The 288,358-nt window shown below is 43.3% G+C and overlaps 10 protein-coding genes, 1 long non-coding RNA gene, 1 other non-coding gene and 1 pseudogene across 19 annotated transcripts; 6 read left to right on the forward strand and 7 right to left on the reverse strand.

Moving 5' to 3' along the window:
• Positions 1–108,788: 108,788 nt before the first annotated feature.
• Positions 108,789–131,717, reverse strand: LOC106582245 (succinate--CoA ligase [ADP-forming] subunit beta, mitochondrial). Of its 2 annotated transcripts, none has more exons than XM_014165122.3 (11): positions 131,572–131,717; positions 126,867–127,053; positions 121,323–121,422; positions 121,076–121,238; positions 120,198–120,326; positions 119,601–119,739; positions 113,056–113,217; positions 112,791–112,933; positions 111,778–111,898; positions 109,691–109,779; positions 108,789–109,039 (listed from the first exon to the last, which is right to left on the reverse strand). In XM_014165122.3, the coding sequence occupies exons 1-11, from the start codon at positions 131,653–131,655 to the stop codon at positions 108,965–108,967; spliced, it is 1,392 nt and encodes a 463-aa protein (XP_014020597.1). In that variant the 5' UTR covers positions 131,656–131,717; the 3' UTR covers positions 108,789–108,964. The 2 variants fall into 2 exon arrangements, with proteins under 2 accessions (XP_014020597.1, XP_045560663.1); XM_045704707.2 differs by lacking the exon at positions 131,572–131,717 and adding an exon at positions 131,162–131,239.
• Positions 131,718–133,209: 1,492 nt separating this feature from the next.
• Positions 133,210–135,579, reverse strand: LOC100196131 (mediator complex subunit 4). Of its 2 annotated transcripts, none has more exon segments than NM_001141160.1 (7): positions 133,210–133,728; positions 133,865–134,009; positions 134,249–134,335; positions 134,441–134,498; positions 134,642–134,812; positions 135,054–135,120; positions 135,463–135,551. In NM_001141160.1, coding segments are annotated over 7 exon segments (780 nt in total). In that variant the 5' UTR covers positions 135,534–135,551; the 3' UTR covers positions 133,210–133,547.
• Positions 135,580–135,673: 94 nt separating this feature from the next.
• LOC106582246 (integral membrane protein 2B) lies at positions 135,674–161,462 on the forward strand. Its single transcript, XM_014165123.3, has 6 exons — positions 135,674–135,980; positions 159,112–159,243; positions 159,461–159,673; positions 159,832–159,942; positions 160,170–160,320; positions 160,514–161,462. Exons 1-6 carry the CDS (start codon positions 135,900–135,902, stop codon positions 160,600–160,602), a joined length of 777 nt encoding a protein of 258 aa, XP_014020598.1. The 5' UTR covers positions 135,674–135,899; the 3' UTR covers positions 160,603–161,462.
• A 3,549-nt stretch (positions 161,463–165,011) lies between these two features.
• nek5 (NIMA related kinase 5) lies at positions 165,012–183,900 on the forward strand. 2 transcript variants are annotated; one of them, XM_014165125.3, is made up of 21 exons: positions 165,012–165,146; positions 165,581–165,719; positions 165,860–165,956; positions 166,063–166,160; positions 169,916–169,999; positions 170,117–170,187; positions 170,386–170,472; positions 171,547–171,601; positions 171,734–171,934; positions 172,545–172,638; positions 177,082–177,206; positions 177,362–177,612; positions 177,726–177,804; positions 179,520–179,636; positions 179,729–179,809; positions 180,006–180,113; positions 180,237–180,440; positions 181,474–181,690; positions 182,357–182,485; positions 182,730–182,868; positions 182,969–183,900. In XM_014165125.3, exons 2-21 carry the CDS (start codon positions 165,591–165,593, stop codon positions 183,306–183,308), a joined length of 2,706 nt encoding a protein of 901 aa, XP_014020600.2. In that variant the 5' UTR covers positions 165,012–165,146; positions 165,581–165,590; the 3' UTR covers positions 183,309–183,900. The 2 variants fall into 2 exon arrangements, with proteins under 2 accessions (XP_014020600.2, XP_014020602.2); XM_014165127.3 differs by lacking the exon at positions 179,729–179,809.
• On the reverse strand, positions 183,823–186,616 carry LOC106582200 (GDP-Man:Man(3)GlcNAc(2)-PP-Dol alpha-1,2-mannosyltransferase; annotated as a pseudogene).
• A 2,398-nt stretch (positions 186,617–189,014) lies between these two features.
• LOC106582254 (uncharacterized) lies at positions 189,015–191,304 on the reverse strand. The gene is made up of 3 exons (XR_001323277.3): positions 191,144–191,304; positions 190,221–190,341; positions 189,015–190,063 (listed from the first exon to the last, which is right to left on the reverse strand). It is a non-coding gene; the product is annotated as an uncharacterized LOC106582254 (long non-coding RNA).
• A 7,250-nt stretch (positions 191,305–198,554) lies between these two features.
• Positions 198,555–216,581, forward strand: lcp1 (lymphocyte cytosolic protein 1 (L-plastin)). Its single transcript, XM_014165132.3, has 16 exons — positions 198,555–198,694; positions 201,354–201,430; positions 201,619–201,779; positions 201,923–202,052; positions 202,351–202,483; positions 202,586–202,667; positions 202,822–202,987; positions 203,251–203,393; positions 203,499–203,594; positions 206,140–206,335; positions 206,453–206,531; positions 206,620–206,734; positions 215,267–215,400; positions 215,541–215,661; positions 215,829–215,953; positions 216,078–216,581. The coding sequence occupies exons 2-16, from the start codon at positions 201,364–201,366 to the stop codon at positions 216,208–216,210; spliced, it is 1,881 nt and encodes a 626-aa protein (XP_014020607.1). The 5' UTR covers positions 198,555–198,694; positions 201,354–201,363; the 3' UTR covers positions 216,211–216,581.
• Positions 216,582–216,793: 212 nt separating this feature from the next.
• LOC106582250 (CCR4-NOT transcription complex subunit 11) lies at positions 216,794–220,822 on the reverse strand. 2 transcript variants are annotated; one of them, XM_014165134.3, is made up of 7 exons: positions 220,031–220,822; positions 219,712–219,876; positions 219,334–219,486; positions 218,083–218,285; positions 217,759–217,961; positions 217,536–217,632; positions 216,794–217,285 (listed from the first exon to the last, which is right to left on the reverse strand). In XM_014165134.3, exons 1-7 carry the CDS (start codon positions 220,347–220,349, stop codon positions 217,088–217,090), a joined length of 1,338 nt encoding a protein of 445 aa, XP_014020609.1. In that variant the 5' UTR covers positions 220,350–220,822; the 3' UTR covers positions 216,794–217,087. The 2 variants fall into 2 exon arrangements, with proteins under 2 accessions (XP_014020609.1, XP_014020608.1); XM_014165133.3 differs by having other exon boundaries at positions 218,071–218,285.
• Positions 220,823–220,955: 133 nt separating this feature from the next.
• On the forward strand, positions 220,956–226,632 carry LOC106582252 (large ribosomal subunit protein eL31). The gene is made up of 5 exons (XM_014165136.3): positions 220,956–221,100; positions 221,945–222,051; positions 225,075–225,200; positions 225,984–226,096; positions 226,412–226,632. The coding sequence occupies exons 2-5, from the start codon at positions 221,945–221,947 to the stop codon at positions 226,441–226,443; spliced, it is 378 nt and encodes a 125-aa protein (XP_014020611.1). The 5' UTR covers positions 220,956–221,100; the 3' UTR covers positions 226,444–226,632.
• LOC123729616 (small nucleolar RNA SNORA5) lies at positions 225,451–225,587 on the forward strand. Its single transcript, XR_006761263.1, has one exon. It is a non-coding gene; the product is annotated as a small nucleolar RNA SNORA5 (small nucleolar RNA).
• Positions 226,633–227,786: 1,154 nt separating the features above from the next.
• Positions 227,787–243,345, reverse strand: tbc1d8 (TBC1 domain family member 8). 3 transcript variants are annotated; one of them, XM_014165131.3, is made up of 20 exons: positions 242,972–243,345; positions 240,480–240,590; positions 240,227–240,345; positions 239,768–239,996; positions 239,045–239,285; positions 237,894–238,101; positions 237,390–237,575; positions 237,033–237,185; positions 236,349–236,499; positions 234,210–234,394; positions 234,003–234,120; positions 233,033–233,318; positions 232,801–232,942; positions 232,599–232,697; positions 232,406–232,474; positions 232,022–232,268; positions 231,420–231,485; positions 231,210–231,296; positions 231,017–231,135; positions 227,787–229,405 (listed from the first exon to the last, which is right to left on the reverse strand). In XM_014165131.3, exons 1-20 carry the CDS (start codon positions 243,096–243,098, stop codon positions 228,947–228,949), a joined length of 3,402 nt encoding a protein of 1,133 aa, XP_014020606.1. In that variant the 5' UTR covers positions 243,099–243,345; the 3' UTR covers positions 227,787–228,946. The 3 variants fall into 3 exon arrangements, with proteins under 3 accessions (XP_014020606.1, XP_014020605.1, XP_014020603.1); XM_014165130.3 differs by having other exon boundaries at positions 231,017–231,111; positions 234,210–234,424; positions 242,972–243,344; XM_014165128.3 differs by having other exon boundaries at positions 234,210–234,424; positions 242,972–243,344.
• Positions 243,346–256,490: 13,145 nt separating this feature from the next.
• On the forward strand, positions 256,491–259,168 carry LOC106582251 (phosducin-like protein 3). The gene is made up of 6 exons (XM_014165135.3): positions 256,491–256,626; positions 256,943–257,075; positions 257,288–257,378; positions 257,817–257,960; positions 258,255–258,463; positions 258,639–259,168. Exons 1-6 carry the CDS (start codon positions 256,621–256,623, stop codon positions 258,779–258,781), a joined length of 726 nt encoding a protein of 241 aa, XP_014020610.1. The 5' UTR covers positions 256,491–256,620; the 3' UTR covers positions 258,782–259,168.
• Positions 259,169–259,304: 136 nt separating this feature from the next.
• LOC106582253 (uncharacterized) lies at positions 259,305–261,825 on the reverse strand. Of its 2 annotated transcripts, XM_014165137.3 has the most exons (7): positions 261,633–261,825; positions 261,368–261,414; positions 260,581–260,634; positions 260,450–260,476; positions 260,263–260,313; positions 259,904–259,978; positions 259,305–259,487 (listed from the first exon to the last, which is right to left on the reverse strand). In XM_014165137.3, the coding sequence occupies exons 1-7, from the start codon at positions 261,703–261,705 to the stop codon at positions 259,470–259,472; spliced, it is 345 nt and encodes a 114-aa protein (XP_014020612.1). In that variant the 5' UTR covers positions 261,706–261,825; the 3' UTR covers positions 259,305–259,469. The 2 variants fall into 2 exon arrangements, with proteins under 2 accessions (XP_014020612.1, XP_082823250.1); XM_082967124.1 differs by lacking the exon at positions 259,305–259,487 and having other exon boundaries at positions 259,858–259,978.
• Positions 261,826–288,358: the final 26,533 nt, after the last annotated feature.

Consider the following 288,358-nt stretch of genomic DNA (forward strand, 5'->3'; position numbering starts at 1 on the left):
ATAATTATTAGCTTTGGATAGAAAACACTCCAAAGTTTCTAAAACTGTTTGAATGGTGTCTGTAAGTATAACAGAACTCATTTGGCAGGCCAAAACCTGAGAAGATTCTGTACAGGAAGTACCCTGTCTGACCATTTTTTGGCCTTCTTGATTATCTCTATCCAAAACAGGGGATCTCTGCTGTTACGTGACACTTCCTACGGCTCCCATGGGCTCTCAGAAGGCGGCAAAAAGCTGAATCGTGGCTTTGCAGGCTCTGGCTGAAAAACATTAGCGCGTTTGGATAGTGGCCGGTCACAGTACTATGAGACTCAGGCTCGTGCACGAGTCTACTCCATGTTTTATCTTTGAACGAAAACCACCACTCCCGGTCGGAATATTATCGCTTTTTTACGAGAAAAATGGCATAAACATTTATTTTAAACAGCGGTTGACATGCTTCGAAGTACGGTAATGGAATATTTAGAATTTTTTGTCACGAAATGCGTCGTGCGCATGACCCTTATTTACACTTCGGATAGTGTCTTGAACGCACAAACAAAACACCGCTATTTGGATATAACAATGGATTATTTTGAACCAAACCAACATTTGTTATTGAAGTAGCAGTCCTGGGAGTGCATTCTGACGAAGAACACCAAAGGTAATCAAACTTTTCTAATAGTAAATCGGAGTTTGGTCAGGGCTAAACTTGGTGGGTGTCAAAATAGCTAGCCGTGATGGCTGGGCTATCTACTCAGAATATTGCAAAATGTGCTTTCACCGAAAAGCTATTTTAAAATCGGACACCTCGATTGCACAAAGGAGTTCTGTATCTATAATTCTTAAAATAATTGTTGTGTTTTTTTGTGAACGTTTATCGTGAGTAATTTAGTAAATTCACCGGAAGTGTTCGGTGGGAATGCTAGTTCTGAACGTCACATGCTAATGTAAAAAGCTGTTTTTTGATATAGATATGAACTTGATTGAACAAAACATGCATGTATTGTATAACATAATGTCCTAGGCGTGTCATCTGATGAAGATCATCAAAGGTTAGTGCTGCATTTAGCTGTGGTTTTGTTTTTTGTGACATTATATGCTAGCTTGAAAAATGGGTGTCTGATTATTTCTGGCTGGGTACTCTGCTGACATAATCTAATGTTTTGCTTTCGCTGTAAAGCCTTTTTGAAATCGGACAGTGTGGTTAGATAAAGGAGAGTCTTGTCTTTAAAATGCTGTAAAATAGTCATATGTTTGAAAAATTGAAGTTTTTGTATTTTTGAGGAATTTGTAATTCGCGCCACGCCTATCATTGGATATTGGAGCAGGTGTTCCGCTAGCGGAACGTCTAGATGTAAGAGGTTATGGGAGTGTGGCTGGACGGAAGCCACTCCTGAGAAAAACACACATGACGGCACGCTTAGAGTTAGCAAAAAGGCAAGTGAAAGGCTCTGAGACCATAAGGCAAAAGATTCTGTGGTCTGATGAGACAAACATTTAACACTTTGGCCTAACTGCAAAGCACTATGTCTGGAGAAAACCAGGCACCCATCTAACACCATCCCTACCATGAAGCATGGTGGCAGCATCATGCTATGGGGATGCTTTTGAGCCGCAGGGACTGGGAGACTGGTAAGGATAGAGGGTACAATGAATGGAGCCAAATAAAGGCAAATCCTTGAAGCGAACCTGCTTCAGAGTGCAAACGACCTTGGAATGTAAATCTTCACCCCAGTCCAACAGGACAATGACCCCAAGCATACAGCCAAAGCAACGCTGGAATGGCTTCAGAACAAGAATGTGAAAGTCCATGAGTGGCCCAGCCAAAGCCTAGACTTGAATCCCATTGAAAATCTTTGGAAAGACTTGAAGATTGCTATTCACCACCTCTCAACATCTAACTAACAGAGCTTGAGAAAATCTGCAAGAAAAAATGGGAGAAAATCCCCAAATCCAGATGTGCAAAGTTGATAGACATACCTAAGACGACTTAAAGCTGTAATCGCCGCCAAAGGTGCCAAAAGTATTGACTCAGGGGTGTGTAACTTATGTAAATTAGATTTTTCTGTATTTCAGTTTCAATAAATTTGCACTTTTATTTAACATGTTTTCACTTTGTCATCATTGGGTATTGTGTGTAGATGGGTGAGAAAAAAATATGAATTCAGGCTGTAACACAACAAAATATGGAATAAGTTAAGGGGTATGAATACTTTCTGAAGGCACAGTACATTTAGGAACAATCACATACTGCAATTCAATGACATTATGGAAGATGACACTATAAAAGAAAATCCATCAAGTGTGTTATTATATGTCATTGCAGGTACATTTCCAGGGCTTTCTAAGATAATGAAATATAGAGGCTTGGGCAAAAATAACATCCAGCTTAGAAATGCGTGTTAGTATAGAAACTCCTATTTGTAGCGGCATGATTCACAGTAGCGCAGGTGTAGCATACTGTAGGTTTGTTTCTAAAGGTCTGAGTGAACATCTGTTTAGGCATCTCCCTGGAGGCTGCTGTTGGACAGTGATCGATCAAAAGTGTGTTTGGTGGCTTTCCTCTCTAGGCACCAACAGGCGAAACAGCAATAGCACACAAGCTTATGACTCTTAATAACATTCAAATGAAAAGCAACAGAAGTCATGACAAGCAAATGATAAAGCGTTCCAACTGATGCAGTCCACTGGACTACCATCAAGGGATTGTGGTAGGAATAAGGCAAAATAGTTATTTGAATGATCATAGATTTTAGCCTGATCTCATAGACTAGACATTACATAGTAAACATAAATCAGGGACACCCAAATGAGTATGATATGTTTCATTTGGTATGGTTACATAAGACAGTAGGTTACTTTTGGCAAAAATGAAAGTTGGGTTGTTGGTCAGGGTAGATAAGTAGGCGTATAAATCAAACGTCTAGCAACCTAAAGGTTGCTTGTTCTAATCTCATCATGGACAACTTTAGATTCTTAGATGCTTTGCAACTACATAGCATGTTAGCTTCCCCTTCCCCTAACCCTAATCTAAACCCTTTAACCTAACTCCTAACCCTAACCTTAACACCTAACCCCTTGTCTAGCTAATGTTAGCCACCTAGACAATGTTAGCCACGACACATTGGAATTCGTAACATATCATACATTTTACAAATTTGTAACATACTGTACGAATTGCAATTCGTATCATATCATAAGAATTGTTATTCGTAACATATCATACGAACTGGATGATGGACATCCACAAATGAATGCATACCATACGAAACGTAACCTATCATATTAATTGGAGCGTTCTGGATTTACTTGTATTACCCCTGGGTCCAGGTTGTAGATTTACTTTACAATAACTTAATTTCAGTGTGGTATAAACATATTTCCTACTGTGATTTCCCGCTGTTTCCACCATCATTCCATTGTGATGATACATTCATTTCAACTTGGGCAGAAGTTAATGAAAGGGAATCTTCTAACTTTCCTTCCAAGCCCTGTATGCGAAAGAATTATCGAAAACAGCACATACTATGAGGAAAATCATAAAGCTGTGAGATTACTGAGACACATCTCAACTCCCCTATCAATGCTAGCCTGCTGGACACTCTGTGGTAAAGATATTACTTTTCCACCAACACCTCAAGGGCACCTATAAATGTTTATGATCAGTCGCAAAACTGGGCATGTCTTACCAGACCAACATCCTCCCCATGAGAAACATCCAGCTCATGCAGTTCAAACTTTATTTCCCATTACTGAGAATGTGGCGGACATTGCTCTACATGCTGAAATGAAGAGAGAGGAATAAACAGAGAAAAGAGGAGTGGAGTTGAGTGAAGAGAGAAAGAGAGATACTGGCGGGCGAGAGGAGTCCAGTGCATGGACTGAGAGATAAAGAAATGAGATATAGATAAAGAAAGGTACACCTGGAGAGGAGCAGAGTTCATTTGAGAGAGATTAAGGATAGGGGAGAGAGGGGGTAAATTGAGCCAAAGAGTTAGCTGAGCTACCCCTTGATTCTAGGAAACAATACAGATAATTAATCATGTGAGCAAATATTTAGGAAGAGGACATTATTTCATGGAGTCTGTGAAGGAAAAAAACCCATGGAAGAAGAAGTAAGCCTCTTCTCTCCAGTGTCTCTTTTTCTCGTCACTCAACTCCACTCCTCTTTTCTCTGTTTATTCCCCTCTCGCTTCATTTCAGTATGTAGAACACGCCCCTATCAACATCTACGGGACAACAGTGAAGAAGGTGGAAAGCTTCATGTTCCTCGGCGTACACATCACTGACGATTTGAAATGGTCCACCCACACAGACAGTGTGGTGAAGAAGGCGCAACAGTGCCTCTTCAACCTCAGGAGGCTGAAGAAATGTGTCTTGGCCTCTTAAAACCTCACAAACAATTACAGATACACAGTTGAGAGCATGCAGTCGGGCTGTATCCCCACCTGGTAATGTAACTGCAACGCCGACAACCGCAAGGCTCTCCAGAGGGTGGTACGGTCGGCCCAACGCATCACCGGGTGCAACCTACCTGCCCTCCAGGACACCTACAGCACCCGATGTCACAAGGAGGCCAAAAAGATCATCAAGGACATCAACCACCCCGCTGTCATCCAGAAGGTGAGGTCAGTACAGATGCATCAAAGCTGGGACCGAGAGAGGCCATCAGACTGTTAAATAGCCATCACTTACAACCACTGGCCATTTTAATAATGGAACACTAGTCACTTTAATAATGTTTATATAATGTTTATATACAGCTGAAGTCGAAAGTTTACATACACTTAGGTTGGAGTCCTTAACTCATTTTTCAACCACTCCACAAATTTCTTGTTAACAAACTATAGTTTTGGCAAGTCGGTTAGGACTTCTACTAAATGTATGAAATGTATGCATTCACTACTGTAAGTCGCTCTGGATAAGAACGTCTGCTAAATGACTAAAATGTAAATGTAAATGTACTTTGTGCATGACACAAGTCATATTTCCAACAATTGTTTACAGACAGATTATTTCACTTATAATTCACTGTATCACAATTCCAGTGGGTCAGAAGTTTACATACACTAAGTTGACTGTGCCTTTAAACAGCTTAGAAAATTCCCGAAAATGATGTCATTGCTTTAGAAGCTTCTGATAGGCTAATTGACATCATTTGAGTCAATTGGAGGTGTACCTGTGGATTTATTTCAAGGCTTACCTTCAAACTCAGTGCTTCTTTGCTTGACATCATGGGAAAATCAAAAGAAATCAGCCAAGACCTCAGAAAGGCCACTCAGCAAGGAAGAAGCCACTGCTCCAAAACCACCATAAAAACGTCAGACTACGGTTTGCAACTGCACATGGGGACAAAGATCATACTTTTTGGAGAAATGTCCTCTGGTCTGATGAAACAAAAATAGAACTGTTTGGCCATAATGACAATCGTTAGGTTTGGAGGAAAAAGGGGGAGGCTTGTAAGCAGAAGAACACCATCCCAACCGTGAAGCACGGCGGTGGCAGCATCATGTTGTGGGGGTGCTTTGCTGCAGGAGGGACTGATGCACTTCACAAAATAGATGGCATCATGAGGCAGGAAAATGATGTGGCTATATTGAAGCAACATCTCAAGACAACAGTCAGGAAGTTAAAGCTTGGTCGCAAATGGGTCTTCCAAATGGACAATGACTTCCAAAGTTGTGTCAAAATGGCTTAAGGACAACAAAGTCAAGGTATTGGAGTGGCCATCACAAAGCCCTGACCTCAATCTTATAGAACATTTGTGGGCAGAACTGAAAAAGTGTGTGTGAGCAAGGAGGCCTATAAACCTGACTCAGGTACACCAGCTCTGTCAGGAGGAATGGGCCAAAATTCACCCAACTTAAGTTGGGAAGCTTGTGGAAGTCTACCCGAAACGTTTGACCCAAGTTAAACAATTTAAAGGCAATGGATCCAAATACTAATTGAGTGTATGTAAACTTCTGACCCACTGGGAATGTGATGAAAGAAATAAAAGCTGAAAGAAATGATTTTCTCTACTATTATCCTGACATTTCATATTCTTAAAATAAAGTGGTGATCCTAACTGACCTAAGACAGGGATTTTTTACTAGGATTAAATGTCAGAAATTGTGAAAAACGGAGTTTAAATGTATTTGGCTAAGGTGTATGTAAACTTACGACTTCAACTGTACTGCTTTACTCATCTCATATGTATATACTGTATTCTGTTCTACTGTATTTTAGTCAATGCCACTCCGACATTGCTCAATCTAATATTTATATATTTCTTAATTCCATTCTTCTACTTTAGATTTGTGTGTATTTTTGTGAATTGTTTTTAGATACTACTGCACTGTTAGATACTACTGCACTGTTGGAGCTAGGATCACAAGCATTTCGCTACACCCGCAATAGCATCTGATAAATATGTGTATGTGACCAATAAAATTTGATTTGATTTGAAGCCAGTTAGAAAAAACAAACGCATTTTCACAAAGTCAGGTTCATTTATTGTGTTATAGGTTGCATGATGCTTGTATCTAAACTAAAGAAGATAAGATTGTTTTGTACAGAATTTGGGGTCTCTATAAGCTACAATGTGAAGTCCTAAACCTAGCGTGAAAGTGCATTGTTGAAGCTGTGTGGGCTAGTATAGCAATGTTAAATTCGTCAACAAAAATAGTGACTAAAATATTCGTCAATCACCTATTTTTCAGTAGCAATCGGCAAGACTATAACTGACTAAGTAGACCCAGAAAAATCTATACCTAAACAAAAAATATTTTTCATTTCAGTTAACTAAAATGATCTCTGTGACTAAAATCGGACTAATAAATGGACTGGACGAGAGTGTTTTGGAGAGATCGAGAGCTTTTCAATAATAAGCATAATAATATTAGCATCACAGATGCGCAGCGCAGATCTGTTCAGCAGTGGGAAGGACACGCCACACCCGGCACACACAGCCTAGCCTACATCAGCTGGTGAGCTGCAGGGGAGCAAGCGATGAGTGTGGGCAGACAGGCTCCGCTCCAGCTCCGCCTTCGATTATACACACGGCGCAGGTGACTCTCTTGCTTCCCCGTAGCTAACCAGTCACCACCAGCCTTCTAGTATGATACCATTTGCCTGGTTGAGAAACCCAAACTTCTTTAAGACATTTAAAACTATAGCAGCATTAAGTTTAATGGTAAAGTGTCTAGCTATGTTTTTCTCTCCCTTGAGTATAGAAAGGTTTTTGAATTCATAGTCTGCCTCAACCCCTGCACTTTTCCAACTGCATTTCATAGTCAGGTTCTGTAGCCAACGTACTCGCCAAGTCTCCCTCTTTTCCTCAGAGAAAACAGCTTAATTCTAGCCATTACCGTTCAAAAGATATTACCTATAATTCCTCCGCTATGTTTTTTTCTTTCTATCATGCATTGGCGGTCTTATATTCATAAAGCATATCGCGGGCTGCTTTAAAACTTAGCTTCTTGCGGACCGGACCGTTAACCATTGGTTTAGGCTACACCTTGTTCAGTCAAGTTACCTTATTAGCTAGCTATAGCTAACAAACTGGGGCGCGTTCAGCAGGATGCAATGTTTTGGAACGTTCAGATAGAAATATGCTATGTAGAACAAACATGCCTCTGACATGTTGAAAAAGGAATAACGTTGGCTCTTTCATGGAATTTCTATCTGCAACAATTGAGAACGTTTTGCAACTGAACATGGCCCTGACAACACTATCAGTACCCTATATGCAAACATTTGGTGGAACATACTGTCACAGTATCTAACGAAGGTGGCGCCCCTCCTCGGTCGGGCGGCGCTCGGCTGTCGTCGTCGCCGGCCTATTAGCTGCCACCGATCGTTGTTTCTGTGTCTTTTGGTTTTGTCTGTCTGTCTATCTCGCACCTGTTTTGTGTTTGTCATTAGTGGGGGGTTATTTAGTGTGTATTTTCAGTTGGGGTTCTCGTGCGGGATTGTTTATTGTCCACTCAGGACAGTTGGGATTGTAAATTGTTATTGTCGATTATTATTGCCGGGCTGCGCCCCGTGCGCTTTTTGTTTCCAGTGTGCTTATTTTGGGAAGGTGTTTTTCCCCTGGCAGACTTCGCCACGCGCCTGGTGCCCTACGGCTTTGCGTGTTACTAATATTATTAACCTGTTAGGGCTAGGGGGCAGTATTGACACGGCTGGATAAAAAACATACCCGATTTAATCTGGTTACCACTCCTACCCAGTAACTAGAATATGCATATACTTATTACATATGGATAGAAAACACCCTAAATTTTCTAAAACTGTTTGAATGGTGTCTGTGAGTATAACAGAACTCAAATGGCAGGTCAAAACCTGAGAGATTCCTTTACAGGAAGTGGCCTGTCTGACCATTTGTTGAACTTCTTTTCCATCTCTATCATTTACTAAGGATCTCTGCTCTAACGTGACACTTCCCACGTCGTCCATAGGCGCTCAGAGCCCGGGAAAAAACAGAATGTCGTCATTCCAGCCCCAGGCTGAAACACATTATCGCCTTTCTCAAGTGGCCGATCAAGGGACACGGGCTTATGCGCGTGACCCCGACCGCCCCCGCCTTTGGGATTTTTTCCTCTGTTTGCCGAAAAGGAGATTCCCTATCGGAATATTATCGCTTTTCTACGAGAAAAGTGTCGTAAAAATTGATTTTAAACAGCAGTTGACATGCTTCGAAGTACGGTAATGGAATATTTAGAATTTTATTGTCACGAATTGCGCCATGCGCGTGACACTTCTTTACTATTTCGGATAGTGTCTGGAACGCACTAACAAAACGCCGCTATTCGGATATAACGATGGATTATTTTGGACCAAACCAACATTTGTTATTGAAATAGCAGTCCTGGGTGTGCATTCTGACGAAGACAACAAAAGGTAATCAAACTTTTATAATAGTAAATATGATTATGGTGAGTGCTAAACTTGCCGGGTGTCTAAATAGCGAGCCCGTGAAGCCTGGGCTATGTACTTAGAATATTGCAAAATGTGCTTTCACCAAAAAGCTATTTTAAAATCGGACATATCGAGTGCATAGAGGAGGTCTGTATCTATAATTCTTAAAATAATTGTTATGCTTTTTGTGAACGTTTATCGTGAGTAATTTAGTAAAATGTTAGCGAATTCCCCGGAAGTTTGCGGGGGTATGCTAGTTCTGAACGTCACATGCTAATGTAAAAAGCTGGTTTTTGATATAAATATGTTGTTGCTCCGTTGCTCAGTTGCTCCGGCCCTCTGTCTCCTGCTCCTGATTCCACCTCTCCACCGAGTCAGCAGGAGCAGAAGCGCCGTCCATGGCTGAGCAGGTCTCTCAACACGCCAGCCTCCTCCACCGCCTAGGCTCGGCCATGGACCAGGTGTTGGCCCGGTTGGAGAACTGGGAGAGAGGTGCTTCCCCAGCTGGACCAGCTCCGGTCCCTCACCCTGCGCCCCCTACACACACCCCCTGAAGCGGTCACCGTTGGTATCCGGATTACTCCTCCCCGGGAGTTCGATGGGACGGCCGCTGGGTGCAAGGGGTTCTTGCTCCAATTGGAACTATACCTGGCGACCGTCCGCCCCCCCCCTTCCGACGAAGAGAGGGTGAGCGTCCTCGTCTCCTGTCTCACGGGTCGAGCCCTGGAATGGGCCAATGCGGTCTGGGATGGCCCAGACTCGGCTCGGGGCGACTACCCTGAGTTCACCCGCCGCTTCCGGGCGGTTTTCGATCATCCCCCGGAGGGCAGGGCGGCGGGTGAGCGGCTATTCCACTTGAGACAGGAGACGAGGAGCGCTCAGGATTTCGCCCTAGAATTCCGGACTCTCGCCGCTGGATCGGGGTGGAACGAGCGGGCCTTGATAGACCACTATAGGTGTAGCCTTCGCGAGGACGTCCGCCGGGAGCTGGCCTGTAGGGACAACGCCTCCACCCTAGACCAACTGGTGGATTTGTCCATTAGACTGGACAACCTGCTGGCTTCCCGGGGACGTTCCAGTCGGGGCCTGTTGGTTCCGCCTCCCAGTCCCCCCGCTCCACAGCCCATGGAGATAGGGGGGACTGCGTCGAGGAGGACCGGAGGGGGGGGGTCTCTCCTGCACCCGATGTGGACGCAGAGGACACACTGTGGACCGGTGCTGGAGTGGTCCCCCCGGGAGTTCGGAGGGCAGGCAGAGCACTACTTCGAACCCCCAGGTGAGTCCGCACCAGCCACACCCAGAGCCCCCTGTCGACCACATGTACACCTCTGTTTGTTTTCCTGATTTTTCCCCTCACTTCCAGTATAAGGCACTAGTCGATTCAGGTGCAGCTGGGAGTTTTATGGACCGTGGGTTAGCGAAGAGGTTAGGGATTCCCCTGGTTCAGCTGGACCACCCCTTCCCTGTGCACGCCCTAGATAGTCGATTTCTAGGGTCAGGCCAAGTAGGGGAGGTCACAGTGCCACTGGTTATGCAGACGTGGGGGGGTCATGAGGAGCGTATCAGCCTGTTCCTCATTGACTCCCCAGCGTTTCCGGTGGTACTGGGAATCCCCTGGCTAGCCACGCACAACCCGCAGATTTCGTGGAGACAGAGGGCTCTTACGGGGTGGTCGAGGGAGTGCTCAGGTAGGTGCATAGGAGTTTCCATCGGTGCGACTACGGTGGAGAGTCCAGACCAAGTCTCCACCGTGCACATTCCCTCAGAGTATGCCGATTTGGCTATCGCCTTCAGTAAGACGAAGGCGACTCTATTACACCCCATCGACGAGGGGATTGTGCGATAAACCTCCAGGCCGACGCGGTTCTTCCTAGGAGTCACGTGTATCCTCTGTCTCAGGAGGAGACAGTGGCTATGGATACATACGTCACTGAGTCCTTGAGACAGGGATACATTCGGCCATCTAAGTCCCCCGTCTCCTCTAGCTTTTTTTCGTGAAGAAGAAGGAGGGAGGTCTGTGCCCGTGCATTGACTATAGAGGTCTAAATGCTATCACAGTGGGTTTCAGTTACCCGCTACCTCTCATTGCTACGGCAGTGGAGTCATTTCACGGGGCGCGCTTCTTCACGAAATTAGATCTCAGGAGCGCATATAACCTGGTGCGTATCCGAGATGGAGACGAGTGGAAAACCGCATTTAGTACCACATCGGGCCATTATGAGTACCTCGTCATGCCGTATGGGTTAAAGAACGCTCCCGCTGTCTTCCAATCCTTTGTGGACGAGGTCCTTCGGGACATGCTCGGGCAGGGTGTGGTGGTGTACATCGATGACATCCTGATTTGCTCCGCCACACGCGCCGAGCATGTGTCCCTCGTGCGTAAAGTGCTTGGGCGGCTGCTGGAGCATAACCTATACGTCAAGGCTGAGAAATGCGAGTTCTTCAAACGAGCCGTCTCATTTCTAGGATATCGCATTTCCACCTCGGGGGTAGAGGTGGAGTGTGACCGCGTGACGGCTGTGCGTAATTGGCCAACCCAAACCACTGTGAAGGAGGTGCAGCGGTTCTTGGGGTTCGCTAATTATTATCGGAGGTTTATCCGGGGTTTTGGCCAGGTGGCGGCTCCCATTACCTCACTGATGAAAGGGGGGTCGGTGCGGCTACGATGGTCAGCAGAGGCGGACAGAGCCTTCCATCGTCTGAAGGTTCTGTTTACCAATGCACCTGTCCTGGCGCATCCGGTCCCCTCCTTGCCATTCATAGTGGAGGTGGACGCGTCCGAGGCTGGGGTAGGAGCTGTGCTATCGCAGCGCTCGGGCGTTCCGCCGAAGCTCCGCCTATGTGCCTTCTTTTCTAAGAAGCTGAGCCCGGCGGAGCGCAACTATGATGTGGGGGACCGGGAGCTGTTAGCCGTGGTCAGGGCTTTGACGGTGTGGAGACATTGGCTTGAGGGGGCACGTCACCCTTTTCTCATCTGGACCGACCACCGTAACCTGGAGTATATTCGGGCAGCGAGGAGGCTTAATCCCCGTCAGGCAAGGTGGGCCATGTTTTTTACGAGGTTTCACTTTACCCTCTCGTACATTCCAGGTTCCCGGAACCGGAAGGCTGACGCACTGTCGCGTCTCTACGACACTCCCATACTCTACGACACTCCCATACTCCCCGGCTCCTGTCTGGTGGCACCGGTGGTATGGGAGGTGGATGCGGACATCGAGCGGGCGGGTCGGTCAGAACCCACCACTCCTCCTCAATGTCCCGTGGGCCTGAAATACGTTCCGCTTGGTGTTCGCGATCGCCTGATCCGATGGTCCCACGCTCTACCCTCCTCGGGTCATCCTGGGGTGGAACGGACAGTGCGGGGCCTGAAGGGAAGGTACTGGTGGCCCACCTTGGCTGAGGATGTTCGGCGTTATGTCTCTTCCTGTTCGGTATGCGCTCAGTGCAAGGCTCCTAGGCACCTGCCTCGAGGGAAATTACAGCCCCTCCCCGTTCCACAGCGGCCTTGGTCTCACCTCTCGGTGGATTTCCTCATGGATCTCCCGCCGTCCCAGGGGAATACGGCGATCCTGGTCGTTGTGGACAGGTTCTCTAAGTCCTGCCGTCTGCTCCCTTTGCCCGGTCTTCCTACGGCCCTGCAAACCGCGGAGGCCCTGTTCACCCATGTCTTCCGGCACTATGGGGTGCCCGAGGACATCGTATCTGATCGGGGTCCCCAGTTCACGTCCAGGGTGTGGAGATCGTTTATGGAGAGGCTGGGGGTCTCGGTCAGCTTGACCTCGGGGTTCCACCCCGAGAGTAATGGGCAGGTGGAGCGCATTAACCAGGATGTGGGCAGGTTCCTGCGGTCGTATTGCCGGTACCGGCCAGGGGAGTGGGCGCAGTTCGTGCCATGGGCCGAGATGGCCCAGAACTCTCAGCGCCACTCCTCTACCAACCTATCACCCTTCCAGGTGGTATTGGGGTATCAGCCGGTCCTGGTGCCATGGCAACAGAGCCAGACGGAGGCTCCTGCGGTGGAGGCATGGGTGAAGCGCTCTCAGGAGACCTGGAATGGTGTCCAGGAGTGCCTAAGGAGGGCTGGTGAACGTCACAAGGAGAGCGCTGACCGCCACCGCAGTGACGCCCCCGTGTATAATCCAGGTGACAGAGTCTGGCTCTCGACCCGGAACCTGCCTCTCCGCCTGCCCTGCCGGAAGCTGGGTCCGCGGTTTGTGGGGCCGTTCAAAGTCCTGAGGAGGATAAATGAGGTGTGTTACAGGTTACAACTCCCTTCATATTACCGTATTAACCCCTTGTTTCATGTGTCTCTCCTCAGGCCGGTGGTAGCTGGTCCACTGCAGGACGATGAGGTGCTGGAGGTCCCCCCGCCCCCCCTGGACATCGGGGGGGCCCCGGCGTACACAGTCCGAGCCATCCTGGACTCCCGACGTCGGGTCGGGGGCCTGCAGTACCTCGTGGACTGGGAGGGGTACGGTCCGGAGGAGAGGTGCTGGGTTCCGGCGGCGGACATTCTAGATCCACCTATGCTACAAGAATTCCACCGTCGCCGTCCGGATCGGCCGGCGCCTCGCCCTCCGGGCCGTCCCCGAGGCCGGCGTCGGCAGTATCTAACGGAGGTGGCGCCCCTCCTCGGTCGGGCGGCGCTCGGCGGTCGTCGTCGCCGGCCTATTAGCTGCCACCGATCGTTGTTTCTGTGTCTTTTGGTTTTGTCGGTCTGTCTATCTCGCACCTGTTTTGTGTTTGTCATTAGTGGGGGGTTATTTAGTGTGTATTTTCAGTTGGGGTTCTCGTGCGGGATTGTTTATTGTCCACTCAGGACAGTTGGGATTGTAAATTGTTATTGTCGATTATTATTGCCGGGCTGCGCCCCGTGCGCTTTTTGTTTCCAGTGCGCTTATTTTGGGAAGGTGTTTTTCCCCTGGCAGACTTCGCCACGCGCCTGGTGCCCTACGGCTATTGCGTGTTACTAATATTATTAAAACACAGTTGCTCCGGCCCTCTGTCTCCTGCTCCTGATTCCACCTCTCCACTGGTCCTAGACAGTCGTGACACATACAGAAAGAAAAATGGATGGCAAACAATTTATTGACAAAATACCTCTTGCCACTACGCTATATCTGACTGGGTAAATAACTTAATTTTGCATTAATGTGGACCCAATGCCTCAGACTTGAGCACTTGGACCAGGACTCGAGCACTGGCACTCGAACTTCAGCCATAGGGACTCGTGACTCGACTCCTGACTCGACCATGGGTGACTCGGACTTGGATTCAGACTTAAACACAGGGGACTTGGAACTCGATTCGGACTTGAGATTTAATGACTCGACTATATCACTGGGCGTAACAGTCATTAGCTCCTGTTCAAAGTCAGTCATCCCCCATTCTCCTTTTAGGCATCAACGTGGCTGCAGCGTCGGTTGAACGTTGATAACGATGTCAGTGACGGGACGAGTGATAGAGGTGTAACCCATACTACTTCGCCAATACTTTACTGCACCATCTGGTGATTGTGCCTGCCTCTCTCTCTGTCTCTTTGTAATGTGCAATATCTATGTAGGCTGAATTAGGAATTTACATGGACAGATAATTGTTATATATTCTTATATGTTTGTAATATTTCTGCTGTTGTGAAGAGAGTATGATGTTATGCAACAAATATGTTGGTAGGACAAGGCTATGGATGTGTGTGCACATGGAAGTCAGTGATTTATCTTTACCATAGGTTAATAAGGCAAGACAAATGTGATGTGACTAAAATGTGACTAAAATGAAAGGGCATTTAGTTGACAGAAAATGTCCCACTGTTACTGTAATTTTGACAATAACTACACTAAATCATTATTTAAATGACAACAATGTCACTAAGACTTAATAATATTTTAGTCACAATGACTAAATAAAAAAAAAAGTGTGCCACAATTAACACTGTATTACAGTCAAAATGTTTGCTATGGGGTAAGTTGAGCAAATAGAGCCCCACAGTGGTGGTGTCATAATACCCATAAAACCTAGCAGTCAAACAGGGAAAGGGTTCCAATTGTTTTTCCACTATTCATTTTTCCCATAAGAGATTTTAGAAACACTTAAAATGTGTTTTGTGTATGCTTACCCTGGTGTGACGTTTTGATAACCATGTAAATCTCTCTCGGACAAGGTGACTTTTATCAATATATTATGCTCTATTTACTCTCTGATTCAAAAATGCTAATTAGCATCAAAGTGGACAATACCTGCAAGCTCCTACATGTTATCTTTAGCTGACACCTTTGCTAACAGGTATTGTGTCAATTTAAAACTTGCACAAGACAGTTCACAGAATTGTCCATGTAAAGAAATGTAGCTAATTTATGAATTACTACATTTAGCTAACATTAGACAGTTAATCCAGAAATTCTTACATTTGCCTCGATTAGGCAGTCTCATCCAGAGCATCATGGCGTTTGAAGTTCTTTCTGATAGCCACATTAGCAGATAAATAGCATTTCTATTTTGGTGGGTAAATACAGTCGAATATATTGATAAAAGTCATCTTGTCCTAGAGAGATTTAAACGGTTTTCAAAACGTCACGCCAGGGTAAGCCTACACGGAACCCAGCCCTTATTTTAAGTGTTAAAAAAAATAAGCTGGAAAAAATGTATGGTCGAAAAACAATTGGAACCATTTCCCTGTTTGACTGGTAGGTTTTATGGGTATTATGACTCATACTGTGGTACTCTATGGTCATAGGGTAAGTTGAGCCAATGGCCACCATACCCCATACACATGACGATTACATTATGCATAGTATTTTTGCAATGTGTCATGCATATGAACTCAAGATAGTGCATTTTTATTGTTACAGACATCAACAAGCAGGGGTCTAGCCCCCCCTTGATGTTCTTGAGAGAGCAGCCAAGGAAGTGAGAGAAGGGAAGAAGTCCATTCGAGCAGCAGCAACGGATGAAAAAAAAGACAGATTGACACTCTACATTGATAAAAAAGAAAATTAACATGTACATGTGCCAAAAAGAGGCTATGATAGGTCTAATCTGACAACATGGAGTCTGATCTTGCTAAACATGCAGCGCCTGTAGAAAGCCTACACCCTCCTTGGATTTCTTCACATTTTATTGTGTTACAAAGTGGGATTAAAATGGATTTAATTGTATTTTTTTGTCAACAATCTACACAAAAGACTCTGTAATGTCAAAGTTGAAGAAAATGTTTAACCATTTTTAAAGATGAATGAAAAATCAAACACTAATACAGTGGGGGAAAAAAGTATTTGATCCCCTGCTGATTTTGTACATTTGCCCACTGACAAAGAAAGGATCAGTCTATAATTTTAATGGTAGGTTTATTTGAACAGTGAGAGACAGAATAACAACAAAAATATCCAGAAAAACGCATGTCAAAAATGTTATAAATTGATTTGCATTTTAATGAGGGAAATAAGTATTTGACCCCCTCTCAATCAGAAAGATTTCTAGCGCCCAGGTGTCTTTTATACAGGTAACGAGCTGAGATTAGGAGCACACTCTTAAAGGGAGTGCTCCTAACCGCAGCTTGTTACCTGTAAAAAAGACACCTGTCCACAGAAGCAATCAATCAATCAGATTCCAAACTCTCCACCATGGCCAAGACCAAAAAGCTCTCCAAGGATGTCAGGGACAAGATTGTAGACCTACACAAGGCTGGAATGGGCTACAAGACCATCGCCAAGCAGCTTGGTGAGAAGGTGACAACATTTGGTGCGATTATTCGCAAATGGACGAAACACAAAAGAACTGTCAATATCCCTCGGCCTGGGGCTCCATGCAAGATCTCACCTCGTGGGGTTGCAATGATCATGAGAACGGTGAGAAATCAGCCCAGAACTACACTGGAGGATCTTGTCAATGATCTCAAGGCAGCTGGGACCATAGTCACCAAGAAAACAATTGGTAACACACTACGCCGTGAAGGACTGAAATCCTGCAGCGCCCGCAAGGTCCCCCTGCTCAAGAATACATATACATGCCCGTCTGAAGTTTGCCAATGAACATCTGAATGATTCAGAGGACAACTGGGTGAAAGTGTTGTGGTCAGATGAGACCAAAATGGAGCTCTATGGCATCAACTCAACTCGCCGTGTTTGGAGGAGGAGGAATGCTGCCTATGACCCCAAGAACACCATCTCCACCGTCAAACATGGAGGTGGAAACATTATGCTTTGGGGTTGTTTTTCTGCTAAGGGGACAGGACAACTTCACCGCGTCAAAGGGACGATGGACGCGGCCATGTACCGTCAAATCTTGGGTGAGAACCTCCTTCCCTCAGCCAGGGCATTGAAAATGGGTCGTGGATGGGTATTCCAGCATGACAATGACCCAAAACACACGGCCAAGGCAACAAAGTAGTGGCTCAAGAAGAAGCACATTAAGGTCCTGGAGTGGCCTAGCCAGTTTCCAGACCTTGATCCCATAGAAAATCTGTGGAGGGAGCTGAAGGTTCGAGTTGCCTCGAACGTCAGCCTCGAACGTCAGCCTCGAAACCTTAATGACTTGGAGAAGATCTGCAGAGGGGAGTGGGACAAAATCCCTCCTGAGATGTGTGCAAACCTGGTGACCAACTACAATAAACGTCTGACCTCTGTGATTGCCAACAAGGGTTTTTCCACCACGTACTAAGTCATGTTTTGCAGAGGGATCAAATACTTATTTCCCTCATTAAAATGCAAATCATTTTATAACATTTTTGACATGCGTTTTTCTGGATTTTGTTGTTGTTATTCTGTGTCTCACTGTTCAAATAAACCTACCATTAAAATTATAGACTGATCATTTCTTTGTCAGTGGGCAAACGTACAAAATCAGCAAGGGATCAAATACTTTTTCCCCCCACTGTATACCTTGATTAGATACGTTTTCAATACATGTTAGAAACAACTTTGGCAGCAATTACAGCTGTGAGTCTTCTTGGGTAAGCCACATAAGAGGTTTGCACACCTGTATTGTGCAATATTTTCCCATTACTCTTTTTAAAGTTCTTCATGCTCTGTCAAGGTGTTGGGGATCATGGCTAGACAGGAATATCATTGGGCACTTTAATAAATGGAACACTAGTCACTTTAATAATGCCACTTTAAGAATGTTTACATATCTCGCGTTACTTATCTCATATACTGTATCCTACACTATCTATTGCATCTTAGCCGCTCTGTCAATGCTCATCCATATATTTTATACTGATATATTCTTATCTCATTCCTTTACTAGATTGTGTGTATTAGGTTTAGTTGTGGAATTGTTAGATATTACCTGTTAGATACTGCTGCACTGTCGGATCTAGAAGCACAAGCATTTCGCTACACTCGCAATAACATCTGCTTACCATGTCTATGTGACCAATAAAATTTGATTTCCAAAAACCAGCCAAAAATCCAGTGGTTCTATGTGAAACATTTCTGTTATATTTCCGTCTTCTGTGATGTATATAAAGTGTAATATTGGGATGCAAACTGAAAATGTAATACATTTCAAATCTATATCAGACATGGTACAGATGTTTTTTTTTAAGGCCATAACCATATGTGTGTGACCCTGATTTAGCCACCACAGAAAAGGTTAAAGATATATTCAATGTCCGATTTGTTATTGTTACACATCCACCAATCATTGCCCTTCTTTATAAGACTTTGAAACTCTCCCTGGTCTTTGTAGTTCAATCTGTGCTTGAAATTCAGTACTTGACTGAGGGACCTTACAGATGTTGTATGTATGGGGATCAGAGGAAGGGGTAGTCATTCAAAAATCATGTCAACCCCTATTATTTCACACAGAGTGAGTCCATATAACTTATTCTGTGATTTGTCAAGCCAAATATAACCTCTAAACTAATTTAGGTTTGCCTAAACAAAGGGGGTGAATACTTATGCACCGACTATATTTTAGTTATTTCATTTGTAAACATTTGTAGAATTTTCTTTTCACAGTGACATTATGGAATATTTGGTGTATATTAAGGACAAAAAATTGCAATTAAATCTTTTTCAAACCCACTTTGTCTAATGCAATAAAATTTGAAAAAAGTTCAACTTTTTATAGGCACTGTATCAAGAATTCCGCAGACTATTTTCTTGGGCTTAGTAGCCTCAAATGCAAAGAACTGGCACATCAAAACAACATCCCAGACAACTGGTCAAGAAATGGAAGGGTAAGTGATATTGAACAGAGAGTACAGGTACAGGATCTGAATATACTGTAGGTACAGTATATATTGAAGCTATACAACATACCGGCCTCCTGAGTGGCGCAGTGGTCTAAGGCACTGCATCACAGTGCTTGAGGTGTTACTACAAACCCAGGTTCGATCCCGGGCTGTGTCCCAGCCATTCGTGACCAGGAGACCCATGAGGTTGCACACAATTGGCCCAGCCTCGACTGAGTTAGGGGAGGGTTTCATGGGATTACCTCACTATATCACTATTGGATTGGCTAGATTCTCTCCCTCTGAAGGCCTCTCCTTGGTTCTTCTTTGACTTTGGTAGTTAACTCAACCATCACCCAGTAAGTCTCTGCTCTCTCGACTTTATATCTGCTAACTTTTTTGTGTTCTGAAGGGTTTCTGCCTGTGCTAGACTAGTTGTTCTCTGGTTTACTACATAGCTATGTCGACCATGGTGGTTGGTTAGCTAGGCTAGTTAGCTGGCTAGGCTAGCTAGCAGGCTAAAATAACTAACTTTAGCTGGCTGGCTTGCTTGCTTGCTAGCTAAGATACCTGCATATACCGGTAACATTATTTGATAACTGGTTATATGTATTACCAAAACGTTGGTTTACTTTAATGTAGCTGTAAGCTAGGTGTTGATAGCAACTGGCTGACTCACGCGGGGTTAACGTAACTTTAGCAGGCTAGTAGGGATAAAGTTAAACCACCATTAGGAACACTGGAACATGAGATGTAATCTACACCTCCATTAGGAACACTGGAACATGAGATGTAATCTACACCTCCATTAGGAACACTGGAACATGAGATGTAATCCACACCTCCATTAGGAACACTGGAACATGAGATGTAATCTACACCTCCATTAGGAACACTGGAACATGAGATGTAATCTACACCTCCATTAGGAACACTGGAACATGAGATGTAATCTACACCTCCATTAGGAACACTGGAACATGAGATGTAATCTACACCTCCATTAGGATGATAGAAATCCTAAACATTTTGTTGAATGATTTAGAAAGTCTTTGCATAATTATTTCTATAGGCCTACGCTTTCTTGTTCTGAACTTCTAACACAAGTGGGGCGGGTGTGGCTTCGTGACAATGATGCAAGAGCAGCTGCTCACTGATTTGACCGCTCCAAATTTTGCAAATGTATTACAAATAAAAAACTGAAATATCCATTTACGTAAGTATTGAACATGAATGAACCATTCAACACATTCACATTTTCTTCAGACAAACCTAAATGGCAGACAGTGTTTTGAAAGTTCTGCTTTGAAGAAGTACTTCAGAAAGCATATAATAATACATACATTAATATGTACTGTATAGGCCCAGCAGTGGCTTTGTCCTGTTTTCAGGGAGTCTTAGTACAGAGTGTTAGTCTTTCTGGCTCTCTGTGTGCTATCTCAAGCTGTACCCCCCTACCTGATCTGACAGTAATGTCAGGATTTAGGTGTTTCTAGTGCTTCCCCCTCTGGCAACACTTGACAGAACTGCAGAACACAGAGAATAAACAGAGAACAACACACCCCACTGGGCGTATACGTCAATTCAACGTCAATTCCACGTTGGTTCAATGTAATTTCATTAAAATTACATGGAAACAATTTTGATTCAACCAACGTGTGCCCAGTGGGATACACCTTCAGACACACACACCATAGATATCTACACACAGAACAGACACTCACACACACACTCACACGTGTGCACGCATGAAGACACAAACACACACACACACACCTAACCCTCCATTATTGCTGTAGGGAACCTTCCCTATGACAGGTAGAACTGCATGTGAACAGAGTTTACTGACATTTGAGTTTAAGTTAAATGTACACTCAAAGAGGTGCTTGTGAACAGTCTGTCTACATCCATAACACTCACCTCGACCCTATTATGGGATCATGGAGATGCATGCTACAGACTGAATCATAGGTGGCTGGACACAAGTGAGCTACCCCACTGTCATCACACAGTAGCTGTATTGTGACAGGTGAATGACGTGTTAACGTGTGTTGTTCTCTGTCTTTCCAACAAAATGTCTTAAGTACAGTCACACAGAATATAAAATTGGTCTTATGAATTTAAATATTTTAAATAAACTGACATGAACCACTTCATATAAACATGATTCCGTTTTTCCAAAACGTCTATTTAAAGAGCTCTGCGGTAAAGAACATTTGTTTCACCAGTTGTCAGGATAGCACTTGATGGTCCTCTGGGAGACTTTTGACTAGACTCTAGTTCCCTGTAAGCTACGGGGATGTCACTGAGGACAATGTCAGGACATTTTTAGTAAGTTCTCAGGACATTTATCAGTCATCAGGATATCAAGTGATGATCACAAGGAAACATTCTCTGGGGGACTTTGTCTAGTTCCCTGTAAGCTACCAGGACATCACTGAAGACCGTATCAGGACTTTGCATGATGATCTCAGGTGTCCCAAACCATTATAAGTAAAGTGATGAAATGGGATGCGGGTGCAGTATATTGTGGTATCAAAAAATTCCATATGAACCATGATTCAATGTATCCCAAACGGCTTTTTAACAAGCTCTGTGGTGCAGACAGACCCACCTGTGTAGCACAGTAGGCCGCTGGTAATAATGTCTGGAATAGCGCAAATGGAAAAGCATCAAACACATTGAAACCATGTGTTTGATATATTTGATACCATTCCACTAATTCCGCTCCAGTCATTAACACGAGCCCAAGTACCACCAACCTCCTGTGCTATGTAACTATCTCTCATACTGTAGTCATTCCTCTGACCACATAGCTACTGTACAGCATGGTTGTCAACACAACAGCACACCATGTCGTTCCCTCATCTCCCCCTCATGTCCTTCCAGTCACCCCTGCTGCCTGTCTTCCCATGTGTCTGTCTGTGGACTCAGCCCTCCTGGGCTCTCTCTCTCTCTCTCTCTCTCTCTGTACTGTTTCCACTGAGTGCTCCTCCACATGTGTTGCTGGTGACCCCTGGCTGCTGACTAACACACACACGCACACACACGTACACACACACACACACACACACACACACACACACACACACACACACACACACACACACACACACACACACACACGGACACACACATACAAACACATGCTGGAGGTGACCCCTCCCCTGGCTGCTGACTACAGTTGGGGTCACTGGAACAAGCTCTGCATTACTTATGGAAACTTTATGACACGTACTGTACCTCTCCTCATAAAAACAGCTATGGGGACATAAGTTCATTAATTGTATCTAACTTTTATATTACCCGGCTGGGAAGCTGAAAATCGTAAACTGGAATGACAACTTGTCCCCGAGTCATTGTTCTGTCCCCATCAGAATGAGGTGTCGCCATGCTGTGTTGGGATCAAATTTGAGCGTCTGATGGGAGAGACCATTACTACATTACTCACTATTATACTAAATATATTTGAAATAAATATAGTCAAATTGCATCTTGATACTTATTTATTTTGACCAGGATTAATAGGCATTTGCACAAAGTTTTCTGCCAAAACGATCAAGGATATGTTTGAGTACAGGGCAACCTTAAAAACGTACATTTTGTCATCACAGATTTTAACCAGCATTCTCCATCATGATCCACACTGTAGAAACATCCTCGGAACAAACAATGTCACATCCGGTTAGCATTGTCAAGTCATTTTGAATTTGAACAATGTCATGTTTCTGACATGAAACACAACAAAAATAGTTAATGTACAGATTTAGGATATTTTTCGTTAGGGTAAATCAAGTCTGTCATTGTTAAGTGGAAATTACAAACTTAAGAACTGTCACCTATACTGCCTCTCCAGCCTCTAGGTCATCAGGCTGCTGATTATCCCGCACACCTGTCACCATCTCATGACACTCACCTGGACTCCATCACCTTCTTGATTATCTTCCCTATATCTGTCACTCCCCTTGGTTATTTCCTCAGGTGTTATTGACTCTGTTTTCATGTCGGTGTGCTGTTTGTGTTTTGTATTCATTATTTCTTTTATTTATTAAAACACTCACTCCCTGAACTTGCTTCCCGACTTTCAGCGCACTCTTTACAGAATAACACACCCGCTAAAAGAAGCATCAGGGGGTGGTTTTTAATTTTATTTTTTGTGTCAGAGTAATGACGTCGGGTCCGGGAGCTGCTACAGGCTCTCATGCCTCAACCAGATTGCCAGGCTTCCCTGCCTCACCCGGATCGCCAGGATCCCCTGCCTCAGCTGGCTCATCGGGCTTTCATACTTCTGCCGGATGGCCAGGCTCCTCTGCTTCAAATCAAATCATATTAGTCACATGCACCAAATACAACAGGTTCAAATACAACAAATTCACCTTACAGTGAAATGCTTACTTACGAGCCCCTAACCAACAGTGCAGTTTCAAAAAATACGGAAAAGAATAAGAGAGAAAAGTAGCAAGTAATTAAAGAGCAGCAGTAAAAAATAACAATATATACAGGAGGGTGCCAGTACAGAGTCAATGTGCGGGGCACCGGTTAGTTGTACCGGTAGTATGTACAGTGGGGGGAAAAAGTATTTGATCCCCTGCTGATTTTGTACGTTTTCCCACTGACAAAGAAAGGATCAGTCTATAATTTTAATGGTAGGTTTATTTGAACAGTGAGAGACAGAATAACAACAAAAATATCCAGAAAAACGCATGTCAGAAATGTTATAAATTGATTTGCATTTTATTAAGGGAAATATATACAGGTAATGAGCTGAGATTAGGAGCACAAGCTTAACGGGAGTGCTCCTAACCGCAGCTTGTGACCTGTAAAAAAAGACACCTGTCCACAGAAGCAATCAATCAATCAGATTCCAAACTCTCAACCATGGCCAAGACCAAAGAGCTCTCCAAGGATGTCAGGGACAAGATTGTAGACCTACACAAGGCTGGAATGGGCTACAAGACCATCGCCAAGCAGCTTGGTGAGAAGGTGACAACATTTGGTGCGATTATTCGCAAATGGAAGAAACACAAAAGAACTGTCAATATCCCTCGGCCTGGGGCTCCATGCAAGATCTCACCTTGTGGAGTTGCAATGATCATGAGAAAGGTGAGGAATCAGCCCAGAACTACACTGGAGGATCTTGTCAATGATCTCAAGGCAGCTGGGACCAGTCACCAAGAAAACAATTGGTAACACACTACGCCGTGAAGGACTGAAATCCTGCAGCGCCCGCAAGGTCCCCTGCTCAAGAATACATATACATGCCTGTCTGAAGTTTGCCAATGAACATCTGAATGACTCAGAGGACAACTGGTGAAAGTGTTCAGTGGTCAGATGAGACCAAAATGGAGCTCTTTGATATCAACTCAACTCGCCGTGTTTGGAGGAGGAGGAATGCCGCCTATGACCCCAAGAACACCATCTCCACCGTCAAACATGGAGGTGGAAACATTATGCTTTGAGGGTGTTTTTCTGCTAAGGGGACAGGACAACTTCACCGCATCAAAGGACGGGGCCATGTACCGTCAAATCTTGGGTGAGAACCTCCTTCCCTCAGCCAGGGCATTGAAAATGGGTCGTGGATGGGCATTCCAGCATGACAATGACCCAAAACACACGGCCAAGGTTACAAAGGAGTGGCTCAAGAAGAAGCACATTAAGGTCCTGGAGTGGCCTAGCCAGTCTCCAGACCTTAATCCTATAGAAAATCTGTGGAGGGAGTTGAAGGTTCGAGTTGCCAAAAGTCAGCCTCGAAACCTTAATGACTTGGAGAAGATCTGCAAAGAGGAGTGGGACAAAATCCCTCCTGAGATGTGTGCAAACCTGATGGCCAACTACAAGAAATGTCTGACCTCTGTGATTGCCAAGAAGGGTTTTGCCACCAAGTACTAAGTCATGTTTTGCAGAGGGGTCAAATACTTATTTCCCTCATTAAAATGCAAATCATTTCATAACATTTTTGACATGGGTTTTTCTGGATTTTTGTTGTTGTTATTCTGTCTCTCACTGTTCAAATAAACCTACTATTAAAATTATAGACTGATCATTTCTTTGTAAGTGGGCAAACGTACAAAATCAGCAGGGGATCAAATACTTTTTTCCCCCACTGTACATGTAGGTAGAGTTAATTAAAGTGAATATGCATAGAAGACAACAGAGAGTGGCAGTGGTATGGCGAGGGGAGGGAGTGAGGGAGGGAGTGAGGGGGGCCAATGCAAATAGTCTGGGTAGCCATTTGATTAGATGTAGAAGCCTCTTGGACCTAGGCTTGGCGGTCCGGTACCGCTTGCAGTGCGGTAGCAGAGAGAACAGTCTATGACTAGGGTGGCTGGAGTCTTTGACAATTTTTAGGGCCTTCTTCTGACACCACCTGGTATAGAGGTCCTGGATGGCAGGAAGCTTGGCCCCAGTGATGTTCTGGGCCGTTCGCACCACCCTCTGTAGTGCCTTGCGGTCGGAGGCCGAGCAGTTGCCATACCAGTCAGTGATGCAACCAGTCAGGATGCTCTCGATTGTGCAACTGTAGAACCTTTTGAGGATCTCAGGATACATGGCAAATCTTTTCAGTCTCCTGAGGGTGAATAGGTTTTGTCGTGCCCGCTTCACGACTGTCATTGTGTGCTTGGACCATGTTAATTTGTTGGTCATGTGGACACCAAGGAACTTGAAGCTCTTCCACCGACTCGTCAGGTTCCCGTGCCTCAGGTGGCGTGACAGGTTCTCGCGCATCAGCAGGGGTGACCGGTCCACTCCTGATCCCCCGGGTTCGTCCCCTTTGACGGCATCCTGCGGCTGGAGCCGCGCGGCAGGGAGAGGGTACTGTCACGTATACTCCCTCTCCGGCCTCTAGGTCATCAGGCTGCTGATTATCCTGTACACCTGTCACCATCGTCTTGCGCACCTGCGCCTCATGACACTCACCTGGACTCCATCACCTCCTTGATTATCTTCCCTATATCTGTCACTCCCTTGGTTCTTTCCTCAGGTGTTATTGACTCTGTTTTCATGTCTGTGCATTGCTTGTGTTTAATTTTCATTGTTTCTTTTTATTAAAACACTCACTCCCTGAACTTGCTTCCCGACTCTCAGCACACTCGTTACAAGAATCTTTTGTAAACCTCGAATGCACTAAAAGTTTGCATTTACTGCTGTGTAGAAACATTCTCACCAAAAAGAAGTGATCCGATTAAGATTCTACATCTGTACTGACCAGAAAATGTTTAAAATTTTATAGTGCTTTTAATAATACAAATCTCAAAGCGCTTCATAAGCAAAAAACAAACAAACAATATATCATGACAGGTCAGGTTAACCAATAGAGGTCAAGTCTTTGAATATTGTATCCTCTGCAGGTGGAGAGGGTCAGTTCATCGCTTGAGTGTAGGGAGCTGGTCAGAGGATGATTGTAACGGCTGTCTGTGGAAGTAGGCCAAGGTGCAGCGGAGTTAGTGTTCATCTTTGAATTTTAATTAACGAACACGATACAAAACAAGAAAACCGACAGCCAAACAGTCCTGTCAGGTGCAAAACACTAAACAGAAACAATTACCCACAAAACCCAAAGGAAAAACATGCTGCTTATGTGTGACTCCCAATCAGCAACAACGAGCTTCAGCTGTGCCTGATTGGGAGCCACACACGGCCCAAAACAAAGAAATACAAAAACATAGAGAAAGGAACATAGAACGCCCACCCAATGTAACACCCTGGCCTAACCAAAATAAAGAACAAAAAACCCCTCTTTATGGCCAGGGCGTTACAATGATAGATGATTGTGATGGAGTCTGGGAACCAGCCTGAGTAATGTAGCAACTGTGAAGCACCCTCTCAGGTGATGCCTCGGCAGCTCTGGGCACCAGAAAGCTGACCACACAAAGTTCAGAATAGTAGCCAGTCGTCCTCTCTAAGAGCCCTCAGCGTGAGCACTGTATTCCTACATCTTCCATTCCTCTCATGCTTCAAGTGACTCCTCGCATGATGTTCTCAAAAGATCAGGAACTGGCAGCCAGGTGAAATAAAAAAGCTGATACTGTGTCCAGATGCATCAAACAAAAACAGCCAGCTAGCTAGCTAACTGGCTAGCCAAGCCAAAAAGAGTTGACCTATCAGTCAATCTGAAAATCTGTGGCTTAAAACAACCAGATATATAGTATGTAATAAAAACTCATTGTTATCAAAAACAAAACTGTTTGTTCCAAAAACAATGAAAAAACACTAAAATAACAGAATATGTACAAATGTACAGGAGCCTCTGTCTAGGCTGCTACCAGGGCACCATGGCAACTATAAAAATCTAATCTAATATATCGATATCCTTTTGATCATATTAGTTAACATTCTAAACAACCACACATTATATTTTCTACGTCAGTTTCTTCAGTTTAAAGAGTTGATCCTCCAGTCCAGCATAGAGCAGCTTCACTCCTGAATCTCCTGGGTGATTGTAGGTCAGATCCAGCTCTCTCATGTATAAAGGGTTTGACCTCAGAGCTAAGGCCAGAAATCCACAGCCTTCCTCTGTCACGCCACAGAATGACAACCTGCAGAAATGGGAATGTCACTCACAAAGATTTTCACAGCAATGCCAAACACTAACACAGATATACCTTTCCTGAAACATATGAAACACACTGAGAATCTCACTGCCGATATACTGCCGATGGGTACTTATCACATTGGGAGGCCGTTCCTTCTCTTGCTAGCACAGAAGTGGTACCTGCTGCGTACTGTTGGGTTCTGAGAATATGAAATATACTTATCCATGTCAGTGAGGGAGAGAGAGGAATGTATAACATTTTCATTCTGTCCGGATATGTTATTGTTAGCCATCAGGGATCCCATGGGAGGGAAAAAGACACAGTCTGTTACGAGTCAACATGACAGTCGTGAGTTGGGGAGGAGTGAGCACTTTGGGGCAGAGGTCAGGTTAGATGAAGTGAGGAAGAACAGATATCACTAAGGTTCTGTCTAGCAACAGAGATGCATTGGCCGTTCCGATTTGTAGGAGGAGACTCAGCTTAGGAGAAAGGGTAAAATATCAGTGCCTGTGTGAATATGTTTTTTGTCTTATGCAGCTGTATTGAGCCAATGGGTGAATAAACTTGTTTTAAGCTTTATACTAAGCGTCCGTGAATTTCAATAGGTTCATTTAGAACCTAACAGTTGGCGCAGCGAGCAGGGTTCACCACGATTTACAGTGGAACTAGAGATTCCGAATCAGTGAACAGGAGCCGGCACCAGAAGAAAGGCACAGTTCTTACGTCTGTTATCACTCATTCTGAAATCTTGGGGAGAACCAATTATAGGATACGGACCTAGAAAGCCTGACCTTATTCAGTAGTCCCATTGTATTATGACCGGGTGTAGCTTTGTAGTATATGGTAAGTCCCGGAAGGTAAGCCACAACAGGTTGGAACCTGTAGAGTGTAAGTCCTAGGAGGTAAAGCATGAGTGGGTTGGTTCCTGCTAGTATCATAAAGTTTTGCTACCTGACAACTTTACATTTTTTTCTTTTTAATTACCATTTATATATATATTTTTTCCCCCTCGCTCAACTTTTTTCATTCAACTTTTTCCCCCCGGACGCTTTATCTGGACATGGTTCTACATGACCTCCACCAGCCGAAGTTAAGTAGTAACATTAACATTATGCCTTCTAATTGCAGTCGCTGTACTCATAATATACAGGAGAACAATCGCCTTATGGCGAGGATAGCCATGCTGCAAGCCCAGCTTCAGACGCAATCGTTAGGCAAGGATAATTTAAGGTTAGGAAAGGATGAAACAGCGTCTGTGCCACCAATAAGTACAGATAGTAGTATAAATCCCCTCACACAGTCCCCACAGCCGGACAATTTTCTCATGGCTTCTGGAAGGAAATGCTGTCGGAATGCTCAACCGGTGTCGCTCATTCAGCCGACAGAAACTTTCAACCGGTTCTCCCCATTAATCAATGAATCGAAGTCAGAGTCCGAGTCTTCTCTGGTCTCTCCTCCGTCCGTTGTGGGGTCTGGGACGTCGAAGCCTCCCACCATTAGCTCTGACAAATTGAACACCCTAATCATTGGTGACTCCATTACCCGTAGTACTAGACATAAAAAGAATCATACAGCGATCAAACACTGTTTACCAGGGGGCGGGGATACCGACATTAAGGCTAATCTGAAGATGGTGCTGGCCAAGGCTAAAATTGACGAGTGTAGAGACTATAGGGATAGTGTTATCCATGTCGGCACCAACGATGTTAGGATGAAACAGTCAGAGGTCACCAAGTGCAACATAGCTTCAGCGTGTAAATCAGCTAGAAAGATGTGTCGGCATCGAGTAATTGTCTCTGGCCCCCTCCCAGTTAGGGGGTGATGAACTCTACAGCAGTCTCACAACTTAATCACTGGTTGAAAACTGTTTTCTGCCCCTCACAAAATATAGAATTTGTAGATAATTGTCCCTCTTTCTAGGACTCACCCACAAACAGGACCAAGCCTGGCCAGCTGAGGAGTGATAGACTCCATCCTAGCCCAAAATTGCCCTCCCTGGAAGCCTGTGATTCAGACATAAGGAAGTGGATGGCGGCAAATGTTTTACTTTTAAACTCGGACAAAACAGAGACGCTAGTTCTAGGTCCCAAGACACAAAAATATCTTCTGTTGGATCTGACAATTAATCTTGATGGTTGTACAGTCATGTCAAATAAAACTGTGAAGGAGCTAGGCGGTTCTTTTGACGAACATATCAAGAATATTTCAAAGACAGATTTTTTCCATCTCATTAGCATTGCAAAAATCTGAAACTTTCTGTCCAAAAATGATGCAGAAAAATCACTTTTTTTGTCAGTTTTAGATTAGATTACTGCAATGCTCTACTCGGATAAAGTACTAAATAAACTTCATTTAGTGCTAAACATGGCTGCTGGAATCTTGACTAGAACCAAAAAAAAGTATCATATTACTCCAGTGCTAGCCTCCCTACACTGGCTTCCTGTTAAAGCTAGGGCTGATTTCAAGGTTTTACTGCTAACCTACAAAGCATTACATGGGCTTGCTCCTACCCATCCTTCCGATTTGGTCCTGCCATACATACCTACACGTACGCTACGGTCACAAGACACAGGCGTCCTAACTGTCCCTAGAATTTCTAAGCTGGAGGCAGGGCTTTCACCGATAGAGCTCCATTTTCATGGAATGGCCTGCCTATCCATGTGAGAGACGCAGACTCGGTCTCAACCTTTAAGTCTTAATTGAAGACTCATCTCTTCAGTAGGTCCTATGATTGAGTGTAGTGTGGCTCAGGGGTGTGAATGTGAACGGTAAGAAACTGGAGCAACGAACTGCCCTTGCTGTCTCTGCCTGGCCGGTTCCCCTCGCTCCACTGGGATTCTCTGCCGCTAACCCTATTAAGGGGGCTGAGTCACTGGCTTACTGGTGCTCTTCCATGCCGTCCCTAGGAGGGGTGCGTCACTTGAGTGGGTTGAGTCACTGACGTGATCTTCCTGTCCTGGTTGGCGCCCCCCTCGGGTTTGTGCAGTGGGGGAGATCTTCGTGGGCTATACTTGGCCTTGTCTCAGGGTAGTAGGTTGGTGGTTGATGATATCCCTCTAGTGGTGTGAGGGCTGTGCTTTGGCAAAGTGGGTGGGGTTATATCCTGCCTGTTTGGCCCTGTCCGGGGGTATTGTCGGAAGCATCGGGTCCGCCCATCACCATTTGCAGATTTAAGTATAAAAGTATCTGGATTAGGCCTTAAATCCAAGATGGAATAGCAGTCAGACGTCTTTGTCTTTGTCTTGTCGTGTCCCGTGTACTGTATATATATTTTTATTCTTTGTATATTTCATATATATTTTTTATATTTTTAACTTCAATTTCAACATACTCTCCTGCAACCCGTCTCACCCAATGTGGTATGGATCTGCTATTTCCTATACTTTAGAACCAGAACCCCCAAATGAAGCTAGCCAGCTAACTAGCTACTAGCTACTAGTCAGTTAGCCACTGCTAGCGGTCATCAGCTAACCTCAGCCCGGTCAACTCCTGCCAGTCTGCACAGCGCGATTCAACCCTGAGCGTATCGGACTGCTTTTTTCTCTACCACATCTCCACATCTCCGGATTCCTACCGCAAGCTCTGAACCTTTTCACCTGATCATCGCAGCTAGCTAGCTGCAATCCGAGTGGGTACTCCCGGTTAATGTCTCTGTCCTGAAGCAAGCACCAGTTAGCCTGGAGCTAGCCTCGTGCTAGGCCCATCTCTCGGGTAGCTGAAGAGGTCCATCAGCCACTTCTTGGGCTACAATACCTATTTTGCCAATTGGCCTAGACTCCTTTTACTGCCGACACGGAGCCGATCTATCACGACTGGTCTACCGACGTAATCTGCCCGAGGTGATTTCAACAGGCTCCTCCGTCACGACGTCCCCTGAAGGCCCTTCTGCTAGCCTGCTATCCCCGGCCCGCTAGCTGTCTGAATCACCGTGTCTCCAGCTCGCCTAGCTACTCACTGGGCCCTATGATCACTTGGCTAAGCATGCCTCTCCCTAATGTCAATATGCCTTGTCCATTGCTGTTTTGGTTAGTGATTATTGTCATATTTCAGTGTAGAGCTTCCAGCCCTGCTCAATATGCCTTAGCTAGCCCTTTTGTTCCACATCCCACACATGCAGTGACCTCACCTGGTTTAAATGGTGTCTCTAGAGACAAAATCTCTCTCATCGTCACTCAATGCCAAGGTTTACCTCCACTGTACTCACATCCTACCATACCCTTGTCTGTACATTATGCCTTGAATCTATTCTTCCGCGCCCAGAAACCTGCTCCTTTTACTCTCTGTTCCGAAAGCACTAGATGACCAGTTCTTATAGCCTTTAGCCATACTCTTATCCTACTCCTCCTCTGTTCCTCTGGTGATGTAGAGGTTAATCCAGGCCCTGCAGCGCCTAGCTCCATTCCCATTCCCCAGGCACTCTCATTTGTTGACTTCTGCAACCGTAAAAGCCTTGGTTTCATGCATGTTAACATTAGAAGCCTCCTCCCTAAGTTTGTTTTATTCACTGCTATAGCACATTCTGCCAATCCGGATGTCCTAGCAATGTCTGAATCCTGGCTTAGGAAAGCCACAGAAAATCCTGAAATTTCCATCCCTAACTATAACATTTTCCAACAAGATAGAACTGCCAAAGGGGGCGGAGTTGCAATCTACTGCAGAGATAGCCTGCAGAGTTCTGTCTTACTATCCAGGTCTGTGCCCAAACAATTCAGGCTTCTACTTTTAAAAATCCACCTTTCCAGAAACAAGTCTCTCACCATTGCCGCTTCTTAAAGACCACCTTCAGCCCCCAGCTGTGCCCTGGACACCATATGTGAATTGATTGCCCCCAATCTATCTTCAGAACTCGTACTGTTAGGTGACCTAAGCTGGGAGATGCTTAACACCCCGGCCATCCAACAATCTAAACTAGATGCCCTCAATCTCACACAAATGATCAATGAACCTACCAGGTTCAACCCCAAATCCGTAAACACGGGCACCTTCATAGATATCATCCTGACCAACCTGCCCTCTAAAAGCACCTCTGCTGTCTTCAACCAGGATCTCAGCGATCACTGCCTCATTGCCTGCGTCCGTAATGGGTCAGCAGTCAAACGACCACCCCTCATCACTGTCAAACACTCCCTAAAACACTTCAGTGAGCAGGCCTTTCTAATTGACCTGGCTCAGGTATCCTGGAAGGATATTGACCTCATTCCGTCAGTAGAGGATGCCTGGTTATTCTTTAAAAGTGCTTTCCTCACCATATTAAATAAGCATGCCCCATTCAACAAATTTAGAACCAGGAACAGATATAACCCTTGGTTCACTCCAGACCTGACTGCCCTTGACCAGCACAAAAATATCCTGTGGCGTACTGCACTAGCATTGAATAGCCCCAGCGATTTGCCACTTTTCAGGGAAGTTAGGAACCAATATACACAGGCAGTTGGGAAAGCAAAAGCTAGATTTTTCAAACAGAAATTTGCATCCTGTAGCACAAACTCCAAAAAGTTCTGGGACACTGTAAAGTCCATGGAGAATAAGAGCACCTCCTCCCAGCTGCCCAATGCACTGAGGCTAGGAAACACTGTTACCACCAATAAATCCACAATAATTCAGAATTTCAATAAGCATTTTTCTATGGCTGGCCATGCTTTCGCCCTAGCTACCCCTACCCCGGTCAGCAACTTGCCCAAGCCTCCCCCATTTCTCCTTCACCCAAATCCAGATAGCTGATGTTCTGAAAGAGCTGCAAAATCTGGACCCCTACAAATCAGCTGGGCTAGACAATCTGGACCCTCTCTTTCTAAAACTACCCGGCACAAATTGTTGCCACCCCTATAACTAGTCTTCCCTGTGGCTCAGTTGGTAGAGCATGGTATTTGCAACGCCAGCATGGTGTGTGCAACGCCAGGGTTGTGGGTTTGATTCCCACGGGGGGCCAGTACAAAAAAAAAAATTATGAAATGTATGCATTCACTACTGTAAGTCGCTCTGGATAAGAGCGTCTGCTAAATGACTAAAATGTAAATAACTAGCCTGTTCAACCTCTCTTTCGTATTGTCTGAGATCCCCAAAGATTGGAAAGCTGCCGCAGTAATCCAACTGTTCAAAGGGGGAGACACTCTAGACCCAAACTGTTACAGACCTAAATCTATGCTACCCTGCCTTTCTATTGTCTTCGAAAGCCAAGTTAACAAACAGATCACCGACCATTTCGAATCCCACTGTACCTTCTCTGCTATGCAATCTGGTTTCCGAGCTGGTCATGGGTGCACCTCAGCCACGCTCAAAGTCCTGAATGATATCATAACGGCCGTCGATAAAAGACAATACTGTTGAGCTGTATTCATTGACCTAGCGAAGGCTTTTGACTCTGTCAATCACTACATTCTTATCGGCAGACTCAACAGCCTTGGTTTCTAAAATGACTGCCTCATCTGTTTAATCAACTACCTATCAGGCAGAGTTCAGTGTGTCAAATCGGAGGGCTTGTTGTCCAGACCTCTGGCAGTCTCTATGGGGGAGCCACAGGGTTCAATTCTCGAGCCGACTCTTTTCTCTGTATACATCAATGATGCCACTCTTGCTGCTGGTGATTCTCTGATCCACCTCTACGCAGACGACACCATTCTGTATACTTCTGGCCCTTCTTTGGACACTCTGTTAACTAACCTCCAGACTAGCTTCAATGCCATACACTGTTCTTCCGTGGCCTCCAACTGCTCTTAAATGCTAGTAAAACTAAATGCATGCTCTTCAACCGATCGCTGCCCGCACCTGCCCGCCTGTCTATCATCACTACTCTGGACGGTTCTGACTAAGAATATGTGGACAACTACAAATACCTAGGTGTCTGATTAGACTGTAAACTCTCCTTCCCGGCTCACATTAAGCATCTCCGATCCAAAATTAAATCTAGAGTCGGCTTCCTATTTAGCAACAAAGCATCCTTCACTCATGCTGCCAAACACACCCTCGTAAAACTGACCATCCTACCCATCCTTGACTTCGGCGATGTCATTTACAAAAAAGCCTCCAACACTACCCTCAGCAAATTGGAAGCAGTCTATCACAGTGCCATCCGTTTTGTCACCAAATCCCCATATACTACCCACCACTGCGACCTGTATGCTCTCGTTGGCTGGCCCTCGTTTCATATTCGTCAACAAACCCACTGGTTCCAGGTCATCTATAAGTCTTTGCTAGGTAAAGCCCCGCCTTATCTCAGCTCACTGGTCACCATAGCAGCACCCACCCGTAGCACACTCTCCAGCAGACATTTCACTGGTCACCCCCCAAGCCAATTCCTCCTTTGGCCGCCTATCCTTTCAGTTCTCTCCTGCCAATGACTGGAACGAATATGAAAAAAAAATCACTGAAGCTGGAGACTCATATCTCCCTCACTAACTTAAAGCATCAGCTGTCAGAGCAGCTTACAGATCATTGCACCTGTACATTTACATTTACATCATTTAGCAGATGCTCTTATCCAGAGCGACTAACAGTAGTGAATGCATACATTTCATACAATTTCATACATTTTTCATTTTTTTTTCTGTGCTGGCCCCCCGTGGGAATCGAACCCACAACCCTGGTGTTGCAAACACCATGCTCTACCAACTGAGCTACAGGGAAGGCCCATAGCCCATCCAACAACCTCATCCCAATATTGTTTTTTTGCTCCTTTGCACCCCAGTATCTCTACTTGCACATTCATCTTCTGCAAATCTATCACTCCAGTGTTTAATTGCTAAATTGTAATTACTTCCCCACTACGGCCTATTTATTGCCTATAGATTTTTCTATTGTGTTATTGACTGTACGTCTGTTTTTTCCATGTGTAACTATGCCCTACGTACAATATACGTTTGGTTTTAGTTGAAAGTGAAACTTGAAAAGTTACAATCTAATTTCAACGTAATTGCAGCCTATTCACATGGACGCAGTATAATAAATGTGTTGTTGTTTGAGTCACACTGTTTTGCTTTATCTTGGCCAGGTCGCAGTTGTAAATGAGAACTTTATCTCAACTGGGCTACCTGGTTAAATAAAGGTGAAATAAAAAATAGTTCCCAAATAAGTAAGGCCAGTTCATGTGTACAGTTGAAGTCGAAAGTTTACATACACCTTAGACAAATACATTTAAAATCAGTTTTGACAATTCCTGACATTTAATCCAAGAAAAAATTCCCTGCCTTAGGTCAGTTGGGATCACCACTTTATTTTAAGAATGTCAAATGTCAGAATAATAGTAGAGAGAATGATTTATTTCAGCTTTTATTTCTTTCACCACATTCCCAGTGGGTCAGAAGTTTACATACACTCAACTAGTATTTGGTAGCATTGCCTTTAATTATAGAGACACCAGTTTCTCGGCTATTTTATCATTACCTTATGGGATACCATTATTTTAGTTATTAAAAGTTGTAATTCTAAGATGATTGGTTATTCAAATTTGTTTATTTCTGAGTTAACATACAGAGTTCTTTGTTTTTTAATCACGATGTGAATCGTGTGTTAAAAGGGAGAATTACTAGTTCCCTGGGTCGCTTGCACCTTTGGTAGATACACAAATGTATTTTGTTCAGTCTGCATATAGAAAGAAAAATGTGTTAATAAGGGTTGACAATTACTACAAATGGATTGTGATATGTGTATTGTTGATTTCGTTTTTTGTATTTGTTTCGATACAAACTTCACCAGATTGGGTCTGCTGGATTGGTGGGATTTCCCCCGATGGGTTAGGGTTCTAACTCTCTGATCTGGTAACTCTTCCAAGAGGTCGCCAGCAAAATAAGGGTGTATGAACCAATTTTAAAAATGGTTTCAACAGTAACAGTATGTTGTTATGCTCTTTGACATTTGTCTTAGAGATAGATAGCGGTATTAATTAAGAAAATTGAAAATTGAGAAAGTAATAATGTATCATACAGTGAATGGATGGTCTGGTTTTCTAGATTCAGAAGTGTCTGAAACTGATGATTTGCTCTGTCCTCTCTCAAGTTATGGTAAATGTTACGTCAGATGGGGTCTTAATGCATGGAAGGAATAATTTGACCACGAACGGTGTGTGAACCTGAAAACCATCCCTAACCGGCTGAAGAAAGAGTCACAAAGGTGTTCAGTGACTTTTAATAATTAGGGCTAGGCCCCTTTTTTCTCAATTTCCGCATGACTGATGTGCCCAAAGTAAACTGCCTGTTGCTCTGGCCCTGAAGCCAGGATATGCATATAATTGGTACCATTGGAAAGAAAACACTTTGAAGTGTGTGGAAATGTTAAAATAATGTAGGAGACTATAACACAATAAATATGGTAGGAGAAAATCCAAAGAAAAACCAACCGGAATCTTTTTTTTCAGAGCCCATGCTCTTACAATGGAAAATATACGGGCATACTGAATTCTACTGAATTCATATGGCTTCCACAGGGTGTCAGCAGTCTATGCTCAAGGTTTCAGGCTTGTAACTTCCAAAACAAATAAGAAATATCAGTTTTAGTACAGGGACACAGTCTTCAAAATTTGTGTTTGAGCGCGCAATGAAGACAAGACATACCTCCTAAAATCGGTTTCCTATTGAACATACTTCTTTCCGTAAGAAATATTATAGTTTAATTACATTTTAGGGTATCTGAGGAGTAAATAGAAACCTATTTTGACTTGTTCAAACAAAGGTTATGGGTAGATTTTTGGATTCCTTTCTCTGCATGTTGAACGAGTGGATTACTCAAATTGATGGCGCCAACTAAACAGACTTTTTGGGATATAAGCTGTTAGGGGCAGTATTTACACGGCCGGATAAAAAACGTACCCGATTTAATCTGGTTATTACTACTGCCCAGAAACTAGAATATGCATATAATTATTGGCTTTGGATAGAAAACACCCTAAAGTTTTTAAAACTGTTTGAATGGTGTCTGTGAGTATAACAGAACTCATATGGCAGGCAAAAACCTGAGAAGATTCTGTACAGGAAGTGCCCTCTCTGACCATTCCTTGGGCTTCTTGGCTCTGTTTATTGAAAACGTAGGATCTTTGCTGTAACGTGACACTTCCTATGGCTCCCATAGGCTCTCAGAACCCGGGAAAAAGCTGAATGATGTAATTCCAGCCCCTGGCTGAAACACATTAGCGCCTTTGGTAAGTGGTCTATCAGAGGACCATCAGACTGAGGCGCGTGCACGGGGCGACACCATGTTTTTAAGCATAACAATTATTTTAAGAATTATAGATACAGAACTCCTCTATGCACTCGATATGTCCGATTTTAAAATAGCTTTTCGGTGAAAGCACATTTTGCAATATTCTCAGTAGATAGCCCGGCATCACTTGGTTGAGTGTAGAGTTTCACCCAGCACGCTGCTTTTTTTCCCAAGATGGCGTAGCAGTTCAGACGTCCTCTACCCTCCTCTTGTCGTGTCCCGTGTATTTATATATTTACATATTATTTTTTTTTTTTTTTTCTTCACTTATCTTTTTATATATATATATATATTCTTTTTTAATTCTAAAAACTCAACCTCAAAGCACTCTCCTGCAACCCGCCTCACCAATTTAAAAAAAGAAAGTATTATTTACCTCATCTGAATTCCACAACAGAAGCTAGCAAGAGGTTAGCCATTTTCACTGGCTAACGTTGAAGTTCAGCTAGCCACGGTTAGCTGTCCTCAGCTATCCATTAGCTCGAAAAGCTATCGCCAGTTTTTGTACAGCGCGACTCAGACCAGAGCATACCGGACCTATTCTCTCTCCTTTCCCCGACTTCTACCGCAGGCTCTGGACATTTACACCTGGATCTTGCAGCTAACTAGCTGCTACCTGAGTGACTATTGGCAACGTCGGTCACGGAAATAACACACATTATTACGGAGCTAGCCAGCTAGCCAGCTGAAGAGTTCCGTCAGCCACTCCTGGGCTATTCCTGAGCTAGCCAGCTGAAGTGTCTCCTGGGCTACAACTCACCTATCCTGACCCGTTTTACTGCCGATCCGGAGCCCCATCGGGTCTTCACGACTGGACCACCGACGTTATCTGCCCGAGGGAGTTATCCAACTGGCCCCTCCGTCGCGACGTAACCTGATCGCCCATCTGCGGCCCGCTAATCGTTAGCTGTCTTTTCGGCTGCGATCTGAATAGGTCTATCGGACACTTTTCTTGGGCCACTATAACTAACTATTTTGCCAACTTGGACAGGTCCCCCCTTCCACACGGAACCCCACTAACCCACAGACGGAAACGCACGAGCTGGCTAAAAAACAGACCTCCCTCCCATCTTCCACCAGCTTGCTACCTATGGCCCGGCTAGCTGTCTGAATCTCACTGGACCCTTTGATCACTCGGCTAAGCATGCCTCTCCTTAATGTCAATATGCCTTCTCCATTGCTGTTCTGGTTAGTGTTTATTGGCTTATTTCACTGTAGAGCCTCTAGCCCTGCTCATTATACCTTATCCAACCTCTCAGTTCCTCCACCCACACATGCTATGACATCTTCTGGTTTCAATGATGTTTCTAGAGACAATATCTCTCTCACTATCACTAAATGCCTAGGTTTACCTCCTCTGTACTCACATCCCACCATACCTTTGTCTGTACATTATACCTTGAAGCTATTTTATCGCCCCCAGAAACCTGCTCCTTTTTCTCTCTATTCTGGACGTCACAGACGACCAATTCTTATAGCTTTTAGCCGTACCCTCATACTTATTCTTCTCTGCTCCTCTGGGGATGTAGAGGTGAATCCAGGCCCTGCAGTGCCTGGCTCCACTCCTACTCCCCAGGCGCTCTCTTTTGATGACTTCTGTAACCGTAATAACCTTGGTTTCATGCATGTTAACATTAGAAGCCTCCTCCCTAAGTTTGTTTTATTCACTGCTTTAGCACACTCCGCCAACCCGGATGTCCTAGCTGTGTCTGAATCTTGGCTTAGGAAGTCCACCAAAAACTCTGAAATCTTCATCCCTAACTACAACGTTTTCAGACAAGATAGAACGACCAAAGGGGGCGGTGTTGCAATCTACTGCAGAGATAGCCTGCAGAGTTCTGTCCTGCTATCCAGGTCTGTACCCAAACAATTTGAACTTCTAATTTTAAAAATCCACCTCTCCAAAAACAAGTCTCTCACCGTTGCCGCCTGCTATAGACCCCCCTCGGCCCCTAGTTGTGCTCTGGACACCATATGTGAACTGATTGCCCCCCATCTATCTTCAGAGCTCGTGCTACTAGGTGACCTAAACTGGGACATGCTTAACACCCCAGCCATCCTACAATCCAAGCTTGATGCCCTCAATCTCACACAAATTATTAATGAACCCACCAGGTACAACCCCAAAGCCGCAAACACTGGCACCCTCATAGATATCATCCTAACCAACGTGCCCTCTAAATACACCTCTGCTGTTTTCAACCAAGATCTCAGCGATCACTGCCTCATTGCCTGCACCCGTAATGGGTCAGCGGTCAAACGACCTCCACTCATCACTGTCAAACGCTCCCTGAAACATTTCAACGAGCAAGCCTTTCTAATCGACCTGGCCCTGGTATCCTGGAAGGATATTGACCTCATCCCGTCAGTAGAGGATGCCTGGTTATTTTTTAAAAATGCCTTCCTCACCATCTTAAATAAGCATGCCCCTTTCAAGAAATTTAGAACCAGGAACAGATATAGCCCTTGGTTCTCCCCAGACCTGACTGCCCTTAACCAACACAAAAATATCCTGTGGCGTTCTGCATTAGCATCGAACTGCCCCCGCGATATGCAACTTTTTAGGGAAGTTAGAAACCAATACACACAGGCAGTTAGAAACGCCAAGGCTAGCTTTTTCAAACAGAAATTCGCTTCGTGCAACTCCAACTCTAAAAAGTTCTGGGACATTGTAAAGTCCATGGAGAATAAGAACACCTCCTCCCAACTGCCCACTGCACTGAGGATAGGAAACTCTGTCACCACCGATAAGCCCACTATAATTGAGAATTTCAATAAGCATTTTTCTACGGCTGGCCATGCTTTCCACCTAACTACCCCTACTGCATTCAACAGCACTGCACCCCCCACAGCAACTCGCCCAAGCCTCCCCCATTTCTCCTTCTCCCAAATCCATTCAGCTGATGTTCTGAAAGAGCTGCAAAATCTGGACCCCTACAAATCAGCTGGGCTTGACAATCTGGACCCTTTCTTTCTAAAATTATCTGCCGAAATTATTGCAACCCCTATTACTAGCCTGTTCAACCTCTCTTTCGTGTCGTCTGAGATTCCCATAGATTGGAAAGCAGCTGCTGTCATCCCCCTCTTCAAAGGAGGTGACACTCTTGACCCAAATTGCTACAGACCTATATCCATCCTACCCTGCCTTTCTAAGGTCTTCGAAAGCCAAGTCAACAAACAGATTACCGACCATTTCGAATCCCACCGCACCCTCTCCGCTATGCAATCTGGTTTCAGAGCTGGTCATGGGTGCACCTCAGCCACGCTCAAGGTCCTAAACGACATCGTAACCGCCATCGATAAGAAACATTACTGTGCTGCCGTATTCATTGACCTGGCCAAAGCTTTTGACTCTGTTAATCACCACATCCTCATCGGCAGACTCAGTAGCCTTGGTTTCTCAAACGATTGCGTCGCCTGGTTCACCAACTACTTCTCTGACAGAGTTCAGTGTGTCAAATCGGAGGGCCTACTGTCTGGACCTCTGGCAGTCTCTATGGGGGTACCACAGGGTTCAATTCTTGGGCCAACTCTTTTCTCTGTATACATAAATGATGTCGCTCTTGCTGCTGGTGAATCTCTGATCCACCTCTACGCAGACGACACCATTCTGTACACTTCTGTCCCTTCTTTGGACACTGTGTTAACAACCCTCCAGACGAGCTTCAATGCCATTCAACTCTCCTTCCGTGGTCTCCAACTGCTCCTAAACACAAATAAAACTAAATGCATGCTCTTCAACCGATCGCTGCCTGCACCTGCCCGCCTGTCCAGCATCACTTCTCTGGACGGTTCTAACTTAGAATTTGTGGACAACTACAAATACCTAGGTGTCTGGTTAGACTGTAAACTCTCCTTCCAGACTCACATCAATCATCTCCAATCCAAAGTGAAATCTCGAATTGGCTTCCTATTTCGCAACAAAGCATCCTTCACTCATGCTGCCAAACATACCCTCGTAAAACTGACCATCCTACCAATCCTCGACTTCGGCGATGTCATTTACAAAATAGCTTCCAATACCCTACTCAACAAGCTGGATGCAGTCTATCACAATGCCATCCGTTTTGTCACCAAAGCCCCATATACTACCCACCACTGCGACCTGTACGCTCTCGTCGGCTGGCCTTCGCTTCATAATCGTCGCCAAACACATTGGCTCCAGGTCATCTACAAGACTCTGCTAGGTAAAGTCCCCCCTTATCTCCGCTCACTGGTCACCATAGCAGCACCCACCTGTAGCACGCGCTCCAGCAGGTATATCTCTCTGGTCACCCCTAAAGCCAACTCCTCCTTTGGTCGTCTCTCCTTCCAGTTCTCTGCTGCCAATGACTGGAACGAACTACAAAAATCTCTGAAACTGGAAACACTCATCTCCCTCACTAGCTTTAAGCACCAGCTGTCAGAGCAGCTCACAGATCACTGCACCTGTACATAGCCCATCTATAATTTAGCCCAAACTACTACCTTCTTCCCCTACTGTATTTATTTATTTTATTTATTTTGCTCCTTTGCACCATATTATTTATATTTTATCTTTGAACTTTCTTCAAACTACAAATCTACCATTCCAGTGTTTTTCTTGCTATACTTTATTTACTTTGCCACCATGGCATTTTTTTGCCTTTACCTCCCTTATCTCACATCATTTGCTCACATTGTATATAGTCTTATTTTTTTATTATTATTTTTTATATTTTTATTCTACTGCATCATTGATTGTATGTTGTTTTACTCCATGTGTAACTCTGTGTTTTTGTATGTTGTCGAACTGCTTTGCTTTATCTTGGCCAGGTCGCAATTGTAAATGAGAACTTGTTCTCAACTTGCCTACCTGGTTAAATAAAGGTGAAATAAATAAATAAATAAAATAAAAATCACAGGGCTAGCTATTTAGACACCCAGCAAGTTTAGCACTCACCAAAGTCAGATTTACTATAAGAAAAATGTTATTACCTTTGCTGTCTTCGTCAGAATGCACTCCCAGGACTTCTACTTCAATAACAAATGTTGGTTTGGTTCAAAATAATCCATAGTTATATCCAAATAGCGGCGTTTTGTTCGTGCGTTCAAGACACTATCAGAAAGGGTAAATAAGGGTGACGAGCATGGCGCAATTCGTGACAAAAAAAAGTCTAAATATTCCATTACCGTACTTCGAAGCATGTCAACCGCTGTTTAAAATCAATTTTTATGCCATTTTTCTCATAAAAAAGCGATAATATTCCGACCGGGAATCTGCGTTTAGGTAAACAGACGAAAGAAAATAAAGCATTCGGTCGACTCGGGCACGCGCCTAAGCCCATAGTACTCTGATCGGCCACTTGCCAAACGCGATAAAGTGTTTCAGCAAGAGGCTGCCTCGATATCGTTCAGCTTTTTCCCGGGCTCTGAGAGCCTATGGGAGCCGTAGGAAGTGTCACGTTATAGCAAAGATCCTAAGTCTTCAATAAAAAGAGCCAAGATGAAACACAACTTGTCAGACAGGCCACTTCCTGCATGGAATCTTCTCAGGTTTTGGCCTGCCATATGAGTTCTGTTATACTCACAGACACCATTCAAACAGTTTTAGAAACTTTAGGGTGTTTTCTATCCAAAGCCAATAATTATATGCATATTCTAGTTACTGGGCAGGAGTAGTAACCAGATTAAATCGGGTACGTTTTTTATCCGGCCGTGTCAATACTGCCCCCTAGCCCTAACAGGTTAACAAATCTACTAATTATATGCATATTCTAGTTTCTGGGCAGGAGTAGTAACCAGATTAAATCGGGTACGTTTTTTATCCGGCTGTGAAAATACTGCCCCCTATACCACAACAGGTTAAGCTTTCAATCGATATAAAACACTTGTATGTACCTAAATGTTTAATATCCATAGTTATTATGATTATTTATTTGAATTGCGCGCCCTCCAGTTTCACCGCTAGCGGGACGCCTATCCCTGAGAGGTTTTTAACACTCCTATCAACCTGGGTACGGGCAGAATGAGTGTGCCATGAGTCCTGTGACCGCGCATGTTGAGTGAGCATGGAGAGAGATAACATTCCAACTTCTCTCATGCTGCTGATGTACTGGTGGGAGAAATGGACCAGACAGAATGGTGGTGGCGGCTCAGGTGAGAGACCCTGTACGTGGGAAAAATCGATTTAAATTCTTTGGATATTGAAATCGGGACATTATCAAGGGCCATCAAATGTGAAAGGCAAGAGTTACATATGTGCCGTGGGGAAGATTAACTGTAACGCTATCTGAAGAACCAATGAAGACACGCTAGAAGAATAAGTGTCGGGTGAAGGGGGGTGGTCAACCGTGCCCATTATTGTTTAGTTGGGGTGTCAGGTTTATTGAGGAAGGTCTACACACTGCGAAATGTATAGCAATTTAGACAAAGAATGCATTGAGATACCAATCTTTCATCACCATGCCACTCGCGACAGGAAAACAGGGACAATTGGGGGTTGTAATGAGAAGAGTTATTAGCGGTAATATCTGGTCTCATTTATAAATGTACATTCTAACCATGATGATGTGTGCCAGGTTGAGAAGCTTGAATTCGAGTGGTAGACTCAAAGTAAAGCACTAAGGACTGTCATTCTAAGTTTAGGTTGGATAATTTATCAAATGTTTTAATTATGATTCAGATAAAGCAAGAGAGAGTGCTTCTGTCAAACTGAGGGGTCAGTGCACTGCTAGAATTTATTGGGCCTTGGGAGGGTTTCTCTCTGTATAAAGCTTATCTTTAAGTGTACTCCGAGAGGGAGGTTATTAGAGAACTCAATGGATGATACCTTGAGTCAACCATGAAGGCTTTTCTTTGTTTTACAATGTCATCATAATCCAAATGTTAAAGCATATAAATACATATGGAAGGATGAAAATGAAGGAGACGGGCATGGAGACTAGCATCCCATGGGCATCGGATAGACGGTTCTTTCCCCAGTCTTAGTCGCATCAAGGGTGGTGTGAAATGATTAAACGTACTTTCTCTTTTCAAGTCAATCAATTTTAGGTGCCGTGGAACATAAGAGTGATCATTGTTCCAGAGGAGGGATTGGTGTATATTAACTAATTGATTTGAGAATGTTTTAGTATGTTTATAACTTTAAAAGTGCACTCGCAGTGATTATTTTGTTATGGGTTAGATGGAATGATATATGTGCAAATGTATCTGTAGCAGGAGGTGAGGTACACATGAGGTCTATGTTTGAGACAGAATGTTTACATAAGGGTGTAAGCAGAAGGCAATGTGACTGGGGGAGATCTGTGGAGGTTCATAAATTAACGGTTGGGGTGATAGTCTCTGGGGATGATACCACTATGTATATCGTTACAGAAGATAGCTTGTAGGAGAGGGATGACAGCTAACTGTGCACAATATAGAGACTAGTATGTATACATACTCAGACCATGGTGAGCGTAGCAGAGATAGTGTTGGCATTTCAGACACTATTGTCAAATTTCAAGAAACCTGTGACTCAGAGTTTTGTTAGGTTGGATATTCTTCCAACGTCATTAATCTCTTCCCCATTTCTAACAACCAGCCAACACTTGACAGATTCCATGCAGTAGTTATTCTCACGGCAGTTACTATAGGGACAGTAATTGAAGGAGGCTATAGTAACAGCATGGAATTGGACTACAGTGCAAATTAGGGAGTTTGAGGTATGCGTCATGGCCAGTAGTAGCAGGGGTTATTTTAATAGCATTGTTGGGGTATCCTTTTATGAGGAATCATTCCACATGAAGTGGTATCTGGGAGACCGTTGGGAAAATCGGGTGCTGTTATTCACATGTCACAAATTAGTGATCTGGCCATAATGGGAGAGTCTATATTGTTCTGTTGTCAGGAAATGACCCATGCGTTGCAGTGTGTATATTCCCAGGTGAAAGCCGCACATGAGGAGCAGGATATAACCAAGCACACGGGCTGAATTCTGGAGATTGAGTGTACATCAAGATACACCAGGCGGGGGTGTTGGGACAGCGTTGGTCTGGTCCACACACAGTATTCCTTTCAACACCTGCAGCGGTAAAGATCATCATGTCTCTCCTCGGTGAGTTCACACTTCTCACGTGAAGTGAGATCCAGCTGCATAATGGGTGAGCTTGAAGACACCATGACAGAGGAAGTGGAGCTAAAGAGAGAGAAAGAGAGAGAGAGTAGATTCCACTGTAGACATGCAGATCGGTTGGGTCTGGGAGCTACTTTAACCGCCATAGTTGGGTTGGGTTAGTTGCTTTATTGGTTAATGTTGGGGTAATTGTACACTGGACAACATTCTGAAGCCATTGATGTGAAAGCATATACAGTGCTGAGTTACCTCAAGAGGATGTAACGTTGATTAGGGCTACCCACTTGCCTATCAGGTGACGTACCTATCAGGTGGAAATGGAGGAAGAAGGAAATGGGGAACAAAGTGAAAATGACATGGCTTGGGAACACCTCTCGGAGCCTATGGCCAGAAAGGGTAAGACTGGATGAAAGCATGAGGAGGTTCTCTAGGGCCTTAATATTTGTGGTATCCTGGAGACATAGAGTCAGGCGAAGAGAGAGTGGGAATTGTCAAGTTATCAGACTTTGGGTTTTCATGCATGTATAATTATGCATAGCTTACCACCTTGTTAGTACTGTTATGTTTTGTGTTTCTCATTGCTTTTCAAGTCTTGGGCTATTACTCTCTTAGGAACCAGAAGGAGAAATTTGAAAGGAAGAAGTCAACAGCTCCAGTGGACACGTTATTATCAGTGTTCTATGAGAAATGGAAATAAGTGTGTGCATGGTTTGACTATAGAGCAGAGGCCATAAGTCTCTGAGTTTGTAAACCTCAATATGAATGTTAATCATATTTTCTTTTTTGTTTTGTTATCATTGTTTGTTCATTTATAAGTAATTTCCAAGTTTATGTATGTTGAACAGTAGGAAGCTATTGTTCAAGTTGGATTCTGAGAATATGAAATATACTTATTCATGTCACTGAGGGGGAGAGAGGAATGTATAATGTTTCCATTCTGTCAGGATATGTTATTGTTAGCCATCAGGGATCCTATGGGAGGGAAAGACACAGTCTGGTACGAGTCAACATGACAGCCATGAGTTAGGGAGGAGTGAGCACTTTGGGGCAGCGGTCAGGTCAGATGAAGTGAGGAAGAACATATATCACTAAGGTTTTGTCTAGCAACAGAGACGCATTGGCTGTTCAGATTTGTAGGAGAAGACTCAGCATAGGAGAAAGGGTTAAATATCAATGCTTGTGTGAATATGTTTTTTTGTCTTATGCAGCTGTATTGACCCAATGGGTGATTGGCTTAAGCTTTACTAAGTATCCGTGAGTTTTAATAAGTTCATTTAGAACCTAACAGTGCCGACTGGTAGCAACAAACCTACCGTTTCTACTTGTAGATTCGCAGTGCTTGTCAGTGGCCAACAACTTGACTTTGAGCCAGTCAGAGAGAACAAACCCCCACGTGACGGAGCCAACAGGAGAGACAACAAAAAGGAAGAAATAGGGCATTTTCTCCATACATAGATGAGCCAGTCACGCTTAATGTCGAATTTAGGCTATTGGATGATAGCTAGCTAAGTGCATAGATGCAATGCACACAACACAAAATACTTCCTCCAAGTTAGCTAACCACTGTAGCTAGTATTGACATTACAATTAAATCACAATGAATTAGCTAGTTTCCATGAAACAGCTACCTGTGTTAGCTGCAGAGTTAGCGCAGTGTCCTTACCTAGCTAGCTAGCTAGCTAGCTAGCTATGTTCTGCTACCTAGAGAATACGCTAAAATTAGCTAGCTAGCTAAACATTTGGTAATGGGCTGGCACTGGCAGTATGAGTTCATGGAGAGTGAATTCAATTGTTTCTTCATCATCTTGCTAGGTAGTTATCTAGCTGTGGCCATCTGGCTAGCTAGCTAGCTATTGGAATCTAGACTGTAAGCAACACAGACAGACATGCATTGCCAAACATCACTACTGCCACCTTCTGGTTTGGAGTATTTTAACAAAGCTGAGTAGCTGATGACTTCAAGGTCTTTGCTGTGTGAACACTAAAGAGATTGACTGCCAACACTCTGTTCAGAGGTGCTAAGTACTGTCGGCAGGCAAACGTTTGACAATCGTACCGGTGTGTCTGAGTTTTAAAGGTATTGACTTTAGTGTCTTCAGTTTACAGTGTGGACTCCCCAGTCCAGCAGAGAGCAGCTTCACTCCTGAATCATGTAGGTCATTGTCACTCAGTCCCAGCTCTCTCTGTGAGGAGCTTGAGCTGAGAGTGGAGGCCAGTCCTTCACAGCATTTGTCTGTGAGATTACACCCATTCAACCTAAAAAACATGGACAAAGGATTAATTAATAATGTATCTGTAGGTTTTAAAGCATAATTCATTTGTTAAAGATATTAGATACCAGATAATCACAGAGCTGCTCTGGAGGCTTTGACCACTGGCATAAGCCTCAGAAGACCCTCGTTAGATTTGCAGTATTTCTTCAGGTCAAAGACATCCAGCTCCTCCTCTGAAGTCAGCAACACAAAGACCAGATCTGACCACTGTGAAGGTGAGAGTTTGGCTTCTGAGAGACTTCCTGAGCTGAGGTAGCTTTGGATCTCCTCAACTAGAGAATTGTCATTCAGCTCATTCAGACAATGAAACAGATTGATGCACCTCTCCGGAGAAGGATTCTTGCTGATTTTCTCCTTGATGAATTTAACTGTTTCCTCATTGGTCTGTGAGCGGCTTATTATTTTTGTCAGTAGTCCTTGAAGGAGAGTCTGATTGGACTCCAATGAGAGGCCGAGAAGGAAGCGGAAAAACAGTTCCAGGTGTCTGTTTTCACTCTGTAAAGCCGTATCAGTCTCACCTCATGTTCAGTGTTGACCTCTTGAGTTGGCACAAAGAAAGCTCACTTAAATAACCTGATAAAGCATAATACAGGATTGTCGATGTGATCATTACCGTCATTTAATTATGGAAACATTTCAAGCTGGAACAAATTGTGATTGGCGATTAAGTGTGACCTTTATTAGCTTTAGTGAAATTAGAGAAGCAGATATTGAACCAGATGTTTCTGTTTGTTTAAACACCCAGTAAATACAGTTGAAGTCAGAAGTTTACATACACCTTAGCCAAATACATTTAAACTCAGTCTTTCACAATTCCTGACATTTAATCCTGGTAAAATTCCCTGCCTTAGGTCAGTTAGGATCACCACTTTATTTTAAGAATGTGAAATGTCAAAATAATGGTAAAGAAAACTATTTATTTCAGCTTTTATTTCTTTCATCACATTCCCAGTGGGTCAGAAGTTTACATTCACTCAATTAGTATTTGGTAGCATTGCCTTTAAATTGTTTAACTTGGGTCAAACGTTTTGGGTAGCCTTCCACAAGCTTCCCACAATAAGTTGGGTGAATTTTGGCCCATTCCTCCTGACAGAGCTGGTATAACTGAGTCAGGTTTGTATGCCTCCTTGCTCGCACACACTTTTTCAGTTCTGCCCACAAATTTTCTATGGGATTGAGGTCAGGGCTTTGTGATGGCCACTCCAATACCTTGGCTTTGTTGTCGGTAAGCAATTTTGCCACAACTTTGGAAGTGTGCTTGGGGTCATTGTCCATTTGGAAGACCCATTTGCGACCAAGCTTTAACTTCCTGACTGATGTCTTGAGATGTTGCTTCAGTATATCCACATAATTTTACTTCCTCGTGATGCCATCTATTTTGTGAAGTGCACCAGTCCCTGTGGATATAGATACTTTTGTACCTTAATCCTCCAGCATCTTCACAAGGTCCTTTGCTGTTGTTCTGGGATTGATTTGCACTTTTCGCACCAAAGTACGTTCATCTCTAGGAGACAGAACGCTTCTCCTTCCTGACTGGTATGACGGCTGCGTGGTCCCATGGTGTTTAACCCCTCTGGGGTATGTGGGACGCTAGTGGGACAGACTATTCAACAGCCAGTGAAATAGCACGGCGGCAAATTCAAAACAACAAAAATCTCATAATTCAAATTTGTCAAACATACAACTATTATATCCCATTTTAAAGATACACTTCTTGTTAATCCAACCACATTGTCCGATTTCAAAAAGGCTTTACGGCGAAAGCATAACATTAGATTATGTTAGGACAGCGCCGAGACAAGAAAAACCACAGCCATTTTCCAAGCAAGGAGAGGCGTCACAAAAACCAGAAATACAGCTAAAATGAATCACTAACCTTTGATGATCTTCATCAGATGGCACTCATAGGACTTCATGTTACACAATACATGTATGTTTTGTTCGATAAAGTTCATATTTATATTAAAAAAAAAACATTTTACATTGGCGTGTAATGTTCAGAAATGTTTTGCCTCCCAAAACTTCCGGTGTATGAGCACATCAATTTTACGAAATACTCATCATAAACGTTGATAAAATATTCAACAGTTATTCAAGGAATTATAGAAACACTTCTCCTTAATGCAACCACAGTGTCAGATTTCAAAAAAGCTTTACAGCGAAAGCAAATTTTGCAATAATCTGAGTACAGTGCTCAGATATCAAAACAAGCCATACAGATACCCGCCATTTTGGAATCAACAGAAATGACAAAAATTACATTATAAATATTCACTTACTTTTGACGATCTTCATCAGAATGCACTCCCAGGAATCCCAGTTCCACAATAAATGTTTGTTTTGTTCGATAAAGTCCATCATTTATGTCCAAATACCTCCTTTTTGTTCATGCGTTTAGTCCACTACTCCAAATGCAGGAAGCGCGAGCAAAATGTCACGATGAAAAGTCAAAAGAAGTTCTATTTACGTTCGTAAAAACATGTCAAACGATGTATAGCATCAATCTTTAGGATGTTTTTATCATAAATCTCAGTAATATTCCAACCGGACAATTCCAATGTCTTCAAAAACGAAAAGGAACACAGCTAACTCTCACGGGAGCGCTCGCCACTGAACTCATGTCAATCTCTCAGTCATCTGACTCCAGGACCTCTTATTCTCTCCCCAGTCACAGTAGAAGCATGAAACAACATTCTAAAGACTGTTGACATCTATTGGAAGCCTTAGGAAATGCAAAAATGAACCCTAAATCACTATATACTGTATAGGCAATCACTTGAAAAACTACAAACCTCAGATTTCCACACTTCCTGGTTGGATTTTTCTCAGGTTTTTGCCTGCCATATGAGTTCTGCTATACTCACACACATCATTCAAACAGTTTTAGAAACTTTAGTGTGTTTTCTATCCAAATCTACTAATTATATGCATATCCTACCTTCTGAGCCTGAGTAGCAGGCAGTTTACTACGGGCACGCCTTTCATCCGGACGTCAAAATACTGCCCCCTACCCTAGAGAAGTTATGCTTGCGTACTATTGTTTGTACAGATGAACGTGGTACCTTCAGGCATTTGGAAATTGCTCCCAAGGATGAACCAGACTTGTGGAGGTCTACAAAATAATTTCTGAGGTCTTGGCTGATTTCTTTTGATTTTCCCATGATGTCAAGCAAAGAGGCACTGAGTTTGAAGGTAGGCTTTGAAATACATCCACAGGTACAGCTCCAATTGACTCAAATGATGTCAATTAGCCTATCAGACGCTTCTAAAGCCATGACATCATTTTCAGGAATTTTCCAAGCTGTTTAAAGGCACAGTCAACTTAGTGTATGTAAACTTCTGATCCACTGGAATTGTGATAGTGAATTATAAGTGAAATAATCTGTCTGTAAACAATTGTTGGAAAAATTACTTGTGTCATGCACAAAGTAGATGTCCTAACCGACTTGCCAAAACTATAGTTCGTTAACAAGACATTTGTGGAGTGGTTGTAAAATGAGTTTTAATGATTCCAACCTAAGGGGATGTAAACTTCTGACTTCAACTGTATGTTGAATACTCTCTCTGTGTCACTACCCTATAGATATGCATAAGGCTTCAGAAACTAAAGATGGATAACGTACTTTTCTCTAGTGTATCAGTAAGCTCCTTCTGGTCCATGTTCCTCAACACATGCAGTGTGATCTCCAGAGCCCCTTCTCTGGCACTGTTCTCCTGCTTCTCATCTTCAGTGCCCAGTACTCCCTCATCCTCTCTGTGACTCTCAAAACATTCTGTTGAATTTGGATTTAGAATACTCCTTAACCTTTTCAATTCACTCTTCACAAAAGTGATGATGTAAAGTACAGAAAAATAAGAAACATCACGTTATATGCACAGATAATACATTATACATCCTGCGTTTACTATTAGCACTATGACAGAAGAGCCAGCTCACCGTAAATATGGAGGACAGGTCCATTTGTTGACTCTGGGCAGACTGACCACTGAACATCTCTGACTCTGGTCCTTCCTGCTTGTCTCTGTGAACGAAACAAGAGATAGTAGCTGGACACTGTTATGAAATATGAGATAAAGATCATTTTCAGTGATGCTCCTAGCTAGTTCTGCAGGATGTGAGTTTTGAATTGTAAAGGTGTGTAAGGAAGAGAGTGATAGCAGAGGAATATTTAAATCCAATTTTATTTGTCACATGCTTTGTAAAAAACAGGTGTAGACTAACAGTAAAATGCTTACCAACAATGCAGAGAGTAAAAACATATAAATACACAAGGAATAACTACACAATGAGTAATGATAACTTGGCTATATACTGTACATGGGGTACCAGTACCGAGTCGATGTGCAGGGGTACGAGGGAATTGAGGTAGATATGTACATATTGGTAGGGGTAAAGTGACTAGGCAACAGGATAGATAATAAACAGTAGCAGCAGTGTATGTGATGAGTCAAAGGAGTTAGTGCGAAGAGGGTCAATGCAGAAAGTCCGGGTAGCTATTTGGTTAATTATTTAGTAGTCTTATGGCTTGGGGGTAGAAGCTGTTCAGGGTGCTGATGGTTCCAGACTTGGTGCATCGGTACCACTTGCCGTGCGGTAGCAGAGAGAAGAGTCTGTGTCTTTGACTATTTTTTGTGCAGTCTAAGTAAGGTGTGGTTCACTCAATGTGTAGTCTACTGTACCAAGGGCCAAATTCAATCAAACCTTCTTATGTTTTCAAACAAATGTCTGTATACATGTGTCCCGCGTAAATCAGTCTCAAGAGTTCTTACCTTTTGCCATCGGAAGAGTATTCCTTCCTGAACTCTTTTGAATGCCCCATTGACCAGTCACTCTTCGTGGACACACAGCTGAATGTATGGGGGTCAGGTCTCTCCTGCTGGACCCTGTCAAAAGGAAAGAGGGACTAAAACACATAAAATGCATTGAAGTAGCTGATTTTCTGTCAACATCACAATTTACTGTGCAGATAGGAAGGCAGGAAAGTACAAATCACACAAACATTTGATCAGTGGAAACCTCTCCTTGTCTAAAGTTGTACGGAGGATCCATTGACATGCCACTTTTCATGGACACACAGCTGTGAACAGGTGAATCTGCTCTCTCCTGCCTGATTGGGCTTGATTGGGAAACAGAGGCAGACCTTCAGTTTCTCATCTATTCTAATGATGATGAAGTCATGGGATTGCAAACACTCACACAATAACACTTGTACATACACAGGGAACCACACAATTTCAGTCTAGCTTCATTGTCAGGGTCAAGTTCCTCAGAGTGCCTCCTTTTAGAAGCAATGCGCTCCTCATCTCCCTCCCTAGAAAGACCCATTTTTCAGGCAGTGGCCCCTCCTCTCTCACCCCAGAGAGACCCATTTTTCAGGCAGTGGCCCTCTCCTCTCTCTCTCCCCATAGAGACACATTTTAGAGGCAGTGGCCCCCTCCTCTCTCTCCTCAGAGAGACTAATTTTAGAGGCTGTGTGCCTTTTTCTTTCCCCGGAGACTCTGTTGAGTTACAATGATAACATTTCTGTTGATGCAAAACAGACAATAGTCTTTTTTACCCCTTTTTCTCCCCAATTGGTAGTTACAGTCTTGTCCCATTGCTGCAACTCCCCTACGGACTCGGGAGAGGCCAAAGGTCGAGAGCCATGCGTCCTCCGAAATACTACCCTGCCAACCCTCACTGCTTCCTGACACACTGCTCGCTTAACCCGGATGCCAGCCGCACCAATGTGTCAGAGGAAACACCGTCCAGCTGGCGATCGAAGTTAGCTTGCAAACGCCCAGCACGCCACAAGGAGTCGCTAAAGCGAGATGGAACAAAGAAATCCCGGCTGGCCAAACCCTCCCCGAACTCGGACAATTGTGCGCCGCCCGATGGGTCTCCAGGTCACGGCTGGCTGTGACACAGCCTGGGATCTAACCCAGGCTGTAGTGACGCCTCAAGCACTGCGATGCAGTGCCTTAGACAGCTGCACCACTCAGGAGGCTAGACAATAGTATTTACACAAAAAACATCAGACACCACTTCTGTATGAGACCAAACATCCAGTATTTTAAACCGTTTTTTTACACCCATATAATATATACAGTGCCTACACAAGTTTTCACACCCCTTGACTCTCCACATTTTATTTTGTTACAGCCTGAATTAAAAATAAATTAAATGGAGATGTATTATGCTTTTCAACATTTTTACAAATTAATTAAAAATGAAAAGCTGAAATGTCTTGAGTCAATAAGTATTCAACCCCTTTGTTATGGCAAGACTAAATAAGTTCAGAGGTACAATTTTGCTTAACAAGTCACATAAGTTGGATGGACTGTTTAACATCATTTTTGAATGGCACCCTCATCTGTACCCCACACAATTATCTGTAAGGTCCCTCAGTCGAGCTGGGAATTTTAAACACAGATTCAATCATTGCCTCACAAAGCAGGGCACCTATTGGTAGATGGGTAAAAATAAAAGCAGACATTGAATATCCCTTTGGATTGTGCATCAATACACCCAGTCACTACAAAGATACAGGCGTCTTTCCTAACTCATTTGCCAAATGGGAAGGAAACCGCTCAGGGATTTCACCATGAGGCCAATGGTGACTAAAACATTTACAGAGTTCAATGACTGTGATAGGAAAAAACAGAGGATGGATCAACAACATTATAGTTACTCCACAATACTAATGTAATTGACAGAGTGAAAAGAAGGTAGACTTAAAGAATACAGTGTTATGTTTGGGGAAAATCCAATACAACACATTACTGAGTACCACTCTTGTCACGATTTCCACCGAAGTTGTTCCCTCTCCTTGTTCGGGCAGCGTTCGGCGGTCGACGTCACCGGTTTTCTAGTCGCCACCGATCCACGTTTAATTTTCCATTTCTTTTGTCTTCATTGTACACACCTGGTTTCCATTCCATAATTATTGTTCCTTATTTAACCCTCTGGTTTCCCCCTTGGTTTTGTGCGTGATTGTTCATGTCAAGTTGTCTCGTTTATGTGAACTGGATTATTTGTCTCCTTCGTGGAATATTGTTTTTGAGTAAAGTTATGGTTATTACTCATCTCTGTGTCCTGCGCCTGACTCCGCATTACCTGCATCACTTAGACTTTTGACAACTCTCCATATTTTCAAGCATAGTGGTGGCTGCATGATGTTATGGGTATGCTTGTAATTGTTAAGGACTGGGGAGTTTTTCAGGATAAAAAAGAAACGTAATGGAGCGAAGCATAGGCTAACTCCTAGAGGAAAACCTGGTTCAGTTTGCTTTCCACCGGACACTGGGAGATCAATTCACCTTTCAGCAGGACAATAACCTAAACCACAAGGCTAAATATAGACTTGATTACCAAAAAGACAGTGAATGTTCCTGAGTGGCAGAGTTACAATTTTGACTCAAATCTGCTTGAAAAGCCATGGCAAACCTTGAAAATGGCTGTCAAGCAATGATCAACAACCAACATGACAAAGCCTGAAGAATTTTTTTATTAAAAATGTGCAAGTATTGTGTAAGCAGCCAACAATTACTGCAAAGAAACCACTACTAAAGGGCACCAATAAAAAGAAGAGACTTGCTTGGTCAAAGAAACACAGCAATGGACATTAGACCGGTGGAAATCTGTCCTTTTGTCTGATGAGTCCAAATTTGAGATTTTTGGTTCCAACTGCTGTGTCTTTGTGAGACGCAGAGTAGGTGAACGGATGATCTCCCCATACGTAGTTCCCACCTTGAAGCATGGAGGAGGAAGTGTGATGTTGTGAGGCTGCTTTTCTTGTGACAATCTGTGATTTATTTAGAATTCAAGGCACACTATAACCAGCATGGCTACGAAAGCATTCGACAATGATACGCCATCCCATCTGGTTTGCGCTTAGTGGGACTATCCTTTATTTTTCAACAGGACAATGACCCAAGACACCTCCAGTCTGTATGAGGGCTATTAGATCAAGAACTAGTCTAAAGAAGGCCAGTTTTATTACTTCTTTAATCAGGACAAAAGTTTTCAGCTGTGCTAACAGAATTGAAAAAGGGTTTTCTAATGATCAATTAGACTTTTAAAATTATAAACTTGGATTAGCTAACACAACGTGGCATTGGAACACAGGAGTGATGGTTGTCTTCTATATGCCTATGTAGATTTTCCATTAAGAAATCTGCCGTTGTCACGTCCTGACCTGAGAGAGCCATTTTTCTCTGTTTAGTAGGTCACTGTGTAATATGGGGTGGGCATTCTATGTATTTATATTTCTATATTTTGGCCAGGTATGGTTTCCAATCAGAGGCAGCTGTCATTCGTTGTCTCTGATTGGGAACCATACTTAGGCAGCCTTTTCCCACCTGTGTTTTGTGGGTAGTTATTTTCTGTTTTGTTATATGTGACCTGACAGAACTGTTGGATTTCGTTTTGTTTCTTTGTTCTAGTGTTCTCAGCATTAAATAATCATTATGAACACTTACCACCCTGCGCTTTGGTCCCCTCTCTATGACAGCCGTAACAGCCGTTTCCAGCTACAAAAGTTTCCAGCTACAATAGTCATTTACAACATTAATGTCTACACTGTATTTCTGATCAAGTTGATGTTATTTTAACGGACAATAAATGTGCTTTTCTTTCAAAAACAAAGACATTTCTAAGTGACTCCAAACTTTTGAACGGTAGTGTATATATAATTTATATTCACACATCCGTATAATCCAAACTTGTATATGTGTGCAATAGGACAAATATAACACACACCTAATTATTATTATGAGAATGTTTGCTTTAAATTATTTGCTTAAACAGATTAACATCTCCATCAACGTGATCAAGACAAAGACGATGATTGTGGACTACAGGAAGAAGAGGACCAAGCACGCCCCCATTCTCATCGATGGGGCTGCAGTGGAGCAGGTTGAGAGCTTCAAGTTTCTTGGTGTCCACAACACCAACAAACTAACATGGTCCAAAGCGCACCAAGACAGTCATGAAGAGGGCACGACAAAATCTATTCCCCCTCAAGAGACTGAACAGATTTGGCATGGGTCCTCAAAAGGTTCTACAGCTGCAACATCGAGTGCATCCTGACTGGTTTCATCACTGCCTGGTATGGCAACTGCTTGTCCTCTGACCGCAAGGCACTATAGTGGGTAGTGCGAACAGCCCAATACATCACTGGGGCCAAGCTTCCTGCCATCCAGGACCTCTATATCAGGCGGTGTCAGAGGAAGGCCCTAAAAATGGTCAACGACACCAGCCACCCTAGTCATAGACTGTTCTCTCTGCTACTGCACGGCAAGCGGTACCGGAGCGCCAATTCTAGGTCCAAGAGGCTTCTAAATAGCTTCTATCCCCAAGCCATAAGACTCCTGAACATCTAATCAAATGACTACCCAGACTATTTTCATTGCCCCCCCCCCCCTCCCTCTCCCCCTCTTTTACACCGCTGCTACTCTCTGTTGTTATCATCTATGCATATTCACTTTAATAACTCTACCTACATGTACATATTACCTCAACTAACCGGTGCCCCCGCACATTGACTCTTTACCTGTACCCCCCTATATATAATCCCGCTATTGTTATTTTACTGCTGATCTTTAATTACTTGTTACTTTTATTTCTTATTCTTATCCATATTTTTTTAAACTGCATTGTTGGTTAGGGGCTCGTAAGTATTTCACTGTAAGGTCTACACCTGTTGTTTTTGGCGCATGTGACTAATTAAAATGTGATTTGTTTTGATCTTGGCATGGGGATTTGGGAGAAAGGGCATTCCTATTGTGTAATGGGGACATTACTATTGTGTAACATAACGGTGCTGTCACAGCAGTTGCTTATTTGGTGATACTGTTTGGTGTGCTGTTATGTTTTGGTCAAACTCATCACAAGACCATTGTTTAATTCTCATGTGTGATGGCAAATTGAGTCTCTACAATAATCTCTTCCTTAGTCTTGATTTATTCATAATCTATAAAAGTCTGAATGTTACTGATATCTTAATTGTTTATGTATACTTAACTTGCTCTACTATCCTTTAGTCAAATCACATTCATAACACACTGATTGTCCATTTAATTTGGTTACTTTTCCCACTAACATGTTGCACCCAAAATAAAGTAATTTCTGGACAGTTATTCACTTTACACATTTGTAAAAGATTGTGCTGGTTATACAGTATACATGATTTCTTAAAGTAACATGATTGTAAGCTAAGATAATGTGACTTCTCATTCTGAGAATGTCAGAATACCTCTCTATGGTGTGATGCTAGGCCCATTGTTCTTGCCTCAGTTTACCAAATTTTAGGCAGGCAATCCAAAGTGCGTTAAGTCAATCATTGTTTTGCTAGTATTCCAAATAAATACAGTATGACATAGTTCGTACACATTGAGGGAACTTATCATCTTAAAGGTGCACATACTCCAGCCAAACTCTATCTTTCTGTGTTTTGTCTCCTCTACCCTCTGCTGTCAAAACAGGAAATGAAGGTTGGCTCTAATATTTTCACTTTGTCATGACTCAAGTTCAAACTTGCCATTTATGAGATAGAACATATACAGTATTATCAAGTAGCAAAAGTTGTAACAGCAACTTTCCAGAAAACAAAAAGTTGTTCTCTGCTCTCTCTCGACAGTACATCAGTAACAGAGAGATGTAACACGATACTATCACACTGCACAGACAATTCTCCAATGTTAAATCAACACAGAGTGTTAAATTAACACTGAAAGTGTGGACAGTATAGACACTGGAACAGTGTTACATTAATACACTTCTTCCTGTAAAGCCTTATTTCCCTTTACTTTCGAGTCAATTGTAAAGGTAACACCCATGAATGTATTTGTTTGTGACTGAGACATGGTTTTTGCATTCATCCATTTTCATTCCTATGGACTTTAAACATAACACTTAACTCTGTAAGTTTTGAATGAACACATATTGGTGTCAATTAACCCACAGTGTTGGTGTTAATAACTAGAGTTGAACCAAAACCACACCTATCATTATCATATTTCCCAGCATGCTCTATTGCAGGTTGATTTTAAGAAGAGTTTGTTTCAATATCTATGTTTTTGCTTGTGTATTGATTGATTAATTAGTCTTATGCTTCTCAAGTATAAATTACATACATTTTGTAAACTATTCCATTATGTTACTTGGATTTATTGCACAAGTTTCTGAAATGGTTGTTACACTTTAGATGCTTTTGGTAGTCTCATATTTCAGTCTTTCCAACTCTGGAAGTCATTCTGGAAGCTTATCTCTAACCCAAACAAAAGATGACTTAAACACGAGAGCAGTGGACCAGTGTCATATGCGTCATTAAGGACAGACCAAGGCGGAGCGGGTATAGTGCTCATTCTTACTTGTTTAAAGAGAACACGTAAACAAAGAAAAACAAACGACAGCAAACAGTTCCGTTAGGTTCACAGACTATAACGGAAAATAACCACCCACAAAACCCAAAGGAAAACAGGCTGCCTAAGTATGGCTTCCAATCAGAGACAACGAAAGACACCTGCCTCTGATTGGAAACCACACTCGGCCAAACCTGGAAAACGGAACATAGAAAATGAAAACTAGAACCAAAAACCCCAAAACACACAAAACAAACACCCCCTGCCCCGCCCTGACCATACTTCAATGACAAAAGACCCCTTTACCGGTCAGGACGTGACAACCAGGCCTTGAAGAGTGAGTGGCCTCTAGTTTAATATCATTCCCAATGCTCAATCCCTCTGTTTTACTTCTTCAAATGACTAAAATATTGCATTATTGGAGTGCTATCTGAAAGACATTACCATTCACTTTGTTACTTCCATTAGTCTCCGTATCTGTTTCCGTTAACTAGGACTCCCTTCTTCCCAATAGGAAGACTACTTTCTCCATATTGGAAGGAATTGTTTTCATTTCAGTCTACCCTAACAATGTATATTTATTTCAAATTTCTGTTGGATATTCACTTTATGCTTCCACTTATTAAATGTCTATTATTTTAAGATGACATGTAATGCTTTGAAGGGATCAATATGTTTTCACTGGGCTGGCACTGTCTTTCACACCCCTGTAGATGGCATGGTGCCCTGTCCATCATTAGTCTCTACCTAGCAAGTTAAACGGTTGAGTAGGCAAATACAAAAAATCATTGGTTCTGTCACACCCTGATCTGTTTCACCTGTCTTTGTGCTTATCTCCACCCCCTCCAGGTGTCACCCATCTTCCTCATTATCCCCAGTGTATTCATACCTGTGTTCTCTGTTTGTCTGTTGCCAGTTCATCTTGTCTTGTCAAGCTTATCAGCGTGTAATTCCCCTGCCAGTGATGATTTTGTACAGCCTACCCTGACTTCCTGTAACCCTGCTTACCTCCTCCTGAGCGTTATTTTGGGGACCCTGGAACCTGTCGGACGTTTCTTTCCCTGGTCTTCGTTCCCTTTGGACAGTTCAAGAATAGTGTATCTTATAACGCTCATGTCTGGTAGGGCACTTTCCTGGGCTACGGCAGTTTGGGAGCAACAGTCCGCCATTTGCCTTCATTTGGATGATTTCATGGCGGAGGTGAGGAAGGTATTCATTTCTCAGCTTCTTCTCATTGAATCTCCAAATGTTCTCGTTTTTTGGGGATTTTCATGGCTCCAGAGACACAACCCCATTATTGACTGGACCACTGGTTCTATCCTTGGTTGGAGCCCGTTCTGCCATTCTGCCACGCCTTAATTCTAGGCAGGCCCATTGGGCCCTGTTATTTACCAGGTTCAACTTCACCATTTCCTACTGCCCAGGGTCCAAGAATGTGAAGCCGGATACTGTCTCTCGCCTGTATAGCTCTGCTGCCACACCGCCTGACTCTGAGACCATCCTCCCTACCTCATGTCTGGCAGCTACAGTTGTCTGGGGACAGTTGTCATTCTAGTGTTCTATTTAACAGCATATTCTGGAATAATTCTCTCTTCTTTCATATCTCCATACAGAATCTCTATATAACTTTATAAAACTTCAGTTATTCACGTCCAAATCGCAGCAATGACCACAGTGCAGCAGCCCAAGAGGTACATATATCATGTGTCTGGGGGCATCAATGAACATTGTTACAGCCCTTACCCATCCTCTCTCTCTCCTCAGTGGCATCAATGAACTTCATTGTTTAGCCCTTACCAATCTCAGCTGTTACCCTCTTAAACTTTTCAATGGCTTCTCCTGCTCACTACCTGTACATCAATGGGGGGTGTTGGACAGAACCCCGAGATAACGTCATAGATCTAAAAACTCAGCTCACAGAACTGGCTGGGGTATCCATTATTTCACACACTAAGTAATCCTATTTCACACCGGAGCTAGTCCCCTGACAGCTCTCATTCACTCAGTAATTTATATCTACATTTCAATCTTATTATCCAATTAGCTTTCTTTCTATCCAAATTTCAATCAGCTTAATATGTAATATCACACAACTTTCACATCCATTCACTTACTATTCCCAAACACACTTGGTAATCTCCCTCATTATCCCATGTGCATCTTCAACGATTCTTGTTGTTACTTGCTATGCACCATATGTATCTTGCTATACATATAAATAACACCCCGTATTCAAAAATACCTTGTGTTATTTGTAGTGGCTGCAGACCACGTAGACATTTTTTATGAATGCCTAAAGACAGCTGTCAACGGAGCTTTCCATGGTACCGTTACACCCTCTCTCCAGTCTTCTCAAACGACTAGTGAATAGCCTTCTCTCTATAAGACTATGGGTACCTTTTATGTGTTACTCGCCTTGATTAGATTTTTTTAATCATTTAATACAGATTCATTTAAATTGACTTACTGAAATCAGTTGCTGTCCCTCAATTGTTCGCGGATGATGCGTCTCCTCCTGGGCAGCTCACAGTAAGGGACTGCGCAGGTCTCGTCATCTTTTGGTCAGACGACAATTTCCCTCACGCTTCATAAAATGCACCACTGACTTTCCTCACAGACCCCCACTGGAAAGCTCCGCAGGCAGAATCAATCATCCTGTTCGTTGACTTTAAATTGTCTTGGAAATTCTTACACAGGGACACTCAAAGTCAATCTCAAATGAATCATTGTTTATTGTCAGCAAGCTGGAGAGGTCACAGTCAAAGTTAGATGCATAAAGTACAGGTCTGAAGTGAGTTCTAACAGGGCAGTCCAATTTAGTTCCCTTATATACTGGTTACAGACACGTTACATAGGCATAGTTCATAGGGTTGGTTCCGGCATGTGTCTGACACCGTCTCCTATCTTAAAGAGCATATTCTGGGTGTTCTGCCAAATAGCCTAAAGGAGGAGGTCATGACAGCCCCCCCTCATATCTTTACCAGGCACAGGCTGGAACCAAGGATTGTTTAAGACACCAAAGACAAGATGCACAAAGTAAAATTTCCTTCACAGCGACAATGGCATTCAATATGGTCCTTCACCACTTCTACCATAAGACCTGAGTCCGAGCCAGCAACCTATAAACCGCATCTAGTCAAAGCTATCTATTAGCCTAGGCTATCTAATCTAGCCTTTTCTTTCATGCCTTTTCTGTCAGGAGTGCAACATGAGTCCACATGGAGGGAGCATGGAGAGAGATCTAGTCCAAACTTCTCTCATGCTGCTGGTGTACTGGTAGGAAAATGGACAAGACATAATGGACTGTAAAGGACGTGGCAGCTCAACTGAGAGACATTATCATTATGCACTTTGAGCATGTGCCATTGCGAGGACGAACTTAAACATTATCTAAAGAAGAACATGAAGAAACACCAGAAGGATGAGTTCCATGAGGAAGGGGTGAGGTCAACCGTGCCCATAATTGTTTTAGGCCTATCCAAAATTGTTTATTTGGGGTATCAGGTTGATTGTGGAGGTCTGCACACTGCAAAATTTATAGTAATTTAGAGTAAGAATGCATTGAGATACCAATCTGTCATTACCACGAATGGGGGCCGTGATGAGAAAAGTTAATGCTAGAAAAATAATTGGAATATACTGTATGTCAATGTAAATGTAGTATCGGTGTGTTGAGGGTCTTAAATTAAAGTGATACAACCAATGTGAATCACTAAGGATTCTGTCATTTTAAATTATGGTTGGATAATTTATTAATAGTTCTAAAAGATTTGCAGAGACTTCTAGAACAGAGCTATGCCCCTAAAATGTGAGGAGAGCCACTAGATTGTAGCTTGGACTAACCTTGCCCCAATCTCATTCTTATCAATGTTGGTGTGAAACTGTTATAACGTGTTCTTTCTCTTTCCTGTGAAAGTCAATATGCATGTGCCCTAGACCAAATTCGGGAGATCCCTAGAGACGTAGAGAAAATTGTTAAGGCTAAAAGAATTGCGTAAATTGGCTCTGCAAAACAGAGCGGCTCTTGACTATCTTTTGGCAGGTCATGGTGGCACTTGTGCAATCATTGGCGATGAATGTTGTACTTTTGTCCCAGATCACTCTTCTGATATGACTGATCTCACCGAATACATTGCCACTGTTGCTGAGAATAATTCCACACAACCAGATTGTGTGCCTGCAACTTGGTCGGAATCCCTGTTTGGAAGTTGGGGATAACACGTTGCCAAATGTGTGTTTTTTATGTTCGCCTAATTGTGTTATTTAACATGGTGTGTATGTGTGTGTATTTTTGATAAATTCACTCCCATAGAAGTATAACCTTTATTATGATGATAGTATTACCATTCTAATTAGACTGTGCAACCTAGAATGAGGGCTTTGAAAGTGTCTGTGTTTTAAGTGTTGATTTTGTTAAATTAATATTAACTACTTTGATTGTAGATTTTAGTTTCATGATGATTATGAATTAAATTTGATTCACTCCTGTTAATAGAAGTATAACCTTGATTCTGATTTATTATATTGATGTATTTTGATATAGAAGCTAAAAACGAATTGCTTAGATTAAAATGTAATGATTATTAGCACACAAGTGATAAGAGGATGGAATGTAATGGAAAATGTTATGTTTGTGCTTTTCTAATAACCAATTTCTGTGTTTATGCAAGTGACTGATTATATGAATCCTCACTATCAGTATCTGCAATTTGGCAGTATGCCCAGAAACATGTTTTGATAAAGGGATATCTCAGTTAAGGTCTCAGCTTAGAGAGAAGAAGCCTCGTGAGGTATTGTTCTGTCACATGCATGACCTAGTATTGGTCGGTCACATGAATGAAGAACATGTTAATGATTAATTCATTATTAATAAGCTAAATCATGCAAATACAGCTTACTGTATATAAGATAACTAACGGGACTGCCCCGTCTAGAGCTCCTGATTAACATGTGTACTTGGTGCATTGACTTGGTTGGAACCTCTCCAGCGTGCTGATAATAAACAATGATTCATTTAATTTTGACTTTGAGTGTCCTGTGTAGAATTTCCATGACAATATATACAGTTCATTTGGGAAGTATTCAGACCCCTTTAATTTTTTCCACATTTTATTACGTTACAATCTATATTCTAAAATTGATTCAATCATTTCAATACCCCATAATGACAAAGCAAAAACAGTTTAAATTTATTTTGCAAATGTAAAAAATAAATAAACTGAAATATAACATTTACATAAGTATTCAAACCCTTTACTCAGTACTTTGTTGATGCACCGTTGGCAGCGATTACAGCCTTGAGTCTTCTTGGGTGACGCTACAAGCTTGGCACACCTGTATTTGGGGAGTTTCTCACATTCTTCTCTGCATATCCTATCAAGCTCTGTAAGGTTGGGTGGGGAGCACAGCTATTCTCAGGTCTCTCCAGAGATATTCGATCAGGTTCAAGTCCGGGCTCTGTGTCACGACTTCCGCCGAAGTCAGTTCCTCTCCTTGTTCGAGCGGCGCTTGGCGATCGTTGCAGTTATCTTTCTCGTTGCAGTTTTCGCGAGGACGTCCGTCGGGAGTTGGCCTGCAGAGACGCCACCCTCACTTTCAACCGGCTGGTGGACCTGTCCATCCGGCTGGATAACCTGCTGGCTACCCACGGACGTCCAGATCGGAGTCTGTCGGTTCCATCCCCCTGCAGCACCTCTCCAATACCCATGGAGCTGGGAGGTGCGGTGGACAGGGAGACCGGAGGAGGTTCCAGCTCGTGCACCATCTGTGGCCGCAGAGGTCACACTGCCGGTTGGTGCCGGGTTGGTTCCTCTGGGGATCGAGGCAGCAAGCAGGGCACTCTGGCGTCACCCCAGGTAAGCCAGCACCATTCTCACCCAGAGCCCTCTGTTGCACATATGTTTTTGTATGTTACTTTTTCTGAGTTTTCCCGGCATTCCCAGCATAAGGCGCTGGTCGATTCAGTTTCCGTTGGTGCTACCACGGTGGAAAGTTCAGACCAGTTCTCCACCGTGTGCAATCCTCCTGAATATTCCGACTTGGCTCTCGCCTTCTCTAAAAAGAGGGCGACTCGATTACCACCTCATCGTCTGGGGGATTGTGCGATAAAATCTCCTGTTAGACGCCGCACTTCCCAGGAGTCACGTGTATCCCGTCACAGGCAGAGACGGTGGCTATGGAAACATATGTCACTGAATCAGGGGAAAACATAAGTCACTGCGTCAGGGGTCATTCGGTCCTCTACTTCACCCGCCTCCTTGAGTTTCTTTTCTGTGAAGAAGAAGGAGGGAGTTCTGCGCCCGTGTATTGACTATCGAGGTCTGAACCAGATCACTGTGAGGTATAGCTACCCACTACTGCTCATAGCCACAGCGATTGAGTCAATGCACGGGGCGCGCTTATTCACCAAACTAGATCTCAGGAGTGCTTACAACCTGGTGCGTATCCGGGAGGGAGACGAGTGAAAGACGGCTTTCAGTACCACCTCAGGGCACTATGAGTACCTCGTCATGCCGTACGGGTTGATGAATGCGCCATCAGTCTTCCAAGACTTTGTAGATGAGATTTTCAGGGACCTGCACGGGCAGGGTGTAGTGGTGTATATTGATGACATTCTGATATACTCCGCTACACGCGCCGAGCATGGGTCCCTGGTGCGCAGGGTGCTTGGTCGCCTGTTGAAGCGTGACCTGTACATCAAGGCTGAGAAATGCCTGTTCTTCCAGCAGTCCGTCTCCTTCCTAGGGTACCGCATTTCCACCTCAGGGGTGGAGATGGAGAGTAACCGCATTTCAGCCGTTCGTAATTGGTCGACTCCCACCACGGTAAAGGAGGTGCAGCGGCTTTTAGGGTTTGCCAACTACTACCGGAGGTTTATCCGGGGTTTTGGTCAGGTAGCGGCTCCCATTACCTCACTGCTGAAGGGGGGCCCGGTACATTTGCAGTGGTCGGCTGAGGCGGACAGGACTTTTGGTCACCTGAGGGCTCTGTTTACCTCGGCTCCCGTGCTGGCCCATTCGGATCCCTCTTTGGCGTTCATAGTGGAGGTGGACGCATCTGAGGCTGGGATAGGAGCTGGAGTACATCTGGGCAGCGAGGAGACTGAACCCTCATCAGGCAAGGTGGGCCATGTTTTTCACCCGTTTTGTTTTCACCCTGTCCTACAGACCAGGCTCCCAGAACGTGAAGGCAGATGCACTGTCCCGGCTGTACGACACAGAGGAGCGGCCCATGGATCATACTCCCATACTTCCGGCCTCCCGCCTGATAGCGCCGGTGGTGTGGGAGCTGGAAGCGGACATTGAGCAGGCGTAGCGTGCAGAGCCCGTTCCCATCCAGTGTCCACGCTGGGCGTCTGTACATCCCGTCTGATGTCTGTGACCAGTTGATCTATTGGGCCCACACGTCACCCTCCTCTGGTCATCCTGGTATTGGTCGGACAGTGCGCTGTTTGAGCGGGAAGTACTGGTGGCCTACCTTGGCTAAGGACGTGAGGGTTTATGTTTCTTCCTGCTCTGTGTGCACCCAGTGTAAGGCTCCTAGGTACCTGCCCAGAGGGAAGCTACACCCCTTACCCATTCCACAACGGCCGTGGTCGCACCTGTCGGTGGATTTCTTTACTGATCTCCCCACCTCACAGGGTAACACCGCGATCCTGGTCATTGTGGATCGGTTCTCTAAGTCTTGCTGTCTCCTCCCTATGCCCAGTCTCCCTACGGCCCTACAGACTGCGGAGGCCTTGTTTACGCACGTCTTCCGGCACTACGGGGTGCCTGAGGATATAGTGTCTGATCGAGGTCCCCAGTTCACGTCAAGGGTCTGGAAGGCATTCATGGAACGTTTCACCCCGAGAGTAAACCAGGATGTGGGCAGGTTTCTGCGGTCTTATTGTCAGGACCGGCCGGGAGAGTGGGCGGCGTTTGTGCCCTGGCACAGAACTCGCTCCGCCACTCCTCCACTAACCTCTCCCCCTTCCAGTGCGTACTGGGGTACCAGCCCAGTACGCACTGTCTCAACGTCAACAGTGAAAAGGCGACTCCAGGATGCTGGCCTTCTAGTCCAGAGTTGCAAAGAAAAAGCCATATCTCAGACTGGCCAATAAAATGAAAAGATTATGATGGGCAAAAGAACACAGACACTGGACATAGATATGGTTTTTTCTTTGCAACTCTGCCTAGAAGGCCAGCATCCCTGAGTCGCCTCTTCACTGTTGACGTTAAGACTGGTGTTTTGCGGGTACTATTTAATGAAGCTGCCAGTTGAGGACTTGTGAGGCATCTGTTTCTCAAACTAGACACTCTAATGTACTTGTCCTTTTGCTCAGTTGTGCACTGGGGCCTCCCACTCTTTCTATTCTGGTTAGAGCCTGTTTGCACTGTTCAGTGAAGGGAGTAGTACACAGCATTGTATGAGATCTTCAGTTTCTTGTCAATTTCTCACATGGAATAGCCTTCATTTCTCAGAACAAGAATAGACTGACGAGTTTCAGAAGAAAGTTCTTTGTTTCTGGCCATTTTGAGCCTGTAATCGAACCCACAAATGCTGATGCTCCAGATACACAACTAGTCTAAAGAAGGCCAGTTTTATTGCTTCTTTACATCAGGACAACAATTTTCAGCTGTGCTAACATAATTGAAAAAGGGTTTTCTAATGATCAATTAGCCTTTTAAAAATGATAAACTTGGATTAGCTAACACAACGTGGAACACAGGATGATGGTTGCTGATAATGGGCCTCTGTACGCCTATGTAGATATATTCCATAACAATCAGCCTGTCACGTCCTGACCAGCAGAGGGCATATCGCTTAATCTTGGTCAGGATGTGGCAGGTGGTTTGTGTTTGTTAAATGTTGTGTTGGTGATTGGGACTTCCAATTGAAGGCAGGTGTGTATAGTTGCCTTTGATTGGAAGTCCTATATAGGTGTGGTTGTTTTTCTTTGGGGTTGTGGGGAATTGATTTTGCACTGCGTTTTGTATAGCCTGCAAGACTGTCCATGTCGTGAGTACTGTCTAGTGTTGTTTTTCAAGTGGATGCCTTACATGTTTTGTCAGTAATAAACATGAGTGTCCACAATCCCGCTGCGCCTTGGTCCTTCTCTCTCCCATGCGACATATTCGCCGAAGAGTACGATATTTTCTGTGACAGAAATCCCCACCAAACCAGGACCAAGCAGCGGAAGAAGTCTGGCGAGGACTGGGGAACACGACGGGTAAGGGAGACCGAGAGGCACCCCCAAGATTTTTTTAGGGGGGGGCACAAGGGCTGTTTGACGGGGTAAGACTGGAGTGCCAGTCAACAGTCACCAGAGCTGCCCGCCAGTCAACAGTCACCAGAGCTGCCCGCCAGTCAACAGTCGCCAGAGCTGCCCGCCAGTCAACAGTCGCCAGAGCTGCCCGCCAGTCGTAAGTCACCAGAGCTGCCCGCCAGTCAACAGTCACCAGAGCTGCCCGCCAGTCAACAGTCGCCAGAGCTGCCCGCCAGTCAACAGTCGCCAGAGCTGCCCGCCAGTCAACAGTCGCCAGAGCTGCCCGCCAGTCAACAGTCACCAGAGCTGCCCGCCAGTCAACAGTCGCCAGAGCTGCCCGCCAGTCAACAGTCGCCAGAGCTGCCCGCCAGTCGTAAGTCACCAGAGCTGCCCGCCAGTCAACAGTCGCCAGAGCTGCCCGCCAGTCAACAGTCGCCAGAGCTGCCCGCCAGTCAACAGTCGCCAGAGCTGCCCGCCAGTCAACAGTCGCCAGAGCTGCCCGCCAGTCAACAGTCGCCAGAGCTGCCCGCCAGTCAACAGTCGCCAGAGCTGCCCGCCAGTCGTAAGTCACCAGAGCTGCCCGCCAGTCGTAAGTCGCCAGAGCTGCCCGCCAGTCAACAGTCGCCAGAGCTGCCCGCCAGTCAACAGTCGCCAGAGCTGCCCGCCAGTCGTAAGTCACCAGAGCTGCCCGCCAGTCGTAAGTCACCAGAGCTGCCCGCCAGTCGTAAGTCACCAGAGCTGCCCGCCAGTCGTAAGTCACCAGAGCTGCCCGCCAGTCGTAAGTCGCCAGAGCTGCCCGCCAGTCGTACGTCGCCAAAGCTGCCCGCCAGTCGTACATCACCAGAGATGCCCGCCAGTCAGGAGTCGCCAGAGCCGCCCGCTAGTCAGGAGTCGCCAGAGCCGCCCGCTAGTCAGGAGCCGCCAGAGCCGCCCGCTAGTCAGAAGCCGCCAGAGTGGCCCGACTGCCCGGAACTGCCAGAGTGGCCCGACTGCCCGGAACTGCCAGAGTGGCCCGACTGCCCGGAACTGCCAGAGTGGCCCGACTGCCCGGAACTGCCAGAGTGGCCCGACTGCCCGGAACTGCCAGAGTGGCCCGACTGCCCAGATCAGCCAGAGTGGCCCGCCTGTTCGGGGCTGCCAGAGTGTCCTGCCTGTCAGGAGCTGCCAGAGTGGCCCGTCAGTCAGGATCAGCCCGAGTGGCCCTCCTGTCCTCCGGCCCAGCCCGAGTGGCCCTCCGGTCCTCCGGCCCAGCCCGAGGGGCCCTCCGGTCCTCCGGCCCAGCCCGAGGGGCCCTCAGGCCCAGCCCGAGGGGCCCTCCGGTCCTCCGGCCCAGCCCGAGGGGCCCTCCTGTCCTCCGGCCCAGCCCGAGGGGCCCTCCTGTCCTCCGGCCCAGCCCGAGGGGCCCTCCGGTCCTCCGGCCCAGCCCGAGTGGCCCTCCTGTCCTCCCTCCTGTCCAGCCCGAGTGGCACGTCTGCCCGGCGCAGCTAGCGGCGCCAACGAAGTGGGCGACGCCAAAGGTGAAACGAAGTCCACGTCCTGCACCTGAGCCACCTCCAGGATAGGTGGGTTGGGGAGGGAGGGTGTAGCACAGTGCCGTCGGTGACGGCAGCCACCCTCCCTTCCCTCCCTTATTGTTTAGGGGTCATTGTTTGTTGGTTTTGTTGGGGTATTGGGGATTTTCTTGTGTTTTTCTTTTTTTTAGGTGCATCCCGGGGTCTGCACCTTGAGGGGGGGGGGTACTGTCACGTCCTGACCAGCAGAGGGCGTATTGCTTAGTCTTGGTCAGGATGTGGCAGGTGGTTTGTGTTTGTTAAATGTTGTGTTGGTGATTGGGACTTCCAATTGAAGGCAGGTGTGTATAGTTGCCTTTGATTGGAAGTCCTATATAGGTGTGGTTGTTTTTCTTTGGGGTTGTGGGGAATTGATTTTGCACTGCGTTTTGTATAGCCTGCAAGACTGTCCATGTCGTGAGTACTGTCTAGTGTTGTTTTTCAAGTGGATGCCTTACATGTTTTGTCAGTAATAAACATGTGTCCACAATCCCGCTGCGCCTTGGTCCTTCTCTCTCCCATGCGACATATTCGCCGAAGAGTACGACATTTTCTGTGACACAGCCATTTCCAGCTATAATAGTCATTTACAACATTAACAATGTCTCCACTGTATTTCTGATCAATTTGATGTTATTTTATAGACCCAAAATGTGCTTTTCTTTCAAAAACAAGGACATTTCTAAGTGACCCCAAACTTTTGAACGGTAGTGTATATACACTGAGTGTACGAAACATGAGCTCTTTCCACGACATAGACTGACCAGGTGAATCCAAGTGAAAGCTTTGATCCCTTACCGATGTCCACTTCAATCAGTGTAGATGAAGGGGAAGAGACAGGTTAAAGAAATATTTTTAAGCCTTGAGACATGCCCCGACGAATTGAGCAAGAGAGAACTACTTTTTTGTTTTGACAAACTTTATCTATAAAATGCAGCCCACTGTTTAATTTTTTATCCTGATGTGGCCCTTCAGCCAAAAAGTTTGCCCACCCCTGGGATATGAGATAGAGAAAAGTTCACATAGAAAAACAATGAGAATTTAACTGCATCCCCAGAACTGATCAAATTTAAATGGATTCCCAACCCAGGTAAAGACCCACAGGTCCACAAATGCACTCAAAGCGCTGCTGTGTACCTAATTCCGACATAGTCCACTGGGGGTAAAGTCACACCTCGTCGACCACCAGCTAATGGAACAGACACATACCTCCATTAAATCCCTGAAACTGGAAATAGCCTTGCAGGTGAGACCTGGGGCTGCTGTTCTCAAAGGCCATTGACTGCCTTGGGACTGGAGTGGTGACCCTACCTGTCACAGATTGCATCAGCACGTGGAGGGAGGCATCAGTAGTACTGATGGATCCCATGGAGCATGTCCAGAACATCGGGCACACATGGCTGTGAGGACTTGTGGTGTGGCTATGTGGGCTGGTGTGATGGGTCCCCAGACTCGCTTTCTGTCACTTAAAATATTAGTATGTCATGGTAAAAGAATGTGATGTGTGATGAAGTAAAGTGTTGGATATGCTATTTTGGTTCATGCAGACCTATGTAATATCATGTCCTGCTGTTTAACCTATTGAACGATTGTATACTGTACTGTCCAGAAGTACTAATGTTTTATATATTGTAGTCTGCTGCCATATAATGTAGTGTATTGGACTATCTGTAGGAATATCCACCTCCAGTCTTGGAGAGCTGCTGTCTCTCTCTTCAGGTCGACTTAACTGATCTACACATAACAATGACTGGCCTAAGAGCCACTCACTCTCACACCTGCGCTTCCCAGTTGTTTATAAGACAAGGGTGGAAACCTGCAGGCCCTTGACAACTGGCCTTAAATAGACCTTTAAGTCTGTGTATTCTTGAAGGATTTTATTTGGCTGGGGCACTGCCGCAGTAATGCATCTTGAGCTGAGGTGGAGTGGACATGAATGTACTCGTATTGCAGAGAGGCTCATTGTGTTGTGTGTGCTATTCAAACTGCAAACTTCCTTAGTCCTTATTTACTTCATCTGGCACTTTTCATCCATCATACTGCGACTGTCTCATACTGACATAAACTAGCTTCCTAGAAAGAGATACCATTTTTTATGAAGAATTGACTGCAGACATATTGGTATAGACATTACTCTGAAAGATCAACGTTGAACCGATCATAGTACAGTTCCGTATTTCATATTTTCATGTTCCTGGAATTCCCTATCTAAAATGAATGGTAGTTAAACAGTCTATTGTCACAGGGCCTGAACAATTATATTAATTCATATAGTATCTAATTTATGCTTTCCTTGAAAACGTGAACAATCCGCACACATCCAGGACCAAGGGAAGCTATTGTGCTTGGCCCAGGAATAAGAGAGAGGAAGAGAAGCTACTGTCGAAGTATAGGAGAGTTCATCAAAGTACAAAAAAATCAAAACCCCGTCAAAGTGCTATCTAGAACCTAAAAGGATTATTCAGCTGTCCCCATAAGACCAAAAAGAGTTGTACCTAGAACCAAAAAGGGTTCTCCAACGGGGACAGCCAAAGATTCCTTGTGGAACTCTTTTTTTCTAAGAGTGTAGCACAGTAGCCAGATTAGGCTACAGCTCAGTGACAATGATATATGAGTTCTCTATAGTTCTCTATGAGGAAAGCTGTAAGAAAGGTCAGCAGAGAAGAGGATGAGCAGAGAAACTGAACTTAATCTCACGTTAACAAGAGCTCTGGAGGTTTCAGGGCGCCTGGATGGGTTATGCCTGAGGAGCTCCCTAATTCAATAGAATGGAGAAAATTGACCATTTGAGAATATGGGGAGAATGTGTGACATTTTATTTTCCTATTAATCCCAGCAAAATCAACCTTGGAAAGAGGAGAGGGAAAATTAAAATTTCTTATTGACCTTTACATTGTCGTGTCTTTGGGCATCATTAACTTAAAGACATGTTTATCAAATAACTCTGTAATTATTATTACGCGATTAACCTGTTAGGGACAGATGTTCCGCTAGCGGAACGCCTCACCAATATCCAAATGGTATAGAGTGGCGCGAAATACAACTACCTCAAAAATGCAAAAACTTCAATTTTTCAAACATATGACTATTTTACACCATTTTAAAGACAAGACTCTCCTTTATCTAACCACATTGTCCGATTTCAAAAAGCCTTTACAACGAAAGCAAAACATTAGATTATGTCAGGAGAGTACCCAGCCAGAAATAATCACACACCCATTTTTCAGGCTAGCATATATGTCACAAAAACCAAAGCCACAGCTAAATGCAGCACTAACCTTTGATGATCTTCATCAGATGACACTCCAAGGACATTATGTTATACAATACATGCATGTTTTGTTCAATCAAGTTCATATTTATATCAAAAAACAGCTTTTTACATTAGTGACATTCAGAACTAGCATACCCCCCGCAAACCTATGGTGAATTTACTAAATTACTCACGATAAACGTTCACAAAAAACATAACAATTATTTTAAGAATTATAGATACAGAACTCCTTTGTGCAATTGAGGTGTCCGATTTTAAAATAGCTTTTCGGTGAAAGCACATTTTGCAATATTCTGAGTAGATAGCCCAGCCATCACGGCTAGCTATTTAGACACTGACCAAGTTTAGCCCTGACCAAACTCCGATTTACTATTAGAAAAGTTTGATTACCTTTGGTGTTCTTCGTCAGAATGCACTCCCAGGACTGCTACTTCAATAACAAATGTTGGTTTGGTTCAAAATAATGTATAGTTATACCCAAATAGCGGCGTTTTGTTCGTGCGTTCAAGACACTATCCGAAGTGTAAATAAGGGTCACGCGCACGACGCATTTCGTGACAAAAAAATTCTAAATATTCCATTACCATACTTCGAAGCATGTCAACCGCTGTTTAAAATCAATTTTTATGCCATTTTTCTCATAAAAAAGCGATAATATTCCGACCGGGAAAGCGTGTTTATGTACAAAAGAGAGAGAAAATAAAAGCATGGGATCCCCTCGTGCACGAGCCTGAGTCTCATAGTACTGTGACTGGCCACTATCCAAACACGCTAATGTTTTTCAGCCAGGGGCTGCCTCGATATCATTCAGCTATTTGCCGCCTTCTGAGAGCCCATGGGAGCCGTAGGAAGTGTCACGTAACAGCAGAGATCCCCTGTATTGGATAGAGATAATCAAGAAGGCCAAGAAATGGTCAGACAGGGTACTTCCTGTACAGAATCTTCTCAAGTTCTGTTATACTCACAGACACCATTCAAACAGTTTTAGAAACTTTGGAGTGTTTTCTATCCAAAGCTAATAATTATATGCATATTCTAGTTTCTGGGCAGGAGTAATAACCAGATTAAATCGGGTACGTTTTTTATCCGGCCGTGAAAATACTGCCCCCTATCCATAACAAGTTAAACAGCGTTTGACATGCTTCGAAGTACGGTAATGGAATATTTTGACATTTTTTTGTCACGAAATGCGCCGGCCACCCTTCGGATAATGATTTGAACGCACGAACAAAACGGAGCTATTTGGATATAACTATGGATTATTTGGAACCAAAACAACATTGGGTGTTGAAGTAGAAGTCCTGGGAGTGCATTCTGACGAAGAACAGCAAAGGTAATCCAATTTTTCTTATAGTAAATCTGAGTTTGGTGAGTGCCAAACTTGGTGGGTGTCAAAATAGCTAGCCATGATGGCTGGGCTATCTACTCAGAATATTGCAAAATGTGCTTTCACCGGAAAGCTAAGATCGGACACCGCGATTGCATAAAGGAGTTCTGTATCCATAACAAGTTAACCTCTTGGCGTTCCCCTAGGATAGGGGGCGATAAAGCGATTTTCGTGCCCATTTTAAACGGCCTCCTACTCAAACTCAGAAGCTAGGATATGCATATAATAAATACTTGTGGATAGAAAACACCCTAAAGTTTCTAAAACTGTTTGAATGGTGTCTGTGAGTATAACAGAACTCATATGGCAGTCAAAACCCCGAGACAGATCGTAACAGGAAGTGGAATTCTGAATTGCGAACTCAACTTCATCACGTTGCTTATTAATCACACCGTGAGCTATGGTTCATTGAGCACTTCCTATTGCTTCCACTAGATGTCCCCAGTCTTTACAAAGTGATTTGAGACTCCTACTGTGAAAACTGAATGAATGAGACACAGTGGAACGTGGTCACACGGAGAGGGCCATCACCATTATGACGCTGGCGCCCCTGGCTACCCTCCCCTTTCGAAACGTTTTGAAACACAATGCAATCGTACCCCTCGAATCTTATTGGCTCTCTTGTTGAAAAACGCCCTGAAGATTTATGTTATATAACGTTTGACATGTTTGAACGAACCTAAATGGGAAAAAAATGCTTTTTGTCGAAATGGCTGTCCCGTGGCCGACGGAGGATTTGGATCAGCCTTCAGACGCGCTAACAAGAACAAGCTAATGGAACATAATGGATGAACTTTTTCGAACGAAAATACATTTGTTGTGGACCTGGGATTCCTGGAAGTGCTTTATGATGAAGACAACCGAAGGTAAGGGATTATTGACAATAGTATACAAGACTAGATGTGATATGCGATTGTTCCAAGATGGCGCTGATCTGTAACGTTAGCCTATTTTTCAGAGTATCGCATCCCCTTTCATCGCAAAGTATGATTACCCAGTAAAGTTCATTTTAAATCTGGCATTACAGGTGCTTTCAAGAGATATTCATCTATAAATCTTAGAATGACAATATTACATTTTAAAAATGTTTTCGAATAGTAATTTAGTAAATTGTAGCTCTGTTTCATCGGATGCATTTGAGGGAAAATAGTTAGTCAACGTTACGCACCGATGTAAAATGCTGTTTTTATATATAAATATGAACTTTATCGAACAAAAGAATGCATGTATTGTGTAACATGATTTCCTAGGTGTGTCATCTGATGAAGATTGTCAAAGGTTAGTGCTGCATTTAGCTGTTTTTTGGTTAATTGTGATGCTGGTCGGAAAATGGCTATGTGGCTACTTTTACGATATACTCCTCTAACATAATCTAATGTTTTGCTTTTGCTGTAAAGCCTTTTTGAAATCGGACAACGTGGTTCGAATCAGGAGAGGTGTATCTATAAAACGATATAATTTGAAAAAAATAAATAAAAAATTAAATTATTAAATTTTGTTATGCTAGTGGCGATATGATTTTTCACTGGATGTCAGGCCGCACAGGGGTTAAAATAATTGTTATGTTTTTTGTGAACGTTTATCGTGAGTAATTTAGTAAATTCACCGGAAGTGTTCGGTGGGAATGCTAGTTCTGAACATCACATGCTAATGTAAAAAGCTGGTTTTTGATATAAATATGAACTTGATTGAACAAAACATGCATGTATTGTATAACATAATGTCCTAGGGTTGTCATCTGATGAAGATCATCAAAGGTGAGTGCTGCATTTAGCTGTCTTCTGGGTTTTGGTGACATTATATGCTAGCTTGAAAAATGGGTGTCTGATTATTTCTGGCTTGGTACTCTGCTGACATAATCTAATGTTTTGCTTTCGTTGTAAAGCCTTTTTGAAATCGGACAGTGTGGTTAGATTAACAAGAGTCTTGTCTTTAAATAGCTGTAAAATAGTATTATGTTTGAGAAATTGAAGTAATAGGATTTTTAAGGTTTTGAAAATCGCACCACAGGCTTCAAGTGGCTGTTACGTAGGTGGGACGAATTCGTCCCGCCTAGCCCATAGAGGTTAATTGTATACAGCCATTTAGATGTAAGTCTCATAGCTGAGGCTATTATATAAACATTATTACGGTAATATGGCAATATTGTCTCTATGAGTTTCATAAAATTGTACCAAGCGGACCAGTTCGTAGCTGGATTCTTCACCGATCTTTTATACCTTCTCCAGAACATAAATGTCGTTCGGTTCTCCAATTCTGTGAGGTGGAAGAATCCTTTGTTCTCTCCATGAAAACACTCTGTCTCTTTATACTGTGGCCATGAGGCAGGACATTCTCCTTTGGAATTTTACGACCCCTCTCACCACAGCAGCCTGGGTAGGGGGAGGTAGGTAGGGGAATGGTGCATAGAAAAGGCCTGGTGCAGAGGGAGATGGTGCAGAAGTAGGGGGATGGTAGAGGGGGAGGGGGTCAACTGTGCTCGCTGTACTCAAAGAGGGCAACGTCATGACAACACTGAGCTGTAAAGATGAGTATTTCCCCCCTTTTGGTATGAAAGATGTATAAAGTTAAGAATTACAAGGTAAAAAAACCTGTGTTCTTGATGTTTACTGTGCTTTTAAGATATAGATTCAGTCAAAGACGTAACCTCAAACTCAATGGGGTGAGACTTAAATTTGAGAACTTTTATTACATTTTATACAAGGGTTGGTTTGGAATTCCCATTGTTAGAGCCTATCCTGCCTATGATATACTAGACAACATACACATGGTCACATTCATAAAAAGTTCCATCTTTACATTGTTACCTAAAAATGCACTACTAGTTTTACAGCTCCACTGTCTCATCTGCCCAGCGACGCAACTTAAAAACTTGATCTTCACTGTAAAAAGCATCTCTACATTATCTCAGACATTTGCAACATTGTTGTAATATTTTAGTAATTTAGCATTGTGTCCCACAATAATGAACGTGTTGGGAGAATGGAAGAGACAGACCGGCAGCTTTTCTCAGCCAGTCGAAATCATGAATCAGCATCATTTTATGGATATATACAAAGAAATGCAATTAGAAAAACGAATCTAAATGCAGCTGGTTTGATGTCTCTCCAGCTTCAGTATGAAGTGATTGTGTTAGCTAGTTGGCTAGCTAGCAAGGGGTGAAGAGCCTCCATATAAGCTATTTTTGTCCAAAAGCACAATTTCTGTTTGCCATAGCAACCTACAAAGTTCCAAACAGCGCTTGGGTAGTTTAGCTTTACATGGCAGTAAATACGACTAGAACTAACAACCAGAGAACGCCTAAAATTGCACTTGACAACTAGTGTTAGTGAATGTAGCATAAATGTTTTGTATGTATGCATTGGGAAAGAGTCTTGCTTTTTAATGCTGGTAACTTACTGTATAAAAGCAATACTACATCTCTTAATACACTGATATATTACATTTGATACAATACCTTCCAGTAGCTCTTCATCCCCCTTTCTAACCCTCTCTCTACTGCTAGTCTTCTGAACAGTAGTCTGTGGTCTAGAATAAGAAGCCAGGCTTGATCCATGATGTAACAGATTCAGACAGAGAGCTGCAGGACACAAGTTATACAGTGCCTTGCAAAGGTATTCAGATCCCCTTGGATTTCACATTTTATTGTGTTCCAAAGTGGTATTAAAATGGATTTAATAGTAATTTTTGGCAACATTCTACAGTCGTGGCCAAAAGTTTTGAGAATGACAAATATTAATTTCCACAAAGTTTGCTACTTCAGTGTCTTTAGATATCTTTGTCAGATGTTACTATGGAATACTGAAGTATAATTACAAGCATTTCATAAGTGTCAAAGGCATTTATTGACAATTACATAAAGTTGATGCAAAGAGTCAATATTTGCAGTGTTGACCCTTCTTTTTCAAGACCTCTGCAATCCGCCCTGGCATGCTGTCAATTAGCTGCTGGGCCACATCCTGACTGATGGCAGCTCATTCTTGCATAATCAATGCTTGGAGTTTGTCAGAATTTGTGGGTTTTTGTTTGTCCACTCGCCTCTTGGGGATTGACCACAAGTTCTCAATGGGATTAATGTTTGGGGAGTTCCCTGGCCATGGACCCAAAATATCGATGTTTTGTTCCCCGAGCCACTTAGTTACCACTTTTGCCTTATGGCAAAATGCTCCATCATGCTGGAAAAGGCGTTGTTCGTCACCAAACTGTTCCTGAATGGTTGGGAGAAGTTGCTCTCGGAGGATGTGTTGGTACCATTCTTTATTCATGGCTGTGTTCTTAGGCAAAATTGTGAGTGAGCCCACTCCCTTGGCTGAGAAGCAACCCCACACATGAATGGTCTCAGGAGGCTTTACTGTTGGCATGACACAGGACTGATGGTAGCGCTCACCTTGTCTTCTCCGGACAAGCTTTTTTCCAGATGCCCCAAACCATCGGAAAGGGGATTCATCAGAGAAAATGACTTTACCCCAGTCCTCAGCTGTCCAATCCCTGTACCCTTTGCAGAATATCAGTCTGTCCCTGATGTTTTTCCTGGAGAGAAGTGGCTTCTTTGCTGCCCTTCTTGACACCAGGCCATCCTCCAAGAGTCTTCACCTCACTGTGCGTGCATATGCACTCACACCTGCCTGCTGCCATTCCTGAGCAAGCTCTGTACTGGTGGTGCCCCGATCCCGCAGCTGAATAAACCTTAGGAGATGGTCCTGGCGCTTGCTGGACTTTCTTGGGCGCCCTGAAGCCTTCTTCACAACAATTGAACCGCTCTCCTTGAAGTACTTTATGATCCGATAAATGGTTGATTTAGGTGCTATCTTACTGGCAGCAATATCCTTGCCTGTGAAGACTTTTTTGTGCAAAGGAATGATGACGGCATGTGTTTCCTTGCAGGTAACCATGGTTGACAGAGGAAGAGCAATGATTCCAAGCACCACTCTCCTTTTGAAGCTTCCAGTCTATTATTCGAACTCAATCAGCATGACAGAGTGATCTCCAGCCTTGTCCTCGTCAACATTCACACCTGTGTTAATGAGAGAATCACTGACATGTCAGCTGGTCCTTTTGTGGCAGGGCTGAAATGCAGTGGACATTTTTTTATGGGATTCAGTTCATTTGCATGGCAAAGATCGACTTTGCAATTAATTGCAATTCATCTGATCACTCTTCATAACATTCTGGAGTATATGCAAATTGCCATCATACAAACTGAGGCCGCAGACTTTGTGAAAATTAATATTTGTGTCATTCTCAAAACTTTTGGCCTCGACTGTACACAAAATACTCTGGAATGTCAAAGTGGAAGAAATATATATTTTTTAAGATAAATGTAAAAATCATAACTAAAATATAGTTGTTGCGTAAGTCTTCAGCCCCTTTGTTTAGGCAAACCTAAATTTGTTCAGGAGTAATTTTGGCTTAACAAATCACATTTAGTTACATGGACTCACTCTGTGTGAAATAATAGGGGTTGACATGATTTTTTTGATAACTTACCCTTCCTCTGTCCCCCATACATGTAACATCTGTCACGCCCTGATCTGTGTCACCTGTCTTTGTGATTGTCTCCACCCACCTCCAGGTGTCACCCATTTTCCCCATTAGTCCCTGGGTATTTATTCCGGTGTTCCCTGTTCGTCTGTTGCCACTTTGTCTTGTCAAGTCGACGAGTGTGTTTTTCCGTGCTCCTGCTTTTTCTTATCTCTTTTGATAGTCCTCCCTGTTTTGACCCCTGCCTACCTTGACTCTGAACCTGCCTGCCTGACCAGCCTGCCTGCCACTCTGTACCTCCTGGACTTTGACCTTATTTATGATCTTTTGCCTGTCCACGACCATTCTCTTGCCTGCCCCTTGGATTATAATAAATATCAGAGACTCGAACCATCTGCTTCCCGTGTCTGCATCTGGGTCTCGCCCTGTGCCCTTATCTGTAAGGTCCCTCAGTCAGGTATTGAATTTCTAGCACAGATTCAATTAGAAAGACAGGGAAGCTTTTCAAATCCTCATAAAGAAGGGCAGTGATTACTATATGGGTAACAATAACAAATCAGACATTGAATATGTCTTTAAGAATGGTCAAGTTAATAATTTTGTGGATTATGTATTAAAGTACACAGACAAAGATACAGTCATCCTTCTGAACTGAGCTGCAGGACAAGAATGAAACTGCTCAGGGATGTTATCATGAGGCCATTGATGATTTTTAAAACAGCCACAGAGTTCAATGACTGTGAGGGGAGAAAACTGAGGATGGATCAACAACACTGTAGTGACTCCACAATAATGTGAAAAGAAGAATACAAATAGAGAATAAAAAATATTTTACAAAACATGCAACATGGCACTAAAGTAACACAGCAAAAAAACACAAAAGAATACACATTTTGGCCTAAATGCAAAGCTTATACTTGGGGAAAATCCAACAAAACATATCACTGAGTAACAGCCTCCTTTTCACCATAGTGGTGGCTGCATCATGGTACGGATATGCGTGACATCGGAAAATACTGGGGAGTTTTTCAGCACAAAAAAAATGGGATGGAGCTAAGCATAGGCAAAATCCTACCGGAAAACCTGCTTCAGTCTGCTTAACACCAGACACTGGGAGAGGAATTCACATTTCAGCAGAACAATAGGAAAAGAGGATACCTAGTCAATTGCCCAACTGAATGCATTCAACCGAAATGAGACTTCCTCATTTAACCCAACCCCTCTGAATCAGAGAGGTGCAGGGGGCTGCCTTAAATCGACGTCATCGGCGCCAGAGGAGATGGCTGCCGTTTTACGGGCTCCTAACCAATTGTGCTATTTTTTCTTATTGTTTGTAACTTGTGTTGTACATAATGTTTCTGCCACCGTCTCTTATGACCGGAAATAGCTTCTGGATATCAGAACAGCGATTGCTCACCTTGAACAGGACAAAGACACTAGTTGGATGCAAAGGATCTACTGCTGATACCGGACCAGGCCCAAATCCCAGTCATTCGCATGAAAAAGCGACGCTGATACAGGGGACGCAGGTCTGGGTGCCTCATGATAATTTGTTGGTGAGTGGGTACCGTGTCTGTGCCTCGATCTAGGTTGGGCAAAATTAAAGATGGCGGTGTTCGCTTTAGCAATCTCACTAGAATAAAGACCTCCTCCATCCCTGCCATTATTGAAAGAGATTGTGATACCTCACATCTCAAAATAGGACTACTTAATGTTAGATCCCTCACTTCAAAGGCAGTTATAGTCAATGAACTAATCACTGATCATAATCTTGATGTGATTGGCCTGACTGAAACATGGCTTAAGCCTGATGAATTTACTGTGTTAAATGAGGCCTCACCCCCTGGTTACACTAGTGACCATATCCCCCGCGCATCCCGCAAAGGCGGAGGTGTTGCTAACATTTATGATAGCAAATAAAAATGTACCCCCAAAAAAACAACAACGATGTTTTCGTCTTTTGAGCTTCTAGTCATAATCTATGCAGCCTACTCAATCACTTTTTATAGCTACTGTTTACAGGCCTCCTGGGCCATATGCAGCGTTCCTCACTGAGTTCCCTGAATTCATATCGGACCTTGTAGTCATCGCAGATAATATTCAAATTTTTGGTGACTATAATATTCACATGGAAAAGTCCACAGACCCACTCCAAAAGGCTTTCGAAGCCATCATCGACTCAGTGGGTTTTGTCCAACATGTCTCTGGACCTACTCACTGCCACAGTCATACTCTGGACCTAGTTTTGTCCCATGGAATAAATGTTGTGGATCTTTAATGTTTTTCCTCATAATCCTGGACTATCGGACCACCATTTTATTACGTTTGCAATCGCAACAAATAATCTGCTCAGACCCCAACCAAGAAGCATTAAAAGTCGTGCTATAAATTCTCAGACAACCCAAAGATTCCTTGATGCCCTTCCAGACTCCCTCTGCCTACCCAAGGACATCAGAGGACAAAAATCAGTTAACCACCTAACCGAGGAACTCAATTTAACCTTGCGCAATACCCTAGATGCAGTTGCACCACTAAAAACTAAAAACATTTGTCATAAGAAACTAGCTCCCTGGTATACAGAAAATACACAAGCTCTGAAGCAAGCTTCCAGAAAATTGGAACGGAAATGGCGCCACACCAAACTGGAAGTCTTCCGACTAGCTTGGAAAGACAGTACCGTGCAGTATCGAAGAGCCCTCACTGCTGCTCGATCATCCTATTTTTCCAACTTAATTGAGGAAAATAAGAACAATCCGAAATTTCTTTTTGATACTGTCGCAAAGTTAACTAAAAAGCAGCATTCCCCAAGAGAGGATGGCTCTCACTTCAGCAGTGATGAAATCATGAACTTCTTTGAGGAAAAGATCATGATCATTAGAAAGCAAATTACGGACTCCTCTTTAAATCTGCGTATTCCTCCAAAGCTCCGTTGTCCTGAGTCTGCACAACCCTGCCAGGACCTAGGATCAAGGGAGACACTAAAGTGTTTTAGTACTATATCTCTTGACACAATGATGAAAATAAACATGGCCTCTAAACCTTCAAGCTGCATACTGGACCCTATTCCAACTAAACTACTGAAAGAGCTGCTTTCTGTGCTTGGCCCTCCTATGTTGAACATAATAAACGTCTCTCTATCCACCGGATGTGTACCAAACTCACTAAAAGTGGCAGTAATAAAGCCTCTCTTGAAAAAGCCAAATCTTGACCCAGAAATTATAAAAAACTATCGGCCTATATCGAATCTTCCATTCCTCTCAAAAAAAATTTGAAAAAGCTGTTGCGCAGCAACTCACTGCCTTCCTGAAGACAAACAATGTACACGAAACGCTTCAGTCTGGTTTTAGACCCCATCATAGCACTGAGACTGCACTTGTGAAGGTGGTAAATTACCTTTTAATGACGTCAGACCGAGGTTCTGCGTCTGTCCTCGTGCTCCTAGATCTTAGTGCTGCTTTTGATACCATCGATCACCACATTCTTTTGGAGAGATTGGAAACCCAAATTGGTCTACATGGACAAGTTCTGGCCTGGTTTAGGTCTTATCTGTCGGAAAGATATCAGTTTGTCTCTGTGAATGGTTTGCCCTCTGACAAATCAACTGTAAATTTCGGTGTTCCTCAAGGTTCCGTTTTAGGACCACTATTGTTTTCACTATATATTTTACCTCTTGGGGATGTCATTCGGAAACATAATGTTACATTTCACTGCTATGCGGATGACACACAGCTGTACATTTCAATGTAACATGGTGAAGCCCCAAAATTGCCCTCGCTAGAAGCCTGTATCTCAGACATAAGGAAGTGGATGGCTGCAAACTTTCTACTCTTAAACTCGGACAAAACAGAGATGCTTGTTCTAGGTCCCAAGAAACAATGAGATCTTCTGTTGAATCTGACAATTAATCTTGATGGTTGTACAGTCGTCTCAAATAAAACTGTGAAGGACCTCGGCGTTACTCTGGACCCTGATCTCTATTTTGAAGAACATATCAAGACTGTTTCAAGGACAGCTTTTTTCCATCTACGTAACATTGCAAAAATCAGAAACTTTCTGTCCAAAAATGACGCAGAAAAATTAATCCATGCCTTTGTTACTTCTAGGTTGGACTACTGCAATGCTCTACTTTAAGGCTAGCCGGATAAAGCACTAAATAAACTTCAGTTCGTGCTAAATATGGCTGCTAGAATCCTGACTAGAACCAAAAAATGTGATCATATTACTCCAGTGCTAGCCTCCCTACACTGGCTTGCTGTTAAGGCAAGGGCTGATTTCAAGGTTTTACTGCTAACCTACAAAGCATTACATGGGCTTGCTCCTAACTATCTTTCCGATTTGGTCCTGCCGTACATACCTACACGTACGCTACGGTCACAAGACGCGGGCCTCCTAATTGTTCCTAGAATTTCTAAGCAAACAGCTGGAGGCAGGGCTTTCTCCTATAGAGCTACATTTTTATGGAATAGTCTGCCTACCCATGTGAGAGACGCAGACTCAGTCTCAACCTTTAAGTCTTTACTGAAGACACATCTCTTCAGTAGGTCCTATGATTAACCTCTTGTCGTTCGCCTAGGATAGGGGGCGCTACAGCGATTTTTGAAAAAAAATTGTGCCCATTTTAAACGGCCTCCTACTCAAACTCAGAAGCTAGGATATGCATATAATTAATACTTGTGGATAGAAAACACCCTAAAGTTTCTAAAACTGTTTGAATGGTGTCTGTGAGTATAACAGAACTCATATGGCAGTCAAAACCCCGAGACCGATCGTAACAGGAAGTGGAATTCTGAATTGCGGACTCAATTTCATCTCGTTGTCTATAAATCACACAGTGAGCAATGGTTCATTGAGCACTTCCTATTGCTTCCACTAGATGTCCCCAGTCTTTACAAAGTGGTTTGAGTCTCCTACTGTGAAAACTGACTGAATGACACGCTGTGGAACGTGGTCACATGGAGAGGGCCATCACCATTATGACGCCGGCGCCCCTGGCTACCCTCCCCTTTCGAAACGTTTTGAAAGACAATGCAATCTTCCCCCTTGAATCTTATTGGAGCTCTGGTTGAAAAAGGCCCTAAAGATTTAAGTTATACAACGTTTGACATGTTTGAACGAACCTAAATGTGCACGTCGGAACTTTTGGTGCAGCCTTCAGAACGCGCTAACAAGAACAAGCTATTGGAACATAAAGGATTAATTTTTTCGAACGAAAATACATTTGTTGTGGACCTGGGATTTCTAGAAGTGCTTTCTGATGAAGATAATCAAAGGTAAGGGATTATTGACAATAGTATACAAGACTAGATTTGATATGCGATTGTTCCAAGATGGCGCTGACCTGTAACGCTAGCCTATTTTTCTGAGTATCGCATCCCCTTTTATCGCAAAGTGTGATTACCCTGTAAAGTTATTTTTAAATCTGGCATTACAGGTGCTTTCAAGAGATATTCATCTATAAATCTTAGAATGACAATATTACATTTTAAAAATGTTTTCGAATAGTAATTTAGTAAATTGTAGCGCTGTTTCACCGGATGCATTTGAGGGAAAATAGTTAGTCAACGTTACGCGCCGATGTAAAATGCTGTTTTTATATATAAATATGAACTTTATCGAACAAAAGAATGCATGTATTGTGTAACATGATGTCCTAGGAGTGTCATCTGATGAAGTTTGTCAAAGGTTAGTGCTGCATTTAGCTGTTTTTTGGTTATTTGTGATGCATGTGGTTGGTCGGAAAATGGCTATGTGGCTACTTTTACGATATACTCCTCTAACATAATCTAATGTTTTGCTTTTGCTGTAAAGCCTTTTTGAAATCGGACAACGTGGTTCGATTCAGGAGAGGTGTATCTATAAAACGATATAATTTGAAATTTAAAAAAAAATAAAAAATATTACATTTGTTATGCTAATGGCGATAGGATTTTTCGCTGGATGTCCGTCCCGCATACGGGACGGAGCCCGACCAGGGGTTAACAGCTTCTACCCCAAAGCCATAAGACTGCTGAACAGCTAATCAAGCTCCAAAGCTCAGTTGTCGTGAGTCTGCACAGAACTGCCATGACCTAGGATCAATTGAGACACTCAAGTGTTTTAATCCTGTATCTCTTGACACATTCATGAAAATAGTCAAGGACTCTAAACCGTCATGCTGCATTCTGGACCCTTTCCAACTAAACTACTGAAAGAGCTACTTCCTGTGCTTGGTCCTCCTATGTTGAACATAATCATTGATCTAAACACAGTACCACATCGGCCACTATGCTCGTTGTAAATGATATTGCAAATGCCTTAGATGATAGAAAGCACTGTGCTGCGTTGTTTGTAGATTTGTCAAAAGCTTTTGACACTGTAGACATGCTATCCTTTTGAGTAAGCTGTCATCTATAGGAGTGGGCACTGATGCCTGCCGATGGTTTTATGACTATCTTAAAGATAGAACTCAGGCCGTCATGGTCGACGGGGTCAAGTCTGACTCCTTACAGTTACTTAAAGGGGTCTCTCAGTGTTCAATAATTGGCCCACTATTGTTCTCACTTTATATAAACAACATTGGTGATGATGTCAGATATTGTAAATTCCATTTATATGCAGATGACACAGTGATGTACTCTATTGCTCCAACAGCGCACCAAGCTTTAATGCAGTTGGAGTCTGATTTTAGGATACTACAGGGGTCTCTTTTACAGCTTAAACTTGTTTTAAACGCTAAGAAAACAAATGTCATGTTTTTTTCTAGGTCTAAACTCTCAGTTAGAAACACTTTTGTAATCACTAGCTTGGATGGTACTCAAATCAAACAGGTCTCTGCATATAAATATTTAGGGGTATGGTTAGATGATAGGCTTTCTTTTAAAAAAACATGTTACTGAATTGGGAAAAAAGCTCAAATTCAAGATGGGGTTCCTTTACAGAAACAGGGCTTGTCTGTCCTTTGTAAATAGAAAACAAATTGTGCAGGCTACTTTTATGTCCGTTTTAGATTATGGTGATATTATCTATATGCATGCATCGGCAAACACATTAAAACCACTGGATGCTATTTACCATTGTGCACTCAGGTTTATCACGGGTGATAGTTACAAAACTCATCACTGTATTCTATATCAACATGTGGGTTGGGCCTCTCTATCTGTGAGGCGAGAGCAACATGCTCTCTTGTTTATTTATAAAGCGCTTCTTTTAAAACTACCTCCATATATATCATCATTAATTTCCACTAGATATACAAATTTTAAAACCAGATCACAGATGTGGATTACATTAGAGACTCCTGCGGTCCCCAGAGAGTTGGGTAGGACTGCCTTTAGTTCCTTTGCGCCTTATTTATGGAACAAACTGCAGATCCAAATTAAGTTAGACACTCTGGTGTCCCTTGCCCATTTTAAAAATGTTATGGAGTATCAATATGATGTTGTCTGTGATTGTGTCTTTGTTTTGTATGTTTGAAATGTTCTGGTCTGTATGCCTAAAACTGTACATGTCAACATGTTTACACAGGGCACAGCCGTAAAAGAGATCCAGGTCTCAGTCTGTTTTCCCTGTTAAAATAAAGATTTTAAAAATATATATAATACACGGCTCCCTATTCACCGGATGTGTACCAAACTCACTAAAAGTGACAGTAATAAAACGTCTCTTGAAAAAGCCAAAACTTGACCAGGAAAGTGTAAAAATCTATCGGCCTATATCAAATCTCCCATTCCTCTCAATTTTAGAAAAATCTGTTGAGCAGCAACTCACTTTCTTCCTGAAGACAAATAATGAATGCGAAATGCTTCAGTCTGGTTTTAGACCCCATCATAGCGCTGAGACTGCACTCGTGAAGGTGGTAAATTACCTTTTAATGGCATCAGACCAAGGCTCTGTATCTGTCCTCGTGCTCCTAGACCTTAGTGCTGCTTTTGACACCATCGATCACCACATTCTTTTGAAGAGATTAGAAACCCTAACGGGTCTACACGGACAACTTCTTGCCTGGTTTAGATCTTATCTGTCGGAAAGGTATCATGTCTCTGTGGATGGTTTGTCCTCTGACAAATCAATTGTAAGTTTCGGCGTTGCTCAAGGTTCCGTTTTAGGACCTCTATTGTTTTCACTATATATTCTACCTCTTGGTGATGTCATTCTGAAACACAATGTCAACTTTCACTGCTATGCAGAGGACACACAGCTGTTCATTTAAATGAAACATGGTGAAGCCCCAAAATTGCCTACTCTGGAAGCCTGTGTTTCAGACACAAGAAGTGGATGGCGGCAAATGTTCTCTTTTAAACTCAAGAAACAAAGATATCTGCTGTTGGATCTGACAATTTATCTTGATGGTTGTAAAGTCGTCTCAAATCAAACTGAAGGACCTCGGCGTTACTCTGGACCCTGATCTCTCTTTTGACGAACATCTCAAGAATATTTCAAGGACAGCTTTTTTCCATCTCATTAACATCACAAAAATCTGAAACTTTCTGTCCAAAAATTATGCAGAAAAACTAATCCATGCTTTTGTTACTTCTAGATTAGTCCACTGCAATGCTCAACTTTCCGTGTACCCGGATAAAGTACTAAATAAACTTCAGTTAGATTCTAGCAGCCGTGTTTAGCACTTAACTAGAACCCCAAAATGTGATCATATTACTCCAGCCTCCAGTATTTATGCTGCAATAGTTTGTGTGTCGGGGGGCTAGGGTCAGTCTGTTATATGTGGAGTTTTTCTCTTGTCTTATCCGGTGTCCTGTGTGAATTTAAGTATGCTCCCTCTCTCTCTCACTCTCCTCCCAGAGGAGGGGACTACTTGGCCTGATGACTCCTTGCTGTCCCCAGTCCACCTGGTCGTGCTGCTGCTCCAGTTTCAACTGTTCTGACTGCGGCTATGGAACCCTGACTTGTTCACCGGACGTGCTACCTTGTCCCGGCCTGCTGTTTTCGACTCTCTTTCTCTACCGCACCTGCTGTCTCTAACTCTGAATGCTCAGCTATGAAAAGCCAACTGACATTTATTCCTGAGGTACTGACCTGTTGCACCCTCTACAACCACTGTGATTATTATTATTTGACCGTGCTGGTCATCTATGAACGTCTGAACATCTTGGCCATGTACTGTTATAATCTCCATCCGGCACAGCCAGAAGAGGACTGGCCACCCCTTAGAGCCTGGCTTCTCTCTAGGTTTCTTCCTAGGAAGTATTTCCCAGACACCGTGCTTCTACATCTGCATTGCTAGCTGTTTTTGGTTTTAGGCCGAGTTTCTGTATAGCACTTTGTGACATCGGCTGATGTAAAAAGGGCTTTATAAATACATTTGATTGATATATATAATTTTTCTTCCATTTTCACATTAAAGTATTGTGTAAATAGTTTACAAAAAAAGACAATTAAATGCATTTTAATCCCACTTTATAACATGTGAAGAAATCCAAGCGGTCCGACATTTTTGCAAGGCAGTGTATTTAGAGTTCCTAAAATGGAGGAACTTTAAGTACAAAGAAAGGACCCCTGCTTACCTGTAGCAGAGCTGGCCAGAGACAAGGCTGGAACAAAGTTGATGCCATTGCCTAATGACTTAATGAGGAAAAAAGACAAGAAAATGTATTATGAAACCATAATCATACAGAATATGCAAACCACAAAAACAACTGGCCTTAAACACTACCTATGTTTTATCTTTGTTCTCTCAAGTGTTTTTTTCTCTCTTGATACAGTAGTGGCATTCTTGCTCTGAGTGAAGAAAAGCTATAAGAGAGCTTTTGATGGTTGCTCTTCAAACATAATTTCACACCAATAATAAAGGAAACACTAACAAAGTATTTTAATAGGGCATTGGGCCACCACGAACCACTAGAACAGCTTCAACGCACCTGGAACTCTATTAGAGGGATGCGACACCATTCTTCCACAAGAAATTCCATAATTGTGTTTTGTTGATGGTGGTGGAAAAAGCTCTCAGGCTCCACTCCAGAATCTCCCAAAAGTGTTCAATTGGGTTGAGCTCTGGTGACACACACACACACACACACACACACACACACACACACACACACACTTTAAGCTCCTTTGAGACCAATCTTTCAGTCACTGAGATCTATTCTTGCCAAGGTAGCCAAAATAATTGGCAACTGGCATGACCCTAAGCATGATGGGATGTTAATTGCTTAATTAACTCAGGAACCACACATGTGTGGAAGCACCTGCATTCAATTGACTTTGTATCCCTCATTTACTCAAGTGTTTCCTTTATTTCAAATCAAATCAATTTGTATTTGTCACATACACATTGTTAGCAGATGTTAATGCGAGTGTAGCGAAATGCTTGTACTTCTAGTTCCGACAGTGCAGTAATATATAACATGTAATCTAACAATTTCCCAACAACTACCTAATACACACAAATCTAAAGGGGTGAATGAGAATATGTACCGTTGAAGTCGGAAGTTTACATACACTTAGGTTGGAGTCATTAAAACTCGTTTTTCAACCACTCCACAAATTTCTTGTTAACAAACTATAGTTTTGACAAGTCGGTTAGCACATCTACTTTGTGCATGACACAAGTAATTTTTCCAACCATTGTTTACAGACAGATTATTTCACTTATAATTCAGTGTATCACAATTCCAGTGGGTCAGAAGTTTACATACACTAAATTGACTTTGCCTTTAAACAGCTTGGAAAATTCCCGAAAATGATGTCATGGCTTTAGAAGCTTCTGATAGGCTAATTGACATCATTTGAGTCAATTGGAGGTGTACCTGTGGATGTATTTCAATGTCTACCTTCAAACTCAGTGCCTTTTTGCTTGACATCATGGGAAAATCAAAAGAAATCAGCCAAGACCTCAGAAAGAAATTCTAGACCTCCACAAGTCTGGTTCATTCTTGGGAGCAATTTCCAAATGCCTGAAGGTAACACGTTAATCTGTACAAACAATAGTACGCAAGTATAAACACCATGGGACAATGCAGCCGTCATACCGCTCAGGAAGGAGACGCGTTCTGTCTCCTAGAGATGAACGCACTTTGGTGCGAAAAGTGCAAATCAATCCCAGAACAACAGCAAAGGACGTTGTGAAGATGCTGCAGGAAACAGGTACAAAATTATCTATATCCACAGTAAAACAAGTCCCATATCGACATAACATGAAAGGCCGATTAGCAAGGAGACGTGTTCTGTCTCCTAGAGATGAACGCACTTTGGTGCGAAAAGTGCAAATCAATCCCAGAACAACAGCAAAGGACGTTGTGAAGATGCTGCAGGAAACAGGTACAAAATTATCTATATCCACAGTAAAACAAGTCCCATATCGACATAACATGAAAGGCCGATTAGCAAGGAAGAAGCCACTGCTCCAAACCTGCCATTAAAAAGAAAGACTACGGTTTGCAACTGCACATGGGGACAAAGATCATACTTTTTGGAGAAATGTCCTCTGGTCTGATGAAACAAAAATAGAACTGTTTGGCCATAATGACCATCATTATGTTTGGAGGAAAAAGGGGGAGGCTTGCAAGCCGAAGAACACCATCCCAACCGTGAAGCACGGGGGTGGCAGCATCATGTTGTGGGGCTGCTTTGCTGCAGGAGGGACTGATGCACTTCACAAAATAGATGGCATCATGAGGATGGAAAATTATGTGGATATATTGAAGCAACATCTCAAGACATCAGTCAGGAAGTTAAAGCTTGGTTGCAAATGGGTCTTCCAAATGGACAATGACCTCAAGCATACTTCCAAAGTTGTGGCAAAATGGCTTAAGGACAACAAGGTCAAGGAATTGGAGTGGCCATCACAAAGCCCTGACCTCAATCCCATAGAACATTTGTGGGCAGAACTGAAAAAGCGTGTGCGAGCAAGGAGGCCTACAAACCTGACTCAGTTACACCAGCTCTGTCAGGAGGAATGGGCCAAAATTACCCCCAACTTATTGTGGGAAGCTTGTGGAAGGCTACCCTAAATGTTTGACCCAAGTTAAACAATTTAACGGCAATGCTACCAAATACTAATTGAGTGTATGTAAACTTCTGAACCACTAGGAATGTGATGAAAGAAATAAAATCTGAAATAAATCATTCTCTCTACTATTATTCTGACATTTCACATTCTTAAAATAAAGTGGATTCTTACTGACCTAAGACAGGAAATTTTTACTAGGTTTAAATGTCAGGAATTGTGAAAAACTGAGTTTAAATGTATTTGGCTAAGGTGTATGTAAACTTCTGACTCCAACTGTACATGTAAATATATGGATGAGCGATGGCCGAGCGGCATAGGCAAGGTGCAATAGATGGTATACAATACAGTATATACATGTGATATGAGTAATGTAAGATATGAAACATTATTAAAGTGGCATTATTTAGAGTGCATTGTTTAAACTGACTAGTGATCCATTTATTAAAGTGGCCAGTGATTGGGTCTCAATGTAGGCAGCAGCCTCTCTGAGTTAGTGATTGCTGTTTAACAGTCTGATGGCCTTGAGATAGAAGCTGTTTTTCAGTCTCTCGTTCCCAGCTTTGATGCACCTGTACTGACCTCGCTTTCTGGATGGTAGCAGTGTGAACAGGCAGTGGCTCGGGTGGTTGATGTCATTGATGATCTTTTTGGCCTTTCTGTGACATCGGGTGCCATAGGTGTCATGGAGGGCAGGTAGTTTGCCCCCGGTGATGCGTTGTGCAGACCGCACCACCCTCTGGAGAGCCTTGCGGTTGAGGGCGGTGCAGTTGCCGTACCAGGCTGTGATACAGCCTGACAGGATGCTCTCGATTGTGCATCTGTAAAAGTTTGTCAGGGTTTTGGGTGACAAACCAAACTTCTTCAGCCAAACTGTCTGTGTTAGTGGGCCATTTCAGTTTGTCTGTGATGTGTACGCCGAGGAACTTAAAACTTTCCACCTTCTACACTGCTGTCCCTTCATGTGGATAGGGGGGTGCTCCCTCTGCCGTTTCCTGAAGTCCACGATCATCTCCTTTGTTCTGTTGACGTTGAGTGAGAGGTTGTTTTCCTGACACCACACTCCGAGTGCCCTCACCTCCTCCCTGTAGGCTGTCTCGTCATTGTTGGTAATCAAGCCCACTGCTGTTGTTTCGTCTGCAAGCTTGATGATTGAGTTGGAGGCGTGCACGGCCATGCAGTCGTAGGTGAACAGGGAGTACAGGAGGGGGCTGAGCACGCACCCTTGTGGAGCCCCAGTGTTGAGGATCAGCAACGTGGAGATGTTGTTTCCTACATTCACCACCTGGGGGTGGCCTGTCAGAAAGTCCAGGACCCAATTGCACAGGGCGGGGTTTAGCAGTTACCTGTATGTTCCCAACACTTACTTCAAAAAGCTTCAGAAAATTGATCACCCAGTTATCAGACAGAAACCGTTAGCTACAGTAGCATCTTCCATTTTAGAAGCCTTCTCTTTTACACAACCTGACTTCTGCACCACTATAGTCAGGACTGCAACCTTTTCACAAGCTGAGAATAGACTGTTTGACATTTACTCCAGAAATTGTCTCTCACATTGTTTTGTGTGTGTGTGTGTGTGTGTGTGTGTGTGTGTGTGTGTGTGTGTGTGTGTGTGTGTGTGTGTGTGGCTTCACTTCTACATGCATGTCTGCATACTGTAGGGGTTCAAGAAAGAGAGAGAGAGAAAGAGAGAGGCAAAAACCCACCGGTGGACAAAAACACATTCACAGAGAGATCCTGCTGTGATGTGATTCAAGTAATCCTCTCCCCAGGAGCACCAAGATAACAAGATGTCTCACACAAATTACAACATAGAGAAGAGCAAATGCATCATAAAGGAAGAGCCTCGCCAGGCATCATAAGTTGATGTGTGTGTGCTCCAGAATGACCTCCGCCAGGAAGTCCTTGAAAATGCTGATGTTTTGGCTTGGAACAAGAGGGGAAGAACCATGGGTGGGCCTCCACTGGTGGAGTGTGTGCGTGCATGCATGTGTGACGTGGTAGTGTGACGGCTCTATCTACTGGCAATTTCACATATCTTTATTTATAAACCCAGAGAGCAAGAAGCTCCATTTACTGATGTTTCATTGTGGAGGAGAGAAAAATGACTCTCTCCAGAGTGAGTCATCATCTCATAAACTCTTTCCAGAGTGAGTCATCATCTCATAGACTCTCTCCAGCGTGAGTCATCATCTCATAGACTCTCTCCAGAGTGAGTCATCATCTCATAGACTCTCTCCAGCGTGAGTCATCATCTCATAGACTCTCTCCAGAGTGAGTCATCATCTCATAGACTCTCTCCAGCGTGAGTCATCATCTCATAGACTCTCTCCAGAGTGAGTCATCATCTCATAGACTCTCTCCAGCGTGAGTCATCATCTCATAGACTCTCTCCAGAGTGAGTCATCATCTCATAGACTCTCTCCAGAGTGAGTCATCATCTCATAGACTCTCTCCAGCGTGAGTCATCATCTCATAGACTCTCTCCAGAGTGAGTCATCATCTCATAGACTCTCTCCAGAGTGAGTCATCAGCTCATAAATTATTTCCAGAGTGAGTCATCATCTCATAGACTCTCTCCAGAGTGAGTCATCATCTCATCGATTATCTCCAGAATGAGTCATCTCATAGACTTTCTCCAGTGTGTCATCATCTCATAGACTCTCTACAGAGTGAGTCATCATCTCATAGACTCTCTACAGAGTGAGTCATCATCTCATCGATTATCTCCAGAATGAGTCATCTCATAGACTTTCTCCAGTGTGTCATCATCTCATAGACTCTCTACAGAGTGAGTCATCATCTCATAGACTTTCTCCAGAGAATGGCTCTCTTCCTCCTGTTCGAAGACAAGGATATATAGAAAAGAAAAAACAACAGTCATTTTCACAAGAGACTAGAATTGTTTACAGGGTGTACACATACACTGAGTCAAATGTTCCCTCTAAACTGCGAGCCTGCGCGGGCGTATAGTAGCCCCGAGACTGCCACACAGCTCCCTGGGACTGCTGCAGAAATATTAGCCTACAGAGAGAAGCACAAGATTGAACTTCACTCAACTTTTAAGAGCAGTGGTCACCATTCCTAGTCGATCGACAAACATTTCTGCAAAAACCCCAACAATAAAGCCTTGTGCTCCTATTTCTTTTTCGTCTTGGGCTGTTTGTGTAGGCTCACCCGATTCAACTGCCGGGTAGGCAACTGTTGCCCTTTTTAACCATTTCATGTATCTGAAGGTACAAACTGTGCCTTCCCGGCGGTCCCAGAGAGCAAATCATGTGCACTATAGGCCTACCGCTGGCCAATTAGATAGCTCAGATTACTATGTCTGCAGTAATGTAGCAGTCATAAAAGAAAGCTACAGCAAAACTGATATGAGATTTCAAAACATTTAAAACCATGACTAGAGAGACTTTCAACGAATACAGCAAAGAGCTGTTGTTTTTATGAGTGAGTTCATGTTTAAGTTCTTACTCAGCACTGTCAACACTTTGTATTCAACACTTTTATAAGTCATAAAATGCGCGTTCGTCCTATTTCCATTCAGCGCTACAACAAGCACTGCAGCAGTAATGAATGAGTAGAAAAGTCTATCTATAGGCTTGTGTTGTTGTTATTATTAGCGGCTTGGGTCTTTTTTAATGTCGCAGAATATTTCTCTGTTCTCTTTCTCTGTTCATAGGAGTAACAACATGAATTTGTGCATGAGGCAGAAAATGCGGTGCGACTCGAGTTTTGCCATCAGCTGGTAAGTGGAGGAAAGGGAGAGAGGAGGTAAGTTGAGAGGCGGAACCTCAGTCTGCTGCTCTTTCCTCCTTTGAGACTGACCATCAGTGAAATACAAATAAAAAGCAAATTATTTAAATGTATCCTCACTCAGCTGTGCCTCACAAGTAATACAACAACAGATCTATTACCGGTGTGATCATATAGCCAACCTAAAAAAAAATCTATAATAAAAAAAAATGTCATAAACATCAATGCATTGGCAGGGCAATTTAAGCAAAGCCATATGCGGTGATATGTATTGGGCCTGTAGCTTACTGCACAAACCTCATTGCTACAGTACTGTTTTTAATTGGTTAACGTTGCAAAGGCTTCCGTTTTCTAAGTCATGTAAAAAAAAATCTGAGTGGTAGATCTAGGCATGCATTTTGACTCAGAAAGTGGTCTTGACCCAGAAAAGGTTGGTGACCCCTGTTCTAGAGTTTTCTCTGTTAGCGCAATCAACATTTCCCATTACTGTGACAATTGTGATCTAATCAATGCAATGTTAGTCATTTTCAATACAACATACCGAAACAAAACAAACTATGCAAGAGATTTTGTTGTAGAAAGAATGCATCAGAGTAGGATTGTATTGCATTGACACCCAAGACTCAGCAAATACTCTACACAGACATGAGGGTTAAACAATCAGAGCTGCTGTAGGCTTATATGTAAATGGACATCGCCATATATGGATCTGTGCCATTTCCTTTGAACTGGACTGTGTTTACAGCATGAGCAGTTGTGAGTAGATGCGCTTGTTATGAGATCAAAGCGAGAGCTGCATGTAGCCATGTGTGTACATTTTGTTCATATCCTTTGCTAGCTAGTGAGTTATTAGCCCAGTCATAGATCATTTGTAGTCAGCATTAGGGGAGTGATTCCTTCCTACAAGAGCACAAAACTTGTACATTTCTAAACATCTTTAAAAAGCGAGTCAGGTAAAGATCTGTTTTTGTCTTAAAGGGGCAGTGCTGTATTTGGAGTCAGGCTTGAATAAGCTAAGTAACCAATATGCAGAAGGTAGAATAATTTGTCGGATTCTCTGAAATAATGGTATGGGAATAATGATGCATTTCATTTTGTAAAGTAGTTTCTTGCATCAAACAACACAACAACATTTTCAGTCACCTCCTTGTCTGAAAGACATGTGGATAAACAGGTTAATGTCAAGCCCTGCATGTTTTTTCTAAAATCTCATGGAATCTAGGCCTACATTGAACACTACACATTGGCTGCTACTGCAGTTGGAATGATAGAAGAGCTATTCCATGTTAAACTTCTTATGGGCAGGTGGGACGGTAGCGTCCCACCTGGCCAACATCCGGTGAAACTGCAGAGCGTGAAATTCAAAAATACCAAATTCTAATATTTTACATTCTTGAAAATATATGTTATACATCCAAATAAAGCTTAACTTGTTGTTAATTCAGCCACTGAGTCAGATTTCAAAAAGGCTTTATGGCGAAAGAAAACATGCGATTATCTGAGGACAGCGCCCTGCATACAAACATTTACATTTACATTTAAGTCATTTAGCAGACGCTCTTATCCAGAGCGACTTACAAATTGGTGCATTCACCTTATAATATCCAGTGGAAGAACCACTTTAAAATAGTGCATCTAAATCTTTTAAGTGGGGGTTAGAAGGATTACTTTATCCTATCCCAGGTATTCCTTAAAGAGCAAGTAACCAGGCAAGTGCGCCACAAAAGTCAGAAATAGCGATATAATTAATGCCTTACCTTTGAAAATCTTCTTCTGTTGGCACTCCAAACATCACAAATGGTCCTTTTGTTCGATAAATTCCTTCTTTACGTCCCAAAAATGTCAATTTATTTGGTGCGTTTGGTTCAGAAATACCCTGGTTTCAACTCGCCCAACATTTTTGTCCTCGGTGTTTCGCCTGCCATATCAGTTCTGTTATACTCACAGACATTATTTTAACAGTTTTAGAAACTTTAGAGTGTTTTATATCCAAATTATATGCATATCCTAGCTTCTGGGCCTGAGTAACAGGCAGCTTACTTTGGGCACGCTTTTCATCCGGAGGGGAAAGTACTGCCCCCTACCCAAGAGAGGTTAAAATGTCATGGGATACATTTTCAACATTGTTTTTGATGGTAGGCTACTCTGGTAGGCCTACATTATGATCAAATAGCTACAGTAGCCTTACTTGGCCACTGTTAAAACTGTAACTTAAAGTGGGTACAGCCTCAGTGTTCACAGTAAACGCGTGCTGGAAGTTGCACAGAATTTTCCCCACTTTCAAGTTTGCGCTCAGTAAGTGCCGAAACATTTTTGAGGGAACATTGACTGAGTGTAAAAGATATTAAGAACATCTGCTCTTTCCATGACATAGACTGACCAGGTGAATACAGATGACAGCTATGATCTATTATTGAATCCACTTCAATAATTGTAGATGAAGGGGAGGAGACAGGTTAAAGAAGGATGTATGTGTGCCATTCAGAGGAATGGGCAAGACAAAATTTAAAAAAGTGCCTTTGAACGGGGTATGGTAGTAGGTGACAGGTGCACCGGTTTGAGTGTGCAAGAACTGCAACTCTGCTGGGTTTTTCACGCTCAACAGTTTCCTGTGTGTATCACGAATGGTCCACCACCCAAAGGCTCCCAAGTGGCGCAGCGGTCTAATGCACTGCATTTCAGTGCTAGAGGCATCACTACAGACACCCTGGTTTGAATCCAGACTGTATCACAACCGGCCATGATTGGGAGTCCCGTAGGGCGGTGCACAATTGGTCCGGGTTTGGCCAGTGCAGGCCATCATTTTAAATAAGAATTTGTTCTTAACTGACTTGCCTAATTAAATAAAGGTTAAATAAATAAAACAAAAATCCAGCGAACTTGACACAACTATGGGACGATTTGGAGTCAACATGGGCCAGCATCCCTGTGGAACACTTTTGACACCTTGTAGAGACCATCCCCCGACTAATTAAGGCTGTTCTGATGGTAAAAGAGGGTGCAACTCAATATTAGGAAGGTGTTCTTAATGTTTTATCTCAAGAAAACACTTGCTATTGTTTAACAGACACATTCCTATACTTTGCTGTACAATTAACATTGCATTAAAGAATTGAAACAACCACTTAGGATTCTTAATAGAGAGAGTTTGAAATTTACTGTGGTGGGGGCTGGTTATCTAACTTTTATTTTGCTTGGGAAGGGTTGTGTGTTTTTTTAAATGGGCACAGGGGAGGGTAGTGCATTTGTCCCTGGTCTACATTCGCTCTTTTGCTGGTTTTACTATATTATTTCTTCCATCCTATCCATATTACCTTATACCCTTGCATGCACCTCCCCAGAGAGGAAGAGGTGAAGCGAAGGATAACTGGGCCCAAAATCTGTCTTCTCCAGCAGGTGGCGTATTTATTTATTTTTTTCATTCACTAAGCGTGGAGTTTTTGTATGGAGGTCAGTGAGAGTGTCGAATTTGGTTTAACAAAAAAACGGAATGGCTTATTTGCTACGTGTGGTTTATTTGATCGAATAGAAGTTTCATAATGCTTAGGTTGAGTGAGTGAGTGTATTAATGTACAGTGCCTTCAAAAAAATTGTTTATTTTTTTATGTTTGCTAATTTTTTGAAAATTAAATAAATAAATATCTAATTTACAATAAGATTCACACTCCTGAGTCAATACATATTAGAATCACCTTTTGCAGCATTTACAGCTGTGAGTCTTTCTGGGTAAGTCTCTAAGAGCTTTGCACATCTGGATTGTACAATATTTGTACATTATTCTTTAAAACATTCTTCAAGCTCTGTCAAATTTGTTATGGATCATTTCTAGCGATTTCCAAGTCTTGCAACAGATTTTCAAGCTTTTTTAAGTAAACTGTAGCTAGGCCACTCAGGAACATTCAATGTCATCTTGGTAAGCAACTCCAGTGTATGTTTGGCCTTGAGTTTTAGGTTATTGTCCTGCTGGCCTTGAGTTTTAGGTTATTTGTCTCCCAGTGTCTGTTGGAAAGCAGACTGAACTATCAGGTATCAAGGTAAGACCCAAGTGCAGACTGTGTGAAATAACAATGTTTATTGTAACAGGGGCAGGCAAACAACAGGTCAAGGCAGGCAAGGGTCAATAATCCAGAGTAGGAGCAAAGGTACAGGATGGCAGGCAGGCTCAGGGACAGGCAGAGTGGTCAGGCGAGCGGGTACAGGGTCAGGACAGGCAAGGGTCAAAAACCAGGAGGACGAGAAAAAGAGAGGCTTGTAAAAGCCAGGCGCTGACAGGACAAACGCTGGTAAGCTTGACAAACAAGACAAACTGGCACAGACAGACAGAAAACACCGGTATAAATACCCAGAGGATAAGTGGGGAAGATGGGCGACACCTGGAGGGGATGGAGACAAGCACAAGGACAGGTGAAACAGATCAGGGCGTGACACTGAACCAGGTTTTCGTCTAGGATTTTGCATGTGCATAGCTCTGAACTCCCTAGTCATTGCCAATGACAAGCATACCCATAACATTATGAAGCCACCACCATGCTTGAAAATATGAAGGGTGGTACTCAGTGGTGGGTTGTGTTGGATTTTCCCCAAACAAAATGCTTGGTATTCAGGACATAAAGTTCATTTCTCTGTCACATTTGCAACATTGCTGTTTCAGTTTAGTGCTTTATTGCTAACAGGATGCATATTTTGGAAAACATTTATTCTGTACAGGATTCCTTCTTTAGTATTGTGGAGTAACTACAATATTGTTGATCCATCCTCAGTTTTCTCCTATCCCTCTGTAACTGTTTTAAAGTCACCCCTGGCCTTATGGTGAAATCCCTGAGCAGTTTCCAACCTATCCGGCAACTGAGTTAGCAAGGACGCCTGTATCTTTGTAGTTACTGGGTGTATTGATACACCCTCCAAAGTGTAATTAATAACTTCACCATGTTCCAAGGGATATTCAATATATGCTTTTTATTTACACATCTACCAATAGGTGCCCTTCTTTGCAAGGCATTGGAAAACCTCCCTGGTCTTGTGGTTGAATCTGTGTTTGAAATTCACTGCTCAACTGAAGGACCTTACAGATAATTGTACGTGAGGGTACAGAGATGAGGTAGTCATTTAAAAATCATGTTAAACACTATTATTGCACACAGAGTTAGTCCATGCAACTTATTGTGACTTGTTAACCTGTTTAGGATAGGGGGCAGTATTTTCACGGCCGGATAAAAAACGTACCCGATTTAATCTGGTTATTACTCCTGCCCAGAAACTAGAATATGCATATAATTATTTGATTTCGTTGTAAAGCCTTTTTGAAATCGGATAATGTGGTTAGATAAAGGAGATTCTTGTCTTTAAAATGGTGTAAAATAGTCATATGTTTGAAAAATTGAAGTTTTTTGATTTTTGAGGAGTTTGTAATTCGCGCCACGCTCTATCATTGGATATTGGCGAGGCGTTCCGCTAGCAGCACATCTAGATGTAAGAGGTTATTAAGCAAACCTTTACTCCTGAACTTTTTTAGGCTTGCCATAACAAAGGGGTTGAGTACATTTCAACATAAAAAACATGACATTGTTGTTATTAGGTGTTGGCCAGTGACTTAAAATCTACATTTTATTCATTTTAATTCTGGCTGTAACACAAAATGTGGAAAAAGTCAAGGGGTGTGAATACTTTCTGAAGGCACTGTAAGTAGGACAAGTGACATCCAAGCAACTTTGAGAAAAAACACATATCGGAGTTGTGCCTGTTTTTCACACGCGTATAGCCCTCTCATTTGCTAGAATAATCCCACCTGATCTTGCCTCCTACGACTGCCTTCCATTTTTTAAGACATTTATTTTAATTGTTAGAGCGGCCACTAGAGTATCTGGACAAATTGATCATCTGCTGCCTCCCCTATCAAGGTGTTTTGGTACTTGCCTTATGCAGTACACTTTTCTGCGCATTAACTTTTACTATACCACCACAAGTCATTCCAACCATGACAATCAGTCCTCCTACTAGCCTCCTCTGCTGCCCACCCACCCGCCCACCCATTCTTGACAGAAAGGGTCAGATTGATGCCCTTTATCATGTATGAATAGGCGAACAGGAGGAAACGCTCTGACAATCACTCATCCCCAGCAGTTTACCCATAGAGATGTATACACTCCTGTCATATAGCACTGGAGAGGGGGAGACAGACACACAGAGGGACAGATAAAGGAGGAGGGAGAGATTGAATGGGAAAGTGAAAAAGAGAGTGATGTGTGAGAGGAGAAGAGAGGTGAAGAGGAGGAGAGAAAAGAACTAGAACAAGACAGGGGACATCCTCTCTCCCTCCCAGCCACTAAGCTGCACAGTTAGTACACCATGTACGTACAGTGAATGAGGTTTGACTGATGGGTATGAGTAACCCACATGAAGGATTTGACCGCTCTTCGCACCCTGGCATACCCAGGCCCTCTGGGAAAGCAGTCTAAATGCCATCTCACATCGAGCTCAACCTGCTAACTAGGGCACATCTCCATAATCCTCCTTACAGAGCGTGGTGTGCCAAGGAACAGAACAGAAGGCTGGTGACCAAGCATGATTAGGATTAGCCGCGGACACCAGGAGACAGGGGAAGAGCTCCTCTACCTCTACCCAGCTGGTAATGGCGTAGCCGGCAGGAGTTTATCCTAATGGAAGAAAAGACAGACGTAACAGTGTTTCTCCACGCCCTCAGATAAGAACATCCAGCTTAGGACATAATGTTCCAAGGTGTCTGGGTTTATTTAGTTTAGTTGAAGGCACCAGCAGACAAGCAGGGATAATACCCTTCATTATCAACCTAATGGTGCTTTTCTTTGCTGAGTCGCTGGTTCAGTCAGTTTAATAAAAGTGTCTGGGAGATATTTGTCTGCATTAAATGTGTACATAGTCTTGGTCTGTTCTTGGTACACAGAACCAGACACAGGAAGTTCAATGTATTAAAGTTTGTTAGGAGGGTGATGTTAGCTAACTGGATAAGGTAAGGCAGATAGATATAAAGATATGGTCGTGTTCTATAACTGCTTTACAATATCTAAACCTAATTCAACCCAGGATGGCCCACGTTGTTTGAGTTTTACTGTAAACTTTCAAACAATTCCAAAATCTGTTTTATCTCAAGCTGACATATGTGCATTGCAAGAGAAATGTTTGCTGTCAAATAATGATATTCCCATTAAAGATGATCAAAGTTTTGTGATGCTATTGATGAGCCCAACAGAGACCGAATGTTATGAAACAAAGAAACTGATTCTATATGTGTGTTTTTGTATGTTTTAATTGTTATTGTTATTGATGATCGTACTGCATTGTGGGGGGAGCTAGTACCTAAGCATTTTGCTGCATCTTATTAACTGTGTATGTGACAAATACATTTATGTTCGAACATGCAACTTCTCCTTGAACAGAATACACGAGCATCATCAGGTATGCTATAGACATTTTACATGATAAAATGGGACCCAATGCATTTGTTCACATTCATGTGCGTTGTGTTCAATCACCTTCACATGGAAATTAGACAACTCATTTATTTTACATCAATGTCTTTATACTGGCAGCCCACATGTATGAAGCCATGAGAGACATGCCCTACCTTTCAAATATGGGAACATCTCCAGAATTCTTGCCTTGTTTCTTCAAATATTCTAATCCGGAATTTGAACAGGTTTATAAAGGACAGAGATATATATATATACACATATATATCAGGGTCCAGGCAGAGTCCAGTCTTCATAATGATCACTGTAATCAACTCAACTGCTAGAATTGATCACAGTGTGTCTTTGAAGCAGTCAGTAAAGAATATCAAACCAACCCTACACAGCTCTTTAAGCCCTCATTGTCCTCCTCAACCTTTAAAGTGATACAAAATACCCTCTCCAGCAATCAAACCCCCATTACCTTGTGGCCACCAAGACCTTATTACAGTACAGTATAACTGATTCCACCCACACAGTGATATCCCACTGGGCCACAGCCATTAGCTCCTGCCCTTTGAAGGTTCCAGATGCACATCAATCAAATCAGACACCCCCTCTCTACGCGGGTACAATCAGCGCCCTGTCTCCACAACGTTATTTGGGATAATGTTGCCATGATTCAGCTGAAAACATCAAATCATTTCGAGCTCCAAAAGGAAAATATAAATGAATCAGTAAAGAGTGTGGACATCGGTTTGATTTGTTTTTTTTCTTTCAGATCAGAGAAGCATAGGCATGAAACCTGAAAAGTTGAAGAAAGATTGGATCGGTCAAGTGTACTCTTCTTTGTATTCAACTGAAAGTAGAGGTGTGGTTATACTCATTAAGAAACAACTACCCCTCAGGGTTGAAATGTCTAAATCTGATTCGGAGGATTGCTATGTTTTCATAAATGGATATCTATATGGGGAGAAAATTCCCCTTCTTAATGTGTATGCTCCTCCCAAATTTCCCCCACAATTTTTTGGTAGCCTTTCAGCATTGGTCTCATCTTTCAATTAATCAATAACAATCATTGGAGGAGATGGGAACTAGGATCTTGATAAGAGATAAATCATTAGGTAAACGCTCTCAAGCTTTGGGCAAAATTACTAATGAAATAGGGCTGGTTGATATTTGGCATTTAACACATCCCTCAACCAAAGACTACACATTATTCTCTAACCTTCATTGTTCATATTTGAGGTTAGACTTCTCATTCCAAGTAACCTTGTTGGTCTGGTCAGGAGCTGTACAATTATTTCAATCCATATTTCTGATAATGCATTCATTTCTATAGAGTTGTTCTCTAAGAACCCAACTCCCTAAAGAGCAAACTGGTGTTGTAATCACGCTATCCTGTCTGAGCCAGACTTCCGTGAGAGCATACTTTTTGTTAAAGAGAATGACAACACTAATCCTTCTATGTTATGGGGAAAACACCAAAGCTTATTTGCATGGCCCGATAATATCATATTGTAGCATATTGTAGTGGGGGAAAGAAAATACATACACAAAGAAATCAGGAAATATAACGTTCTCATTAAGAACAGGAACATAAACAGCACCCGTCCAAGGACAGCTGGGAGAAATTGGTGGTGACAACGACAGCTCTTTACAAACTGATTTCTGGAAAAGGCGTGGAAGGGAACATCTCAAATATTCTGGGCTCTCCAGTTGAGTTACAGCCTCTCCAATGCGTTCTGGATCGATACTCGGCTAACCCTACACTGAAATGTCATACAAAAATCTAGATGAACAATTCTTCAATCATGGTTAAATGACACAAAACCCAAACATCCTTGGTTGCTCAGAAACCTGGTGTGGTTGTTTCTTCTGGAAAGACAGACTTATTTCCTCCAGCTTGGTAAACTTGATTCGTTTTTGCATATCTGGAGCCCTGTATTTCGGTTTATAGATGAGTGTGCGAATATACTGTTGAAGGGGATTGCCAGCCCATAACGCACCAAGCATCTGGGTTTTGCTCTTTGTACCATTTGGAATTCATGAATTAAAATAACTTGTTTGGGTGGGAAGGGGAAGACAGAGAGAGGGGTGGGACGGGGATATACGTACAGTGGGAAGAAAAAGTATATGAACCCTTTAGAATTACCTGGATTTCTCCATAAATTAGTCATAAAATCTGTTCTGATCTTCATCTAAAGTCACAACAATAGTCTGCTTAAACTAATAACACAAACAATTATAATTGTTCATGTTTTTATTGAACACACTGTGTAAACATTCACAGTGCAGGTTGGAAAAAGTATGTGAACCCTTGGATTTAATAACAGGTTGACCCTCCTTAAGCAGCAATAACTTCAACCAAACGTTTTCTGTAGTTGCGGATCAGACCTGCACAACAGTCAGGAGGAATTTTGGACCATTCCTCGTTACAAAACTGTTTCAGTTCAACAATATTCTTGGGATGTCTTGTGTGAACCGCTCTCGAGGTCATGCCAGAGCATCTCAAATCGGGTTGAGGTCAGGACTGACTGGGCCACTCCAGAAGGCACATTTTCTTCTGTTCAAGGCATTCTGTTGTTGATTTACTTCTGTCATTTGGGTTGTTGTCCTGTTGCATCACCTAACTTCTGTTGAGCTTCAATTGGCAGACAGATAGACTTACATTCTCCTGCAAAATGTCTTGATAAACTTGGGAATTCATTTGTCCGTCGATGATAGCAAGCTGTCCAGGCCCTGAGGCAGCAAAGCAGCCCCAAACCATGATGCTCCCTCCACCATACTTTACAGTTGGGATGAGGTTTTGATGTTGGTGTGCTGTGCCTTTTTTCTCCACACAGTGTTGTGTTCCATCCACAGAATATTTTGCCAGTAGTGCTGTGGAACATCCAGGTGCCCTTTTGTAAACTTCAGAGGTGCAGCAATGTTTTTCCTGGACAGTAGTTGCTTCTTCCATGGTGTCCTCCCACGAATACCATTCTTGTTTAGTGTTTTACGTATTGTAGACTCGTCAAAAGAGATGTTAGCATCTTCCAGAGATTTCTGTAAGTCTTTAGCTGAGACTGTAGGATTCTTCTTAACCTCATTGAGCGTTCTCGCTGTGGTCTTGCAGTCATCTTTGCAGGACGGCCACTCCAAGGGAGAGTAGCAAAAGTGCTGAAATTTCTCCATTTATCGACAATTTGTCTTACCGTGGACTGACTTGAGATACTTTTGAAACCCTTTCCAGCTTTATGCAAGGCAACAATTCTTAATCTTAGATCTTCTGAGATTTCTTTTGTTCGAGGCATGGTTCACGTCAGGCAATGCTTCTTGTGAATAGCAAAATCACATTTTGTGAGTTTTTTTTTTTATAGGGCAGGGCAGCTCTAACCAACATCTCCAATCTCATCACATTGATTTGACTCCAGGTTAGTTTGACCCCTGACTCCAATTAGCTTTTGGAGAAGTCATTAGCCTAGGGGTTCACATACTTTTTCCAACCTACACTGAATGTTTAAATGATGTATTCAATATAGACAAGAAAAATACAATAATTTGTGTGTTACTAGTTTAATTAAGCACACAGTGTGTCTATTGTTGTGACTTAGATGAAGATCAGATCCAATTTTATTTTAAATCCAGATAATTCCAGAGGGTTCACATACTTTTTCTTGCCACTGTATTTATCATGGAAAAACAATTTTCAAAAAGATATGTACTGTAGAATGCAGTGACTTTTTGCCTATTTGATCTCGTTTTATTCTTGAAGACATGGAAATTGCTTTATGTCTGTATGGAAAATAAAAATGTTTGAAAGAAAGTGAAGCAGAAACACTTAAGCAAACCTCTAATATTAAGGCAGTATTATTGACTCCACATTTTGGTATGATGTGTTGTGGTCCCTATTTTCAAGAATCTTCAAGGTCTAATTTATCCTTGAAGTGGGTCTCCAAAGACGGTGCTTGCAACAGGAGGTAAGCCCTGCTCTGTCAGTGCACAATTCGGTTTTAACCCAGTACTAGTACCCAGTGCTCTAGAGATAAAGTTGTATTCTATTTTCCATTGGTTAGAACAGAAATTTGAATAGAGGCTGAAATTATTATACATATGTTACGCAACTGCAATACAGAGATTCTTACGTTTTCTACATGCCAGACTAACACTACTATGCTAATATCAACAGTATATAAGATAATTTGGAGTCACATGAGCCTGGTCATTATATACATTTGCGCTTTAGCAATTCCTCTGTTGTTTTTGTTGACATGACTAATGCCAAACACAACCCAACTAGCCATAAGGAGATGTAAACACAACTTTCACATTGCAAGTACAAGTGCTGCAAAACTAAAACAAGAAGCAAATTTTGGGTTCTCTATTTATTCATTTATTTTTTACTCCCCAAGAGAAGCATAAATATTTTATAGAAGAGAACAGTGGTCTCGTTATTTACAAGATATAATAAATGTCTTACAACTCACAATAAGTTGTTTCTGTGTTCGAAGGGCTGGGGAGTAACAGATACAGAGGAACGGAGGGAGAGAGGGAGATACGGAGAAATAGAGAGAAGACTTAACTACAGTACAATCTTTTAACAGTTGAGTGGACATGGCCCACCCCCATTTTTGTTGTCATATGTACCTGAACAGAGTGAGTAAGGTTGTTCCTGTGACATGGCGGCAGACTATTATATAGGAGACCATCTTATAGAAGGGATGGAAGAGAAATACAAAAACATGCAGTCAACCAGATAAGCAGTAGTTTAGATATCACACACTAAACACTCAAAGAACTCTTACTAGTTCAGGAGTAAAGGAGAGTACTCCGATGCTTTTATCCAGGTATTAGTCTCTCTCGCCAGACTCAGAACAATCCACTATTCAGCTATGCATTTCAAATTGCATGGAGATGAAATGAGAGGTACTCCTAACAGCGATTTACATTCCATCAACTCTTTTCTTAGCTGAAGTGCTTTCCAAGTATTAGTCCAGTGTCACAACCTAGCAGCTGTCATTACAATGGGCACCTCCCCTTTAAACCCCCCTCATTCTTACCCCCTCTCCCATTGTCAGACCACTCAATATAAGGCACTCCTTCAGGGGTGCATTTGGTGAAGGGTCGGGAAGGTACTCAGATCCAGACTCTTTGCGGTGAAGAAACTAACGTTCGTGGGCGTGGCATAGCGTTTGGCAGGAGCAAGGAGTCTGGGTAGCCAGGCAACTTTGTATCCCTCATTTACTTAGTTTCCTTTCATTTGGCAGTTACTTGTATGTGTGTGCGTATGTTGGAGCCTTGCCACAGAGAGAGACAGAGAGAAACAGAACAGAAGTTGGTGGGCTGTGTTGTATTGGAGTATTCGCTCAGTAATGAGAGGCTCTTCTTGTTGTTCAAGGGGTGGGGTGTCAGGGTTCAGATGGGGTCGTAGAGTCAAGGGGCATGGCTTAGAGTGGCAGCTGGAAAGAGATGTCCACATGAGCCTCCTGAGCCAGCGACACAATTTCAGAAAGCTTTACAACCTGCAAAGAGGAAACAGAGATAGAGAATACTTTATACACAAGCACAGCAGCAGGGATCTATATGAGTGATCTCATTAAAAAAACAGACAAAAACACTAAAAGTGAATAGTTTTAATTGCGGGGGGCTGTAACTGCCACAGGGTGGTCATGCCAAGATGCCATTGTGCTGGCTAACTGATGCTCGTCTCTTGGGGAGTAGAACACTCCAAAAACAAAGGAGAGCGAGTGGAGAGGAGAGATAGTGGGAGTCAGTGAGAGCAAAGCCAGACTAGCGGTAGAGGGAAAGATAGATGGAGGGGCGAGATGAGAGGAAGGGGGCCTTTGCTCTGACTCAACGTCACTGCTGCTAGCTCTGCCAGAAATCAGAGCCATAAAACTCAGGCAGTGTCACTTCAACGGGTCAGGATGGCGATGAGCTGGGTTTAAACAGTCACTATACCACTATACCCCACACACATTCTACCCTGCTGGTGACCCTCGTCTCACACACATTTTTACACACTGCCCTCACACACACCACAAACAGTTCCTGACATTCCTTTTCACATTCACACACTTCACATAGACCTACTGTAGACCTACTGCCCACCACCCTACATAAACCAGACCGGGTGCTTAGAGGGGTAGAGGTAGAGAGGTGTGTGTGTGTACCATTCTAGCGGCCTCGTCCAGATCGTCACAGGCCAGGAGCTTCAGTGGGCTAGCAGCAATCAGAGCTTTGGCATCGTCCACCCTGGATCCTGAAACACAGCAGAACGAGGCTGAAGAAGGAATGCTGATCTTTTAGAAAGCTCTTTGGTTCTCTTTTATATAGCTCAGATATCGGTAAATGGACTGGAGGGAGGCTGGGCATGAAAGGGATAACAAATCAAGTTATTTGTGTCATTCGTACCTGCATAATTGTGCACCCAACTCACTCGGGTGCTTCGCTATATCACATTTGACATTGTCCGTAAGCTTGAGTTAATTTGCACACAAAAAAATCATACAATGATGGAAAGACCTGTGTGTTGTCCTTGTTAATGCAGACAGAGAAGAGCTCCAACTTCTTAATCATAGCCTCAATTTTGTCCTACACATTGAATATAGTTGCAGAGAGTCCCTGTAATCCTAGATTCAGATCATTCAGGCGAGAAAAAACGTCACCCAGATAGACCAGTCGTGTGAGAAACTCGTCATCATTCAAGCGGTCAGACGAGTGAAAATTAAGCTCGTCTCTCAATTTAAAAAAAACGGGTCAATACTTTTCCGCTTCATAACCAGCGCACTTCTGTATGTTGTAAAAGCGTTACATGGTCGCTGCCCATATCATTGCATAGCGCAAATAATACACGAGAGTTCAGTGGTCTTGCTTTAACAAAGTTAACTATTTTCACTGTAGTGTCAAAACATCTTTCAAGCTGTCAGGCATTCCCTTGGCAGAAAGAGACTCCCGTGGATGCTGCTGTGTACCCAAGTGGCATTGGGAGCAACTGCTTGCGCGTGCGTTACCACTCCTCTATGTCTCCCTATCATGGCTTTTGCGCCATCAGTACAGATACCAACATGAGCAGCAGCTAAGTTTGGCTACAGACATTAGTGGAATTCCCACGAGAGAGTAACGGTTATTGTGATTGGATGTTAATTATTTGACAAGGCTACCTGTATTTGACATTGTATTGTTATTTCCCTAAACACTAGATGGTTTAATTTTATTTTTGGCAGTGAAACGAGGCTACTCAGGAAAGAAAAAAACATCACCCAAATGTATAGCCCAGTTAGAAAATATAAATGAACTGTTTGAAAATGTGAAGAAAAAAAATGTTAACTTTTTTTTTTACATAAAAAAAACAACAAAAAAAAACAAAAAAACTTGTGAATCTCAGTTTTTATTTGGCGTACCCCCGACGGCATTGAGTACCCCTGGGAATACCTGGGCTAGACAATTGGAATAACAACCCTGCATCATGATTACAAAAGCATTGAAAATAGCAGACTAAATAAATTAGAAGTCTAATTTGTGAAAGTTCATTATACATAACTAAACCGTTCGTGAAGGAAATCATTTTAGTCCAATTACATTTAGTTGATGAGTGATTGAGTTCTGTATAACTTCACACATTCTATTTGTCCCTGTGTGTTACAAAACATGTCCAGAAGGGAGAGGCTGGAATAAGGCTGGGAGCTACAGGGTCCCATAGTGCCGGTATTATGTGACACTTAGGTCCGATACGATCTGCACTGCAATTCTATATTTATTGCGATTCGATAGTGTGATTTTATTGCAATTTGATGTTCCAAACATATTGCTCACCATGTCTGCTGCAGAAAGACAAGTGAGCCATGAGAAAACAAGTTTATCAGTCATGGAAATAAAAGTGCTGAAAACAAATTGGTACCTTACTTAAAAAAAGATGGAGAACAAGCTATGAAGGAAAAATAATATTGCGATAGTACATCGTAAAAAATAACATCCCGATATGCAACTGTATCCCCCACATCACTAGTGTGTGTGGGGAAGTACTAGAAGAGCCTAATCCTGACAGGCTGCTTGCTCGTTGACCTTTAAAAGGCCACCCTCCACTGTCGCCCCCTACCTCTCTCCCAGCCCAGTATGTGCACCAAAATGGCAGTGCAGTAGCCTACAGTATATAACAAAGCTAAAATAGTTTTCACTGTAATTGCCACAGGGTGGTCATGCCAAGCTGCTATTGTGCTGGCTACCTCATACTTGACGGTATAAGGGAGGTCAGTCTCACCTTGTAACCGCACCACAATGGGGATCTTCAGGTCCAGATCTGTAACAGCCATGATGATGCCCTGAGCGATGATGTCACACCTCATGATGCCACCAAAGATGTTCACAAGGATGGCCTGCACCTGAGGACCACGAACCAAAGACGATGACCATGAAAGCATAACCGAAGATATTGACCATAGAAGACCAAAAACAAAGCAATCACAAAAGCTTGATCACAAATTCATACAGGAACAATAACAACCAAACCTCATAACATCAACAAAATCAAGATCACACTGTAAATGTAATGTGTATTATAAAACTGTAGTGGTTTAAATGAACACTTATAAATACCACACCATTACCGAGGCTCCATAATAAACCACAAACGCCACTAGGACCACACTAAGCAGGTGTCAACACAGCGACAGTGATAGGAAATTAGCCACAAATCTCCCATGAGAGCTTATAACCATCTATCAAAAACCTACTCACCCATCAATGAATGAATGACTAACTGTATGTTACACAGCAGGTTAGAACCCTCCCTGTACTCCCTCTAAAGTCCTTCCCCATTCAAAATCCCACAGATAAATGTCACCCAATAGGTTCCACCAGTAGTAAACCCCAACCTCAGAGTGAGCTATCCTACTGATATCTTCAGGTAACTCCAGACATGTCTGTCAAAAGATACACCTACTAACTAGGGGATGCGTGTACTGAAAAGTTACTTTATACAACCGTAACCTTCCTGAAGGTCCAAACATCAGGAATTCCTAATGAATCCCTACCCCCTAACTCCATCAAAACATCAATAGTATCAACTGCAGGCTACTACTGCTCTAGATACCCAGCCGTCCCGTTCCAGTTGGGGATAGAGGTCAGGGTGAAGGACTGTGGAACACGTGACATGTCTGTGCCTATTAGTGCCACAGTGAGAAGTGAGTGCCTACTGCAGATGAATGCTTCTTCAATGACAACCAGAGATGCTAGGTGTTACAGTGATAAGTGTCCCCCATTCCCAGTCCTTACCTTCCTGTCAGAGGTGATGAGTTTAAAGGCCTCCATCACCTGGTGGGCTGTAGCTCCGCCCCCCACGTCCAGGAAGTTGGCTGGCGTGCCACCATGCAGCTTGATGATGTCCATGGTGGCCATGGCAAGACCAGCCCCGTTCACTACACAAACACAGAGAATATAGAGTGAATATAAAAAACTAAATAGATTTCTATCACTACTGCTACTATAAAGCCAGGTGTGTGGTGCTGTGAAGCAGTGTCGGGTGTGTTGTGGCGCTCACCCAGACACCCGATGGATCCGTCCAGGCCAATGTAGTTGAGGTCAGCCTTGGCTGCCTGTCGGTCCCTGGCATCCTCCTGGGTCCAGTCCTGCATGTCAAACACCTTCTTCTGGCGATACGCTGCGTTCGAGTCAAAGTTGATCTTGGCGTCCATGCACATCACTGTCAGAGGGACACACAGGAGACAGAGGCTGAGCCCAAGATGGCTGACATCATTGGGTGACGAAAACCCAATGACCCTGTAACTTCACTACAACAAAGCCAGAGGCAGATATCCGTTTGTACTTTGAGGGGACATTTTCCAATGCCTGGTCCAAGGTGCAACAGATTATCTATACTGAACAAAAATATAAAAACGCAACATTCAACAATTTCTACGATTTTACTGTGTTATAGTTCATATAAGGAAATCAGTCAATTGAAATAAATTCATTAGGCCCCAATCTATGGATTTCACATGACTGGGAATACAAATGTGGTCACAGATACCTTAAAAAGAAAAGTAGGGGTGTGGATCAGAAAACCAGTAAGTATCTATTTGCCTCATGCATCTCCTTCGCAGATAGTTGATCAGGCTGTTGATTGTGGCCTGTGGAATGTTGTCCCACTCCTATTCAAAGGCTGTGCAAAGTGGCTTGATATTGGCGGGAACTGGAACATGCTGTTGTACACGTCGATCCAGAGCATCCCAAACATGCTCAACGGGTGACTTGTCTGGTGAGTATGCAAGCCATGGAAGAACTGGGACATTTTCAGCTTTCAGGAATTGTGTACAGATCCTAGCGACATGGGGCCATGCATTATCATGCTGAAACATGAGGTGATGGCTGCAGATAAATGGCACGACAATTGGCCTCAGGAGCTCGTCACGGTATCACTGTGCATTCAAATTGCCATCGATAAAAATGCAATCTAGTTTGTTGTCAGTAGCTTATGCCTGCCCATACCATAATCCCACCACCACGGGGCACTCTGTTCACAACGTTGACATCAGCAAACCGCTCATCCACACGACTGACAAATTCTCTAAAACGACATTGTAGGTGGCTTATGGTAGAGAAAGCAACATTAAATTATCTGGCAACAGCTCTGTTGGACATTCCTGCAGGCAGCATGCCAATTACATGCTCCCTCAAAACATGAGACATCTGTGACATTGTGCTGTGTGACAAAACACAATTTAGAGTGGCCTTTTATTGTCCCCAGCACAAGGTGGACCTGTGTAATGATTAGGGCTGACCCCATTTAGTCGACTGGACAATTGTTTGGTCGATAGGCTTTTTGTCGACTGAGATTTCTTTAGTCGACCAGTAGAAAAATAAATAAATACAAATCATGGTGTACTAGACACCTGTCTGGCTTCATAAATCATCCATAAACACCACCGTTCACTTAGAAATGTCCTTGTTTTTGAAAGAAAAGCTAATTTTGCATTCATTAAAATAACATCAAATTGATCAGAAATACAGTGTAGATATTGTTAATGTTGTAAATGACTATTGTAGGCGGAAATGGCAGATTTTTTATGGAATATCTACATACCTGTAGGCGTACAGAGGCCCATCATTCCTGTGTTTCAATGGCACGTTGTGTTAGATAATCCAAGTTTATCATTTTAAAAAGGCTAATTGATCATAAGAAAACCCTTTGGCAATTATGTTAGCACAGCTGAAAACTGTTGTTCTGATTAAAGAAGCTATAAAATTGGCCTTGTTTAGAGTAGTTGAGTATCTGGAGCATCAGCATTTGTGGGATCGATTACAGGCTCAAAATGGCCAGAAAGAAAGAACTTTCTTCTTTAATGACAATTACAACAATACTGAATGAACAATGAACACTTTTACTTTAACTTAATATATCAATAAAATCTATTTAGTCTCAAATAAATAATGAAACATGTTCAATTTGGTTTAAATAATGCAAAAACAAAGTGTTGGAGAAGAAAGTAAAAGCACAATATGTGCCATGTAAAAAAGCTAACGTTTAAGTTCCTTGCTCAGAACATGAGAACCTATGAAAGCTGGTGGTTCCTTTTAACGAGTCTACAATATTCCCAGGTAAGAGTTTTAGGTTGTAGTTATTATAGGACTTCTTCTCGCTATACCATTTGTATTCCATATAACTTTGACTATTAAATGTTCTAATAGGTACTTCAGTATTGCCAGTCTAATCTCGGGAGTTGATAGGCTTTAAGTCAAACAGCACAATGCTTGAAGCATTGCGAAGAGCTTCTGGCAAACGCAGCAAAGTGCTGTTTGAATGAATGCTTACGAGCCTGCTGCTGCCTACCACCGCTCAGTCAGAGTGCTCTATCAAATCATAGACTTAATTATAATAACACACAGAAATACGAGCCTTAGGTCATTAATATGGTCAAATCCAGAAACTATCATTTCAAAAACAAAAAGTTTATTCTTTCAGTGAAATACGGAACCGTTCCGAATTTTATTTAACGGGTGGCATCCATAAGTCTAAATATTGCTGTTACATTGCACAACCTTCAATGTTATGTCATAATTATGTAAAATTCTGGCAAATGAGTTCGCAATGAGCCAGGCGGCCCAAAGTGCGGCCCAAACTCTGCATGCAATGAACGCAAGAGAAGTGACACAATTTCCCTAGTTTAATATTGCCTCCTAACATGAATTTCTTTTAACTAAATATGTAGGTTTAAAAAAATATACTTCTGTGTATTGAATTTAAGAAAGGCATTGATTTTTATGGTTAGGTACAATCGTGCAACGACTGTGCTTTTTTCGCAAATGCGCTTTTGTTAAATCATCCCCCGTTTGGCGAAGTTGGCCGTCTTTTGTTAGGAAGAAATGGTCTTCACACAGTTCGCAACGAGCCAGGCGGCCCAAACTGCTGCATATACCCTGACTCTGTTGCACAGAACGCAATAGAAGGGGCACAATTTCCCTAGTTAAAAGAAGTTAATTTCAGCAGGCAATATTAACTAAATATGCAGGTTTAAAAAGAAATACTTGTGTATTGATTTTAAGAAAGATGTTGATGTTTAGGTATACATTGGTGCAACGACAGTGCTTTTTTAGCAAATGCGCTTGTTAAATCACCCGTTTGGCGAAGTAGGCTGTGATTCAATGACAAATTAACAGGCACCGCATCGATTATATGCTACGCAGGACAAGCTAGATAAACTAGTAATATCATCAACCATGTGTAGTTAACTAGTGATTATGTTAAGATTGATTGTTTTTTATAAGATATGTTTAATGCTAGCTAGCACCTTACCTTGGCTCCTTTCTGCACTCGCATAACAGGTAGTCATCCTGCCACACAGTCTCCTCGTGGAGTGCAATGTAATCGGCCATGATCGGTGTCCAAAAATGACGATTACCGATTGTTACAAGAACTTGAAATCGGCCCTAATTAATCGGCCATTCAGATTAATCGGTCGACCTCTAGCCTCAACATTAACAGTGAAGAGGCGACTCCGGGATGCTGGCCTTCTAGGCAGAGTTCCTCTGTTCAGTGTCTGTTCTTTTCCCCATCTTAATCTTTTCTTTATATTGGCCAGTCTGAGATATGACTTTTTCTTTGCAACTCTGCCTAGAAGGCCAGCATCCCGGAGTCGCCTCTTCTGTTGACGTTGAGACTGTTTCTCAAACTAGACACGCTAATGTACTTGTCCTCTTGCTCAGTTGTGCACCGGGGCCTCCCACTCTTTCTATTCTGGTTAGGGCCAGTTTGCACCGTTCTGTGAAAGGAGTAGTACACAACGCTGTACGAGATCTTCAGTTTCTTGGAAATTTCTCGCATGGAATAGCCTTCCTTTCTCAGAATAAGAATAGACTGACAAGTGTCAGAAGAAAGTTCTTTATTTCTGACCATTTTGAGCCTGTAATCGAACCCACAAATGCTGATGTTCCAGATACTCAACTAGTCTAAAGGCGGCAGATTTTATTGCTTCTTTAAATCAGAACAGTTTTCAGCTGTGCTAACATATTGCAAAAGGGTTTTCTAATGATCAATTAGCCTTTTAAAATGATAAACTTGGATTAACTAACACAATGTGCCATTGGAACACAGGAATGATGGGCCTCTGTACGCCTACAAGATATATATTTTTTAAGCAGTTTCCAGCTACAATAGTCATTTACAACATTAACAATGTCTACACTGTGTTTCTGATCAATTTGATGTCATTTTTAAAAAGGGACAAAAATTAGCTTTTCTTTCAAAAACAAGGACATTTCTAAGTGACCCCAAACTTTTGAACGCTATATTTACAGGAATAAGACAGATCCTGCTTCTGTTGCCTGTTTGAGTGTTTGTTTAATAGCATACTGATTCCTTCTGCACCAAGCCTCACGCAACTGCAAAATATTGGATAAAGCAATTTCACAAATCCGTCTGTTTTTAATCTTTGCTATGCTGTAATAAAAGGCTTTACACTTTTTGTCATTAGACCAGTCTCTCTGGTATTATTTATTTGTTATTTACACTGTTCCAAATGGTCAGAAAAATTATATTTATATTATTACTATTATTACTATTATTACTATTATTATTATTATTATTACTGCATTTTCCGTGATCTTATTATTATTATTATTATTATTATCATTATAATAATGTCATTATCATTAGTAGGCTTAGTATAGCAGCCTTGTATATCCTGTTTAGCCTTAATACCGTACCTTACTTAAGCCTACATTTCAATACTTATATAGGCTACTGTATCAATCAATCATTTACTCGTTCATGTCATCACACAGCATAGGAGCCATTCATGACTTTAAATGCAATCAAGCATTTTAGTTTTCAAATAAAATAACCAAAGCGACCATTGAATAATTAGCGTAAACAATAAATAGGCCTAAACCGTTACATTCCCGTTTAGTCTTTGCTGTAATAAAGGCTTTATAAAAAAATTATAATTACAGACTCCGGTACGCTTATAATAGTTTACATTGTTCCAAAAAAATAATATTCTAATCTAACCTGCTTGGCACACATAATATGCACGCATCGTTTGCGCCTTACTTCCTTTTTCTTGATCTCCAGTATTTTCTACAAAGATCACATGTATTCCCCATATCTGATGTCCACTTTACCTCCTGAGAAACAAGTAAACATTCCCCATTTTGTTTATTTGTCACGTCCTCTGCATCCATTTTTCTGTCACATGTGTTATGGTGTTCAGAGTTTGTTATAACCTATTTATTGATGTGATTATGATATGCTATGCTATAGGTCATGCCCTATTGGTCACGCTTCACGTAAAGAGAGCAATGGTTGAGGGAATGGGAAATGTTTTTCCTTAACAAATTAGGGATTTCAGTAACAATTTTTCAGTCAGAAATGGCTATAATTATGTTGCAGCTTCAACAACACAGACAGCGCGATACACTGCTAATGTTCTGTGGTGGTCGCTGCAGCAAGGAGAGACAGACCATGGGTGCTAGTCACACAGTCACTCGCTGTCTTTTTTTTTTTTTTAACACAGCAAGTCTGAACCAGGCAATCAAATCAATCAAATCAATTGTGGTCGGACTCCCTCTAGTCATTTGTGTCTCTTAATTATTTAATCAAACAGTGTGCTTAAAGCATCAGACAAGCTCAGTGCATATAGTTGATTTGATTAAAACATCTATATATGGAAAAATACACCTTTTAACGTTTCAACCAATCGATTGGTGAAAATAATTCTTGGTCGACCAAGATTATTTTTAGTCGGGGACAGCCCTTGTAATGATCATGCTGTTTAATCAGCTTCTTGATATGCCACACCTGTCAGGTGGATGGACTATCTTGGCAAAGGATACATTCTTACAAACAGGGTTGTAAACAAATGTGCGCACAAATTTTGAAAGAAATAATCTTTTTACGTGTATGAAAAATTTCTGGGATCTTTTTATTACCGCTCATGAAATCAACATTTTACATGTTGCGTTTATATTTTTGTTGAGTATAGTTCTGTGACATAGCTTTACTCTGTAACCTTGGTTGGCTGTACATGTCAAGGACAGATCTGGGTTGGTGACAGATAGAGACCTCTACAGATGTTTGCTAATGTAGTAGGGTCAAAGGGCCAGCATTACATTTACGTCATTTAGCAGACGCTCTTATCCAGAGCGACTTACAAATTGGCACTGGCCATTCCTACTGTCAACGCTCCTGGTATGTTCGGAGTTGGTCAAGTCAGCCCATAACCACAAGGTCATTCGAAGTACATATGAGCACTGGAATGCCTTTCACATTTCAAAGCTAACATAGGGCCTCTTATTTGACCCAGCCACCATACTCTACCATGTATGGCTATGATGTTGAAGACGGTTGGTTGTGCAATAACACCATCATTCCTTCAGTACCATGGGGTTTAGCTGCCTAATTGGCACATCAGTTAAAAGTGCAGTGATTCACACTAGGGTTTTTCACTGGGAGTGCGTTAATGAAAATGATTGACAGTAGGTCATAGATCAATGGGAGAAGCCTCCAACCAAGCAACACACTCTCACCCAGCTCTTAACACTGGCATGACTAACAACATCACTAGGAACGAAAAGCAAGTGTATGTGTACCCTGGCCAGAGGCGTCCTCCACCATGGGGTTGATCTCCAGCATGGAGGCGTCGAACTTCATGAAGACGTTGTACAGCTTGATTATGTTAGCAGCTGCGTCGTCAATCAGAGCAGCCGGGAAGCCCATCTTTGTGGCAATCTGGAGAGAGAGCAAAGACAGAGAAGACAGAGAAGACCGAGAAAAGAGTGAGGGAGCAAAAGAAAGAAATGTATCAATATCAGTTCTTCAAATCTACAGTGTTTGTCATTTATTTCTACTTTAGCAACAGGCACTCTAGGAGACATGTAGTGTGTGAGATGGCATGTTGAGTGAGCATATCAAAGTCAAAACCTGACGTTTAACGATATTACACTGCGTCAGGGGACATGCCTAACTAATAAGGTTCTGAGGCCCTTGTCTTTAGAGAGAAACTGAAAACAGACCTAATTTGAATACAAATGTTGCCGCAAGTAATTTGTTTAAACATGGACCAAAATAGCTAGCTTTAAAAATCAGGTGGAGTATTGTTTATTTACCAGAGTATGTAGTGTTTCCTGGGATCTAAGAGACTGAAAGACAAATCAAGAGGTATTTTTACAACCCGATCTCAACTGTACCGAAACAGCTTGTTCCATCTTGATTCCCTCCATGATGTCGATTGGCTCCTTCACAATGGCGTCGGGATTCTCCGCTGCCACATCCTCGATGTTCACGCCCCCCTGAGAGCTGCCAATCAACACGGGGCCCTGTTCAGAGGGAGGGGCCGAGAGATTAGGAGTACTAATCATTTTACACACTCATTGAGTGGCAAGTGGTAATCAAACTAAAAAAGAGCAAATTAATGGAACATAGGTCTCACAGCAAATTAAATTGTATTTGTCACATGTGTAGACTAACAGTAAAATGCTTACGGCCCTTCCCAACAATGCAGAGAGAAAAACAGAAAAATAATAACACAAGGAATAAATACACAATGAGTAACAATAACTTGGCTATATATACCAGTACAGTGGTACTGCAGGGGTACGAGGTAATTTAGGTAGATATCTACATAAAGGTAAGGCTAAAGTGACTGGATAGATAATAAAAAGCAGCAGCATATGTGATAAGTCAAAAGAGTTGTGCAAAAGGGTCAATACAGATACCTAATAGTACCTGGGCTATCGTAAATAAATGTAACAAACGATTGAGTTGATCCATCGGTCTTCAAATTCTCAATGACAACTGGTGTCTCATTATCCTATTTAGAGAACGGAACTATAACAGCAGCTGGACAACCAAGTCCCACGGAGCACAAGTATTTCAACATGTCCACGGCCATGTCCTTTACCACTACGCCATCTAGTGGGACCATCCAACACAACACCATCAACATTCAAAATCAAGAATAACAGCTGCCCAATATGTCAAATCTGACAGCCTGACCCAGAATGGTTGAGCGTGATTTGTCAGCTGTTGTCACCTGAGAGGCGTGAAAGGGCAGATATGACCTCACCTGAAAGGATCTCTCCATGGTGATGGCGAAGTAGTACTCCCTGCGGGGGTACCTGCGCTCACAGATGAAAACCTGGTTACAGATACGGCCCTGCTCGCCTGTCTGCTTGGTGTACAGCTTACGACCAATCATCTGAGAGGAGATGTCCCGGGCCTCCTCTGGACTGTAGGAGAGGGGAAGAGAGACAGAAGAATTGACACAGAGTAGAAAAAGGTGCAGTTTGAGAGGAGTTCTCTCGGACACTCACGAGTAGACAATCTTCACTCCTCCCTTCAGACCTCCCTCGAAGGTGCCTTTACCTCGGCCTCCAGCCAACACTTGAGCCTTCACCACTAGATCCTTGGTGCCTGAGACACCCACCCACACCACACACACACACACACACACACACACACACACACGGGAGAAAGAGACCGTAGCAGTTACAGAGAAGCCCAACACTCCACTGCCATTTACACACACAGACTGATAATAATGCAGACGTACAAACTACACAAAACATTGTCAGTGCAAACACTGCTTAACACAACCTTTCTAGCAAAGGCATGAAATCATGGCCCTAAATGTCCAGGCTACTTCTGGACATTGTCAAGTTAATCTGTATCCACAACCAGAAAACTGTGTGTTAGCATCGAGTAAGCTACACAGTGAATGGATACATTGTTCTACATCCTGTTAGGCCCTACTCATTACCACAGAGGAATTCAGTAGGGCAGAGATGATTTAACTTTATTGATCTAGTATAGTAACATATTAACAAAGTTTGACAACACACTATTACAGTTAGTAACAGAGTAGGCTACCTAAAAATGACATGACTAAAACCTCTATGTAAAGCCTGGGAGGACATTTTGATTTCATTAACATATAATAATCTAAACACGAGTCTGAGTCAAATTAAAAGATTATCCCTAGTCCAGAGCAATGCCATTTATCAAAAAGGCTAATCCAAGAGTATAGTAGTTCCATGACACTGGCCCCTGAGGAAAAGGAAGCACTGATAGGTGTAAACAGGTTACTGTGTGTCCAGCTGAGCACAGCAGGCTGCAGAACAGTGTTAACTGATAGCCTTGGGTTCAGTGCTATGTTTAGACTGTAGTCTCTACTGCCGCCTCAGAGGCTACTAAAAACACCCTAAACAAGGCCAAGGGTCACACCATGTCAGATGTAGGCTACAGGTTCTGTGTGCAGCACTCTCAGATTAGTCCAGAGAAATTTGGGTGAATGTGTATACAGTGGGAGAAAAAAGTATTTGATCCCCTGCTGGTTTTGTACGTTTGCCCACTGACAAAGAAATGATCAGTCTATAATTTTAATGGTAGGTTCATTTGAACAGTGAGAGACAGAATAACAACAACAAAATCCAGAAAAACGCATGTCAAAAATGTTATAAATTGATTTGCATTTTAATGAGGGAAATAAGTATTTTACCCCCTCTCAATCAGAAAGATTTCTGGCTCCCAGGTGTCTTTTATACAGGTAACGAGCTGAGATTAGGAGCACACTCTTAAAGGGAGTGCTCCTAACCACAGCTTGTTACCTGTAAAAAAGACACCTGTCCACAGAAGCAATCAATAAATTCCAAACTCTCCACCATGGCCAAGACCAAAGAGCTCTCCAAGAATGTCAGGGACAAGATTGTAGACCTACACAAGGCTGGAATGGGCTACAAGACCATCGGCAAGCAGCTTGGTGAGAAGGTGACAACATTTGGTGCGATTATTCGCAAATGGAAGAAACACAAAAGAACTGTCAATCTCCCTCGGCCTGGGGCTCCATGCAAGATCTCACCTCGTGGAGTTGCAATCATCACGAGAACGGTGAGGAATCAGCCCAGAACTACACGGGAGGATCTTGTCAATGATCTCAAGGCAGCTGGGACCATAGTCACCAAGAAAACAATTTGTAACACACTACGCCGTGAAGGACTGAAATCCTGCAGCGCCGGCAAGGTCCCCCTGCTCAAGAATACATATACATGCCCGTCTGAAGTTTGCCAATGAACATCTGAATGACTCAGAGGACAACTGGTGAAAGTGTTGTGGTCAGATGAGACCAAAATAGAGCTCTTTGACATCAACTTAACTCGCCGTGTTTGGAGGAGGAGGAATGCTGCCTATGACCCCAAGAACACCATCTCCACCGTCAAACATGGAGGTGGAAACATTATGCTTTGGGGGTGTTTTTCTGCTAAGGGGAAAGGACAACTTCACCGCATCAAAGGGACGATGGACGGGGCCATGTACCGTCAAATCTTGGGTGAGAACCTCCTTCCCTCAGCCAGGGCATTGAAAATGGGTCGTGGATGGGTATTCCAGCATGACAATGACCCAAAACACACGGCCAAGGCAACAAAGGAGTGGCTCAAGAAGAAGCACATTAAGGTCCTGGAGTGGCCTAGCCAGTCTCCAGACCTTAATGCCATAGAAAATCTGTGGAGGGAGCTGAAGGTTCGAGTTGCCAAACGTCAGCCTCGAAACCTTAATGACTTGGAGAAGATCTGCAAAGAGGAGTGGGACAAAATCCCTCTTGAGATGTGTGCAAACCTGGTGGCCAACTACAAGAAACGTCTGACCTCTGATTGCCAACAAGGATTTTGCCACCAAGTACTAAGTCATGTTTTGCAGAGGGGTCAAATACTTATTTCCCTCATTAAAATGCAAATCATTTTATAACATTTTTGACATGCGGTTTTCTGGATTTTTGTTGTTGTTATTCTGTCTCTCACTGTTCAAATAAACCTACTATTAAAATTATAGACTGATCATTTCTTTGTAAGTGGGCAAACGTACAAAATCAGCAGGGGATCAAATACTTTTTTCCCCCACTGTACATGCCATTTTCAAAGTAACAAGAAAGTACACTAGGGCTGACTCCAAAGATTTGAATAGATTCGAATTCGATTTGTTAACTCCGAATTGATTCAAATCACTTTTGCTGATTCGAGCATTCGCAAATGCAGACGAGCTATCACACACACACACACCAGAATGCTCCATAACAATGGTAACCTCCCAGCCCCTAAAGGGACAGGCAGCTAAGTATTTTAACATAACATGAGACTATGTTCGTATTCTTAACTTTTATTATTTCTTATTGTTGTTGCATTGTCAAGAAAGAACCTGCAAGTAAGCATTTGGGGCTCCTGAGTGGTGCAGCGGTCAAAGGCACTGGATTTCAGTGCCTGAGACGTCACTACAGACACCCTGGTTCGATTCCAGGCTGTATCACAACCAGCCGTGATTGGGAGTCCTATAGGGCGGCGCACAATTGGCCCAGCGTCGTCCGTGTTTGGCCAATGTAGGCCATCATTGTAAATAATAATTTGTTCTTAACTGACTTGCCTAGTTAAATAAAAGGTATTTAAAAAATGTAAAATATATATATAATAAACAATTTGTTGGACAATGTATACCATCCGTATCCCGTACATACAACTAATAAAACTTAAAACTTGATAAACTTTGAAAACATGTTGGCTCACCATTTACAAAGAAGATATAATATGGAGAAAAAGCTATTAGGATGAGAAGTACCGAAGTTTTGGATCAGGTACCTTCAACTAATGCTGGCTATCGTTAGTAATTAAAGCTACTAAGCCCTAAACGGCACTGTCTTTGTGCCTTTTGAATTCTTATATTATAAACTTCCAGAAGTGCTCTCTGACCTCTTACTATGGCACTACGATGATACAGGGATATCCCTAGATTACAGTATAGGCCTACAGCCCACTCTGACACATACCTTACTCAGAAATACTGAGTGATTAGTGCTTTTGAGGTCAGTTTGGATGATGAAAAAATATATATATATATATTCTTTTTTTTTACATGAAATGCACTATGCATGATTTGGGTTGAATGCTATAACACAGAATAAAACAATACAAGTCAGATGATGGTACTGACTGCCCAATACTGCTTATCACTTATTAACATTACAAAAAATAAAATTATTTTAATTGTTGTCTATTACATTTGTTTTATTTGATGACTATCATTTAATTCCAAGTCATCATCTCTATAGAGTGGCTGCCTCTGCTGTCTGACGAAATCACTATTTTACTAGTTCTTCAAAGTAAATAAGGACATACTTTTATGACTGCTGAATACCAACTACTAAAATCACTTAGATCATGTATTTTCAGGTAGAGATACCGCATCTCGAAGAAACTTTTCTATCGCGCCTGCTTCCATCTCATCTCTCTCTCTGTCTCTGTCTGCTCCACAATAACCTAAAATAGCAGGCGTAAAAGAAACACAGACCAGACGAGTAGGCACCCAATGGATTACGGTCATTGTAGTTGTTTAAAAACAAAAAAGATCAGACATTTTGGTTAATTGCTCAGCACTATTGCTCAGTCAAACAACAATAAATAGGCCTATTGTATGTAGAACGCACTACTCACCCACTACTACCTGGTCTGACATCAAAATCGTATCAAATTCTATTTGTCACATGCGCCGAATACAACCTTACCATGAAATGCTTACTTACAAGCCCTTAACCAACAATGCAGTTAAGAAAATAACTAAAGTATTAACATTTTAAAAAGTTACAGAAAAAAATAACAATGAGGCTATATACAGGGGGTTCCGGTACCGAGTCAATGTGTGGAGGTACAGGTTAGTCAAGGTCATTTGTACATATAGGTAGGGGTAAAGTGACTATGCATAGATAATAAACAGCAAGTAGCAGCTGTGTAAAAACAAAAATGCAAATAGTCCAGGTGACCATTTGATTAATTGTTCAGCAGTCTTATGATTTGAGGGTAGAAGCTATTAAGGAACCTTTTGGACCTAGACTTGGCACTCCGGTACCACTTGCCGTGCGGTAGAAGGGAGCAGTCTATGACCTGGGTGACTGGGGTCCAGTGATGTACTGGGCTGTACGCATTACCCTCTGTAGCACCTTACGCTTGGATGCCAAGCAGTTGCCATACCAAGCGGTGATGCAACCGGTCGGGATGCCCTCGATAGTGCAGATGTAGAACTTTTTGAGGATCTGGGGACCCATGCCAAATCTTTTCAGTCGCCTGAGGGGGAAAAGGTGTTGTTGTGCCCTCTCCACAACTGTCTTGGTGTGTTTGGACCATGATAGTTTGTTGGTGATGTAGACACCAAGGAACATGAAACTCTCGACTCGCTCCACTACAGCCCTGTCAATGTAAATGGGGGCGTTCACCCCTGCTTTTCCTGTAGTCCACGATCATCTCTTTTGTCTTGGTCACGTTGAGGAAGAAGTTGTTGCCCTGGCACCACACTACCAGATCTCTGACCTCTTCCCTATAGGCTGTCTCATCGCTGTCGGTGATCAGGCCTACCACCGTTGTGTCGTCAGCAAACTTGATGGTGTTGGAGTCGGGTTTGGCCACGCAGTCGTGGGTGAACAGGGAGTACAGGAGGGGACTACGCACGCACCCCTGAGAGGCCCCCCGTGTTGAGGATCAGCGTGGCAGATGTAATGTTGACTACCCTTAACACTTGGGGGCGGCCCGTCAGGAAGTCCAGGATCCAGTTGCAGAGGGAGGTGTTTAGTCCCAGGGTCCTTAGCTTAGTAATGAGCTTTGTGGGCACTATGGTGTTGAACACTTAGCTGTAATCAATGAACAGCATTCTCACATAGGTGTTCCTTTTGTCCAGGTGGGAAAGGATAGTGTGGAGTGCGATTGAGATACATACAGTACTTTCTGAATGCACTGTAATATAGGACAGCTGCCAATTCAAAGTGTTCATCCCCAAGTTAGCCTACTCAAATTAATTTGCCCACATCCTATTAAGGCATGGCTTACCAATCTCCTTGGCAACAGAGTAGGCTTCATCGGGTGAGCTGGCAACCTTGCCCTCGGGCACACAGACGCCAGCCTCTTTGAGCAGGCCGATGCTCATGTACTCATGCAGGGAGAGGTTCCTCTGCTGCTGCTGAAGGTGGGGGGGCTGCTGCTGATCCCAAAAAAGGCCGGAGGAACCACCCAGCACCTGGAGAGGGGAGGCAGAGGGGGATAGAGGAGAGAAAAAGTTGTAGGGGGGTACATGATGCAGTGACATGACAGTACCTACTCATACGTCAGGGGGAGTACATAGTAAAGGTCGACCGATTAATTGGGGCCAATTTCATAACAATCGGAAATCGGTATTTTTGGACACCGATTTTTTTTTACACCTAAATTTAACTAGGCAAGTCAGTTAAGAACACATTCTTATTTTCAACAACAGATTTTTACCTTGTCAGCTCAGGGATTCAATTTTGCAACCTTACGGTTAACTAGTCCAATACTCTAAACACCTGCTTTACATTGCACTCCACGAGGAGCCTGCCTGTTACGCGAATGCAGTAAGAAGCCATGGTAAGTTGCTAGCTAGCATTAAACATATCTTATAAAAATACAAATCAATCATAATCACTAGTTAACTACACATGGTTGATGATATTACTAGTTTATCTAGCCTGTCCTGCATTGCATATAATCGATGCGGTGCGCATTCGCGAAAAAGGACTATCGTTGCTCCAATGTGTACCTAACCATAAACATCAATGTCTTTCTTAAAATCAATACACAAGTATATATTTTTTAATCTGCATATTTAGTTAATGAATTTATTTTAACTAGGGAAAATGTGACAGAGTCAGGGTATATGCAGCAGTTTGGGCCGCCTGGCTCGTTGTGAACTGTGTGAAGACTATTTCTTCCTCACAAAGACAGCCAACTTCACCAAATGGGGGATGATTTAACAAAAGCACATTTGCGAAAAAAGCACAATCGTTGCACGACTGTACCTAACCCTAAACATCAATGCCTTTCTTAAAATCAATACATAGAAGTATATATTTTTAAACCTGCATATTTAGCTAAAAGAAATCCAGGTTAGCAGGCAATATTAACCAGGTGAAATTGTGTCACTTCTCTTGCGTTCATTGCACGCAGAGTCAGGGTATATGCAACAGTTTGGTCCGCCTGGCTCGTTGCGAACTAATTTGCCAGAATTGTACGTAATTATGACATAACATTTAAGGTTGTGCAATGTAACAGGAATATTTAGACATAGGGATGCCACCCATTAGATAAAATACGGAACGGTTCCGTATTTCACTGAAAGAATAAACGTTTTGTTTTCGAGGTGATAGTTTCCGTATTCTACCATATTAATGACCTAAGGCTCGTATTTCTGTGTGTTTATTATATTATAATTAAGTCTATGACTTGATATTTGATTAAGCAGTCTGACTGAGCGGTGGTAGGCACCAGCAGGCTCGTAAGCATTCATTCAAACAGCACTTTCGTGCGTTTTGCCAGCAGCTCTTCGCAATGCTTCAAGCATTGCGCTGTTTATGACTTCAAGCCTATCAACTCCCGAGATTAGGCTGGTGTAACCAATGTGAAATGGCTAGCTAGTTAGCGGGGTGCGCGCTAATATCAAATGTATGTATAAAGCCCTTTTTACATCAGCCGATGTCACAAAGTGCTGTACAGAAACAGTCTATGTTATGGAAAGAGCAGGTGTCCTTAATGTTTTGTACACTCAGTATATGTTGTGTATACAAGCTCATTCCCACAGAAAACTGCAGAGGGAAGCAGTACCATCCAGTCAACCATCAGACTCCATTGCGAGACGCCTCACAGAGGATATTCAACCATAATTGCAAATCCAAGATCTCAATATCAACAAGGTGCACACTGATCAGTAAAGAGAAGAGAGACTAACATTCTAGAATGCTGCCTTTTTTCTGCACGGTTCTCACAGTGAGAAACAATAGGATTACAAGAGTGTTCTACGCTTTCTTCATTTGATCCAATTCAAAGTTGCCAATTATTTTATAAGACGAGAATTAAGTGGAGTGACTAATCTTAGCTGGTCTGAGAAAACTGATGAGACTTCCCTCCTTTATGCATACATTGGGCCATTTAAAAAGACACCAATCTGTAAGGCTTCTCTCAAGTGTGTATCCGTTGGTGTGTTTTTACATTTCCCAATCGGGAGAAACTCTTGCCACATTAAGAGAAGAAGTAAAGCTTCTCTCCTCTGTGTGTTCTCTGATGACCCTTTTAGCTCAGCTGTTGATAAAAAACAAAATCTACAGTCAGATCAGTGATAATGCTTCTCTCCTTTATGATTATCTTGGTGTCTTTTTAACTGGGCCAGTCGAGAGAAACTCTTTCCACAGTCAAAGCAGGAGTAAGGCTTCTCTCCCGTGTGTGTTCTCTGGTGAACTTTTAGGTCAGTTGATGTTGTGAAGCATTTTACACAATCAGAGCAGGAGTAAGGCTTCACTCCTGTATGTATACGTAATAGCGTTTCAAACGTCACTCGCTCTGAGACTTGGAGTAGTTGTTCCCCTTGCTCTGCATGGGTAACGCTGCTTCGAGGGTGGCTGTTGTCGATGTGTTCCTGGTTCGAGCCCAGGTAGGAGCAAGAAGAGGGACGGAAGCTATACTGTTACACTGGCAATACTAAAGTGCCTATAAGAACATCCAATAGTCAAAGGTATATGAAATACAAATCGCATAGAGAAATAGTCCTATAATAACTACAACCTAAAACATCTTACCTGGGAATATTGAAGACTCATGTTAAAAGGAACCACCAGCTTTCATATGTTCTCATGTTCTGAGCAAGGAACTTAAACGTTAGCTTTCTTACATGGCACATATTGCACTTTTACTTTCTTCTCCAACACTTTGTTTTTGTATTATTTAAACCAAATTCAACATGTTTCATTATTTATTTGAGGCTAAATTTTATTGATGTATTAAGTTAAAATAAGTGTTCATTCAGTATTGTTGTAATTGTCATTATTACAAATACATTTAATTATTTTTTATATATGAATATTTTTTTTATTTTTTTTTTAATATATATTTTTTAAATCGGCCAATTAATCGTTATCTGCTTTTTTTGGTCCTCCAATAATCGGTATCGGCGTTGAAAAATCATAAATTGGTCGACCTCTACTCAGTTTCATAAGAAAGTCCTTTGTTTCTGGCCATTTAGAGCCTGTAATCGAACCCACGCATGCTGTTGCTCCAGATACTCAACTAGTCTAAAGAAGGACCATTTTTTTTATTTATTGCTTCTTTAAATCAGCACAACGTGCCACAACGTGCCATGGAACACAGGAGTGATGGTTGCTGATAATGGGCCTATGTAGATATTCCATTAATAATCAGCCGTTTCAAGCTACGTAGTTAACAAAATTAACACTGTTTACACTGTATTTCTTATCAATTTGATGTTATTTTTTCTTTCAAAAATAAGGACATTTCTAATTGACCCCAAACTTGTGTGTGTGAACCGTCCTCTCTCATTGTCAACTGCGTTTATTTTCTGCAAACTTAACATGTAAATATTTGTATGAACATAAGACTCAACAACTGAGACATAAACTGAACAAGTTCCACAGACATGTGACTAACAGAAATTGAATAATGTGTCTCTGAACAAAGGGGGGTCAAAATGGCCATGGCAGATCACTGACATTCCTTTCTTGCAGGAAATCACACACAGAACAAGCAGCATGGCTGGTGGCATTCATGTTGGAGGGTCATGCCAGAATGAGCTTTTCATAACTGTGACCTTAATTGCCTACCGTCTTTAAGCCGTCTTTAAGCTGTTAGTGTCTTAACAACCGTTCCGCAGGTGCATGTTCATTGAACAAGCATGGGAAACAGTGTTTTAAACCCTTTACAATGAAGAGCTGTGAAGTTATTTGGATTTTTACGAATTATCTTTGAAAGACATGGTCCTGAAAAAGGGACGTTTCTTTTTTTTGCTGAGTGTGTGTGTGGGTGTGTTTTTGTTGTATGTCTTTAGTATTTTCTTGTCTATACCTGTGTTTTGTTTTGTTAGACATGTTTGATGTAGGGATGTAAGTTGTTGATGATAATTTTGTATTATGATTAAACGAATACAGTTTTTAAAAATTACTTTGATCAAATAAGCTACTTCTATGCAAATATTGTTGATCAGTACAATAAAATAAGTCCCAAATGGAATGGAAACACATTGTCATTATTAGTAGTAGTATTATAAAAGGAAAAAAAAACGTTAATTATGTTATTATACAGGACAAATCTGAAGGGGCACCTACCCCTGTATCCCCGATGGGCATGACGCTCCTGGCACCCCCCGTCCTGTCGTCTCTAGTCTATGGCAGCTGTGTTGGAGGTCACTGTCTAAACAACTAGTACTGTATGTGAGCGAAAAGCTATTGCTAACAAACACAAATCCCTGAACCCCCATAAACTTATTTAAATACATGTACTAATACATTCGTCTTTCCATTGCTAAACAAGCAACGACGTTAGCTAGCGAGCTAACAGTTAAACATTAGCAATGTGGCTAGCTAGCCAACATAGCCAGTTTCCTAGCCACCTCAAAGGAGATAAGCGAATGTCAAATTTCACCCCATTTCTCGGGGACTTCGAAGATGGTGCAGCAGAAAAATATTCACAGGTACAGGCAGCCGGATTTCATAACATTTTTATCAACGTGACTTACTTTGGATGCAGTGTTAAGCGTCGATCTTGCCCCAGAATTTCTCAGGCTTGCCGACAATCGGCCGTAAATCAGGGACGCCGCCATGTTCCCTTCTCAAGCTAACGAATTGGGTGCATGCGTAGTGACATAACAAACCAAACGCCTGAGCGCCCCTTGCATAGGCTTGGCTCACATTCAACAGTCTTCACAATGTGAAGACAAGGCTATAAATATATACGGTCAACTGGACATTATATAATGCATACTTAAAACGAGGTCATGGTGGCCTTTCAAATTGTATTCTCTAAGATATGAGCAACACAAACGTATTTACTCAAAAGTGGTATTTATTTACCCGGTTTGGAAAAACCTACTGTATATACAGACCTATTTACACATGGAGCAAACACTCACCAGTCAAACAAAATAAAAAACGACTTTCTATATAAATAATTTAAGGTGTGCTTGATGAACCTTGGCCGGCAAGTGTGAACTCGGGCAAGCTGAACAAATTCAAAATCTACTCCTGGAGAGATGTTTTAACCAATAGCAGAGACGTTTTAAGGAGCACTTGGGTTCAAATCTGCAACACATTCTTTCAAAACAAAACAAATACAGTTATATTCCCTTCAAGGGTAGTGTACTTTTCAACACTATTCCCCATTGTCAGTCTCTAAAAAAACCATAAAATAAACAAATGAAGGGAAGCCGGATAGACAATGAAAGGAATACGCCAGTGTTATCACTATCAGAGGTACGTAGTACTAGACATTTCCCTGAACTGAATCAGCGTAACCATACAGTGGAGTTTACAGACACTGTAATACACTACATGACCAAAAGTATGTTGACACCTGCTCGTCAAACATCTCATTACAAAATCATGGGCATTAATATGGAGTTGGTCCATGAGGGGGGACCATGACATTGCTCATGGTCCCCCATTTGCTATAACAGCCTCCACTCATCTGGAAAGGCTTTCCACTAGATGTTGGAACATTGCTGCGGGGACTTGCTTCCATTTAACCACAAGATCATTAGTGAGGTCGGGCACTGATTTTGGGCGATTAGGCCTGGCTCGTAGTCGGCATTCCAATTCATCCCAAATGTGTTCGATGAGGTTGAGGTTAGGGCTCTGTGCAGACCAGTCAAGTTCTTCCACACCCATCTCAACAAACCATTTATTTATGGACCTCGCTTTGTACATGGGGGCATTGTCATGCTGAAACAGGAAAGGACCTTCCCCGAACTGTTGCCACAAGGTTGGAAGCACAGAATCGTCTAGAATGTCACTGTATCTTGTAGCATTAAGATTTCCCTTCACTGGAACTAAGTGGCGTAGCCCAAACAATGAAAAACAGCCTCAGACCATTATTCCTCCTCCACCAAACTTTACAGTTGGCACTATGCATTCGGGCAGGTAGCGTTCTCCTGGCATCCGCCAAATCCAGATTCGTCCGTCGGCCTGCCAGATGGCGAGGCATGATTCATCACTCCAGAGAACAGCACTTACAGATGACAGGGGCAGCTCTAGCAGGGTAGAAATTTGACGAATTGACTTGTTGGAAAGGTGGCATCCTATGATGTTGCCACGTTGAACGTCACTAAGCTCTTTAGTAAGGCCATTCTACTGACAAAGTTTGTCCATGGAGATTGCATGGTTGTGTGCTCGATTTTATACACCTGTCAGCAAAGGGTGTGGCTGAAATAGCCAAATCCACTAATTTGAAGGGGTGTCCACATTCAAAAGTATATATAGTGTATTACATTGGGGATGACAGATAATTTAGTACAAATGTTTTATCAACAAGCTGGGAAAAGAGAGGGTCAGAGTGATCAAACTCTAGCTTTTCGTATAGGTTATGGGTGTGATGGATAGCTGGCTCTACGAGGTAGTGGGAGTGTCCAATTCCCAACACACAGTCAGCTGATGATTCAGATATACACACACACACAGATGGGCGGGCTGATGGACGGATGGACAGACAGACAGACACTCAGCCAGTCAGTCTGAGTCGCTGCTGCTGCTGGATGAGTCTGTAGACATGGCTTCCACGTCGTCCTCGTTCTCTTTGTTGTGGCCGGGGGGCTCCAGTCCAAAGTCGTTGCCATGGTGCGGGGGGAGCATACCCACTGAGACGTCGGACGATTGCCAGGGGTACTGGGGTGTAAGCACATCTGAAGAGGGGAGGGAGGAAAGAGTATTTGAGCTGCGTGATAGGGTTAGTATTATACAGTATAGTCCACAAACACACAGACCATAGAAGAAAAAAAACTGTTGACTCAATTTGTAGAAGAACGGAACCACACATACAACAAAAGAATACCCGGCAATCTGCCAGCAGCCAGTGCATCTCCAGGCAGGTGTCCGTTCACGCCATTAGTTGGCAGATTGCTCATGTGACCCAACATTCCACTGCGCATCTCCAGGTCAGTCGGGTAAGGTCTACGTGGATCACCTGTTATAAGGAATATATCATCAAGTCGATTGAAGAGTAATTACTGTAGTATTGTGAATGCTAGTCACTGCTGTGATAGGGAGCATTTGAACCTCAGCCACTATCACTACTGAGAGGAAATTCCAGTCTGGAGAGAAGGAACATGCAAGGGAAGGAGGATCTGGGGGAGGAGTGATTGGGGGGAAAGGGTATCTAAGACTTCAAAACAAAAGCAAAAAAAGGGCAGAAAGAAGACAAACCTGGTACCCAGTTGAGAGGTGCACACACTGCATTGCTGGCACTAATCCTGTGGGCATATTTGATGATCTCTTCTGAGGAGATGCTCCCTGAAAGACAAGTTATTTTAGTTTCACATCTATAATCTCTGGTGGTATTTATGTATCAGAATGCTCTCCAGCTACTCAGACAAATGCTGTGAAAATCAGGCTCACCTTTTCTGGCCTTATCAATAGATTTTAGCTTCTCCTTTGCTTGGTATACAGCAGTCGCCTAGAAGAGAGAGGTTTGGGTAAAAAAGGTTAGGTTGAATCAAAGCCATAAACAATGTGTTGTTGGGTTCCAATTTAGTAAAGGAGACACATTGTTTAGTCTCTTTAGGATTTGTTATGCTTCTCCAGCTCCACTATTCTCACCAGTATATGTTCAGCCTCCTTCAGCTGTTTCTGGAGCTGCTGGATGTCGCAGTCTCTCTTCTCCACCTCCTTCTCCAGGACCTGCATCTCTTGGTGCACCTTTCCCTGCTCCTGGGCCACCCCCATCAGCTCCTGGAACTCTCTGTCTCGCTGCACCAGCAGCTCCAGGATCTGCCCACAGCAAAACACATGCATTCAGACTTCTGACCGACTGCACATTGTAAGATAGACTACTATTGACGCAAAATTGTGTGGAGAAAAGCAGTCTCAAAAACCTATTTCACAAAATGCAAACTAAATCTGAGTGGTATGTTCAGGTATGGTGCACATCTATAATTATTTGAATAGCTTGGACAGCAGATATTGTTGCTACATTTAAATATAGTTTTAGGTTGAATCAGGTGCCTGTTACCTGGGTGTCCTCGCCTCCTTGGGGGAGTTTTTGGCTCCTTGACAGTGCAAGCATCTCTATCAATTCCCTGAAATACGAGTAACATTGGGTTTTATATATACACAATCCATGGCTGACGTTATAGCCTATACAACAGTGGTTCACAACATTTTTCGGTTACTGTACCACCACCAGCTGAATTTTGCTCTGCCTGGAGCACACCTAATGTACCCCCTCATGTGCATCATCATGATCTCATGAGTCTTCTCAAGAACCCCTTGTGGATAGGCCAAGTTGGGAACCACAGGCCTAGCAGTAACATTACACTCAGAACACAAAACGTATGCATTGTTGAATAAACTACAAACTAGATCATTTGAATGGCTGTTCAGGAAACAATTATTCGGGTGAGAAAATAATAAATTCTTACCTGGATAACACTTCTAAATCGTCCAGTACCGATAATAACCGCTCTTTCGTAGATTTATCAGTCACCGCCATTATTGTTTCGACGCCACTGCGCAGAACAGGAAATAGAGCTGATATTTTGTTGTGTGGAAACAAAGCTTGCTAGCGACGTCTGTTGGAAAGGAGTGGAAATGCCTTCTGTTGGCGAAGTCACTCAGGCAAAAATAGAAAGAGGCGGAGCCACATCTATACTGAAGAAAATAGTATTCTCTGGAGGTTAGGTGCTCGGCGCTCAGCTGTTGAGTTGAGGCGAGTATTTGGTTGAGTCGGGCATCAAGAGCTGTGTGTGTTTATCTGCGCGGTCGTAGTAGCTAGCTACAGCAGCAAGATTCCAAACAACTTCGACGTGCTAAACACACTCGCTCTGTTATTTTGAAATCAACCAGTGCAAATTTCACGATGGTGAAGGTATCCTTTAATTCGGCCCTCGGGCAGAAAGACATGAAAAAGGACAGCGAAACCCTAATTCCCGAGGACAAGGTGAGTAATTACAACTGCGAATAGCCATCAAGGATTGTGTTATTGACTGTACGTTTGTTTATGTGTAACTCTGTGTTTTTGTCGCACTGCTTTGCTTTATCTTGGCCAGGTCGCAGTTGTAAATGAGAACTTGTTCTCTACTGGCCTACCTGGTTAAATAAAGGTGAAATAAAAACAAAATAAAAAAAATAATTACGTTAACGTTAGAAAACATTGTCACAATTGAACAGACACATCAAAATGAAGACGTCAATCTCCTAGTTACCTCCTTTAGCCAGAACAGAGATTAGCCAATACATTATATATATATATATATATATATATATATATATATATATAGCTAATTACCGAAATTAGATAAATTTGAACTAAGCGAAAGTAATATTTGGCCAAATGTGTTTAAATGAACGTTGTTAGTTCTGAGACTTGCTTAATCAGCTCTCAACAATTCACTGACCACCATTATCTAACGTTAAATTATAGCCTACAGGGGCTGCCAGTTATTGCTTTCTTTCCCCTTCATTGCAAATGGCAGGCTGAATGTCAATTAATGTTTTGAGTTTGAGATTAGCTGGAACTTGTCACTTGAAGCCAGCACTTGTTTCAGTGTTCAGTCCCTGCTGCTTACATTGATACACCCTCAACTGTTCTTTCTCATTCCAAGAACGGCAGTAGCGTTATGATAAGGGTTATCAACACTGAACTGTCATCATTCTGTTGTTTGTCAGTGTTGGTTGTACCAAGAAATGGACAGACACAACATTCATTTCTAAGAACGGTATGATGCCAGGTATTTAGAAATAATCTAAAATAAGAAACTTTGTGCCCAGGGGGGAAATTTCTCTTGCACATTAACAACAACATCTCAAAGATCCATGAATAAATATGGTATATGAAATATGCAGGACAGACGCCTACATGACACAATGCACATGCTCACAACTGATAGGAAGAGTAGGAGCGTGAGACAGCACTCATATGATGTCTGCTCACTTATCATCAAATCCATGCCAATTGGGCAGGTTGCCTTTGAGAAGATGATGTGAAGTGGCAGGCGAGTCTGCATTGCAAATCAACTCCATCTGTCTCCCCTCGCAGACTCATACCATTCAATACATTTTTCAGTACACAGTTCTGTCTTCTATCCTTCCACCCATTAAGATTCTCACAGCCTATACTGTTTCCCCTTGGGGAAGTTTGTCTTGGGTCTCCCAACAAGCCCAGCATTGTATTACATTTATCACAACACAAAACAATACAGGGTTACATACAGTCAATATGGATAATGGAACTACCATACATTGGTCAAATCAAGCTTTATTTATACAGCACATTTCAGACAATATGCTTTACAGGAAAGCATCTTTTGGCATCTTCAGGTTCTCTGACAGGCTATTCCAGAGGCTGGGAGCATAATAACTGAGGGACCTACTGGGTAGATGACAGTAAAGCATGCCTGACATGTATTTTGGTGCACAATTGTGGATTGATTTTAAAAACCAATAGATGAATCTTAATGTATTCTAAATCTCACAGGCAGCCAGTGCAGAGACCTTAACTGGTGTAATGTGTGCTCTCCATCTTGGTCATTACGTGTGCTGCAGCATTCTGTATGTTTTGCAGTTGACCAATGGCATGCTTGGGTAGACCAGACAGGAGAGCAATACAGCCTGCTTATAATAAAAGCATGAATAAGTCTCTCTATCAGCCTGAGAGAGAAACGGCTGCACCGTGGCAATGTTCCTCGGGTGGTAAAAAGCTATTTTGGTCACATTCCTGATGTGTGATTTGAAATTTATTTAAGAATCTAAAATAGCACCTAGGTTTTTTTACCTGGTGTTTTATCTTTATTGCCTGTGAATTCAAATGTGTGGCTAGATTCTCTCTGTGCTTTGGCTCCGACCAATAAGTACCTTGGTCTTGTCTTGATTTAGCTGGAGGAAGTTGTGAGTCATCAAAGTATTTTAATCACTAATATAGTCTAATAATTGATTTGTTGAGCTAAAATCCTCAGGTGACACAAATGTAAAGTTGTGTATCATGCTGTGCTTTCTGATAATGCTGTCAAGGGGTAATATATATATATATATATATATATATATATATATATATATCTCCACCACACACACACACACACACACACACACACACACAGTTGAAGTCGGAAGTTTACATACCTTAGCCAAATACATTTAAACTCAGTTTTTCACAATTCCTGATATTTAATCCTAGTAAAAATTCCCTGTCTTAGGTCAGTTAGGATCACCACTTTATTTAAGGAATGTGAAATGTCAGAATAATAGTAGAGAGAGTGATTTATTTCAGCTTTTATTTCTTTCATCAAATTCCCAGTGCACTCAATTAGTATTTTGTTGCATTGCCATTAAGTAGTTTAACTTGGGTCAAACGGAGTGTGGTGTCAGGAAAATAACCTCACACTCAAAACGTCAACAAAACAAAGGAGATGATCGTGGACTTCAGGAAACGGCACAGTAGTGAAGAAGGTGCAAAGTTTTAAGTTCCTCGGCGTACACATCACGGACAAACTGAAATGGTCCACCCACACAGACAGTTTGGTGAAGAAGGCGCAACGACGCCTCTTCAACCTCAGGAGGCTGAAGAAATTTGGCTTGTCACCAAAAACCACTCACAAACTTTTATAGATGCACAATCGAAAGCATCCTGTCGGGCTGTATCACCGCCTGGTACGGCAACTGCGCCGCCCACAACCGCAAGGCTCTCCAGAGGGTAGTGAGGTCTGCACAACGCATCACTGGGGGCAAACTACCTGCCCTCCAAGAGACCTACACCACCCAATGTCACAGGAAGATCAAAAAGAACATCAAGGACAACAACCACCCAAGCCACTGCCTGTTCACCCCGCTATCATCCAGAAGGCGAGGTCAGTACAAATGCATCAAAGCTGTGACCGAGAGACCAAAGCTGTTTTTTAAATCTCAAGGCTATCAGAATGTTAAACAGCCATCACTAACATTGAGTGGCTGCTGCCAACATACTGACTCAAATCTCTAGCCACTTTAATAATAAAAAATTGGATGTAATAAATGTATAACTAGTCACTTTAAACAATGCCACTTTATATAATGTTTACATACCCTACATTAAATCATCTCATATGTATATACTGTCCTCTATACCATCTACTGCATCTTGCCTATGCCGTTCGGCCATCGCTCATCCATATATTTAAATGTACATATTCTTATTCATTCCTTTACACTTGTGTGTGTGTGTGTATAAGGTAGTTGTTGTGAATTGTTAGATTACTTGTTAGATATTACTGCGTGGTCGGAAGCACAAGCATTTCGCTACACTCGCATTAACATGCTAACCATGTGCGTGACCAATAACATTTTAATTTGATTTAAACATTTCGGGTAGCCTTCCACAAGCTTCCCAAAATAAGTTGGGTGAATTTTGGCTCATTCCTCCTGACAGAGCTGGTGTAACTGAGTCAGGTTTGTAGGTTTCCTTGCTCGCACACACTTTTTCAGTTCTGCCCACAAATTTTCTATGGGATTGAGGTCAGGGATTTGTGATGGCCACTCCAATACCTTGACTTTGTTGTCCTTAAGGTATTTTGCCACAACTTTGGAAGTATGCTTGGGATCATTGTCCATTTGGAAGACCCAATTGTTACCAAACTTTAACTTCCTGACTGATGTCTTGAGATGTTGATTCAATATATCCACATAATTTTACTTCCTCACAATGCCATCTATTTTGTGAAGTGCACCTGTCCCTCCTGCAGCAAAGCACCCCCACAACATGCTGCCACCCCCCATGCTTCACGGTTGGGATGGTGTTCTTCGGCTTGCAAGCCTCCCCCTTTTCCTCCAAACATAACAATGGTCATTATGGCCAAACAGTTATATTTTTGTTTCATCAGACCAGACGACATTTCTCCATAAAGTACCATCTTTGTCCCCATGTGCAGTTGCAAACCGTAGTCTGGCTTTTTTATGGTGGTTTTGGAGCAGTGGCTTCTTCCTTGCTGAGCGGCATTTCAGGTTATGTCGATATGGGACTCGTTTTACTGTGGATATAGATACTTTTGTACCTGTTTCCTCCAGCAACTTCACAAGGTCCTTTGCTGTTGTCCTGGGATTGATTTGCACTTTTCACTCCAAAGTATGTTCATCTTTAGGAGACAGAACGCGTCTTCTTCCTGAGCGGTATGACGGCTGCATGGTCCCATGGTGTTTATACTTGCGTACTATTGTTTGTACAGATGAACGTGGTACCTTCTGGCATTTGGGAATTGCTCCCAAGGATGAACCAGACTTGTGGAGTTCCACAAAAAAAATTCTGAGGTCTTGGCTGATTTCTTTTGATTTTCCCATGTTGTCAAGCAAAGAGGCACTGAGTTTGAAGGTAGGCCTTGAAATACATCCATGGGTACACCTCCAATTTACTCAAATTATGTCAATTAGCCTATCAGAAGCTTCTAAAGCCATGGCATAATTTTCTGGAATTTTCCAAACTGTTTAAAGGCACAGTCAACTTAGTGTATGTAAACTTCTGACCCACTGGAATTGTGATGCAGTGAAATAATCTGTCTGTAAACAATTGTTGGGGGGAAAAAATGAAAAATTACTTGTGTCATGTAGAGGTTGACCGATTTTATGACTTTTCAATACCGATTATTGGGCCTCGAATCACAAAAAAATTGAGTGGAGGCCCAAACTGTTGCATATACCCCGACTTGGCGTGCAATGAATGCAAGGGAAGTGACACAATTTCACCTGGTTAATATTGCCTGCTAACCTGGATTTCTTTTAGCTAAATATGCAGGTTTAAAAATATATACTTGTGTATTGATTTTTAGAAAGACATTGATGTTTATGGTTAGGTACACGATTAATGACAGTCCTTTTTTGCGAATGCGCACCACATCGATTATATGCAACGCAGGACAGGCTAGATAAACTAGTAATATCATCAACCATGTGTAGTTAACTAGTGATTATGATTGATTGGTTTTTTTTTTTATAAGATTAATGCTAGCTAGCAACTTACCTTGGCTTCTTACTGCATTCGCGTAACAGGCAGGCTCCTCGTTGAGTGCAATGTAAAGCAGGTGGTTAGGGCGTTGGACTAGTTAACCGTAAGGTTGCAAGATTAAATCCCTGAGCTGACAAGGTAAAAGTCTCGTTCTTCCCCTGAACAAGGCAGTTAACCCACCGTTGCTAGGCCTTCATTGAAAATATGAATGCATTTTTAACTGACTTGCCTAGTTAAATAAAGGTGTAATATTTATATATATTTTTTTTAATCGGCAAATCGGTGTCCAAAAATACCGATTGTTATGAAAACTTGAAATCGGCCCTAATTAATCGGCCATTCCGATTAATCGGTCGACCTCTGACAACCTCATCAGCTACTATTTGACCAAACTTTCACATATTAGTGGGATATTCCACCAACCTCAGTGAGTTTCTGTGGTTTTCCACTAGAAATGTGTAATTGGACCTCTTATCTTGACCACAACCTGTACAGAGATAGGCTTTTGATTTTCACCTTCCCACACATTCTTAGCCCCTGACCTTATAGTCCTTCTGTCTGTATAATCACAGTTATGTTCTTCCTTCCTGGTTTGAAGTGGCCTTTTAACAAATGCATTTTTCACTTCTGCAGGGGGATTTCTGTAGCTTTGCCTAGTGGTTCCACATGCTATAATTTGTTTATATTAACATCTTCAGACTTTATTCACTTGAGTAACCAAGATAAAGAAGACCCGTCATTACAGTATGCTTGCTCCTTTGAACCTTTTGGGGTAATTCTTTTGTTAACCGTTATCTTGTTTTCTTTGGCAAGTCAGCGTTTTCGTGCTGGCCAAATGTTTACATCAATAAGTTTGAGTTTCGAGGGAAAGCAAGAGGAGCAGAGTAGCCTTCTTGGGCCCAATAGGCAACATGCATTCAGGATTGTTCCTCGAGGCATTTAGGCATAGGTTCCATTCCAAATAGCCAACATTTCCTGGGCTTTGTAGATGGGCTGGCTGACAATGGCACGAAAAGGATGTGCACGCATCGGTGGCCGGAAGGCGTGTGTGCATTATGATTCTGAACTGTCAGATACCTAGTAACAATGACAAGAAGCTGCCATGTGAGGAGTCATAGGTGGCTTGTTTCTGCTCTTTGTATCTTATTGATACCATGTCTTGTTTTGACTGATGTCATGTCTATGCTAATATGGCAAAAATATATTTTACATGTTAACAGTCTAAGCCAGGGCTCTCCAACCCTGTTCCTGGAGAGCTACCATCCTGTAGGTTTTCACTCCAACCGTAATCTAGCACACCCGATTCTAATAATTAGCTGGTTGATAAGCTGAATCAGGTTAGTTACAACTGGGGTTGGAGCGGAAACCTACAGGAGCGTAGATCTCCAGGAACAGGGTTGGAGACTCCTGGTCTAAGCCAACCCTGTCTGTTTTGCCCCATAGTTGTGGTTTTGTTTCTAAATAACCAACCACTTCCCAGTAGGCAGGATGAAGCTTCCCTGGCTGGAAAAGCAGTCACAGGGAATGTGAAGGTCAGTGGCAGTAGCTCATCAGATGGCGTGAGAGATGGACAGTGGGAGGGTCGGCTCTTGTTCACACTCTGCCTGATTAACGGGCGCAGAGTGATTGGCAGCGGGCAGGAGACAGGGCAGCTGCACATGCCTTGTGTGTATCAGGGGTTCTGCCAAGAGCAAGCCAGAGTGCTGCTCTGCAACCACTTAACAGTTCACTAATATTATGTAAATATAGCCCAACTTCATAATTATACAGACACTCCCTAATAACACAGAGGCACTCTAGAATATGGTAATATTATAGGGCCCTATAAAATCTGCATTGCAGACGGACACGGAATCAAGACATTGAAACGGAATTCAACAATATAAAAAATGTATTAAACTTAGGACATCAACTAACTCCATTGAATTTAGTAGAAAATTCCTTAATTTTCCTGAGATTGTCATATGACATGAACAAAATACATCAATGATTTGTATATTCCTTCAGCTTTCTAAAGAGCAGCAGCACAGGAATGCCCCTGTCTGTGTGCACATTTGTCTACCACTTTGTGTAGCTGTTAGTGATGATGCTAATGTAATGACAACCACCTTCTGGTAAATGGAAAAGCTTTCCCAAAAACCTTTTCAATGAAATATTAACTACAAAGTAGCCTATGCCTACCTGGCAGAATGATCTCATGATTATTTACATCAGTCCAGTGGCCATTTGTTTTGCAAACACTGCAATTACATGAGTGCTACAGAAACACCGCTAACCAAATAAAGGTCTCTGGCTGGTGCCCAGTTGAGTAAAAGGGTAACTACACCCAAAATTCAAAATGTCTTAGATTTTTCCCAGACCTCAAAAGTGGTCTCCTGCTGTTTCCGGCATTGCTGTGGTCTTAGAAAAACAACAACATTTGATATTCTATTAAATGTGATTTGTAGAGCAATAACCTTAAACAGAAAACTTAAACTAAATGGAGAAAACAGAATTTGTGAAAAAATTAAAAAGGTTTTTATAGGGCCCTATACTAGCCACTTTCTAAACAAACAGGCTTCCCAGCGAGCGCACATCAGAAGGAGACAGGGTTGATGGCAGATCCCCATGGTGTATGCATGACCTCTACTAGGCGACTTTCAAGGGGATGTCTAACTGGTCGGCTTGTTTGAACACAGAAGCCGATCTGATATCGAGTTAGCACCTCAGTCTTTTCCTGTCAGCTGAATGTGTCAGCCAGTGTTTCCTCTATATTCACTTAGCAGCGGTGGCCCAAATTGTTGCCATGGCTCCAAAAAAATATGATCTATAAAAAATTATATTTTCTATTTCTGCCGAGATGCGCTTTTTACTTAAGGGGATAGTGCAAGATTTTGGCAATTAAGCTCTCTTTCTACTTACCCATAGTCCAATGAACTGCATGCAGTTTGAAGGAAGTTTCTAACTACTGTTAGTGCAATGTCTGGATGTCTATGGTGACAGCTACCTTTTCCACTGCTGCTTAAAAAAAACAAGGGGAAACGCTGTATCAGCTACTAAGCTAGTTGTTATTAGACTGCTGTGGCAGTATGTCGGTACATCAATGTAAACTGTAGCATTTAAATAAAGGCTGGGGCATGCAAATGTACAGTAGGCTATGTTAATGGTTGTTTTGAGTTGTATCAATGTCTGTCTGTAGATGGGAGAGAGATGGCTTGTATGGAAATGAATACAAATTAAGATCAAATATTCAGCAGTGCACAGACTAGGCCTTGTGTTCTGGCTTATGCAAGGGATTCTTTTAGAGTAAAGGCATATCGGACAGTAGAGCTGGCTTGGCTCTGAACTCTCTTCTTCATTAGGCTCAAACAGCAAAGTGGTTAGCATGGCTATATAAGACCTGCTGGCAATAAGATCACTGCGCGTTACTGAGGAGATGGGAGGAGACAAGGATTTAGTTGCCTGTGCATGTTTATTTACATGTGCTTGCTTGTCTGTGTACTTCTTTTTAAATTTTACCAATATATTTAACGTCCTAGGAACAGTGCTGCCTTGTTCATGGGCAGAACGACAGATTTTTACCTTGTCAGCTCAGGGATTCGATCTTGCAACCTTTCGGTTACTAGTCCAACGCTCTAACCACTAGGCTACCTGCCGTGTTGCCTAGTTGTTGTGGGTGTCAGTTTATTATATTGTGATTTTGGTTAATTCGAGTGGAAGCACGATGGTATGACCATGGTGAAGGCTTATCGTCAAAGGCTTAAATTGGGTCATTGCACCCCACAGATTTCCTTCTCTCATGTGGACATATGGAGCCATAGCTCCTCAGCAGAATCAAGTGTGATGTGGTTCTGAATTGTCTGGTCAAGAGCCCAGGCCAAAAACAACCATTTGATCTATCAGTAGACAGGTGGGGCCTTGTAGAAGAGTCAGATGGGGAGAGGGGTGCAAATTGAAGTAAATGGGAGGGAGAGCAGAGGGGCACAGTACTCTCACACTGGTACTGCATGCTCATGCTGCTTATGTTGCTATCTGAGCCTGTGTGTTCTACGCGCCTGTGTGTTCTACGCGCCTGTGTGTTCTACGCGCCTGTGTGTTCTACGCGCCTGTGTGTTCTACGCACCTGTGTGTTCTACGCACCTGTGTGTTCTACGCGCCTGTGTGTTCTATGCGCCTGTGAGGCATGTGGATCCCTGGGGGGGGTTACACCCTAATCGCTCTGATAGACTCAGCCAAGGAGCTTTAGCCTAGTGCCTCCCACAGGGCGTCGACCACTAAAATTGGGAGAGATTAACCAACCAGCCTCAAAGGCAAGCCGAGGACAACGTCCATCCTCTCATTACATTCACTCCATTCAAGGTACACGATGTAGAAATCACTCTGCCATTTCCTGGTTGCTAAAATTCTAATAGTTCTCCTAATTTCAGTTTGTGACAACAAGCTAGTATACTGTACAGAACCATTGTACCATCTAAACCGCTGTGAAGTATCTTTTCAATAACCAAAAATATAGTGTTTTCAGCTGTTTGAAGCTGGTGTACAAAACCGAAAGTAAGAGACGCAATAACAAAACTTAAGAATGGGAAGCATAGAAATAGCACACATAGAACAGATCTACCACTTCTTAGACTTGCTTTCAATGAGAAAGAAATGGTTAGATCTTTCAATGTGAATTTGGTCACGTTGCCCAAAAAGTTACATATTGCAGCTTTCACTTCACTCACTGACGGACTGACACTCAGGCTGTGTTGAAATACTCATACTAACTGTACTATTTGTGATGTGAATTTAGTATATAGTTTGCTTATTGGTCATAGTATGGATATAGTTATTAAGCCAAAAGTTCCTGGATGTCGTACTAAATTCGCCAAAATACGAAGTATACAAGCAGTGTACACAATTTCTGTGCTTTTAGGTCCCACAATGCAATTCTTCAGAAAATGGGCGTGGCTTCAAGTTTTCAGATTATAAGAAAATGGCGGAAAATATGCAGCCGAAGTAAAATATGCAGCCGAATAACTGCTGAATTTACGAATGCTCAATACCCGTAGAATATGGCCGGTGTCAGTAAACGTCGGCAAAAAAAGTGTACTTAACTTGTTGCAGCACAGTAATAGTCACAAGCGCGCATGATGACATGAAAACAGCCTAACCAGCTCTGCAAGGATGAGTAAAATGGTCACAGTGAGGTGTTCTCTCATTTGTGTCTGGAAGTAGTTAGCCAATTAGCTTGGGTGCTTGACTGCCGTTGAATGCTCGGTCAACCCTACTCGACCTCGGCCAGAGCGACCAGTGTGCGCTTTGAACACTCCGAGAGCAAAACGCTCTGAATTTACGAAAGGACAATCTGACAACGCTGTGTATTTTAAGAAAGCCCAGAGCACACTCTGGCACTCCAGATTGAATTTACGAACACACCCAAAATCGTAAAATGTCTAGCTAGTCATTTGATATGCTAGCAAGAGGTTGCTTAGCAACAACATCAACTTCCGGTAGACAGGCGATGCGCTAGTACACTCAACTGAAGGATACCGTTCGATTTACAGTATACTAAAATTAAATAATAGTATGTAGTATGTTAGTATGGGTATTCGAACACAGCTTCTGTCACTCCATTTACCCCCCCGAACTCACGACCTCTGACCCTAAACCCCAGAACAAGCTCACCTCAGCCCCAGACAGTCTGCACAGTGCCCAACAGACCAAACAACATGGTTGCCTCTACCGCCATGCTGATTATCTCTTTCAGAATGAAGGATGAGGTTTCACAGAGAATCCTTGAGTTACTGAAACTGTAGCTCTTCTTCTGGCACAGTGATAGACTACATCACTCCAAGTTACTGAAACTCTACCTCTTTTCAGGGTATGTTTACATTTCTGAACTTTAGAATGAAGACGTTCAGTCAATGCGAATGTAGAAAGGGAAGTATTTTCTCTCCTTGCCTCTTTCCCAGCATTCTATAACAATAGAACAGGAATAGAAATTCAGAAGTTAAACAAATATACTGATCTGTCACTTTGTCATTTATGAGAATGTAAATGCCACTGTAATACAGTACAGCTTGATCATGAAGACCAGTGTGTCAGTACCACTGAATTAGATATAGGCCTAGTCTAGGCCAGGTAGTTCGCATACTGAACTTGGCCACACCTGCTGTATCATCGTCATTCGTGGCAGCAGCAGGTTGGGGAGCAAGTGTAAACTTGCAGGAACACACCCGAGGGACAGATGGGTCTTGGTCGGAACAGAGGGAGAGGCTAGACGACAAAGACAAGCCAAAGGATAGGAGGACTCTCTCTAATGCAACCCATTTAGTTTTCTTACAATAGGAAGTGTGAGCAGCTGAGTTCATCCTCAAGTCCATAGGAAGAAATGAGAGCAACATTTTGAAACGCTACTCTGCTGCTCCCAAAACAACATTTTGAAGCTCATAAATACACCCTCCCAACCCACGTAGCATATGGTTCCCTCTATACCATGTGAGACCACCATCATGAGATTATTCAAAGGTAAAGCATACATCTTTGTCTGTTTTAGCTTCCTCCAAAGGGGTGAAGACACAGCAACACTTTGAAGCTCAAACACATAGCTCATGTGGTGTCTCGTACCATATAAGGAACGGAGAATTTATCTGAGAGGACACACAAGTGTTAGTGTGTATTGGTTTCCTAGATATGGGTGGTTTGGACACACAGACAGAGCATTGATCATCACCCTAGCGTGACTGATGTGACTGCAGCCCAGATGAAGAGCCTGTGGCCTGAGGGGGCTTGGCAGAGCAGTAGCGCGGAAGCCAATCTCTGTCTGAGCAGAGAGGGGAGAGTAAACATGAACAAAGTATAATATTTAGCTGCATACGGTAAAGCATGTAAAGTATTTTCAAGCAAATGCTGTAGTGTGAAATAATTTAATTGTAACTTTATCGACACTTGGTCTTTATCAAGACCATTAGGTCTTTTTGTCTGTCCCCCTGATGAATATCTACTTGGATATCCCGTACCAGCTTCAAGCCTCTGGATGTGTGTATGTTCTAACCCTTCTCTCACGGAAGTGGGGAAATAAACATTGTCAGAACAGACAAACACAGAAGAGGAAGTGAATTGTAGCTGGCCGGAGAACAAAACTCAAGTTAATTTGAGCACAGCAGCCTTGCGGTCAGAGTTCAATGAGAGAAAAACCTGAGGGAAAGTATGTGGTTCATGGTATGAGAGTAAACTTAGGTAAAGCCTCTTACTCCAAACCGAGTGTATCCACACCAAAGACACTGGGGTGTTTCAGAAGTTATGAAACCCATCGGTTGGCATGTTGGGTCACGTTCATGGTTTCGGGCACATACTTACACTACCAGACTGGAACAAAACCATCTCTGAGAAGTACAGGAATTAAGCAGTGATCTACCCCAGCTAGAGATGTGATCACACAGAGTGTGTTTTGGGGTGAGATGTAGGCCCACCACATTTGAATCAGTTGTTGTCATTGGAAGAAATAAAAGATCCTAGAAATGTTCCATATGCACAAAAATCATATTTCTCTCGTTTTGTGCACAAATTTGTTTACATCCCTGTTATTGAGCATTTCTCCTTTGCCAAGATAATCCATCCACCTGACTGGTGTGGCATATTAAGAAGCTGATTAAACAGCGTGATCATTACACAGGTGGGGAAAATAAAAGAACACTCTATAATGAGCAGTTTTTTCACACAACCCAATGCCACAAATGTCTCAAGTTTTGAGGGAGTGTGCAATTGGCATGCTGACTGCAGGAATGTCCACCAGAGCTGTTAACAGATAATTGAATGTTCATTTCTCTACCATAAGCCACCTCCAATGTCGTTTTAGAGAATTTAGCAGTATGTCCAACCAGCCTCCCAACCGCAGACCACGTGTTACCACGCCAGCCCAGGACCCCCACATCTGACTTCATCACCTGCGGGATGGTCTGAGACGAGCCACCCGCTGAAACTGTGGGTTTGCACAATCAAAGAAATTCTGTACAAACTGATTAACCGTCTAAGATAAGCTTATCTACGTGCTCATCGCCCTCACCAGGGTCTTGACCAGATAGTAAGTTTGGCGTCGTAACCGACTTCAGTTGACAAACGCTAACCTTCGTTGGCCACTGGCAAGCTGGAGAAGTGTGCTCTTGACAAATGAATCCTGGCTGCAACTGTACCGGGCAGATGTGTATGGCGTCGTCTGGGCGAGCGATTTGTTAATGTCATGGGGCACTCTGTTCACAACGTTGGTGGGGTTATGGTATGGGCAGGCATCCGCTACGGACAACAAACACATTTTACCGTGAAGAGATACTGAGGCCCATTGTCGTGCCATTCATCTGCCGCCATCGCCTCATTTCAGCATGGTAATTAATGGTCCCATGTCGCAAGGATCTGTACACAATTCTTGGAAGCTGAAAATGTCCCAGTCACCAATTGAGCATGTTTGGGATGCTCTGGATCGATGTGTACAACAGTTTGTTCCAGTTTCTGCCCATATCCATTCCAGCCATTTCACACAGCCATTGAAGAAGAGTGGGAAAACATTCCACAGCCTACAATCAACAGCCTGATCAACTCTATGTGAAGGAGATATCACACTGCTGAGGCAAATGGATACTTGCTGGTTTTCTTATCCACTCCCTACTTACCCTTAAAAAAGAATCTATGACCATCAGATGTATATCTGTATTTCCAGTCATGTAAAATCCATAAATTAGGCCCTAATGAATTTATTTCAGTTGACTGATATTCCTTATGAACTGTAACTCAGTGAAATATTTAATGTTGAGTTTATATTTCTGTTCAGTGTATTACCCCAGTTCCTCTTACCGTAAGTCGAAGCCTATCCCTGGGAACTCCCTGCATTCACTCAACAAAGGCAAAACCGCTCTGGTATTTATCTCATGGGCAAGAGATTAGGTGTAAACGCACCCAGAAAGCCCAAGGAAATATTCCCTTATTGCTATCTCTTGTAGGCTTCATCACTTGCAGCCCAGGAGACCAAAACAGAGTGAATAATGGCATGAATGTTAGTCTCTTTCTCTAGTCTCTTGCCAGCTTTTGATCTTCCTAGAAACACTACTCTGCTGCTCCCAGAGTTGTTGACGTTATTAAATTGATTGAGGTCAGGCTGACTTACTTCTTGGGACGGGGCGAGTTGCTTGATTCTTCTCATTGTGTTGTAGCTTTTCAGCTGAAGTTTGGTTGCGAAAAAGGTCTCTTTCTTTTAATGAGCTCCTTTTGACCTAGAAACATGACTCATACAGTCATACCTTTTACATCAACTGTAATGATGGGCTCAGCAATGTTCTCAGTCAGCAAACTTGTTTCTTCGAAGGCCAACTCTAGAACTTCCTCTTGTTGAAATGGACGTCAGGGTGTTACTGAAGAATGTTAATACTTTGGTGGTGGATAATGATTGTCTGCCAATGCCATTACCCACCCTCTCCCATTACCCTAGACCAGGGGTCAACCCAATGCCTTGAAAACCCCTTCACAAGGTGATATGCAGATGGTGGAGGGGACATGCCTTGGCATGTTTAAAGAAGGGAGACCTTATTGCTGGTCAGAGTCCATTAAGTCTGTGAAATTCCATGTTAGCTGGTTGATAAACACCTTTGTTTGTGTGTCCACCAGACTCACTCCCTCTGTCAACCTCAATCAGCTCAAAGTTTATGGCTGTGGATCAGAGCACTCTGCTGTTCTTTATAGCCAGCAGTGCCTTTAGGTGGGAGCCAGTCCTACCTTTTTAGATAAGGGCTCTACGCTGACCTTTTTTTAGAAGGAGCACATGTAAAAATATTTTGGGTATTTTAAGCTAGAATTTAACATTTTTCAAGGCGAACTGGTGCTCCTAAAATAAAAATTCCAGGTCGCACAGCTAAATATTTACGCACATATGAGAGAGAAGTGGTCGGACTACAGTAGTGTTGCACGGTATGCTGAAACTTCGGTACTTTTTCAATACTAGAATATGAAAACAATTCCGTACTAGTTTTCTAAAAAAAAAAACGTTTTGCTGCTTCTGTCAAATGTGTCGCACAGATCAATTCGGTGTAGTTGATGTCCCCCTTATAGCACGAAAGCCCCGTGCCTGCTCCACTTAGCCTGCAATGGGAGTCTGGGCTTCCCCGAGCCTGCTCCACTTAGCCTGCACTGGGAGTCTGGGCTGCATCATGTTAGCTCCCCACTCATGCTGCACTGACGTTAACACACTTGAATAATGCGACATGGCATGTGGAAACTGTTTTGCGAACAGTAATGAACAATGTCCATACATGCTAGAACACTGTTTACAAGGCAAAAAGTTACTGGTAGGCTAACTTTTGTGGCTAGCTTACAGCTTAGGCTATCATCAATTCAACCTTGATACATTGTTTGATACCATAATGCAAAATATGCTGATTGCCACAAACTTTATTAATTTACTTAATCTTTTGGAGAGACATGAGAGACCTATTGTCTCAGCGATCTGACTCCGGGTGGCCCGGTCATGGCCAGAAGGGATCCAGCTTTTGTAAAATGATCATCAAAAGTAGAAATGTTAAATGTTTTAATTTTTTTTGCATAAACAAAAATGCTGCCCCTTAACCTAATTCTCCTGACCTGTTGTGTAAGTTCTAACCTGCTACGAAAAGTCAAATCTTACGTTATTTTGTCAAAAGCTGGATTTCTTCCAAAAAAGTATTTAGTCAGCCACCAATTGTGCAAGTTCTCCCACTTAAAAAGATGAGAGGCCTGTAATTTTCATCATAGGTACACTTCAACTATGACAGACAAAATGAGAAGAAAAAAAATCCAGAAAATCACATTGTAGGATTTTTAATGAATTTATTTGCAAATTATGGTGGAAAATAAGTATTTGGTCATCTACAAACAAGCAAGATTTCTGGCTCTCACAGACCTGTAACTTCTTCTTTAAGAGGCTCCGCTGTCCTCCACTCGTTACCTGTATTAATGGCACCTGTTTGAACTTCTTATCAGTATAAAAGACACCTGTCCACAACCTCAAACAGTCACACTCCAAACTCCACTATGGCCAAGACCAAAGAGCTGTCAAAGGACACCAGAAACAAAATTGTAGACCTGCACCAGGCTGGGAAGACTGAATCTGCAATAGGTAAGCAGCTTGGTTTGAAGAAATCCACTGTGGGAGCAATTATTAGGAAATGGAAGACATACAAGACCACTGATAATCTCCCTCGATCTGGGGCTCCACGCAAGATCTCACCCCGTGGGGTCAAAATGATCACAAGAACGGTGAGCAAAAATCCCAGAACCACACGGGGAGACCTAGTGAATGACCTGCAGAGAGCTGGGACCAAAGTAACAAAGCCTACCATCAGTAACACACTACGCCGCCAGGGACTCAAATCCTGCAGTGCCAGACGTGTCCCCCTGCTTAAGCCAGTACATGTCCAGGCCCGTCTGAAGTTTGCTAGAGAGCATTTGGATGATCCAGAAGAGGATTGGGAGAATGTCATATGGTCAGATGAAACCAAAATATAACTTTTTTGTAAAAACTCAACTCGTCGTGTTTGGAGGACAAAGAATGCTGAGTTGCATCCAAAAAACACCATACCTACTGTGAAGCATGGGGGTGGAAACATCATGCTTTGGGACTGTTTTTCTGCAAAGGGACCAGGACGACTGATCCGTGTAAAGGAAAGAGTGAATGGGGCCATGTATCGTGAGATTTTGAGTGAAAACCTCCTTCCATCAGCAAGGGCATTGAAGATGAAACGTGGCTGGGTCTTTCAGCATGACAATGATCCCAAACACACCGCCCGGGCAACGAAGGAGTGGCTTCGTAAGAAGCATTTCAAGGTCCTGGAGTGGCCTAGCCAGTCTCCAGATCTCAACCCCATAGAAAATCTTTGGAGGGAGTTGAAAGTCTGTGTTGCCCAGCGACAGCCCCAAAACATCACTGCTCTAGAGGAGATCTGCATGGAGGAATGGGCCAAAATACCAGCAACAGTGTGTGAAAACCTTGTGAAGACTTACAGAAAACGTTTGACCTGTGTCATTGCCAACAAAGGGTATATAACAAAGTATTGGGATAAACTTTTGTTATTGACCAAATACTTATTTTCCACCATAATTTGCAAATAAATTCATAAAAAATCCTACAATGTGATTTTCTGGAGAAAAAAAAATTCTCATTTTGTCTGTCATAGTTGAAGTGTACCTATGAAAATTATAGGCCTCATCTTTTTAAGTGGGAGAATTTGCACAATTGGTGGCTGACTAAATACTTTTTTGCCCCACTGTATGAATTTCTTTCCTAAAATTAAGAAACAAGAATATATTTAATAATTGGCTACAAAGGGATCTTTATATACTTGGGAGAGTGCTTCTGCCCAAGGCAGAGGGACTGTCTTGCTTTGTGTACCCCTCATTATCTTTATTTGTAAATTTCTCTACCTGTAAAGAGATCAACGAGACCCTTAAGACTTATTTTTCCAGATGAAGTCAGAAACAAAAAAAGTCAGTCCTCTCAAATAAGAGCTGGAGGTCTGGAAGTGTTGATTTTGTTGACATGAATATCACTTTCAAGATCAATTGGTTGAAAATATGTTTGGTTAATACAGAATCAATTTGGTGTTTAAGTTGGTAGGTCTTCAATGTTTACTGAAATGTAATTATATTCCTGAATGATTACCTGCTAAATTGGCTAGGTTTCACTAACAAGCTTTAATGTCCTGGGAAATATGTTTCCTGCACAAGTTTGTGGAATAATTCAGACATAACTGTAAGGAATAAGTACTTGTTCTACCCTAGCTGTCATGAGAGGAATATTGACTTTGTTCTTGATGTTTTTGACAACGGGTAATATTCTTGCATATGAACAATTTATAACATTGAATGAGTTTCCAAAACCTTTCAGAGTTTATTTCTGTGATCAAATCGATTCCCAGTGGTCTAACTACACTAATGAAAACTCATCTTAGCTTTGGTGATGATCACAGAGCTTATCCAGAACTCAGTTTGGAAGGCATGGACTTGAGAAATCTTGTTGTAATAAAAACATAAGAAAAATGTTCCATTCACGGATCCAACTTACGCCTAGAGGAAAATCTTTCTGGAACATGCTTATTCCTGACATTGTCTGCAAAAAAAGCTTGGTTGATGCTTTATACGAATATTGTATACCAAACAAATTTAAGGAAGTGCACTTTAAGATTCTACAGATTCTGTAATTCTATGTTGTCCAAATTAGTGACTATTGATGATATCTGCGTTTTTCTGCGAAAAAAGGTGATTTGACTCACTAGATTTTGGGGAAAACCTCGCAGAATACTTATTTACCTTTTTGAACACTAGCAATGTTTTTGACATGAAGGATATAATGTTATTTTTGCAATGATTCTCGTTACCAAATAATTTATACACAAACAAATATTCCAGAATTCTATACCAAAATTACTATTATTTTTGATTGAATTTAATAATCTTGCTAAGACATTATCAACGTCAACAGTGAAGAGGCAACTCCGGGATGCTGGCCTTCTAAGCAGAGTTCCTCTGTCCAGTGTCTGTTCTTTTGCCCATCTTAATCTTTTCTTTTTATTGGCCAGTCTGAGATATTGCTTTTTCTTTGCAACTCTGCCTAGAAGGCCAGCATCCCGGACTTGCCTCTTCACTGTTGACATTGCGACTGGTGTTTTGCGGGTACTATTTAATTAAGCTGCCAGTTGAGAACTTGTGAGGCATCTGTTTCTCAAACTAAACACTCTAATGTACTTGTCCTCTTGCTCAGTTGTGCACCGGGTCCTCCCACTCTTTCTATTCTGGTTAGAGCCAGTTTGCTCTCTTCTTTGAAGAGTAGTACACAGCATTGTATGAGATCTTCAGTTTCTTGGCAACTTTCTCGCATGGAATAGCCTTCATTTCTCAGTTTTAGAGGTCGACCGATTAATCGGAATGGCCGATTTAATTAGGGCCGATTTTTTAAGTTTTCATAACAATCGGTAATCGGTATTTTTGGCCACAGATTTTTTTTTTGTCTTTTTTTAATTGGTATTATTATTATTTTTTTACACCTTTTATTTAACTAGGCAAGTCAGATTAAGAACACATTCTTATTTTGAATGACGGCCTAGGAATGGGGGTTAACTACCTTGTTCAGGGGGGATTCGTTTTTGCAACCTTCCGGCTACTAGTCCAACGCTCTAACCACCTGCCATGCATTGCACTCCACGAGGAGCCTGCATGGCAGGCTGACTACCTGTTACGTGAGGGCAGCAAGAAGCCAAGGTAAGTTGCTAGCTAGCTTTAAACTTATAAAAAAAATATCAATCTTAACATAATCAGTAGTTAACTACATATGGTTGATGATATTACTAGTTTATAACGTGTCCTGCGTTGCATATAATCAATGCGGTGCCTGTTAATTTCTCATGGAATCACAGCCTACTGCGACAAACGGGTGATGATTTAACAAGCACATTTGCGAAAAAAGCACTGTCGTTGCACCAATGTACCTAACCATAAACATCAAAGCCGTTCTTTAAAATCAATACACAAGTATATATTTTTAAACCTGCATATTTAGTTAATATTGCCAGCTAACATGAAATTGTGTCACTTCTCTTGTGTTCATTGCACGCAGAGTCGGGGTATATGCAACAGTTTGCTCCGCCTGGCTCGTAGCGAACTAATTTGCCAGAATTTTACGTAATTATGACATAACATTGAAGGTTGTGCAATGTAACAGGAATATTTAGACTTAGGGATGCCCCCCGTTAGATAAAATACAGAACGGTTCCGTATTTCACTGAAAGAAAAAAGGCTCGTATTTCTGTGTGTTTATTATAATTAAGTCTATGATTTGATAGAGCAGTCTGACTGAGTGGTGGTAGGCACCAGCAGGCCCGTAAGCATTCATTCAAACAGCACTTTTGTGCATTTTGCCAGCAGCTCTTCGCAATGCATTGCACTGTTTATGACTTCAAGCCTATCAACTCCCAAGATTAGGCTGGAGTAAGCGATGTGAAATGGCTATCTAGTTAGCGGGGTGCGCGCTAATAGTGTTTCAAACGTCACTCGAGACTTGGAGTAGTTGTTCCCCTTGTTCTGCATGGGTAACGCTGCTTCGAGGGTGGCTGTTGTCGATGTGTTCCTGGTTCGAGCCCAGGTAGGAGCGAGGAGAGGGACGGAAGCTATACTGTTACACTGGCAATACTAAAGTGCCTATAAGAACATCCAATAGTCAAAGGTATATGAAATACAAATCGTATAGAGAGAAATAGTCCTATAATAACTACAACCTAAAACTTCTTACCTGGGAATATTGAAGACTCATGTTAAAAGGAACCACCAGCTCTCATATGTTCTCATGTTCTGAGCAAGGAACTTAAACGTTAGCTTTCTTACATGGCACATATTGCACTTTTACTTTCTTCTCCAACACTTTGTTTTTGCATTATTTAAACCAAATTGAACATGTTTCATTATTTATTTGAGGCTAAATTGATTTTATTGATGTATTAAGTTAAAATAAGTGTTCATTCAGTATTGTTGTAATTGTCATTATTACAAATACAATTGTTTTTATTATTTTTTTTTTTTAATTTATATATCGGCCAATTAATCGTTATCTGCTTTTTTTGGTCCTCCAATAATCGGTATCGGCGTTGAAAAATCATAATCGGTCGACCTCTACTCAGTTTCATAAGAAAGTCCTTTGTTTCTGGCCATTTAGAGCCTGTAATCGAACCCACGCATGCTGTTGCTCCAGATACTCAACTAGTCTAAAGAAGGACCGTTTTTTTTTTTATTGCTTCTTTAAATCAGCACAACGTGCCACAACGTGCCATGGAACACAGGAGTGATGGTTGTGATAATGGGCCTATGTAGATATTCCATTAATAATCAGCCGTTTCAAGCTACGTAGTTAACAAAATTAACACTGTTTACACTGTATTTCTGATCAATTTGATGTTATTTTTTCTTTCAAAAACAAGGACATTTCTAATTGACCCCAAACTTGTGTGTGTGAACCATCCTCTCTCACTGTCAACTGCATTTATTTTCTGCAAACATAACATGTAAATATTTGTATGAACATAAGACTCAACAACTGAGACATAAACTGAACAAGTTCCACAGACATGTGACTAACAGAAATTGAATAATGTGTCTCTGAACAAAGGGGGGTCAAAATCAAAAGTAACAGTCAGTATCTGGTGTGGCCACCAGCTTCATTAAGTACTGCAGAGCATCTCCTCCTCATGGACTGCACCCGATTTGCCAGTTCTTGCTTCCACCAAGGCACCTGCAAGTTCCCGGACATTTCTGGGGGGAATCGCCCTAGTCCTCACCCTCCGATCCAACAGGTCCCAGACGTGCTCAATGGGATTGAGATCCGGGCTCTTCGCTGGCCATGGCAGATCACTGACATTCCTGTCTTGCAGGAAATCACGCACAGAACAAGCAGCATGGCTGGTGGCATTCATGTTGGAGGGTCATGCCAGAATGAGCTTTTCATAACTGTGACCTTAATTGCCTACCGTCTTTAAGCCGTCTTTAAGCTGTTAGTGTCTTAACAACCGTTCCGCAGGTGCATGTTCATTGAACAAGCATGGGAAACAGTGTTTTAAACCCTTTACAATGAAGATCTGTGGAGTTATTTGGATTTTTACGAATTATCTTTGAAAGACATGGTCCTGAAAAAGGGACGTTTCTTTTTTTTGCTGAGTGTGTGGGTGTGTTTTTGTTGTATGTTTTTAGTATTTTCTTGTCTATACCTGTGTTTTGTTTTGTTAGACATGTTTGATGTAGGGATGTAAGTTGTTAATTTTGTATTATGATTAAACAAATACAGTTTTTTAAAATTACTTTGATCAAATGAGCTACTTCTATGCAAATGTTGTTGATCAGTACAATAAATTAAGTCCCAAATGTAATGGAAACAGATTCACATCTGTAGCCATGTAAAATCAGCCAAAACAAGATCAATAACTCACTGTATATACACATTCCTATTGAACTGTATTGTAAATAGGCCTAGGCTACTTCTTTATTTACCCGGTTTGTCAATATAGATTTACCATTTGAATAAATGATTACCCTTCTGTAGTTAGATTGGTAAAAACAAATATCAAATTGATTGGATTGGTTTTTTTCATCAATGCATACATGGATGTCTGAAAAATGTTGATGTAAAAAAAAATCTAATTTTGTGATATTTAACTCAAAAGATTCCCAACTATTGAACAGAGCAGTAGCTCAGTTTCTGTCTTGATTAAGTGCCATTCTGTGACTTTTTGTAGTAGTATTGTTTTGGTATTGAGTATCGTGATACTAAACCTGGTATTGAAGTCAAAATTCTGGTTTAGTGACAACACTACACTGTAGAGCCCTGTAGATATTTGACCCGTTTCAAATTCCCTAATAACAATCAAAGGAATGAACTTGAGACTGAATTTATTAATTCAAAAGGATCATAAGACGAGCTTTATTACACCAAGGTCCAAGGATCAAGCAGGCTGTGATATTACAAACTGACTAATCATGACATCATTCATGTCAAGCTATTGGGAATATAAATGGTCCCCACCCTCTTTTCTTTCTATGTTCTCTTTCTGCTCTCTCTTTCTCCTGTCTCTCTCTCCCTCATGGTGCTGATTTGCATAATGATGACTCACCCTGTTCGGTGCCTCGGGTGGATTCTGGAGCCCTCTTCATCCCTTACTCAAACACAGCCTTTGTTTGGACTCAGCCCCCCCTCTCCCAATGTGCTGCTCCCTTAATCAACATTGAGCCCTACCTCTTTTTGTTGTTTTGAAACAGGAGTGTTGCCAAAACTCTCATAACTAGTTTGGCTGCCTGTGCCCATCCCTCCTACACTGCCTGGAAGCAAGTGAGGGAAGTGGGGGTGAGGGGGACAAGGAAAGTTAGAGAAATGCATGGTGATTGGAGAGAAAGGGCAGGGAAAGGTGAGTGTAGAGATGGTGAGAAGTGTTTCAAGTGAATGAGGTAAAGAGAAAGATGAGGATTGAATGACTTGGAAACATCTGGTGAACTGTGTACTTGACAATGAAGAATTAAAATGCATTCTTTGTCACATTTCAAAACAATAAACAATGTCTGCCTCACAACCTCCCTCTTCTCTGTGTTTCTCCAGGATCCAGAGGTGGCTCTACCAGTGCGTCAGCAGTCCAAGGCCTGGTGCTGGTGCATGTGCCTGGGCCTGGCCCTCATGCTGTCTGGCGTGGTGGTGGGAGGGGCCTACCTGTACAGGTACTACATTCTGGAGGTGAGACTGGATTACTCAGACCCCAGTGTCGATCTATGGCTTACTGAATACACTGTAGCTGGCTTGATTCCTATCTAATTGACACTTTTTTAAGAACTTATTGTATTTGAATACATAATTATAGTTAAAATGTGTAATTGACAAGAGACATCCATGCAGTAAAAAGTATAAATATAAACGTTTTCCACCAAGTGCTATGTGTCCTCCCGTCCACCAGGAGGGCCAGGTGTTTGTGTGCGGGGTGAAGTACCGTGAAGAAGACATGATGATCCTGGAGGAGGAGGATGTGGAGGTGGACCTGCCCTCCAGATTCAAGATGATCCAGGAGAACATCCGCGTACTGGAGGACCAGGAGGTGGCTCTCATCAACGTACCCGTGCCTGAGTTCGACGACAGTGACCCCGCCGACATCGTCCACGACTTCCAAAGGGTAAGGAAATTGAATCAACTTCAACCCTGCTGTTTATTGCTAACCCCTGTGATGTTTCTGTGGGGATAACCATCCACAGATCATGGATTTTCTGTATTCAGTGGAGTTCCATGAGGTTGTTCTCTGACTGAGTTTGTTCTGTTGACTCCCTTCCACAGAGACTGACTGCCTACCTGGACCTGTTCCTGAACAAATGCTACGTCATCCCCCTCAACACCTCCATCGTCATGCCTCCCAAGGACTTCCTGGAGCTGTTGGTCAACATCAAGGTAACAGGAACTGCTTTAGGAATTATGTTACAATAATGACAGTAATACATTCGATTTCTTATCCACTTGTTTGGACACCCAATGTAATTCTATACTATTTTAAAATGAAATAAGACTGTTTTGGTGGTTTTAATAAATGTTTTGAAATTAACCACCCAGTAGCTCTAACTCATACTGATAGGATATGTTATTCAATGTTGTACCCCTCTTTCTTCCCCCTCCCCCAGGCTGGTACCTACCTGCCCCAGTCTTACCTGGTCCATGAGGAGATGATGGTGACTGAGCGCCTGGAGGATGTGGAACAACTGGGATACTTCATTAACAACCTCTGCCAGGGCAAAGACACCTACAAGCTGGAGCGCAGAGACAGGATCCTGGGTCAGTACACACACATGCACATATACAACACGCATGCATATACATCACAGATCACACACACGCGCGCCACATAGTTGTTTGGACAAGTGAAGAATTATGCTAACATGCCCAAAAGAAAATGGCTTCTTCTACATTCAGCCATCTTTTGCAGGCGTATATCAGCATTTTATTCTCTCCATCCCCCACATTGCAGGTATGCAGAAGCGCGAAGCTCTCAACTGCCACAAGATCCGTCACTTTGAGAACAAGTTTGTCGTGGAGACCTTGATCTGTGAGCCCTAGTGATGTTGTTGTGGCCGTGGGAAAAGTGGCACATCGTCTCTATACAACTTCGCTTCATTTTACTGGGAGCACAGTTGGAGATTTGTAATTGTAGTTTTCTCTGTTTTAAATGTTTCCATTTGTTATTTTACTTCAGGTAGTTTTGTGTGCGTGAGAATTGTAATGTGAAAAGGGGCAATTTGCCTCTGCTTAAAAAATGTAAAAAAGGGTAACAGTCAGTTGCGTGCGTTTTTTTATTATTATGCACGGATGCAATTCTTCAACAAAAGACCGTAGGGTTCTATTTTAGGGAGGATCTTTTCGAGGGCGGGTCTGCTAGCTTGTCAAATATTTAGATTACTTGAATAATCTAAACTGTGATTAAGGGTTGAATTGATGCAGAACATGTATGGTATAGACTTAATGAAACAGAATCTAATTGTATTTTTTAGTACAGAAATGAAAATGTTCAAAGGCATGGCAAATTGATACTTTTGTACCACTGAACCTGGTTTTAGAAGGGACTATTCCAAGGAGTTTTCTAGGTTTTATATTTTAATTGTCTGCTGTGACTATTAATATACTGCATATATGATTTCTTAACTGTAAAACATAAGATAAGAGTGTGGATACATGTTTTTCTTTCATCTAGCTTTAAGAATAAACCAAGACAATTATCTAAAGAATTCTAATCAGGAATGCATTCATTCTCATACAGCAAAGTAAAACATACACGCTATCTTTTTTTCACAATTGTTTTTAGTGAATGTTTCTTTCTCCAAATGTACTTTTTTTTTTTTTTTATCTCTCGTACTAATTTGTATATAACCTCTGTAAAGATATGACCAACACCACAATAAATCTTAAACCAGTAATACGGATATTGTAGTGTGGCCAGTGTGTTCCTTAAATGCCACAATTTACTCTGACAGACTACACAGACATGCTGGTCATACAGGGGATTACATGGAGTTGTTTTTAGTTTTTATTTAACCTTTATTTAACTAGGCAAGTCAGTTAAGCACAAATTCTTATTTACAATGACGGCCTACCCTGGCCAAACCCTAACCCGGACGATGCTGGGCCAATTGTGTGCCGTCCTATGGGACTCCCAATGATGTCCGGTTGTGATACAGCCTGGAATCGAACCAGGGTCTGTAGTGATGCCTCTAGCACTGAGATGCAGCGCCTTGCACCACTCGGGAGCCCCCCCCCCCCCCCGAGTGGCATAAGTATATTGTCAACCAAATACTTTTATTCAAGTAGAATTTTAATGAATGACTTTCACTAAAGTCATTTTCTATTCTTCACTTTTATGACAATTGGATACTTTTTCCACCACTGTCTATGAGACTCGAAATTGAGCTCAGGTGCATTCTGTTTCCATTGATCCTCCTTGATATTTCTACAACTTCATTGGAGTCCACCTGTGGTAAATTCAATTTACTGGACATCATTTGGAAAGCACACAAGGTCCCACAGTTGACAGTGCATGTCAGAGCAAAAACCAAGCCAAGAGGTTGAAGGAATTGTCCGTAGAGCTCTGAGCCAGGATTGTAGGAAGGGTACCAAACAAATTATGCAGCATTGAAGGTCCCCAAGAACACATTGGCCTCCATCATTCTTGAGTGGAAGAAGTTTGGAACCAGCAAGACTTCCTAGAGCTGGCCACCCGACCAAACCGAGCAATCGGGGGAGAAGGGCCTTGGTCAGGGAGGTTGACCAAGAACCTGATGGTCACTCTGACAGAGCTCCAGAGTTCTTCTGTGGTGATGGGAGAACCTTCCAGAAGGACAACCATCTCTGCAGCACTCCACCAATCAGGCCTCTATGGTAGAGTGGCCAGACGGAAGCCACTCAATAAAAGGCATGTGACAGCCCGCTTGGAGTTTGCCAAAAGGCACCTAAAGGACTCTCAGACCATAAGAAACAAGATTCTCTGGTCTGATGAAACCAAGATTGAACTCTTTGGCCTGAATGCCAAGCGTCACGTCTGGAGGAAACCTGGCACCATCCCAGCCAAGACGACGCAGGAGTGGCTTCAGGACAAACTTCTGAATGTCCTTGAGTGGCCCAGCCAGAGGCCGGACTTGAACCCGATCGAACATCTCTGGAGAGACCTGAAAATAGATGTGCAGCCACGCTCCCCATCCAACCTGACAGAGCTTGAGAGGATCTGCAGAGAAGAATGGGAGAAACTCCCCAAATACAGGTGTGCCAAGCTTGTAGCGTCATAACCTCGAAGATTTGACGCTGTAATCGCTGCCAAAGGTGCTTCAACAAAGTACTCAGTAAAGGGTCTGAATACGTATGTAAATGTGTTATTTCTGTTTCAATATTTTTGTATAAATTTGCAAACATTTCTAAAAACCTGTTTTTGGTTTGTTGTTATGGGGTTGTGTGTAGATTGATGGGGGGGGGGGACGATTTAATCCATTTTAGAATAAGGCTGTAAAAAAGTCAAGACAACTAAATGCTTTCTGAATGCACTGTAAAAGTATAGATGCTTTCCTTTAATACACATGTTCATTCTTTTACATTTGGCAACCTCATCCATTCCTGTCCTTCCTGCCATTTGTTTGAATGTAGTCATGCTGGCTTCACCTCTGTTGCCATTGGATCCTGTTGACTGTATGCTGTCTATTTTGTGTGGTTGCATTTGCTTACGTTTGCTCCCATAGCAGTATGTCTCATCTCTGATAGCTATCAATTTTATGTGTATTATAACTATAAGCCCTGTTATATGATCATAGTGGAAATCTCTCTGATTAAGATCCTAATGAGTTGGACCTTGCAGAAGGGTGTCATGGGAGAGATGCCAGATGGGCTCTGCGTGTTCACCTTCACACCGATGTACTCAAGGTGATGAGGGTCCTATGGATTTTTCTACAACGTGCTTTTGTGAGCACCTTTTTTTGATATTGTTTTGAATAACCAATCTCAATTATCAAAATTCTGTGACTTACACTCCCATCTCAAGAACATCCTGCTTTCTCTGTCACCCTGTTCTAAACACACACACACACACACAGAGATGGCAGGGGAACATGTAGACAGGCGACAAGAAGAGACCAATATAGCAGTCGTTAGACTCCTGTCGTAAGCTAGTTCCCTCTGTGAGGAGGGAGATGCCAGCCATCAATAAGGCTGTCAGCCCAGAGTAGGAAGAATTCCTGTCATAAATTTATGAGGCCTGCGCTGAGTCACTGATTCATGGAACATGCTCTTTGAATTCTGTTGCCTGATGTTCTTGAGTGGTTGCTGTCACTTCACACCAGAAAGGATGAATGATTGAATAGCTCTTATATATGTGGTCCACTGCACTGACACAGGTTAGGGACGGGAAGCCTGGTCAAGTCTTGTGGCTTGTGTATTCATATGTATTCATAAGGATCGCATCAAATAGATTGAAGTTAAAAATATCTAAGAGACGTATCAGTATGACTTCATTTTTGTTAAGAAAAGGCACAGTACAGGTTAGAATCTGATGTGCATGTGTGTATTTCGGGCTGTACGTGTTTCCATGTTTGCATCGTGGGAACATTGCTCCCAGTTAGAGGAATCTGTGAAGCGCATTTGCACACAGGGCTGGCCATCCACTGACCCTGTGGGAGAGCTCAGCTCTGTTGACAGACCACAGAGATGCTGGTAATGCAGGGGATTACATGGAGTGCTATGAGTCTGATGCCTCGTAAAGAGTCACTGATCCCACATACAGTAGAGGCCTTATGGCTAGCTGGTGTCCTGTGTTTCTGCTCGCAGGCCTGGGCTATAGGGTATAACTTACATTGGCATTAGTTGGTCATGCTGCACCTTATCCACTGACTGGTCTGGAGCACAAACACACTCCCTTGCATTTCAACTTTGGGTGTGATATAGGCTAATCTTGTAACAGCCATATGATCCCTGGGCCTTGAATAAGCTAAAAAATTCAGCTGCCATACCAAGTTTTAAAAAGTGACTTGTCTTTGCACTTGCCGCAAACCCCTATCAGATTACCAGTCAAAGATAAATTAAAGATAGAATTGCATTATTAATATACATTCCATCAATCATTGATGCATAACCATGTCATCGTGGTATGTATTGATATTTATAATGTGGTGTCGACCATTTCTTTGGAACACATTTGTCCGTCATTAACAGTGTAATAATAACTGAATGCACTGAGGATATATGTATGATACATTTCAGACTCTTGACACCACTAGTTTAGATGGCTCCTGTTACCTAATCCATCTCAATGAAGTGTGCTTTCGGTGTTGGTAATTTTGCTCAGTGCTAAACATTTGATTCAGCAGTGCCAGAATATTCCATTGAAAGAAGTGTAACAAACATTGCCATAAAATCTCTCTCCATCTAACAATTAGCCCTTGAAATATGACGCTCCAGGTAGACAATTGTATTGAAGACACTGCCTACAAGTCCCAGAGTACTTTGCTTTTTTGTGCGTCCTGCCATCAGTGTCAACATACTTTTCAGGTTAGATTTAACTCTGTTGAGAAACACACATCACCACACAGTGTTCCCACAAATGTACATTTGAAAGGGAACGTGTCGTTTTGGTAAGTACCACTTTTGTTTGTTTGTTTTTAATGTAAAGTAAAGCCCAATATTACACCAAAGAAGGTTAGTAAACTAGCTAGCAGACAAGCTAGCACAAGCTCGGCTCTGTGTATCTGTCGCCATGGTAACGGGCTCATGCTGTCCTGGCGTTTTGGCAGCAGATTTTGTGGGTATAACCCGATCCATCCTATCCCCAACCAATGACAGGAATAGTGCTATCACCCGGCATCATGTCTTGCTATAAATACATGTGGCGGGATGAATTAAGCATATGAAATCCAAACCATTCTCGTGTGTGTGAAATTGCATTATACAAGTTCATGCACTTAGAGGAGGTCTTATTTTCTGAGAACGCACATAAGGATGAATTGTAAATGTATGACGATAGCTGTGTGTTTTCAAAACCCCTACGTTTCTCCCACTGTTTCCTCAGGTGTGGTGTTATGAACCAGTATGAGGTGGTCCATCAGATTGGAGAGGGGGCATTTGGGAAGGCCTTCTTGGCCCTGGACAGGGACAGAGACTGGGGCGGTGAGAGCCAGTGCGTGGTCAAAGAGATCAACCTCAGAAAGGTACCAACCATAGACTTATCTGTGATGCTCATGAAATCATAACCAAGCCTCTACACAACCGACTGCATTGTTTTAACCAGTAGGCCAGGAATTTGTTATGAGAATTTCCATCCCCTTTTTTGTTGCAATGTCATTCATAGATGTCACCTATGGAAAAGGAAGCATCCAAAAAGGAAGTCATGCTGCTTGCAAAGATGAAGCATCCAAATATCGTCACCTTTTTCAAATCATTTCAGGGTTTGTATCCAGTCAATATGTCTGTGTGTGTGTGTGTGTGTGTGTGCATACATGCGTATGTGCTTGCTTGTGTGTGATGTTGATCAGTTTATCCTGTCTGAAACAGAGAGCACTAACCTGTACATAGTGATGGAGTACTGTGATGGAGGAGATCTGATGAAGAAGATCAGTATGCAACGAGGGGTTATGTTTACTGAGGAGCAGGTACAGACACACACACCACAGGAGGTTGGTGGCACCTTAATTGGGGAGGACTGGCTCATGGTAATGGCTGGAGTGGAATGAGTGGAATTGTATCAAATACATTACATTTACATTTACATTTAAGTCATTTAGCAGACGCTCTTATCCAGAGCGACTTACAAAATGGTGCATTCACCTTATGATATCCAGTGGAACAACCACTTTACAATAGTGCATCTAAATCTTTTAAGGGGGGGGGGGGGGGGGGGGGTTAGAAGGATTACTTTATCCTATCCTAGGTATTCCTTAAAGAGGTGGGGTTTCAGGTGTCTCCGGAAGGTGGTGATTGACTCCGCTGTCCTGGCGTCGTGAGGGAGCTTGTTCCACCATTGGGGTGCCAGAGCAGCGAACAGTTTTGACTGGGCTGAGCGGGAACTGTGCTTCCTCAGAGGTAGGGGGGCCAGCAGGCCAGTGGTGGATGAACGCAGTGCCCTTGTTTGGGTGTAGGGCCTGATCAGAGCCTGAAGGTATGGAGGTGCCGTTCCCTTCACAGCTCCGTAGGCAATCACCATGGTCTTGTAGCGGATGCGAGCTTCAACTGGAAGCCAGTGGAGAGAGCGGAGGAGCGGGGTGACGTGAGAGAACTTGGGAAGGTTGAACACCAGACGGGCTGCGGCGTTCTGGATGAGTTGTAGGGGTTTAATGGCACAGGCAGGGAGTCCAGCCAACAGCGAGTTGCAGTAATCCAGACGGGAGATGACAAGTGCCTGGATTAGGACCTGCGCCGCTTCCTGTGTGAGGCAGGGTCGTACTCTGCGAATGTTGTAGAGCATGAACCTACAGGATCGGGTCACCATCTTGATGTTAGTGGAGAACGACAGGGTGTTGTCCAGGATCACGCCAAGGTTCTTAGCACTCTGGGAGGAGGACACAAGGGAGTTGTCAACCGTGATGGCGAGATCATGGAACGGGCAGTCCTTCCCCGGGAGGAAGAGCAGCTCCGTCTTGCCGAGGTTCAGCTTGAGCTGGTGATCCGTCATCCACACTGATATGTCTGACAGACATGCAGAGATGCGATTCACCGCCTGGTTATCAGAAGGGGGAAAGGAGAAGATTAATTGTGTGTCGTCTGCATAGCAATGATAGGAGAGACCATGTGAGGATATGACAGAGCCAAGTGACTTGGTGTATAGCGAGAATAGGAGAGGGCCTAGAACAGAGCCCTGGGGGACACCAGTGGTGAGAGCGCATGGTGCGGAGACAGATTCTCGCCACGCCACCTGGTAGGAGCGACCTGTCAGGTAGGACGCAATCCAAGCGTGGGCCGCGCCGGAGATGCCCAACTCGGAGAGGGTGGAGAGGAGGATCTGATGGTTCACAGTATCAAAGGCAGCAGATAGGTCTAGAAGGATGAGAGCAGAGGAGAGAGAGTTAGCTTTAGCAGTGCGGAGAGCCTCCGTGACACAGAGAAGAGCAGTCTCAGTTGAATGCCCAGTCTTGAAACCTGATTGATTAGGATCAAGAAGGTCATTCTGAGAGAGATAGCAGGAGAGCTGGCCTAGGACGGCACGTTCAAGAGTTTTGGAGAGAAAAGAAAGAAGGGATACTGGTCTGTAGTTGTTGACATCGGAGGGATCGAGTGTAGGTTTTTTCAGAAGGGGTGCAACTCTCGCTCTCTTGAAGACGGAAGGGACGTAGCCAGCGGTCAAGGATGAGTTGATGAGCGAGGTGAGGAAGGGGAGAAGGTCTCCGGAAATGGTCTGGAGAAGAGAGGAGGGGATAGGGTCAAGTGGGCAGGTTGTTGGGCGGCCGGCCGTCACAAGACGCGAGATTTCATCTGGAGAGAGAGGGGAGAAAGAGGTCAAAGCACAGGGTAGGGCAGTGTGAGCAGGACCAGCGGTGTCGTTTGACTTAGCAAACGAGGATCGGATATCGTCAACCTTCTTTTCAAAATGGTTGACGAAGTCATCCGCAGAGAGGGAGGAGGGGGGGGGAGGGGAAGGAGGATTCAGGAGGGAGGAGAAGGTAGCAAAGAGCTTCCTAGGGTTAGAGGCAGATGCTTGGAATTTAGAGTGGTAGAAAGTGGCTTTAGCAGCAGAGACAGAAGAGGAGAATGTAGAGAGGAGTGAGTGAAAGGATGCCAGGTCCGCAGGGAGGCGAGTTTTCCTCCATTTCCGCTCGGCTGCCCGGAGCCTTGTTCTGTGAGCTCGTAGTGAGTCGTCGAGCCACGGAGCAGGAGGGGAGGACCGAGCCGGCCTGGAGTATAGGGGACAGAGAAAATCAAAGGATGCAGAAAGGGAGGAGAGGAGGGTTGAGGAGGCAGAATCAGGAGATAGGTTGGAGAAGGTTTGAGCAGAGGGAAGAGATGATAGGATGGAAGAGGAGAGAGTAGCGGGAGAGAGAAAGCGAAGGTTGGGACGGCGCAATACCATCCGAGTAGGGGCAGAGTGAGAAGTGTTGGATGAGAGCAAGAGGGAAAAGGATACAAGGTAGTGGTCGGAGATTTGGAGGGGAGTTGCAATGAGATTAGTGGAAGAACAGCATCTAGTAAAGATGAGGTCAAGCGTATTGCCTGCCTTGTGAGTAGGGGGGGAAGGTGAGAGGGTGAGGTCAAAAGAGGAGAGGAGTGGAAAGAAGGAGGCAGAGAGGAATGAGTCAAAGGTAGACGTGGGGAGGTTAAAGTCACCCAGAACTGTGAGAGGTGAGCCATCCTCAGGAAAGGAACTTATCAAGGCGTCAAGCTCATTGATGAACTCTCCAAGGGAACCTGGAGGGCGATAAATGATAAGGATGTTAAGCTTGAAAGGGCTGGTAACTGTGACAGCATGGAATTCAAATGAGGAGATAGACAGATGGGTCAGGGGAGAAAGAGAGAATGTCCACTTGGGAGAGATGAGGATTCCAGTGCCACCACCCCGCTGGCTCGATGCTCTAGGGGTATGCGAGAAAACGTGGGCAGACGAAGAGAGAGCAGTAGGAGTAGCAGTGTTATCTGTGGTAATCCATGTTTCCGTCAGCGCCAGGAAGTCTAGGGACTGGAGGGTAGCATAGGCTGAGATGAACTCAGACCGGCAGTTCCAGAGGCTGCCGGAGACCTGGAACTCCACGTGGGTCGTGCGCGCTGGGACCACCAGGTTAGAGTGGCAGCGGCCACGCGGTGTGAAGCGTTTGTATGGCCTGTGCAGAGAGGAGAGAACAGGGATAGACAGACACATAGTTGACAAGCTACAGAAGTGTTGTTTCTTGTATTATTGTCTCCTGTGTCTTTAGAGAACTGTTTCACTTTGATATCCTTTTTCTTCTGTCCTGATTTTCACTTTCTTTTCTTCTGTTAACTAGATATTCTTTGTTGTTCTTCGTTAGCTAGCTAGCTTCTTCCAAAAGAGTCCCTAGCAACTGCTTAGCAACTGGTAAACAATTCAGCTTGCTAAGATAACTACAATTTTATGAAAAATAGTTATTTTTCAAAAGCCTATCTTCTTTGTTTGTTGCTTGTTTTTTCTCCTATTCAGTCTTGCAGTTTTCTTTTGCTTTTTTCCGATGTACTTCACTCTAAAAACCATGTAAATTTCATACATCAAAGACATGGTTTCCATATGTTGGATGCCATTCCATTAGCACCATTCCAGACATTATTATGAGCTGTCCTCCCCTCAGCAGCCTCCACTGAGACACGCCACACACACCACACACACACACACACACCACACACACACACACCACACACACACAGGGTTCAAGGAAATACTCATGTAAACTATTTTGTTCCCACTCAGATAGTGGATTGGTTTGTACAGATCTGTTTGGGACTGAAGCACATCCATGACAGGAAGGTTTTGCACAGAGACATCAAAGCACAGGTATTAAACAGCTGTCATAGTCAGACAAAAGCCACATAGATATCAAAGCACAGGTACCACTTATAACAACTTGATCTACTCTGATCATTGTTTTGTTTTTGTATTGCTTTCCTCTAGAATATATTCCTTACCAAGAAGGGGATGAAAGCCAAGCTGGGAGACTTTGGCATTGCAAGAATGTTAAACAAGTGAGTTTCTATGATAGTGGCAGAAGACTCACAGCCAGGAAAGAGACTACTGGTATTTTCTCCATAACAGCTGCTGATTACAGAGAGCTAGGACATGTTCCAAACCATGTTATTAACATTCCACATTCCACAACCATACTGTTACATTGTGTATTACCACTCATGTATATTTATGTTCTGATGAATGTGATTGGCTAGTACCATGGAGCTAGCCAGGACCTGTGTTGGGACGCCATATTACCTGTCTCCTGAAATCTGTGACAACAGACCGTACAATAACAAAACGTATGTACCATATTATCCTCCCTTCTTTTTATTACTCTCTCTCTCACACTCTATCTATCGATGTCTTTCTCTCTTATTCACACACAGCCTCCTACTGGACACAGACGTCAGTTCAACATAGAGTTTTGATTTACATTTGTTGGAAATGTCAACTAACGTGAATTCAACATGAAATCAACAACAACAAAAATCACCATGCTGTTGGATTTAGGTAAAGAATTGTGTGTAAAAAATATGGAATCCAGTTAGTTTGTAATCACATAGATTTTTTGGGTTGAAATGATGTGGAAACAACGTTGATTCATCCAGTGTCTTGGCCTGCAAAAGTAAAAGCCAAAATGTCAGTGTTGTGTTTTGGTGAAATGAGCTAGAGTACCTCTACCTAGCTCACCCGCAGGATTTCCTGTTATGCTGTTATGTGTTTAGACAACCCAAAAATAGACCCTGTGTTACTTTCTCCCAATAACATATGTCGGCGGTGTCTAATATGGTGATATGAGACACTGACTGACTGTGGGGAGAAGTTAACACATTTATTCAGTATATGGCCATAACTGTTGTGTTGCAAACACCTTGCTCCATCTGAGCAATCAAAACATTGTGTGACATAACGTATTTCGTGTTGGAACTTGTGTGTTTGTGTAAACAGTGAAGCAAGCAGACAGGACTGTAGAGCATTAGCTAGCTGCCTGATCAATCAGCCATGTGGCTGCAACAACGCCACAATCTTTTCCATCATACTCTCATTCTGGCTAGTCTGAAATCGGTGTCCTCCCACCATTAATAGGCGCACATACACATACACACTTTGTCTAGGCAGCTATCGTTCTGCTTTCTAGAACTGGGCTGTTTTGACACTAGCTGGGATAGAGAGGGCGCTCCCTGAGTTTCACTGTTACACACATTTATGTGTCATTTCCCCTCTATTAGCTCCTCACGAATAGTTCACAGATCGTCATATACATCATAAACTGTCATCCACCATTACCACAGCTGCAAAGTATCCTTGTGCATTTTATAATGATTGCTCTTATATTCAACAGCAATCTTTGACTGGTTCTTTCTGTTCCTCAGGGATATCTGGTCTCTGGGCTGTGTCCTGTATGAGCTCTGCACCCTCAGACATCCAGTAAGCACTGCTACAAACACACAAATGCACACACTCACACACAGTCACACTCAGACAACACATGAATGCACACACATATGCACATGCAATTCAAAGCCACACTATCTCAACAGTATTTCTCTCCACCTGCAGTTTGAGGGCAACAGCCTGAGGCAGCTGGTAGTGAAGATCTGTACGGGGCGCTATAACCCAGTCTCCACCCGCTACTCCTACGACCTGCGCCTGCTGGTCACTCAGCTGTTCAAGGTCAGCCCGCGAGACCGGCCCTCCGTCAACTCTGTCCTCAAACGGCCCTTCCTGGAGAAACACATCAGCAAACACCTGGACCCCCAGGTAACTACTAGTGTACCAAGAAAGGGACTGGAGGCTCGGCCGGTAACCTTTCTATACGTTCCCCTTGGGCTTAGATAATTATAAACAGAGGGGTGACTTTCTGTTTACAGAAATGAACATTGAAATCTTTTTGGGTTGAAACGGTTAAACTAAACTTGCACAACCCAAATGTGCTAACTACTCACACTTTGTAGAAGTCTTGTGACTTCTTGTCAAGAACAGATATTATTAGCTTGCATGTTTGTGTGTGTGTGTTTTTGGTTTTACTATCCTTGTGGGGACCAGAAGTCCTCACACGGATAATAAAACAAGGAACATTATGCCAGTCCCCTCAAGAAAACATATTTTAGCCTTAGGGGTTAGGTTTATGGTTAAGGTTACAATTAGGGTTAGAATTAGGGTTAGGAGTTAAGGGTTTGGGGGTTAGGTTAAGGGCCAGGGAAAATAGGATTTTGAATGGGAATCAATTGTTTGGTCCCCACAAGGATAGTAAAACAAACATGTACAGGTGTGTGTGTGTGTGTGTGTGTGTGTGTGTGTGTTATTGTATTATTGTGTTAACTTCAGGATGTCCTGTGCTGTTTTCTTACTCTGTTCTGGGTGTTTCTAGGTCATTGAGGATGAATTCAGCCACACAGTGCTGCACAGAAAGAGAGCTGCAGGCCCACTGCCTAGAGTGCGGGCCGCACCAGTACAGATCACCGGTACACACGCTTAAGGGACATAAGCAAAAATATTGTATTTCTGTCTGAGTCCAAACATCCCCTTAACATAATCATTAGCTTTTCTCAGAATGGTTTCAGCCACACATTACCCAACAACAAAGTTTCCTACTTAAATAGGCTTGGCTAATAGGCTTGGCTTCACAGTAGCTGTGATGAAATGTTGTCAGTTACACCACCTGGTGGTCAGGGTCATAGCATTCTCTCCAATATCTGTTCATCGTCATCAGAATACATTCACTAAAACTCTTGGCATCAAAACCAGTTGCACTGAACTGTGAGCACAGGTTAAAGATTCCTGGGCATGAAATGTAAATGACGTCAGCCGTGTCTCTCATTCTCAGAGTACAATCACTTGGTGAATGGCAATAGACTCTTGTCATTCTATTAGGAAGCATGCTAGTGCTGACATGTCAATTCTGCCACCTGTATTGTTATGGTACAATTATAGCAACATTGGCTTGTCTGGGTATGCCAACTCAACATCACAATGATGTCAAATCAAATCGAAATGTATTTGTCACATGCGCCGAATACAACACCTTACAGTGAAATGCATACTGAATAGCCCTTAACCAACAATGCTTTAAGAGGTTTTTAAGAAATTAAATGTTAAGTAAAAAAATAGAAAATAAAAACAAAAGTAACAATTAATCAAACAGCAGCAGTAAAATAACAATAGCGAGCCTACAGTTGAAGTCGGAACTTTACATACACTTAGGTTGGAGTCATTAAAACTCGTTTTTCAACCACTCCACACATTTCTTGTTAACAAAATATAGTTTTGGCAAGTCGGTTAGGACATGTACTTTGTGCATGACACAAGTCATTTTTCCAACAATTGTTTACAGACAGATTATTTCACATATAATTCACTGTATCACAATTCCAGTGGATCAGAACTTTACATACACTAAGTTGACTGTGCCTTTAAACAGCTTGGACAATTCCAGAAAATTATGTCATGGCTTTAGAAGCTTCTGATAGGCTAATTGACATAATTTGAGTCAATTGGAGGTGTACCTGTGGATGTACTTCAAGGCCTACCTTCAAACTCAGTGCCTCTTTGCTTGACATCATGGGAAAATCAAAAGAAATCAGCCAAGATCTCATAAAAAAATTGTGGACCTCCACAAGTCTGGTTCATCCTTGGGAGAAATTTCCAAATGCCTGAAGGTACCACGTTCATCTGTACAAACAATAGTACGCAAGTATAAACACCATGGGACCATGAAACGTCACACCGCTTAGGAAGAAGACACGTTCTGTCTCCTAGAGATGAACGCACTTTGGTGCAAAAAGCACAAATCAATCCCAGAACAACAGGAAAGGATCTTGTGAAGATGCTGGAGAAAACAGGTACAAAAGTATCTATATCCACAGTAAAACGAGTCCTATATCAACATAACCTGGAAAGCCGCTCAGCAAGGAAGAAGCCACTGCTCCAAAACCGCCATTAAAAAGTCAGACTACGGTTTGCAACTGCACATGGGGACAAAGATTGTACTTTTTGGAGAAATGTCCTCTGGTCGGATGAAACAAAAATAGAACTGTTTGGCCATAATGACCATCGTTATGTTTGTAGGAAAAAGGGGGAGGCTTGCAAGCCGAAGAACACCATCCCAACTGTGAAGCACGGGTGTGGCAGCATCATGTTGTGGGGGTGCTTTGCTGCAGGAGGGACTGGTGCACTTCACAAAATAGATGGCATGATGAGGGAGGAAAATTATGTGGATATATTGAAGCAACATCTCAAGACATCAGTCAGAAAGTTAAAGCTTGGTCGCAAATGGGTCTTCCAAATGGACAATGACCCCAAGCATATTTCCAAAGTTGTGGCAAAATGGCTTAAGTACAACAAAGTCAAGGTATTGGAGTGGCCATCACGAAGCCCTGACCTCAATCCCATAGAGAATTTGTGGGCAGAACTGAAAAAGTGTGTGCGAGCAAGGAGGCCTACAAATCTGACTCAGTTACACCAGCTCTGTCAGGAGGAATGGGCCAAAATTCTCCCAACTTATTGTGCTAAGCTTGTGGAAGGCTACCCTAAACGTTTGACCCAAGTTAAACAATTTAAAGGCAATGCTACCAAATACTAATTGAGTGTATGTAAACTTCTGACCCACTGGGAATGTGATTAAAGAAATAAAAGCTGAAATAAATCATTTTCTCTACTATTATTCTGACATTTCACATTCTTAAAATAAAGTGGTGATCTGACCTAAAACAGGGAATTTTTACTAGGATTAAATGTCAGGAATTGTGAAAAACTGAGTTTAAATGTATTTGGCTAAGGTGTATGTAAACTTCCGACTTCAACTGTATATACAGGGGGTACCGGTACAGAGTCAATGTGCGGGGGCACCGGATGGTCGAGGTAATTGAGGTAATATGTACATGTAGGTAGAGTTAAAGTGAATATGCATAGATAATAACCAGAGAGTAGCAGCAGCGTAAAAAAAAGGGGTTTGGGTAGCCCTTATTAGCTGTTCAGGAGTCTTATGGCTTGGGGGTAGAAGCTGTTTAGAAGCCTTTTTGACTTAGACTTGGCGCTCCAGTACCACTTGCCATGCGGTAGCAGAGAGAACAGTCAATGACTAGGGTGGTTGGAGTCTTTGACCATTTTTATGGGCCTTCCTCAGATACCGCCTGGTATAGAGGTCCTGGATGGCAGGAAGCTTGGCACAAGAGATGTACTGGGCCGTATGTACTTCCCTCTGTAGTGCTTTGCGGTCGGAGACCGAGCAGTTGTTATACCAGGCAGTGATGCAACCAGTCAGGATGCTCTCGATGCAGCTGTAGAACCTTTTGAGGATCTGAGGACCCATGCCAAATCTCCTCAGTCTGCTAAGGGGAAATAGGTTTTGTCGTGCCCTCTTCACGACTGTCTTAGTGTGTTTGGACCATGATAGTTTGTTGGTGATGTGGACACCAAGGAACTTGAATCTCTCATCCTGCTCCAATACAGCCCTGTCAATGAGAATGGGGGCGTGCTTTGTCCTCCTTTTCTTGTAGTCCACAATCATCTCCTTTGTCTTGATCATCACGTTGAGGGAGAGGTTGTTGTCCTGGCACCACACAGCCAGGTCTCTGACCTCCTCCCTATAGGCTGTCTCATCATTGTCGGTGATCAGGCATACCACTGTTGTGTCATCGGAAAACTTGATGATGGTGTTGGAGTCATGCCTGGCCGTGCAGTCACGAGTGAACAGGGAGTACAGGAGGGGACTGAACACGCACCCCTGAGGAGCCCCCGTGTTGAGTATCAGCGTGGTGGATGTGTTGTTACCTACCCTTACCACCTGGGGGTGGCCCGTCAGGAAGTGTAGGATCCAGTTGCAGAGGGAGGTGTTTAGTCCCAGGGTCCTTAGCTTAGTGATGAGCTTTGAGGGCACTATGGTGTTGAACGCTCATCTGTAGTCAATGAATAGCATTCTCACATAGGTGTTCCTTTTGTCCAGGTGGGGAATGGCAGTGTTGAATGCAAAAGAGATTGCATCATCTGTGGATCTGTTGGGGTGGTATGCAAATTGAGTGGGTCTAGGGTTTCTGGGATAATGGTGTTGATGTGAGCCATGACCAGCCTTTCAAAGCACTTCATGGCTACACACTTGAGTGCTACCTGTCGGTATTCATTTAGGCAGGTGTTAGTGTTCTTGGGCACAGGGACTATGGTGGTCTGCTTGAAACATGTTGGTATTACAGACTCAGTCAGGGACAGGTTGAAAATGTTAGTGAAGGCACTTGCCAGTTAGTCAGCGCACGCTGGGAGTACACATCCTGGCAATCCGTCTGGCCCTGTGGCCTTGTGGATGTTGACCTGTTTAAAGGTCTTACTCACATTGGCTACAGAGAGAGTGATCACACAGTGTTACTTGCCTCGAAGTGAGCATAAAAGTAATTTAGCTCGTCTGGTAGGATCGTGTCACTGGGAAGCCCGCGGCTCTGCTTCTCTTTGTAGTCTGTAATGGTTTGCAAGCCCTGCCACATCCGAAGTGCATCGGAGCCAGTGTAGTACGATTCAATCTTAGTCCTGTATTGACGGTTTGCCTGCTTAATGGGTCGTCGGAGGGCATAGCAGGATTTCTTATAGGCTTCCGGGTTAGAGTCCCGCTCCTTGAAAGCGGCAGCTCTACCCTTTAGCTCAGTTCGGATATTGCCTGTAATCCATGACTTCTGGTTGGGGTATGTACGTACGTACGGTCACTGTGGGGACGACGTCATTGATGAAGCCAGTGTCTGATGTGGTGTACTCAATGCCATCGGGGGAATCCCGGAACACATTCCAGTCTGTGATAGCAAAACAGTCCTGTAGCTTGTGATATTTCATCACAATGATGTACCTCCTATCTGTTAGCTGCATACTGTATGTATCTCCTTTTTATTTTTTGTAACTTTCCATTTTTCATCCTCTGTTGGGTCCAGAAATAGTCCCCAAAGCCAGAGTCTCAGAGAGGCCTCCTCCTCGGTCGAAGCCTGGGCCCTCGGTGAAGAAACCGCCCCCCAAACCAGATTGGAAACCCCCTACCAGAGTCATGCCACAGCACAAAGTAACTCACCTGTCTAAAGAACAACTATATCAGTTACTTCTCCAGTTGCCTACTACTGTATAACAGCTACTACATGAAAGCATGTTCCTAGAACTGTACCACTGAAATTCCATCTTATCTTGTTCCATCTTATCTTTTGGGTTTTTGTTCCTTAGCCGTTTCATCCACGAGCAGCACAGATTAGGGTTCCAGTGGCCAGACAATACGGTCAACAGAACCCCAGGTGGGACGGTCAGGCTGAAGTCAACCCTTACGACCACTACTATGCCCAGCTGGACGCCATCCAGAGGAGATACTCTCCTCTACCTCCTCGTCCTCCTCTTCCCTCCTGTCATCCTCCGGTGGTTCAGGAGAGACCTGTGGAGCGCTATGATGACAGACAGAATCACCCAGAACCTTATCAATTGTGAGTGTTCAGTCAAGCATAACCATAATTATAGAATAATGTTCTTCAAACTTGGTCCTTGCGAGATACAGGGTTTGCAGGCTTTTGTTAATTTGTGTGTGTTCGGCCTTCAGGGTGGCCGCTGCCTGTAATGAATACCGCCAGAGGAGACAGGAGGCCAACCAGTACAAGCTGAGGGCAGAGAAACAGCTGGTGGGTCTCAGGCTGTATTATGCTGAAACAGCCAGCTGTTTGCTGGCTTCTGTTAAATACTAGAAAAACTGGATATGCTGCTGATGTATTGTAACTGTAATACAGTGAGGGAAAAAAGTATTTGATCAGTCTATAATTTTAATGGTAGGTTTATTTGAACAGTGAGAGACAGAATAACAACAACAAAAAATCCAGAAAAACAAAACGCATGTTAAAAATGTTATAAAATGATTTGCATTTTAATGAGGGAAGTAAGTATTTGACCCCTCTGTAAAACATGACTTAGTACTTGGTGGCAAAACCCTTGTTGGAAATCACAGAGGTCAGACGTTTCTTGTAGTTGGCCACCAGGTTTGCACACATCTCAAGAGGGATTTTGTCCCACTCCTCTTTGCAGATCTTCTCCAAGTCATTAAGGTTTTGAGGCTGACGTTTGGCAACTCGAACCTTCAGTTCCCTCCACAGATTTTCTATGGGATTAAGGTCTGGAGACTGGCTAGGCCACTCCAGGACCTTAATGTGCTTCTTCTTGAGCCACTCCTTTGTTGCCTTGGCCGTGTGTTTTGGATCATTGTCATGCTGGAATACCCATCCACGACCCATTTTCAGTGCCCTGGCTCAGGGAAGGAGGTTCTCACCCAAGATTTGATTGTACATGGCCCCGTCCATCTTCCCTTTGATGCGGTGAAGTTGTCCTGTCCCCTTAGCAGAAAAACACCCCCAAAGCATAATGTTTCCACCTCCATGTTTGAGGGTGGGGATGGTGTTCTTGGGGTCATAGGCAGCATTCTTCCTCCAAACACGGCGAGTTGAGTTGATGCCTAAGAGCTCCATTTTGGTCTCATCTGACCACAACACTTTCACCCAGTTGTCCTCTGAATCATTCAGATGTTCATTGGTAAACTTCAGACGGACATGTATATGTGCTTTCTTGAGCAGGGGGACCTTGCGGGCGCTGCAGGATTTCAGTTCTTCACGACGTAGTGTGTTACCAATTGTTTTCTTGGTGACTATGGTCCCAGCTGCCTTGAGATCATTGACAAGATCCTCCCGTGTAGTTCTGGGCTGATTCCTCACCATTCTCATGATCATTGCAACACCACGAGGTGAGATCTTGCATGCAGCCCCAGGCCAAGGGAAATTGACAGTTCTTTTGTGTTTCTTCCATTTGCGAATAATCGCACCAACTGTTGTCACCTTCTCACCAAGCTGCTTGGCGATGGTCTTGTAGCCCATTCCAGCCTTGTGTAGGTCTACAATCTTGTCCCTGACATCCTTGGAGAGGTCTTTGGTCTTGGCCATGGTGGAGAGTTTGGAATCTGATTGATTGATTGCTTCTGCGGACAGGTGTCTTTTATACAGGTAACAAGCTGAGATTAGGAGCACTCCCTTTAAGAGTGTGCTCCTAATCTCAGCTCGTTACCTGTATAAAAGACACCTGGGAGCCAGAAATCTTTCTGATTGAGACGGGGTCAAATTCTTATTTCCCTCATTAAAATGCAAATCAATTTATAACATTTTTGACATGCGTTTTTCTGGATTTTTTGTTGTTGTTATTCTGTCTCTCACTGTTCAAATAAACCTACCATTAAAATTATAGACTGATCATTTCTTTGTCAGTGGGCAAACGTACAAAATCAGCACGGGATCAAATACTTTTTTCCCTCACTGTATCTGTAAATATGAACCCTGGCCCTTCTCTTTTTCACCCCCAGGGCCTGCGGCCCTCCACAGCAGACGCTGAGCGTTACAGACAGCCTGAGCAGGACCAGGGGGCAGCGCGACCTGCACACCCACCCACACCTCACGACAGGAGGCAGGATGGGCAGCAGGTAAGACGGAACGTCAGGAGAAGGTGCAGAAAAGTGAATACGTGATTTATTGTTTATTTGTCAAACAGTCAGGTTCATGTCTATATGTGTAGGAGTATCTACGGAAGTTGCAGCACATCAGACAGCAATATTATAGTGAGATGAGAGATATCAGAATGAGAGCTGATGCTGAGGTAAACACAACAACATATTGACATAAAGGTTTCTCTGTCATTCCCTATGCCCTACCATTCTTTATCACAATCACGTGCTATCTTCATAACACCACTGCACTTTTCTAATACCATTCTCACTGTACCGAACACAGATTTCTCCAGAATTTAAGTCTATATAATGACATTGATATTAACAGAACAGACATCTTTTCAGCCCCAGCCACCAGTGAAACCAGGCACATACCTGGTAGAGAAGCCCGGTCACACAGAGCCACCAACACATAGTGGAGACCAGGACAGAGACAGACCCCAACCTGACCAGGTAAGACTTATTAAGGGGCTTATTGCGAACATTCACATAGAAATCGATTGTGTAAAACAGAAGTCTCTCACAAGAAATAATAATTTCAGGCCTGTATCTTAAATTTCTATCTGCAACATTAAGGACATTGAAGGAGCCCTGAGACAGATCAGGCAGGAGAACAGACTGGAGAGGAGAGAGCTACAGAAGAAGCACAAAGACAAGAAAGCTATCATGTTTGAGATCAAGTTAAATGATGCAAGGATTCAAGAGGATGAAGAGAAAGAAAAAGAGGAGAAGAGGGATGAGGAGAGAATAGTGGAGGACAAAAAGGAAGATGAGAAAGAGGTAAAAGATGACATGTTGCCTAAGTGAGTATGTTCATTTCAACGGGGTGTGTGACTTCACTTAGGACAATAGTGGGGCTCTCAAGCATCTCATTGTTTACCTGGTCTGTCTGTCTGTCTGTCTGTCTGTCTGTCTGTCTGTCTGTCTGTCTGTCTGTCTGTCTGTCTGTCTGTCTGTCTGTCTGTCTGTCTGTCTGTCTGTCTGTCTGTCTGTCTGTCTGTCTGTCTGTCTGTCTGTCTGTCTGTCTGTCTGTCTGTCTGTCTGTCTGTCTGTCTGTCTGTCTGTCTGTCTGTCTGTCTGTCTGTCTGTCTGTCTGTCTGTCTGTCTGTCTGTCTGTCTGTCTGTCTGTCTGTCTGTCTGTCTGTCTGTCTGTCTGTCTGTCTGTCTGTCTGTCTGTCTGTCTGTCTGTCTGTCTGTCTGTCTGTCTGTCTGTCTGTCTGTCTGTCTGTCTGTCTGTCTGTCTGTCTGTCTGTCTGTCTGTCTGTCTGTCTGTCTGTCTGTCTGTCTGTCTGTCTGTCTGTCTGTCTGTCTGTCTGTCTGTCTGTCTGTCTGTCTGTCTGTCTGTCTGTCTGTCTGTCTGTCTGTCTGTCTGTCTGTCTGTCTGTCTGTCTGTCTGTCTGTCTGTCTGTCTGTCTGTCTGTCTGTCTGTCTGTCTGTCTGTCTGTCTGTCTGTCTGTCTGTCTGTCTGTCTGTCTGTCTGTCTGTCTGTCTGTCTGTCTGTCTGTCTGTCTGTCTGTCTGTCTGTCTGTCTGTCTGTCTGTCTGTCTGTCTGTCTGTCTGTCTGTCTGTCTGTCTGTCTGTCTGTCTGTCTGTCTGTCTGTCTGTCTGTCTGTCTGTCTGTCTGTCTGTCTGTCTGTCTGTCTGTCTGTCTGTCTGTCTGTCTGTCTGTCTGTCTGTCTGTCTGTCTGTCTGTCTGTCTGTCTGTCTGTCTGTCTGTCTGTCTGTCTGTCTGTCTGTCTGTCTGTCTGTCTGTCTGTCTGTCTGTCTGTCTGTCTGTCTGTCTGTCTGTCTGTCTGTCTGTCTGTCTTGTGAGGTGGACCCACTGAACCAGACCCTGAGCTTCCAGGCAGGGGAGGAGCTGAGGCACAGGGATTGGTCCGGGGCAGGATTGGGGGCAGGGCAGGATGAAGGCACGCCCAGGTCAGAGGTGAGGAAGGGGTGGGGCCAGGCAGCACCACAGACCCTACTGGATGCCCTGGCTGAGATGGACGTGTCATCAGTGTGTACCACCATGGCTGTGCCTGAACTGGGTGAGTGGAAGGGACACAATGGAAGAATCTCAATTGCATACTCCTCGAGTCCTCTCTCCTCTCTCCTTGCCTCCTTCTCAAAGCCATTGGATGAGAAAACCAGCGGTCCTCCAATGGGTTTTGAAGCGGCCAGGACCAATCCCTCCTCTGTCCTCTCTCCTTCGTGTCCCAGAAACCGATAAGTGGTCAAGGAGAGTGTCAATTCGTTAGTAGGCGAACCGAGGAGTATACTACCCTCCTCAATTACCTACTTCGCCAAAGGATCCACAAGAGTATCCTCCCGGCGGCAAGTGCGGATGTGTTTTTTAATCCGCCACACCCCCTTTGTTATGCTGTTTTTTACTTGCAGGAGGAATGCTTAAACATATTTAAAAACTATATGCTACTTATCCTTTAATCTATAAAATGTCTTGAGCAACTAACTTAAATAGTTTTACGAATGTACACATTTATTTTGGGATTCCACCCTGTATATGGAATTTGCCTGATGACACGTGATTGGAGAAGGAGAGTCTAACTTCATACAAGTGCATTTTTGTCCACTTTCCCTCTCCTTGCCGCCTCTCCTCAAGAAAGGACGCAGGACTTGAAAAAAAAAACAATTAAGATCTTCCCTTAGTGTCAGTGTTCAGCATGGTCAGTACTGTACTCTCTTCCTCCCCCCAGGTGACGCTGCAGATCTCGAGGGGAAGGCAATAGGGGAGAGGAGACAGTGGGGAGCGGGTCCCCCCAACACCCTGCTCCATGCTTTGGGTCAGGCTGAGCTAACCTCCACCCTGGACTCCGTAATGCCAGGTCAGACTCCTCTTAGACTTTACCCCAGGGTTTTAGATTGATAGGGAGAATCTCGATTGTATACTCATCGTGTCCTCAAAACCCATTGGTTGAAAAAGTCACATGGAAGAGACCTCTGGCTTTGGGTTCTGAGAAGGAGGCGAGGAGAGAGGATGCGAGGAGTATGCAATTGAGATTCTCCCCAGGTCTAGGATTCTCAAATACAAGAGCACAGCAATTAGACACCTTTCTCCTTCCCTCTTAGAACCATTGACTGAGAAAGACCGCGCCAAGGAGCCGGAGAAAGAGGGAGCCGAAACAGAGGAAAAAGTGGAGGAGGATGAAGACTCAGATGTGGAGATGGACGAGGAGCGTCTAGAGCCCAGGTCGGATGATGACGACACGTGAGTGTGACACTGGGGTGATGCTGACAATGTGCTTGTGTTACTAGGCCAACCTTTGACATTTCATTCTTCCTACGTTTTTCAATCTCTCCTTCCTCAGGAACTTTGAGGAGTCTGAAGATGAGCTGAGAGAGGAGGTGGCAGAGTCAATGTTTAACCTTTTTATAATGGAGGATGGAGAGAGTGTGAAAGAGGAGGAAGGAGAGAAGGTTGTAACAGATGGAGTAGTGGGGGAAATAGAGTTAGACAGTCAGGAAACTGTAGATCTCCAGCAAAGACACCCTGTGATAGAGCCCACTGGTTACACCTCCATAGAGGGTAAACCCTCTCAGACTCAAGTCCAAGCTGCAGGGTGTGAGACTCGGGCAGAGCAACCAAGGAATACCCAGGCTTCAGACGAGGACTGTGAGGCCAGTAAGAAGCAACAGCCAGAACATTAGTGTTCATATTATTCTTTACTGTGAGATTTAAGTGAAACGATGACAAGGACCTTGTTAATGGATTATTTTCTACAAAAAAATCAGCAAGTTTGAGTAAGCTCTCTTTATAATTTTCATCAACATAACTTGCATATATTTTTTTCTTGGCGGGTGCTCCGGAGGTAGACATCACAGGAGGTTGGTGGCACCTTAATTGGGGAGGATGGCCTCATGGTAGTGGCTGGAGTAGAATGGTATCAAATACATGGTTTTGCTCCGTTGCAGCCTTTATTATGAGCAGTCCTCACCTCAGCAGCCTATGGCAGGAATAGGTATCACTTGGCCCAAACTTTAACCTAGTAGACCGGTCTTACATTTTTCTAAACTGCAGGTTAGTTTGGTGCTACCTATTCTTGCCACAGGTTGGCAGTATAACATAAGCAGGCAGACAGGTATTTGGGTGTTGAAAATGTTTCAGTATTGTTGTTACATGGAGCAACTTCTAAAGACTAAATCAAAATAATAAAATACAACACAAGGTTGAATTTTTTATTCATCAGACATATGAACAATACATGTACTTTTCCAAAATAAAGCATTGTTTGTATATTTACATTTTCTGCACATTAAATCGGTAACATTTCTGAGCCATGGTCCCTTACAGAAAGGGCGAGGGAAAAAAAGCACACAGAAAAAAAATTGCACAATGATATTTGGTCATTCTTCGCAGGTGAAACCAGTACAGAAACCTCAATTCAGGATCAAATGCTTTTTGATTGCAAATGTATAAATAGAATATCCACCACTTCACTGTAACTCTATCAAGACAGAGCAGGTAAGACAAGCATCCTTACTTATTCATATTAATAAAGCCAGCAAAGCTCCGATACACCATCAGCGGTCCAACATTCAAATTGATACAACATTCTCGGCCAATCAAGCCTGTGAGTGCTGCAGAGGAGAGGGGTTTCAGTCTGAGGTGGGAGTGATTGGTCTTCCCTCATCGCTGCTGTGTTCCCATCAGAGGTTCCATGGAAGACAGGAAGCTAGAGTCAAACTCATGGTTTGAGAAACGGTGTACGGACCGCTGGGTGTTCCGCCGGCTCTTCATCGTGCCGCCGACGACAGGGTCAGGATGGTCTCCATGGCGGTGGCGTAGCTGTCCTCGCTGTCGGCCAGGAAGCCAGTCTGTCCACCCTCGTAGGGATCCACGATGTCCAGCTTGGGGACGCCGGCCTTGTGAACCAGGAGTCCCTGCAGCCATACATTCTGAGACAGAAGAGAAGAGGAGGCAGAGTAGGGACAGGGATCACGAGTTTGGCATTTACAATACTTGTCTAAAAGACTGAAGATAAGATGGTAGAGATAAGATTAATACCTAAGCCAAAATGCTTGTTCCACATAGTGTGCACGCCAATGGTGGCATCCATCAGCTCCCTCTTTAGCTCCTCAAAGGAAACATTGAGTTTAAACTCCACCCTGTCAGTCACACCCAGCTCCTGGCACAACCCCCTTAGCATCAGCACTATCCTCATCCTCCTGGTTATGGCAGCAACCAATCAACACCAGTCTCTGAGACTCCCGCCCTCCCAGGCCCGCCCCTTTCCCCCCAGAAGCTTCTGAAATTCCCTTATCTGTAGCCGGTGGTCTTTCTCTGGTCAGAACTGACCCACGGACACTATCGAATGGCACTTCCTGTCTCCAATAACCTCCCCTTTCACCTCGTCCTCCAATGGCATGTCAATGACGGAATGGACGTCGCAGGGCGGGTAGACCACGCCGGTGCGGCTGGGGGTGCGCCACAGAGCCAGGATGTGGCCCAGTGTCCAGGTTGAGTTGACCATGACGACATCGCAGCAGGAGCCAGCTAGGCCGTAGATCAGAGCGAAGGCACAGTAGTACATCACCTTAGCCGTACTAAGGACAGGGTTAGTAGAGACGTAGTCTGCATTGTTGAACCTGTTGGGATCGTAGGAGGGAGTGGATGATTACAAATACTGCATTGGAAAATCCATTTGGTAACTAGGCCTATAACAAAAACACAAACACACTATTAAAGAGCACATTATCTAAAGTATCACAATTAATAACAATATCAATATGCCTTATGTAATTAAAATAAACAGTACTGACCTGGGGTTCCTCTCACCACAGAAAGCATGTTGAGTTTATTTTATTTTTACAGGGACAGTGCACATTAATCAACATTTCAGTAAAAGTGCCGGTTTTAGCCAGCCGGCTAATTTTCAACCGGAGTCCCTGGGCAGGTTATTGTCAGTACTGACGGTGGGGAAGTGCACATAGCTGCCCACCCTGCATCCTCCCAGGTAGCAGAAGATAGGCAGAGTGAAGGCATAGCCCATGGAGTCCATATAGAGGTTTGGTATAAAGGATGTGAGGGCCTCCCAGCCCAGGAACATGGTGTCCATGCTCTGCCCCAGCAGGGTGAAGTGGGGGGAGGAGCTAGCCTCCAGCAAGAGACAGTTCTTCAGGAATATTAAAGTCACTGGACGAGGCAGCCTGATGTTGAATCATTATCGTGGCACCCTCCAGAATTTGTTCCCCCATCACATCTTGGTCACCGGTGTACACAACAGAGATGTTTGGGTATCTACAGGAGGGAAGACACAGAAGAGACAACTCAACATATCAGGAGATAAAGTAAAGGAAATACAGGTTATGAAGCTCATGAGCACTCTATGAATGCATCTAAAAATAAGCTCAGACAGTGTAAACCTACCTATTCTGAAGCGCTCTGAGGGCACACGCTCCCCGCCTCCTTCTGCATTGCAGTAGCGGTGGGGAAAGGCCACCGTTGGGGAGCTGTCCTGAGCCAGGCGTGCTTTCCGACTCCTCTGCAGCCACATTCTAACACCCATGGCCAAGTTCAGATACACGCATGGCAACACCATGGCCCATACTAATCTGTTTTGAAGACAATAACAATTATACTATTAGCGATAACACCATGGTGGCTGACTGACTGGTTCTCAGTAGCTAGCTAGCTAGCTATGAATTTAACACCAGTATTTGACAATGTTATGTCGAAACAATGAACTCCGATTTGAAAATGTATTTTCTTAGTCATAGATATGGCTACTAGCTAGCTAGCTATGGCTGTCACTTGTTCTTTCTTCATATAGCCAGTTTCTGTTGGCAAGAACTGTAAGGTTAAGATAACTACGATCTGCATTTACTACGACAGGTGTTAGAAACAAAGCAACATCATTTATTTAATGATTATTACCTGATGAAGTCGCATGAGCACAGAGCCAGATGATCATGGCCAGCCATCTTGACAACACAAACTTTGACACCGGAAGAAGTTGTAGAGCTGTCTTTTGAGGTGCGTGTATGTGATTGGTCCATATTTCGTTGTTTACATAGGATGTCAGAGTTAAAGCTACACGCTACTTGATGGCTAAAATATGCATTGGTGGAAAAAGTACCCAATTGTCCTTCTTGTGTAAAAGTAAAGATACCTTATTATTAGAAAATGACTCAAGTAAAAGTGAAAGTCACCCAATAAAATACTACTTGAGTAAAAGTCTAAAAGTATTTGGTTTTAAATATACTTAGTATCAAAGTAAATGTAATTGCTAAAATATACTTAAGTATCAAAAGTAAAAGTACAAGTATAAATCAAATTCCTTATATTAAGCAAACCAGATGGCACAATTTTCTTGTTTTTTTATTCATGGATAGCTTGGGGCACACTCCAACACTCAAGACAGAATTTACAAATGAAGCATTTGTGTTTAGTGAGTCCGCCAGATAAGAGGATGAACAGGGATGTTCTCTCGAGTGTGTGAATTGGACCATTTCCCTGTCCTGCTAAGCATTCAAAATGTAACAAGGACTTTTGGGTGTCAAGGAAAATGTATGGAGTAAAAAGTATATCATTTTCTTCAGGAATGTAGTGAAGTAAAAGTTGTCAAAAATATAAATAGTAAAGTACAGAAAACTACTAAAGTAGTACTTTCAAGTATTGTTACATAAGTGCTTTACACCACTGAAAATATGCAGTTGAACACAACTTGTATTCAGAAAAAATATATTTAAAAAAACACTAAACTAGAATTTAGAGACTTTGTTTTTAATTTGAGGTCAATGGACATTTTAAAGACATTAAAAGTGCCATAATAGTGTGACTGTTCACATACACTTGTTGTGCAAAATACATGTTATTCAGACAACTACTCAGACAACTACTCAAGGCTACATAAAGAGAATGACACCAGTACTGGGAATGTTCAAATTTAGCACAAGATTAGTGCTGATGACCTCTGAGATAGATGTCTTTGGCTATTCAGGCCAAGATACAGTAGCCTCAGTATTGGTTCCTTCATAGTCATGTTAGTTGTTCACTATTGTGAGTTGTGTCTTTTCTCCATATAGAAGACTCGAGAGACTCTTGGTCTGGTTCTTGAAGTTCCAGTAGCAGGCTGGGGTGCAGGCAAATAAGATGAAGGGCACCCTGTGTAGTCCAAATATGTTGTAGCAAGGCCAGATCACCTTGAGTCCAGGTCCGTACATAGGACCCCTACAGCAGTCACATACACTCACCCTGGCAACACAAAAAAAACACACACGCACTACGACACAAGTCACCCCTTTTACCTCTAAAGCATGGCCTTTAGCTATTATACTGTACTTGATCAGTTGTATCTGGCCAGGGCTGTGTGTACCTGCTGAGGGCTAGCTGTGCCTCAGTGGGCAGGCTGGCATAGCGCAGGCAGGTGTCTGTGAGAGAAAGGGCCATAGTGGCCGAGTGTTGCGGCTCTTGGAGGGAGTTCCGGGTGCAGCTCTTCCAGAAGTAGGGGTGCATGTAGTTGTTGGACATCCTGAGCTGTGTGAGGGAGAGGTGCAGGGCACCACAGGGCAGGCCAGGCAACTGGTTACCCCTACACATTCAGGTACTCCAGAGTCCTGCAGCCAGAGGTGTTCTGGTACAATAACACAAGGTGGGTACTATACAAAAGGTGTTGGAATGGGTGAGTTACCCCCACACAATGTAAGAGCTTGGGAAAAGCTCTATAATATGGTCTTTGCAACCTTACTGCCGTCGCTGGACTGTACCTGAGTTTTCTGATGCCATTGATTAGGGATGAGAGAAGGTTGTAGGAGACATCTATAAACTGCAGAGAGGGCAGCTGGTATAGCCTGTAGGTAGGACAAACAGCACAGGACTCAGATCTGGGACACCGACAGACTTCTGACAGCAGGGTAGGTTTAAGGAAGCAGGGCGATGATGTGGTCCTGAGAAACACACCGAATCTCCCCGTCAAGGTTCAGAGAGAAAGAGACGCTCTAGCTCATATTCCTCTTCTACTTCCTGTTATGCTATATTTGAGTCAGTTGTTTTATTTCCTTTTAAAATTAGGTCGGTTGAACAAAGGATGTTTGTGTTTGTCACTCAATTATGCTGCAAAGCCTCAAATGCAACAAAGGCATAAATAAAATATATAAATAATTGCCAAAAACACATACCCAGAAAAACAGTCAACACACAGCACATTCAGGGTGAATGCCTTGCCCCCCCTCTATCAGACAGTCGAGTATGGCCAGCTCAGATGGGCTGATGGCCTCTCCAGAGTGTCTGAACAGGGAGTGGGTCTGCCGAAAGTCCCGGAAGCGCTTGGGCTTCAGAGTTCAGGATTACCTCTAGTCCTGCTCAAATGAAAAGTGGATTCATTTTCTACAAGAATTTCTGAGCTTGGCACAAACTCATCAAATCAAGCTTTATTTATACAGCACATTTCAGACAAGGAATGCAACACAATGTGCTACACAGGAAAATAAAAACTGAAATATTTACAATACAACATACATAAGATGAAAAAACAAAACAATAACAAATCAAAACGTCTAAAAAGCACCATAATGAAATTCACCACTAAAAATGTGTGTTTTCAGATGGTTGTTTATGTAGTGTTGGTTATGGTAAAGTAAGTGAGAAGGCAAACATGTTCTTGCCTGGGGGTATACGTTTTCCTGCTTCTGAACATATGGTCTTTCCCCTGGTGGTACCCAGCTCTCCACAGACTTCTGCTCAGACCTGCAGGTCTCATCTCCCTGACAGCTCCACCGACACATCTGAGCCTGCACCTCCATACGGATCAATGCTGTCAGTTTTTATCAGATAACACAATACCCATGAAGAAACAGTACACCACTAACTTACAAAAGCAAGCATCCTTGTCATACAATACCCACTTAATAATACAATCTGGACTCTAGCCTACTACAATGGCAGGTCATCTTTTAACATATTATATACAGTGAGTTTCACATATGATCTGCCTCTGTGAGGTCTTGGTCTTTGCCTCTAGCACTTTCTCAGTGGACTTGGACACTTCAGCCCGCTGCCCTTGGTGCAGTTACATTAGGAAGAACCCACCAACTTCCTGTAGTTGCAGCGAGACAGGGCCACTTTCTTCAGGCCCTCCAGCAACTGGTGCCCACTGCCGCCATTGGGGTCCCGCAGGAGATCATTGAAGCTAAAGGTAGGGGGAGAAGGGATGCATCTGGGGTCTGTCTTGAGGCAGTCGAGGAGGGGGATTTTAGGGAGGGTGAATGGGGGTTAACAGGAGAAGCCCTCGATTATTTTAGGCATCAGCATCATTTGGACTGAGGTCAGGGGAGTGGGGGCCACTCTGAATACTGCAGGGTCATAGTCCCAAAGAGGAAGCACGTGGCAGCTCGACTCCATCCCCTCTGTGGCACTGTCCTTCAGAGCCTTTCTCTCTGTTGATGGCAATGAGTCTATGATTGTACTTGGAGAAAACAAATACAAATGAGTTCACAAGTTTCCCATGACACTTTTAACAGTTACATCAAACATAGGCATAGATTAAGGATACGAATTGTATGCTTCCTGCAGTTATCAAGTGCAATGAGACATGCTCAATGAGGGTAAAGTACTTCATTTACCTGAAAATATAGGTAGAAGTGGTTTCACAATGGGGGGGAATCTTTTTAGGGGGCAAAGGCCACTGAAGAAGCCTTGCATATTCTAATGGCATAGGGACTCCACGTTCAATGTTTTTAATTCCTGGCAAAAAGTAAAGTAGCTAAATTAACTGTAGACATTTAGAGTAGCATAAATGCCTGACAAACCAATCTACAAATATTTCATGACACTGTAAATGGGAACCAATGGTAGCAGTATGATGGGAATCATATAAAAGTCCTCGAGTTAGCTAGCTAAGTTAGAGCCATCAAAGTCTTTATAGGCTACCTATCCAATCCCATCAGCATCAAGTGTGTCTACCCAATATAACCTAAACTTCATTCCCTGGTTAAACGGCCTGTAATCTGTTATAAGTAGCTAATTAATCAGCTGAGGGAGAAAAACTGGCAAGCTTAATGCTGCGTTTATGTGGTAGGCGGTAGACGGCGTCGGTAGACGGCAAACCGGATGCCATTGTTTTCAATGAACATACGATTGTATATGCCGTCAGCCGCCACAGTAGACGGGATTTACCACCAGAGACAGTTAAAACATTTCAACTTTAGCTGTCTGTCGTAGCGTTGTTTTCTATTGGATGTTGATTTGCCCAGTTTCTTTACTAAAATCACCATAGCAACGCATACCATCGTGCTGACTCCCTTTAGTCGTAACCCTCTTTCTTGCTTTCTTGTCCCGCTATACCGACTCTAGACGGTTTTGCGTCCCTCGTCTAAACGCAGCATTAACGTTCGTAGTTGACACACATGAAACAGATTCATTAGGTAGCCAGCTAAGCTAACCAACAACCAGTCATACAATAACAGCAACCAATAAATCTACCAAATAATGACATTTGAAACACGTTCAAAATGAACATCACATTCGTAATTTCGCATTTAGTTACCTAGTTTACATCATATTGTCACTTCGGAGGCAAACTCACGCAGAGTAGTTTCTTGGCAACCGACATAGCAACCGTTAATCAAATCAAAGAATGAGTCAACCAGGTTCAAAGGTGCATGAAGGTCTGCTACCACACTACAGTGTGTCAATGAAAATATGGCAGAAAAGGTATGTATGACTATGTTAAGTGTGACAAATAAGTGTTTTCCAAGTAAAACAGTTTGTCTCTTAGACTAGACACATCTATTTAGGTCTATATTGTAGCGACCCGCACAGCCAGCTGTGTGTTATGTTTAGGCTATTAGTTGGTTGTGTTGTACTTACCAGTACCCAGTGTTCGCGGGGTCCGACATGCCAATCAACCTGCTATCTGCCAATCACGGGAATGCCTGGAATGTTCTAATGCCGGGCATCCTGGTGGTCGGCGCAGTACCGTGGAGGGGGGTTGGCCAGGGGGATGGAGCATTGGAAGTTAAAAACCAGGTTTAGCTATTGTTCTCTCTTCAGCCTGGCCTTCACAAGAGAAGGTCACGGTTGTTTTATAGGGTATCCTTCATTTATTTGGCATGGGCTACGGCCAAACAGTAGCCTGTGTGAAGTTGGGTTAATAAACCGTAAATTCATCAACTCAATCTTCTGTCTGGACAATTGTTCCTTTATGATCTCGTCAGGTCATTGCAATATAATCCAATCAAATTTTATTGGTCACATACACATGGTTAGCAGATGTTATTGCGAGAGTAGCGAAATGCTTAAAACTTTCCACCTTCTCCACTGCTGTCCCGTCGATGTGGATAGGGGGGTGCTCCCTTTGCTGTTTCCTGAAGTCCATGATCGCTTGTTTTGCTGACATGGAGTGAGAGGTTATTTTCCTGACACCACACTGAGGGCCCTCACCTCCTCCCTGTTGGCTGTCTCGTCATTGTTGGTAATCAAGCTTACCACTGTTGTGTCATCTGCAAACTTGATGATTGAGTTGGAGGCGTGCATGGCCACACAGTCATGGGTGAACAGAGTACAGGAGGGGGCTAAGAACACACCCTTGTGGGGCCCCAGTGTTGAGAATCAGCGGAGTGGAGATGTTTCCTACATTCACCACCTGGGGGTGGCCCGTCAGGAAGTCCAGAACCCAGTTGCACAGGGCATCTTCAAGACCCAGGGTCTCAAGCTTAATGATGAGTTTGGAGGGTACTATGGTGTTGAATGCTGAGCTGTAGTCAATGAACAGCCTGTCGTTGAACCCGAGCTGAGGACCTCAGGAGCGCTGACTGAGCCCTCTTCCAGGTCCGGCGGCAACGAGAGATGAGGCGTTGAGCGGAAGGGACCGCCACTTCAATCTCCTGATCAGGAAACGGGGCGCCGGTAACCGTACAACACCTGGAATAGTGACAGGCCAGTGGAGGAACACTGGAGAGTGTTGTGTGCATACTCCACCCAGGGAAGGTGCTGACTCCAAGTGGCGGGGTTGGTGGACAGACAGCACCGTAAGGCGTTCACCCGCTCCGTTTGACAGTTGGACTGAGGGTGATATCCCGAGCACAGACTGGCTGATGACCCCAGAAGAGTACAGAATGCCCTCTAGAATCTGGAGGCAAACTGGGGGCCCCGGTCGGAGGCGATGTCCAGAGGAAGTCTGTGAAGGCGGTAAACATACTGAATGACTAGCTGAGCAGTCTCACAGGCAGATGGAAGTTTAGGCAGCGGAATGAAAATGTGCCGCCTTGGAATAGCGGTCCACAATGACCAGAATAACTGTGTGGCCCTCTGAGGATGGAAGGCCCATGATGAAATCCATAGATAGAGGAGACCAGGGTCGAGAAAGTGTTGGCAGCAGATTAAGAAGCCCCAGAGGCTGCTGACGAGGAGTCTTGTTCCTGGCACAGGTCGGACAAGCAGCCACGAAGGTCCAAGTGTCCGCCTCCGCCGAGGTCCACCAAAACCTCCTCCTCAAAAACTCTAGCGTTTGCTGCCCTCCCTGATGAGAGATGAGACGTGACGAGTGAGCCCACTGAAGTACCTTGGACCATGCCCCAATACAGGCAAAAAGTCTGTTAGGTTGACAGCCTTCTGGAACTGCCTCCCTACCATGCACCTCCCTCACTACAGTCTCTATACCTCAGGACACCGGCGTGAGGATGAGTGACCTGGGGATGATGGAACCAAGCGGCCAATCCTCACTGGAGCTGGGAAACTGGTGAGAAGGGCATCAGGCTTCACGTTCTTAGACTGTAAGATAACGTGCATCTGAACCGAGTGAATAAGAGAGCCCAATGAGCTTGCCGGGGACTGAGGCGTTAACCTCCTGGATGTAGGCCAGGTTCTTGTGGTCAGTCCAAACCGTAAAGGGGTGTTCCGAACCCTCGAACCAGTGCCCCCACTCCTCCAAAGCCAGTTTGACTGCAAGAAAATCCAGATTTCTGACATAATTCCTTGCCGCTGGAGAGAGACGCCTGGAGAAAAAGGCACAGGGATGAAGCTTTTGGTCTTTAGCCGTGCGCTGAGACAGAACCGCACCCACATCAGAGGCGTCCACCTCTACCACGAAGGGAAGGGAAGGATCCGCATGAACAAGAATGGGTGCAGAAGAAAACCGACATTTCAGGTACCGAAATGCCTTCTCAGCAGCAGAGGTCCAGCATACATTGCCCAGCCGAGCCCTTGGTGAGCGCTGTCAATGGCACAGCCACAGAACTAAAGTCACTCACAAATCTCCAGGAGAAATTAGCAAAACCCCCAAAACACTGGACTTGCTTGACTGTGTTGGGCTGCAGCCCGTTGACCACCGCTTCTACCTTTTACCTGTCTGATTGTTGCTCCTATATGGCCGTGGCCCAGGCCAGAGCCCGTCCTGAGAGCAAGGAGATGACGTATGCTACTCTGCAACGCTCGGTGGGAAACGTTGATGCCTGCAGCTCAAAGACCAGCGAACAATGGAGAAGGAACCGACGACACCTCCCAGGATGCCCCTCATAGCGCTCCGGTGCCGGGAGATGAGGCTCCCGAGGGAAGGAAGACGATGAGATGGTAGGGAGTGGAGAGTTAGGAACCGTCACAGGTGTAGCAGCCGTTGCTCCCATCTGTCCTGTCTGCAGAGCGGACACAAGAGTTCTTAAATCCTCCAACAATGTCTTCAGCCGTGCCTCATGACAACCAACCACAGTTCCATGGTGGGTGAGAGCCGACCGTAAATGGTGGAGCTCGGAGTGTCCCTCGGATGACGGAGAAATCTCTGCTGGGTCCATTGTGGCTTAGGTCTACTGTGACAATGCTAGTACGAACTCAGACCCAGGCACAGAGAAACACAGCAGGCAGAAGTAAGGGTAAATCCAGAATATTTACTAAGGTACTCACAGAAAAACCAACGCAAGCGCACACTAATTAAAACATGAGACCTAAGCAAAGATCCCTCCCCACAGAATAACTTAAATAGCCAGGCAACAGGTGAACCGAGAGGGCAATCAACCACAGGTGAAACCAATAATAACAATCAGGGTAACCTGGACACTAGAAACAAAGTAAGGGTGCCCTCCAGCAGTAACCTAAGGGAGCACACTCAAAAATGAAACAAACACTGTGACAGTTTCCATACATGTTTCATTTTAAGACATGTATCTTACAAAGGAGTTGTTTAATCTAACTTTAATCTATTTATCTGTACATGGAATTTTATTTGTTTTTTTTTTTACAAATGTTTTTCTCATCTTTACAGGAAAATGCCACGGGCACTATCTGATGTGTGGAGACATTTCACTGCAGCTAATGTAGAAGGAAAAGCTGTGTACATTTGCAAGTACTGTGCCAAATCATATGTGAAGAATGCAACAAAGATGCAGAATCATCTGGCCAAGTGCATAAAGTTCCCTCAGCGCTCACAGCAAGCAACCTCTGACAAAAGTCCCTCTATTTCTATTCGAGGTGAAAATAATGAATCAGACACCTTATCGATAGCAACAGCTCATGGTCCTCCTGGAATCAGAAGTTTTTTTGACTCAATGGAGGAATGTAGTCAGAGAAATGCTGATGAATGTCTTGCTCAAGCTATGTATGCAACTGGTTCACCTCTGATGCTCACAGGCAATGTGTATTGGAAGAGATTTCTGAATGTTCTTCCCCCAGCATACATCCCTCCAACCAGACATGCATTATCTACTCATTTTCTAGATGTGGAGTTCAACAGAGTTCAAGTGAAGGTCAAGCAAATCATAGAGAAAGCAGACTGTATTGCAATCATCTCTGATGGGTGGTTGCATGTTCGTGGCCAAGGAATAATTAACTACATCATCTCCACCCCTCAACCTGTATTCTACAAGAGCACAGACACAAGGGACAACAGACACACCGTCTCTATATTGCAGACGAGCTGAAGGCAGACATCAATAACCTTGGACAACAGAAGGTATTTGCACTGGTGACAGACAATCCTGCAAACATGAAGACTGCTTGGTCTAAAGTGGAGGAGTCCTACCCTCACATCACACCCATTGGCTGTGCTGCTCATGCATTGAATCTGCTCCTCAAGGACATCATGGCACTGAAAACAATGGATACACTCTACAAGAGAGCCAAGGAAATGGTTAGGTATGTGAAGGGTCATCAAGGTATAGCAGCAATCTACCTCACCAAGCAAAGTGAGAAGAATAAGAGCACAACATTGAACTTGCCCAGCAACACCTGTTGGGCTGGTGTTGTCATCATGTTTGACAGTCTCCTGGAGGGGAAGGAGTCTCTCCAAGAAATGGCCATATCACAGTCTGCCGATATGGACAGCCCCATCAAATCAAACTTTATTTGCCACATGCGCCGAATACAACAAGTGTAGACTTTACCATGAAATGCTTACTTACAAGCCCTTAACCAATAGTGCAGTTCAAGAAGAAAATATTTACCAAGTAGGCTTAAATAAAATGTAATAATAAAAAGTGTACACAATAAGAATAACAATAAAGTGGCTATATACAGGGGGCACCGGTACCGAGTCAGTGTGCAGGGGTACAGGCTAGTTGAGGTAATCTGTACCTGTAGGTGGGAGGGGGGGGGGGGGGGGGGGGGGGGGGGGGGGTCAATGTAAATTGTCCAGTAGTGATTTTTATGAATTGTTCAGCAGTCTAATGGCTTGTGGGTAGAAGCTGTTGAGGAGCCTTTTGGTCCAAGACTTGGCACTCCGGTACCGCTTGCCATGCGGTAGCAAAGAAAACAGTGTGACTGGAGTCTCTGACACTGCCTACTATATAGGTCCTGGATGGCAGGAAGCTTGGCCCCAGTGATGTACTTGGCCGTTCGCACTACCCTCTGTAGCGCCTAATGATTATATGCCGAGCAGTTGCCATACCAGGCGGTGATGCAACCAGTCAGGATGCTCTCGATCGTGCAGCTGTAGAACCTTTTGAGGATCTGGGGGCCCATGCCAAATCTTTTCAGTCTCCTGAAGGGGTCCAAGAGGATCCTCCTGGATGATGTATTTTGGGAGAGAGTGGTAAGCAGCCTGAAATTCCTGAAGCCTATAGCAGTAGCCATTGCACGGATTGAGGGAGACAATGCCATCCTTTCTGATGTTCATACTCTGCTTGCAGATGTAAGTATCATGACACAAGGCGAGACCCAGATGCAGACACAGGAGGCATATGGTTGGAGTCTTACAATGTTTATTAATCCAAAAGGAGTAAACAAGAGAATGGTTGTGGACAGGCAAAAGGTCAAAACCAGATCAGAGTCCAGGAGGTACAGAGTGGCAGACAGGCTCATGGTCAAGGCAGGCAGAAAGGTCAGGCAGGCGGGTACAGAGTCCAAAAACAGGCAAGGGTCAAAACCGGGAGGACTAGAAAAAGGAGAATAGCAAAAAGCAGGAGAATGGGAAAACCGCTGGTTGACTTGGAAAACATACAAGACTGGCACAGAGAGACAGGAAACACAGGGATAAATACACTGGGGAAAATAAGCGACACCTGGAGGGGATGGAGACAATCACAGGGACAGGTGAAACAGATCAGGGTTTGACAGTAAGAGAAGAAATCCGTACTGCCCTGCCCACTTCACTGTTGCTCCAAGCAGAGGAAACTGTAGTTCTGAAATACATCAAAACGCGTGAAGACTTCTGCTTGAAGACCAAACATGCCGCAGCATACATGTTAGACCCCAAGTATGCTGGCAAGAGCATCCTGTCTGGTGCAGAGATCAACAAGGCCTATGGTGTCATCACTACCGTGTATCGCCACCTTGGCCTGGATGAGGGCAAGGTTCTTGGCAGTCTGGCGAAGTACACTTCCAAGCAAGGACGTTGCGATGGAGATGCAATATGGCAGTCGTGCCAACATATCTCATCAGCCACCTGGTAGAAGGGACTTTGTGGATCTGAGGCTCTTTCCCCTGTTGCCTCCATAATCCTCCAAATCCCACCCACCACAGCCGCCTCAGAGCACAACTGGTCCTTGTTTGGGAACACACACACCAAAGCATGCAACAGGCTGACCAATACAAGGGTTGAAAAATTGGTCGCCATCCGGGCAGATTTGAGGCTCTTTGAGCCTGACGACGAGCCATCCTCAACAAGGTTGGAAAGTGACAGCCTCAGAGTCCAAGATGAGATGAGGCCTCAGAGTCCAAGAGGTTCAAGAGGTGGACATTGAGGAGGTCCAGGGAGAAGACATGGAAGCCTGAGAGGAAGACAACCAAAGCTGCCAAACCAAAGTTTCTGTCTACATATGATATTGTAAATATATCCAATGCAAAAAACATCTACATTTAAATGGTATTAATATAAATGTGCATATATTTAGTTAATTCCCATATATTCCCATTAATTTCCACAGAACGTTTCCACCTCTGAATATTCCCCAAAATGTACAACCCTAGTTGTCACTAAAGTCATCATAAAATACATCACTAGACTGAATAGAACATACACAATATGATGTATTGTTGTCTCTACCTTCTTGACCTTTGTGCTGTTGACTTTGCCCAATAATGTTTGTACCATGTTTTTGTGCTGCTACCATGTTGTGTTGCTACCATGTTGTTGTCATGTGTTGCCTTGTTATGTTGTTGTCTTAGGTCTCTCTTTATGTAGTGTTGTGTCTCTCTTGTTGTGATGTGTGTTTTGTCCTATATTTATATTGTATTTTTATTTTTAAATCCCAGGCCCTGTCTCCACAGGAGGCCTTTTGCCTTTTGGTAGGCCGTCATTGTAAATAAGAATTTGTTCTTAACTGACTTGCCTAGTTAAAGAAAGGTTAAATATTTTTTTTAAATAAAACAAATACACAAACCTACACAAACACAAAACTGAGTAGAATATTATTGCCAGACTGATCACTTTGATAGGCCCGTGGCAGACAGCAGATTGCCATATAAAGACATTCCTCTTTGTGTAGTTGTGTTGGTTCGCGTGTCACTTCCTTCCTCGTTTATTTGAATAGATTCATTGTCGCTTGACTTCTGAGGGAGAGACAGTGCACTGCCTGCCTGTCAAGCAGTGAGAGCAGCAGACACACTGAAGGAAGGAAAGTGACACAGACAGACTCACAGACAGATCCGCCAGTCAACTCACCTCCCTCAGGTAATTCAATCTCCTGACCTAGGGGCCTCTCAGTGTCACTGTGTTCCTCTGCATGTGTCTTATTACGTTGAATCTACTGGGAAAATGGTCTGTGACTGCACGTTGATTCTGATGAGGATGAATGATGATGATGCATTTCTGTTGCTTTAACAGTCCATAAGGGTTCACAGATAGTCCTGTGAGTGTTAATAGATCGTGTCGTCCTGGAATCTGAGGGCAGCATGTGTAGTAGACATGCTGATCAATGCGCAGCATTGCCATGTCTTGACTGTAAAGTCAGCAGACTATGGTGACAGAGAGCAGAAGTAAACCATTGCACAGTGGTTAAACAGGAAGTACGTTGGGATGTGGTTAGCCTTGCTGCAACTACTGAAAAGTATTCTAACATGTGAAAGCTAACAGTAACTCAGATATAAATTTACATTTTCTAAAAGATTCCAACATATCTTCACTATTCATTGAATAACATGTGCATCAGCATGTGGAATTGGCTGACACGTGAATTTGTAATCTTTTGAACTCACACTGCTGTAGCCATTTGAAAATTATGAACAAAATATAATATATATTTTGTCTTTCAATTGTGCTTGAAGAATCCATAACACACACTACACTTAAAGGAATGTGCCTTTGAATACAAAATTTTTTAGAGAAACCAAGGAAGCACAATTGATTGCTGTATAAAGATTACTTTGAGTGACAGACAGATTGGCTTTGATAAATGTCCACATCATAATATTGTTCCAATAAACCTCTCTTCCTATATCTAATCCATGCAAATGTACCTTACTCTTTGATTATTTTCTTACTACATAATGAATAAGCTGTTTGTTTAAAAGAGAACAAGATTTACATGTGAAATCTGATGTACCATGATTGATGTTTGTGGGTATTGCAGTTTTATTTCCATAAAGGCCCTTGATGATTTTAGTGACTGAGTCCACAGGTAATCCTTGATGACAGATGAGGGTTTTAGGGATTTCAAATCAAGTAACTGGATTTGCCTCATGAAAGATAATGCCCCTCATGATCAAAATGCAAAGACAAATTTTACTTCATCATCAAAAAGTAAAGTCTGGGTAAATGTCGGCCCTAAAAAGGCAATAATGTCCTATTGTTAGATTAGTGAACATCACAGTGTCATTGTGTCATCCAGCGTGTGGTTTATTGAATCATCAGAGAGTGTCTCACTGCTGATTGAAATGAAATCCTTGCAAAGTGACAAAGCTGGTCATTTTGAAACATGGTGTGAAAATACATCAGTTTCGCTTCTGCTTCTGACCTCTATAGCTATAGTGGGCGAAAGGTAACAAAACCCGGATCTCCTTGTTCTTACTTATTTTAGAATTTAGAAGTGTGCTACTGGGCCTCACGAGTGGCGCAGCAGTCTAAGGCACTGCATCGCAGTTCTAGAGGTGTCACTACAGACCTGGGTTCGATCCTGGGCTGTATCACAACCGGCCGTGATCGGGAGTCCCATAGGGCGGCGCACAATTGGCCCAGTGTCGTCCAGGTTAGGGGAGGGTTTGGCTGGGGGGCTTTACTTGGCTCATTGCGCTCTAGCGACTCGTGTTGTGGGCCGGGCGCCTGCAGGCTGACCTCGGTGAATGGTGTTTCCTCCGACACATTGGTGCGGCTGGCTTCCGGGTTAAGCAGGCGTGTGTTATGAAGCGCTGTTTGGTGGCTCGTGTTTCGGAGGACGCATGACTTGACCTTCGCCTCCTGAGCCCGTTGGGGAGTTGCAGCGATGAGACAAGATTGAAATTGGGGAGAAAAAGGGGGTAAAAATATAATATATAATAAAGAAGTGGGCTACTACAGTACATACATTGTTGAATATAGACGAATAATGGTCTCTAGACCCTTCTCCATACTATAGGTTTAGAAAACCATAGATGTAATCTCTAGAAGCCACTCAGGTTTCTTCTGATGAGGTGGGTGACAATGGAAAGAGAGACATTTGTTACTCATCCCCAAACTTCACACCTCGGAGGCAAGCAGAGCAGACCTAGTTTAAAATGGGTCTCTGTATCTAACGTGACCTTATATCTCTCGCTGTGTCTGTGGTTTACAGCCGTAGAGCTCTCGATGAAGCCACAGTGAAATGGCAGCCATTCTTCCTGTCTGTTATCACTATAGCAACCTGTACTTCACTCTCAACTCAGACTGAGGCCTAGAATGTATACTTAGTCCTAAGGTAGATGAGGAAGAATTCAGAGAAGTTTCCGATAAACACATACTCACGCACAAACTTTGATTTGGTCTGGCTAACCACATTGAATGTCACAAGACAAACTTCTCTGAATTGCATAATAGATTATTTTCCCTATTTCACACAAGTCTTAAGCAATATCCTCATGATGATTTTGTATATGTGTTGTTGGGGATACTTGGAAATGCTAGTTTTGTGATAATGACTTGCAGTTGCAAAGAGGTGTAATAAAGACACATGAATAGTGTGAATTACCTCACCAGAAAAAGTATAAAGAAGCTCACTAGAAGCAGAATACTTTAGAACGAAATAGACATCAGAGCCCAGAACCACTGGGTACAGCAAATCACATTTTGTAGCAATTATCAGTGACAACATGCAGAAAGTTCCTCCTTGTTGAGTATGTTCATGGGTTTATAAAGTTGAAGTTGTGTTTGATGGTTTCAGATCCCACAAAATGGCTGCTCCAGCACAGATTTCTCAAGATGAGTTGGAAGAACTGAGAGAAGCCTTTGCTAAGATCGGTGAGAGCCTGACAGGGAGCCTGAACAAACTCCAATCCTGATTTTCCCCCATACTAAGACGGAAACTGAAACATAGTTGATAAATCATAGACTCACTTCACTCTCTCTTTTATTCTGGGTCACTGACTCATTATGCATTCAACAAGGCTACATTTTACATGACCTTTGACTTATCCGTCCTGTTCCAGATGTGGACTCTCATGGCCACATTGGCACAGAAGAGCTCAATGACCTGTTCAAAGCTTCCAACCTGCCATTGCCGGGATACAAAGTCAGAGAGATCATCCAGGATCTGACCAAGACAGGAGACATGCATGACGGCAAAGTCACCTTCGACGAGTTTGCTAATGTAAGTTCAGAGGTCAAGAGGTTCAAATCAATGGCGTTTACAAAAAGTAAATGTCAAAGAACAATAGAACATAGCTTAATACATTTTCACATGACACCAGAGATACATGGTCTCATCTTACCACAATTTTTCCTTTCACTAAGGTGGTCCATGGACTGAAGAGTACAGAAGTTGCTAAGACCTTCAAGAAAGCCATCAACAAGAAGGAGGGCATCTATGCCGTAGCAGGAACTTCAGAGCAGTCCAGCTCAGGCACACAGCACTCCTACTCAGGTGACTGCCCCTACTTGTTTCACTGAATGAGAATGCCCCCAAGCTACCTATTTGAGTCACTCTCTAGATATATCTGTAGCCAACATGACACAGGAAGCACAAATCATTCAAATGAGACATACAGAACCACATCTATCTCTATGTCTGGAACAATCCATAAGTACAACAACTCTTCCTGGTCTGTGAAGTCACATATCTGAACGTCTCTGATTGGCTAATGTATATAAATATTTCCCATAAGTACAAATACTGTATATTGTGCATTCACCCCCATACCCACACCTTTCTCCACTGACAGAGGAGGAGAAGGTGGCTTTTGTGAACTGGGTGAATAAGGCCTTGGAGAAAGACCCAGACTGCAAGCATGTCCTCCCCATGGACCCCACCACCAACGATCTGTTCACCGCTGTCGGAGATGGGATCGTTTTATGGTACTTTCTAACTGGTCTCATAGACTTACTTTAGAGTAAAAACCGATTCCTATGGCAATATTCCATTGATATCTAACTATGCATCTCTCCTTCACCTGGTAGTAAGATGATCAACCAGTCTGTTCCGGACACCATCGATGAAAGAACCATCAACAAGAAGAAGCTCACACCCTTCACCATCCAGGTAACCTTTTACAGACATTACTGTAACACCACATGACTATCACAGGACAGCAGCTTTGTATAACCCATTGACACAGTAGTTTATTTTCTTTGTCATTATATACACTATGTCATACACATCTACAGTATGCTGTGTGTGTGCTGTGCTCTAACAGGAGAATCTGAACCTGGCTCTGAACTCTGCGTCGGCCATTGGCTGCCACGTAGTGAACATCGGAGCAGAGGACCTGAAGGAAGGCAGACAGCATCTGGTCCTGGGCCTGCTCTGGCAAGTCATCAAGATCGGTTTGTTTGCTGACATCGAGATCAGCAGGAACGAAGGTGTGTGTGTGTGTGTGTGTGTGTGTGTGTGTGTGTGTGTGTGTGTGTGTGTGTGTGGTGTGTGTGTGTGTGTGTGTGTGTGTGTGTGTGTGTGTGTGTGTGTGTGTGTGTGTTAAATGTTTATTTGAATATGGGCTTTCAATATGTATGTGTTTTATAACTTTTTAACACGAGGGTGTCTATATATCTACTGTACATCACTTGATCTCTGTAGCCTTGTTTGAATTTATGTGTGTGTATAATAATATCAATGGTGTGTGCAGCTCTGATAGCCCTGCTGAGGGATGGGGAGAGCCTGGAGGACCTGATGAAGCTGTCCCCAGAGGAGCTGCTGCTGCGCTGGGCCAACTATCACCTAGAGGAGGCCGGCTGCTCCAAGATCAACAACTTCAGCTCTGACATAAAGGTGGGTCACACACGCTATGTCGGATCTGGATTGTCATATGACTGTGTCGCTCCTGGATCTTCATGTGCATTTGTGATTGTATTAATTTTCTGTTTTGCATTACAGGATTCCAAGGCCTACTACAACATCCTGAACCAAGTGGCCCCTAAGGGAGATGAGGAGGGAATCCCTCCTATTGCCATCGACATTTCAGGGATAAGGGTACATGCTCTTCCTACACTAGAAACATCAACCATTGAAGGTGCAATATTTTCGTCATTTCCTGGTTGCTAAAATCCGAATAGTTCGCCAAATGTATGTGACAATACAAGCAATGTATAGAATAGAGCAGGTATTTCCAATCTGGGGTACGCGTACCCCCAGGGCTACGGGCAATGCCGTCGGGGGTACGCCAAATAAAAATGTGATTCACATCTAAAAATGTTGCCTCGTTTCACAGCCAAAAATAAAATGTAACCATCTAGTATTCAGCGAAATAACAACACAATGTCAAATACAGGTAGCCTAGTAAAATATTTAACATCCAATCACAATAACCGTTACTCTCTCGCGTGAAACCTTCACTCTTGCACAGACATTTAGAAACAAAATTACAATTTGAAAAATAAGCAACGGGAGTTTTTTGAGCGAGAATAAAGACGACTTTCGAGTAGTAAGACTTGTATAAAAGCAACAGATACCATTAATAAGAAGGGGCTAGAAGCGTCTTATATGGTGAGCTACCGAGTGGCTAGGACAGGCAAGCCCCATACTATTGTGGAGGACTTAATTCTTCCTGCTGCTGCGGATATGTTTGGGACTATGCTGGGGGAAAAGGCAAAAAAAAACAATACAGAAAATGGCTTCATCAAACAACACTGTATCATGACGCATCAGTGACATGGCAGGAGATGTTTAGAAAAAATTACTGCTTCGCATACAAGCCAGTAAATTATATGCGTTACAGCTGGATGAGTCAGCAGACTTGGCGGGCCTGGCACAGCTCCTGGTATATGTCTGTTACATTTATGGGGGGTCAATTAAGGAAGACATCCTCTTCTGCAAACCACTGGAAACCAGGACAACAGGAGACAATATTTTTAAAGTACTAGACAGCTTTGTGACATCAAATGGACTTTGGTGGTCAAGATGTGTTGGTATCTGTACTGATGGCACAAAAGCCATGACAGTGAGACATAGTAGAGAGGTAATGCGCGTGCAAGCAGTTGCTCCCGATGCCACTTCAGGACACTGCAGCATCCACCGAGAGGCTCTTGCTGCCAAGGGAATGCCTAACAGCTTGAAAGACATTTTGGACACTACAGTGAAAATGGTTAACTTTGTTAAAGCAAGGCCCCTAAACTCTCGTGTATTTTCTGCACTATGCAATGATATGGGCAGCGACCATGTAACGCTTTTACAACATACAGAAGTGCGCTGGTTATCAAGGGGCAAAGTATTGACACGTTTTTTTTTAATTGAGAGACGAGCTTAAAATTTTCTTTACTGACCATAATTTTCACTTGTCTGACCGCTTGCATAATGACGAGTTTCTCACACGACTGGTCTATCTGGGTGATGTTTTTTCTCGCCTGAATGATCTGAATCTTGAGTTACAGGGACTCTCCCCAACTATAGCTCTTTTCTGTCTGCATTAACAAAGACAACACATACTGTAGGTCTTGCCATCATTGTAGGATTTTTTTTGTGTGCAAGTGAACTCAAGCTTACGGACAATGTCAAATGTGATATAGCGAAGCACCTGAGTGAGCTGGGTGCGCAATTACGCAGGTACTTACCGACACGGACGACACAAACAACTGGATTCGTTATCCCTTTCATGCCCAGCCTCCAGTCCACTTACCGATATCTGAACAAGAGAGCCTCATCAAAATTCCAACAAGCGGTTCTGTGAAAATTGAGTATCCTGCCTTGGCAAATCGCGCTGTTAAGACACTGATGCCCTTTGCAACCACTGTACCCATGTGAGAGTGGATTCTCGGCCCTCTCTAGTATGAAAACTAAATACAGGCACAGACTGTGTGTGGAAAATGATTTAAGACTGAGACTTTCTCCAACACAACCCAACATTGCAGAGTTAATATTCTATGAACAAATAAGGTTTTATAAGTAAGATGGCTAAATAAAGAGAAACATTATTGATTATTATGATTTGTGCCGGGTTCCCATGAGCCGGGTTGTGACAAACTCACACTGATTCTTATGTTTAATAAATGTATCGTATAGTGTGTGTGTGGCAGGCTTACAATGATGCCAAAAAAACAAATTTGAGAGTGCGCTGGCCCTGGTGCTAGAAGGGGGTACGCAGCTGGAGGTTGAATGTTTGAAGTGGTACCACTGGTGTAGAGAATCATTGTACCATCTAAACTGCTGTGAAATATTTTTTCAATAACAAAGAATGTGTTTTCAGCTGTTTGAAACTTTACAAAACTGAAAATAAAAGACGAAGAAACTAAACTTTAGAACGGGAACCATAGAAATAGTGCACTTAGAACACATCTACCCCTTCTTAGACTTGCTATCAATGAGAATGATACATCTATTACTAACATTTCTATGTGAATTTGGTCAGGTCACCCAAAAAGTTACATGTTGCAGCTTTAAATTTAGATTTCAGCCAACCTGATCAACAGACAGTGTTGTTCTTCTAGCCACCTAGGTTAAAAATGGCTGCTAAATTGACCATATTATCAATGAGTGATACATCAGATGTTGCTGTTAAAGATCTCCCTACCACCCCCTGCAGGAGAAAGAGGACATAAAGAGAGCAGAGTGCATGTTGGAGCAGGCTGACCGTCTGGGCTGCCGGCAGTTTGTCACAGCAACAGACGTGGTCCGCGGCAACCCTAAGCTGAACTTAGCATACATTGCCAACCTGTTCAACAAGTACCCTGCCCTGAAGAAGCCTGAGAACCAGGACATCGACTGGAGCTCCATCGAGGGTCAGTTTTGGGACCAGACCATAACCCAGTTCCTGAGCATCCCTTCTTCCTGATTATAATATAAACCATATATACAAGGCCTAAACCAGTGTGTAATGCTGTCTCGGCCACTTCCAGGTGAAACCAGAGAGGAGCGCACCTTCAGGAACTGGATGAACTCACTGGGGGTCAACCCTCGTGTCAACCACCTCTATGTGTAAGTACAGGTCACTCCATCTTATTACACACCATTTCCAATCATTTGGAAACCACACTCATTTAAAGTGTGTGTGCATGTTTTACAGGGACATAGATGATGCTTTGGTCATCTTCCAGCTCTATGAGAAGATCAATGTGCCAGTGGATTGGGACAGAGTAAACAAACCCCCTTACTCCAAACTGGGCAGCAACATGAAGAAGGTGAGACAAGGAACAATACGAGTTCTCCCAAAGTGCGATCATGATTAAAATGATCAATTGTCCTTTTTTTTAACAGTACAAAACATACACATACAGACGCACACAAGTATCAACGACATCACACCTACCCAGACCTGCTCACACCCCCATCTCCAGCACCCACATCATTATCCGCCACAGCCTCAAACTGCACCATTTTGTTTCTCTCCGTCACCCACGTACTTTCAGCATTTAGATAAGAACATGCTTTACCTTTCCATTGTGTTAACGATGGAGGTTTGGTTGTTTTCCCGTTTTTAAGTTTACATTTTTTTCAAGATGATTGACGAGAAAAGTATCATCCAACCCATCGGGTATCTCACTGCACTTTCATATGCCTGAAATATGCAGACAGATTAAAAGCACATTTACATTGTAATACTTATGACAGCCAACTTTCTAACTCTGCTGATAACTTTTGGACTTTATAGCATTCCCAGAAGGCATTGATTATTGAGTTATTGTTCGTTTTACACTTAATACATGACTCTGTCGTTGTGCTGTAGAATTAGTGAATTTTGTATCTTGCATAATACATTCTTTACATTAGTTTAAACTGGAATAAGCGTACATTTTCGTTAACCTGTAATTTTGTTAGGTACGTTCCAATATTCCCTCCATTTTGTGCCAATATCACTTATTTTTAAGTCTTGGTTCCAATAGATGTTATTTTTTCTAAGAGATTGTCTGTTGGATAGGCTCTCTGCAAGGTTTTGTACAGTGCCTTTGGAAAGTATTCAGACCCCTTGACTTTTTCCACATTTTGTTAGGTTACAGCCTTATTCTAAAATTCATTAAATCGTTTTTTTCCCCTCATCAATCTACACACAATACCCCATAATGACAAAGCAAAAACAGGTTTGCAAATATATTAAAAAGGCAAATATCTCATTTACATAAGTATTCAGACCTTTTACTCAATACTTTGTTGAAGGACATTTGGCAGCGATTACAGCCTTGTGTCTTCTTTGGTATGACTCTACAAGCTTGGCACACCTGTATTTGGGGAGTTTCTCCCATTCTTCTCTGCAGATCATCTCAAGCTCTGTCAGGTTGGATGGGGAGCGTTGCTGCACAGCTATTTTCAGGTCTCTCCTGGGCCACTCAAGGACATTCAGAGATTTGGCTGGGCTGGGCCACTCAAGGACATTCAGAGATTTGTCCCGAAGCCACTCCTGCGTTGTCTTGGATGTGTGCTTAGGGTTGTTATCCTGTTGGAAGGTGAACCTTCGCCCCAGTCTGAGGTCCTGAGCAATCTGGAGCAGGTTTTCATCAAGGATCTCTCTGTAACGCTGAAAAAATCCCCACAGCGTGATGCTGCCACTACCATGTTTCACCGTAGGGATGGTGCCAGCTTTCCTCCAGATGTGACACTTGGCATTCAGGCCAAAGAGTTCAATCTTGGTTTCATCAGACCAGAGAATCTTGTTTCTCATGGTCTGAGAGTCTTTAGGTGCTATTTGGAAAACTCCAAGCGGGCTGTCGTGTGCCATTTACTGAGGAGAGGCTTTTGTCTGGCCATTCCACCATATTGGCCTGATTGGTGGAGTGCTACAGAGATGGTTGTCCTTCTGGAAGGTTCTCCCATCTCCAAAGAGGAACTCTGGAGCTCTGTCAGAGTGACCATCGGGTTCTTGGTCACCTCCCTGACCAAGGCCTTTCTCCCCCGATTGCTCAGTTTGGCCAGGCAGCCAACTCTAGAAATTGCGGCCAGCTCTAGGAAGAGTCTTGGTGGTTCCAAACTTATTCCATTTAAGAATGATGGAGACCACTGTGTTCTTGCGGACCTTCAATGCCTCAGATTTGTTTTGGTACCCTTCCCCAAACCTGTGCCTTGACAACAATCCTGTCTCAGAGCTCTACGGACAATTCCTTCGACCTCATGGCTTGGTTTTTGCTCTGACAATCACTGTCAATTGTGGGACCTTATATAGACAGGTGAGCGCCTTTCCAAATCATGTCCAATCAATTGAATTTACCACAGGTGGACTCCAATAAAGTTGATCAATGGAAACAGGGTGCCCCTAAGCCCCTAAGATCAGTTTCGAGTCTCATAGTATAGGGTCTGAATACTTATGTAAATAAGGTATTTCTGTTTTTGCCAAAATTTCCCAACATTTCTAAAAACCTGTTTTCACTTTGTCATTGTGGGGTATTGTGTGTAGATTGCTGAGGATTTGTATTTATTTAATCCATTTTAGAATAAGGCTGTAACGTAATAAAATGAGGAAAAAGTCAAGGGGTCTGAATACTTTCCGAAGGCACTGTACAAAACCTTGCAGAGAGCCTATCCAACAGATATACTTTTCCCACGGCACTTGCCTATCATATGAATATCCTTTTTTGACTCAAATAGGATTCCCTCAAGATGGCTCTGACGCCTGTCACGAGAATTTTCACTCCCAATGATGATAACTAAACAATCATTTAAGCTTTGACCAATTCCCGATGTTTGTAAGACCATGGGTTTAATAATAATTAGGCATAGTCTCAGATTCTGCAAAAGGTTCGTTGTTCTTTATTCACGAGAGCTCTGAAGTAAAAAATGCATACACAGTCATTTTATAACTCCCACACACACACCACACACACACACACACACACACACACACCACACACTCACTTTATCACTTTTCTACCAGCCTAAGCCTCCCTAGATTAGAAAAGGCCCTCTTTCCTGTTGTCAGTTTTTCAGAGTTACAACCAGGTCATGTGTAGTTCAATTGTCCTTTGTTTTCTCAACCATACATTTCTCACCCTTAACTTGTCTCACACATACATTATTGGATTATAGTCTTATAATTCTAATACATTTCACATAGTCGTATACGTGTCAAGGTGGAATTCTTTAGTCATTACTTTAAACATATAAATTCCTTTAGCAACGCCCAAAAGATTTAAAATAGAAATTTCACAAATATGAAACTTTTAAGTTGCATGTATTTAAAAATATCTACATTGGTCAGTCCAAAATTCCCTTTTAATTCTGTCATGGAAAAACATGTATTTCCTATTACCAAGTCATTTACGGTGTCTATGCCTTTAGTTTTCCATGTGGACCAATTTATCTGTGAATTCTGAAAAGCTATCCAAGGATTGTTCCACAGGGTTGTGATTTTATGGAGTAATATTGGTTCATGTAGAACACGTTTCATTTTCTTCCATATTGTTATAGTGTTCTTAGCTATGAAGATGTTACTGTTCTTAGCTTTATTATTTGAAAATAGAGATGAGCATGCACGTCTTCAATATGTACCCATTGGTCCTCTTTAGAGCATTTAACTACAATGAGTATCCAAAACATTAAGAACACCTGCTCTTTCCATGACATAGATTGACCAGGTATATCCAGGTGAAAGCTATGATCTCTTATTGATGTCACTTGTTAAATTCACTTCAATTAGTGTAGATGAAGGGGAGGAGACAGGTTAAATAAGGATTTTTAAACCTTGAGACAATTGAGACATGAATTGTGTATGTGTGCCATTCAGAGGGTGAATGGGAAAGACAAAATATATAAGTGCCTTTGAACGGGGCATGGCAGTAGGTAAGCGCACTGGTTTGTGTCAAGAACTGCAACGCTGCTGTTTTTTTCACGCTCAACAGTTTCCTGTGTGTATCAAGAATGGTCCACAACCCAACGGACATCTAGCCAACTTGACAAAACTGTGGGAAACATTGGAGCAAACATGGGCCAGCATCCCTGTGGAACGCTTTCGACACCTTGTAGAGTCCATGCCTAGACAAATTGAGGCTATTCTGAGGTTCATATGCCCATATAATGTCTGTTATGACCGAATATACTTTTTTAAAGAATGTCTTCGGTGAGGTAATTGGTATTACCAAGAATAAATATAAGTACTTTGGGAGCCATGCCAATCTGAAGAGGTTTATTCTACCTGTAAGATTTTAGATTTTTTTTAACCTTTATTTAACTAGGCAAGTCAGTTTCAACTGGCTCCTCCGTCGAGACGTTCCCTGAATGCCCATCTGCTAGCCGCGACCCGCTAGCTGTCTAGAGCATATCGGACTGTTAGCTGAAGAGGCCCATCGGACAAATTCTTTGGCCACAATACCTATTATGCCAATTGGCCTGGACCTTTTTACCACACGGAGCCCTGCTGATCCATCACGACTGGTCTGCCAACGTAACAGCACGAGGGGGCTACAACAGACTTCTTCCGTCGCGGCGTCCCTCTAAGGGTCTTCTGCTAGCTTGCTAGGGCCGGCCCGCTAGCTGTCTGAATCGCCGTGTCTCCAACCCACCAAACTACTCACTGGACCCCATGATCACTCGGCTACGCATGCCTCTCCCTAATGTCAATATGCCTTGTCCATTGCTGTTTTGGATAGTGATTATTGCCTTATTTCACTGTAGAGCCTCTTGCCCTGCTCAATACGCCTTAGCTAACCCTTTAGTTCCACCTCCCACACATGCGGTGACCTCACCTGGTTTAAATTATGTTTCTAGAGACAATATCTCTCTCATCGTCACTCAATGCATAGGTTTACCTCCACTGTATTCACATCCTACCATACCTTAGTTTGTACATTATTCCTTGAATCTATTCTACCATGCCCAGAAACCTGCTCCTTTAACTCTCTGTTCCGAACGTACTAGACGATCAGTTCTTATAGCCTTTAGCAATACCCTACTCCTCTTCTGTACCTCTGGTGATGTAGAGGTTAAACCAGGCCCTGCAGTGCCTAGCTCCACTCCCATTCCCCAGGCGCTCTCATTTGTTGACTTCTGTAACTGTAAAAGCCTTGGTTTCATGCATGTTAACATTAGAAGCCTCCTCCCTAAGTTTGTTTAATTCACTGCTTTAGCACACTCTGCCAACCCGGATGTCCTAGCAGTGTCTGAATCCTGGCTCAGGAAGACCACCAAAAACCCTGAAATTTCCATGCCTACAATAACATTTTCCGACAAGATTGAACTGCCAAAGGGGGCGGAGTTGCAATCTACTGCAGAGATAGCCTGCAGAGTTCTGTTTTACTATCCAGGTCTGTGCCCAAACAATTCGAGCTTCTACTTCTAAAAATTCACCTTTCCAGAAACAAGTCTCTCACTGTTGCCGCTTGCTATAGACCACCCTCTGCCCCCAGCTGTGCCCTCGACACCATATGTGAACTGATTGCCCCCCATCTATCTTCTGAGCTCGTGCTGCTAGGTGACCTAAACTGGGACATGTTTAACACCCCGGCCGTCCTACAATCTAAGCTTGATGCCCTCCATCTCACACAAATTATCAATGAACCTACGAGGTACAACCCCAAATCCGTAAACACGGGCACCCTCTTAGATATCATCCTAACCAACCTGCCCTCCAAATACAACTCTGCTGTCCTCAACCAGGATCTCAGCGATCACTGCCTCATTGCCTGCATCCGTAATGGGTCTCCGGTCAAATGACCACTCCTCATCACTGTCAAACGCTCCCTAAAACACTTCAGCGATGCAGGCCTTTCTAATCGACCTGGTATCCTGGAAGGATATTGACCTCATTCCGTCAGTAGAGGATGCCGGGTTATTCTTTAAAAGTGCTTTCCTCACCATCTTAAATAAGCATGCCCCATTCAAATAATGTAGAACCAGGAACAGATATAGCCCTTGGTTCACTCTAGACCTGACTGCCCTTGACCAGCACAAAAACATCCTGAGGCGTTCTGTATTAGCATCGAATAGCCCCCGCGATATGCAACTTTTCAGGGAAGTTAGGAACCAATATACACAGGCAGTTAGGAAAGCAAAGGCTTGCTTTTTCAAACAGAAATTTGCATTCTGTAGCACAAACTCCAAAAAGTTCTGGGACACTGTAAAGTCCATGGAGAATGAGAGCACCTCCTCCCAGCTGCCCACTGCACTGAGGCTAGGAAACACTGTCACCACCAATAAATCCACGATAATTGAGAATTTCAATAAGCATTTTTCTACGGCTGGCCATGCTTTCCACCTGGCTACCCCTACCCCGGTCAACAGCCCTGCTCCCCCCACAGCAACTTGCCCAAGCCTCCCCCATTTCTCCTTCACCCAAATCCAGATAGCTGATGTTCTGAAAGAGGTGCAAAATGTAGACCCCTACAAATCAGCCGGGCTAGACAATCTGGACCTTCTCTTTCTAAAATGATCCGCCGAAATTGTTGCAACCCCTATTACTAGCCTGTTCAACCTCTCTTTCGTATCGTCTGAGATCCCCAAAGATTGGAAAGCTGCCGTGGTCATCCCCCTCTTCAAAGGGGGAGACACTCTAGACCCAAACTGCTACAGACCTATATCTATCCTACCCTGCCTTTCTACGGTCTTTCGAAAGCCAAGTTAACAAACAGATCACCCACCATTTCGAATCCCACCGTACCTTCTCCGCTATGCATTCTGGTTTCCGAGCTGGTCATGGGTGCACCTCAGCCATGCTCAAAGTCCTAAACGATATCATAACCGCCATCAATAAGAGACAATACTGTGTAGCTGTATTCATCGACCTGGCCAAGGCTTTCGACTCTGTCAATCACCACATTCTTATCGGCAGACTCAACAGTCTTGGTTTGTCAAATGACTGTCTCGCTGGTTCACCAACTCCTTCACAGACAGAGCTCAGTGTGTCAAATCGGAGGGCCTGTTGTCCGGACCTCTGGCAGTCTCTATGGGTGTGCCACAGGGTTCAATTCTTGGGCCAACTCTTTTCTCTGTATACATCAGTGATTTCGCTCTTGCTGCTGGTGATTCTCTGACCCACCTCTACTCAGACGACACCATTCTGTATACTTCTGGCCCTTCTTTGGACACTGTGTTAACTAACCTCCAGACGAGTTTCAATGCCATACAATTCTCCTTCCATGGCCTCCAACTGCTCTTAAATGCAAGTAAAACTAAATGCATGCTCTTCAACCGATCGCTGCCCAGACCTGCCCGCCCGTCCAGCATCACTACTCTGGACAACTACAAATACCTGGGTGTCTGGTTAGACTGTAAACTTTCCTTCCAGACTCACATTAAGCATCTCCAATCCAAAATTAAATCTAGAATCGGCTTCCTATTTCGCAACAAAGCATCCTTCACTCATGCTGCCAAACATACCCTCGTAAAAAACGGACTATCCGACCGGTCCTTGACTTTGGCAATGTCATTTACAAAATAGCCTCCAACACTCTACTCAGCAAATTGGATGCAGTCTATCACAGTGCCATCCGTTTTGTCACCAAAGCCCCATATACTACCCACCACTGCGACCTGTATGCTCTCGTTGGCTGGCCCTCGCTTCATATTTGTCACCAAACCCACTGGCTCCAGGTCATCTATAAGTCTTTTGCTAGGTAAAGCCCCACCTTATCTCAGCTCACTATTCACCATAGCCTCACCCACCCGTAGCACGCGCTACAGCAGGTATATTTCACTGGTCACCCCCAAAGCCAATTCCTCATTTGGCTGCCTTTCCTTCCAGTTCTCTGCTGCCAATGATTGGAACAAACTGCAAAAATCACTGAAGCTGGAGACTCATATCTCCCTAACTAACTTTAAGCACCAGCTGTCAGAGCAGCTCACAGATCACTGCACCTGTACATAGCCCATCTGTAAATAGCCCATCCAACTACCTCATCCCCATACTGTTGTTTATTTTATTTTGCTCCTTTGCACCCCAGTATCTCTACTTGCACACTCATCTTCTGCATATCTATCACTCCAGCGTTTAATTGTAATTATTTCGCCACTATGGCCTATTTATTGCCTTACCTCCCTTATCCTACCTCATTTGCACACACTGTATGTTTATTTATTCCATGTGTAACTCTGTTGTTGTTTGTGTCGCACTGCTTTGCTTTATCTTGGCCAGGTCGCAGTTGTAAAGGAGAACTTGTTCTCAACTAGCCTCCCTGGTTAAATAAAGGTGAAATAAAAAAATAATAAAATAAAATTGATAAATCTATATTTAGTTTTTTAGCGTATTGTATTAAACTGAAACATGTTATTGTATTTGTTTGTGTCTATTCTTAATAAACTGTGTTTGATTGATATGGATCAAGTCTAGTAAGACTTTTCCCATTCTATTGCTGTTATTTTTTGTCACAATTTATTAAACTTACAGGTGTGTGATCAGCAGTTTACTCTCCAGATTCTCCTGGTTTTAATATAACTGAGAAACCTTTTTGATACATGGAACTAGAAGCACTGAATTGAGTGACCTGTGTTGTCATTTGTGAAAATAAGGGTGATACTTTGTCCCAAAATGTTAAATAAAATTCTATGAGAAGCCCGTCCATTCCTGGTGTTTTTCTCCACGCAAACATTTTAACAGTATCTAATATTTTTTGGGGGGGTGATCTGTTTTTAGTAATTATTTTTTGTCTGCTGATAATTGCTTCAGTGTTGTTGAGTCTAAGAAGGTTGTAGGATCAGTCCAACTGTTGTTTATTTTTGATTTATACAGATTTTCATAGAAGCTTTTCAATTGATTGACTGATTACTGATTGATTGATTGTGTTTGTCTGTGCCAGTTGGAGAACTGTAACTATGCAGTGGAGCTTGGGAAGAAGGAGGCCAAGTTCTCCCTGGTTGGCATCGCTGGACAGGACCTGAATGAAGGCAACAGAAAACTCACCCAGGCGCTGCTGTGGCAGCTGATGAGGAGGTAATGCAACAGAATACTGTTAAAATGCTTCAGATTATACATTTTTCCTGTTCCGGTCATGTGATCAGGAAAAACCCCTATGCAGGCCCAATGCATACTCCATAATTCCACATTTAGAAGGATCCATCTCTTTCTCTCAGGTACACACTGAACATTCTGGAGGAGCTTGGTGATGGGCAGAAGGTGAATGATGACACCATCGTCACCTGGGTCAACGATACACTCACACAGGCTGGCAAAGGCACCATCTCTGGATTCAAGGTAGGCTGTACCTCTGCTGTTGAACATTTTCCTGACCATGGTACCTTTTTTTAAGTTCTAGACTTCATTTAGTCACTAAGCAGTAGAGAAAATACAAATACAGCACCCTCAACAGCAATAGCTCTCAGTGTGTGTGTGTGTGTGTGTGTGTGTCTGTGCCTCTGTAGGATGGGTCCATTGCCACCAGTATGCCAGTCCTGGACCTGATTGATGCCATCCAGCCAGGCTCTATCCGCTATGACCTAATCAAGGTGGAGGACCTGACTGATGAGGAGAAGCTCAATAACGCCAAGTACGTACTATGTGATGATAATCAAATTTAGGTACTAGCTTGATGAAAGAGAGGAAACGTTCAAGTTAACAGATGTAAAGATATCCCCACTAACACATCTCCTCTTAATCCTACCTGTTGTCAGGTATGCCATCTCCATGGCCAGGAAGATCGGAGCGCGGGTGTACGCCCTGCCTGAGGACCTGGTGGAGGTCAAACCTAAGATGGTGATGACGGTGTTCGCCTGCCTGATGGCCCGGGGCATGAAGAGGGTGTAGGGGTCACGACACCACAGAACACATCACCTGAAGCTGTTTTCAGCACAACAACCAGAATCAGGGAAAAGAGAATACTAGCTCACTAAGTCAAGACAATTTCAATAATATAGCTAGTATGTCAGGAAATCACGGATTCAAAACTCAGGCCTAATATAGCGAAGAGCAGATAAAACTGGATAATATCACAAAGTCAAGCATTTTATTTTGATACGAGATTAAGCTCTTTCTAACTTTACTTTTTACTTCTTTAATTGATGCTATTAATGATGTGTTTTTCAATTTTAAATAGAGACCATTTTGCTTACAGACTGAAAATAAAGACATCAGGGAAACTGATGATTTTTTTTGTATTAAAAAAGAATGTTACTTGGTTTTGTTCACACGTATTGTAATACACATATTCTACACCTGTACAGTATGAGCAGCCTACTTACAAATAGTTGTTCTGCATTAAGAATCTACTCATGTGATAAACCATCTAGTTCACTTAAACATAGAGAACACATTCAAAACAGAACCCACCAATCCTATATTTGCATGTACAGTATGACTCACTGTAGAAAATATAAGCCAAAAATCCAGATGGTTCATCACATATCCATTTAATGAAACAAAACCGACAAGCTTCAATCTCTGAAGGGGAAAAAAAAACACTGTTTCAAAATATCTTTGTCCAGAAAAGAGAGGGAAGAACAGTAACTGAGTTCAAACCTGACTCCAGGTGGGTACTGGTGAGATCGTGAGGATTGTCTGGCTGGTAATACAGCCTTGGTCAGTATCTCTTGGAGCGCTATTTAGCGGATATTGCCTCTGTGGGCTTACTCCCTTGGGGGTGTTATTTGGCAGGACAGGCTAGTGCCACGTTCTATATGTACTGTTACTTGGCCGGTTTCGCCTCAGGGGGGGTTTCTCCTGTATCTAGGGTCTTGAGAAGGCGGAAGAGGCCAGCTGCCTCACGTATACGGCTGAACTCAATGCAGAAGGCCTGCACCTCGATGAACAGGTCCTGCACGTTGATGATCTTGTTCCGGATCAGAGACTGCAGGAACACACACACCAGGCGCACAAGGCGGTTCTGCCAATGGAAACAGAGAGGATTTACACAGACACATCTGGAACACTGGCAAACACAGTTAGAGCATCGACTAACATTAGTAGTGAACAGTCACCTTGAACGGGGACAACCCACAAATGAACTTCCTGTTACAATTTTCTGAGAATGGAAGTGGCATGCATCCTCCTGTAAGACAAGCTTTTCAATGTGACTGACAGGTCAAACAGCAATCTACAGGCTCCTGCCATGGCCCCTCCACAGTCCTCCTTACCTGCATGTACTTGTCTTTGATCTGTTCACATGTGGAGATACAGTTGGAGATGTACAGATGAATGAACTCTGGTGGGAGGTCCACAGCAGTTGTCAGCCTGTGCACACAAAAAATTACCTCATAAATAAACAGAAAAATAAACACATTTTAAAACTATACCTATATTGAAAACTGATTGTAGACAACTGAATTGTATAAATCAAATTCTATCCAAAGTCCCCACCTGTTGACCACCTCCATGGAGTGCAGGGACATGTCCATGTTGACCAGGACGGAGAAGTACTCAGTGATCTGGCTGGACTGCATTAGTTTGAGCAGCATCTCAATGGCCACCAGAGGGTTGTTCTCCACCAGGTCGGGCAGCTTGGCCGGGGTCAGACCGATGTGGTACACCAGTTTAGGATCCTTTTCCAGCTCACCCAGGAGCTGTAGGGAAAGAGGCAGCAATATTAAGAGAGACATTCAGGTTGAATTCACAAACGAAGGTTAAGGATATTTGAAATATATAAAATACAGTTTTGAGTAGACAGTGTACCTGTCTACTCACCTGTGACTGCTGCTGGGCAGACAGCGGGCTCTTGAATGCCTTGGCCATGATGCGTTTGATCTCCACGCCCGTGCTGTTCTTTACACACATAGAGCGGTCCCACTGCACACTGTGGTCTGGCTCCGTGGGGTTCAGCCACGCCAGCTCGTCTTCACACACGTGCAGCGGAGGGGGCGGCCGGATGAACTCTGGACGGAAGTGACCTGGGGAGAGGGAGGGTCATAGGTAGCTGTTACAGAATGGGTATGTGGCTTGGCTTACGTGATACTTGGGATATCCTATATACACTCTGTGGCCAGTTTATTAGGTACACCACCCAGTTCACAAAAATGGTTCGCTCCTACAGACAGTGAGTCACATGGCCATGGCTTGCTATATAAAGCAAGCAGACAGACACCGAGGCTTTTAGTTACTGTTCGATTGAACATTAGAAAGTGCAAAATGAGTTCCCTAAATGACGTTGATAGTCGGTGCCAGGCACGCTCGTTCCAGTATCTCAGAAACGTCCGGCCTCCTGGGCTTTTCACGCACGACAGTGTCTAGGGATTACAGAGAATGGTGTGACAAACAAAAAACGTGTGGCAGTCCTGTGGGTGAAAACAGCTTGTTGATGAGAATAGCAAGAATCGTGCAAGCTAACAGGCGGGCCACAAACAGTCAAATAATGGCGCAGTACAACAGTGGTGTGAAGAACGGCATCTCGGAACGCACAACTCGTCAGTCCTTTTCATGGATGGGCTATTGCAGCAGACGACCACACCGGGTTCTATACCTATTAGCTAAAAAGAAGAAGAAGCGGCTCCAGTGGGCACACGATCACCAACACTGGACAATTGAGGAGTGGAAAAACATTGCTTTGTCTGACGAATGCCAGTTCCCGTCATGCTGACGGCAGTCAGGATTTGTCGTAAGCAGCATGAGTCCATGGCCCCATCCTGCCTGGTGTCAACAGTACAGGCTGGTGGTGGTGGTGTAATGGTGTGGAGAATGTTTTCCTGGCACACGTTAGGTCTCTTGATACCAATTGAGCAACATTTTTGTTTAACACTTTTTTGGTTACTACATGATTATATATGTGTTATTTCATTGTTTTGATGTTTTCACTATTATTCTACAATGTAGAAAATAGTTAAAATAAAGAAAAGCCCTTACATGAGTAGGTGTGTCCAAACTTTTGACTGGTACTGTATGTCCTCCATAAACATAACTGATAGACTCATAACATCGTGATTGATTAAATGCTCCACTTACTCTCCAGTGCAGGTCGAGGCCCAGTCACCAGGGACTCTGTGATCTGATTGGCCACTGAGCTGTCAAACCCAGAGTTGGAGGAATCTGGGTCCGGGTCGCTGAGGATGCTGGGGAAGCTGGCCTTACTCTGGGTGGGTAGCTCTGACTGGCGCTCTGCAGGGTCAAGAAGAGAGAGAGAGATAAGAGAGTTTACATATTAAGTGTTAGAAATGCAGCATAATAAAGTGTAAAGAACTGTCTGTTGTACTACAGTAAGGATATGAGAGGTGTTATGTCTCAACACAGGCAAATAACTCTTTTTGAGCTGCCTAAAATTCTTGAGGTTCTATAACCATCCTCAATACAACAAACATGAGTGCATACATTTTGGTACTGTACCTGCCAAGGCCAACTGCAGCCCACTAATGTCTATGGACTGTGGCATGTTCCCCGTGTCCATGCATGACACCTGTCTGGGGGTCTTCTTGAAGAGTTCCCTTGGAGGTGCCAGCATCAGCTGGGAGAGGAAGAACTTCTCAGGTTGTGTTATGGGTGGCAAGAATCCTGTGGACAGTAAAATGATCAGTAAGTACTCAAATGTCGATGTTCAGCATAGACCTGGGTTGAGACATTACTTAAATACCTGTGGATGAAAGCAACACACACTTTTAACAATACTTATCACTATGCACACTGATAGGAGTCTAGACGCACTCACCTGACAGTTGTTTCTCCTGTTCCTCCCCAACTGGTGAGGGGTTCAGCAAGTGAGCAAAGACAGCGGCAAAGGGGTTGGCGGCAAGAGGCTCTGTGCGGTACATCTCCCAGAGAAGGTAGAGGGCGGTGAGGCGCTGGGCAGAGCTGGGCAGAAGATCTGGCTGTTGCAGCAGCATCACCAACACCGAACCCACTCGGAAATGTTCGGCCTTTGCGAAGTAATGATGAAACGCGGTTGACAGACTTTCAAAAGTGTTGGTGCAAGCTTCCTCAGAGATGATTCCCAAGAGGTTGGACAGCTCCTTCGGGGCGAGTGTCATTTTTCCTATGTGTAGTGATGGCTACAGTAACAAGCTGCTAGCTTTTAGCTACGTGACTAAAATGATCAATCACTGCTTGCTATTAGTCTTTAATAATTACAGGTAAATAGCATTATTCAGTTCATACTCTAAAACTGAAAAATAAGCTCGTTACATTTCCATGAACTCCACCGGAGTGCAGATATGGACAGCTAGCTAACGTTAACAATTAACGTTAGTAAATGTTATTAGCTCTAGCTAGTTAGCTTGCTAGTTTGTCAGTAAAGACTAAAGTCATTATAAAACAAAATTATACATCTTAACAATATCGACCTTGGTCAAAAAAATGTACATAACAATCTTAATGATCTAAAAGCATTAATTTGCTTATTCTCAGAGGTTAAATAAGAAGTAAATTAGCTAGCTTTTCTTGGCTGTCAAATTCTTCATCAGTTTCCACTTCGTTCACAACATTGGAGCGTAGAGTTTTGACCTTTGACACGACCCCGGTAACAACGTGCATTCTGGGAGATATAGTACAGTAGATTATTCGTGTTTTTCTGCTTGCTCTGGACATTTCGTGGCTACAACAACACTTGTCTACAAATTACAGATAAAGCATTTCTTACAAATTGTGTGTCAATTAATTTTAGTTTGTAAACGCACTGCAACAAATTATGTATGTTATTATTAACGACGCGGATGTGAACCTATTATTCTCGTTAGTGCCCACAAGCCCTTGCAACTTCCTTTCCGACATTTCTCGGGCAGTGTGAGTATTGTTTTGGGAAATTTGTGTTAATTATCCAACTTCATCCTGGCCCTGCGCTTATGTAGTCCATCGTTTTCTTCACATAATTACAATATGAGACACTGAACTCCTTAAACGATGTAATTGTAATGGGTTATGCCCAAAGGATCAATTGTAAATGTATATGGAAATGTGTAGCCACCAGTATGCAACCAGTAGTCAGCTAAACGGAGCTATTCTGTCATAAATGTCTCGGTTATAGAGCGCATTCGTGCTATGTTTAACGTTTTGTCTGAGGCCCACAATTTCTGGTTCACAGTTTTTTGATGTCAATGTGCAATCACAGTGAAACCAGCTAATTAGATCAATATACGCCGGCATCATTAGCTAGCTGAAGTTGGCCATAGTGCCTGGCCTCATCAGACAAAATTGCCATATCAACACTGGTTACCTGGCTCAATTGTTATCTGAGGCAGATTATGTGGCAAAAGTTTTGCAACGAAAACCTGAGCTTCTATTGGACATTCAGGTAGGTTTGGTTCCTAGAGTAAAGAGTTTCTGTTTCAAAACGTTTTGTAACAGACAACTTTTTGAACGGAATCCAACTAATGAATACACCACAGGTAAACCCATGACATATATTTTATATAGTAACTTAATGTACCATTACACTTCACTTGTCACTGATTACTTTCATGGCAAAGCATAACCAGTCAAGTAGCCACAAGCTCAGTCAGTGGCTTGGTAGAAATGCCACACTGTAGTAAGTCAAATAAACAGTGGACACTAGAGAAATGCATGTCTTCCAAGCTGAATGTAAGTGAGCTAAAGGTTTATCAATGTTTTATGTTATGTATTTTCATAGATGGCGCCAAACAAGAAGGGCGGTGAAAAAAAGAAGGGGCGTTCTGCCATCAACGAGGTTGTGACCAGGGAGTACACGGTCAATATCCACAAGCGCATACATGGCGTGTGAGTACACTGTCTGGGGCCATGACACCATTCCGCTACTGTTGAGTTATGAAAGTGGGTTCCCTGCACTAGGTTTTCATGAAGTGCTGTATGTTTTCTTCCGCTTGCAAGATGTCTTTGCTGCTGTGATTGCTGTTCTTTGCTGGATAGTCAATTTGCTGGGCTGTAGCAGTAAACAAGTAGATTTAACAGTTTTTGCTCAAATGCAAGTAGGAAGTCTCACCTTGAGCAAATTGAGATTAAGGTCTGAAAGGCGCTTGCCCATCAGGCAAATCAGGAGTGTTTTTTTGGTTGCCCAACGATTATGATCACAAAAATGTAAATTAACTTATTTCCGTGAAGAAATGCCATATACGTTATTGCCTGCCTTTAACTTACACATAGGGGAGGAACCAGAAATATCAGTTCTGGAATTCTTTTATGTTGGTTGTCAGTAGAGAAGAAAAAAATCATTATGCTCTGCTTGCCCGACTGCCATAAATGCCATATATTTTCTGTCTTTCATTTTTTTTTTTTTTATGGGGTAGAACGAGAGATCAGTTTTAGGTTACTGGAATAATTTGCAGTTTGGTTGTTTTCACTGAATTTTTAATTAGATTTGTATCACCTGCCCAATGTGGCAACCTTCGAGCAGGCTCAACTAGCACAACTGCTCAGTTCACTTGCAATAGGGAAACTCTTAATGTCAGTCCTTGCCTCAATGTAATGTGCTAGTGCATTTAGCGTTGTTTTGATTTTGTACATGCTGTATGTTGGATGTATGCTGATCCTTGTGGGAAAGAGGTACCAGTGTTATTGGGCTTAGGCTGCTGAAAATGTTGTGGCTCTAGTTTTCATTCGAGTTGTGGCTTCTCCGCTATGCAATCTGGTTTCAGAGCTGGTCATGGGTGCACCTCAGCCACGCTCAAGGTCCTAAACGACATCATAACCGCCATCGATAAGAGACATTACTGTGAAGCCGTATTCAGCGACCTGGCCAAGGCTTTCGACTCTGTCAATCACCACATTCTTATTGGCAGACTCGACAGCCTTGGTTTCTCAAATGATTGCCTCGCCTGGTTTACCAACTACTTCTCTGATAGAGTTCAGTGTGTCAAATCGGAGGGCCTGTTGTCCGGACCTCTGGCAGTCTCTATGGGGGTGCCACAGGGTCAGACGACACCATTCTGTATACTTCTGGCGCCTCTTTGGACACTGTGTTAATTAACCTCCAGTCGAGCTTCAATGCCATACAACTCTCCTTCCGTGGCATCCAACTGCTCCTAAACGCAAGTAAAACTAAATGCATGCTTTTCAATCGATCACTGCCCGCACCTGCTCGCCCGTCCAGCATCACTACTCTGGACGGCTCTGACTTAGAATACGTGGACAACTACAAATACCTGGGTGTCTGGCTAGACTGTAAACTCTCCTTCCAGACTCACATTGAGCATCTCCAATCCAAAAATGTTATCTAGAATCTGCTTCCTATATCGCAACAAAGCATCCATCACTCATGCTGCCAAACATACCCTCGTAAAACTGACCATCCTACCGATCCTCGACTTCGGTGATGTCATCTATAAAATAGCCTCCAACACTCTACTCAACAAACTGGATGTAGTCTATCACAGTGCCATCCGTTTTGTCACCAAAGCCCCATATACTACCCACCATTGCGACCTGTACGCTCTCGTTGGTTGGCCCTCGCTTCATACTCGTTGCCAAACCCACTGGCTACAGGTTATCTACAAGTCTCTGCTTGGTAAAGCCCGCCTTATCTCAGCTCACTGGTCACCATAGCAGCACCCACTCGTAGCACGCGCTCCAGTAGGTATATCTCACTGGTCACCCCCAAAGCCAATTGCTCCTTTGGTCATCTTTCCTTCCAGTTCTCTGCTGCCAATGACGAATGAACTGCAAAAATCTCTGAAGCTGGAGACTCATATCTCCCTCACTAGCTTTAAGCACCAGCTGTCAGAGCAGCTCACAGATCACTGCACCTGTACATAGCCCATCTGTAAACAACCCATCTATCTACCTACCTCATCCCCATACTGTATTTATTTATCTTGCTTCTTTGCACCCCAGTATCTCTACTTGCACATTCATCTTCTGCACATCTACCATTCCAGTGTTTAATTGCTATATTGTAATTACTTCGCCACCATGGCATATTTATTGCCTTAACTTACCTCATGTGCACTCACTGTATATAGACTTTTTGTTTTATTTTGTTCTACTGTATTATTGACTGTGTGTTTTGTTTATTCCATGTGTAACTCTGTTGTTGTATGTGTCGAATTGCTATGCTTTATCTTGGCCAGGTCACAGTTGCAAATGAGAACTTGTTCTCAACTAGGCTACCTGGTTAAATAAAGGTAAAATAAAAACAGCTTATGCCTTGTAGTTATTTGGTGGATGCTTGTTTTGGAACGCAATTATGGGCATAGTCATCAATAGGGCTGCAATATTGTTTCCATGGCAAAAATGAAAACACGAAGCAGAGCTAACCATTTGGCCCTTTAAAAACCTGCTGTATGTAAAATATTGAGTTCTATATCTTGGAATATAAATAAATGTGACTCTGGATGACAACATGATGTTTCCAACATTAGGGCTGTTTTTCTAAAGTTAAATCTACTTTGTGTTTTGTTTCCTTGTCACGATGCTAACGAGTATTGCGATACTGGTATTTTACTGGCACTAGTCATAAGAATATGTTCAAACCAAAGCGCATGTCCAACGCAGCAGTGTGGGGGGGTAAGGAGAACATTTTGGTAAAACCGCTGTTCTGTGCTTTGGTTGATGGATAGTATACTTCGTTGCAACATTTCTGATGGACAGACAGCACAACACAAAGACCTTCCCACAACGCACTACTCCAATTTGTCTGGTTTGAAGGCACGCTATTGGCTTTCCTTGTTATGTTGCTCATAAAAGTTGCCTCTGCTTGTTTTGACAAGTGATGCTTTGTATCAACCTCTTGATAATCTTGGTTGGTGATGCAACTAACATTGCTTCTTGTTCCTGTGTCCCTTCAGCTCCTTTAAGAGGAGGGCACCTCGCGCTCTCAAGGAGATACGAAAGTTCGCCATGAAGGAGATGGGAACCCCTGACGTGCGTATCGACACTCGCCTGAACAAGGCTGTGTGGACCAAGGGGGTGAGGTAAGCAAACCCTTGTTTCTTACATCAGAAGCCACAAGCTTTTCTGTACCAGGGAACTGCTGGCTGTGGACTTTCCTTGATGATCTGCTCAATTTTAAAACTAATAGTTGATAACTGTCATCTAACCCTCTGAGGGACCATGAGTTGCAGGTACAGTCTACTACAGGTTAGTGCTGTGGCTTCAAGGAGTGTTGTGATGACATGCACTTAACTTGAATATGATCCAGACTATGCTGAATTCTGAAGTCTTTGCAGCCTTGTCAAATTCAGTGCTTCCTCTATATTGGACTGTACTGGCCAGAATGGCTGCTACAGTGAAACTGTAGTTCATGGGCCTCGCATTCCTTTTCTATGGATGTTGGGGATACATTTGTGCTATAGACAGTTGATTATTGATTTCAGTGATACACATTCTGTCCAATTTTAAGTCTAAGGGTTAGTTGAGCATCAGGATCTCTCTGTGTCTCTCTCCCCCTCCATCTCTCAGCCAAATAAAAACCACTCTCCCTCCTATCTGCTTAATGCAGTATTGTCCCAATATCAAGTGGTAGAGGCTAGTTACACCAACAGATAGCCACTTTGACCGAGCCAGTGCTGACCAGTCAGGGCTGGCTTCAGAGCAAACTGATATCCTGGTATGCTTGGCGATGGGTGTAGAGTTGGTGCAAATAGTACAAGTTGATGACTGTATAAACTGTTCTGCAATGCCATGCACTTAGATGCAATGCACTAAAACTAAGGACAGTTTCTTCATGCCAACTGATAATTTCTATGTTATTTCAGGAATGTCCCATACCGTATGCGTGTGCGCCTGTCAAGGAAACGCAATGAAGATGAGGACTCTCCCAATAAACTGTATACCCTCGTCACATACGTCCCTGTCACGACATACAAAGGTAAGCCCAATACCTGCTTGACCATGTGCTGTGCTGACTAGTATCTAGAAGTGTACTCTGACATTTCTGAGGTTGGTGATCTGGTGTGTTTGAAATTAGCTATACTTTTGTCACCGACAAAGTGCAAAATATCCCTGTGTGGGTGACGCTGAAGAACAAGTTGTTGCAGCCTTATTTTCAGATCAGCTGCATGCAAATGGGTATAGAAAGTAGAGGATCTGTGAATGTTACTTCAGTCAGAGTGAGTTCTGTGCTGTTATTTTCCTAATTTGCCTGTTAAAGACTTGACTGATTCTGATTTTCTTTTCTCTACAGGTCTGCAGACAGTCAATGTGGATGAAAATTAATTATTCACTTGTGTTAAAATACATTTATATGACTGCTGTCTTGGATTATATACAATCACTAATTGGGATTCTTGATGGAGCAATTTATGCTTACATAGTTTCAAGTTTTATTAGTTGTATGTACGGGATACACATGGTATACACTGCGTCCAATGAAATGCTTACATGAAAATAAATGTATTTCTAGAGCGTCTGTGTCTGGTATAGTGTTTGGATATACACTGAACAAAAATATAAACGAAACATGCAACAATTTCAAAGATTTAACTCAGATACAGTTCATGTAAGGAAATTCGTTCAACTGATATAAATCCATATATTCATAAGATTGCATCTTTTGGTCCCAACGGTATGGTTGTGGATCAGGAAACCAGTTAGTATCTGGTGTGACCACCATTTGCCTCATGCAGTGCAACACATCTCCTTCGCATAGAGTTGATCAGGCTGTTGATTGTGGCCTGTGGAATGTTGTCCCACTCTTCAATGGCTGCGAAGTTGCTGGATATTTGCAGGAACTGGAGCACACTGTTGATCCAGAGCATCCCAAACATGCTCAATGGGTAGCATGTCTGGTGAGTATGCAGGCCATGGAGGAACTGGGAAATGTTCAGCTTCCAGGAATTGTGTACAGATCCTTTTGACAGGGCTGTGCATTATCTTGCTGAAACATGAGGTGATGGCGGTGGATGAATGTTACGTCAATGGGCCTCAGGATCTTGTCATGGCATCTCTGTATTCAAATTGCCATCGATAAAAGGCAATTGTGTTTGTTGTCCATAGCATATACCTGTCCATACCATAACCCCATCGCCACCATGGGGTACAACATTGACATCAACAAACCGCTCGCCCACACGATGCCATACACGCTGTCTGTCTGTACAGTTGAAACTGGGATTCATCCATGATGAGCACACTTCTCCAGCGTGCCAGTGGCCATCGAAGGTGAGCATTTGCCCACTGAAGTCAGTTACAACGCCGAACTGCAATCAGGTCAAGACCCTGGTGAGGACGATGATGAGAATTTCCGAGACGGTTTCTGACAGTTTGTGCAGAAATTCTTTGATTGTGCAAACCCACAGTTTTATCAGCTGTTCGGATGGCTGGACTCAAGACGGTCCCGCAGTTGAAGAAGCCGGATGTGGAGGTTCTGGGCTGGCACGGTTACACGTGTGAAGCGGGTTGGACATACTGCCAAATTCTCTAAAACGGAGGTGGCTTATGGTAGAGAAATGAACAAATTCTGTCAATAGCTCTGGTGGACATTCCATTACACAATGGGCTTTTGAGGGTCTACAATCTCCTTAGTGAATCAATCTTTGAAAGACAGAACAAGACATGGATGAGGCAAATATTGTTTTAATGATTTACAAACACACCATGTTAGACTTTGTGCAGCAGACATGAAATTGATGTTAAAGAATTGATCAAAGGTCCCATTTATAATGCACCTCAAGTGAACTTCAGTGCACTAAAAAATAAAATGTAAAAATCAAAAGGTGCATCAGTGAACTGGACAGTTGGGTTCTGGAATAACCCAAAACTAAATGTCATTACTGATTCCATTGGCAAAATCAAGTTCTCTGTATAGAAGACCCATTTAACAAAATCTGAGGCACAGCGGTATTGTTTGTAGTTGGTATCTCAACTGATTTTGAGAAGGTGAGTAGGACTTTGGTCTATAATATAATACTGGTCACTAACACTTGAATTAAGAAATATGCTTGGTAGAATAACAGGCTCATAAACAGTTATAGAACACTTAAAATAGGAATTCTTAAAGAACAAAATACATTAATTAGATCAATACAGGACAAAATATATAAGTGTACATTTACAATGTTGCACACAAAGGCAAGATTCCAACGTCCATTGTATGACTGAAACATTTCGCAGTAAACAAAGGCAAAAAATATTCGGCAGGAAAATAACACTTGTCTGCTCTACTTGAGGTTGGAAGATATGGCAAACAAGATCCTGCCTAGGCTGTATTACCAACCAGGCAGCCAATGTCAAATAAAATATTTGTTCCCATTTCATAGACTGGATGAAGGAGAATGAAAACGTGTCTACAAATGCTGAGAAATGTTAACAATATCCCTTTTCATGGTGTTTCATGTAGTGCATCATGTGTGGGACGTTCTCACAGTAGTATATATATATATGACTGACTGATTGATACATGTAGTCTTCATTGATTATCATGCACGTCTCAGCCACCTCTGGTTTTGGTAAACCTGTTTTCAAACTGAGCGGTTGGTCCCAGAAGACGAGGCCACATTTCATCAGGATAGGAAGACCTACACATCTACAGTACTTCTCCCTCGTGCTTGACAGACCTACAACTCAATATAGGCACATATGGACTCTTGGTACCCACTCATCCTTGTAGGATGGAGGACACAGACAACTTATTGGCAAGAAATCTGCCTGGCATCTAGACAAGCAACTAGATTAGAAACCCAGTATTGGGTCACATGGTCATTCTCTTGGTCATGTTAAATCAGCTGGTTCCTTGCTGAAGCATAAGCAGACCGGCCCTTTCATGGTACTGTTTCACCTTTGCTACAGCCACCTTTGCTGACAGGTCCAGTGGTTTCTCAAAGAAGTTGACCAGCTGCTGTTCTGTGAGGAGCGAGGCCAGGATCTGAGCGTAGCTGACCGTCCACTCGCTCGAACTCTCAGACCGCTCGGAACTCTTCCTGGTCCCGTCCTGCCTCTCTCCATCTCCTTCTTTGGTGCTGAAGACAGGGTGGTCTTCTTGACTCCCCTCCCTGTGATCCTCCTCTACCTCGTCTCTGGCCCCGCCCTCGCTGCTGACCTCTGACCGGCTGCGGTGGCCGACCTCACCGATCTGCAGCACCAGGCTGGTCACTGTAGCGATGGCCTGAAAGAGCTCGTTCTCATCTGGGTTGCCATGGAACATGCTGTAGAGGGTCTTACAGAACTGGATGAACTCCCTCTGTAGAAAACAATACGTTTATTATACCTTTGTTGTGACTTAATGACTGTTTATTGGGTCCCTGATTGAATTCCTTCCTTATTGTACAGTGCATTCGGAAAGTATTCAGACCCTTTGACTTTTTCCACATTTTGTTACATTAGTGTTATTCCAAATGTTTTATTTATTTTTACAATCCTCAATCTACACACATACCCCATAATGAGGTTTAAACATTTGCAAAAATGTATTAAAAATAAACTGATATCACATTTACATAAGTATTTAGACCCTTTACTCAGTACTTTGTTGAAGCACCGTTGGCAGCAATTACAGCCTCAAGTCTTTTTGTGTATGACGCTACAAGCTTGGCACGCCTGTATTTGGGGAGTTTCTCCCATTCTTCTCTGCAGATCCTCTCAAGCTCTGTCAGGTCGGATGGGGCGCGTCGCTGCACAGCTATTTTCAGATCTCTCCAGAGATGTCTGATCGGATTCAAGTCCGGGCTCTGGCTGGGCCACTCAAGGACATACAGAGACTTGTCCCGAAGCCACTTCTGCATTGTCTTGGCTGTGTGCTTTGAGGCAACAGGACAACGACCCAGTCTGAGGTCCTGAGCACTCTGGAGCAGGTTTTCGTCAAGGATCTTTCTGTGCTTTGCTCCATTCATCTTTCCCTCGATCCTAACAAGTCTCCCAGTTCCTGCTGCTGAAAAACATCCCCAGAGCATGGTGCCAGGTTTCCTCCAGACGTGGCGCTTGGCATTCAGGCCAAAGAGTTCAATCTTGGTTTCATCAGACCAGAGAATCTTGTTTCTCATGGTCTGAGAGTCCTTTAGGTGCCTTTAGCCAAACTCCAAGCGGGCTGTCATATGCCTTTTACTGAGGAGTGGCTTCTGTCTGGCCACTCTGCCATAAAGGCCTGATTGGTGTAGTGCTGCAGAGATGGTTGTCATTCTGGAAGTTTCTTCCATCTCCACAGAGGAACTCTGGATCTCTATCAGAGTGACCATCGGGTTCTTGGTCACCTCCCTAACCAATGCCCTTCTCCCCTCATTGCTCAGTTTGGCTGGGCGGCCAGCTCTAGGAAGAGTCTTGGTGGTTTCAAACTTCTTCCATTTAAGAACGATGAAGGCCACTGTGTTCTTGGGGACCTACAATGCTGCAAAGCGATTTTGGTACCCTTCCCCAGATATGTGCCTCGGCACAATCCTGTCTCGGAGCTGTATGGACAATTCCTTCAACTTCATGACTTGGTTTTTGCTCTGAAATGCACTGTCACCTGTGGGACCTTATATAGACAGGTGTGTGCCTTTCCAAATCATGTCAAATCAATTCAATTTACCACAGGTGGATTCCAATGAAGTTGTAGAAATATCTCAAGGATGATCAAGGGAAACAGGATGCACCTGAGCTCAATTTCGAGTCTCATAGCAAAGGGTCTGAATACTTATGTAAATAATGTATGTTTTTTTAATTTTTAATAAATGTAAAAAAAAAAAACGTTTTACTTTGTCATTATAGATTGCTGAGGGGGAAAAAATATTTCATCTATTTTAGTATAAGGCTGTAATGTACCAAAACGCTGAAAAAGTCAAGGGGTCTGAATCCTTTCCGAATGCGCTGTATGTACCTGGTTCATTAGAGGTAGCGGTTTCTCCACATTCTTCTCCTGAGCCAGGTCCTTCAACATCTGCTTCAACTGCTCCTGATAGTCTCTGATCTCCTCTTCAACATGAACACACACAGGAGCTACATCAACGTGATCATCTGAACAGGACAGAGCTAGAAACGTGAACCTGGAACACTGAAGCATGAATAGTTACCATTAGGCATCTCTATATGGAGTGGTCTGGTAGTGGACAGCAGAGGGCTCTTCAGTGGAGACGGGTCCTCCTCACTCTCAGTCAGAGCTACAGGAGACAGTCGCATTACGATGAATGTTAATGGATCTCTAGTCAAAGCTAGTTGCATGTCCAGCTAAAGTACATGTCTTAAAGAGGAGCAAAACACCGTAGGAAGGCTATGTGACTCACCTGGAGGTATGTGCAAACGATACAGAAGTCTGATCTTCTCATTCAGTTCCTCACAGTATAGTGTGTCTGATGCCGAGAGAGACACAGAATTGTCACCATTACAATTGATTAACATCTCCAACAGCCAGTCATTGGCTTTAAATCACAATGTGTGTCAGTGAGTTTATACTGTCTGTCTAAATGATAGAGGACCACAGAGGGAGCCCTTCAGCTCTGTGAGTTTAAGAGGTGAATTTACATATTTTCTCTACTTCAGTCAATGTACTGTACACAGCAGTGGCAGCTCCTCCTAAAAGCCTTGGCTGCATATTGATTCCCATAAAACCCTGGTGGGCTGAATTCCAGATGCCCATGAAAGCATAATATGAAAGCACTCATATTACACACATTATCTCTTCAGGCATACACATACTCACTCTCCCTACCTCTTTTAAACACACACCCTCCCTCCCTCTCTCTCCCACACACACACACACACACACACACACGATGTAAATTAGCTGTTAGCTAAATCTGGTGCAACGCAACCCTTCTCACTTCTGAGACTTGTGTTTTGATGTACATTGTCCCTGTTTCAAATAAATGTAAAAAAATTAAAATACCCAGCCACCCGGCAAACTTTCTGAAGGTGATGAGTAAGTCACTGTCCTGGTCCAGCAGTGTGAAGGTCCGGTGGGCCACGGTGTCAGTGTGGAGGCCACACAGCCAGGGAACCAGTAGCACGTACAGGCTTTTGAACTGGGCCCGGTCCACTCTGTACTGCTCCACATAGGGCTGGCCTGGGTCATGGTGCTGGAGAGCCACAGTGGTGCTCCCATCGCCCCAGTACAGGTTGATGAAGTGCTCTGTCTATAAGAGAAACAGACACAGATGTGTTGTTGTACAGTTGGACTATATGTGGAGGATGTTATCATCGTGCTCTGGCAATGCCTTTCTTAGTGGTCCTTGGAAGATTAGTAAAGGTGTATTGAATTGAACTGAAGTACCTTGAAGAGGTCATAGACATCAGCCAGGTTTTCAGGGGAGAGAGAGACATCTGGGGTCACCACCCTGAGCTACACACAGAGAGAAGGGAAGGGTCAAGCAGTTTGGAGAGGAAAAGTGTAAGATTTCAACCTTTGGTCATGGTGTATTTCATGCATGCGTGTGACTGTTTGAGATGTGATATGAAAGACCCACTGCGTTCTCCTTGGTGATGTCCTCGTGTGCTTGGAGAACCTGGATCCGGTGTCTGCATCGCAACCGCTCTATCTGTCTCACCGTTAGGTCTCCAAATTTCTGACAAAACAGGACAGGGACACACAACGAGAACAAACATCAGTGCCACATTTTCACAACTACCCTCTGGTGGTGTGGAGGGAGTATTGCAGTGCTGTCTTACCTCATAGGAGTCAGTGATGAGGTCAGTGATCAGGGTGTGAAGTTCTACAGTCGGGCTGCCCTCCTCCTCCCCCCTCGGAGACGAGGCAGTGTGAAGGGCAGGTGAAGACGGATTCTCATCGTACTTCACGTGGTCCAGAAAGCTGCAGGCAGAGAAGTTTTGTGTGAGAATGTAGACTATGCTCAGATGTGAACTGTGTGTAGACATGCATGCATTCCTCCATATGCATTACCCAGTGAGGATCATGAGGGCCTGGCCGTCATCTGCACTAGCACACAGCGCCGCAGCGTTCGCATCCAGCACAGCTAGCCCTAGCTGGAAGATGGCTTTGATGCCGTGGAAGAAGAAGCAGTCTACCACACAGACGGCGCTGCGGAAGGGAAGCACACTGAGGAAGAGGGTGAGGAACCAGGACAGGGAGAGGGAAGAGAGGGGGGAGAGGTCGGGAATGTGCTCGGCCAGCTCGGGAAGACGCTCCTGGATCAGCTCTTCAAACACTGACTGGTCCACCTGAGCACCTGCAAACACAAGTGAAAATCTACATTAATATAGATAAACTCATGAACGTACACCTCTATAGAAGTACAGAACATCCTTTATCATCCCATAGAGGGAAATTAATGTTGGTATCGTGGATGTATGCTCTATACACATGTATACACATGATGTCTTGACTTCCACACATGCGTGTGAGAATGACATGTTCTCATTGTGCAATATCCCAGATAAGTGATCTTTTCAGACTTTATTTGAACCAGGAAGCCACATGGAGATGAAAAATCTATTTTCTAAGGAGAATAAGTAAACAACTGCAATTTCAAAGCAGAACAGGCCAGAAGAGGAAATTACTTTGAATGCATTTCATATGTGCCAGAAATAAATAGTGGCACAAAGCACAGGAAATTAGCTTGTGTTTCAGCACACGCTTCACGCTGGCTAAAGAAAGCCTTGAGTTATTGTTGGCTCTGTTGCAGTCAGGGCAGAAAAACAGCCCTGACGGAGAAAAAAACCCCACATTCAAATCACCTAAACACCAGACCGGCTACTAATAGACTATATAGACTTATTTTTAGTACTTCATCTAATGTACAGTACTAGCTATGATGTCAGTAAAAGTGGAAGTAGACGAACCATCGCTGTAGTAATAGCAATGTAGTAACTATAGCAGTGGTAAACCTATGCAGGTCAGTTTGACCTCTCACCTATGACTCTGCGGTTGAAATAGTCAGGCAGCATTCTCTCACACACAGCCACCAGCAGCCAGAAGGCCTCCTCCTCTTTAGTGTACAGCAGCAGCACAGATGCCAGGATATTCATTGACTAGGAAGAATGACAGGCAGTCAGTTATACTCTACCTGCACTGTATACACATTGTGACATAGGTTACTGTATGGTAGTGGATACCTTACCTGGCAGTAGCCAATCTTGGGGTTGCGGTGGGCATATGCGGTGAGGACGCGGCGTAGGGCAGCGATGCCCGTGACGTTCTGGAAGGCGGGGTGGTCGGGCAGCGAGCGGTGCAGGTCTCTCTCGATCTCCTCCGTGGCCAGGCTGCTGTGGCCTATAGACTCCGTCACCAGCCCCGAGTAGTAATCTGGGTGGGATGCCAACTCTGACGATGAGTCTGTGTTTCCAGGGGGAATGGTGTCGGTGTTACACAGCAACAGCATATAAGCACTTACATGTTCATAAAGGCCTGGTCGGAAAACATCCCCTAGGCCCTAACCCTTCTCTTCTGTTCCTACCCGTAAGTGTTTGCAGATCTAAAAGGAATGGATAAGTTACCTATCTGGTTCCTTCAGATCTGGAAACACCAAAAAGATAGGGGTTACTTTGGGACAAGGCTTGTTTGGAGCTCTTGCCCTTTGTTGACTCCCCCTGGAGGATGTGATGCGTTTAGAACATTGAGAGGGAGTAAACAGGTGACTGGGGATAGTTTGATATGGGGGCAAAGAAAACAGTCTGTTCAGGTGGAGTGGAGCCAGTCTGCTGCCAGTCTGTTTCTGGTGCAGTCTGTGAAGTGTGTGTTCACACAGGCCTAATTGCTTGTTTTCATTGGAGATGAGGTCACAAGCTATTTGTATGCCCACTATATCCTGCTGATCTGGATTCCATATGACATCAACTCTGACACAAACAGAATAAAGCAAAGCAGGAACCCTGAGAATAGACTATAAAGTTGCATCAAAACTAATGGTTTTGAAAAAAGGGAACTGCTTGCCTGGTAAAAGCCCCTCCCCAAACTCTAAGATAAAATGGCACATACCATAAATGCTAGGCATTGTACATTGGAACGGAACTGAAAGTAGGCAGTCGAGCAGAACACAGAACAGTACTCGCCATCCCTCCTTCGAGGATTTACAGATATCTACCCTAAAGATAACCCCACCCTTAAATACAGTACCAGTGAAAAGTTTGGATACACCTACTCATTCAAGGCTTTTTCTTTATTTTTACTATTTTCTACATTGTAGAATAATAGTGAAGACATCAAAACTATGAAATAACACATATGGAATCATGTAGTAACCAAAAACAGTATTTAAAAAAATCAAAATATATTTTATATTTGAGATACTTCAAAGTAGCCACCCTTTGCCTTCATTACAACTTTGGACACTTTTCACATTCTCCCAACCAGCTTCATGAGGTAGTCACCAGGAATGCATTTCAATTAACAGGTGTGTACATCATTACTTTAAGATATGAAGGTCAGTCAATTTGGAAAATTTCCAGAACTTTGAAAGTTTCTTCAACTGCAGTCGCAAAAACCATCAAGTGCTATGATGAAACTGGCTCTGATGAGGACCGCCACAGGAAAGGAAGACCCAGAGTTACCTCTGCTGCAGAGGACAAGTTCATTAGAGTTAACTGCACCTCAGATTGCAGCCAAAATAAATGCTTCAGATAGTTCAAGTAAGAGACAAATCTCAACATCAACTGTTCAGAGGAGACTGCGTGAATCAGGCCTTCATGGTTGATTTGCTGCAAGGAAATCACTACGCTTAGTGGGACTATCATTTGTTTTTCACAGGACAATGACCCAAAACACCATGCTGTGTAAGGGCTATTTAACCAAGGAGAGTGATGAAGTGCTGCATCAGATGATCTGGCCTCTAAAATCACTCGACTTCAACCCAATTGAGATGGTTTGGGATGAGTTGGACCGGAGAGTGAAGGAAAAGCAGCCAACAAGTGCTCAGCATATATGAGAACTCCTTCAAGACTGTTGGAAAAGCATTCCAGGTGAAGCTGGTTGAGAGAATGCCAAGAGTGTGCAAAGCTGTCATCAAGGCAAAGGGTGGCTACTTTGAAGAATCTCAAATATAAAATATATTTTGATTTGTTTAACACTTTTTTGGTTACTAGATGATTCCATATGTGTTATTTCATAGTTTTGATGTTGTCACTATTATTCTACAATGTAGAAAATAGTACAATTAAAGAAAAACCCTTGACTGAGTAGATGTGTCCAAACCTTTGACTGGTACTGTATATTTGACCTGTTGTTATAGCAACCAATGACCTCAGACTCCTCCACCCCTCACCAGAGAAGGTCATCCATAGCTCTCCCCGTAGCGACTCTGGTATTCCCATGGCAACCAGCTTCTGGATCTTCTCTGTGCGAAACATGTGGACGCCTCGACCATACGCAGAGAAGTGGTCATCCCACAGACGCTCTTTCACCTGCTCCATGGTCTACAGGACACACACACACAGGACACACACACACCCTTGAGCAAACCGAGTATTGTAGTACTGTAAGCACATTCCCAGCAATAGCCTTGGGAGGTAGTTACCCAGTATGCCAGTCAGGGGGAGAACAGGGATCAATACATGTTTAAATAATGAAAGAGATGTAACAGAATCACAACCTCATCCCAGAACTACCACTATATCACATGTACCATACCCTGGTTGTCAGTCTGTTTCTAATAGGCTTGACGTTTATTTGCCACTTTTGGTTAAAGCAACTCCTTTGTTGTTGTCATGCTAAACACTTAGAATTCTAATTTAGCCTAATAAATATTTAGCATGACAACAAGAAAGGAGTTGCTTAAAACAGAAACAGGCAACCAATGTTAAATGTCAAGCCTAGACGCATTGGCCAATGTGGCCCTGCTATCCCTGCAGCCACCATTATTATGGTATCTGCTATGTAAACATCATAATAAAGGAGGCTCCAGCCATATCAGGGTTATGGCCGACGGTGCACTAGTTTCCATACTCACAGCCGTGCTATTGTTGAGGCCAGGTTGAGAGTGGTGGTAATATGCCATCAGAGCCTCTGTGTTCACTGTGTGACGTAGTGGTCTCTCCTCGATCTCCTCCCCGTCACAGTACATGGTGTCATAGTAGAAGGTATAGTAGGGAGACGAGGACGTCTGGAGCACCCAAACACCAGAATTAGTCAAATATACACAATGAATGACTAACTTGTGTGTAAAAATACTAGCAGTAATCATATATGTCCATGCAGTGCAGTTGCATTCTGCTTCTTGGTCTAGGCCTGTTGGGCATCACCATGAGATATGATGTGTGTAATGGACAACAGACATTTATGGGCTGGTAGTGTTGCTGTAGCATACCAGAGATTTCTTGCTGTGGAACATAGAGTGTTTCCATTGCAAGGCTCTGAGCCGTGACATCAGACTGTCCACCAGGCTGTCTCTGTCCTGCAGCTCGATCAGCTGGAAGGCCTTCTTACTCCTCACACTGACAATCACTGGGTTGGGCAGCAGGCTGGTGCTCTCAGCCTTCTCTATGGAGATCACCTGGCAGCACAGGAAGAGACAGAGGTAAAAGGTCAAGAGCCAAGGAAATGTTGGTAGTATGGTACAGTAAGGAAAAATATATGGTAAAATGGCATTAACACAGTAATAAACTTTGAATAACTTGTTTATGAATGCAAGAGCCATACATCTCTATACGCGACTGTGGTGTATAGCAACTAATGTATTTAACCATGGTAAAGCTTAAGGCTAAAGGTGTAAGCTCTAACACTTCCAACAACACTTGTACACTGTAAAGAGTGGTAAGCCAGCATTAAAGTTTAACCAGCAGAGTCAACTGCAGTATGATACGATGGCTACCTCTGAAAGGGGGATGAGCAGGCTGCAGTGGCCCTCCTCTCGACTGGCGAAGCATAGGTAGCTGTCGGTGGTGTAGAGCGTTCCGGCTGTGTGGCAGCGGGCATGGGGCGTCCACACTGAACACAGAGCCACCTCCTGGAGACACTCGGCCCGCGGTAGCCGGAAAAGAGCCAGGACGTACGCCCTCAATGCCTGCTCCTCCAGAACCCTGAGGGGAAAGGGGAAGAGTTAGAGTGTGACACTCATAGAAAGTTACTTAGCTGACAGGGGGAAGAGTTAGAGTGACACAGACAGAGATCTGTTCTGTAGAAAATGAGTGACAGTTAGGAATTCTCCTCCAGGATAGAGAGAGAGAGTAAAAGAGGGACTGAGAGTGAATCCTCATGGATTCGTTACCTTTAGTGACTCAGACCTTTCTGACTGACAGCTATGATAAGGAAAACTTATAAAGAATCCAGATACACTCAGATACAGGCAGACTATTCTGGTCACTGCAATTTAGGTCAGATCATTTTTCACTTCCTGTTATGGTGATGAGGAATTTACACTATGCTGAATGATGGGGGAGGGACAAAAATATCACCCACTTGGCGCAAGAGTTGCATGTGAGGAAGTTACCAAATAAATAATACAACTAAACAGTCTGTTACACCCATAGAGATATATAACTGAATGCTTTAGCTCAGCTCTAAAGTACAATTTTACCACTGAAAACTGTCATTTTACACACAAAACCTGAAATTGAAAATGTTATGGTGAATGTACTACAGGTGGAACTAAAACACACACATTCAGTCACACTATGATGCAAGGTTATACAGAGGATGGTCGGAATCTAGAGGGAAGTAAATTAGTCAAGATATCAGGGATTTTCAAGAAGTGCTTGATGAGGTCTCTTTTGACCAAAGCAGATAACAATGAGACAACCTTATTAAACTACTGTTTATCAAACTATTTAATCAGGAAAGCAACCGATCAATCAGATTGCTGACGCCAATCCAATCCTCTCAGAAGTGCAAGGCAAGTCAACAAAGAACAGATAATATGAATCTGAACAAACCAAATGACACACCCACAAAAAAATCCCCCGCCCTCCTTTACACTACAATACACTACAACTTCATCTAACTTATTCTGTGTTGCCCTCTGACCTCTTGGTGATGTTGGAGGACTGCTGGAGGACTTGGTCCAGTTCCAGACCTCCGCTGTCCAGCAGGCGTCGCAGTGCGATGTCAGCCAGCTGACCCATGACCCCGAACGCCTCGTCCAGGCTCAGGAACATAGAGAAGTCCCGCTGGCGCCGCCTCGTTGTCACACGCACCATGTCCGTCATGAGGCCAGTGGAGACCCGCTCCAGCCTCGTCACCTCCACCCACGGGATCACAAACTTCACTGAGGGAGAGAGAAGTGGTCAAAGGTCAGGGGTTAGGTTTAGAAGACACTGCACACTGAAGAGATTTCAATGGTTAAAGAGATTGAACAGGATCTTCAGCACTTAAAAATGTGTAAGATATTTTAATTTTATTTTTGTAGGACGTTACATATCATACGAAATGGATGATGTTGTACACAATTATGCACAATTTTCAGGGACACGTTTTTTCTCGAGGGCTACTTTCAAAACTACTGGCTGAAGTTATACAAAACCTCTGCAGCATCACTTTAACTGAAAAGGCACAATGTTTTCTGTAGAAAGTATGTCACAGTTCACAAGATATATAAAGGGCTTGTCATCTTTACAACTGGAAAACAGAGGTTAGAGTTTCTAATTAACAGACACAACCAGTTCAGACTAGTTCACAACCAGTTCACAACCAGTAAGACTGGGGCTATTCTGTGTGCTAATTAAAGGGGGAGCATTTAAGAGGACGGACCTTCCTTTCCCAGCAGGAAGGAATAGAAGGCCATGTGGTTGATGCTGAGGTAGAGCCAGCCATGCCGGGGGACACGCCCCTTCCAGCAGCAGCAGGAGTAGGTGGTGACCAGCTTCTCTGAGGAGGGCAGGCCGAAACGCAGCTCAAACTTCAGCAGTACCTCCCGGAACTTCTCTGGGTCCTCCTCTTGAGCCGCCTGCTTCCCCCTCACCTCCTCTGCTATCAGACCCTGGGGGAGAAAGAGAAATAAATGGACAATGAGAGAAAAAAAAAGAGGAAGAGAAACAAAAATGCAAAACGGGTTGATAGCAAGATACACAGAAATAGAAAAGAAAGTCAAGAAGAGACAACATTTGAGAGTCAGATTAAGTTGAACACAGTGGTTTTTGATAGTAGGCCTACATAGTATTTACAGAGTATCACAGGGCTATAGTTAATCTTATTCTAATAGTACAGTACCTTGACTTTCCCTTTGACGAAGCTGGCGACATCCTCCTTGTTCTCAAACACTGAGAGAGAGTGGAGTAGGTTCTGGACCAGCCAGTCCCAATGCCTGTTCATGTCCTCAACAGCTGCACCTGTATAACAACAGACACACATCAGAGAAATAGATACACAGAGAGAGCCAGAGAAAGAGAGTAGAAGCAGGGACCTACCGACCAACATTTTTGGGAATCGGCCAGAGGAAAAAGAGACATTTCTCAGAGCTTACCACAAGCTATAGTCCAGCTGACCTGTGACCCAGGCACCTGTAGCAGGATACGGAATGGTGTGACCCGGGCATTGGAGTCCAGCACTGTGTCCAGAGCTCCCACCAGAAGACCTGGACAGACCAGAGCAGTCAGACAGAGAAAGAGACCAGAAATGACTGAGAAATACCATCTGACAACACACACATATGGGAAAGAGGCAGCATTATACCAACCCATATGAACGGTTATATCATATATTTTCATATGGTAAGACAATTGTACTAAGCTCATAAGGCATTTTCTACAATAATCAATGGTTATCATTAGTTGAACAGCAGGATGTTTTACAGATTGTGCCTTTAAGCAGATGGGGCACACTGGCACCTATTACACATAACGCCAGAAAGCTAAAGGCATTATCATGTGTATAACAGACTCAGACATTCCACAGTGAGCACTGGATGCCAGCCTTGAGGCATTACAAAAGAGATTGGACATAAACTGGTACCACTAATGGTCATTAACAGTCTCATAATGGCCACATTATGTGAGAACATAACATAGACTTACAAGCTATTAAGAGGTTCAACATAAGTATTGTTCTTCTCTGTTTGTCACTACATTGGTCCAATAGAATCATAGGGTAACAGTATTGGAATCGAGACCGCCTCCCTCTCCACAAATCCTCCACATGTGAAGCCCCAAAGCCATGGCATAAAAACTACAAACTTAAGAGAGTGCCTAAACATCCCAAACTCATTTGTATTTATTAGGTGTTGAGAAGGCTAAATTAACCCTGGAACAACCTCCTCCACCCCACCAGTCATCACCTTAAAGGAACCAGATACACTCTCTAATATCCTGAGGTACCATAACAGAGCCTCTCTTTAACTCCACCACTAATCAGGATCATGATTTTCCACTGAGGCCAAAGCCACCAAACACTAGTCCCTCTTGTCTAGTTTTAATTCTGGCTTTCCTTTGCTAAGCACAGCCATTTAACAGAATGGAGCATTTAGGGAGAGCTGGGAAAAACAGTCCCATCAAAGTGCAGCTAACAGTCAACTGCAGCACATGGCCTCAACTACAATAACAAATTAAGTTTGCAAGAACAGTCTGTTAATGATTTGGCAAATCAAATGTGTAATAAGCACACAGCAGGCAAGACAAGGCATTAGGCTTACTACTTTCATTAGGCTACAGTCTGGTCGCTGTGAGATCACTATCTAGTGTTTGGCATTCCCACCCCCACCCAACCGCTCCGCCACAAAAGAGGAGAGGGATGGAAGATAAACTGAACACCAGACAAATAACTCTCTCCTGGAGCACTGCCCATCCCAGACCACACCACAACTATTAAGCTCTGCCTGTCTGCCGCTCTGAACCATTGTACCCTGGCAACACAAACCTATTTGTCACCTAACCACTTACTTCACAGTGCTTACATTGTAAAATGTAAGCACTGTAAATCATGTATTTTGTTCGGCTTATATTGTTCACTAAGTTTGTATGTCTGTGGACAATGGACATGTACAGTGTGCTCAGAGGTAGAGAGAAAGGAAACCTTAAATGTCCCTCACAGGAAAGTGTTCTTTGTGAAATAGGAAGCAGAAGTTATTTTAGCTAGTGACAGAGAACGAGACGTTGCAGATGTTTCAGTGCTGCTCAATACCCTTTTTATGTTTTATCTAAATCAAATCATGGATACATTTTTTCCAATTGATATTGTACTTGTTCTTCTCTTCCCATAACAAAACTAGGGTGTGGTTTTGTAAGAGCCAAAAACTGGGGCTTCTTCTAACCTTTCACCCCACAGATTTACTTTGGAAACCATGGCAACAAACACATACTCTAAACTCTTGCCAGGAAATGTAATATTGTTTTTATGGGATGATACTCCCTATCCTGTCCTGTGCCTGATGTTTACAGTTCTATCTTAAAGTGAAAATCCCAATGAAGATCACACAAAAACAAGACCAGGTGACACCTTATCATGGTCCATCATCAGAAAAAACTCTATGGAATTGTAAATAATCTATGAAGACCTGAAAGAAAATACACAGGCCAAAAAATAAGTGATATGTTCATAAATTGCCTGTTATTGCTCCAAGGCTTCATGGCACATATTATTTTAAGCTGCAAAGAAAACATTGTTTTGATCATCCCAAATATGGGGAAAACACTTGTTTCCAAGCTTTGTAAAAACCGGATCCTACACTGTAGCCAAGGCAATGGCAAGTTGCAACATACTGTAGCTGCAATCCAACCAAGAATTGCCTTTCGTCATTATGCTCGGAGACATGCTGGGAGACACTCTGGGATACATACTCCCAGCACAATATCAATCAAAAAAATATTGGTTGAATCGCAGCTATTTGCAACATTGTTTATAAATTAGTTGTTACTATGTTGCGTAGCGTAGACTGGTGTGTCCAAGTGGTAATATAGGCTACTAAAGCTGCTGAAATCAGACGAAAGACAGTAAGATGAATGGGAGTAGCTGGCGTATTACCTGTAAATTTTCCCCCTGAATCCCCATGTCCTCTTCTGCGCTGCAAAATGAAGAAATCGTTTGATTTTTCGGTAACCCAAAGCTTCAGCGCGTTTTTCAGCAAAACTTCCTCTGGATTCAACCACATTCTTTCAAAGGAAGAGATTGAAAAAGAGAATGGAACGAAAACAAAATAACGCAGATGGTCGTTGCTGTTGATAGCATGCACACTTCTTCATTAGTTCCAAGCGCATTAGAAAAATAAAAGATTTTCAGAATCATCCATGACTGATCTCATGCGCTGCCCGAGAACGCAAGCTTCTTCTGTTGATATTTTCTCTCACCCTCCCGATCGCAACTGTACAAGTACTCCTCACAGTGAGTCTCATTTCCGCATTCAACCTTTCCTTCCCATATTTCCGGCGAAAGCGAGGAAGTTTCATTTCACTGGCCCTTTGTGATTGGTTATTATGTCTAGTAGTAATTGAAACAGTTTGTCATACAAAACTCAATCTGGGAATAGAATTGGATTGTAAACACATTGTTTGTTTGTCCATAGTAAATGGGTTTAGTCATGTGCCATATGCTGTCTGGTGTAAACAAATAAATCAGAAGATGAATGTTGACGACATCTATTGTATCAATTCTGCATTGTTTACAATTACTTATTATCATTACTACTATGCATGTCAGTTAGATTACCTAGTAACCTACTGTCAAAAGCAACTGAACCTCCCTCACATTAAATTGAATAATGTGTGTAAATACAGATTTTAGATTTTTAGATGCATTCTCTTTGTCTTATAGTTTACAATTCAATAGTTTTTGATCATACCATATATTAATTTAGTGACAAATCAATGCAATGTCGGTGAAGTACCCATATAGACTATAACAATTTACAGAATGTTCTATATGGAAGTAGGAATATAGCCTTAGACTTCTTCTGTGGTAAAACAGTGGTTGCAACATGCATGCTGGGCATAATCAACAAAGAGAATTTCTATGATTTATGTTTTAAACTATGGTGAGAATTAACACACGTCAGTAATGCTCAGAGTTGTCAAAGGACCCTATTATAAGATACTCTACCTACTCATCACAATAAAGAAACATTGTTTTTTAGAGCAACCATATCATTGATCACCACAAGTGAAATTCATAAATTCATAGCCAATACTCATCATAACTACATTGAAAATAATGATGGATTTTTTTTTATAATAACTATATAAGTATAAATATATATATATATATACAGTACCAGTCAAACCTTGACCCACCTACTCATTCAAGGGTTCTTCTTGTTTTTACTATTTTCTACATTGTAGAATTTATAGTGAAGACATCAAAACTATGAAATAACACATATGGAATCATGTAGTAACCAAAAAAGTGTTAAACAAATTAAAATAAATGTTATATTTGAGTTCCTTTAAAGTAGCCACCCTTTGCCTTGATGACAGCTTTGCACACTCTTGGCATTCTCTCAACCAGCTTCATGAGGTAGTCCACATGAATGTATTTCATTTAACAGGTGTGCCTTGTTAAGAGTTAATTTGGGGAATTTCTTTACTTCTTAATGTGTTCTTAATGCCAATCAGTTGTGTTATGACTAGGTAGGGGTAGTATACAGAAGACAGCCCTATTTGGGAAAATACCAAGTCCATATTATGGAAAGAACAGCTCAAATAAGCAAGGAAAAATTACAGTCCATCATTACATTCAAAAATGAAGGTCAGTCAATCCGGAACATTTGAAGAACTTTGAAAGTTTCTTCAAGTGCAGTCGCAAAAACCATGAGGCACTATGATGAAACTGGCTCTCATGAGGTCTGCACAGGAAAGTTACCTCTGCTGCAGAGGATAAGTTCATCAGAGTTAACTGCACCTCAGATTGCTGCAAAGAAACCACTACTAAAGGACACCAATAAGAAGAAGAGACTTGCTTGGGCCAAGAAAAATGAGCAATGGACATTAGACCGGTGGAAATATGTCCTTGGTCTGATGAGTCCAAACTTGAGATTTTCGGTTCCAACCACTGTGTCTTTGTGAGACGCAGAGAAGGTGAACGGATGATCTCCACATGTGTGGTTCCCACCGTGAAGCATGGAGGAGCAAGTGTGACACTGTCAGTGATTTATTTAGAATTCAAAGCACACTTAACCAGCATGGTTACCACAGCATTCTGCAGTGATATGCCATCCCATCTGGTTTGCGCTTAGTGGGACTATCACAACCCTAAATCCGTAAACATGGACACCCTCATAGACATTATCCTGACCAACTTGCCCTCCAAATACACCTCTGCTGTTTTCAATCTGTGACGACCCTCCCACTCTGTCTGCCGTATTCTCTCTTTGTTCTTGTTTCCTTATTAGGATGCCGGTGGGCGGAGTTGGGAGGGTCGCTACATGGGAAACACCTGTGTCCCAGGATAAATAGACCTCTTCCACATTCATTGGGGAGACTCTCTCCATGCAGACACCTTCATAGATTTTGTTGTGGTATTTTTGTGGCCTTTTGTTTGCTTTGGCACCTTTCAACACCCCGCATTATCACATTTATGCATGCAAAACACTCACTTACACTACTGATTACACACACCATTGTCCTTGTCTCCACGTTGTCTCCCTTTTGTTATGAACTTTGAGCCGGTTCGTGACAAATCAGGATCTCAGCGATCACTGCCTCATTGCCTGTATCCTCTATGGGTCCGCGGTCAAACGACCACCTCTCATCACTGTCAAATGCTCCCTAAAACATATCTGCGAGCAGGCCTTTATAATCGACCTGGCATCCTGGAAAGATATTGTCACGTCCTGACCATAGAAAGCTGTTATTTTCTATGGTAGAGTAGGTCAGGGCGTGACAGTTTTTTTTTTCTAGTTTAGTTATTTCTATGTTGGGTTGTTCTAGTTTTTGTATTTCTATGTTGGGCTTTGTTTGAGATGATCTCCAATTAGAGGCAGCTGGTCATCATTGTCTCTAATTGGAGGTCATATTTAAGTTGGTGTTTGTCCCACCTGGGTTTGTGGGAGATTGTCTTTGAGTAGTGTTTGTTTCACCTCTGCGTCACGGTTTGTTGTTTTTGTGATTCAAGTTTGTTTATATGAATTGCATAGTTTCACAGTATAAATAAAATGTGAAACGACACACACGCTGCACTTTGGTCCGCTTCTCCTTCAGCCTACGACAACCGTGACAGATATTAACCTCATCCCGTAAGTCGAGGATGCCTGGTCGTTCTTTAAAAGTAATTTCCTCACCATCTGAGATAAGCATGCCCCTTTCAAAAAATGCAGAACTAAGAACAGATATAGCCCTTGGTTCACTCCAGACCTGACTGCCCTTGACCAGCACAAAAACATCCTGTGGAGTACTGCAATAGTGTCGAATAGTCCCCGCGATATGCAACTGTTCAGGGAAGTTTAGGAACCAATACACGCAGTCAGTCAAGAAAGCAAAGGCTAGCTTTTTCAAGCAGAAACTTGCATCCTGTAGCTCTAACTCCAAAAGGTTTTGGGACACTGTAAAGTCCATGGAGAACAAGAGCACCTCCTCCCAGCTGCCCACTGCACTGAGGCTAGGTAACACGGTCACCACCGATAAATCCATGATAATCAAAAATTTCAATAAGCATTTCTCTACAGCTGGCCTTCCTCCTGGCTACTCCAACCCCGGCCAACAGCTCCGCAAATTAATTACTTAAAAATCAAACAATGTGATTTTCTGGATTTTCTGGATTTTTAGATTCCGTCTCTCACAGTTGAAGTGTACCTATGATAAAAATTACAGACCTCTACATGCTTTGTAAGTAGGAAAACCTGCAAAATCGGCAGTGTATCAAATACTTGTTCTCCCCACTGTAAATCTCACTGATCATCCCCATAGCCAACACCTCAATTGGCCGCCTTTCCTTCCAGTTCTCTGCTGCAAGTGACTGGAACGAATTGCAAAAATCGCTGAAGCTGGAGACTTTAATTTCCCTCACCAACTTTAAACATCAGCTATCTGAGCAGCTAACCGATCGCTGCAGCTGTACATAGTCCATCTGTAAATAGCCCATCCAATCTACCTACCTCATCCCCACACTGTTTTTATTTACCTTTCTGCTCTTTTGCACACCAGTATCTCCACTTGCACATCATCATCTGCTCATTTATCACTCATCATCTGCTCATTTATCACTCCAGTGTCAATCTGCTAAATTGTAATTCTATGCTACAATGGCCTATTTATTGCCTACCTCCTCATGCCTTTTGCACACACTGTATATAGACTTCCTTTTTTTTCTACTGTGTCATTGACTTGTTTATTGTGTTATTGGCATGTTTATTGTTTATTCCATGTGTTAGTCTGTGTTGTCTGTGTCACACTGCTTTGCTTTATCTTGGCCAGGTCGCAGTTGTAAATGAGAACTTGTTCTCAACTAGCCTACCTTGTTAAATAAAGGTAAAATAAAAATTTGTTTTTCAACAGGACAATGACCCAAAACACATCCAGGCTGTGTAAGGGCTATTTGACCTAGAAGGAGAGTGATGGAGTGCTGCATCAGATGGCCTGGCCTCCACAATCACCTGACCTCAACCCAATTCAGATGGTTTGGGATGAGTTGCATCGCAGAGTGAACGAAAAGCAGCCAACAAGTGTGCAGCATATGTGGGAACTCCTTCAAGACTGTTGGAAAAGCATTCTTCATGAAGCTGGTTGAGAGAATGTCGGTTGAGAGTGTGCAAAGCTGGAATCAAAGCTGGTTGAGAGTGTGCAAAGCTGTCATCAAGGCTAAAGGTGGCTACTTTGAAGAATCTAAAATATATTTGTGCCTTTGGAAAGTATTCAGACCCCTTGAATTTTTTTTCTACATTTTGTTACGTTACAGCCTTATTCTAAACATTTTTTATATTTTTTTTAATCGCAGCTTTCTACACACAATACCCCATAATGAGAAAGCGAAAACAGCAATTTAGAATTTTGGGCAAATTTATACAAATAAAACAGAAAGACCTTATTTACATAAGTATTCAGACTCTTTGCTATGAGACTCGAAATTGAGCTCAGATGCATCCTGTTTCCATTGGTCTTTTTAAAAAAAAAATTATTTCACCTTTATTTAACCAGGTAGGCTAGTTGAGAACAAGTACTCATTTACAACTGCGACCTGGCCAAGATGAAGCAAAGCACTGCGACAAAAACAACAACACAGAGTTACACATAAACAAATGTATAGTCAATAACACAATAGAAAAGTCTATGCACAGTGTGTGCAAATGTAGAAAAGTAGGGAGGTAAGGCAATAAATAGGCCATAGAGGCGAAATAATTACAATTTAGCATTAACACTGGAGTGATAGGTGTGCAGATGATGATGTGCAAGTAGACATACTGGGTGCAAAAGAGCAAGAAGATAAGTAACAATATGGGGATGAGGTAGTTGGGTGTGCAATTTACAGATTGGCTGTGTACAGGTACAGTGATCGGTAAGCTGCTCTGACAGCTGATGCTTAAAGTTAGAGAGGGAGATAGAAGACTCCAGCTTCAGTGATTTTTGCAATTCGTTCCAGTCATTGGCAGCAGAGAACTGGAAAGAAAGGCGGCCAAAGGAATTGTTGGCTTTGGGGGTGACCAGTGAAATATACCTGCTGGTGAGCGTGCTACGGGTGGGTGCTGCTATGGTGACCAGTGAGCTGAGATAAGACGGTGCTTTACCAAGCATAGACTTATAGATGACCTGGAGCCAGTGGGTTTGGCGACGAATATGTAGTGAGGGCCAGCCAACGAGTACATACAGGTCGCAGTGGTGGGTAGTATTTGGGGCTTTGGTGACCAAACGGATGGCACTCTGATAGACTACATCCAATTTGCTGAGTAGTGTGTTGGAGGCTATTTTGTAAATGACATTGCCGAAGTCAAGGATCGGTAGGATAGTCAGTTTTAAGAGGGTATGTTTGGCAGCATGAGTGAAGGAGGCTTTGTTGCGAAATAGGAAGCCGATTCTAGATTTCATTTTGGATTGGAGATGCTTAATGTGAGTCTAGAAGGAGAGTTTACAGTCTAACCAGACACCTAGGTATTTGTAGTTGTCCACATATTCTAAGTCAGAACCGTCCAGAGTAGTGATGCTAGTCGGGCGGGAGGGTGCATGCAGCGATCGGTTGAAAAGCATGCACTTAGTTGTACTTGCATTTAAAAGCAGTTGGAGGCCTTGGAAGGAGTGTGGTATGGCATTGAAGCTTGATTGGAGGTTTGTTAGCACAGTGTCCAAAGACGGGCCAGATGTATATAGAATGGTGTCATCTGCGTAGAAGTGGATCAGAGAATCACCAGCTGCAAGCAGCAGCAAGAGCGACATCATTGATATATACAGAGAAAAGAGTCGGCCTTGAGAGGATTCTACAAATTGATTGGAGTCCACTTGTGGTAAATTCCATTGATTGGACATGATTTGGAAAGGCACACACCTGTCTATATAAGGTCCCACAGTTGACAGTGCACGTCAGAGCAAAACCCAAGCCATGTGGTCGAAGGAATTGTCCGTACAGCTCTGAGACAGGATTGTGTCGAGGCACAGATCTGGGGAAGGGTGGAAAGAAATGTCTGCAGCATTGAAGGTCCCCAAGAACACAGTGGCCTCCATCATTCTTAAATGGAAGAGGTTTTGAACCAGCAAGACTCTTTCTAGAGCTGGCCACCCGTCCAAACTGAGCAATTGGGGGTGAAGGTCCTTGGTCAGGAAGGTGACCAAAAGCCCGATGGTCACTCTGACAGAACTCTGGAGTTCCTCTGTGGAGACAGAAAAACCTTCCAGAAGGACAACCATCTCTGCAGCACTCCACAAATCAAGCCTTTACGGTAGCGCGGCCAGACAGAAGCCACTCCTCAGTAAAAGGCATATAACAGCCCTCTTGGAGTTTGCCAAAAGGCACCCAAAGACTCTCAGACCATGAGAAACAAGATTCTCAGGTCGGATGAAACCAAGAAAAAAACACTTTGGCCTGAATGCCAAGCGTCACGTCTGGAGGAAACCTGGCACCATCCCGACATGGAAGCACGGTGGTGACAGCATCACACTATGGGGATGTTTTACAGCGGCAGGGACTGGAAGACTAGTCAGGATCGAGGCAAAGATGAACAGAGCAAAGTACAGAGAGATCCTCGGTGAAAATCTGCTCCAGAGTGCTCCGGACCTCAGACTGGGGCAAAGGTTCACCTTCCAATTGGACAACGACCTGAAGCACACAGCCATGACAATGCAGGAGTGGCTTCGGGACAAGTCTCTGAATATCACTGAGTGGCCCAGCTATAGCTGGACTTGAACCCGATCGAAGATCTCTGGAGAAACCTGAAAATAGCTGTGGAGCAACGTTTCCCATCCAACCTGACAAAGCTTGAGAGGATCTGCAACGAAGAATGGGAGAAACTCCCCAACTACAGGTCTGCCAAGCTTGTAGCGTCATACCCAAGAAGACTTGAGGCTGTATTTGCTGCCAAAGGTGCTTCAACAAAGTACTGAGTTAAGGTCTGAAAACTTACAGTTGAAGTCGGAAGTTAACATACACCTTAGTGAAATACATTTAAACTCAGTTTTTCACAATTCATGACATTTAATCCTAGTAAACATTCCCTGTCTTAGGTCAATTAGGATCATCAATTTATTTTAAGAATCTGAAATGTCAGAATAATAGTTGAGAGAATGATTTATTTCAGCTTTTATTTCTTTCATCACATTCCCAGTGGGTCAGAAGTTTACATACACTCAATTAGTATTTGGTAGCATTGCCTATAAATTGTTTAACTTGGGTCAAACATTTCAGGAATTCTTTCACAAGCTTCCCACAATAAGTTGGGTAAATATTCGCCCATTCCTCCTGACAGAGCCGGTGTAACTGAGTCAGGTTTTGTCACGTCCTGACCAGCAGAGGGAGTAATTGTATTATATTTGGTCAGGACGTGGCAGAGGGGTATTTGTTTCATATGGTTCGGGTTGTGTGTTATTTAAGGGGTGTTTGGTTTATGTAGTCTGGGGTTTGAGTATTGTTCTAGTGTTGGTTTTCTATGGTTTTCTAGTCTGTCTATTTCTGTGTGGTTTGTGTGGCTCCCGATCAGGAACAGCTGTACATTGTTGTTCCTGATTGGGAGTCATATATTAGATGCTTGCTTTCACCTGGAGATTTGTGGGTAGTTGTATTTTGCACTGCTGTGAGTAGTAGCCTGTGAAACTGTTGGTCTGGCGTTCTTTGTTTTCCTTGTGTTCACATTTAGTTAATAAAATATAATGATGAACATGCAACCCGCTGCGCCTTGGTCCTCTCTACCCAACGACACCCGTTACAGAACTACCCACCAAGCAGTGGAGGAAGGAGCGACAACAGGTGGAATATCGTGAGTCATGGACTTGGGAGGAGATTCTGGCCAGAGAGGGCCCATGGAGGAAGTCTGGGGAGGACCGGAATTGCTACTGGGGAATACGGCTGGCGAGGAAGCCGGAGAGGCAACCCCAATAAATTTTTTTTTGGGGGGGGGGGTACACGGGTAGGTTGGCTGGGCGAGGATTAAGTCCCAAGCCAAATCCCTGTGTTTTTTCCAAACAACCATTGACTGGACAGGTCCTGTGCTTTGGGGTGATGGGTGCGGTGACGAGGCCGGGTATTTTCAGGCCGGTATGCGCATTACCAGCGCCCCGCATGTGCCAGGGGAAAGTGGGCATCCAGCCAGTAGGGGTGATGCCAGTCCTGCGCTCGAGACCGCCAGTGCGCCTCTACGGTCCAGTGTTTCCCGCTCCCCGCATTAGCCCTGAGGTGCGTGTCTCCAGGCTGACACGTCCAGCACCACGCATCAAGCTTCCAGTGAGTCAGCCCAGTCCAACTCAGCCTGTTCCTGCTCCCCGTACTAGCCCGGAGGTGCGTGTCCCCAAACTGGCACTTCCAGCACCACGCATCAGGCTTCCAGTGCGTCAGCCCACTCCAACTCGGCCGGTTCCTGCTCCCCGCATTAGCCCTGAGGTGCGTGTCCCCAGGCTGGTACCTCCACTACCAGCCCCACGCATCAGGCTTCCAGTGTGTCAGACCAGGCTAGAGTGTCCGGCGACAGTGCCTCGTCCAGGGTGTCCGGCGACAGTGCCTCGTCCAGGGTGTCCGGCGACAGTGCCTCGTCCAGGGTGTCCGGCGACAGTGCCTCGTCCAGGGTGTCCGGCGACAGTGCCTCGTCCAGGGTGTCCGGCGACAGTGCCTCGTCCAGGGTGTCCGGCGACAGTGCCTCGTCCAGGGTGTCCGGCGACAGTGCCTCGTCCAGGGTGTCCGGCGACAGTGCCTCGTCCAGGGTGTCCGGCGACAGTGCCTCGTCCAGGGTGTCCGGCGACAGTGCCTCGTCCAGGGTGTCCGGCGACAGTGCCTCGTCCAGGGTGTCCGGCGACAGTGCCTCGTCCAGGGTGTCCGGCGACAGTGCCTCGTCCAGGGTGTCCGGCGACAGTGCCTCGTCCAGAGTGTCCGGCGACAGTGCCTCGTCCAGAGTGTCCGGCGACAGTGCCTCGTCCAGAGTGTCCGGCGACAGTGCCTCGTCCAGAGTGTCCGGCGACAGTGCCTCGTCCAGAGTGTCCGGCGACAGTGCCTCGTCCAGAGTGTCCGGCGACAGTGCCTCGTCCAGAGTGTCCGGCGACAGTGCCTCGTCCAGAGTGTCCGGCGACAGTGCCTCGTCCAAGCTGTCTACAGCTTGGAACCGAATGAGTCTGCCTACGGCCCGGAGCTAAGAGACTCTGTCTATAGTCTGGAGGATAGTAGGCCAGAACCAGAGCCACCTCCAGTATAGGTGGGTTGGGGAGGGGGGGTGTTGCACAGGTGCCGTCGTTGACGGCAGCCACCCTCCCTTCCCTCCCTTTAGTTTAGGGGGAATTTTATATATATATATTTTTTTTATGTTTTTTTTTTTTTCTTCTTTTGAGGTGCATCCAGAGTCTGCACCTTTAGTTGGGGTACTGTCCTGACTAGCAGAGGGAGTAATTGTATTATATTTGGTCAGGACGTGGCAGAGGGGTATTTGTTTCATATGGTTCGGGTTGTGTGTGTTATTTAAGGGGTGTTTGGTTTATGTAGTCTGGGGTTTGAGTATTGTTCTAGTGTTGGTTTGCTAGTCTGTCTATTTCTGTGTGGTTTGTGTGGCTCCCGATCAGGAACAGCTGTACATCGTTGTTCCTGATTGGGAGTCATATATTAGATGCTTGTTTTCACCTGGGGATTTGTGGGTAGTTGTATTTTGCACTGCTGTGAGTATTAGCCTGTGAAACTGTCGGTCTGGCGTTCTTTGTTTTTCCTGTGTTCACATTTAGTTCACATTTAGTTCATAAAATATAATGATGAACATGCAACCCGCTGCGCCTTGGTCCTCTCTACCCAACGACACCCGTTACAGGTTTGTAGGCCTCCTTGCTCGCACACGCTTTTTCAGTTCTGCCCACACATTTTCTATAGGATTGAGGTCAGGGCTTTGTGATGGCCACTCCAATACCTTGACTTTGGTGTCCTTAAGCCGTTTTGCCACAACTTTGGAAGTATGCTTGGCTTCATTGTCCATTTGGAAGACCCATTTGCGACCAAGCTTTAACTTCCTGACTGATGTCTTGAGATGTTGCTTCAATATATCCACATAATTTTCCTCCCACATGATGCCATCTATTTTGTGAAGTGCTGTCACGACTTCCGCCTAAGTCGGTCCCTCTCCTTGTTCGGGTGGCGTTTGGCAGTCGGCGTCACCGGCCTCCTAGCCACCGCCGATCCACTTTTCATTTTCCATTTGTTTTGTCTTAGTCTTACACACCTGGTTTCACTCACCCAATTACCTGTTTATTATTTAACCCTCTGTTCCCCATGATTGTTTGCATTTTCGGTCTGTTACTGTGTGCTCGTATGTTACTTTGTACATTTGTCATTTTGAGTAAAAATACGTTGATTACTCATATGCTGTCCTGCACCTGACTCTCTACACCAGCTACACACAGGACCATTACAGAATCACTCACCCGAAGAATGGAGTCAGCAGGAGCAGATGCCCTCCCAGTTGCAGTGGAGGAGCGCGTTCAGCACCAAATTACGTTCATCTCTAGGAGACAGAACACGTCTCCTTCCTGAGCGTTATGACGGCTACGTGTTCTCATGGTGTTTATACTTGCGTACTATTGTTTGTACAGATGAACGTGGTACCTTCAGGCGTTTGGAAATTGCTCCCAAGGATGAACCAGACTTGTGGAGGTCTACAATTTCTTGGCTGAGTTCTTTTAATTTTCTCTTGATGTCAAGCAAAGAGGTACTGAGTTTGAAGGTAGGCCTTGAAATACATCCACAGGTACACCTCCAATTGACTCAAATGATTTCAAAAGCCATGACATCATTTTCTGGAATTTTCCAAGCTCTTTAAAGGCAGTCAACTTACTGTATGTAAACTTCTGACCCACTGGAATTGTGAAATAATCTGTAAACAATTATTGTAAAAATTACTTGTGTCATGCACAAAGTACATGTCCTAACCGACTTGCCAAAACTATAGTTTATTAACAAGAAATGTGTGGAGTGGTTGGAAAACGAGTTTTAATGACTCCATCCTAAGTGTATGTAAACTTCTGACTTCATCTGTATGTAAATGTGATATTTCAATTTTTGATCAATTAGCAAATATTTGTAAAAACCTGTTTTTGCTTTGTCATTAAGGGGGTATTGTGTGTAGATTGAGGGGGGAGGGGAGAAACTATTTCATACATTTTAGAATAAGGCTGTAACCTAACAAAATATGGAAAAAGTCAAGGGGTCTGAATACTTGCCGAAGGCCACCCTTTATCAGGGCACAAGGCAAGACCCAAATGCAGACACAGGAGGCAGATGCTAGAGCTCTGATATTTATTATAACAAAGGGAGTAGGCAAAGGCAGGTCAGGGGACAGGCAAGAGTTCATAAACCAGGTCAGAGTCCAAACAGTACCATATGATAGGCAGTCTCGAGGTCAGGCCAGGCAGGGGTCAGAAACCAGATCCGAGTCCAAAAAAGGTACAAGGGGATAGGCAGGCTGGTAGTCAGAACAAGCAAAGTGGTCAGGCAGATGGGTTCGGAGTCAGGACAGGCAAGGGTCGAAACCAGGAGGACTAGAAACAGACTGGGAAAAAATGGGAGCAAGGAAAACCGCTAGTTGACTTGGCAAACGAGACAAACTGGCAGAGAGACAGGGATATATACACCGGGGATAATAAGCGACACCTGGAGGAGGTGGAGACAATCAGATAATGGTGGCAGCATAGCGGTTAAGAGCACTGGGCCAGTAACAGAAAGGTCACAGGTTTGAATCCCTGAGCCGACTAGATGAAAAATCTGTCAATATGCTCTTGAGCAAGGCATGTAACCCTAGTTGTTCTGGACACGAGTGCCTGCTAAATGTAAAAATGTAATATATATACTTAATGTTACCAGTGAATGCAGTTTTTGTGAACTAGAAACTGAATCTATTGAACACTTATTCTGTAATTGTTTATATAGTGAAGTGTTCTGGACTGATGTAAAAATACATCTTGGCCTCAAATTGCATACAACCATTGAAATTTCTAAGTTTGACATTTTATTTTACTACACTGATTCCACAATTGAACGTGAGTATGTCATAAATCTCTTTATTTTATTAGGAAAATATTTCATACACAAATCAAAATTTATGAAGAAAAAGCCCCTTTTCTTAATTTTTTTTAATCTGATTTGGAAAACTATTTAGAGTCTTTAAAACGTATACAAAACAAAATGTCAAAAAAATGTATTCGCTATATGTCTGTATTTGATTTGATATAATGTGGAATCGTTTTTTTCCACGTTTTTTTCTCACTTCTTTGGAATCCCTCTGGATGTTATGTTTATGTTTTGCATGTTACTGTTTAAAATAACATTTAAAAAAAATAAAAAAAATTTTTTTTAAAACATTGTGTTGTTATTTCGCTGAACACTAAATGGTTTAATTTTATTTTTGGCAGTGAAACGAGGCTTCTCAGGGGAGAAAAAAACTTCACCCAAATGTATAGCCCAGTTGGAAAATATAAATTAACTGTTTGAAAATGTGAAGAAATGTAAAAACATTTTTTTTTTTAAACATATGTGAATCAAATTTGTATTATGCGTACTCCCGACGACATTACCCCAGTTTGGGAATACTTGTATTAGGATATCATATTAGAACACAAAAACAGTCCAGCAATATTAAGAAATGTTTTGGACCTCTGTGTAACCCCACCCCTAGAAGCTTGGTCACCCCAGAGACTGACAGCACAGCGTGATTTTTAGGTGCAGCTGTTGTCTCACTCAGCTGCCACATATGGAAAGTAGCTTTCCCACTCCTTATATGGACACATTGGAGATGCAAAACGGATGTCGGTGCAACATTTATTATTGTCCCTTGATTTTCTGGCTGGAGCCAGTTTTCTGATAATAATGCATATAAAACACCGATAAAATACGATTCGTCTTCAGAAAAATACATTCTTGTTTAATTACTCTGAAATAAGTTTATATTTGTGATAACTGACAAGTATTTACGTTTTTTCACATTTAAAGATCTTGTTTTACTCCGGAAGAAATGTGGTTGAGGTCCTTTTATTTCCGTGTCTGGGGAGATAAGTGGTGTGATTTCAGCGTCTGCCTTGCACAGTTAAAAAATGCAGGTTTGTCAACTTATAACACCCTTTCTAGCTATAGAAAAAGTAGTAATGAAGGTCATAGCAGACGTTTTGAGCAGTATGAGTATATGTTCGCACGCCACCTTGATTGGGACATAGCTAACGTTAGCTGCATTTAAAGGTTAGCCAATGTTCGCTAGCTGTAATACCACAGATAAAAGGTGGTTACCGGTAGTTATAAGTATCTTTTGGTAATGCCAAAGAGCCTAGCTATAGATAGTTTTTAAACCATGTGGCAAACCAACAACACTGTTTGAGTGCTTAAATAAAACTTCAATGATCTGTTATTTCTCAATCTCAGGACCCTAACGCAGATACCGAGTGGAATGATATCCTGAGGAAGAAGGGGATCCTTCCTCCCAAGGAGAAAACTCAGGATGAGGTTGATGAGGACGCTCTAGAGCAGCAGATTCTTCTTCAGCAAGAATCTGTTGGTAAGAGGTGGCTATTAATATCATATAGTTACCTCTGTGACTAGGTTTCTCCTGAACTGGTCTAGAAATAGTTTTTGTTATTCTTAATTTTTAACTAACAGGACAGGGTTTTGGAAGGCTGATCCTTGGCCAACAGCATCCTCTGTTAGTAGTTTTAACACCTTAAATGATACTTTTTCTGACTTGTATTTCCTGTGGTGTTTTGTGACCAGTAAAAACCTATGAAAGCATGACTCTGGACCAGCTGGATGAGAACGAGGATGACTTCAGTGAAGAGGATGAGGCTGCCATAGAGATTTACAGGTTTCAAAGCATTACTAAGATGGTACCAACAGGTATTGGCAGCCATATGGCCCGGGGCCATAGCTGAGCAATCGGGCAAGTTGAGCCGGCTCTGTGGATTCCCCATTGGGCATGTTGATTATTTTATTGAAAACAACCTAAGTGCAAAGAATTTCTGATTCCTCCCCTATGTCTGTGTGTAAACAGCACATTTTAAGTCTTTGGGGAACTAAAAATACTCACTTGATGTGCAAGTGCCTTTCAGACCTTAATGTCAGTCCATTAATACAACTTACTGCCATTAAAAGAGATGTTTAAAAATGTAAAGCTCCATTGTGGCTACCATGTTAATGGTGATATAGCCTTTTGCATCCCACATAGAGAATGACAATGTTATGACCTTGTTATTGCCAGAATGAACCTACATTGCCTTAACTCTCTCCATTTCCTTCTCACCAGGCAAAAGAGGCTTGCAGAATGGAAAGCCACCCAGATAAAGAATTGCTTTGGAGAAGTAGTGGAGATTTCTGGGCAGGACTACATCAAGGAGGTGAACAAAGCTGGAGAGGGCATCTGGGTTGTGCTGCATCTCTACAAACAGGGGTGAGAGTTCTGTTCGATTTTTTTTTTATTTTTTTATTTCTTTCTTCGAGATCTGATAACTTTATTGGCCAAGACCTTATTTGAAAATCATGAAACAAGGTTTTCCTTTTTTTTGTTCATATAAGCCTGATTAACAGTGGTCTTTTTTTTCTCAACTTTTTTTTGTTCATATAAGCCTGATTAACAGTGGTCTTTTTTAAAATTGCACTGAATAGGTCTATCTGCCAAATACATAGATTTAACTAATTTACCATTGTAATTGAATCTCTCTGTTCCATTCTCTTATCCTCCCAGAATTCCTCTGTGCACCCTGATAAACCAGCATCTGTCAGAGATGGCCAGGAAATTCCCCCAGACCAAGTTCCTCAAGTCCATCTCCACCACATGCATCCCCAACTACCCTGACCACAACCTACCCACCATCTTTGTCTACCACGAGGGAGAGATGAAGGCACAGTACATCGGGCCTCTGGTCTTCGGGGGCATGAACCTCAAAGTTGAGGGTAAGAGACAATCACCTCAGCTAGACTTTCATAGAATACTATTAGCAACATGATATGGTAGTTTGTGCTGTTCAGTGTGTATACTTCTCACCCTCAGATTTGTGCATTGTCAGTTTTGAATGACAATTTCTTTCTCTACTAGATATTTAAATCTGCTTTATCCTATCATCCTCAGAGCTGGAGTGGAGGTTATCAGAATCTGGCGCTGTCAAGACAGACCTGGAAGAAAACCCCAAGAAGCAGATTGAAGACAAGCTGATGTCGTCGATCCGATCCACTCTCCCCACACGGAAAGACAGTGACTCCGAAGAGGACTAGCCGCGTAACACCAAATAACATTACTCTTAACGCTCAACCATCACTGTTTGTAAGGATGGCTCTCTCCTGTGGTGATGTGAACTGCACACCTCTCCCTCTATGCTATCTCAGTCAGCAGAGAGGCTCCATCAGAGTACTATGCCTCCCCGGTTGAAAGATCTTATGTTACGAGATCATTCTCCTAAATCAGATCTGAACTTGTTTTTACAGAACATTTGGTTATTTAACATATACATTTCATAAGAAATGACAATAGAAATGAATACATTTGTAATTGTTTAAATTAAATGTAAGTAGCCATTCACCCATGCCATAATCAGTTGACGCTTTTTATAAAGTGTTCACCCTGATCTGTGTAACCATCACATAAAGGACTACTTTGATGTATTTGACTGTGTTCAGAGGTGTTCACTGTTCAGAGATTGCAGTCTGAATTTGTATGTGCAATTGTCTACAAAATGGCAAAGTACAGAATCCTCATCATAAATCACTAAATATTTACCAACGGAAATCAAGAAGACACTTCACAATCTGCAATTTATTTCTCAAAAATATCAAGTCCATTGCCAGAGAACACAGGATGCTGCTTCTGTCTGTCCCTCAGTCTGCCATTTTGTGCTCAATGTTCAGGGGGGGTTGCAGTGTGCTGATGTCTTCTGTCCAGTTATTCCAAAGTCAGATTTTTACATCACACATCAGAGTGCTTCTGTGTAGCAGGGAATAGAGAGAACCTCGGTCATAGTTTGTGGCATTTCTTAAATTGTCTACTTTGTTCTAACTTATGTAGATTCTAGTCAGGGGTAGTATATACTGTATGTCTAAAGTACATATTGTACCTTGATTGAGCCTTGCGAACTGGCTACAGAAAGACTGTGGTCCTCAACCTCTAAGAGAAAGGCACTGCAGAAGCTTTCAAACTCTTGAGCTTCAATCAGAAAAAGCTACACGGACATTGCTGACCTGCAAACCGATATTTAATTTCAGAATTGGTTAAAATTACGTAAAGGTCAGGGTTAAGGGTTTGGTTAAGGTTCGTCGGTCTTGCAGGTCAGAAGTGTCCATGTCTCCTGCTTCAATATTGATATTCTGCTAATCAAGGTTGAAACAGCACAGGGTCTTTACCAAAAGCATGAGCTGCTTCTTTCTCCTCTGAGACAGTTTGGGTGACAGGCGCATCAGCGGGTGCACTGAATGGGACTAGAGAGGGGAATGCCTGTTAGATTCCAATCACATGTAATTACTAAATAATCAGATCAATGAAACATGTTATAACAAATACAGCATGTTATCATCTAAAGACAAAATCCCATACTGTGCTGTCCAGGAAATCCAATGACACTTTTGCTTATATGCCTGAGACATTGTACATGGTTGTTTGAGGGTGTGTACATAGTTCTAATTTGCTCTCAGACATAATTCACTGACATTCTGAAGCAATATGGAAATACAGTTTGTGCATCAAGGAGTCTTCCTCTACTTACCGCATGCTGTACAGAGTCTACCGAGTTGGCCTTTGAATAGTGAAACAGGAACTGACGAAAAGAGCATATACAAAGTCAACACTGTTCCAAAGACAAATATTGCACCTGCAAGTTTACCTCAGTATTTTGTGGAATAAGGTATAAACAAGTATTTAGGAATAGGGTGTGATATTGTTGAGGAACTTACTCTTTTGAAAACATTCTGAACTTGCTCCTGTGACGGGGAGAGGGACAGGGAGAGAATAATTACACTGGCGTCAGAGCTGCTGTCATATATAATCTGCGATAAGATTGAGTCATACGGTAGCTAAGCCTTACCTCATTCTGATCTCTCCCCATCATATCACCAACATCAGTCTGGATCCCAGGACCCTGCAGCAGACAAATCAATGGTCAATGATAAAACACAAGTCTATAACACAAAAGGCACTAAACCCAAGCAAACATAAAAGCTGTTGTACATGGCATCCATTGTCTACTGTATACTGTACCCATTGCAAAGTAATGATCATGTCTCTGTCATCGGTGTGTCTAGTTGATAGGAGTGGGGGGAAGTCCTAAATATTCTTATTACCCTCATCCTGTCCCCCACCAGTCTGATTTAAGTTGGAGTGACTCACTCGTGTGTCCCCAACCCCCTCTCCACGTATAACCTAGCCCAGCCACCACAAGTAACAAGAGGCACCATTTCATTTGGTTGGAATCACCTGCTGACCCCTTATCAGACAAGGATGAGATTTCTCCAGTGGTGCAAACAAAGTAGACAACACTAATGCCATCTGGGACCAGAACTCTCCTCTGATGAACGCAGTAGAGGACTGAGATGTTTAAACAGTGAAAGACTGACACACAGAGATACAGAGAGTGATACACATTCAAGGCATATATTGAATGATTTGGGTCTAGAATAACTTCATACTACATTTTAACACTTTGCCTCTGGTATCAGGTAAGGAAATGTGTCCTTGTTGTCAATCTAATAATCCGTTCATAAGTAATTCATAATTTATTTAAAAACTAATTTCACAATATTTGTTTGAATTACACAATTGCCTTTTATTTGCACTTTTCAGGTATAGGCATGCAAAAAAAAAAAATCCCATACCCTTCTGAAAGCAATTCCATGTTCACACTCTTTGTATGGACTAGCCTCTACAAAAAGAAAAAAAGTAAGTTTCAAAAGTATACATTTGTTTATTTTATCAATCTATAACATACAATAAAAATACATGTAATAGCCAACAATATCAACAATATAAATAGCTAATTCAAAAAAAAAAAAAAATCGATTTCAGATTTTAAGATTTAGATAGCCTAAATTATACAGAAATGTTGAAGTTAATTTAAATTATATAAATAATCTCTCTCACCTGTCGCCTTCCAACATCCAAGGCACCAGACCAATTGAAGTATGCAAAGGTGTTGAAGATACGAAGTGCTCATCTCGAGCTATGAGATTCTAATGCGCGTTGGTGAGGGTATAGGCGCTCTGTGTTTGGTTTGGTGGTCTGCCCGAGGAAGTCTTGTTATATTGCCACGTCAGGGTACAGAATTTAACTCTACTGACTATCTCATCCGACATAATTATATAGGCTATAACTTTGATGGAAGAAGCATCATCTCCCACGCAGAGGTGACCAATCAACGTCCCACTGGTCTCATTGGTCATCAGCTGAGTGTTTGTGCGCAAGTCCCCTCTCCCTTGTCATTTTGAACGGTTTAAAGATACATTTAGATATGGAAACTAAATCAAAGAAATCCATCAAAAACAAGATGTCAACCAAACATAAAATTGGAATGGAAGTTATACAACTGGTGTCAAATATTTTTTCAGTACACTTGATTATAGGACATGGTGATGAATAATGACCCCGTGATGTTCAAGTTCATTGAAAACCATAAACAACCAAGTAAATGTTGGGGAGTAACAGATTACATGCAATCTCTTACATGTAAGGGATTACAAAAAGCTGTAACAGTAATACGTTACATTACCAGCAAAAATATTGTAACCAGATTACAGATACTTTTGAAAAACTAGATGATTACTTCGAAGATTACTTTTAAATTCAGAAATAATGTTTGCCAAGAAAGTATTTGACACTTCTCTCTTTTCTCAATGACATTCATACATCATTGAAAATAGGCGCAAATTTAAATTTGTTCAACGTGAGCGAGTCTGACCATAAATCAGAGACCACTATGATGACACCCCAAATGGGTTTTATGGATCGCGGGAAAAGAGCAGGAATAGGCTTTTGTAGGCTACAGTCCAAGTGATTTCTTCCAATGGTGTGACTGCTGTCGGCATCCAAAGATTATCCAACTTGAATAAACGCTTGGAGATAAGGATGACAGCAGTGGTGTAGTTTACGGTGATACTGATATCACTTATTATTGATATCTACATAGCGCATTGATGTGAATCACACTGCTGCTTTTTCATTTAGCTATTTGCGCCTTATGGATTGTGGTTGTTGTGAATGGCTGTTCACAAATCTAAATGTGTATTTGAACCCAATAATGGTTCAATTCCAGAAGTTGAAGCTGCCTATCAATCATTGTTTTTTGAACCAGCGGACAGACAGTGAAAAAAAATCCATAGGCCTAATGGACACATGCTCAAACTCGCTCACTTTTGATAGACATAAAGGGACAATCTGTAGTTGCTACTTCCATTTTTAGATTTATAAATTATATACAGTACCAGTAAAAAGTTTGGACACCTACTCATTCAAGGGCCAAAAAAGTGTTAAACAAATCAATTATATTTAATATTTTCAAATCTTCAAAGTAACCACCCTTTGCCTTGATGACAACTTTGCACACTCTTGGCATTCTCCATCTTCATGAGGAATGCTTTTACAACAGTCTTGAAGGAGTTCCCACATATGCTGAGCACTTGTTGGCCACTTTTCTTTCATTCTGCGGTCCAACTCATCCCAAACCATCTCAATTGGGATGAGGTCGGGTGGTTGTGGGGGCCAGGTCATCTGATGCAGCACTTCGTCACTCTCCTTCTTGGCCAAATAGCTCTTACATAGCCTGGATGTGTGTTTGGGGTAATTGTCCTGTTGAAAAACAAATGATAGTCCCACTAAGCGCAAACCAGATGGGATGATGTATAGCTGCAGAATTCTGTGGTAGCCATGCAGGTTAAGTGTGCCATGAATTTTAAATAAATCACAGACAGTGTCACCAACAAAGCACCCCCACACCATCACACCTGCTCCTCCATGCTTCACGGTGGGAAGCACACATGCAGAGATCATCTGTTCACCTACTCTGCATCTCACAAAGACATGGCGGTTGGAACCAAAAATCTCAAATTTGGACTCATCAGACCAAACGACAGATTTCCACCAATCTAATGTCAATTGCTTGTGTATCTTGGCCCACAGCAAGTCTCTTCTTATTGGTGTCCTTTAGTAGAGGTTTCTTTTCAGCAATTCGACCATGAAGGCCTGATTCACGCAGTCTCCTCTGAACAGTTGATGTTGAGGTGTGTCTGTTACTTGAACTCTGTGAAGCATTTATTTGGGCTGCAATTTCTGAGGTTGGTACTTCTAATGAACTTATCCTCTGCGCAGAGGTAACTCTGGGTCTTCCTTTCCTGTGGCGGTCCTCATGAGAGCCAGTTTCATCATAGCGCTTGATGGTTTTTGCGACTACACTTGAAGAAAATTTCAAAGTAACTTAATGTAATGGATGTCACATATCTGTGTGTGTATCTATTTACCAATCTTTTCAGTCTGTGATCTTGAGAATGAAATCAGTGAATTCTTTTGAATGAAAATGTGTCATCTACATTTACATTTTTGTCACTTAGCAATCGCTCTTATCCAGAGCAACTTACAGTTAGTGCATTCATCTTAAGATAGCTAGGGGAGACAGCCACATATCACAGTCATAGTACAAGTAGCTTACAGTTTTTCCTCAATAAAGTAGCTATCAGCAAAGACAAGGGCCAGGGTTATCTTAAGAAAAGCAAGGGTGTTAGTCTCATTTGCCTCTTCTAATCTTACCTAATTGAAGCTACATGAATGTCAGTGTTATCTGTGTACATTTAATTATATTTAAGTGTAATTTTTCAGTCTTCATTAGTTTGACCACAGAGAATGACTGTGATTGCTGGGGCCGGTTTCCGTATGTAAGTGTGAAAACTGAAGTGTGGGTCGGTGTATCGAGTTTCACCTGGAGACAATATTCGAGAGAGGCTGTGGATTTGCTGTACCTGTTCGATTGACCATGGATGGAAAATAGGGCAGAACACTGAAGGAGACCCAGACACCCGCCTTGGAACATGTAAAACACAACCACATGTAAATTCTCCATGCTGTCTGTTTAGTCTATGTCAATTAGTAGTTATGATTGCTTATAACATGGTTATGAATGCTTATTACATCCTATAACATCCTGCTTCAGACAGAGTCACCATGCTCTATGATGGAAAAACAAAAGCTTTTGCGGTTAGACTTCAGCTTAACATATCCTTACTGTGTTCTAGGTTCCCTGAGCAGTGATTCTATGTTGTATCGACCATATTATACTAAACAAAAATATAAACGCAACATGTGAAGTGTTGGTCCCATGTTTCATGAGCTGAAATAAAAGATCCCAGAAATGTTCCATACGCACAAAAAGCTTATTTTTCTCAAAGGTTGTGCACAAATTTGTTTACTTCCCTGTTAATGAGCATTTCTCCTTTGCCAAAATAATCCATCCACCTGACAGGTGTGGCATATCAAGAAGCTGATTAAACAGCAGGATCATTACACAGGTGCACCTTGTGCTGGGGACAATAAAATGCCACTCTAAAATGTGCAGTTTTGTCACACAACACTATGCCACTGATGTCTCAAGTTGAGGGAGAGTCCAATTGGCATGCTCACTGCAGGAATGTCCACCAGAGCTGTTGCCAGAGAATTGAATGTTCATTTCTCTACCATAAGTCGCCTGTAATGTCGTTTTAGAGAATTTGGTAGTACGTCCAACCGGCATCACAACCGCAGACCACATGTAACCACCCCATTCCAGGACCTCCACATCCGGCTTCTTCACTTGCGGGATATTCTGAGACCTACGACCAGGACAGTTGATGAAATTCTGGGTTTGCACAACCAAAGAATTTCTGCCCAAACTGTCAGAAACAGTCTCAGGGAAGCTCATCGTCGTCCTCACTAGGGTCTTGACCTGACTGCAGTTCGGCATCGTAACCGACATCAGTGGGCAAATGCTCCCCTTCGATGGCCACTGGCATGCTGGGGATGTGTGCTCTTCACAGATGAATCCCGGTTTTAATTGTACCGGGCAGATGGCAGACAAAATGAATGGAGTTGTGGGGGAGAGCGGTTTGCTGATGTCAACACTGTGAACAGAATGCCCTATGGCGGCAGTGGGGTTATGGTATGGGCAGGCATAAGCTACGGACAACGAACACAATTGCATTTTATCAATGGCAATTTGAATGCACAGAGATACCGTGACAACATCCTGAGGCCTATTGTCGTGCTATTCATCCACCGCCATTACTTCATGTTTCAGCATGATAATACAATTCCTGGAAGCTGAAAATGTACTAGTTCTTCCATAACCTGCATACTCACCAGACATGTCACCGATTGAGCAAGTTTGGGATGCTCTGGATCGACATGTACGACAGCGTGTTCCAGTTCCCGCCAATATCCAGCAACTTCGCACAGCCATTGAAGAGGAGCGGGATCACATTCCACAGGCCACAATCAACAGCCTGATCAACTCTGTGTGAAGGAGATGTGTTGCGCTGCATGAGGCAAATAGTTGTCACACCAGATACTGACTGGTTTTCTCATCCACGCCCCTACCTTTTTTTAAGGTATCTGTGACCAACAGATGCATATCTGTATTCCCAGTCATGTGAAATCCATAGATCAGTGCCTCATTTATTTATTTAAATTGATTGATTTCCTTATATGAACTGTAAATCAGTAAAACCTTTGAAATTGTTGTATGTTGCGTATATATTTTTGTTCAGTGTAGAAAGGACAGTACATTTCAGAGATGAGCCTCAGAGACAGGTGGGAAGATTTATACCTCTAATAAGCCATTGTATTGATTTGCCAACACTGTAATCTGGATTGAGGGACCAACTACAGCCAACCTAGAGGCATGGCTCAAAAAAGGGTTTAGGCGGTGGCCTCGTCAGGGGGCGTGGCAATAGGCACGGTCAGCCCGTCGGCACAGCTGAGTTGTACAGAACATTTTGGCGGTGTAGAGAAAATATTGAAGTTTTAAAGCTAATTTCCGGCAATTCTTTGCATTTTGCCATGTCTATTGCTGTGTTATTTTGCTCAAGCATAATAACAAAATAAATATTGCTAAATTAATCGTTTTTGGAATTTTCATTCTCCCCGACTGTCTAGCTTTTATTGTGGTGATTGTAAATTCTCAAAGATTATATTATTTAAAAAAATATATACCGTAATTTCCGGACTATTAAGCGCACCTGAATATAAGCCGCACCCACTGAATAATTTTTACATTTTTATTTTGAACATAAATAAGCCGCACATGTCTATAAGCCGCAGGTGCCTACCGGTACATTGAAACAAATTAACTTTACACAGGCTTTAACGAAACACGGCTTGTAACAAAAATAAATAGGCCTTAACGAAACACGGCTTGTAACAAAAAATAAAAAAATAGCAGAAAGCTTTAGTTGTCTTTTTGCACTGAGTCAATTCCTCACGCTGCTGTTTCCAACGTCTTATCATCGACTCATTAAGACCAAGCTCCCGTGCAGCAGCTCCATTTCCTTTTCCAACAGCCAGATCAATCGCCTTCAACTTGAAAGCTGCATCATATGCATTTCTCCGTGTCTTTGCCATGATGAGGGTGACAAAATGACTACCGTAATCAGAATGATGGGAAGTTTGAGAGCACTCGATTTAATCTAAACAGTAAACAAAAAATGTGTTTGACCTTAACCCGTTCGGCAATTTCATTGGTCTAATGAAAGCTTCATGCCGGCAAAAAACTGAGCACGTCACAGAATGTGTTTTTTTGGAGAAAAAAAAATTGAAAGCGGGTAAAATCCATATTTAGCTGCGTCATTGTTTAAGCCGCGAGGTTCAAAGCCTGGGAAAAAAGTTGCTGCTTATAGTCTGGAATTTACGGTAGCTCCATTATCTTTTCTACATACTTTATATCTGGTTTAAGTCATTTCATTTTACACTGAAAGCATTTTTCCATCCTGAAAAGGAATAAAAAAAAAAAAAAAAAAATAACAAATATATATATATATTTATATTTGTTATTTATTTATTTTTTTTTTAAATTCCTTTTCATAAATATATACTGCTCAAAAAAATAAAGGGAACACTTAAACAACACAATGTAACTCCAAGTCAATCACACTTCTGTGAAATCAAACTGTCCACTTAGGAAGCAACACTGATTGACAATAAATTTCACATGCTGTTGTGCAAATGGAATAGACAACAGGTGGAAATTATAGGCAATTAGCAAGACACCCCCAATAAAGGAGTGGTTCTGCAGGTGGGGACCACAGACCACTTCTCAGTTCCTATGCTTCCTGGCTGATGTTTTGGTCACTTTTGAATGCTGGCGGTGCTTTCACTCTAGTGGTAGCATGAGACGGAGTCTACAACCCACACAAGTGGCTCAGGTAGTGCAGCTCATCCAGGATGGCACATCAATGCGAGCTGTGGCAAGAAGGTTTGCTGTGTCTGTCAGCGTAGTGTCCAGAGCATGGAGGCGCTACCAGGAGACAGGCCAGTACATCAGGAGACGTGGAGGAGGCCGTAGGAGGGCAACAACCCAGCAGCAGGACCGCTACCTCCGCCTTTGTGCAAGGAGGAGTAGGAGGCCAGAGCCCTGCAAAATGACCTCCAGCAGGCCACAAATGTGCATGTGTCTGCTCAAACGGTCAGAAACAGACTCCATGAGGGTGGTATGAGGGCCCGACTTCCACAGGTGGGGGTTGTGCTTACAGCCCAACACTGTGCAGGAAGTTTGGCATTTGCCAGAGAACACCAAGATTGGCAAGTTCGCCACTGGCGCCCTGTGCTCTTCACAGATGAAAGCAGGTTCACACTGAGCACGTGACAGACGTGACAGTGTCTGGAGACGCCGTGGAGAACGTTCTGCTGCCTGCAACATCCTCCAGCATGACCGGTTTGGCGGTGGGTCAGTCATGGTGTGGGGTGGCATTTCTTGGGGGGCCGCACAGCCCTCCATGTGCTCGCCAGAGGTAGCCTGACTGCGAATAGGTACCGAGATGAGATCCTCAGACCCCTTGTGAGACCATATGCTGGTGCGGTTGGCCCTGGGTTCCTCCTAATGCAAGACAATGCTAGACCTCATGTGGCTGGAGTGTGTCAGCAGTTCCTGCAAGAGGAAGGCATTGATGCTATGGACTGGCCTGCCCGTTCCCCAGACCTGAATCCAATTGAGCACATCTGGGACATCATGTCTCGCTCCATCCACCAACGCCACGTTGCACCACAGACTGTCCAGGAGTTGGCGGATGCTTTAGTCCAGGTCTGGGAAGAGATCCCTCAGGAGACCATCCGCCACCTCATCAGGAGCATGCCCAGGCGTTGTAGGGAGGTCATACAGGCACGTGGAGGCCACACACACTACTGAGCCTCATTTTGACTTGTTTTAAGGACATTACATCAAAGTTGGATCAGCCTGTAGTGTGGTTTTCCACTTTAATTTTGAGTGCGACCCCAAATCCAGACCTCCACGGGTTGATAAATTGGATTTCCATTGATTATTTTGGTGTGATTTTGTTGTCAGCACATTCAACTATGTAACGAAAAAAGTATTTCATAAGATTATTTCATTCATTCAGATCTAGGATGTGTTATTTTAGTGTTCCCTTTATTTTTTTGAGCAGTGTACTGTTTGGACTTATGCTTAGGCGAATAATGCTTAGGCGGCCCAGCCAAGAATTTAAATGGCAGAAGAATCCATGAGTGTACTGCCTCAGATGGCTTGACCCGCAGCATTGATCTGCCCCCTGCTTTGAACCAATTAGCCCATTTGATTTTAATCCCTGCTAGCCAACAGGAACCTTTCCTGTTCAACTGTGTTTATGACTCCCACTGTTCCCACAGGTAACTCCAGAGAGATACCATACATAAAGCTAAAGCCTCACATGAGAGTGATTGTCACGATTGTCGTAAGGAGTGGACCAAAACGCAGCGGGAAAATGTATACTCATGTTTTTTTATTTGAAGAAGGAAAAACAAAATAAACACGTATACAAAACAAACGACTCCAAACAGTCCCGTCAGGTGCAACAAACACTAAACCAGGAAATAACTACCCACAAACCCCCATAGAACAAACACCCCTATAAATAGGACCTTCAATCAGAAGCAACGAGAAGCAGCTGCCTCCAATTGAAGGTCAACCCAATAAACACCACATAGAAATAGACCAACTAGAAATAACATAGAAATACACTAACATAGAACATAACCCAAACAACCCCGAAACACCTTAAAACAAACACCCCCTGCCACGCCCTGACCAAACTACAATAACAAACAGCCCCTTTACTGGTCAGGACGTGACAGTGATAAAGGGGGAGATAGAAGGCTGTACAGAGCGAGAAAGAGATACAGTAGATGAAATGAGAGGCAGAGAAAGAAATGCCAAAAAGGAGAGAGGTGGAATGAGAGAGAGAGCAGTTACCTGATAGCCGATGCTCATATTCTCCATTAAGTAGGAACCTTGTTTTATATGAGTATCGCTGAGACTGCGTCAGGGTCTGAAGAGTCCTCTAAAGAGGGCCACAATCTATCTCATAATGAGCCTCAGAACAGCACAGTGGGCCGAATGCTTTTAAATGGCCTCATCATCACTAGTTTCCTATTTTTGCTGTTCTTTTCAGGGCAATCACACTAGACAGTTGATGATTACAACACTTACATATGCATGAAACTCTGCGTATGCATGACTATTGACAGTTGCACAGACACAAGTGTTTATGACACGGAACTCATCCCTCCTCTGTTAGATGAAAGCATACTTGTTCCTTTGTAAATATCAGAATACCTATTAAACCAGGGTTAGGGTAAATGCCATTTTAATTGCAGTCAATTCTGAAAGCAAACCAAATTCCAATTCCACATTTTTCTCATGGTTTGGAATTTCAGTGTGCTCTCTGAATTTACTGGAATTTACATGGAATTGATCCCAAAACTGCATTGAACCTGGTGATTTTTGCATGATGCAGGGTAGTGCGTGTCACGTTCGTCGCAAGGATGGGACCAAAACGCAGTGGGAATGTGTATACTCATCTTCTTTATTTTGAAGAAAACCAAAATAAACACTTAATAAAAAAAACAACGACGAGAAACAGTCCAGTAAGGCACACAGCTACACATGGAACAACTACCCACAAATCCCAATGAGAAAACACTCCTATTAAATAGGACCTTCAATTAGAGGCAACGAGGAACAGCTGCCTCCAATTGAAGGTCAACCCAATAAACTAAGCATAGAAATGTAATAACTAGACACAGACAGACTAACATGGAACATTACCCCCCAAAAAACGAAACACACTAAACAAACACCCTCTGCCACGCCCTGACCAAACTACAATAACAAACAACCCCTTTTACTGGTCAGGACGTGACAGGGCGACTCTGGCTGCGCCGGCTCCGGACTGGAGGGCGACTGACTCTGCAGGCTCCGGACTGTGGGCCATCTCTGCAGGCTCCGGACCGTCTCTGCAGGCTCCGGACTGTAGGACATCGCCGGAAGCACTAGACGGGGCACTGTCGCCGGAAGCTCTGGACGGGGCACTGTCGCCGGAAGCTCTGGACGGGGCACTGTCGCCGGAAGCTCTGGACGGGGCACTGTCGCCGGAAGCTCTGGACGGGGCAGTGTCGCCGGAAGCTCTGGACGGGGCAGTGTCGCCGGAAGCTCTGGACGGGGCAGTGTCGCCGGAAGCTCTGGACGGGGATTGCACACTGAAGGCCTGATGCGTGGGGCTGGCTTTGGAGGCGCCAGACTATTTTCATGCACCACAGGGCTAGTGCGAGGAGCAGGAGCAGGACGAACTGGACTGGGCTGACGCACTGGAGGCCTAGTGCGTGGGGCTGGTACTGGAGGTACCAGACTGGAGACACGCACCTCAAGGCTAGTGCGAGGAACAGGAACAGGACGTACTGGACTGGGCTGACGCACTGGAGGCCTGGTGCGTGGTGCTGGCTTTGGAGACGCCAGACTAGAGACACGCACCTCAGGGCTAGTGCGAGGAGCAGGAACAGGATACACCGGGCCATGAACAAGCACTGGAGTTCTGGAGCGCACAGCCTGCACCACCCATCCTGGCTGGGTAGTCACAGTAGCCCTGCATGGGCGGAGTGCTGGCACAGGGCGAAATGGGCTGTGCAGAGGCCTGATGGCTGCCGTGCGTAGAGCAGGCGTAGGGTAGCCTGGGCCTAGGAGACGCACTGCGCAGGCATACTCCTACCTGGCTTGATGCCCACTCTAGCACGGCACTTGCGAGGGGCTGGGATCGCTCGCACCGGACTGTGCGTGCGCATGGGCGAGATCGTGCGCACTTCTGCATAGACCGGCGCTCTCATGATCCGCTGCTCCCCATAATAAGCACGGGGAGTTGGCTCAGGTCTATTGCCTGACCTAGCCACACTCCCCGTGTGCCCCCCCCCCCCAAAAAAAATGTATTGGGGGTGCCTCTCGGGTTTTCTTGCCAACCGTGTCCCAGCATAGCGTTCTCTCCAATCTCCTGCTGCCTCCGCTCTCCTGGCTTCCTCCACCTGTTCCCATGGGAGTCGATCCCTTCCAGCCTGGATCTCCTCCCATGTGTAGGATCCCTTTCCATCCAATATCTCCTCCCATGTCCACAAATCCAAAGAGCTCCTCTGCTGCTCCTTCCTCCGCTGCTTGGTCCGTTGGTGGTGGGTAGTTCTGTCATGTTCGTCGTAAGGATGAGACCAAAATGCAGCGGCAATGTGTATACTCATCTTCTTTATTTCGAAGAAAACCAAAATAAACACTTAATAAAAAAACGACGACAACGAGAATCAGTCCTGTAAGGCACACAGCTACACATGGAACAACTACCCACAAATCCCAATGAAAAAACACCCCTATTAAATAGGACCTTCAATTAGAGGCAACGAGGAACAGCTGCCTCCAATTGAAGGTCAACCCAATAAACTAAGCATAGAAATAGAATAACTAGACACAGACATAGAAACAGACTAACATAGAACATTACCCCAAAAACACTAAACAAACACACCCTGCCATGCCCTGACCAAACTACAATAACAAACAACCCCTTTTACTGGTCAGGACGTGACAGTGTGTGTGTGTTACAGTGAGTGAGAGCGAGAGAGTGTGTATATCTGTTTTTCTGTCAACACATAACGTTTGTGTCCTTGTCCCTAACCCAAAGTGATGACCAAACCCACTTCAGGGAAGGACTTAACGGACAGTGATACACCTCTCCCACAGTGCTGTAACCCAACATGCTGATGCTAGGCTGGATCTGGAGTCCCTTATTGGCCATGGAACTTTATAGACCTTTGGGGACAGCTGAGGAGGATTTGCCTCAGGCACTCCACTGGAATCAATCAATAAAATGTATTTATAAAGCCCTTTTAACATCAGCCGATGTCACAAAGTGCTATACAGAAACCCAGCCTAAAACCCCAAACAGCAAGCAATGCAGATGTAGAAGCATGGTGGCTAGGAAAAACTCCATAGAAAGGCAGTAACCTAGGAAGAAACCTAGAGAAGAACCAGGCTCTGAGGGGTGGTCAGTCCTCATCTGGCTGTGTCGGGTGGAGATTATAACAGTACATGGCCAAGATGTTCAAACGTTCATAGATGACCAGCAGGGTCAAATAATAATAATCACAGTGGTTGTAGAGGGTGCAACAGGTCAGCACCTCAGGAGTAAATGTCAGTTGGCTTTTCATCCCCGAGCATTCAGAGTAAGAAATAGCAGGTGCGGTAGAGAGAGAGTGTCAAAAACAGCAGGTCCGGGACAAGGTAGCACGTCCTATGAACAGGTCAGAGTTCCATAGCCGCAGGCAGAACAGTTGAAACTGGAGCAGCAGCACGACCAGGTGGACTGGGAACAGCAAGGAGTCATCAGGCAAGGTAGTCCTGAGCCATGGTCCCAGGGCTCAGGTTCTCTGGGAGGGGGGGAGAGAGAGAGAATTAGAGGGAGCATACTTAAATTCAAACAGGACACCGGATAAGACAGGAAAAATACTCCCAACACAAACAATTGCAGCATAAATACTGGAGGCTGAGACAGGAGGGGTTGAGAGACACTGTGGCCCCTCCTGACGATACCCCCGGACAGAGCCAACCAGGCAGGATATAACCTCACCCACTTTGCCAAAGCACAGCCCCCATACAGCTAGAGGGATATCTTCAAACCACCAACTACCCTGAGACAAGGCTGAGTATAGCCCACGAAGATCTCCCCCACGGCGCAAACCTGAGAAGGACGCCAACCCGGACAGGAAGATCACGTCAGTGACTACACCCATTCAAGTGACGCACCCCTCCTACGGAGGGCATGGAAGAGCACCAGTAAGCCAGTGACTCAGCCCCCGTAATAGGGGGAAGAGAGGGGAAGAGAGGGGAACCGGCCAGGCAGAGACAGCAAGGGAGGTTCGTCGCTCCAGTGCCTTTCTGTTCACCTTCACACCCCTGGGCCAGACTACACTCAATCATAGGACCTACTGAAGTGATGAGTCTTCAATAAAGACTTAAAGTTTGAGACCAAGTCTGCATCTCTCACATGGATAGGCAGACCATTTCATAAAAATGGAGCTCTATAGGAGAAAGCCCTGCCTCCAGCTGTTTGCTTACAAATTCTAGGGACGATAAGGAGGCCTGCATCTTGTGACCGTAGTGTACGTGTAGGTATGTACGGCAGGACCAAATCGGAGAGATAGGTAGGAGCATGCCCATGTAATGCTTTGTGAGTTAGAAGTAAAACCTTGAAATCAGGGAATCTCCCATGAGGATTCCCTTTCAGTTGCATTCTACACAACTATTTGATGTGATTTGATCCTGATCTCCTAAGCACACTCAGATAAGTAGTAAAAGATATTGGCTCATTATAGTGAGTTTCCTTAATTTTGTACTAATTATTGGCTCCCAATCTTTTAATTTCCTGTGTTTCCCTGTTGGTACTTGAAAATTATGTGACAATATCCACCTCACTCTCCCTTTCCTTGCTTGGTATTAACCTCTGAGGGAGTAGAGTGTAAATGCCTACCTTAGTGAAGGTGTGAGGCCTTCAGCACCGTGTTAATTAGCCTCACAGAGAGACATGGCTACGACGAGATATGACGTTAGCACACAGCCACATGCCCAGTTCCAGGGATCCTATGAATCACAGTCAAATGTCAGGGGACACCCTAGAAGGTGTCAAATCACCTGTCCCTAGATTAGACGGTTTTATGGGAATTAGTGGGACGTAAACTTCATTATACGGGCATTATAGGGGGCAGCGTGACGGGGGCTATCAATGCCTAACAGTAGGGCCCAGTAAACCCACATATCCTGCTCAGGATTAAAAAAAACAACTCTGATCCCCCTTTGACTGTTTTTTCCCCCAATGAAAAGTGGTAAATGTGAGTGTCGATGGTAATACGGTTAAAACAACCCACTGCTGTAGTTTAATGTTTGAATTAATATCCTTCAGAATGTTTTTCTTTCAGACAGTGAATATTGTTTTATTGACTAAATGACTCTACTATAAACACACTATATCACAGCTGAACATTTAAGTTGTCCTACCTTAACTTATTTGGTCTTTCGTCTTTTAAAAGTTAGGGGACAACAAAGCGCCGTCTTGCACACACAATGCTGTGTATTCTCACTGAAATGTGTCTATGAGCAAATTAGGTAGCGTTTAATGTTTATCTATTCAGCTGTAGTTAAACTTTCATTATTGACAGTACTGGTCAGGCTGGACAGGGATGGGACAAATCTAGATTTTATGATTTAGTTTATTGACGGTCATAGATCTTCCTTCCAGGAATTTAACACTGTGATGCTATGGTCGTGAGTCTGTAATAGATTGACTAGGTTTGTCATCCTAGCTCAATCAATGACAGACTGAACACTTCTCTCTTCAACAAAGGTCATATTCTCAGTTAATGCTGGATGACTCGCTAGGATGGAACCTACATGTCTGTTGATGACTCAGTAGATTGTCTGACAACCAACGGCAAAAAAGGGTTTACATTGTTTTATGAGAACGAAACTGGAATAAGGCTGTAAAGGACAGGGTGCCATCTTGTGGTGTATAATGGTAGCAGACAAACATCTGTATAGAATCAGATAATGAACAAGATGAAAATCCTGAACGAGCACTAGTGTCTGCTTGAGCTATGGTCAGACTTGCCATCTGTCTCACTAAAGCAGAATAAGTGCACGTTCATTAATTTGAGGGACAGAGAATGCTAATAAATTAACTCAGTATTATTACCCTGCTGTGTTCCACCAGTTGTTCTTTTGTTTTGATCAATCAAATCAAATCTTTTCACGTCAGATCTTTTCTAGAGCTGATTTGATTGGTCAAAAGACCAATTACTGGGAAAAATATCTGAATTGGGTTGACTGTGTAAAAGCAGCTGTTGATCCATCTTCCATGCCTTAAAGAGGGGCACTACATGAGCAGAGACTAGGCACTACACAGTGTGAATCATTAATGAGCCTATTACAGACTACATGTACGCAAGCCTACCAGATGAGCTAAACTACTACTCACTTCGAGGCAAATAACACTGAAACATGCATGAGAGCACCAGCTGTTCTGGAAGACTGTGTGATCACGCTCTATGCAGCCGATGCGAGTAAGACCTTTAAACAGGTCAACATTCACAAGGCCGCAGGGCCAGACGGATTACCAGGACGTGTACTGCAAGCATGCACTGACCAACTGGCAAGTGTCTTCACTGACATTTTCAACCTCTCCCTGTCCGAGTCTGTAATACCAACATGTTTTAAGCCGACCACCATAGTGCCTGTGCCCAAGAACACTAAGGTAACCTGCCTAAATGACTACCGACCCGTAGCACTCCAGTCTGTAGTCATGAAGTGCTTTGAAAGGCTGGTCATGGCTCACATCAACACCATTATCCCAGAAACCCTAGACCCACTCCAATTTGCATACCACCCCAACAGATCCACACATGATGCAATCTCTATTGCACTCCACAATGCCCTTTCCCACCTGGACAAAAGGAACACCTACGTGAGAATGCTATTCATTGACTACAGCTCAGCGTTCAACACCATAGTGCCCTCAAAGCTCATCAATAAGCTAAGGACCCTGGGACTAAACACCTCCCTCTGCAACTGGATCCTGGACTTCCTGACGGGCCGCCCCCAGGTGGTAAGGGTAGGTAACAACACATTCGCCACGCTGAAGATCAACACGGGGCCCCTCAGGGGTGCATGCTTAGTGCCCTTCTGTTCACTCATGACTGCACGGCCAGGCACGACTCCAACACCATCATTAAGTTTGCCGATGACACAACAGTGGTAGGCCTGATCACCGACAACAACGAGACAGCCTATAGGGAGGAGGTCAGAGACCTGGCCGTGTGGTGCTAGGACAACAACCTCTCCCTCAACGTAATCAAGACAAAGGAGATGATTGTGGACTACAGGAAAAAGAGGACCGAGCACACCCTCATTCTCATCGTGGGGCTGCGTGGAGCAGGTTGAGAGCTTCAAGTTCCTTGGTGTCCACATCACCAACAAACAACATGGTCCAAGCACAACAATACAGTCGTGAAGAGGGCACGACAAACCTATTCCCCCTCAGGAGACTGAAAAGATTTGGCATGGGTCCTTAGATTCTCAAATGGTTCTACAGCTGCACCATCGAGAGCATCCTGACTGGTTGCATCACTGCCTGGTATGGCAACTGCTCGGCCTCCGACCGCAAGGCACTACAGAGTGTAGTGCGAATGGCCCAGTACATCACTGGGGCCAACCATCCAGGACCTTTATATCAAGCAGTGTCAGAGGAAGGTCCTAAAAATTGTCAAAGACTCCAGCCACCCTAGTCATAGACTGTTCTCCCTGCTACCGCACGGCAAACGGTACCGGAGCGCCAAGTCTAGGTCCAAGAGGCTTCTAAACAGCTTCTACCCCCAAGCCATAAGACTAACCAACACCTAATCAAATGGCTACCCAGACTATTTGCATCCCCCCCCCCACCCTCTTTTACACCGCTGCTACTCTCAGTTGTTATCATCTATGCATAGTCACTTTTTAAATTTTTTTTATTTAACCTTTATTTAACCAGGTAGGCTAGTTGAGAAGAAGTTCTCATTTACAACTGCGACCTGGCCAAGAAAAAGCAGTGCGACACAAATAACAACACAGAGTTACACATGGAATAAACAAACATACAGTCAGTAACACAATAGAGGACTTTAATAACTCTACCTACATGTACATATTGACTCTGTACCGGTACCCCCCTGTATTTTGTCTCGCTATTGTTATTTTACTGCAGCTCTTAATTAAATTACTTGTTACTTTTATTTCTTATTCTTATCCATATTTTTTTTAACTGCATTGTTGGATAGGGGCTCGTAAGTAAGAATTTTACTGCAAGGTCTACACCTGTTGCATTAGGCGCATGTGACGAATTGGATTTGATATATACAGTGTGGTCCGACATTATTTATACCCTTGATAAAGTTGAGAAAAAATGACTGTATAAAATAAATAATGAAAATACTGAGCTATATTTTATGACCAAAATAAAGGGGAGAAATTTTATGTTTATACTAATACAATTGCTCAAAGAAAGAGATTTTGTTTTTCCCAAAAAGGTAGGTGTCAAGATTACTGACACCCCTGTTGTGAATACCTTTCAAAACCTTACCGTGCCAGGATAACGGCACTGCCCCTTTTTCTAAAATGTTCCATGAGTAAGAGAACACATTAGGAGGGATCCTCTATACAGATTCCTTCCAGATCCTTGATATTCTTTGTCTGCGCTTATGGACTGCCCTCTTCAATTCAAACCACAGGTTTTCAATGGGTTTCATGTCCGGAGACTGAGATAGCCATTGCAAAATGTTGATCTTGTGGCTAATTAACAATTTATTTGTGGATTTTGATGTGTGCTCGCGGTTATTGTCTTGCTGTAAGATCCACCTGCGATCCACCTACCAAGTTTCAGCTGGGTCGTTCCACCTCAAAAGGCACAAGAAAGAGGACCTCGACACCCTCTATCTCAGATGGTTCTGAAAACATTTATGTTGTTAGAAATAGATAAGATTAGCATTCCTGCAACATTATTTTGTATAAATTTAATATGATCTTTGAGAAATTTAGCTAATTGATTGCATCCAAATTGGCGATCTTTATTTATAGGATTCATATAATATTCAATAAATATAGTACCTTACATCCGATTTGGACCAAACTGTTTTCTAACAATGAGTTAGAATCCAAAGGAATGGCCAAAAGCCACCCACAAAACCTCCACAACCCACACCAATCCCACACCAATCCCACCCAAACAACAAGTATATAGTATCAGTTCTCTGTGTCTGACAAGTAGTTTGGAGCTGAGCCTCAAAGTATTGTTTCTTCATCCTATGCAATGTATTTCCAGTGAATTTGGTGATGTTTTTTCCCCCTGTCAAATGAGTCAATGAAGTTGATAAGCTTATGTCCCATTCTACATCCTGATATTACCAGGTTCTGACCACTAGATAGTGCTGTTCCTGCTATTAGATGAAAACAGTTTGAAGATCCCCCTTCAAAGTTAAAGGGATAGTTCACCCAAATTACAAAATTACATTTGTTTCCTTACCCTGTAAGCAGTCTATTGCCAGGATATTACAACAACTCATGCTTTGGTTTTGTTGGCAACTGTTTCCAATGTTTAGCATTTGTGGCACAAATCCAATGCAAGTGAATGGTACCTACAGTGCATTCGGAAAGTATTCAGACCCCTTCCCTTTTTCATTTTTTGTTACGTTACAGCCTTAATCTAAAATGGATAAAATATTTGTTTTCTCAATCTACACACAATACCCCATAATGACACAGCGACCCCAGATTTGTAGACATTTTGGCAAATTTATTACAAATAAAAGCAGAACTACCTAATTTATGTAAGTATTGAGACCCTTTGCTTTGACACTCGAAATTGAGCTCAGGTGCATAGTTTCCCTTGATCATCCGTGAGATGTTTCTACAACTTGATTGGAGTCCACCTGTGGTCAATTGAATTGACTGGACATGATTTGGAAAGGCACACACCTTCCTATATAAGGTCCCACAGTTGACGGTTCATGTTAGAGAAATAAACCAAGCCATGAGGTCGAAGGAATTGTCCGTAGATCTCTGAGACAGGATTGTGTCGAGGAACAGATCTGGGGAAGGTTAACCAAAAATGTCTGCAGCATTGAAGGTCCCCAAGAACACAGTGGCCTCCATCATTCTTCAATGGAAGAAGTTTGGAACCATTCAGACTAGAGGCGGCTGCCCGGCCAAACTGAGCAATCGGTGGAGAAGGGCCTTGGTCAGGGAGATGACCAAGAACCCGATAGTCACTCTGACAGAGCTCCAGAGTTTCTCTGCGGAGATGCTAGAACCTTCCAGAAGGACAACCATCTCTGCAGCACTCCACCAATCAAGCCTTTATGGTAGAGTAGCCAGATGGTAAAAGCACATGACAGCCGCTTGGAGTTTTCCAAAAGGCACCTAGAGGACTCTCTGACCATGAGAAACAAGATTCTCTGGTCTGATGAAACCAAGTTTGGCCAGAATGTCAAGTGTCATGTATGGAGGAACCTGGCACCATCCCTACAGTGGCAGCATTACATTTACATTTTAGTAATTTAGCAGATGCTCTTATCCAGAGCGACTTACAGTAGTGAATGCATACATTTCATGCTTATTTTTATTTTTTATTTTTTATTTTTTTGTACTGGCCCCCCGTGGGAATCGAACCCACAACCCTGGCGTTGCACACACCATGCTAGCGTTGCAAACACCATGCTCTACCAACTGAGCCACAGGGAAGGCCAGCATCATGCTGTCGGGATGGTTTTCAGCGGCAGGGACTGGGAGACTAGTCAGGATCAAGGGAAAAATGAACGGAGCAAAGTACAGAGAGATCCTTGATGAAAACCTGCTCCAGTGTGCTCAGGACCTCAGACTGGGGCAAAAGTTCACCTTCTAACAGGACAATGACACTAAGCACACAGTCAAGACAACTCAGGAGTGGCTTAGGGACAAGTCTCTGAATGTCCTTGAGTGGCCCAGCTAGAGCCCGGCCTTGAATCCAATCTAACATCTCTGGAGAGACCTGAAAATGGCTGTGCAGCGATGCTCCCCATCCATCCTGACAGAGCTTGAGATGAGAAGAATGGGAGAAACTCCCCAAATATAGCTGTGCCAAGCTTGTTTATTTCATTTCACCTTTATTTAACCAGGTAGGCTAGTTGAGAACAAGTTCTCATTTGCAACTGCGACCTGGCCAAGATAAAGCATAGCAATTTGACACATACAATGGGCTGTTTACAGATGGGCTATGTACAGGTGCAGTGATCTGTGAGCTGCTGTGACAGCTGGTGCTTAAAGCTAGTGAGGGAGATATGAGTCTCAAGCTTCAGTGATTTTTGCAGTTCGTTCCAGTCATTGGCAGCAGAGAACTGGAAGGAAAGGCGACCAAAGGAGGAATTGGCTTTGGGGGTGACCAGTGACATATACCTGCTGGAGAGCGTGCTACGAGTGGGTGCTACTATGGTGACCAGTGAGCTGAGATAAGGCGGGGCTTTACCAAGCAGAGACTTGTAGATAACCTGTAGCCAGTGGGTTTGGCGATGAGTATGAAGCGAGGGCCAACCAATGAGAGCGTACAGGTCGCAGTGGTGGGTAGTGTATGGGGCTTTGGTGACAAAACAGATGGCACTGTGATAGACTGCATCCAATTTGTTGAGTAGAGTATTGGAGGCTATTTTATAGATGACATCGCCGAAGTCGAGGATCGGTAGAATGGTCAGTTTTACGAGGGTATGTTTGGCAGCATGAGTGAAGGATGCTTTGTTGTGATATAGGAAGCCGATTCTAGATTTAATTTTGGATTGGAGATGCCTGATGTGAGTCTGGAAGGAGAGTTTACAGTCTAACCAGACACCTAGGTATTTGTAGTTGTCCACATATTCTAAGTCAGAGCCGTCCAGAGTAGTGATGCTGGACGGACGGGCAGGTGCGGGCAGTGATCGATTGAATAGCATGCATTTAGTTTTACTTGCATTTAAGAGCAGTTGGAGGCCACGGAAGGAGAGTTGTACGGCATTGAAGCTCGTCTGGAGGGTTGTTAACACAGTGTCCAAAGAGTGGCCAGAAGTATACAGAATGGTGTCGTCTGCGTAGAGGTGGATCAGAGAATAACCAGCAGCAAGAGCGACATCATTGATGTATACAGAGAAGAGAGTCGGCCCGAGAATTGAACCCTGTGACACCCCAATAGAGACTGCCAGAGGTCCGGACAACAGGCCCTCCGATTTGACACACTGAACTCTATCAGAGAAGTAGTTGGTAAAACAGGCGAGGCAATCATTTGAGAAACCAAGGCTGTTGAGTCTGCCAATAAGAATGTGGTGATTGACAGAGTCGAAAGCCTTGGCCAGGTCAATGAATAAGGCAGCACAGTATTGTTTCTTATTGATGGCGGTTACGATATCGTTTAGGACCTTGAGCGTAGCTGAGGTGCACCCATGACCAGCTCTGAAACCAGATTGCATTGCGGAGAAGGTGCGGTGGGATTCGAAATGGTCGGTAATCTGTTTGTTGACTTGGCTTTCGAAGACCTTAGAAAGGCAGGGTAGGATAGATGTAGGTCTGTAGCAGTTTGGGTCAAGAGTGTCCCCCCCTTTGAAGAGGGGGATGACCGCAGCTGCTTTCCAATCTTTGGGAATCTCAGACGACACGAAAGAGAAGTTGAACAGGCTAGTAATAGGGGTTGCAACAATTTCGGCAGATAATTTTAGAAAGAAAGGGTCCAGATTGTCTAGCCCAGCTGATTTGTAGGGGGCCAGATTTTGCAGCTCTTTCAGAACATCAGTTGACTGGATTTGGGAGAAGGAGAAATGGGGAAGGCTTGGGCGAGTAGCTGTGGGGGGTGCAGTGCTGTTGACCGCGGTAGGGGTAGACAGGTGGAAAGCAAGGCCAGCCGTATAAAAATGCTTATTGAAATTCTCAATTATAGTGGATTTATCGGTGGTGACAGTGTTTCCTATCCTCAGTGCAATGTAATACCCAAGAAGACTCAAGGCTGTAATCACTGCCAAAGGTGCTTCAACAAAGTACTGAATAAAGGGTCTGAATACTTATGTAAATGTAATATTGCTTTGTCATTATGGGGTATTGTGCGTAGATTGATGAGGGAAAAAAATATTTTATCAATTTTAGAATAAGGCAGTAACGTAACATTTGGAAAAAGTCAAGGGGTGTGAATACTTTCTGAATGCAATGTATATTAGCATTTTCAAAATGTCATGTTCAAATCATCCTAAGGCATCTAAAAATGTATTCTGTAACTCAATTTTACTTATCGATGATTTGGAAATGAAGCGTGAATATGCGAATGTAGGTACCATTGACTTTCATTCAATTTCAAGCACAAATGCAAAAAAATTGTAACATTTGAAACAGTGGCAAGGTGAGAAGATGCTGGACGAAACAGGTACAAAAGTATCTATATCCACAGTAAAACGAGTCCTATATCAACCGCTCAGCAAGGAAGAAGCCACTGCTCCAAAACCGCCAGAAAAAAAGCCAGACTACGGTTTGCAACTGCACATGGGGACAAAGATCGTACTTTTTGGAGAAATGTCCTCTAGTCTGATGAAACAAAAATAGAACTGTTTGGCCATAATGCCGATTGTTATGTTTGGAGGCAAAAGGGGGAGGCTTGCAAGCCGAAGAACCGTGAAGCACGGGTGGCAGCCTCATGTTGTGGGGGTGCTTTGCTGCAGGAGGGACTGGTGCACTTCACAAAATAGATGACATCATGAGGTAAGAAAATTATGTGGATATATTGAAGCAACATCTCAAGATATCAGTCAGGAAGTTAAAGCTTGGTCGTAAATGGGTCTTCGAAATGGACAATGACCCTAGGCATTCTTCCAAAGTTGTGGCAAAATGGCTTAAGGACACCAAAGTCAAGGTATTGGAGTGGCCATCACAAAGCCTTGACCTCAATCCTATAGAACATTTTTGGGCAGAACTGAAAAGTGTGTGTGCAAGCAAGGAGGCCTACAAACCTGACTTAGTTACACCAGCTCTGTCAGGAGAAATGGGACAAAATTCACCCAACTTATTGTGGGAAGCTTGTGGAAGGCTTCCTGAAATGTTTGACCCAAGTTAAACAATTTAAAGGCAATGCTACCAAATAGTAATTGAGTGTATGTAAACTTCTGACACACTGGGAATGTGATGAAAGAAATAAAAGCTGAAATATATCATTCTCTCAGCTATTATTCTGACATTTCACATTCTTAAAATAAAGTGGTGATCCTAACTGACCTAAGACAGGGAATTTTTACTAGGATTAAATATCAGGAATTGTGAAAAACTGAGTTTAAATGTATTTGGCTAAGGTGTATGTAAACTTCCGACTTCAACTGTATTTGTTTGGTTTTCTTGCAGTCAACTTGCAGTCTTCAAATGATTTGTAATTATGTTCTGGCCCCTTGACCATCTGCAAAAAAAATGATCGGCCGTGGCTGAATCTAGTTGATGAACCCTGATCTAAAGGCTTGGTTTCTCTATGGACTCTATGGACAAGGTATGACTGCAACCAATGCTTTGGTTTTGTTCGCAAGGTCCTTTGCTGTTGTTCTGGGATTGATTTGCACTTTTCGCACCAAAGTACATTCATCTCTAGGAGTCAGAATGCGTGTCCTTCCTGAGCGGTATGACGGCTGTGTGGACCCATGGTGTTTATACTTGCATACTATTGTTTATACAGATGAACGTGGTACCTTCAGGTGTTTGGAAATTGCTCCCAAGAATGAACCAGACTTGTGCAGGTCTACAATTTGTTTTCTGAGGTCTTGGCTGATTTCTTTTGGTTTTCTCATGATGTCAAGCACAGAGGCACTGAGTTTGAAGGTAGGCCTTGAAATACATCCACAGGTACACCTCCAATTGACTCAAAGGATGTCAATTATCCTATCAGAAGCTTCTAAAGACATGCCATCATTTTCTGGAATTTTCCAAGCTTTTTAAAGGCACAGTCAACTTACTGTATGTAAACTTCTGACCCACTGGAATTCATTGATCCAGTGTATTAAAAGTGAAATAATCTGTCTGTAAACAATTGTTGGAAAAATTACTTGTGTCATGCACAAAGTAGATGTCCTAACCGACTTGCCAAAACTATAGTTTGTTAACAAGAAATTTGTGGAGTGGTTGAAAAACGAGTTTTAATGACTCCAACCTAAGTGTAAAAAACTTCCGACTTCAACAGTATAATATTTCACTAAAACATAATCATTTCAAACCTTGCTTACATTTGTATATGATCACATACAGTACCAGTCAAAAGTTTTCATTCAAGGGTTTTTCTTTGTTCTTACTATTTTCTACGTCGCAGAATAATAGTGAAGACATTAAAACTATGAAATTACACATATGGATTCATGTAGTAACAGAAAAAGTGTTAAACAAATCAAAATATGATATATTTGAAAATCTTCAAAGTAGCCACCATTTGCCTTGATGACAGCTTTGCACACTCTTGGCATTCTCTCAACCAGCTTCACCTGGAATGCTTTTCCAGCAATCTTGAAGGAGTTCCCACATATGCTGAGCACTTGTTGGCTGCTTTTCCTTCACTTTCCGGTCCAACTTATCCCAAAGCATCTCAATTGGGATGAGGTCGGTTGATTGTGGAGGCCAGGTCATCTGATGCAGCACTCCATCACTCTCCTTATTGGTCAAATTGACCTTACACAGCCTGGAGGTGTGCTGGGTCATTGTCCTGTTGAAAAACAAAAGATAGTCCAACTAAGCACAAACCAGATGGGATGGCGTATTGCTGCAGAATGGTGTGGTAGCCATGCTGGTTAAGTGTGCCTTGAATTCTAAATAAATCACAGACAGTGTCACCAGCAAAGCCCGCCCACACCATCACACCTCCTCCTCCATGCTTCACGGTGGGAACCACACATCAAATCAAATCGAATTTTATTGGTCACATACACATGGTTAGCAGATGTTATTGCGAGTGTAGTAAAATGCTTGTGCTTCTAGTTCCGACAGTGCAGCAATATCTAACAAGTAATCTAACAATTCCACAACAACTACCTAATACACACAAATCTAAGTAAAGGAATGGAATAAGAATATATACATATAAATATGTAGATGAGCAATGACCGAGCGGCATAGGCAAGATGCAATAGATGGTATAAAATACAGTATGTGACTTCGGGTGCTGTAGGTGTCCTGGAGGGCAAGCAGCTTGCCCCTGGTGATGCGTTGTGCAGACCACACCACCCTCTGGAGAGCCCTGCGGTTGTGGGCAGTGCAGTTGCCATACTAGACGGTGATACAGCCTGACAGGATGCTGACAGGATGACAGTTGTGCGTCTGTAAAAGTTTGTGTCACATCTGCTCCCACTACGCCCTCTGGTGTTCAAATAATAATGTGCAAATATTGTACAATCCAGGTGTGCAAAGCTCTTAGAGACTTACCCAGAAAGACGGCACTTCGTACGCTAGAAGAAGAGGACTGTGCGAGGAGGTTCAGACGGAACTGGCCTGTCGAGACAACAACCTCTCCTTGGACGCACTCATCGCGATGGCCATCCGTCTGGATTAACTTCTTCGGGCACGTCGGCACTCATCGCTCAGTGAACACCGTGGATCAGAGCCCGGAACCCATGGAGGTAGGGGTCACACGCCTCCCCCGCAGCAACGCAGACAGAGACAGCTGGGGCTCTGTCTCTATTGTGGTCAAGGAGGGCACCAGTTCCAGCAGTGTCCGGTACATCCCAACTCAGGACCCACGAGAGCAGAGAGACGGTCACGTGATCTTCCACCTCCTGGGGTAGGTGTGAGTATCCCCTCTTCATCACTTTCAGCCAAACCCTTTTTGGTGTCGATCGCACCAGTTGACTGTCCCTCATGTACTGTTTCGACAGCACTGGTGGAGTCCGGTGCCACGGGGAACTTTATTTATCTGGCCCTTGCCTCCTCTCTCAACATCACCTCATACTCGCTCTCCTCTCCTTTCCCGGTTCAAGTCCTCGATACTCGGCCATTAGGTTCCACACACCCTCACTGTGGAGTCCATCCATCAGGAGAACATCCCCTTCTTCATCACCAGTGCACCAGCTCACAAGATCATCCTCGGCCTCAACGACACAACCCGATCAATCTCATGGTCGAGGATGAAAATCACAGACTGGGCACCCGAATGCCAGAGGACCTGCTTCCCCATCCCCTGTGGTTCCACGTCGGTTGAGAGTCCTGTGGTTGCCCTTCAGCCAAACATCCCGGAGGTGTACCAGGACCTGCGGGAGGTATTTTCCAAAACCCACGCCACCATATCTACATGTACATACTACCTCAATCAGCCTGACTAACCGGTGTCTGTATGTAGCCTCGCTACTTTTATAGCCTCGCTACTGTATATAGCCTGTCTTTTTACTGTTGTTTTATTTCTTTACCTACCTATTGTTCGCCTAATAACTTTTTTGCACTATTGGTTAGAGCCTGTAAGTAAGCATTTCACTGTAAGGTCTACACCTGTTGTATTCGGTGCACGTGACAAATAAACTTTGATTTGACCTGTCTCCCTCATCGCCCCTTGGACTGCCATCGACCTGCTTGCAGGCTCTGTGCCCCGTGCAGACGCATCTACCCTCTGTCGGTGGCTGAAACCCAGGCCATGGAGGATTACATGCATGAGGCAGTTCAATGTTTCATCGGCACGTCCACTTCTCCTGCGTCGGCAGGTTTCTTCTATGTGGCCAAGAAGGATGGAGGGTTACACCCATGTATTGATTACAGAGGACTCAATGAAAACACCACCAGGTACCGTAACCCTCTCCCGTTGGTGCCGGCAGCCATCCAACAGCTCCGCGGAGCCCGGTTCTTTATTAAATTGGACCTGCGGAATGCATACAATCTCATCCGCATCTGGGAGGGGGATGAATGAAAGACAGCTTTTAGCACAATGTCTGGTCACTACAAGTACTTGGTGATGCCATTTGGCTTAGCCAATGCTCCGTCAGTGTTCCAGGCATACGTCAATGACGTGTTCCAGGACATGCTCGGAAGCCAGATGATCGTGTATATCGACAACATCCTGGTCTACTCGGCTACCTGGAGGATCACATCGCTCACATCTGAGTAGTCCTGGAACACCTCCTGGCTAACCACCTGTTTGTCAAGGCTGAGAAGTGCCAGTTTCATCAGGAGACTGTCTCCTTCTCTGGCTACCAAATCAGCCCGCAAGGAGTGAAGATGTTCAAGAAGGTAGGGCCAGTCCCAACCACCATAAAGTCAGGGGCAGTCCCAACCACCATAAAGGGGTTACAGTGGTTTTTGTAGTTTGTCAACTTCTACTGCAGTTTCATCATGAACTTCAGCTCCATTGCCGCTCCTCTCACCTCTCCTCAAGGGTGGGTGTGGAGTCCAGCAGCTGACGAAGCCTTACGACTACATAAGGGACATTTCTCCTCTGCCCCATTGCTCAAACACCCAGATCCCACGATATCCTTTGTGGTGGAGGTGGACGTTTCAGAGGTGGGCGTGGGGGCAGTTCTGTCTCAACGACAAAGTAATCCACAAAAATTGTATCCGTGTGCATATTACTCTAAGAAACTGTCCCCTGCAGAGAGGAATTACAACGACGGTGATCGGGAGCTCCTGACAGTGAAGTTGGCATTAGAGGAGTGGAGATACTGGTTGGAGGGCGCCAAGGACCCATTCGTCATCCTCACGACCATCGGAACCTGGAATACATATGGACAGCGAGGAGACTGAATCCACAACAAGCAAGCTGGGCCCTTTT

This window comes from Salmo salar, chromosome 21 (assembly GCF_965601325.2).
Source record: "Salmo salar chromosome 21, fSalSal1, whole genome shotgun sequence".
NCBI lineage: Eukaryota > Metazoa > Chordata > Actinopteri > Salmoniformes > Salmonidae > Salmo > Salmo salar.

What these genes read in the sequence shown, in the direction of transcription:
- LOC106582245 (XM_014165122.3), bottom strand. Translation starts at nt 131,655, where the DNA reads ATGGCGGCGTCCCTGATTTACGGCCGATTGTCGGCAAGCCTGAGAAAT. An exon ending in AGATGGAACAAGCTGTTTCG is followed by an intron (nt 119,740 to 120,197) that starts GTACAGTTGAGA and finishes CTCTCTCTCCAG; the next exon opens with ATTGCCACAAAGATGGGCTT. An exon ending in TGGACGAGGCCGCTAGAATG is followed by an intron (nt 109,040 to 109,690) that starts GTACACACACAC and finishes TCCTCTTTGCAG; the next exon opens with GTTGTAAAGCTTTCTGAAAT.
- LOC100196131 (XM_014165031.3), bottom strand. Translation starts at nt 135,533, where the DNA reads ATGGCGGTGACTGATAAATCTACGAAAGAGCGGTTATTATCGGTACTG. An exon ending in GATTTAGAAGTGTTATCCAG is followed by an intron (nt 135,121 to 135,462) that starts GTAAGAATTTAT and finishes CTCGTATTTCAG; the next exon opens with GGAATTGATAGAGATGCTTG. An exon ending in GGCTGCTGGCAGATTGCCGG is followed by an intron (nt 133,729 to 133,877) that starts GTATTCTTTTGT and finishes TCCCCTCTTCAG; the next exon opens with ATGTGCTTACACCCCAGTAC.
- LOC106582246 (XM_014165123.3), top strand. Translation starts at nt 135,900, where the DNA reads ATGGTGAAGGTATCCTTTAATTCGGCCCTCGGGCAGAAAGACATGAAA. An exon ending in CCCTAATTCCCGAGGACAAG is followed by an intron (nt 135,981 to 159,111) that starts GTGAGTAATTAC and finishes GTGTTTCTCCAG; the next exon opens with GATCCAGAGGTGGCTCTACC. An exon ending in AGCTGTTGGTCAACATCAAG is followed by an intron (nt 159,943 to 160,169) that starts GTAACAGGAACT and finishes CCCCTCCCCCAG; the next exon opens with GCTGGTACCTACCTGCCCCA.
- nek5 (XM_014165125.3), top strand. Translation starts at nt 165,591, where the DNA reads ATGAACCAGTATGAGGTGGTCCATCAGATTGGAGAGGGGGCATTTGGG. An exon ending in CTTTTTCAAATCATTTCAGG is followed by an intron (nt 165,957 to 166,062) that starts GTTTGTATCCAG and finishes TGTCTGAAACAG; the next exon opens with AGAGCACTAACCTGTACATA. An exon ending in AGACCGTACAATAACAAAAC is followed by an intron (nt 170,473 to 171,546) that starts GTATGTACCATA and finishes TCTGTTCCTCAG; the next exon opens with GGATATCTGGTCTCTGGGCT.
- lcp1 (XM_014165132.3), top strand. Translation starts at nt 201,364, where the DNA reads ATGGCTGCTCCAGCACAGATTTCTCAAGATGAGTTGGAAGAACTGAGA. An exon ending in ACTTCAGCTCTGACATAAAG is followed by an intron (nt 203,394 to 203,498) that starts GTGGGTCACACA and finishes TTTGCATTACAG; the next exon opens with GATTCCAAGGCCTACTACAA. An exon ending in CGTGTCAACCACCTCTATGT is followed by an intron (nt 206,532 to 206,619) that starts GTAAGTACAGGT and finishes CATGTTTTACAG; the next exon opens with GGACATAGATGATGCTTTGG.
- LOC106582250 (XM_014165133.3), bottom strand. Translation starts at nt 220,349, where the DNA reads ATGACACTCGCCCCGAAGGAGCTGTCCAACCTCTTGGGAATCATCTCT. An exon ending in GCTGCAGTTGGCCTTGGCAG is followed by an intron (nt 219,487 to 219,711) that starts GTACAGTACCAA and finishes TTGACCCTGCAG; the next exon opens with AGCGCCAGTCAGAGCTACCC. An exon ending in TCAAAGACAAGTACATGCAG is followed by an intron (nt 217,286 to 217,535) that starts GTAAGGAGGACT and finishes TTCCATTGGCAG; the next exon opens with AACCGCCTTGTGCGCCTGGT.
- LOC106582252 (XM_014165136.3), top strand. Translation starts at nt 221,945, where the DNA reads ATGGCGCCAAACAAGAAGGGCGGTGAAAAAAAGAAGGGGCGTTCTGCC. An exon ending in GTGTGGACCAAGGGGGTGAG is followed by an intron (nt 225,201 to 225,983) that starts GTAAGCAAACCC and finishes ATGTTATTTCAG; the next exon opens with GAATGTCCCATACCGTATGC. An exon ending in CCCTGTCACGACATACAAAG is followed by an intron (nt 226,097 to 226,411) that starts GTAAGCCCAATA and finishes TTTTCTCTACAG; the next exon opens with GTCTGCAGACAGTCAATGTG.
- tbc1d8 (XM_014165128.3), bottom strand. Translation starts at nt 243,098, where the DNA reads ATGTGGTTGAATCCAGAGGAAGTTTTGCTGAAAAACGCGCTGAAGCTT. An exon ending in CCAAGATTGGCTACTGCCAG is followed by an intron (nt 234,121 to 234,209) that starts GTAAGGTATCCA and finishes CATTCTTCCTAG; the next exon opens with TCAATGAATATCCTGGCATC. An exon ending in CGCTACCTCTAATGAACCAG is followed by an intron (nt 229,406 to 231,016) that starts GTACATACAGCG and finishes TGTTTTCTACAG; the next exon opens with AGGGAGTTCATCCAGTTCTG.
- LOC106582251 (XM_014165135.3), top strand. An exon ending in CTGCATCTCTACAAACAGGG is followed by an intron (nt 257,961 to 258,254) that starts GTGAGAGTTCTG and finishes TTATCCTCCCAG; the next exon opens with AATTCCTCTGTGCACCCTGA. An exon ending in CATGAACCTCAAAGTTGAGG is followed by an intron (nt 258,464 to 258,638) that starts GTAAGAGACAAT and finishes TATCATCCTCAG; the next exon opens with AGCTGGAGTGGAGGTTATCA.
- LOC106582253 (XM_082967124.1), bottom strand. Translation starts at nt 261,705, where the DNA reads ATGAGCACTTCGTATCTTCAACACCTTTGCATACTTCAATTGGTCTGG. An exon ending in ATGGAATTGCTTTCAGAAGG is followed by an intron (nt 260,635 to 261,367) that starts GTATGGGATTTT and finishes TGTCTGCTGCAG; the next exon opens with GGTCCTGGGATCCAGACTGA. An exon ending in TGGGGAGAGATCAGAATGAG is followed by an intron (nt 260,477 to 260,580) that starts GTAAGGCTTAGC and finishes TCCCCGTCACAG; the next exon opens with GAGCAAGTTCAGAATGTTTT.